The sequence below is a fragment of the Eschrichtius robustus genome, chromosome 3, assembly GCF_028021215.1.
Source record: "Eschrichtius robustus isolate mEscRob2 chromosome 3, mEscRob2.pri, whole genome shotgun sequence".
Classification (NCBI taxonomy): domain Eukaryota; kingdom Metazoa; phylum Chordata; class Mammalia; order Artiodactyla; family Eschrichtiidae; genus Eschrichtius; species Eschrichtius robustus.
The window spans coordinates 35,161,745-35,448,138 of NC_090826.1; the positions used below are offsets into that span (position 1 = coordinate 35,161,745).

Genomic DNA, 286,394 nt, shown 5'->3' on the forward strand with positions numbered 1-286,394 from the left:
AGTCGGCCCCGTCATGGGAAAGGGCGGCTCCACTTCCCCAACTGCTTGGGCTGAATCCTTCTTTTTTTAAATTTTTTTATTTTTATTTTTGGCCGTGCCCCTTGGCATGCAGGATCGTAGTTCCCCAAGAAGGGATCAAACCTGTGCCCCCTGCAGTGGAAGCACGGAGTCCTAACCACTGGACCGCCAGGGAATTTCCTAGGCTGAATCCTTCTTGCTGCTCCTCCTCATACCGTCCAACTGATCAGCAACTCCTGTCAGCTCTACTTTAACGAGATCCAGAACCTGACCTTTTCGCTGCCTTCGCTGGCAACACCCGATCCACAACACCTCTTTCTCCACCCGGGGTCTTCGCAGCAGCCTCCGTTCTGCTCTCCTTGTCTCCGTTCTTGCCATTGTAGCCCATTCTCCACATACATTCTTCACTGAGGCCTTTCAAATGTAAGTCAGATGCTCTCACCCCCCTGCTCAAAACCCTCCAAGGGCTCCTGTCCCACTGGGTCAAAGCCCAGGTGCTCTCAGTGGCCGACCAGGCCCCAGGGACCCTGACCTCGCTGGCTGCTCTGTGTCGGCACATCGGCCTCCTTGCTGTTGCCTTCTCCTCAGGGCCTGACCTGCCTTCTTTTCTACCTCAAAGGATTACACACACACACATTTATGTGTTTGTTACCTGTCTCCCTTACTAAAATAGAAGCTCTATGAGGGCTGGGACTTGTTTGGTTTGACACCATAGTCCCAGCACCAGCACTTAGCTGGTGCTCAATAAATAAACACTGGTTGATTGAATAAATGGGCTCTCAGGGTGCAGGTTCCCAACTCACGACCCCACTGCATCTCAAGCCCAGGAGGGAGATGGGCTTGCGGCCCGAGGAGCTGAATCTCCAGGTCTGCCCTTACTCCGTCTCCTAGAGCTGAGTGTTGTCCTGCACATGGAGGCCCTGAGGTATGAGGACCCTGAGGCCAGACATCAGAGCAGGATGCATGTGGCCGACACGGGGGCAACATGCCAGAGCACTGCTGACCGCTGCTAGCTGCCAGAGAAGGATTAGTAATAATCCCTGCCATCCACCCAGAGCGTTCCAGTTTACAAAATGCTGTCACATCGGCGTCGCATGTGGGCCCCACAACTGCCCAGAGGTGGGCAGAGCAGCGATTATGGTCCCCGTTATACATATGACAACCCTGAGGTCCCTGAGGTTAAGGGTCTGGCCTGAGACTGCACAGGAAGTGGCCGAGCCGGGTACAGAGCTAGGCCTCTTCACACCATGCCTGCCACTGCATCCTGCCCAGAGCAATTTTTATCAAGTGAGACCCCTGGCACCGATGGGCATATTTCCACTCTGAACAAACCACCGAGTAAAAAAAGCCACGAATCATTTATTCTTTGGTGGCCTACACAGGCACTTAAATACTGTATTGCTGTCACGTGGCTGCCCGTGCAGGCCCCCGGAGTGGCTCTGGGCCTGCGTCCTGAGCCCTTGGTCAGGCCCAGGGGGAGAGGGCCGTCCTGCTACGTCCACTCCAAGAGCGGCAGCACCATGTGGACGGCTATGAGCAGAGTCCCCTCAGCGGGGGCAGACCTAAGCTCCCCACTGCTCCTCACCCGAGGCTGGCCAGTCCAGGGTGCAGGACGGAGTTCCTCACGTGGGTGATCACCGTCCACACGTGAGCTGTCAGAGCTCATCCTTGTGCCCTGACTCACTGCTGGAGACAGACGCCTGTACAGGCTCGGGGGGGCCCTCCTGGGCTTCTTGGGGCTGCTCGTGGGGGAGGTCCGTCTCTTCTGGGCTAAAGAGCATCTTCACCAGGTCATCCGCCTGCACCCTGTCCTGCAAGGACAAACCCCCGGCTGTTCAGCGAGGCCTCTGGACCAGGCACTCACCATCTCTCAGGTGCTACTTCCTGGAGAACAAGAAGGCTCTTCTCCAGTGGCCTCCGAGCTCATCCTAATCCCAGCAGGTCCCACTCTTTGGGCAGAGGCAGCAGAGGTGGTACCCAGCGAGGGACCAAGAACCAGGATCACTCCCCATATTGTCCCCCCTGCCCCCCCACCTGGAGCCCCATTCCCAAGGAAGGAAGAAGGGCCGGGGACCACGGTGACACAGTGCCGAAGCGAGGAGTCTCTCTGGACTCCCAAGCCCAGGGCTTCTTCCACGTCTAAGCATCGGCAGTGGGACTGGGGAAGGCGGAAGCAGAACAAGGGCCCTGCCAGGAACAGGTCACGATGGGCGCCAACTGCTCTCACCCGCTCGCTGTGTCGAGCATCCAAAGTGAACCACAGGGCGATGGCACAGCGCTGCCCTCTGGTGACAGCCTTCACTCCGTGAGGGTTTTCCGTGCCCGAAGAGAATCCCACGGCCCTTCCGCACTGGGGCTGCACCTCTGCCTAAAGGGGACGACGAGGGGGGTACACAGGACAGAGACCATAACCTGCCTTCAGAAGGGACACGGGGTCATTCAGGCCCAGGAGGGGATGGCCCCTCTGCCTGGCTTCCCAAAGACCAGAGCTAAAGAGAACAGGTGACTAGTCAGAGGCGCCCTGGTTTGGGGAGCGGAGTGCTGGCCACCAGGAAGACCAGCTGGCCATTCTGCCCACTGCACCTTGAGGTTTTGTCTCCCCTCCCAGGGATGGGGACAAGGGCGCACTCACCGTCACGGTCTTGGCATCTAGTTCAGTGAAATAAAAGTTTCCTCCGTCGAAGTCTGCGTTCAGGTAAAGAATGGCACTGGGAAAGGCAGAGAGCACCTCGACACCGACTTCCTCTTCCCGCCCCTCAGACACCCACGGCTCCAGTGCCTTTATCTCCACCTGCTCCCAACCAGCAGCAGGAGGGGGGCCTTCTCTGAAGCCTCACGAACACGACTCCTGACCTTCCCGCCTCCCTACCCTCGCCCCTGAGAATCCGCCATGCCCTTCTCTGGAGCGCTTCTGTACCAAGTCTACCTTTCCCTGTCCTACTCTCACACTGCACTGTAATGATTCCAGTTTTATCTGACTCCCAATCCAGAGGGTCCTGGACGCTGGGAAGAGCTGGTCCCAAACATGCATGTGTCGGGGGAGGGGGCAGGGCACAGGGCCCTGGGGGCGTCAGAGCAGAGCTGGCACCTGTAGTCCCGGAAGGTGTAGGCGGGGGGCTCCTTGATGCACACGAGGGCCTCGGCATTCAGGATGCAGTTGTCCACGTGGACGGGGTGGCTCCCGTCCTTCCTCTCAGCCTGTGCCTCTGCGGCCAAGGAAACACACGTTAGCACTGGGGCACCTCAGGGGACACTGCAGCTCTCCTGCTGGCATGCGAGGGGAGGGGGTCACTGCCGACCAGCTTCCCTTCCTCTGGTTTGATCCACGTACTCCAAGTCTTTAGACACATAGCAGCAAGACTAACCTTAAACCCTTAACCCTGGTGAGTAAAAACAAGGCCTCACCCAGCCCTTCACTGCCTGCCGACTCTTCCTGGCTTCCTGGCTTCCCGCTGCCCAGGCCCCAGGGCCCCCACCTGGAGGACGGGACACACACAGTTGCGAGTCTGGCACATTCCCTGGGTGTGCCCAGATTTTGATAGAATTCCAAACTTTCTGAGGGAGCGTAAAGTCCTCTAATCTCTGCTGCCCATCAGGGTCATATCGGCACCAGGGGCCGCTGAAGGCTCTGGCATGACAGACCCAGCTGTGGATCACGCGTGGTTCCTGGACACTGGCCGTGCCTCACCCCTCCTAGGGATTGCAAAAGGGAACGTGACAGAGGGAGAGTGAACGATGAACAACCTCCAGCCTGCCCTAACTTGTAAAATAAGTAGTTCTCTCAGAACTTTGGTATTTAACGATTAGTGACAGAGAACTTGCAACGCAGATCGTCATTCACCTAAGGACACCTGTATGCCCAATACCAGCGCTGAGAACCACTGACTTACAGGATGCAAAATACTCTTGAATGCAGCGCTCCGTAATTTGGCTTCTGAGGACCTCACCAGTCTTACGTGGCTGCCCCCCGTCCCCCCTTGACCTTACGCTCCAGAAACGGCCACTTTCTTAGTCCCCCCAGCTGCCGGTTGCTCGATGCCTCTACTCCTTTCCTCATGCTGCTCCCTCCGGCTCGAACGTCCTCCCGCTGCCCCGTCTACTCCACAGCTCCTATTCATCCTGCGCAGCTCTCATCACCTCCTCTGGGAAGCCCTCCTGACTCCCCGGGGAGACTGACTCGAACTTCCTCTGCTGCACTCATTGCACTGGTTTACGTTGGTTCCCCAGCAGGATGAAAGAGACCATATCCTGCTCTTCTCCGTGTCCTCCGCATCCAGCTGGTGCTTGGGTGGGCAGCGTGTGCTGCACGGGGGCTGCGGGTTGAGGGAGGCCCACCTTCGATCGCGGTGCGGCACACCAGGTGGGAGTAGGAGAAGTAGAGGGGGCTGTCCAGGCGGAAGTAGGACGCCATGACACGCCGCACCTTCTCCGTCACGTTGTAGTACAGGTGAGCGCTCTGCAGAGGAACCTTCCCTTCCTGTCCCAGCTGCCGAGGAGACCAGTGGTCAGCTACGCTGCACGCTCCTCTGCGGGCCAACAGAGACCACAGGGGCGCCAGGCCCCATTCCTCGTGCCCACCAAGGACCAGCCCCTCTGCTTCCCGTACACGACTCTCTGCCATCGCCCCCTCCCCTCACCTTCACACTTCTCTTTATGAGTAACCTGCTCAGAAGTACAGCGGTTCTTCAGAAAGCGCTCTCAAGCTTGGGGTATCAGTCTTGCTTGCTCGCCTCATTGTTATTACACTAATAGCTATGGTTCAAAAGTCAAGCTCACCCGGCATGGTTTATCCTGCCTCCGTGGCAGCTGGGACGCTGACAGGCAGACACTTTTACCCTTCCTACCACCATCTCCAACTCCTCCCCAGAGCCTGCACGTCCCCCTCCCCCTTCTCCACACTCTAGAACACAGTACTGACCCTACCTTGAGGGCCTTGAAGACAGTGACGCCATAGAACTTTTCGCTGGGAGTGTGTGGGGAGGTCTGACCCCGGTAGCCATCTCCTAAAGTTGCTGCTGCCTACGAGGCCCCAAAAACAGGTGGAGTTAGCCAGGCAGCTGAGGGCCCAAGAAGAGGTGGTCGACTGCCCGCAGCAAGGGGCAGGCAATCGTTCAGCACCTAAGAGGCACCTAGTCGGGGGAGGCTGGGCCCTTAGGGAGATGGTATGGTCACCGGGTTCCCTCACATTGGTCAGTCTCTGCAGCTCCCGGCACTCATCGTCAGAGATGACACCATCCATCACCACCCGCTGGGAACCGTTCAAGACTTTGGAGGTCATGGTGAGTCTGATACCGTCATAAAGCAGGGGGCCACCTGCAAAGCAATAACACCGGCTAAATCCAGCAGTAGTTCTGTCCAGACACTCTCCATCAGATATTGCCTTGCTGTAAGGAAGAGAAATTCCAGTTGTTTCCTGTTCACCAGAGAAACCTCCCGTTTGGTCGCTTCCAAAGGTAGGGTGGTCCAGAGGATGGAACTTAGAGCTGAAGGGCAGGAGATCCAAGTCCTGGTCCACAGCTGTTGGCTCCTGGGCTTTCACGCGTTGTTGAGGAAACATCATAAAGACATTCCTAAAACATGAGTTCAGGACCAGAAAGAACTGGGTTTGACTCCTGGATCCTCCACTTACTAGCTGTGTGACCTTGGCAAGTTACTTAACCTCCCTGAGCCTTATCTCATCTGTAAAGCAGCATCTACCTCGTAAGTTTGATGTAAAGAACAATATGACAACTTAAAAGTTTAGCACGATACTTGGCACCTAGTAAATGCTTAAAAGTTTAGCTACCATCATATCATCATCTATTTAAAATGAGGATCTTACAATCTGCCCAACCCACTTCCCAGGCAATTATGAGAATCAAGAGAAATAACAGGGTGAAAGCTCTCTGAAAACAAAGGAATGCTGGACAAATTCTTTAACGTGCTAATCTCATTAAATTAAGCACTTGTTAATTGAAGCAACTGTAGAGTAAAGGCCAGCCTTTCTCTCTTCTATTTCTCCTGGTGTCTCTCTGTGCTGGGGACATACCAGAGACCCAATTCGACTCCATCTATTATTTACTGAGGCCTCAGCGTGTGCCAAGCACTGTGCTAGAAAAGGCAAGGGATTAACACCTGAAGACAGCACCTGTTCCAACAATTACACAAATGACCAACACAAGGCAGACCTCGTGAAAGTACAAAGTGCCTTGGAAGTTCAACAGACATGGGGGTGGGGATCCCAACTGGCCTGGAGTTTAAGAAAGGCTCTGTAGGGTGGATCTGAGACGCCTCACGGGGAGAGATGATGGGAAGTGTACAGGTGGAGGCATAGGCCTGAACAAAGACTTGTGAGCAGAGAGAGGCTCAAGGACGAAGAGAAGGTATAAATGGGGAATGGTAGAACATACGGTTAAAGGGGCAGGCAGGGAGGACGGCATCAGAGTCCCTGTGTTTGGAAGACTGGTCTAGCCCCCAGGTGGGAAGGGGCAAGGACAGATTGGAGGAGAAAAGATGAGTGCAGAGAGGAGGGGCTGGGGGCCTGATGCACGCCTGAGGCCATGGGACAAGAAAAGGGTTGGGGAGAGAGAAAGAGAGCAGAGTCCTAATTGGCAGGCCCCCCCGGAGGACTGGAGGGGATGGGCAAGGGGGGACCAAAGGAGACCTGAAGATTTTGAGGCTTGGTAACAGGACAAATGATGGCAGCTGGGAGAAAACAGTTTGGGGGTAAGGAGAGAGGACAAGTTTTCTCCTATAAATACTTACTGAAGCAAACTAAACTAGCGTCACTGTGACTCAGGAGCCTTACTTCTTAACCAAAGGCCAATTCTCAGTGCTCTTTGCAGGTGGAAGTCCCGTGGGTGAGTGAAGAAGGGCCACGGCGGGGGTGAGCCCTGACCCGTGCCAGCTCGGATCCTGAGGCTGCTCTCTAAGGGGAGCTGCCCAGCTGACGTGGGGACCACCAGCCTTGCTGCCCCCATGACAGCCGAGGTGGCCCCACGCTCGTCCTCTCACCTTCCCGGGTCAGCCTGCTCACGTCCATTGACTCCTTGGTCTTCTCTTCCACGAGGGTCTCAATCTCCTTCATCAGGTTTCCGATCTCCTGGGAGATGCGGGCGGCTGTTTCCCGTTCTGACCTGCGAGCACAGCCAGTCTGAGGGCTATATTCCAGGGCCAGCCCAGGCTCCCACCCCAGCTTCCCAGACTGGACCTGCCCACCCCTTGCCAGGAGTTCACATCTGCCTCTGCCTGGGCTCAGGAAGCCTCAAGTGCTTCATCACACCGATCCAATCATGCAGTCTCTTCAAGGCCCTCACTTCTGTTTCTCTTGCAGTCTCTTGGGAATCACCTCTTCTGGAGTCCATGAATCCTAAAAGCAGAGCAGGAAAAAATGAACAGTGTCGGGTGACCTGCTGAATCTTCCAGGTCTCGATGCACATACTAGGGCCTACAGGGAATCCACCTTCTCACCGGCCTCCTTTCAGGAGATAAAGTGAGAGGTCTCTGGAACTGAGTCACCTGTACCTGGCTGCCCAGAATCCCCCGTCTCTCGTCCACGCAGATCTCCTGTTTGGCTCAACCCCCGAACGGCCCTCTCCCCAGAGGCACACGGTGTACAGCTCAGCCCATCCCTTGCATCCCCGCCCCACTCCCCACTCCGGCTCCCTGCACCCTGGCTCACCGGGTCAACAAAGGGAATTCCGAAAACATCATAAGCGAAGAAGAGCAGTTCTTTCTCCAGCAGGCTTCGCTGGTGGTACTCCTGGGCACTCTGAGGAGACGCAGTGGGAGGGACGCCCTGGTACTCAGCCCTGCCGCTGGCTCTAGCCCGCACCCCCCGCCCCTGCGTTCCATACCGTTGCCCCCAGTGCGACCCAAGGCTTCCTCTCCCACTATCACTAGTGTGTCCATCCCCCCATTTGGGACAAGTCTCACGTCTGTGCTCAAGGGTTCCTCTTGCCTGACACAAGCAGCCCCTCTGAGGGTGGCACAGCCAGGCTTCCCTTATAGGGAAACAGCCCCCCTTCCTTTCCCTGCCGTTAATCTCTGAGACAGAAAACCTGAGGATTCTCAGGAAATACTCTTTAAGAAAGGAAAATTCCTTCTAGACTTCTGCAGGAGTTCAACACGCAGGGGAAGAAAAACCTAGGTGTTAGGTGACTCCTGCGTTATTCATTTAATCTTTACAGCCATTTTTGAGGTTGATAAGATTATCCTCATTTTACAGACGAAGACACCGAGGTACAGAGGGGATATGCAACTTGTCTGAGGTGACACTATAGGAGATGGTAGAGCAGGGACCTACATCCAAGCCTGGGTCTCTCCAATCCTAAAGCCCACGTGCTTTTTCCTATGCCTTCTGCCTCCCCTCAGACTTGGAGTGGACGGTATCCCTCCCGGGAGTTGGGCCAGTGCAGGAGCAGCTGGGTCCAGCATCCGGCCATTCCCACACGTGCTCAGTGGTAGGGCTCACCCAGGGCAGGGAAACTAAGTACCTTCTGGGGTCACATCTTTCCCTAGGTGCCCTGCTAGTCTCCCAGCAGCAGAAGAAGGAAGGAAAAGAAAAAGAAGACATCATCAGTTGAAATAAAAGATGAGGGCAATAAGGAAAACTTTAAAGGTGTCAATGAGGCCTATATCACCTATTATATTTACCCAAGAAGAAGATGGAAATTTTCTCCTAAGGAGTTTAAATAACTGGCCTCCCTCACCTAGTGCTGGACACCAAGCTAGGTATGTGTTATCTCCTTTAACCCTCTCCAACTGCTCTATGAGCCTGCCAGGAAGCAAGTCCCACTTCTACCATTTACTCATTCAACACTGATTTACTGAGTATCAGCTATGTGTCAGAACTGTGCCGGCACTGGGATAAAGCAGGGAAACAGAGATTCCGGCCACCGTGGGCAGCCATAGGCTGCTGTGCAAGTTAACTCACTTCCTGGAGCCTAAATGTCCTCATCTCGAAAATGGCAAGAATAGCGCCCACCTCACAGGGTGCCTGTGATGATTAAATGCGATGATGGGTATAAACCACGTAGCTCAGTGCTTGGCCTGGGACAGGGCTCAGCAGATGTTAGTTACCTTCTGTCCAGAAGGGCAGTTCTAGTTAGAAATGGTAGACTGACCACTTATTTTCCCTTTCTGCCCCAGACTCACTAATATGACCATAAAGGGTCAGGGGGAGGGGTCTTAACCAAGCAAAGAGACTAGGAGAGGTGCCATCTCAAATCCAGACGGTCACCATCTAGCGGCCAAAGAGGACAACGACAAGGTCACCAGTCTCCATATGGGAGGGGGTGGCAAGAGGAGCGTTATTTCTATTAGAGACTCTCAGGATTGCAGATCCAAGAAGGAAGAACCTTGGTTTTTAACTTCAGGGTAGGTTGGTGACCCCACCTCACTGGGTTGTTATGAGAATCAAACGAAAGAAAAGCTATGAAAAAGTTTTGTAAACTATAAAACGCCACACACATTTGAAGGGTGCTTATTTTCCACAGTAAGCGCCACAACAACCAGAATGGGAGGTCTGTTACTGCCGCATCATCCACCTGCTTCTCCCAGTGAACAGAGGAAAAATGAGCCACCCTGGGCTGGAGTGCGGGCAGGGCAGGAGGCTGTGAGGGCGGTATCCTGCCACCCGTGTGCCCCGGGGCCAGCGCCGTGCACGTGTCCCCCAGGCTGGGAATGTGGTGCCTAATTAGACATGGAGAGGAGGGAGGCATGAACCCCCTGCCCCACCGCCAGTTCCACCTCTCCCCTCCACCTGGTCAGCTCCCCTCCTCCAGCCCCCCGCCTCACTCAGGCCTCAGCAGCTCTCTCTGCTCTGTGACGGCCTCCAGCACCTCCCATTCTGAGCCCTGCCCCATCACGTCTCGTCAGGCTGCTTCAAACCCTTTGAGGGCTCACCACTGCCTGCTGCACACAGTAGGCTCCAAGGTCCTGGAGAGGCGCTCAAGACCCCTCAAAAATCTGACCCTCCCGGGCCTCACTGCCTGCAACTCCCCAGCACCATCTTCCGTTCACATGGGACTGTTGTCCAGGTGGTTTGCATATGCTGTTCTCCATCTAAAAGGCCCTTCTCTGACTCATTCACCTACTAAAAGCTTTTAAAACCAATTGTCAACACCACTGCCTCTTGTGAAGCCTTCCCGGACCCACCAGTTGCTTACTTTTCCTCCGTGCTCCCACTCTAGCTCGCTGACCCCTCTACTATGATATTCACCACAGCATTTTACAAATCTTGGATTGTACACCTTTCCAAGGTGGTTTTAGATGGCATTCAAAAAGACATGAAAGTAGTACAAATGTAGCTAAAAGAAACTCCCGGAGTATCGATAGACATAAATAGAAATGTTCAGTTCTCCCCCGCTCAGCCCCTGACCCGCAGGCCCGTGCCTGGGGGTGCGGGGGTTAATCCCGATGAACAGTTTCTTACCAATCTGTGCAGAAAGTTAAAAAACTTAAAAGTATATACGCATTACCAAAAAACGTAAATAGTATACCACTACAGTTCTATGTCTTCTTTCTCTTTACCTAAAATTACATCACGGAGACAATTTCATATTGGTGCGTAGGAATCTACTCAAGCAACGTAATGGTTATCTTGTATGTTACTGAACGAACGTGCCATATTTTATTTAACCAGTTCCCCAAATTGATAGCATTGAGCTTGTTTCCAGTTTTTTGCTTTTAGCGGCGGACTTCCGATGCACACCTGTGCACATTTACCTTTGCACGCTTGTGTAGTACAGCCAAGGGTGAATCCCCGGCAGTCAGATCGCTGGGTAAATGAACAGTACAGTTTGCAGCCCTACCAACAGCTCAGGGGTGTGCCTGCTCCCCTACATGTGTCCAACAGACTTGTTGCACACACAACTGAGGGGCCTCTAGAGTAACTGTAGCTATGTATCTTTTTTTTTTTCTTTGACAAAAGGAAAAACTGATCCAAAGTTACAGCTATTTTTACAGACTGTAAGATTGGGTTTTGGAGAGGCCAGCAGGACACAAGTGATTGAGGGTCACAGTGACAAGCCACCCCATCTCAGGAGGTGGCTGAAGTTGGAGGTAAGAAAACCCGCCGCCTGCTACTTGTGTACCGTCAGCAAGACCTCTGTGATGCCACCTGTCCACACAACACTTTGTACACCACCTGTCGGCTCACTATCTCATTTGACCCTCACACTCGTCCTGTGTTGAAGACAGAGCAAGAACCATAATCCTATTTTACAGAAGGAGAAAATGAGACTCAGAAGGGCAGTGCAGCATGCCTAAGATTCCACATGATGTGTCAAAAATCACATGGTTAGTAAGTGGAGGAGCCAGGACTTGAGTCCAGATTAGTGACTTCAAATCCACCTCATTGTTCTGGGCTCAAGAAGGAGAGGATCTAGGGCCTGTGCGAGGCATATGTACAAATATCGAGGTTCACAGTATTGAACTTCACTAAGTTAAAAACAGAGAACTTTTCATGTTTTTAATACAAAAATGATACCCGTTCACCGCAGGGAATTTAGAAAATATAAAGGAGCAAAACACAAAAATCACCCGTAATTCCAGAAATAGCCATTGTTAAATGAACAGCACAAAGTGCAGTCCCCCCAGCAGTGCAGGCATGGGCCTGCTTTCACTTCAGTGCCTTTCGTTTTAGTCTTTCTATTACATAGATTTTTTTCCTTGTTCTGGAGTGAGATGGGTATAATGCTGAAACAGGGAGAGATCGAACAATGGCAGGAGGAAGCGGGGGCGGGGAAGAAAATGGAGGCAGAAAAGAGGTGAGTGAAAAAAAAATTTAGCATGAAGTAGAAAACGATAAATCTTGGCCAAATCAAGTCTCAAAGTGGAGGTGCTGAAAAAGGGAAAGAACATGGCTGCTTTGCAGTTCTGCTTTTCCTTGCCGACTCGGAGAACAGACTTCTGGGCCCAGATCGTGCTAATTAAGGTTCTGGCTTATTCCCCGCTTTCTGTGCACTCACACCCACCCAGGCAACCTGCCCCCACCCTGCCCGAGCAGCCCCGGCTCCTTCTCCTCTACCCGACTCTCTGCTTTCTGGTCTGGGTTCAGCTGGCAGCCACCCGAAGTAATGCAAGTCTCTCACCTCACGGGGGCCGATGGATCTGGCTTGTTCTTCTCCAAGCATGGCTGTATAGTAGGCCAGATTCTGGCTCATCACCTCATCATTGGGGAAGAAGAGGAGATAGGTCTTGGCACATTCAATGGCCTGTGTGTAATTCCCAACTGCAAAGGGGAAAAAATGGCTGAGAAGAAAGCGTCGAATCCTGGGTACCGTGAACCGCCTCGTGTTCAGTCTCAGCACAGCTCGAGGCAATGATGACATGGCAAGGTGGCACCAGCTACATAACATGACTGCCTGATTTGGCGGGAGAAATTACAGAATAAATTACAGAATATACGATTGATTTTTAAGGTGCTCAGTGCCTGCAAGTAATTCAAACATTGGCCTTAATACTCCCAATCATTAGACCAATTTCAGGAATATTCCCCTGTCTTCCTACTTTTTTTTCCCTATGGATTTTCAGAAGAGAAGGGAAGATTACAGTAGCAGATTGTCTCTTTGGCAGAGTTCTTGTTGATATGTGTTGGTCTCCTCAACCATAAAAGTGTATATTCTTGAATATGCTGTAATGCTTAGCACACAGTGGGGACTCAGTAAAGACCCGCTGACTTGTTGCTTTTCTGGATACTGACAGCCCCCTCACCTCACCCCAGAGCATCAGTGCTACATGAGGGAGAAGGGTGGGGAAATGCCCTGTGAGCTGGCTTAAATGGAAGCACACCCTTGCCTTTACTATAACTTAACTCAGGTGCAAAATGAGATTATAAATGTTACAGAGGGGACCAGAGGGTGAGGTCCTAGAGTCTCCCTCCCCCAGCTTTTCAGGCTGCTGGTACTGTTTCTTGGGAGGTGGCTTGTAACAAGGTATTCAGGGATCACCTGGCATGGTGCCTGCCAGAGCCGCAGAGAGAAACCAAACAGCCTGAAGAAGCACAGTGGCCATAATCCCTGCCTTCCTTGCTTTTGGCTTAGTGCAAAGCAGCTGAGAAAGAGAAAGGAGGCCTTACTGTTATAGTAGGCAAACTGCAGATAATTATAATGCGATGGGAGGAAGTCTTCAAAGGGCTTCTCTCGACTTGGGTGGGAAGCAAGCTCCGTGACACAGTTCTGCTTACAGCTGAGGACCTGGATGTAATGGTCTGAAAGGAATCGAGGAGGGGGAAGAACCGTAAGGTCAATTTCCAGGATTCAAATGCTGCTTAAGATGAACAAATTCAAGTGGAAGCAATTTTCAGTCAGATTCCCAGATTTAAGAGATTCAGGAATGAGGCTGAAGATGCTGTGTCTGCAGAAATCACGTTGTCGCCCTCAGAACCCAGAGGCCTGGCCGAGGGCTGGGTTTGGGCCCCGCACCTGTGATGGCCTGGAGGAGGTCAGCGTTGTACTCCAGGTAGTTGTAGCCGTCGTAGTCATAGGGCCCTTCACAGAGGGCACGGCACTCCTCATCGGCCACGAAGTACTCCCGCAGCGCCGTCTCCAGGTGGGGCGCGGCTTCCTGCAGCTGCTCCTCGGAGTAGAGGCGCACTCCCAGCCGAAACTCGTGCTACTGGGAGGAAGGGGTACTCAGATGCAGGGCAGGCTGCGGACAGCCCTCCCTCCTTGCCCACGGCCACCTCCGCGGGCATCCCCGTGGCCCTCTCAGGTTACGGATGCAAAGGGTGCCTGCTACACAAAGAAAGCCTGCTGGAAACGGTCTTTACTTAGTCAGTCTTTACATCTGACTTTCTTTTGAAATTTGAAAACATTTAACTCAACCTACTTGAAAGATATATGGGAATTCACTGTCATTTTCTTGCACTGTTTTTGTAGGGCTGAAAGTTTTCAAAATAAAAATTTAATAAAAAAAATTTAACTCTTAGCTATCAGAATGTGGTTTGAGGTGATGAAAGCAATCTTTCTAGCAGTAAGGAGTGATTTGGGCTGCTGCAGCTGATTATGGACTTTGCTTCTGCTCTCTGTGGGATACGGCTCCCTTCTTGCAGACAATAACCATTTTCATTTGTCACAGAATCACTAAAAAAGAAAAAAAAAGAAAAACACCCAAACTGTGTAGAGTTGTATAATGTACTAGATGTACACAGTTTACTTTTAAAAGTCATTTTGATGTTGTTTCTAATATGCCTATTTCTAAACTACAACATAAGCCCTTTATGAAAATGCTATATTGGGACTTCCCTCGTGGTCCAGTGGCTAAGACTCTGTGCTCCCAATGCAGGGGGCCCAGGTTCAATCCCTGGTCAGGGAACTAGATCCCACCTGTGGCAACTAAAGATCCCGCGTGCTGCAACGAAGATTCCCCGCAGGCCACAACTAAGACCCGGCGCAGCCAAATAAATAAATAAATAAATATTTTTAAAAAATGCTATGTCATCATAGACAATACCTCCTATGGGACACAGACTTTTCCTGCTAAATAAATAAGAACATTGAGGAATACTGTACCACTCACTGTAGTGAAAAGCAAAAACCTACATGACCTAAAAAATTTGACAAGTAAACGAATACGATGTGTGCATAAGACGGATTGTCATGCAGCCACTAAAAACTGTGCTTTCAAAGAAAATTTGAAGACATGAGAAAAGACGCATCATATAATATTAGTTCAAAAGAGATGATGAAAAATACATACACAATATGACGCCAAATTAGGTTTAAAAATTAGAAATACTGAAGACTTAAAAAATAGGCCAAAATATCAACTACTAGTTTTCTGAAGGTGGCACTATTATAGATGATTACTTTCTGTTTTTTACGTATTTGCATTTTTCTAATGTTGTACAATGAACATACATTACTTCTGTAATCAGAAAGCAACCCTAGTGAACGTCACTATAATAAAAAGAAAGAGCGAGAGAAAGGGATAGCGTTCTTTGTTTGTTTTTTGTTTTCACCATATGGGGTTTGGCCTCAAGATCCTTGAAGTCGGCTTCCTTCACCCCAGACATGGTTTGATAATAGTCCAGGTTCTGACGCATCTCCATGTGCTCAGGATTGCCCACGAAGAAGGTATGAGCTGCTGCTACGGCTTTCTCCAACTTGTTTATCTACGGGTGAAGAACAAGAACATGGTTGTCACAGCCAAACCTTGATGGTTTGTGTCCAAATGTGCAGTTCACAGTAAACAGGAAATCCCCGCCTTCCTGAGCCTTCCACTCTGTGCCTCGGCCCCTGCCAAGCCCAGAAAACACACCTATTGCAGGAACTACATACCAGAGATTAGAAGCACGGGGCCCTGGGAAGGTTTTCAGCTATTTCCCAAATCAGCATTAGGGATTCCTCAAATTACAGGAGGCAATGCTTCAGAAGTGTAAACATTCTATTCTAAAACAAGGGTGGTATTGTAGGGGGAATGCTATGGAAGACTGACTGCCTAAATAATATACTCTCGAAATTCAGATGTGGCGACTAAGCTGAAGAAAGTCTAAGGAGTCAAGGATTAAGGGGTAGGAGAGAAACAGCAGTTAACAATTAGACCATGCCGGAGAAATTGCTTAGGGGGGGGAAAAAGAAAAAAAAATATATATATATATATATAATTTTTTTTTTCCCTGCATACGTGTTTTTGACACATTCAAGGAAAAGATGGGTGGCTGAAAAGTCTTAAGATCCTATACAAAATCCAGACATGGCATCTTCTGACTTTTCAAAGCCCAGGGCTCATGAGGTTAAAACAAGTGGCTATACAGAAATCTGAGGGGGGAAATGTGCTACAGGTCACAATCATGCCCATAGCAATGGACTCCAGCATATCAAAATTACACAGCTTCATATGCAGAATCCAAAATAAATCACTAGGCGGGTCCGTGCGGGTCTCCAAGCTGCCTGCTTGGCAGCGGAGAGGTCACGGCATGAGGCCACCGCCACAATTGCCACGAGGTCAGAGCGCTGGGCTGCACTGTGGCCTACTGCCGGCAGGAAGGGAAGGATCGAATCGTATTTGTGACCAAAGAAGACCATGAAACTCCAAGCAACGCAGAGCTGGTGGCCAACGATCCCAATGATCCGTAAGAGGAGCACTGATGGATCCTGCCCAATGGAGACATCAGCTGGAACTGGCTGTGCCTTGGGGGCACGGCCAGCGGCCCGTGTGGGGAACAGTTCAAGGCGGCCTTTTCCTGCTTCCACTGCAGCACAGATGATGTCAAGGGGTTGGACTGTGTAGACCAGTTCCAGGCCATGCAGGAGTGCATGCAGAAGTACCCGTACCTCTATCCCCAGGAGGAGGAGGAGGAGGAGGAGGAGGAGGAGGAGGAAGAGGAGGAGGAGGAGGAGAAGCCAGCAGATCGATTAGAGGAATCGGCTGCTTCTGAGGTCGCCGCGACAAAAGAAGAGGAGGGGTCCAGCTAATGAAGGCCTGGGGCGCTGGGCTCCAGCCTCCTTCAGAGCGTATGAACCTCTCCAAGAAAGTGTCTCTCCCTCTGTTGTTCTGTGCATGTAATGTACAAAATAACGTATTGTGCTGATCAGGGGTCTTGGCCCCTTGACATATACACTGAAAAATGGGTTGTATGTATGTGTACCGCACATGAACCTAACAGCGAATGTAGCTGCCACTTCTGAATTCTCTTCTCAGATTGTCCTGAATTTTGCCACTTTGAAATAACGTGCTGAATAATCTCAGCAACCAAAAATCATTATCTGAGAGTGTCTCTTGTGAGCGAGCTGATTTATTCTGATTCCTTGTATCCCTTTTAGTAGATTTTACACCCAGTTGGAAAGTGAAATAGAAACAAAACATCTTCCTTTAAAAATGCTGGAGTGGGGCCATTCCTTGTAGAAGGGGCAGGATGATCAGCCCTTGAGTACTTGACGAAGCACTATGCTTCATTTCTGATATATTTTGGTTTCCAGTTTGCATTGAGCTCCAGGATTTCTATATTTGGAAAACAGGGCTTTGGACCCTCTGAGTGACTCCCTTTGTAAGTGAAGAGAAAGGCTGTTTTTTTCTGTTCTTGTTATTCCAAAAGCCCTGGTTTGGGGTCTGTGTTCACACTGGCTCTGTCTCAGCCTGTTCAGATGCAATGTTCTTGAGAGGTGGGGACCTAATCATTATCAAAGTAGCACCCGAGAGAGGAAACGGTGTCAATTAAAAGGAAAACATGATTTTTACCTGGAAAAAAAAAATCACTGATGATCTAATGATTAATTACATGGGTTGTGGTGTCAGACTGGTGACAAAGGTAGGTTTAATTATTCACTTGTTGGGGCTTTAGGCAAGTTAAAGTTTACTCTCTAAACTCAGTTCTCTAATCGGTTATCTGGAGATAGTACTCGCTACCTCACAGGATTGCTGGGAAAGTTAAATGAGAGGATATATATTCAGCTTCTAACACATGGTGCTGGGCACATATTAAGTGCTTAATAAATGTTAGCTCAATAAATATAAATCCTAGCACGTTAGTAATATGCTAAGAAAAATATTTTTTCTTTTCTGATCATCAGTACTAGTAAATGCACACTAAACAACAAGTCAGCCCTGGCTGTGACCCCCAAATAGCTAGGTGACCCACTGTCAACAATCCCCATCTCTGTACCTCAGTTGCCTTAATTATAAAATTAGAAATTCTCTCAAGTCTGTCCCTTTTACGGATTGATTCTCTCTCCCATATCTTTCAGCACTGCTCTTGCCTTTCTCTGTTCTCCTCCATCTCCACACCCCTCACCCCACCCCTAGACCTTCTTTACCCACTAAGCACGATGCACCTCATTTCTTTCTCTTATGTGGACAACTGCAGTCATCTCCTAATGGTTCACCCTGCCACCACTTTCTCCTTCTCCCAAGGCCTACGTCACATGGCTTCCAGAATTAGCATTCTACAACCCAGTTCTGATGATGGCTCCTTGAAGCCTGCAGAATTCTCTTCCCAGTCTGGCCCCACTCTATCGTGAATGGTCATCCTTCCTCTCCTCTAACAATATTTGGGATCAGCTTCAAATGTCACCTCTTCTTTCAAGTCTAACTTCTCTGACACAAAGCTAGATTCCTCCTCCTTTGTGTTCCCACAGCTGGATGTACATACCCTTTTAGTAGCCCTTACTACTAAAGTGACTCTTAACAGCAAAGCAAGGTAACACAAAAAAATATAAGGTCAATCATTTTAATTACCTGTACAAGAACTGGGATGTAGTAAATATTCAATAAATGTTTGTCAAAGAATTTTAAAAAGTGCTGTTAAGTGACATGACCAAAGACATAGCCCAGTTATTTTGGTTTCAAGTCCAGCACACTTCTGGGAAACTAGGAGGAATGGACCAGAACTTTGTAAGCATAATGCCTGTGGAAAGGTGAAAATTTGAGGTCCCCAAGATTTTCTAAGTCTCTCTTCAGGTTGAATTGAAGGTCTGTTAAACTATGGATATAATAGATACCCAGTACAGCTCCTTCTTCCTTTTTTTAAAAAAATTAATTAATTAATTAATTAATTTTTGTCTGCGTTGGGTCTTCGTTGCTGCACACGGGCTTTCTCTAGTTGCGGCTAGCTGAGGCTACTGTTTGTTGCGGTACGCAGGCTTCTCATTGCGGTGGCTTCTCTTCTTGTGGAGCATGGGCTCTAGGCGCGTGGGCTTCAGTAGTTGTGGCATGCAGGTTCAGTAGTTGTGGTGCACGGGCTTAGTTGCTCCGCGGCATGTGGGATCTTCCAGGACCAGGGAACGAACCCATGTCCCCTACATTGGCAGGCAGATTCTTAACCATTGCACCACCAGGGAAGTCCCTCCTTTTTCCTTTTTTCCCCAACAAAATGGGCTAATAACAGCAGTTACTTTACAGGATAGTGCCAGGATCTGGGCAAATGAATTAATAAACGCAAAGTACTTAATAGCCTGAAAGTATGTGTTGGCTCTCATTATCATCATAAATCAGAAGCACTCCAAATCTATGTATACACTTGGACTTAAGGCACTCTGGAATTCCTAAAAATACTCATTTTCTTTGGAAACCTGACCGACCAGCCAGAGGGTCCCTTACAGGGAGGGGCCATACAGCCTCTACTGGCGACGTGGCAACCTCATGTCCTGAAAGAAAGCTGCTGCACTCGGGCAGCAGGAAAAGCATCACTGAAAAGCGAACAGGAAGGAAGATAATGTAGAAAGGTCCTAGCTTCTCACTCGGTCACTTACAACAAAATTAGGATCAGAGACCCAAGCTGCCGCTGTAGTTCCCTCTAAGAGGCCTCTCGGGGAACACAAGACCAAGTTTTGCTTGGTCTGTGCCTTAACCCCGGCTGGATCTTTGGGGTCACCATCTGCCTATGCGAACCGGCGAGGCTGGTCTCCCGGCAGGGTCTCTGCTCTCCCTGGATCCGGGAAGAGCTCCCTGGCCAAGACGCCACTTTCCCTCTCTGCGAGCACTTCCCTGGCCCCCCAAGTTCCCCCGGGCCAACCACACCCAGAAGGATCCCGGCCGCCCCGGGGCCCAGGCAGATCTGCACCTTGAAGTAGGCGACCTGTAGGTAGTTGTAGGGGCTCCGCTTGCTGAACTCCAACTCCAGCTCCTCGCTGAGCGGGTGGGTGGCCGACGGCCCGAGGCAGCGGCGCAGGCAAGCGGCGCGGCGCAGCAAGCCCCCGAAGAAGCGTAGGTCGTGCAGGGCGGCGGCGCCCGAGGCCTGCGCCAGGCTGGGGGGTGAGTCCGGGTCCAGCTCCCATGGGAGGTCGGCGGCACACCCGGTGCGGCAGCGCAGGCGAAGGGCGCGCAGGGCGGCCCGCGAGCGCAACGCCCGCTCCATGCTCAGAACCACCCCGGCCCAGTCACCGCGAGCATAGGCCGCGGCCCCCTCCGCGAAGAGCAGATCAGGCGCCGTCATGTCCCATTCCGCCTCGGACTCCGCCTCGGCCCGGCAAGCAGCGGTGGCAACCGCCAGCAATGTGGTCAGCAGCCTCAACGAGCGCGCCGCCATGGTCGCTCAGACCTAACGGGACCGCTGGTTACAGGCCAGGGAGGCCAGGGAGGCGCGAGTCCCACCCCCGGGAATCCCCGCCCCGGAGTGAAGCCCCGCCCCGAGTGAAGCCCCGCCTCCCAAACCCAGCAGCGCACGCCCAGGAGGCTGCACCGCCTCTTTGGCCTTCCCCCAGCTTGGACCCCGCCCCTCAGCAGAACCAAGAGCGTCAGCCGCAGCCACGCCTCCGAGCTCCGGGCAGCTCCGACGCCCAATGGCCAGGGAAGACGGAAGCTCCGCCCATGGGCCTTTTTGCGCAGGCTCCGTAGCCTCGCGCCGCCCGGGAAGTAGGGAGAGGAAGGTGCTGTCATGGAAGACGGTGCAACGCCCGGGACGACCCAGGGAGTCATAGAAAACCAAGGAGTTCTGTCGGCGGCAGGTTGGGGAGGTAGGCGGGGCGGGAGTCAGATGGGGAAAAGAAGCCCTCCTGGAGTAGCTAGTCTGCCGGGCTCCGCGGGAGGCCGAGGGCGGGTGCTCACGGCCTGTGTTCCTGGGTGTGTGTCGCAGGAGCCCTGGTGGAGCTCACCCCGACCCCCGGCGGCCTGGCCCTGGTGAGCCCCTACCACACCCACCGGGTCGGAGACCCCTTAGACCTCGTGGCGCTCGCAGAGCAGGTGCAGAAGGTGAGGAGGCGCGGCTGGGGAAGTAAATGACCAGCTTCGTGCACGTTTGGTCCTCCAAGCCACTTAGTGTGCGGTAGCATTTGTTCTCGTCTCCATTTTACACGCGGGGAAAACTGATGGTCATGGCGAGTCGGTGGCCTGACTCCAACTGATCTTCTGAGACCAAAGACTCCTTCAGCTGCAAATTGAGTGCCCATAATCTCCCTTCGTGGGAAGGTTTGCACAGTACTTTCAATATTCATGATTTCATTTGGGCCTTAGGACAGCCCTGTCAGGTAGGCAGTACAGTTATTCTTCCTATTTGACACGTGAAGGGAAGTTTCCAGGGACCTTTCAAGATCACTCACTCTAACGCAGTTCTGCAGGGATGCATAGCCCGCTTACTTTAAACTGCTTCCCTAAGATCTTTACTTCTGACCTGAGGGCTTGTAGAGCTTAATATCTTTTAGAAGGGGAGGGACTCTAAGTTTTGCCCTCTGTCTTCATTCACTGGACACAGTATTCCCAAGCCCAGTGCTTAGACATTGATTGCCAAAAGAAGTAAAATAAGGAGGAAATATGACGTAACAGAAATAGCACTGGGAGTTTGGACACATGCATTTTAATCTCAGTTTTGATATTAACTTGCATTGTGACTTGAGATAAATTACTTTTTTCTGGACCTCAGCTTCTTTATCTGTAAAGTGCAGGGTGTCGGACTTCCCTGGTAGCGCAGTGGTTAAGAATCCGCCTGCCAATGCAGGGGACACGGGTTCAAGCCCTGGTCCGGGAAGATCCCACATGCCACGGAGCAACTAAGCCCGTGTGCCACAACTACTGAAGCCCACTTTCCTAGAGCCCATGCTCCGCAACAAGAGAAGCCACCGCTCACAGCAACTAGAGAAAGCCCGCGTGCACCAACGAAGACCCAACGCAGCCAAAAATAATAATAATAATAATAAATAAATAAATTTATTAAAAAAAAAAAAAAGTGCAGGGTGTGAACTAGGAGAGTTCCTAGATCTAAATTTCTTGAAAAACCAGATTTCATCTAATCTTTCTTACCAAGACGTCCAGTTGTAGAACCCTCTTTGATATGTACAGGTACAGGGCCTTGCTACTTTAAAGCTTATGCTATCCCCCTCATCCTTGTATACACGATCACATTTGGCCTTGGTTATGGTCAAAGGCCTTCGTTTTGCTCAAAAAATTTAATAATTAATGTGCTCAAATTCCCTTACATGTACATCTCTCTACTTCAGTTTTGTTTTTTTTAACTAAGAAATTTTCAAATGCTTAGGAAAGCTCCTTTGATTCAAATCGTGTGCTTTCTCTTTTCTAGAGAGGTGGGAAGCAAGGTATAACTTTTATGGATTAGGAGAACATTATGTGTCTGTCTAATCAGATCACCTATTGGGAGGGAGGCTCCCAAAGTCAGATCTTAGGCAAAACATTTTCAGTGGGTTACTGAGTGACCATTATGTGTATTACAATGGCCTGAAACAAAGAAAGAAGGAACACAGTTTTTGTCCTTTAGCCTATAATCAATCTAGTGAAATACAGAGGATGCATTATTGTGCTGCTTCCATTTTTCCAGTATTAGTCTTCGAGAAGCTGAAGAAAAAACACTCTGGAGATAAAGAGAATCAAGCATATTTCAATCTGTGTACTGAAATGTACTTTCTAGCAGGACTGACTTCTTAACATGCCATTTAGGCATTCGTGTGTGAAAGCTCGGGAACCCTGGTTTTAAGGCATGAAATTTGGGATCAGACTGATCTGTGTTGAAATCTTTAACTGCCATTTATTAGCTATGAAACCTTGGACAGGTTGCTTCACCTCTCGTAGTCTAATTCCTAAAATGAGAAAGTGAAGTTGGAGTTCATCATCTCCAACTTCATAAGGTGTTACGAGAATTAAATGAGACAATATGCAAAGGGCCTCAGAGTGATTAGGGCCAGAGTTTGTGCTTATCATTATCGGTACTCTTTCTCTCATTTCTGTTTTAATTAGGCTTATTTGTGCACAAATGACAGATTTGTTGCCCCCTTAAGAGAAAGGAGATTTATTGTAAGGCCACTCCTAACCCAGAACTATCCTAGCTCTAGGAACCACCTATTCTCTCCTTGGCCATAAGGTGCCTCATTGTCCTTGGAACAAAATGCAAATTCTTGTGTCAAGGGCCATAAAGCCTTACATGATCTGGTCCCTGCACTCTTTTTTACATCTCCCCTCACTGACTACTCTTAAGCTGCGCTGGCCTTAGACATGCCTGGAAGCTGCTTCTCTGGTTTTTTGCATGGCTGGCCCTTTCCTTTCCTTCAGACCCAAGTCAAATGTCACATCCTCAGTAAGGCCTTCATATCTGTAGAAGGCTATACCCCACCCCATCCAAATGACAGTATTATTAAATTGAATTTGAATGCCTCTAGACTACACATGCATTCTAATTCCTGCAGTCCTCACCACTCCCTGTTATTAAACCAGTTGCTTCATTCATTTGTTATCTTTGATCTGCCTCTAGCACGTAATTATTTCCTTCATAATAGTGCATCATTGTTCCAAGTACATACAACACTAATTATCTCTCTTTTTGGCATCTGTATCACTCCCCAGGGCGGTGCTATGCAATATGGTAGCCACTAGCTTCATATGGCTGTTGAGCCTTGGAATGTGTGGTTAGTGCAGCTGAGAAACTGAGTTTTAAATTTTAATGTAAATTTGTTACCGAGCCCAAGCTTGCTCTGCTCACTGCACAACAATTCAATAAATCGGGAGACGAGGTGTTGAGGCAAGGAATAGTGACGTTATTCGGAAAGCTGGGCATCCGAGAAGCTGGCAGACTAATGTCCTATAGTGCCATCTTATCGGGGTCTGGATGCCAGTTTCGTTTATAGAACAGAGAGAGGGAAGAGGTGAGGAAGTAAAGAGGCCATAAGTCTTACAAAATATCTCCTGGCTTGGCTAGTTTTGGGGAGGGGATATGTTAATTTCTTCTTTTTTGCAGCCATTCACAGGTGGGCAGGGTCAGAATGTCTCCTTGTGAGCTGAACAAAAGCACTTTAGTTTAACATTCAGGCAGAGGGGCAGTGTTCCTGAGGCAGGCCATTATGTATGCTTATGCTATAGACAGCATCCTTTTAGTGATTATAGTAATAAAAGCAATGAAAAGCAAAGGTTAAAGTAAAAGAAACAGATTCAACATGGAGTCAGATTCTGTTCTTCCCTGTAACAATATTAATTAATTTAAATTTTAAAACCTGGTAATTGATTCAATTACTGGAAACTTTTAAGTATATTTGGAACAATTTGAGTATGTGAATCAACTCTTTCAACTGTAAATTTTATGAAGTCTCAATACAGATCAAGTTTTTCCAATGAAAATTTAGCATCCAAATTGATAGGTGCTGTGAATATAAAATATACACTTAATATGAAATGTAAAATATCTCAACAATTTTTATATTGATTACATGTTGAAATGATAATTTTTTTTGATATATTAAGTTAAATAAAATATTAGATTTTTTTTTTTTTTTCTTTTTTGGCTGCGCCATGCAACTTGCAGAATCTTAGTTCCCTGACCAGAGATTGAACCTGGTCCACTGCAGTGAAAGCGCCGAGTGCAAACCACTGGACTGCTGGGGAATTCTGTATATTATTAGAATTAATTTTACTTATTTATTTTTACTTTTAACATGGCTACTAGAAAATTTTAAATTACATATGTGACTTGTTTCATATTCTAAAGGATAGTTGCATTAGACTGTAATCTTAACGAAGGCAGGGACCTCTTTCTCATGTTTGCCAATGTGTCCAATGCCTAGCATGGTGTCTGACACACAGTAGTTGCTAAGTGTGTATTCGTGGAACAGATAGAGGCTTGACTCAGCTTACTCAGTTGTTTCTATTCACTCATAACATGGCTTATACCTGACCTTTACCTTAAGCTTCCACAACTAACCAGCAAATTCTCTTAATATTTCTTAGTTCAAATTTAACCTCTTACTTTCTTTTCCTTAACTTAATTGTATACCACTAGAAGTTAATCAGTTTTGGGGGGAATTCCCTGGTGGTCCAGTGGTCAGAACTCCGCGCTTTCACTCTCAGGGCGTGGGTTCAGTCCCTGGTCAGGGAACTGAGATCCCGCAAGCTGTGCAGTGTGGCCAAAAAAAAAAAAAAAAATTAGCTTTTTGTGAAAAGTAATCTGGAAGTTTGTGATGGATTTCTGATGTCTGAGTGTTAGTCCTTCCCATTACATGAATTGGTCACACCTGTCTCTCCTAGTTTTGAAAGTTATTTATTTTAAGCAATTTCCAGTGCCTTCAGTTGAATTTCCTAGCACATGGCAGACAGTCCTCTGTGTATATTATAATCGTTTCAGGTCTACATCATAGTGCAATCTTTTAAAAATACATTTTAAGTAACAATTAGGAATGCAAATATAAGTTAAAATATAATTAAGTGTGATGTAAATAATTCAACTGAGGTAATGGTCAGATTAACAGATACTTTCTATATATAGTTAGGTTCCTATATAGCAGGTGATAAGAGGCATATACCACAAGTGTCTTTGGATTTTCATTGTAAAACCCATCCCTGATTTCAGAAATGTTTAAATGTGAGAAAAAAAAATGGAGACCTGAGGAATAAGTGGGGTCAGTCAGGCAAAAGAGCAAGAAGGAAACATATTGGGTGGAGGAGAGGGCATATTCCATATTATTTGGAAGCAAGAGAGAGCAGGGCATGTTGGAAGACTGAAAAATTTGAGTGTGACTAGAATCTAGAGTGAACAAGGTAGACGCTTTGGGAAATAGAAAAGGAGCACTTATTTCTGTGGTGTGGGTCGTGTCAGCATTGGCTTTTTGTAAGCAGTACTGTTTGAGCTGGGCCTTGGGATGAGTAGGCGTTCATGGGGGAATGGTGAGAATGGGAAGAGTATTTTAGGCATAAGCAAAGATGTTGACATAACTTTACATTGGGATCTAAATAAGAACATCGTAGAAGTCTTATCCTTTTTTTGACCCACAGTTCAGTTTTTTTCTCACCTTAGGCTAATGAATTTGTCAGAGCAAATGCCACCAACAAGCTGACAGTCATAGCTGAGCAAATCGAACATTTGCAAGAACAAGCCAGGAAGGTAAGTAGTGGCTTTTAGGTAAGCGTTCATTTTCTTTACTTAGTTCATAGGATTGACTGAACTTGCTTATAATCATTGTAACTTACTTGTTCAGTACCTCCTAGAAATATAGAAGTGTTGAGTAAAATAGAATAAGCCCAAGAGGTTAAGTATAAGTGTTTTCACTGGGAGAAAGCTCAGTGAGATAAAGCATTTTGAGGGGAAACTATGTTTTCAGTTATAAAAGAAATGTACTGACCACAGAAAAATTGGAAAGAAATGTAAAAACCATTCAAAAGCCAGTAACACTCAACGTTTTGAAATACAGTTTTCCTAAAGGCATTTTTACAGCACAGTAGCGTAACATCGTGTAATTTTTCTCTTCAGTATCGTCTGGATCTCAGTCATGATTCACTGCTGTGGTGGAGCAAGACCCTAGGCATTGAACGGCTTCCAGATTTTGAGTGGGATAGTCACTGAGTATGAGTGCCTGTTACCTAATACCTAATTGGTTATATCTCTGTGGTTCTTAGGTATTGGAGGATGCTCGCAGAGATGCTGACTTGCACCATGTAGCTTGTAATATAGTGAAAAAACCTGGCAACATTTACTACCTTTATAAACGGGAGAGTGGTCAGCGGTATTTTTCCATTATTTCTCCAAAGGTAAGAACATTTAATTTTTGCACAAAAATCTACTCTTGTCTTTGAGAAATTCGTGGGTGTGTGTTTGTGTGTGTGTGTGTGGTGTGTGTGGTGTGTGAGAAAATGTAGGCATAGGGGTTGGGAAGTGGTTTTCTAGAAAACTGGAGGTGGCATGAGCCCAGACATGACTCTGAAAAATACGCATGTGCTTAAATTATTTCACAGTCATTATCTCTGTTAAGGGAGGTATCTGATGTGTAATGTAATGGTTTCCAAGATGATTCTGACTGGTCTGGAGTGAAAAGCTAAAAAAGAAAATTGTGGTAGAATTAGGACGTGAGCTCAGTTTCTTTATCTCCTGCCCTGATCAGAACTGACTCGTTTGCCTTCTCTAGGAATGGGGGACAGGTTGTCCACATGACTTCCTTGGTGCCTACAAGCTACAGCATGACTTGTCCTGGACTCCGTATGAGGACGCTGAGAAGCAGGATGCTAAAATCAGCATCGTGAACAAGTTGCTAAGCCAGCCAGTGGCTCTGCCTTCAAGCACTGAACCCAGCTTCCAGGGCTTCACTTCCACTGAGAGTGGACTCTGACAAAGGCTGTCATGGCTAGGACCTGTCACCTCCTTGTTGCCCCAATCTCTGCCCTGATGGGAGGTGGCACGAGAGTCGAGGGCATGTAGGTAAATCATGAACTTCTTTGAAGGTGGTCCTGTGTGAATGTAAACGCTGTCGTTATTACTTTTAGTTGGGATGGTAAAGAATCACATCAGTCTCTTTTGGGATCCTCTCCAGGTCACAGATACTCAACTAGTCAGTTTCAGAGTACTGGCCAGTGTACTTTCCTTCTCCTTTATCTCCATCTGTTCTCCCATAAGTCAGAGCATTAGAGAAAGAAGGGTTTCTTCTTCCCTCGAAAAGATTGGCAAGTCATTTTCCAGAGAGGACTGTTGTTAGTCTCTTAGTAACTAGAAGTGTTTGAGATTGGGGTTGTGGCTGTTTAACAGGTGGTGCAACTCCAGCTTCAGATTCGTCTGGGAAGCAGAATGTTGGGTACTGGCGGATGATGAACAGCTTGGCTTGGCTAGCGAGCGAGTGTGTGGTTCTGGTATTTCTGCACGATTGATAAGGTTTGGCTTGTCCCATTCTGCTCTTTCTGCTGAGCTAGGATGACTGGAGAATTTGAGGCAGCAGCAATGGCCAGGTTTTGGAACAGTCAGCCTCTAAACTCATAGAATTTTAGACTTGGAAGAGATTTTGCAGGCTGCCACTAACAATGTTATGAATCCACTCTCTAGCCCCACTGAGCAGGAGATCCAGAGTTCCGCCATCTGCAGCAGGAAGAATCCATTAAGTGGCAACTTTAGAATATTGTGGAAAAGAGAATAGGACAGTGGGTAAGAAACAAGAAAAACAGCCAACCTGTTGATTATGAGTTAACTCAGATTAAAATTCATTTTGACCTGAATTATTCAGGAACTTAACAGAAGCTTTTGGCTGAGTTACTCTATGCTGATTCTGACTGAGCTCTTGTGGGACTCTACCTCACTTCCTGTTTGTTCAGTGGAATTAGCTAAATTGATAGCATATCCAGCATTGCTGTACTTCCTTCCGTGCCATATAATCTATTACAACATGCTGTAAAAGGAGTGAGAGATCTGTACTTGAAATCAAATTGTCCAAGTTCCTTTCTGGGGATGAATGTCCTTTGTGTTGATCTGCTTGGTAATGCCACAATCTCATCCTGGTGTTAATGGCCTTTCCTTATAAGCTTCGCTCCTTGTGAGCTGTAAATGGTCCACAAAGGCCTAGCAGAGGTTGGGACTAGATTCTGTCAAGGTCGCACAGATGATACGTGGTCACTCAGTTCACAGGAGGATGCTCTGTGGAGGCAGCCGCGAAAGCCTCTGGCTGGGAGGCTGCAGGATATGGGACACACACACACACTAGTGGCATAGTAGTTGATTCTTACTACAGAAAGTTTCCCAGATTTTCAGAAGGTTTTGACTTGCGTGATAATGACATTTTGAGTACGTGCTTTGTTATCCATTACTGCATTAGTTACCACAAACTTAGTGGCTTTAAACAACACACATTTATTATTTCAGAGTTTCTATGGATCAGGAGTTCAGGCACACTGAACTGGGTCCTCTGCTTCAGGGTTTCTTTTCTCACAAGGCTGCAGTTGAATTACTGGCCAGGCCTGTGTCCTCATCTGAAGGCTCAGCTGAAGAAGGATCTGTTCCAAGCTCACTTAAATTTTTGGCAGAATTTCAGTTCCTCAAGGGTTTGTAGGACTGTGGAGCTCTGTTTACTAATGAACTGTTAGCCAGAGGCTGCCCTTAGTTCTTTGCTACATGAGTCTTACCAACATGGCAACTGTCTTCATCAAAGCCAACAAGGATGAGAGTCTGCTAGCAGGATGGAAGTTATGGCAGTGACATCTCATACCTTGGCTGTGCTCTGTTAATTAGAAATAAGTCACTAGGCCAGCCCACACTCAAGGGAGGTAATTACCTAAGGGTATGAATACCAGAAGGTGGAAATCCTTGAATCTTAGAATCTGTATGCCGCAGTGCTCAGTTGAGAGGGAGAAGGAAGGCTGTGGGTAGAAGAGGCAGTATTACAAAGTGGTTAGGCTTGGTGGCTTTGGAGTCACAGATCTGGATGCGACTCTCAGCTCTGACAAAATAACCTCCCCCTAGTGTCCCTGCTTCCTCCTCTGGTCCCTTCTTCAGTCCATTCTGTATTCAGTCATCAGCTTGATCTTTTTTTTTTTTTTTTTTAAATGTGGACCATTTTTTTAAAGTCTTTATTGAATTTGTTACAATATTGCTTCTGTTTTTATGTTTTGGTTTTTTGGCCACAAGGCATGTGGGATTTTAGTTCCCCAACCAGGGATCAAACCCACACCCGCTGCATTGGAAGGCAAAGTTTTAACCACTGGACCGCCAGGGAAATCCCGAGCTTGATCTTTTGAAAATGCAAATCCACCTCACCCTTGACATCTATCCTAACCACTGGAACAGAGAGCAGTGTGATTCAGGAGCAAACTTTCCTCCGTTCAATAAGGTGTGCTCCTGGCACTGACCACCAGGTGGTGTCATTGCAATTTCCTGGTTGTCTTGAAAATGCAAACCGACCTCACTTTAAAAAATTTTTTTACTCTGTTACAAAGGATATTGCATTTTTAATTTTTGTGAATACTGCTACAGATCCACCTCACCCTTGACATTTCCTAACCACTGGAGCGGAAAAGAACAGTGATTCAAGAGCAAACTTTCTTTTGTTCAATAAGGTGTGCTCCCTACACTAACCACCAGGTAGTGCCATTGTGCTTTCCTGATGAAGCCAGTTACCAAGCTTAGAGAAAGTGGCAATGTGAAGTGATTTTGGAGGTAGCATCTCCTAGGGGTACTAGGACCCAGTGATTATAAACAGTAACCATTTTTCATTCATCCATCCATCTATCCATCCATAAGTGAGTAATACTTAATTACTGAGTATTAAGTGCCTTCCAGGTTCCAGATTCTGGAGAATGACACAGGTGAGTAAGACAGGTCCCTATTTCCAGGAAGCTCACGGTCTAGTGGGGGAGAAAGCAAGTCAGCCATTACAACATGGTATAAGAAGGACTGTGATAGAGGTGCACATGGAATATCATGGAGCAGCGGGGAGGGCTGCTTAACTCAGCGTGGAGAATTTGAGAAGACTTTTTGGAAGAGCTGACACCTGCTTGGGTGTTGAAAAAGAAACAAGAGTTAGAGCTTGTTTGGAGGCTCCAACTGTCGTCTCTGTAGGAAGGTTGTCTTTGGGGGTTAGGGTAGGGTTTATTTTTGGTTGGAGTTTATTTGTGAATGAACAAAGGGATATCCACTTAACAAGCCATATCAACCAGAGTAATCCTGCCAGTCAGGAAGGGTGGAGTGAGATAGGTCCCAGCCAGAACACTCTTACTTCTAACAGCTAGGAGATAGGTAGATGAGGAATAGGATGAAAAGCAATTCTAGACAAAAAGTAGCACGTGAGGGGCACTGACAAGAAGCAATATGACATTTGGGGAATTGCAGCTGAAAGTGAAGAATATTGGCCAGGTGGGTATGAGAGGAGAGCTAATTGAAGGGTTAGGGGTAGGGAGTTGGTAAAATTGGCCTTTTTAGAAAGCTCATCTTGGCAGTGGAGGATGAGTTGGGGAGAAGCCACTGGGAGCCTCCAACCCAGTCCAGGCAAGAGATGTTGGAGGTCTGAACAAAGATGGTGATGGACTGAGAGGTGTTGTATTTCATCAACTGTAAACGTACTTTTCTTCCCCCACGTTTTAATCTCTCAGACCTAGATGCTTCTAGATGTCAGTAGTATGTCATCGTTTAATAATGGTTTGTCTTAACAGTGGGTGGCATCTTAGGCTTGATGAAGTATGGCATTTTGAAAGTACAATAGATCACCATCTTGTTAACTAATACGATGTGGCAGAATGAGTGGAAGGAAAGAATCTTAGATAATGCTTGAATTTCTGGCTTGAGAGTGTGGATGGTGGGAATCCACTCAACAAAATGTGGAAGAGGAAGACATCCCTGCTATTTTCCAAAATAATTAGCAATCTGTATTTGCCTCAGTAATCCACCATGCTGGCCCTGCCTGGTTCACTGGGTGTAACAGCTGACACTACCTCCTTTTCTCCACATTAGCATTCCAGAAGGAGGGAAAGAAGGCTTGCTTGTGTCCTTACCTTCTCAAGTTATCAGTCAGTCCACAAGTATTGAGAGTATTGGTGGTGTAGACACAAAGATGATAAATACTGTTTAGTGAGCTTTTATTCTGCCAAGCATAGCCACTGTTTGATTTAATCTTTATATAATCCACCATCTATGAGGTATTATACAGTATTCCTATTTTACAGAGCTGGGACGTCTCAGAGATTAAGCAGCTGGCCCATGGTTACACAGATAAAAGGTGGCAGAGGTCAGGCTCAGACATTCCTATTTGATTAAAGTCTGACCATAGCTATAACCATAACCTGTTTTGGCCGATTAGGACAGTCCTAGAATATCTCTACATAGAGGTGTGAAGAAGTTAAAATACAAAAGTGACAGAGTAACATGTGCATATGGGATACTATAGGAGTAGTTCACTTGAGTATTTAGTGATGAGCATGCAGACGATGTATATCAAGGTCCAGAGAAGATAAGTAACTTACCTAAGGTCACACAACTTAAAAACAATTGAGCCCACATCTCTGGCACTAAAGCCCATGTGCAAACCCCCCACATACAAGAGAAGGTTCATTCCCTAAAGGAGCCAGAGCTTGGGAGGAAGGAGCTACCAAGTGCCTGGAGTAATTAGACTTCTGTGGTCCAAGGAGCATTTGATTCAGCGGACTACTTCCTACTCGAAAGCTTTGTTCTTCATTTTGATTTGGAATATTACCATCTTCTGCTTCACTGACTGCATCTTTTCTGTCTCCTGACACTTATAGTTTGGACTGCTCTGGGGCCAAGTCTTTGGCCCTCTTTTCTTTCTCTACTAGGTGATCTGATCATTTCCCATGGCTTTAAATGCCACCCGTATGCTCTTGACTCACATGTGTGTCTCCAGTCCTGATCCCTCCCTGAGTTTTATGCAGACTTCATTTATCCAACAGCTTCACTTGATGTCATTACAAACCTAACGTGTCCAAAATGGAAGTCTTGAGTTATACCCCAAACCTGTTTTGTTACCAGTCCCTCTGTTTCCATCAGCACCTGTGTCACACTGCTGTTAAGGCCAGAAACCCAAGTCATCCTGATTCTGTTTGTTCTTCCCACACCAATCAGCAAGTCTTCTCAGCTCTGTCTTCAAAATACATCCCACATCTGACTGCTGCTCACCACCTCCACCCCTCCCCCCTTAGTCCAGACCACCAACATCTCTAGCCTGGATGAATGCAGTAGCCTCCTAACTTGCCTCCCTGCCTCCATTCTCACCCTCCTTCATTCTGTTTCCACAGAGACTGTAGTCATCCTTTTAAAAATGTGAGGTTATAATACCTCTGTAAAAAATGACCCCCAAGTTTCTCATTACACTTAGAATAAAGTCTAGACTTGCCAAGGTTCTATGTGATGTACCATTCTCAGTACTCACCGTGTTCCCACTGACTGTGCTCAGCTCATCAGCACATCAAGCCTGTTCCTGCTCCAGCGTCTTTACATTTGTAGCTCCATCTGCCTGGAACATTTCCCCCAAGGTCTTTTCATGGTTTGTGTCTTCTCAACATTTAGGTCCCTGCTCAAATATCACTTCACTCATTACCCTATCAGAAGTACCAACTCCTCTCACATCAAAATACTTCTGACCCTGTTTTGATTTCCATGACACTTGTTGTGACTAGACATTATTTGTTGCTTTTGCCCCATACTTGAGTGTAAGTTCTCTGAGGGCAGAAACAGTGTCTGTCTTGTTTATTGCTATATCCCTAGCACCTAAAATAGTGCCTGGCACATAAGTACTCTAATGATGGATGGATGGACATCTGCAGCTCTGTACTTATACCCTGCAGGGCGTCTTAAGTCAATGCAGCTAAGAGAAATAGAATGTGAGCCACATGTGTGATTTAAAATTTTTTAGCAGCTACCTTAAAAAATAAGGAAAAACAGGTGAAATTAACGTTAATAATTTACTCTAACCCAGTATATAAGAATATTAACATTTTAACAAATAATACTAAAAATTAGTTATTTTACTTTTTTTTTTAAAACTCAGTATTCAAACTCTGGTAAATGTACAGCTGCCTCAATTCAGACTAGCCACGTTTCATGAACTCAAGAGCCACACGTGGCTAGTGGCTATCATGTTAGTACAAGTGTAGACAGTCACCCTACTGTTCTTGTTCTGTACTTCTGTGAGATCCAGAATGGGAGGAAGCTAGAAACTTCTGGTGGTTGGGGAGGGGGGTGTTTCTTAGCTCTCCCTGCTTCGTCTCCCTCTTCTGAAGGAAGCCTTGGGGATGTCCAGGCTAACAGAGGCATGATCATGTCCTTAGAATGATGATGATGATGATGACTGAGCTTCTGCGCTGTGCTGAGCATTTCATGTAAGCTCATTTAATTCTCACGGCAATCCCATTTTACACATTTGGTTGCGGAAACCAAAGTAACTTGTTCAAATTTACACATCTGCCAAGTGTTAGAGCTGGAATGTAAATCTGGCTAAAAGTTAAAGCCGGTGTTATAATCATTATGTGACCGTTTTTATTTTGCCACTTTAATGGTCCATGTAGCCTGGACAAATGAAGAGAAATACAAATGATAGAAAGGAGCTGACCTGACTCTTGGGCTTGGACTCCCAGCACAGCTGAAGTTGCCTCCATCCTGATTCTCCCTTTTAGTTTCTCAAACACCTTAGGTATGACTTCAGTGTCAAACTGTGTTCAGGTCTCAGATCCACTAATTAATAACGGTGTAACCTTCAGTAAAATCGAGTAATGCCCATTTCCTCTTCTGGAGAACGGGAATGCTAATACTAACATCAGGGGCATTTGAGAAAATCCAGTAAGATGACTATAACGTCTGTAAAGCGTTTAGCACAGTGCCGGGTGGCCAGTAGCCACTCAGGACAGGCTAGGTCCTATACTTCTCTTCCCCCTCCAGGCTGCAAGGTGAGGCGAAGAGTCACTTGACCTCCTAGCTCCACCCCTTCTCTTCGCATATTCTGTGGGGCCCTGGAAGCTATTGCTGCTGGAACTTAGCAACTGGGTAGGTCAGAGAAAGTGGGGCAGGTATTAGAACTGGTGCTTGGGATCCCCCAGTACTAACACGTTTCTCTGTGGCACATATTCATCCAGTTGCGGAACCTAAACACCTCAGAGAGGCTCTTACCTCCTCCCTCTCACTCCTCTCCCACACTCTTGACATTCCATCTCACAGTGGCTCCTGGTCCGACTACTCATTCCTTTCTGCTGCTGTCCAACAGTATGTCTTTGCTCCATCCCCCGTCAGCTCATGCAGTGTTACACAGCCTTCCTACACGCTGGCTGCCAGGATAATCTTTCTAAACCAACCTGACCATGTCACTTCCCTACTTAAAATTTCCTATTTTCAGGACTGAGTGTCAACTACTCAGCTTGTCATTGATCCAACAAGTATGGGGGATGGGGGATGTACTTTATGCCTAAGCGTTCTTATGGGCATAAAGATACAGCAGTGCACCAAGCACAGCAAAAGCCCTGCCCACACGGAGGGGGGCTTACAGTCTAGGGGTCCTTCACAGTCTGAACCCCAGCATCCCTTTATAGCCTTATCTCCCCGCAACTCCCTTCCAGCCCACCTCCCACACGCCGGGCACTCTGGTCTCTTCGCCTGCCAAGCTTGTCCACGCTCCCCATGTTAGACTAGTCCCCTCCTCTCAGATACCTCCATTCCCCCTGCCGCGCCGCTGCAAGACCTAGGGCTCCCCGGCAAACTGAGGACCCTCTTCCTGCCAACTAAGGCCGCGTGGCCCCACCCCTGCCTCTCGGGGATTGTGAGCTAACAGCCGGGGTGTGAGAGGCTTGGGACGGCGCGGCTCCCCCTCTCCTGGGCTGGCCCCTCTCCACCGCCCAGGAAGCGGGGAAGGAGTGCGGGCGCCCACCCCACCTAAGAATGTCTGGTCCCCAGGTAAGCAGCCGCAGCGTCGCACGCGCCTCCCCCAGGGTGCTGTCGGCGACCACGGCCCTGGGGGGAAGGAGCTGTCCCGAAGCGCGGGCGCCCTGCCCCGGCTCCGTCTCTTCCATCTTTTCGCCTGGGCGTCGTCGCCGTCGCTGTCGTCCAGGACCGACGCGGTACAGCGGGCAGGGGAGGGGTGAGGAGGGGAGCGCCGGTGTCTCCAGCTCGGACAGACCGGCGTCGGCAGGAGGCCCGCTCCCTGTTGGGCTGTTGGCCTCTAGGGTGGCGGGATGGAGTTGGGGCGGCCAGGGTGGGGCGGGGCGTTTCTAACCGGAGGGGCTGTGCGCGTGGCTCACCGCCCACAGCCCGCGGGGGAGCGCAGCCTGGGGCCTTCTCGCTCCAACGCTGCGCGGGTTTCCAGGCAAAGCACCGACTTCGCCACGCCTTGCCTCTCCTGAGGAATCGCCGAGTCCCACGCAACTCTCCCCTCTTCTTCCGCTAGCAGCCCCAGCGTCGGACATTTCTGCTTGCTCACTTCGTACTCCTCACTCACCAGTCTCATGGCTGGTTTCCTTTTCTTCAGCCTCTCCCCTCGAGACCACCCTCCATCCCCAACCCACATCTGATCAAGACACCCCCTTACTAAATAAACATCACCGCCCGTCCACAGCGGCAAGGCAAGGTCACAGCAGCTATCACAACTGTGGCCTCCCTGCCGGCTTTGCCTCCCGGCAGCCCTGTCTCCCTGGGACCCAGCCTCCCCATTGGGCTTCCGCCCTTGCAATTTCCTTTGCCAGGAAGCACCCCGCTTTGTTTATGCCCAGAGACCCTCCGTAAATATCACATTGGCCAAGCCCTCCCCTGCCCCCACCCCAGACTTAGTCTTCCCTGGACACCCTCAGCAACCGGACAACTCCTTGTCCAACAAGAGTTGCCACACTGCCGTCACCGTCCCTACACACATCTGCCTCCCCTACCAGACTCCCAGCCACCTGAGGGTGCCCAGAACACACAGGCCTGGCGCACAGCAGGCATGGGCAAATCAAGATCATAAACGTTGGGTAGAAGCTGGGTGTGCTGAGGGGCTGGATTGTTCACTTGAGAAGGCTTCTCACAGGACAAACTAGACAGGCTTTGAGTGATTCCGTGCAGGGAGAGGATCTCGGGCAAGCACCAGAGTGCTCTATTAATGTAACAATATCATTGAACAACTTCTGTTGTCAGGCCTCATGCCGGGCACAGGCGACCTCGATCGGCACTCAAGTTCCTTCCCCTGTAGTAGAGAAGGAAGACCACGTAGGCGGTGCCAATACAGAGTGCCAAGTGTCACACGGCGAGCACAAGGAGATGTGGCAGTGCAGAGGAGGAGCACCTCAAGACTTGAGGGGGTGTCAGGCTTCCCAAAGAGGCCCACCACCCAACCCATGACCAGAGGGGGGCAGAGAAGGGGTCAAGGGGCAATGGAGAGAGGAGGCTGAGAGTCGAGCAGGGCTTCATCACGAAGGGCTTGCATACCACATGAAGGAGCTGGACTCCATCCTGAGGGTGTTGGGGAGCCACTGATGGCTTCCGAGGAGCCGGGGAGTGACGTGAGCCAGTCTTGCAGGCCACTGCTGGGCAAGGCCTCAGCTCCGACCCCCTCCTCTGAGACGCCTCCTCTGAGCCCCCTGACAGGTGGGGCCCCTCTTCTGTGCTCCCTCAGCAGCCTTGTCACCTCTTCTCTTCTGTGCAGGGTTGAATGCCTCTGCCAGACTGAGCTTTTTGAGAGACGAGACTAGGTCTTAATCTTCTCTGTCCCAAGACCAAATGTTTGCTGAATGAATGGATTTTTCCTTTTTTCTCTAAATTTCAACAGCTCTTACTCTCAGCTCCACATCCTTCCATACCTGGGGCCTGTGCTGCAAATGGCTTTTTTTTTTTTTTTTTTTTTTTTTATGGCTGTGTTGGGTCTTCGTTTCTGTGCGAGGGCTTTCTCTAGTTGCGGCGAGCGGAGGCCACTCTTCATGGCGGTGCGCGGGCTTCTCACTATCACGGCCTCTCTTGTTGCGGAGCACAGGCTCCAGACACGCAGGCTCAGTAATTGTGGCTCACGGGCCCAGTTGCTCCGCAGCATGTGGGATCTTCCCAGACCAGGGCTCGAACCCGTGTCCCCTGCATTGGCAGGCAGATTCTCAACCACTGCGCCACCAGGGAAGCCCCCTGCAAATGGCTTTTAATTGGGAAAGAGGAGGCCCAGTTCCAATCCCGGCTCCACAATTTGCTGGAACAAGTTGTTTCACTGTTCTGAAACCTCAGTTTCCCCATTGTTAAGATGAGTTACCACCATGAACTGTCTATAAGTCTCCACAGGCATGCATGAGTCTTGTTTTCCTGAACAGACTGTAAATTCCATGGTCCAGGCAGGGACCAAGGGCTTTCCCCAGCACCTTGTTCAGTCTGAGCCTACAACGAATACTACAATCAGTCCTGTTGGTTGGTAGACAGCAGAGTACACAGGAAAGAACCCTTACGGTGAAGTTGGAAGTCTTGTTCTGCCATTTCCAGTGTGACCTTGAACAAGGTTCTTCCCCACTTTGAGTCTTCTTTGCCTTACCTGGCAGACCTCACAGGGCCATTGGAAACCATAGAGGTGAAAGTGCTTTGTGAATGAAAGAGATAATATAGTAGACAATTAATTGCACATTAATTTAAAAAAAAAAACGTGTAGTAGTATAGATGAGGTGTGTCTCGTACTTGGTGGACATACCCCAGGTATCTGCTGATTGCCTCTGAGACGCTGGGATGCTGCTCTTCCAGGTGCAGACTAGGCTGGAACAGAGGTGCTTGGTCTTGCTCGGGTCAGCCCTGAGACTCAAGACAGACCAGGAGGGAAGGGTTGATAGGGAGGGAGCAGGCATCCAATCCTTTGCCCGCCTCCCATCCCAGATTTCTCGGACTAGCATTGCTTCCTGTCTTAGGTTTTGAGGGGACCTGGCATGACAAGGTCTCAGGAGTCCCAGTGGCTTTGGCATTGTAGCTACTGATACCCCTTGGTGAATGAAGCTGGCCTACGGGAGCAGTTAGCTCCACCGTGCTGCCTGATAAACTCCCAGCCCCAAATTCCAAGTCCGGCCCCCTCTCAACCTCTGACATACTGGTGGCAGTATTTATGGGAAAGGACCATGATTTGTCTTAGCTCTTGCCCAGACCAGAAGGGCCTGGGGCTGTACAGAGGGGCTGTATGGAGGCAGAGTCTCAGCTTCCTCACCTCGAAAATGAGTGGGGATTAAATGAGAAAACACCTTGGAACTTGTACATTTTACTCACGTGCAGGATTGCTATTTGTGGGTAGTGTGTTTACAACCAGTGGGGCCTCCCTGTTTCAGAGAGCGCTGGGGCTCTTTCTCCAAAAGAAAGTTTCACACACAGTTTATGTGTAAGGAGTGCACATGTTTGGTCTTAGAGTGAAAACGGACACAGAGGGACTGTGAAAATGGCCAGGGCCAGCTGATTCCCTGCTGCTGAGACAGGCTGAGGGGAGGGAGGAGGCCCGGGCAGGGAGGCCGTAGCTGCCCAGCCAGACTGGCCATCTGGGCTCCCTCAGTGCCCGCTACCCCACAGACCTCCTCCTGCTGAGATTATGCCCCCGTAAGAAGCACCAGATTTAGAATCAAACAGGAGGGATTGATTCTACTCACCTAATGTGTGACTTTGAGCAAATACCTCCGTTTCTCAGGACCTCAGTTCCCTCATTCATGAAACGGGGAGAATTATAGCACCATCTCCTAAGGTTGTCAGGATCAGAAGAGAGAACATGGTGAAAGTGCCATGTGAACTATTTAGTGCTGTCCATATGCATCTTCTGTTGCTCATCTCTTCCCCTGTCGACGCTTGGGGCACCTCAGCCACAGCCCTGTCCTTCCGAGGGAGTGAGCGTGGCCTCCGGGACAAAGGAGCCTGAGTCTGCAGTGGGCCCTTTGTGCTTCCTTCCCGTGAGGTAGCCTCTCTCCCCCTTGGCCACTCCTGGGGGTGAGGGGGTTACCCCTTCCCAGTGTTTTTGTTCCTGTGGGGCTCACTCCAAAGTATTAAAAGTAGCTTTATAATTAAAAAAAGAAAAAAAAAAGTAGGGCTCATTTATGATAAAGGTCTCTATGACAAGGGCTCATCTGTCAGATTGGGGAAGGGCGCATACCCCTTGGACCCTGGGCCATGGGAGTGCCGGGAGGGTCAGCGTATGGGCTACAGGGAGGTCTGTGCTGTAGGGCAAGGGGTGTAGTCAGAGAGGGGTGGAAGCTATGGTCGTGCTGGTTCACTCACTTTGCTATTGAACTTTCCCAGGCGCTCATCTTCAGCACCTTTGTCTTACCTCCTGGGTCTCCTCCATCTACCTGCCGTCTCCCTGATTCCAGCCAGTGAAACCATGTTGGGAGAGCACAGCTCTGGGATGAGGTCTAGGGGAACAGGAGCTACTGGGTCCCTGGGAGCCTCTTTTGGGACTCTTTGACCTTGACAACTCCTTGTCCCTCTCCCCTGGGCCCCAGGTCAGCACACCAGTTTCTTCCTGACCAAAGAGCAGAGCCACGCCCAGATGAATGAATTTTCCTGGAAGGATGTTGCCAGTGCCTTGTCCCTGGCCAACATGATCCTGGGGCTCTTCTCCATCTTCTGCAGCTTCTGCAAGTAGGTCTGGGGCCCAGCAAGCTCTTAGCCAAGAGCTGGAGCCAATGGCATGAGGGAAGGAGTGGGGAGTCTAGAGAGCCAGGCTCCGAGGCATACAGATCAACGGGGGGCAGGAGAAAGTGCAGTAGGTTGGGAGTCAAGGGGTCAAGATCCTAGCCTCAGTTCTACCACCAGACTGATATGCGACCTTAGCTAGGTCATATCCTGAGCCTCAGTTTCTCCATCTTTAAAACAAGCAGTTCACACTATGATCTCTATAGTTCCTTCCAGCTATGGCAATCTAGAATGGTTTCTATGAGAAAATCAAGAGATTTTGAGATTTCTGTTCTGGTAGCCTTTGCACAATCCTTGGGTAGGCAGGCTACCATTAAATTTTTTTGATTCTTAAATTAGAGCATATGATCTGGCAGAATATTTGAAATTAGCACTGTTCTGGAAACTCTGAGACATGTATATGGGCCCCCAGAAAAGTTGTAGGCAAATTATGTTTCTGTAAATTGAATCATATTTCAATGGCTTTGGGAAATCAGCTCTTTAAAAAGATAAGTCCTTTATAATGCAAATAATATCCTCCTAATCTGTTTGATTCTTTATAACCATGAGCAAGTGACTTCTCTGGATCTGTTTCTCAACCATAAAATAAGAGGATTTTACCTGATGATGTTTAAGTTCCCTTCCAGTTTGAAAATTGTATGATTCTCTAAGTCTGGGTTTTTGGGGTCTCATAAAGTGGGGGTATACCTGCAGCAGAAAATCGCTGTCTTCTTAGTTCAACCTAATCTTCTGGGAGTGTAGTTTTTATGCCATGATGGTGGGCCCAATTCCCTTTAGACACATAGGTATGGGTCTAAACAAAGGAAATACTAAGGTTGTTTGGGGACAGCTGAAGTCTGGGGTCAGGCTCTCTGTTTGCTTCTGCTGGGCCACCCAAGCATTGCAGTCAGGGTGTCGACTTGCGTATGGCTTCCTAGGGCAGTTTGGTCTGAGATTGTGGTAGCTGATTTCAGAGGAGTCTGGGAGCATATGCTGGAAAGAAACATAGAATCCTTGAATGTAGGGTCTGAAAGACATCATTCAGAGCATCAAAATACATGAGACAAAAACTGATATAACTACAAGCAGAAACTGATGACTCTATTATCATAGCTGGATATTTCTATACCCCTTTATCAGTAATTGATAGATCCAGCAGGCAGAAAATCAGTAAGGATATAGTTGAATTGAACAGCACCGTCAATCCACTGGATCCAACTGATATTTATAGAATACTTCATCCAACAATAGCAGAATACACATTCTTCTCAAGCTCACCAAGATAGACCACATTCTGGTCTGTAAGACATACCTTAACAAATTAAAAAAAATAGAAATGATACGAAGTATGCTCTCAGGCCATATGGAGTTAAACTAGAAATTAATAACAGAAAGATAACTAGAAAATTCCGAAATACATGAAGGTTAAACAACTTCTAAATAATACATAGATAAAAAAAAGGAGTCTCAAGAGAAATTAAAAAAAAATATTTTGAACTAAAAGAAAGTGAAAATACAACTTACCATAATTTGTGAGATGCAGTGAATGCAGTACTTAAAGGGAAATTCATATCATTGAATGCATATATTAGAAAAGAAATCTGCTCTGTAAAAGACCATGTCAAGAGAACTAGAAGACAAGCCACAGACTGGGAGAAAATATTTGCAAAAGTACATCCGATAAAGAACTACAGTCCAAAATATACAAAGCTTAACACTCATCAATAAGAAAACAACCCAACTAAAAAAAGGGCCAAAGACCTTAACAGACACCTCACAAAAGAAGATATCCAGATGGCATTTAAACATATGAAGAGATACTCCACATCATATATCATCAAGGAAATGCAAATTAAATGACAATGAGATACCACTATACACCTATTAGAAGGACCAGAATCCAGAACACTGATAGCAACAAATGCTGCTGAGCATGTGGAGCAACAAGAACTCTCATTCATTGCTGGTGGGAATGCACAATGGTACAGCCACTTTGGAAGACAGTTTGGTGGTTTCCTACAAAACTAAACATACTCTTACCATATAATCCAGCAATCACACTCCTTGGTATTTATCCAAATGAATCGAAAACTACGTTCAAAACCTGTACTTGGATGTTTATGATGTTTTATTCATAGTAGCCAAATCTTGGAAGCAACAAAGATGTCCTTCAGTAGATGAATGGATAAATAAATTGTGGTACATCCAGACAATGGAATATCATTCAGTGTTAAAAAGAAATGAGCTATCAAGCCCTAAGAAGACATGGAGGAACATTAAATGCATATTATTAAGTGAAAGAAGACAATCCAAAAAGGCTACATATTCTATGACTCCAACTATATGACATTGTGGAAAAGAAAATATGGAGAAAATATGTGTCCAAAAATATGGAGACAATAAAAAGATCAGTAGTTTCCAGAGGGGTTGAGGAGGACATAAATAGGTAGAGCACAGAGGATTGTTAGGACAGTGAAAATGCTCTATATGATATTATAATGATGGATATATATCATTATACTTTTGTCCAAAACCATAGAACGTATAAAACCAAGAGTGAGCCCTAAGGTAAACTATGGACTTTGAGTGACTACAGTGTGTCAGTGTAGGTTCATCCTTGGTATGTACCAAGGCCAGAATGCACCATTCTGGTGAGTGATGTTGATAATGGGAGGGGCTATGCATATGTGGGGCTAAGGGGTATATGGGAATCTCTGTATTCCTCTCAATTTTGTTGTAAACCGAAAACTTCCCTAAAAAAAATAAAGTCTTAGAAAAAATGGAAAAGAAGGAAGATCTAAAATCAGTTATGTAAGCTTCCACCTTAGGAAGCTAGAAAAAGAAGAGCAAATTAAATCTGCGGTAAGCAGAAGGAAAGAAATAATAAAAATTAGAGCAGAAATCAATGAAATTGAAAACAAGAAATCAATTTTTAAAAAATCAATGAAACCAAAACCTGGTTCTTTGAAAAGATCAATAAAATGGATAAACCTCTAGCCAGGCTAACCAAAAAAAAGACAAGACACAAATTACCAGTGTCGGAAATGAAAGTGGAGGAATCATTACATGGACATTAAAAGCATAGTAAAGGAATATTGTGAACAGCTCTATGCCCACAAACTTGATAGCCTAGATGAAACAGACCAACTCCTTAGAAGATACAAGCTACCAAAACTCAAACTAGGAGAAACAGATAATCTAAATAGGCCTATAGCTATTAAATAAATCATTTGATACAAACCCCTCATTTTATAGATGGAGGAACAGAGACCTATAGGAAGGAGGAGTGGTTTATCTGAGATGGTCGTAGAGGTTGGACCAAGGCCTAGGACCCCCCTTGCCACTGAATGTGCCTAGAATTTAGAATTGAAAGGGACCTTAGTGATTACCGAGGGGGTTGAGGGCACCCCTTTAAGACTGTGGGTTGAGAATGAGAGTATGGAAGGGATGTAGATATGTGTGAGGGTGTGTGTGTGTGTGTGTGTGTGTAAAGCAGCACATATCAGAAAGGATGTGAGTGTGGGGAACACGTACGGGTGTGTGTATGTGTGCTAGCGTAGGAAGCGTACAGGGGGAGGGGGGTGGAGTCCAGTGGAGACTATGAAAGAGCTGCCCTTTGGGGCCTGCTGGCCTGCTTTTTAGGAAGTCCCCATGTGCCTCCTGGATGCTTTTGGTCAGCTTTCTATTAGACATGGCTATCGGGGCAATGACCAGACACCTCAACATCTGCTCCACATCGGGTGAGTCCAGGCCTCAGACTCATAATCCCTGACCCCAGGAACACCCATTCGGGTCAGCTCCTCCATCCCCTGAAATACAGCAGGCTTCCTTCAGTCGCCACTCCTGTTCACATCCCTCTGAGTGTAGCAGAAGCAGCCCTTGAACAGGAGTTTGTGAGCCCCACAGTCTAGATCTAGCTCCTCTGCTGGTCCGCTTATTGATCGCTGGCTGTCTTTGTCCTGGCCTTCAGTGGGCTTATCCGTCCCGTCTCCCTCTTCAGGGTGGATCTGGGAGTGGGAGTGGTGGTTGTGGTCATGGGGGAGTGGGGAAATGAAAAATTACCCCAAGCAGATCTGCTGGTTTAAAATATGACAAGATATTTCCATGCAAGATTTTGCTTGAAAAAACGGGTTCCACAGCTTATCAATTTGTTCCCAATTGTGGTCCAACCCTTGCATGTTAAAGGATGGGAAAACTAAGACCTAGACAGGGAAAGACTTGTCTAAAGCCATGTGGTCAGTTTGAGGCAGAGCCAGAAGGAGATCCCTGGGGAGCAGCTGTTGCCCTCTGGCCCCTCAGGGAACTGACAAACAGGATCCTGCTTTTCCTCACTCCAGCTACCCCACTAGAGGGGACTAAGGTGTAAGACATATGAGTGTAAGTTCTTCTAACCTTGGCCTTCTGGAGCAGGAGCCAAGCTGAATGACTTTGCTGTCTTCACCACCTTTGGCCTGGCCTCAGCCCTGCTTCTAGGCATGGATGGGCCTCTGAACGGGTTCCTGGCCATCATCTATGTGTTGGCTATTTCAGTCCACCTCTGTTTTTATTCAACTGGTGAGTGGAAGCCAGCCTTATGGCTGAGGGTAGGGAACCATGGAGGGGAGGAGCTGTTGGATGCTGGAAGCGTGAGGTGCAGTAATTGACTCCTTTCCTTCCTTTTATGGAGGCCCCCTTCCTTCCTTCTCCCCTGCTCTAGGCCCACTGGAGACTGCAGGCTGCATTGGCAGAGACCTGTTCTAGGGGGCGGGAACCCTTGGTTCTTGAACCAGCTGTGCCTTTTTCTTGTAGTGTGACCTTTGGATGGAGCACATGAATTCACAGACTCTAGAACTAGAGGTCATACTCCAGTTTCCCATAACAGATGGAGAAACTGAACTCTGGTGAGGGTAATTACCTTGCCTAAGGTCACAACGCAAGGGATTGCAGATGCAGACAGAAAGATCTCAAAGGACCCTTCTACAGAGGCTTCCTAGGGGCCAAGGCATAGGCCTGGTCCTAGCTGCCTGCTTTACCTTGAGGATCCAATGCAAAACCCACACATCATCTCTAAATAACTAAGTGCTTTATGGCTGGCCACTGCCCTGGGATTAGGGGATTTGGAATGTGGGGCAGGGAAGACCCAGAGAGAGAAGGGCTTCCTCTGGTCGGTGCTTTAGAGCAGTGGGAAGCAGCAAACCCCATCTTTTCTTTCCCTGCAGGCATTCCCTTCACATACAAGGGCCTACCCTGCCCCTATGCTTCCTGTGTTTTGGCCTCCACCTCCCTCCTGACCAAAGGCAACACATTCATTCTCTCTTGCATGGCCTCACTCATGATACTATTCATGATGGACCAGAGCTACTACCCACATGACGAAATCCTGGAGTCTGAGAACTGGAAAAAAATGGTCTATCTGGGAGGTGAGTGAAAATACTGTTCTTAAACGTCACTAGTGATCATTTATTATCACTGCTGCTCATTGCCACCCTGTACCTCGCCCCCCACATTCCCTCTCTGTTTCACCCTGCTTTACTTTTCTCCATAGAATTTATCATCACCTGATGTGTATTTACTTGTTTGTTGTCTATACACACTAAACCTGCCCCCCCCCATAGAAGACTCTTTTTTATTGGTGCTATAATTCCTAGTACCTAGGATTGTGCCAATCACATAGTAGATGCTCAATAAATATTTGTTGGATATCACTAAGTTCAATAGAAATTTAGGGAACACTGACCATATGTCAGGTACTAGGAATCAAATCGGTAAACCAGACAAATCCTTCCTGCCTCAGGATTTACAGTCCGATAGGGGAGACAGACACCAAACAAATCATGGCAGAAATAACTAAAAATATATAGTTTTGATGTGTTGTGAAACTATAGGGTGCCCTCAGAGGGCATCAGAGGGTGACCTAATTTAGACTGGAATGCCTTAAGGATGGGAAAGGATCCTTAAGGAGGTAACATTTAAACGAAACCTAGGTGAAAGTGGTCAAAAGGTAAAAACTCCAGTTACAGGATAAGTTCTGGGCATGTAATGTACAGCATGGTGGCTACAGTTAACAATACTGTATTGTCTTTTTGAAAGTTGCTAGGAGAGTAGATCTTAAAAGTTCTCATCACAAGGAAAAAATATATAACTATGTGAGGTGATGGATATTAAGTAAATTTATTATGGTTATCATGTTGCAATATATACAAGTATCAAATCGTTGTTGTTACACCTTGGACTAATGACAATGCTGTATGTCAATGATATCTCAATAAAGCTGGAAAAAAATTTTAAATACATGAAAACTGCAAGATGATTGGCCAAGTGGTGGGAAGGATGGTTCAGAAAAGGAAACAATTTTTGAATGCTCTGAGGCAAGAACAGCTGGATGCATTAGTGCACCAGTGTGGCTGGACTTGCTGAGGGAGGGCTTGTGACAGACTGAGGCCAGCGAAGTAAGCAGACTGGGCAGGACTGGGGATTGGATCCTGTAGGCAAATGAGAAGCCTTTGAAGGGATTTCTGAGCCACAGTTTTAAACGATCACTTGGCCTGTAATGAAGAGAATAGATTGTAGGAGACTAAGAATGGAAGTAGGAAAACCAGCTTTTTGTCAGATGAGAGGTGATGGTTGCGGTGGAGATGAAGAGATTTGGCATAAATGTCAAAGTGACATAGTTAATTCATGTGAACTGCATTTCCATCAAAGTATTACCACAGTCAGGTTGGTAGGGATTTTGGTTGACATTTGTAATTGAGTTTGATACGGTAACACAGGGACAAAGTTGGTTTGGTCAACTTTGAAGCATGCAAAGCTAAACTCACCTGTCATCTAAACTGGCCCTGTGTGGGGCTAGCTTCTGCTATTAAATCTCACATTGTTACTTGTTCTCCAGACTTCTGCAACAAAGTTAAAGGGGAAGAATAACATCTCACATTTGTAGTACTTCCATAAATTTCTTTCACACATTACCCATTCAATCTCATTATGACAGAGGGTGAGAGGCATTATTATTCCTCTCTTAAGGTAATAAACAGGCTTTAAAAAGTTAGGTGACTTGCCCAAGGTAACACAGCTGATAAGTGGCAAAGTATGGACTTTTCTAAATCCAGGTCTTGGGACTCCAAATCCCATGTTCATTCTACTACATCACAGCGGTATCCATTATAGGATCACTCATGCATTTCCATTCCAGAGGAGGCAGGACAACCAACAAATCTGTATTCTGGGGGGTAATAACTAACTGTCCTAGGCAGTCAGAATATTAAAAGTGTCAGTGTAGGGAATTGTTTACTATTCAAGTTTCCAGGCCCACCTTGCAAGCAGGCCTTTCTAAGGATAGCAGTCTCAGGCCTGCTATGTTAACTCTTTTCTGCATGCGTATAATATTTTATTGACCCTTATCTCATGTTAAACTTGAAACAATTAGGAATATATTTTTTTCTTTTTTTTTTTTTCTAACAAGAGATCTGGGCAACTCAAATTTATTCTTGGCTAAGACTGACTTCTGATCTGAATTTGACAAAATGGAGCCTGAGATTGCATTAGATTGTAATTGTCTAGTTACACAGGGACAAACTCTGCAAAGGCAGGGATCATGTGTCATTGGTTTTAGTGTCTTAGGCTCTGTGAGTAAAAACTGAAGGCTGGAAAGATGGGAATGGGAAGTAGAGGGTGGAAAATACACATAAGACAGCTTCATAAAAATTGAGTGTTTGCCTTTTTTCTTCCAGGTGTCATCCTGGTGTTTTTGTCTCCACTGTCGCTAACTGCTTTTTACTGCCTGATGTGGTCACTCTCCTACATCTTCTTTCCGGATGCTCTGTGGGGCAAGGCAGCGTGTCTTAACCTGCAGCACCGAAGATATTAAACAGCCTTACCCACTCCCGCTGGCCTCTGTGGGGTTTCTGCCAGCATGTTGGGCCAAGCCTCGCCTTACCCTTACTAAATGTTTCCTTGTCCCTATGTTGTGCATGTGCTAGATACATGTTGCCTTGAACCAGAGCAACCCACAGTAGGGCCAGTGGCCTATACGTCTTCCTCTTTACTCAGGGTTCTGAATCTCTTGGGGACAAGAGTTGTTTATGTCATACAGAACAGAATTTTTTTCCAAGCTAAATTTGGGCTGGGCTTGAGTTCCATCCCTGTTACCAGCTGGGTGAACTTGTTCACTAAGGTTAGTCCCTTGGAAATGAGTGAAACCCTTCAGAGTTGGTATAGCCTCCACCTTGGTCCTGCCTGAATGTAATTACTCCAGTGGTGAGGTGGGGCTTACTAATGCGTTTCTTAAATTTACAGACTCTGGCTCTGTAGAGCAGAGCTGATAGCAGGACAATCACGTTGCCCAATTTGTGTGTAGGATTTTGTAACTTAAAATTCCATATTTCCACAATCAAAGCTTCTGACTTTTGCTTTGTTTAGAGATTAGACACATTGGCATCTTGAGGGCATCGTCTGGTCTCCGGGATCTCATTATGTGTTCTTTTCCTAAGCTCTAAAATACTAAACTCTAGATATTCAAAGGGCATTTCATATTCTAAAATCCAAATTGAATAGAAATAAAATTGTATGGAGCCCTAAAGTGGCACCTCACAAAGAACTCAGGCCCACTGAAAGCCATGCCCCCGGCACTGCCTCTGGACTTTCCACCTCCAGGTGGTGAACCAGATTATTGGCTAGTTCTGCCCCTTCCTCAACGAGGGCACCAGAGCCCCTTTACCTCAGGTCTAACTTCTTGAAGTTTGCAGAACAAAGTATATGGCAAGTATGCATTAAATCTAAAATTAAACGAAAAATAAAAGTCCAATGAAGTCCACATTGCTATGATTTGACTCTAAAGGAACAGACAGCACCCTCCTCTTCTCCATGGCTTTCTGTTTGTATCTCTGTTATATCATTTGTATTTTTTTCATGGTTAGATGAATATGTCTGTTTCCCACTAGATTTTAAGCTCCTTCAGTTTACATTTTCATATTTCTGCTGCCTACCATACCACAGTGCCCCACACTCAAAAACATTTACTTTGTTGATGAATTGATTTGGTTGTGCATTCTAGTGAGTTATATACAAGGTTACTATAATGTAGTAAGAATCTTACAGATATACATGGGCTCAGACATTTCAGTGTGATGTCCTTCAATGCTGAACCCTCATTTCACTGATGCTATCCTTCATCAAAATATTTTAGGAACTCCAGGTCGAGAAATGTCTTCACATAAGCTCTTAGAGGCCAGCACCTAGCACAGTGCCTGGACATAGTAGGTACTCAAAAAAATACTTATTTTACTCTGAACCAACCAAATTTAGTCCAAAAACCTAATACTCAATATTAGCCAATGATGTCCTCTTCTTAAACCAAAACCACATCAGCTATCAGATTTGGCCTCAAATGATTTTGGGCTGTATCTAAAACTTGAACTACATTCAAAGGAAAAAGATGCAATTCTTAAAGAGGATTTCCATGTCCATTTTGAGCCATAGCAGCAGAGCTAAAATAAACATGTAGACTCCCAAGAGGACTGCTTTGAACGGGAAAATACACATTTGATTGTATAAATTGTACTTTGTTTATAACAATAATAATCATACTACATTGCCTCAAAAAAAAGTTTAGGTTAGCAATATGAAGATAGTTATAGGTCAGCTAAGAGCCTCTTGACTTAACAGAGGGACATGTGCTTCCTTCTACCTATATGAAAGTAAGGCTACACTTCTACTCTGGCTCTGGGGTCTCAGGATGCTAATGCTAACCATTCAATGTCTTTACTTCCTTAGTCAGGAATCAAAATAAAAAATAGAACTAAAATAGAACATGTTATAAAATTAAATAAATAAATAAAATAAAATATTTTAACATATAACAGATCTTAGGAACAAGTGGGAAGGCCAAGACTTAAAAAACATACTTCTCAAGCATCTTTTCTGATAACAATGGTATGAAACTAGAAATCAACTACAAGAAGAAAGGTGGGGAAAAAAATCACAAATATGTGGAGACTGAACAACATGCTACTGAACAACTATTGAGTCAACAAAGAAATCAAAGGAAAAATAAAAATTATCTGAAGACAAATGAAAGTGAAATTTTGACATACCAAAACCTATGAGACGCACCAAAAGTGGTACTAAGAGGGAAGTTTATAGTAATACAGGCCTACCTCAAGAAACAAGAAAAATCTCAAACACTCTAACCTTACACCTGAAGGAACTAGAAAAAGAAGAACAAATGAAGCCCAAAGTCTGCTGAAGGAAGGAAATATTAAAGATCAGAGCAGAAATAAATGAAATAGAGACTGAAAAGACAATAGAAAAGATCAGTGAAACTAAGAGCTGGTTCTCTGAAAGATAAACAAAACTGACAAACTATTAGCTAGACTCACTAAGAAAAAAAGAGAGAAGGTAATGACAAATAAACTCAGAAATGAAAGAGGAGAAATAACAACAGATACCACAGAAATACAAAGGATCAGAAGAGAATATCATGATCAGCTATACATCAACAAACTGGACAACCTAGAAAGAATGGACAATTTCTTAGAATCATATAGTCTTCCAAGAGTGAATCATGAAGAAACAAAATCTGAATAGATCGATCACTGGTGCAGAGATTGAAACAGTAATCAACAGCCTCCCCCAAAACAAAATTCCAGGGCCAGATGGCTTCACAGGTGAATTCTACAAAACATTCAAAGAAGAATTAATACCTATCCTTCTCAAACTATTCCAAAAAATAGTTGAAAAGGAGGGAACGCTTCCTAACTATTTTACAAGGCCCACATCACCCTAATACCAAAACCAGACAAAGAAAACACAAAAAAAGAAAATTACAGAGCAGTATCACTACTGAACATAGAAGCAAAAATCCTCAACAGAATATTGGCAAACCAAATACAACAATACATTAAGGATCATACACCATGATCAAGTGGGATTTATCCCAGGGATGCCAGGATGGTTCAACATCCACAAAGCAATCAGTGTGCTACACCACATTAACAAAATGAAGTATGAGAACCATATGATCATCTCAATAGATGCAGAAAAAGCATTTGACAAGATTCAACACCAATTTATGATAAAAACTCTCAATAAAGTGGGTATGGAAGGAATGTACCTTGACATATTAAAGTACATATATGACAAACCCACAGCTAACATTATACTCAATGGTGAAAAACTGAAAGCTGAAACAAAAGCTTCATGAAACAATATCCTTACCACATGTGATATTTTACAATCTGTTCTATTACTTCATTAAAAAGAAAAGCTGGTCACAATTTATTCAACTGATTTTACAACCACCTACAGTTTGCAATACTAACACTTCTCTAGGATGAACTATATCCAGGGCTGCGACATGTTAATACAAGCAGTTCCCAACTAAGGATCAGAATCTTTCCAACCAATGCTCATATATTAATTGGTTATTTGAAATTTGAAACATATCCCATGAAGTAAGGTAGTTGGGAAGGGAAGTAATATTTACTGAGTAGTTATTACATACATTATCTTACTTATTTCTCAATGAATGATCTTGAGAAGAAGAAAATATTATTCCATTACACAGATGGGAGAAGAGTGAGGCTTGGAGAGGTCAATAACTTATCCAATGCAGTAAAAATGGCACTTGACCCCAAGTCATCTGACTCCAAAAACTGCTCTTTCTAGCATACTAATACATCATTTCCTTAGGTTTATGATGACAGCTTACTCCAAACCCCCATTTCTCCAAAACACAAAACTGAAAAATCCACATTCAACCCAAATTCAGTAGGATACTATAGAACCTAATTACTACTTATGGGGATAATCTATGTAGAGGTAATCCTTGACTATAACTTAGGCTCTCAAAACACATTCTCCACAGGGATAGCAAGTTCCTTAACTCCGCAGTTTATTCCTAAAACGAGCACAGCAATGGGAACAGAATTCTCAGTGACTTCAGAGCGGCAGGGAGGCAAAGGAGATGGGGATTGCTGGAGATATTCCCAGCACCACTAGGGAAAATACAGGTATTTCCAGTGTGGAGAGTAATGGAGGTGGCAGTGTTGGCTCTTGTGCCCTCGCTAAGCGATCTGCCTCATTTCCATATGTGTTCTGCTTCTAGGCCTGATAAAGTGAAAGATGAAAATGAAAAATAAAAAACCAAAAACTAAAATGAAAAACCAAAAGCGCCTCACTCCCCTCCCCCTGCTGGTGCAAGCTTGCCACTAGCTGTCCACATTCATAGGGTGACAGGAATCCTATCTTCAAGCCTCTATACCTGAGTTGTGGCTCATCTGGGAGCAGAGGCCACATATTTATACCCGTGTGGCTAAAAACGTAGGGTCTGTAGGGTCTGCAGAGCTTTGGGCCCAGGAAGAATGAAATCTGGAAGCAGCCATGTTCGCTCTCTCCTCTCCTCTCCGCTCTCCTCCTGAGGGAGAGAGGGTCCCCTCTGCTCACCTCAACTTTGCCTGCCTAGTGCGTTCTTTTGGACTCCACCTTCTATGGCTAGGCACCCCGACGCTAAAGTACGAGCAAACAAACATCTTATCAGTATTTTATTTGTAGTTTTGGAGATTTACAGTTTCACAGGACACACTCATTTTTTTTCAAAAAACAGAAAAAGTTAAAAAAAAAAGAAAAAAAATAATCTATTGCCTTGGAAGAATAGAACAAGTCTCTTCAGCAAGCAATGGGCCAATTCAGGTCGGAGGAACTAGTGAAGTAAGTTAGATAGAGGAAGTTCCAATTTATCCAGTTTTAGGAATAACACAAATATGTCTTCTTGTCCGGTTGTGTAAGGCTCCAAATGGGCCATCTCAGCTTGAGACTGGTAACACACAAACAAAGCCTGCAGGGCCCCATCGGGTGTGAAGGCAGGGGTAGCTCACTCTCCAGGAGGCTGCATCTGTTTACAGAACTCATCAAACTGCTGCTGCTCCAGTTCTGTCATGACTCTGTTGAGGGCATAGATCTGAACGGGAGAAAAGACGTGTCAGCAATGGAGGCAAATGCTCGGTGTATCTTCAGACACAGAGGCTGTGTCATCTGAAAATGCCAGAACTGCACTGGTAACGCAGGGGCAGGAGAGGTAGACAGTAACTCCACTGGGGAATCAGGTAAGAAGCAGTGAGGCAGGTGGCTGATCAGGCCTTTAAAGGATCGGTAGGATTTGAACAGGTGGAGACTGGGGAAAGGACATAGGTGATGGGGGAGTGGATATTATGATTAAATAAATATAATGGAGAAGTACAGCATTAGTTCTGGAAACTTCAAGTATGCTAATATGAAAGATATCATGGAATGGGGTTTGGGGAGCTGGAGAAAGCAAGAAAAGTATGTTAGGGCCTTATATGCCATGCCAAGGAATCTGGACTTTATCGGGCTGACTCTGGAGAGAGAAGTGTGCAGGGAAGCAACTTGATTATATCTGTGCTTTGAGAAAGAAAACTGGAGACCATGTGAGGGACGGATGGAGTCGGGGCGGAGAGATTATAGGCATTAGGAGCCACCTATTACAATGGTCCGGGAGGAGGTAGTAGGAACATGACCCAGGGCAGGCAGTGGGGTGGAAAGAAAACTGTGAGAGACATTCTAAGGTGAAAGGCAGGGTGTCTACCTTATTGCTCACCTTGCAGTAATCAATTAATCCACCAAGGAACCAGAAACAACATAAAACTTCCACATTTGTATAGAAGAAAAAAAAGAAGGGCCATGTTTGTGTGTAGGGGATAAAACTTGAGTAATCAAAAAGAAGGGAAAAAAACCTGAGACGTGAGACAAATAGAAAATTACAAAATAAGAGCAGAAATGAATGAAAAAGCAACCAAATGTACAATAGAGAGGATCACCAAAACTGCAAGATGGTTCCTTGAAAATACTAAAGAAAACCCTGCAAACCTCTGACAAGACAGGTCGAGATAAGAAGGGAGAAGGCACAAACAAACGTTATTAGAATTTAAAAGAAGCCGTAATTACTGATATAATGGAGATTAAAACAAAACTTACGAACTTTGTGTCAATAAGTTTGAAAGCTTAAATGATCAAAACTGACTAAATAGAAAGCTTGAATAATCCTACAATCTTTTTTTTTTCCAATTTTAAAAAATTTTGATAAGATTCTATAATCTTGGGACTTCCCTGGTGGCGTAGTGGTTAAGAATCTGCCTGCCAATGCAGGGGACACGGGTTCGAGCCCTGGTCAGGGAAGATCCCACATGCCACGGAGCAACTAAGCCTGTGCACCACAACTACTGAGCCTGTGCTCTAGAGCCCACGAGCCACAACTACTGAGTCCATGCGCCACAATTACTGAAGCCTGCACGCCTAGAGCCTGTGCTCTGAAACAAGAGAAGCCACCGCAATGAGAAGCCCGTGCACCACAACAAAGAGTAGCCCCTGCTCGCCACAACTAGAGAAAGCCCGCGCACAGCAACAAAGACCCAACGCAGTCAAAAATACATTAAAAAAAAAAAAAAAAGATTCTATAATCTTTAAGTAAAACGGAATTCCACACAGTGATGAAAATAGTCTCAAACAACAACACAAATGATTCTCAAAAAGCATAATACTGATAGTTAAAATGGTCAAGTTTTATGTATGTTTTACCATAAAACAAACAAATAAATAAATAAATCTGCATGGTTAAAAAAAAAAAAAAAGATGCTGAGTGAAGAGAACCAGTCACGGAATATGGTAACATATATAAAGTTCAGAAACATGCAAAACTAGACAATATATTGTTATGCTATATTATTTAGGGGTACGCACAGAAATAGTAAATTAATACAGAACAGCAAGGGAGTGATTAGCATGAAATTAAGGACCGAGGGTACTGCTAGTGGGAAGGCTGGGGACATGACCAGAGTGAGGCCTGAAGAGCTTCTAAGTTACTGGTCATGTTCTATTTCTGTAGTTGGGTGTTTGTTTTATTCATCTTCTTTAAGTGCACAAACACATTTTATATATATTATTTATATGTATCATATAATTAAGAATATATTAAGTACGAATATACTTAATATATTAAGTATTATAAGTATTAAGTATTATGTATTAAGAATATATTAAGTAATACATTAAGCAGAGAAAGAAGAGACTCAAAATGGGTCAAGGGTCCAAGCCAAGGAATGAGACTTTCAAGGAGAAGATCACCAACAGTGCCAAATGGGCCTCTGTTCCCATTCACCCCTCCCATCTCTCCTTCTCATCTCACTTTCTGGAATGTGGCATCTATACAGAACTGAAGGGAAACTGTGTCTCCGCCTCCCCACAAGGGCTCTTGTCACATTCCTATCTTAGGAAACTGCATTCCAGGCAACACAGACAAAACAGCAAGGCAACTGTGGGGCAAAGCAGGGAGCAGGGGAGAAAGTCGAAAGACCTGTTGAGATGGCAGTCCTGCCCCTCAATCCCTTACTACCTAGGAATTCTGGACATGACACTTCACTTGAAATGAGGATAATACTTTCTACCTCACAAGGTCATGTATGTTGTATCCCCCTTCCTTATTGCAGGAAGGATTTACAAAGGTGAGAGTGGGAGCAACAATAATACACCCTGGTGTGAGGATTACATGCGGTGATGCATGTGCCTGGCACATCTGAGGAGCTCAAGAAGTGCCAGCTGCAACGACAGTGCAAGTCCAGGATGACATCTTGGCAAATCAGCACAATTCAACTTCAAGTCCGCACAATGAAAACACAGTGACGCCTGATAACAATCAATCGCTGCCATTTTTGAGTGCTTTCTCTGGGCCAGGCACTGTGCTACATGCTTTACATACAACATTTCTATTCCTTACAACAATCTTGTGTGATTGATGTTATCCTCATTTTACCAAAAAGGAACTGAAGAGCTGCGGCTCAGAGAGGTTAAGTATCTCGTCCAGGGTGACTTGGGAAGAACTGGAATTTATGGAGGAGTTGGGGTTTGAAGTCAGACAAGTAAGTGTAACCTGTGCAACCTCACCGGCAGGGCGTCAGTAAACACATGAACAATGTCCCCAACAACATTATCGCTGCAGTGTGCACAGAGGACAGTTTCCCAGGGCTGTTTTACAGCAGCCCTCCAACTTTCACCAAAGCGCTGAGCAGTAAAACCGTCTGGGGGCCTGCGTCCAGGTGAGGATGGGGAGGTGAAGGAAAGAGAGGCACAATCTGTTAGAACCCAGGTCCACAGCTCTCAGACAGTCTGCCGTAATCCAAAGGCAGATTTCAGTTTATGGATTAATTTCAAACACACTATTAAGTTTACTTATTATGTTTATGTCGGCCTCCCCCACTGAATGCACGCTCCACAAAGGCAGGGACTCCTCTGTTCCTACAACAGTGCCTGGCATGTAGTAGCAGTTCAATATTGTGAGTGAATGGATCAGATTAACGAAAATTTAAAGTCTGACACTATTAAGCATTGGAAAAGAAGTGAGGAATGAGAACTCTCTCACACTGCTAATGCAGGTGCAAACTTGTACAATCTCTCTGAAAACAATTTGGCAACGTCTAGTAAACTTGAAAATGCACCCAATAAATCTACTTCTAGTTATATATGCCCTTCAGGAATTCCAGCACAGGTGCCCAAGGAGACATCCAAAAATTTTTCACTACAGCATTGGTTGTAACAGCAAAAGAAAACCCCTATAAATGACTTAAACATCCGTTACCGGAGGACGGGGTAAATATACTAAAGTGGATTCATAAACTAGACTACTATTAGCAGTGATGAGGAATAAACTAGATTCTTACATTAACATGAATAGTTCTAAAAAACATAAACAAAATGCAAAATAAAACACGTGGAATTAGTTTAATGTAAGATTTTAAAACACAAAAGAACATTTTATATTGTTCAAAAGTATCTACTAATATTTGAGTGTAAAAGTATAAAAAAAAATAGTGGTTGCCCATAGGGAGGGGAAAAGGAAATGGAGAAAGGGGACTTCAAATTTTTATGTAATTTTTATTTATTTAAAAAAGACTCCAGGCAAACATGACAAAATGTTAAACACTACCAATCTGGGGTGCTGAGTACCCAGGTGTCTGTTATAATATTCTGCTTTTCTGTATTTTAAAATTTCTAAAAAAAAAAAAAAGAAAAGAAACAAGCAAAAGCAAAAGAAATAGAAAGAGGGAAAAGACTGCAGTAAGCATTTTCCTGATATTAAATGCTAAAATAAAATATTCATGTAAATAGGTTGATTTTTAAGTGCAGACTGAACAAAGGAACACGGTGTTGGGTGTAGAGCTTGGGCCTCTACTTCCCAATTAGGAGGAGCAACTCTCCAGGCCAAATCCAGGACATCTGTACTAGGGTGTCTGACACTTGCTCTCTCTCACTCCCTTACAGGACCCCTCCCTTACATGTCCCTTCTCTTTTTCCTTTCTTCCTTCCCTCAGGTCCTACCACAAAAGCTCTGCGCCAGGAGTCATCTGGAGACTATCTGGTACTGGTCGGGGTTCTGACACTTGGCATGTGACTCTGGGCTGCCACCTCACCATGTGAACCTCAGTGATCTCCTCTGGAAACCTGGGAGAACACCTGTTTTGTTGGATTGGCTGGAGGCAAGTAGGGCTCCCCGTCACAGCTCTCCTCTCTCGTATCTCTCTATACCGGCATCTCCAGCAGACTACAGGTATACAGGCCCTCCTTACTCTCACCTCTGCTCTCTGTCTTTGCTTCAGCTCCTGCTGGGCTGATTTCTGCTTGGCCTTCTCAACTCTGCTGACGGCCTCTTTAACTTTGGATTTTTCTTTACGTGCAGGTGGATCCATGACTTGGCTTCTGTATACTTCTTAGTCAGCTCTGACCTAGATGGTACAGAAGAAGGCGGATCTAAAGACAAAAAAAGAACGAACGAACGAACTTCCATTCACTAATGCCCTACCTCAGCCCCTTCCTTTGGCAGGGGAGGCAGAGGGGCCCGGGGGAAAGGGCGCTGCATTGGAGGAGTAAGACCTGAGTCCCACTGCCACCACCTCGCTGGGTGTCTCTAGGCAAATCTCCTCCCCACTCTGAGCTTTAGTTTTCTCCGTCTGCACAATGGGACAACAGTCCATCCCCTGGCCCCCTCCCACGAGCTGCCGTGTGAGCACCAAATGCGAAGAGCCCGGTGAACGGTTTCCTACACTGTAGCGCGCTGCATCCAGCGTGGGACTGCCAGAATTACGAGGACACCGCGGCCCAGAGGGACCGACCGGCCGCGGTCTCGAAGCGGGTTGGCGGGGAGCCCAAGGCTCGCGCGGCCGCCAGCCTCCGCACCAGGGCTTTCCCACCTCTGCCCTCCCAGAAGGTTACGGCCCGCTCGCGCCCTCCGCCACCGCCCCGCCCGGGCCCAAGCCCGGCCCCAGGAGAGCTCCCCTCCCGCCGTCGCCCACTCCCGGTGCAAAACGGCGGCTGGAGGCGGGCGGCGCTCGGGAGTCGGGGCTTTCCCTCCCGGGCCTCGGGACTCGGACAAGGTCCCAAGGGGGAACCCCCGCCTTCCCCTACCTCCCAGCCTGCAGCACGAGCCTGCCGCGCCTCGGATTGGGCGGGGCTGGGAGGCGGTGGGCGGGCCGGCGCGGCGAGGCCCCGCCCACAGGAAGGGCCGCGCGTGCGCAGAGAGCGTGTCTGGACGCCCCGCATCGGTGCTGGAGCTGGGGCTGGGGCTGGGGGAGGAGGAGGAGGAGGACAGGGGCGGGAGCGGGTGGGTGGGTACCAGTAACAAAAGCTTTTCCCGGGAATACTTTCTGGGACAGACGCTAGGCTTTGAAAGGTGAGATCTGAAACCTGGGACTAGAATTGTAACTCTCTGAGCCTCAGTTTTCAATTCGGGAAGTAAGGATGATGATTGCCGCCTTCTTTTTTTTTTTTTTTTTTTTAATATAATTAAGACAGTAAACATGGTCTATTTTTGCTTCTTTCCAGTAGAATACATTTGATCACTTTTTTTTTTTTATACAGCAGGTTCTTATTAGTCATCAATTTTATACACATCAGTGTATACATGTCAATCTCAATCGCCCGATTGCCGCCTTCTTGATTCAGAAGCTTGTTAGAAAGATCAAGTGAGCTCCTGTTTGCCACAGTGCTTTGAAAAGGGAAATCGTGATGGAAGTATAAATAGCCAATATAAACAAAGAGAAATGTTCAAGTTCACTGATAATCGATAATTTTAAAATTACAATTTTATAACTATTTACAATAATTTTACAAATTGAAATAGCTGGCTATCATTTTTCATTTATTAGATTATCAAGGATTGGACAAAATGGTAGATAAGTACTTTGACGGCAGAAATCTTGTACAGTCTAATAATAACAATGACAATAATAACTACCTCTCTTCTGGACTTATATTACAGGCACTGTTCATAGAGCTTCACATTTATTAACTCATGTATTCCTCATAATAAGTACATATAATAATGTAAATATATAATAATATACTATTATTGTCCCCATTTTACAAATAAGGGAACAGAGGCACAGAGAGTTTGTGACTTGTCCAAGGTCACACAGCTAGTAAGTGCCCTAGCAAGTATTTCAGCTAGGATTTAGGATAGGACAATGGCCTATCCAAAAGAAAACGTGTTCAACAAGCCCACTCCTTTTGTTCCTCTAAGGATTGGGCAAGAATTGAAACAAAGGATGGATTCTAAGCAACAGCGAAAGTGTAGCCCAGATGGACACTTATATTTTCAGTCAAAGTGTAAATTATCACAACCTTTTGGGAAGCCAGTTTAGCACTGCATTTCAAAAGCCTTGAAAATGAACACGACCCCACAAAAAGACAAATACTGCATTATTCCATTTCTATGAGATATCTAAAGTAGTCAAACTCTTAGTAGAATGGTGATTGCCAGGGGCTGGGGGGAGGGGAAAAGGGAATTGTTCAATGGATATAGAGTTTCAGTTTTGCAAGATGAAAAAGTCCTAGAGATCAGCTGCACAACAATATGCATATAGTTAATACCACTGTACTGCACACTTAAAAATAATTAAGATGGTAAACCTACCTAAGGAGGTAAAAGACCTGTACTGGAAAACTATAAGACACTGATGAAAGAAATAAGACACAAACCGTTGGAAAGATGTACCCTGTTGTTCATGGATTGGAAGAATTAATATTGTTAAAATGACCATTCTACCAAAGGCAATCCACAGATTCAGGGCAATCCCTATCACAATACTAAGGGCATTTTTCACAGAACTAGAACAAATAATTTTAATATCTGTATGGAAACAAAAAAGAGCCCAAATAGTTAAAACAACGTTGAGAAAGGAGAACAGAGCTGGAGGAATCATGCTCCCTGACTTCAGACTATACTACAAAGCTGCAGTAATCAAAACAGTATGGTACTGGCACAAAAACAGACACATAGATCAATGGAAGAGTATACAGAGCCCAGAAATAAACCCATGCACTTATGGTCAATTAATCTACAACCAAGGAGGCAAGAATACACAATGGAGAAAAGACAGTGTCTTCAATAAGTGGTGCTGGGAAAACTGGACAGCTTCACGTAAAACAATGAAATTAGAATATTCTCCAATGCCATATACAAAAATAAACTCAAAATGGATTAAAGACCTAAATGTAAGACCACAAACAATAAAACTCCTGGAAGAAAACATAGGCATAACATCTTTGCCATAAATTGTAGCAATATTTTTTTGGATCTGTCTCCTAAAGCAAAGGAAATAAAAGCAACAACAAACAAATGGAAAATAATTAAACTTAAAAGCTTTTGCATAGCAAAGGAAACCATCAACTGAATGGGAGAAAATATTTTCAAATGATATGTTCAATAAAGTGTTAATATCCAAAATATATAAACAGTTCATACACTCAATATCAAAAAACCAAACAACCCAGTCAAAAAAATGGGCAGAAGACCTGAATAGACATTTTTCCAAAGAAGACATACAGATGGCCAACAGGCACATGAAAAGATGCTCAACATCATTAATCATCAGAGAAATGTAAATTAAAACCACAATGAGATATCATCTCACACCTGTCAGAATGGCTATCATCAAAAAGACACAAATAAAAAATGTTGGTGAGGATGTGGAGAAAAGGGAACCCTTGTACACTGTTGGTGGAAATGTAAATTGGTGCAGCCACTGTGGAAAACAGTATGGAGTTTTCTCAAAAAACTGAAAATAGAACTACCATATGACCCAGCAATTCCACTCCTGGGTATATATCTGAAGAAAACGAAAACTCTAATTCAAAAAGATACATGCACCCCAATGTTCATAGTGTGATTATTTACAATTGCCAAGACACGGAAGCAACCTAAGTGTCCATCAACAAATGAATGGTTAAACAAGATGTATTTTATATATATATATATACAATGAAATATTACTCAGCCATAAAAAGGAATGAAATTTTGCCATTTGCAGCAATATGGATGGACTTGGCTGGTATTATACTAAGTGAAACAAGTCAGACAGAGAAAGACAAATACTGTATAATATCACTTATATGTGGAATCTAACAAATAAAACAAACTAGTGTAGTGACTATAACAAAAGAGGAACAGACTCACAAAATAGAGAACAAACTAGTGGTAACCAGTGGAGAGAGGGAAGTGAGGAGGGGTGAGATAGGGGTAAGGGATTAAGAGGTACAAACTATAAATAAGCTACAAGGATGTATTGTACAACACAGGGAATATAGTCAGTATTTTGTAGTAACTATAAATGGAATATAACCTTTATAAATTGTGAATCACTATATTTTACACCTATAACATGTAATATTGTACATCAATTATACTTCCATTAAAAATTTTTTTTAAAGCTTAAGATGGTAAATTTTATGTTATGTGGGGTTTTTTTTTTAACCACATTGAAAAAAAAATAAGCACAACTTTGACTCAGCAACTACACTTTTAAGTTATCCTAACTAAATAGTCAGAGACAGTGCTATTCCTAAGAGTAAAAAAACCAAAACAACGAAAATATTTATAAATGGGGTCAATTAAATAAATTATAGGATAGCTATAATGGGATTCTATGCAGCCATTAAAATGACATAGAAGAATTTTTTATGTAATAAAATGTTTTTATTTTAGTAAATGAAAAAGTTACAAAGAGGCATATACAACATAGTCACAATATTTGTTTTATTGTTTCAGAAAAGATTATTATATACACATGAAAAAGAGACTGGATGGAAACACACCAAATTGCAAATTGAAATTAAGAATGGAGATTATTTTTATCTTCTTTGTGCTTTTCTATATTTTCCAAAATTTCTACAATGAACATTTAAACTTTAGCAAGATTTATACTTTCTTTTACATTTTTGTCACATTGTACACTTTATAAAGTTCATATAAACTCTGGATTAGATTACAGCTGGAGACAAGGCAGGGACTTTGGAAGGCTTTACAAAGCCAACAGAAACAGACTGGATATAGGGTATTAAGTAGTGGAAAAGCCAAACTGGAAGATTGGCAAAAGAGTGGAGCCACTGATAAAAGTGAAGGTATGATGAGTTGGCTTGGGAAAGGATGAGGAAGAGGATAAGTCAGAGGTGTGTGAGTGTGTGTGTGTGTGTGTGTGTGTGTGTGAGAGAGAGAGAGAGAGAAAGAGGAAGAGAGTGACAAAGAGAGACAGAGACAGAGAGACAGAGACAGAGAGAGCTAGTTTACACTTACAGGTGGCAATAAGCAAGAAGAGTTGTCCAGTAAGTATAGGGCTGCAGAAAATCACAGGTGTGTAGATACTGGTTTGGGATTCTTCATCAGGAAGGTGAAGGCTGGAGCCAGGAGGGAGTGAAAGTCCCCTCTCTGTTCTTTCTCCATGAGTTTATGATCTCTCTTTCTCTCTCGACCATCAACAGACTCTTGACCAGTCTACAAAACTCCCTGGTTGATTGAGTCAGTGTTTACATGAATATAACTATTCCTAAGGGTAAAAAAGAATATTTTTACAGTGTATACTGTACTAAGATTACATTCACTTTATTAAACAACTCTAAACAACTCTACAACTCTTTTTTTCCTGGAGTCAAAAATTGCCTATTTTTTTCATTTGTGTAATTATCTATGCATCTACTGTTAATTATTCCATAAACTCTCCATCAGGACTATAAAACGTCTTTCTATCTGGTCACATGAATCCGATACTTTTCAACTTTTTTTTTTCCCTTAGAGACATTATTCCTTAGGCCTATCCTCCTCTCGCTCCAAGCTGTCGTCTTGGCTTTGCTATCCAACTGTTGTCCTGAGACTTCCCATAACCACATTCTGGGGACTTGCATCTCCTCTCCTGTGCCAAATCCCCTGTCTCCTGGATATGCCTATTTGTGGCTTATTCCCTCATTTCGGAGGAGCTCATTCCCCAGTAATTTCCCCAGAATAAGTTCATGGGAGGTACATTTTTGAAACCCTGCTTGTCTAAAGATGGCTTTATTTTGCTCTCACACTTGATTGACAGTTTGGCGGGGTACAGAGTTCCAAGTTGGAAATCATTTTCCCTCAGAATTTTAAAGGCATTGATCCACTGTTATCTAGCTTCTCACGTGGCTAGACTCTTGAGAAGTCTGATTTATTCTGATTTCCGTTACTTCTTATGTAATTTTTGTTTGTTCACTTGTTTCTGGAAGCTTTTAGGACATATATTTTTCCTTTATCCTTGATGTTTCGAACCTTCATCATGATAAGTAATAATAATGTAAGGCTATTTCATTCATTGCTCTAGGTACTCAGGGGTCCCTTTCAATCAGGAAACATACAGTCTTCACTTCTGGGAAATTTTCTCTCTGTTAGATTCCCTTGTTTTCTTCATCATTTTTCTCTCATTTTCCATCCCTTGGTTTTGTTTATTCTAACTTTATAAGAGATTTTTTAGTAGTTACATTTTTATGTATGCGTGTATGTATTTATTTACTTGGCTGCACCGGGTCTTAGTTGCGGCATGCGGGATCTTTTAGTTGTGGCATGCAAGCTCTTAGTTGTGGTGTGCGGGATCTAGTTCCCTGACCAGGGATCGAACCTGGGCCCCCGGCACTGTGAGTGTGGAGTCTTAACCACTGGACCACCAGGGAAGTCTGTATGAGAGATTTTTCTGAAATTTATCCTGTAGTTTTTCTGTTGAATTTGTTCATTTCTGCTATAAAATTTTAATTTCCAAGTGTTTTTCCTGGTTCCCTGACTTTCCTTTTGGTAGCCTCTTGCTTTTGTGTTGTGGATTCAGGATCTTCTCTTATTTCATGTTTCTGAGGATATCAGTTGTAGTTTTCTGCCATTTTCTTCCACTTCCTAGATTATCTCTTGTTGTTTATTTTGGTCTCTAGCTTTCAAGTTACAGACTTTCCTCAGATAATAATACTAGCTACCATTTATTGGGTGTAAAGCACAGTTCTAAGTATTTTACATGTTTTAACTAATTTAATCCTTACACCCAATGAGTGAGTTACCATTCTTATCCTCAATTTACCAAAAAGGTAGAAACTACTGTGTATAAAATAAATAAGCTACAGGATATATTGTACAGCACAGGGAATAGAGCCTATACTTAATAATAACCATAAATGGAATATAACCTTTAAAAAAAGTGGTTTATTTTTTGTTCTAGTGTATGAGACTATGATAAAATTCTAAAAAGTCAATTTTCCTGAAAAAATCAAGAAAAGTGTAAAAAAAATTTACTAGTAAGGAGAATTCCTTGCTAGTCCAGTGGTTAGGGCTCTGAGTTTCCATTGCAGGGGGCACGGGTTCCACGCCTGGTCGGGGAACTAAGATCCCGCATGCCACATGGCGCAGCCAGAAAAAAAAATTTACTAGTAAGGAAACTGGGACACAGACAGGTTAAGGCTCTCATTCAGGTCACACAGCTCAGAAGTGGACCTGAATCTAAACAAACCTGTAGCTTTCCAGTTTCAGAAATCTGAGGGATAGAGAAATAAATTAAATGTTACCGCAAGAACGCAACTGGCCAAATCCAGAATGCAGGACGTTGTACAAGACAATTTACCGACAATCAAGGGTGTAAGGAAAACTTTTTTTAAAAAAATAATTAATTAATTAATGTAATTCATTTTTGGCTGCGTGGGGTCTTTGTTGCTGCACGTGGGCTTTCTCTGGTTGTGGCAAGCGGGGGGTAATCTTTGCTGCAGTGCATGGGCTTCTCATTGCGTGCCTTCTTTTGTTGTGGAGCATGGGCTCTAGGTGTGCGGGCACGTGGACTCAGTAGTTGTGGCTCGAGGGACCTGGAGCACAGGCTCAGTAGTTGTGGTGCACAGGTTTAGTTGCTCTGCGGCATGTGGGATCTTCCCAGACCAGGGATCGAACCCATGTCCCCTGCATTGGCAGGTGGATTCTTAACCACTGCGCCACCAGGGAAGTCCCTGGTTATCCTTTTTAAATATAGCAGCTTGTACATGTCAATTCCAAACTCCCTAACTATCCCTTATCTCTACCCTTCCCCCTGTGGTCACCATAAGTTCATTCTCTAAGCCTGTGAGTCCATTTCTGTTTTGTAAATACGTTCATTTGTATAATTTTTTTTTAGATTCTGCATATAAGCGATATCATACGATATTTCTCTTTCTCTGTCTGACTTACTTCACTCAGTATGACAATCCATGTTGTCTAGTATGTCCATCCATGTTGCCGCAAATAGCATTATTTCATTCTTTTTTATTGCTGAGTAATATTCCATTGTATATATATATACCACATCTTCTTTATCCATTCATCTGCTGGTGGACATTTACGTTGCTTCCATGTCTTGGCTATTGTAAATAGTGCTGCTATGAACACTGAAGTGCATGTATCTTTTCAAATTATAGTTTTCTCTGGATATATGCCCAGGAGGGGGATTGCTGGATCATATGGCAACTCTATTTTTAGTTTTTTAAGCACCCTCCATACAACTTTCCATAGTGGCTGCACCAACTTACATTCCCCCAACAGTGTAGGAGGCATCCCTGGAAAAGGAGCATTTCAATCACCTCAGATAATTGTGGATATTTTTTTTTGATGCAGGAAGAAACTTGACAAGTGGTAGTTGCTTAAAGGTTAATGCAGCATGGAATCTCAAACCATACCAGTGAACGTTTCCTTTCTTTCCCTGCCCATCTTTATTGAGATATAATTGACATATAACATTGTGTAAGTTTGAGGTATACAATCCATTGATTTGATACACTTATAGATTGCAAACTGATAACCATAATAAAGGTAGTTACCGCCACCATCACGTCACATTATTACCATTTCTTTTTTGTGCTGAGAACATTTAAGATCTACTCTTTTAGCAACTTTCAAATATATAATACACCAATGAACTTTTTATACTCTGTTCCAGTAAAATCCACCAGATTGTCTTGCATATTGGTGGCTCTTTTACTTATGCATAGTTGTCAAGACACGTATTAGTCATTTAGAATTTATTGGTTCACTGTGCAGATATTTCAAATGTTGACACATTTCATTGTATAACATAAAAAACTCGCATTCACTAATGTCACTACCAATCTCATCAGAAAAATCTTCCTTTACTGGGAAACTATCAAGCTTACAGTAGCAGATAAAACTGCTAATTTCCAACCAAAATATCAAATCACTTTGGCAACAAATACTGTCAGTTGTTTTCCGTCAAGTGACAGGTGTCCTTTGTTCATTTTAGAGAAAACACCTGCCAAATACCCAAGTCTGAATAACAATAGTTTGTCAGTTGGTTATACTTTCAGATAAGAGTGAAGTTCATGGGGACTTCCCTGGTGGCGCAGTGGATAAGACTCCGCGATGCCAATGCAGGGTTTCAATCCCTGGTCAGGGAACTAGATCCCACATGCATGTTGCAACTAAGAGTTCGCATGCCACAACTAAGTAGCCCGCGTGCTGCAACTAAGGAGCCCGCCTGCCGCAACTAAGACCTGCCGCAACCAAATAAATTAAAAAAAAAAAAAAAGAATGTTCATAGCAGCACTGTGTGTAAAAGTAAAAGCCCAGAAACAACCCTCACTTTTATCAATGAGGAAATGGACAAATTTTTGGTATATTCATACAATGATCTACCTCACAGTGGTGGATGAATGTCCCAGAGTTCTATCAATCAATACGGATAGATTTCAGTGTCTTAATTTGTACTCCACCCAAAGCAGGGTGTGAGACAAATTCTTCAGTGCAAGAGTTTGTTTAGAAGGTGATCCCAGGAATCAGAAATAGCGAGTGAGAAGAAAATGACGAAAGGGACTTCCCTGGTGACACAGTGGTTAAGAATCTGCCTGCCAATGCAGGGGACACAGGTTCAAGCCCTGGCCTGGGAAGATCCCACATGTCGCGGAGCAACTAAGCCCGTGTGCCACAACTACTGAGCCTGCGCTCTAGAGCCCGTGAGCCACAACTACTGAGCCCACGTGCCACAACTACTGAAGCCCGTGCGCCTAGAGCCCATGCTCCGCAACAAGAGAAGCCACCTCAATGAGAACCCACGAACGGCAACGAAGAGTAGCCCCCGCTCGCTGCAACTAGAGAAAGCCTGTGCACAGCAACGAAGACCCAACGCAGTCAAAACTAACTAACTAACTAACTAAATAAATAAAGTCATTAAAAAAAAAAGAAGAAAAGGAAGACAAACCAATAAGATGTGCATTATTGAGCTACTGATGACAGTGGGCCACTGTGCTCATTCCCGCTGAGAACTCCCTGAGGAATTGTGTGGAATACAGCTCAGAATTGTCCCTCCGAAGATGTGGGGACTGGACCATTTTCCACTTACTTCCACCCCACCCCCCAACCCCCTGCCCCAAGCCCCATTGACCGATCCCCTGGGGCAATAACTTTCCTGAACTCCTGGGTTACACACAGGCTGAACAGCCTTCTCAAGCTTTGTAAAGAGCCCCAGTCAGATAAGCGAAGAGCTGCTGTGGCCTGTGAGGTGGCATGCTAGCAGCTTGCCTTCAAGTCTCAGCTACCCCGAAATTGAGTGGGCTGAGGGGACATGGTGTGAGCTACCACTGGTGTCAGCTAGACTCAGAAACTAATGTTGACTGAAAAAAGGAAATCACAGGGAATTATGTACAATGTGCTCCATCTTTATAAAGTTCAAAAATACATAAAAGTATATAATGCATGGTTAAGGAAACAATTATGGATACTATGCATATGAAATTATGGATATTCTGAAAGCAAGATAGGCGGGAAAGGGTTTATCACATATTGGGGGACAGTCAGCAAGTTTGCTTATCAGAAAGCACATGTCAGGGTGCAGTTGGAGATAAAGGCAGTGCGTTAAAGAGGGTGGCTAATTGGTGGGTGTCTTTGAAACCAATCTTCAGTGTTACTCTGATTTGGAAAGTAAAGAGGAGTAAGCTTTTAAGAAAGGGTGTGATAGGATCAAAATGTATCAAAAGCAATCACTCTGCAGTTGGCTTGGACGGGAGAAGGAGCTGAGGCGCCAAAGTCCCTTACCCCGGCAGCACGGGGAGGCTTCCCTGCTTTTAGGGAGCTTCCTCTTTGCTCTGTTCCTTTATCGGGGCAGACAGGCAGGGCGTGGCTTGTTGGTGTATAGGAACAGCTGGAAGGGAGTCTGCCGGGCAGATGGAACCCCTGGCTGAGGGCTTCAGGCATTAGAATAAAAGATGAACTTTTCCCAGGCCCGCCTCCGGAGTCCTTCCTGATGTTCCTGCCTGATGCCTCATCTCCCTGATCGGGCAGAGGGATGTTCCCAGCTTGGAGACTCCAGCTCAGCCGGTGAGGGACAAAGGGCCCCTAATTCCAAAGGTGGTGAGTCCTCCTCCCTGTCTCATCTCTTCGTTCTTTTTAGTCCTTTGATTTTCTCAGGATCCTCAGGTTTGTTGGAGAAACTATCCCCTTTCTTCATACTCACAAGAACATTTTAGAGGATGAAATGGAGCGACAGGAAACGAGGAGCACAGAAGGGGACAAGTGACAAGGGGACTGGATGGGTTTTGTCAAAAGACTCTCCTTTAGATATTATCGTCATTGTTAAGTATGACAGCTGTCACTTATTTAGCCCTTACTCTTAGGCAGGTCCTGGACGTATGCTTTCAGACAGAACAGCTGTAGATTTGCTGGGTCTTCTTAAGCTGCTTGGAGTTATCAAGGGAACTTCCATTGCATGTTTTTTTTTTTTAGAAAGAAACACTTTTTTAAAAATTAATTAATTTTTGGCTGCATTGGGTCTTCATTGCTGTGTGCAGGCTTTCTCTAGTTGAGATGAGCGGGGACTTCTCTTGTGGCAGAGCATGGGCTCTAGGTGCGCGGGCTTCAGTAGTTGTGGCACGTGGGCTCAGTAGTTGCGGTGCACGGGCTTAGTTGCTCCGAGGCATGTGGGATCTTCCCGGACCAGGGATCGAACCTGTGTCCCCTGCATTGGCAGGTGGATTCTTTTCTTTTTTTTTTCTGCTTTTTAAAAATAATTTTTAATTTTATTTATTTTTTTATACAGCAGGTTCTTATTAGTTACCCATTTTATACATATTAGTGTATACATGTCAATCCCAATCTCCCCCCGACCACCACCACTTTCCCCCCTTGGTGTCTATACGTTTGTTCTCTACATCTGTGTCTCTATTTCTGCCAGGCAGGTGGATTCTTAACCACTGCACCACTAGGGAAGTCCTCACTGCATGATTTTTTCTGCTTTAGAAGTTTTTGAAATTAAACTGTTTCAAACTTAAATGTAAATGACTTCCTGTGGGGAAAAATATTTCCAACATATGTAGTAGGAAAAAAAATTGTTACTATATGAAGAATTTTACAAAACATTAAAGAGACAAATGCCCAAATAGAAAAATGGACAAAGTATAGACAGGTAATTGACAAAGTCCAAATGACAAAGGAATAATCAAAGAAATACAAGTTAAGATGAAACACAATTAATTATTTTTAGAGAGATATTGTTACTGATTAAAATAACGAAGAAGTAAAAAAAACCCCTCAGTTTTGTTACTCATTAAAATGACAAAGGGACTTCCCTGGTGGCACAGTAGTTAAGAATCCGCCTGCCAATGCAGGGGACGTGGGATCAAGCCCTCGTCTGGGAAGATACCACATGCTGTGGAGCAACTAAGCCTGTGCACCACAACTACTGAGCCTGCACTCTAGAGCCCGCGAGCCACAACTACTGAAGCCCGCGTGCCTAGAGCCCATGCTCCGTGACAAGAGAAGCCAGTACAATGAGAAGCCCGTGCACCGTAACAAGGAGTAGCCCCCGCTTGCCGCAACTAGAGAAAGCCCGTGTGCAGCAATGAAGACCCAATGCAGCCATAAATAAACAAACAAACAAACAAACAAATAAATAAAATGACAAAGATGTTAAAAAAAAAAAACCCAGTGGTGGCAAGGTTGTGGAGAAACAAACAATTTCATACACTTTGGTAAATGGATATGACCTCTCTGGAGGGCGATTTGGCAATGCAAATTAAAAGTCTCACCATTTTAAAGATGGGAAACTCAAGGCCTAAGAGTTTAAGTGACTTCCTTAAAGTTACAGTCACACAATTAGGAACCAAGCCAAGTCTAGAACTAAGCCTTATAACTTGGCCCTCAATCTACTATCAATTGTAGTGATAAAGCTTATAATAGCAATGCATTGGGAAAAAACCTGAATATTCTACAATATGGAATTATTTTAAAAATTCTTGCATATTCATGATGGAACACTGAAATCATTAAAAGAATATTTGATGGCATGGGAAAACTACATAATATAGTTCTTGGTGAAAATGTTGGGTATTAAAACAATATATACAGTATAGTCCTACTTTTAAAAAAAGTTATATACATACACAGAAAAAATATTTGAAGAACCATATTGTCTTCAGGTGGAGGAATTACAGGTGATTTCAAACATTTTTGTCCTTTTTTTCTTGTAATTTCCAGATTTTCTATAATAGCTAGGATAGAAAAAGCAATAAATTTTATTTGATAAAAATTGTAAAACAACTGAAATGCCATAGGGCTATGCTGGAGGTGACTTGGAGCTGGCTGACCGTGGGTGCCTGTCAGGGCAGGGAGCGTCCATCCCGGAGGGCAACGAGAGGGGCCCCAGAGCCTGAGGGAATTTGAGTCCGAAGACTATGGCACTTCAGATGGCCAAAAAGCACATGAAAATATGCTCAACATCACTACTTATTAGAGAAATGCAAATCAAAACTACAATGAAGTATCAGCTCACACCGGTCAGAATGGCCGTCATCAAAAAATCTGCAAACAATAAATGCTGGAGAGGGTGTGGAGAAAAGGGAATCCTCCTGCACTGTTGGTGGGAATGTAAATTGGTGCAGCCACTATGGAAAACAGTATGGAGGTTCCTTAAGAAACTAAAAATAGAACTACCACATGACCCAGCAATCCCACTACTGGGCATATATCTGGAGAAAACCCTAATTCAAAAAGACACATGCATCCCAATGTTCGTTGCAGCACTATTTCCAATAGCCAAGACATGGAAGCAGCCTAAACATCCATCGACACAGGAATGGATAAAGAAGATGTGGTACGTATATACAATGGAATATTACTCAGCCATAAAAAGAACAAGATAATGCCATTTGCAGCAACATGGATGGACCTAGAGGTTATCATACTAAGTAAGTCAGATAGAGAAGACAAATATCATATGATATCACTTACATGCAGAATCTAAAAAGTGATACAAATGAACTTATTTACAAAAGAGAAATAGACTCACAGACACAGAAAACAAACTTATGGTCACCAAAGGGGATAGACAGGGAGGTGGGGAGAGATAAATTAGGAGTTTGAGATTAACATATACACACTACTGTATATAAAATAGATAACTAATAAGGGCCTACTGTATAGCACAGGGAACTCTACTCAATACTCTGTAATGGCCTATATGGGAAAATAATCTAAAAAAGAGTGGATATATGCATGTGTATAACTGATTCATTTTGCTGTACACCTGAAACTAACACAACACTGTAAATCAACTATACTCCAATAAAAATTTTTAAAAAAAGACTAGGGGAGATAGTGAGAAGAGAGGGCTTTTAGTTCCTTGAAGTAGGATGGATACAAGAAAAAATCAAAATCTTATATATAGCAACGAAAAAATATATATTTATATATAAAAATTTTGGGACCTAGTGTCCTACAGGTGACTTACAGCAAAGGTGGCATCTAGACAGCTGATGACGGAAAACTCTCACTCACCATCTGTTCACCCTTTTATTTTTTCAGTCTTTTTCTTCTACCCTGTTTCCCCTCTACCATCTTTTAGTTTCCTCTCCTGTTCTTTGGTTTCTTCTCCCCACCCGGCTTGGAAACTTCCATTGAATACCATGGTTCTCCTTCACTGTTGCTCTGCCCATGGAAGGCACTCTCAGAAATAGAATCTGACTAATCCTCCTCTTAACGCAGTAATTTTGTAATCTGAAGCATCAAGTTTCCAAATTAGGTTATTTCTAGTGGAGAACTGAAAGTTAGACAAACACTCTTGAAATGTTATTTTTCCTTTTCATGAAGCAGAATTATAGCATATTGTAGCTGGAAAGGAATTTAAAGCTTCAACTTGCCAAAATTCTTTAATTAAATAAATTTCATTTTTGCTAAATTTAGTTTCATGTTGCACATTTGTTCATCAATATATTACACTTTATCAATAAGTTAGGAAATAGAGGTGAGAAAAAATTGCCCATATTTCCAACCACCTTAATTATTAACAACTCTTCATATTTTATAGGACTTACTTTTAGTTCCTTTCCTACACACTCTTTAATGTAGTTATAATCATTGTAAATGTATTATTTTGTATTTTTCTTTTAACACATCATTAGTTTTCATTGGAAACATAGGTTTGATGAACCATAATTTAGTCATTTCCTTATCGATGTACCTATAGATGGTCCAGTTTCTCACTATTATACAAATACTACTGACATCATGTAAACTTCTGCATTTCAGATTCTTTCCTTAGAGTAGATTTCCAGACTATTTCTCACTGGATCAAAAGGCAAATACATTTCCTTACTTCTTGTTATTTCCCAATTTACAATGAACTCAGCAAATGTAAATGAATCTCTCAATTTAAAGATGGAAAATCAGGGCCTAAGAGTTTAAGTGACTTGCTCCAAGTTACAAAGTCACACAGATAGTAGAGACAAAGCCAAGACTAGAACCAAGCCATCTGACTCCAGTCCTCAATTCACTAGGGATATAACCCTTTCTTTACCTTTTGGTTTTATTTAGCCTTAGATTTTTGGGAATGTTGCCACTAGCTTACTCTCTGCTCTTCTCGGATGAGATTATGAGGAAGGAAATTCACACCTTTAAGAAAAAAGCTAAGATCTCGTATCACATTAGTCACACTCTACCCAACAACAGCAAAATACACATGAAACATTTACCAAAATAGACCATATGCTAGCACACAAAGCAAGTCAATAAATTTAAAAGGATTCAAGTCATACAAAGTATGTTTTCTGGCCACAACAGCATTAAATTAGAAATCAATAACAGAGGCCTGTCTTCTTCCTGACTGGTCCTGGTGGTTTCTGTCTGAGAACTGCTGATAGCAATATGTTTTCAGGAAATGCCAAAATTGGGCACCTTGCCCCCCAGTTCAAAGCAACATCTATTATGCCAGATGGTCAGTTAAAAGATATCAGCTTATCTGACTACAAAGGAAAATGTGTTGTGTTATTCTTTTACCCTCTTGATTTCACATTTGTGTGCCCCATAAAGATGATAGGGCAGATGGATTTAAGAAACTCAACTGCCAAGTGATGGGTGCTTCTGTGGATTTTCACTTCTGTTATCTGGCATGGATCAACACACCCAAGAAACAAGGAGGACTGGGACCCATGAACATTGCCTTGATATCAGACCCCAAGCGCAACATTGCTCAGAACTATGGGGTATTAAAGGCCGACAAAGGCATCTCATTCGGGGGCCTTTTTACTATTGATGATAAAGGTGTCCTTTGACAGATCACCATAAATGACCTTCCTGTCTGCCACTCTGTGGATGAGACACTGAGACTAGTTCAGGCCTTCCAGTTAACTGACAAACATGGGGAAGTGTGCCCAGCTTGCTGGAAGCCTGGCTGTGATACCGTTAAGCCTGATGTCCAGAAGAGCAAAGAATATTTCTCTAAGCAGAAGTGAGCGCTGGGCCATTTTAGGGCCAGGCTCTAGTAGGCGGCCATAAAAACAAAACCTCTTTTGTACTATTGTCATGCTTCAAATACAAGACCTTACACTCAGCCCAGATGTGGTGTGGGACAGGACAGGCCTTTCCTGCAGGTGTTGGGGAGGCCAGCCTTTCTTCCTCTGGGGGGAATAGTCTGAGCTGTATTATGGGGCAGGCCAACTGATGTGTACAGTAGTAGGGTATCACTTTTGATCTTTTGTAGTTTCTATTAAACTTGAACTGAGAAAAAAAAAGAAATCAATAACAGAAAGTTATCTTGAAAATTTTCAAATATTTGGAAACTAGATAACACATTTCTAAATAATCCATAGGTCAAAGAAGAAATTTAAAGGGAAATTAGAACATATTTTGAATGTAATGAAAATGAAAACGACTACATATCAAAATTTCCAGATGTCACTAAGGTAATACCTAAGGAGAAATTTATGACTAAGCAACTAATGACTATATTAGAAAAGAGGACAAATAAAGTCATCTGTATTGTACTAAATGACAGTATTAGGAAAGAAGATCACAAATCAATGACCTAAGCAACAAGGAAAAGAAGAACAAATTAAACCCAAAGTAAGCAAAAGAAAGGAAGTAATAAAGATCTGAGCAAAAACTAATACAATAGGAAACAGAAAAACATTAGAGAAAATCAATGAAACCAAAAGCTGGTTCTTTGAGATCAATAAAATTGATAAACCTCTAGTCAGACTGATCAAGAAAAAAGAGACACGAATTACCATTATCAAGAAGGAGAGAGGTGACATTATTACGGATTCTATATATAGTAAAAGAATAATAAGGAAATATTATGAACATACTTATACCAGTTAATTAAACAAATTCCTTGAAAGAACTCAAACTACCAAAAATCACTCAAGAAGAAATAGATAACCTGAATTACCTTATACTTATTAAAGAAATTGAATGTGTATTTACAAACCTTCTCATAAAGAAAACTCCAGGCCCAGGTGCTTTCCTGATGATTTCCATCAAACATTTGAGGAAGAAATAATATTAATGCTGCACAAACTCTTCCAGAAAATTGAAGAGGGGGGAATACTTCTTATTTCATTCTTTGTGACCAGCATTACCCTAATTACCAAAGTTAGAAAAGGATATTACAAGAGAAGTACTGACCCATATCCCTTATGGACATAGAGGCAAAAATTCTTAAAATTTAAAAAAATTTTATCCAAAGATATATAAAAAGGACACTACCTCATGACTGACTGGAGTTTACCCCTAGAATGCAAGGTTGGTATGATATTCAAAAAAATCAACCAATGTCATTTACTATATTAACAAACTAAAATTAAAAATCATACGTAAAGAATAGGCTCTTCGGCCATTTGCAGGACTCAGCTACAACTGTTGTTCCCAGGATAGTGATCCGTGTGTACATTGCACGTTCCTCTGGCTCCATGGTGATTAAGAAGAAACAGCAAGATGCGCTTGGTTTCTTAGAAGCTAACAAAATAGGATTTGAAGAAAAAGATATTGCAGCCAGTGAAGACAACTGGAAGTGGATGAGAGAAAATGTTCCTGAAAAGTCGACCAGCCAAAGGGTACCCCCTGCCACCTGAGATTTTCAATGAAAGTCAGTACTATGGGGACTAAGATGTCTTCTTTGAACCCAGAGAAAATAATGCAGTGTATGCCTTTTTAGGTTTAACAGCCCCACCTGGTTCAAAGGAAGCAGAAGCTCAGGCAAAGCAGCAGCCATGAGCCTTAAACATTTTGCCTTAAGAATCCTGAAAAAGGAGTCTCCAAAATTATCTTGGCTTCAAAAGAAATAGCCTTAATGTTGAAATAATAGATTAGTTGGTGTTTTCACATGCAAACAATCAAAATGAATACATAATTAAAATGTGAACGTTATGATGAGAAGAATGGGAGATGAACATAAAATTTTAAGTAGATGTCATGGAATAGTATTGTTGTCTGCTGACATTTTATGTACTTCAGTGATTTTGAAAAGCAAACACCTGTTCCCTTTTTTGGTATTATTATTGCAGCTTAAGCATATCTGTAGCTCTACACTGAGTAATTTTGAAAGGAGAGTGAGAAAGAATCTGTCTCTTGTTGCCAAATTGCCTCATTAGTTTTAGTGAACAAAAATATGTACCTTTCTGATGTGAAATAGTTGTGATTAAAAACTAGTTGCAAATAATGTTTATGATATTCCAGACATTGTAATTTCCTATAGTAATTATAACATTCCTATTCTTTTGAAGTTGAAACTTCTATGTACTGAACCACAGGTTTTCTAAGCTTCTAAATGTAGCCTTTCATTGCATATTTCAGTGGTCAGAACAGATGACCTCACACACACACATACACACACACACAAAGTTGTATTCAGTTGACAAGTTTCTTGATTAACTACACAGCTATGATGCAATCACGTTACTAATTTGCTTGCCCAGTGAAATATGCTTATAAACATTATGGAAGTGGGATGGCAAATAAGTTTAAAATGGCACCCTTTTGCAAAGAGCTCAGACTTTTAATTAACTATTTTAAAATGGGTTGGAACTGGGAATTCCCTGGCATTCCAGTGGTTAGGACTCCACGCGTCCACTCCAGGGGGCACAGGTTCGATCCCTGGTCAGGGAACTAAGATCTCGCGAGCCGTGTGGCATGGCCAAAAAAGAAATAGGTTGGAACTCATTTTTCCCCTTTTAAAACAACTTGTGATCATGAATGTCATTATCTCTCAGATATTTGACCTTTTTGTTTCAGCTTAGGCGTATATTGTATGAGTACGTTAATCTAAGCAGAGAGAATCTTTTCTATGCCTCTATTCCAGCGAATAGCAGATAAAAGGATAGTAATAATCCTTTTATATTTAATAATAAAATTTTATTATAATTTAATATTATTAAATATTATTTTATTTAATAATAATCAGATAAAAGGATCAATTTTAAAACTGTTAATTTTGAAAACTTCTAAGAAGCCAAAACATTATGGCCTAAATCACCCAGAAGACATATATATTGTATTTTAGTTCCACATTAACTTTCTATCGATACTTTAGTTCCACAGTACTAAAAGCAAACACCTTTTACTTTAAAGTACTTTTACTTTACTTTTTACTTTTACTTTAAAGTACTTTATCATATCATTTGATGTATGCAAGTCTGTGCTCTTTGCCAAAATCAACATATAATGAAGACATGGTTTTGTTTACTGAGATTCAAACTTGATGCAATGCTTTAAAATAAACTCAGTACTTTCAGAAACATAAAAAAAAATCATATGTATAAAATAAATAAGCTACAAGTATATATAGTACAACAAGGCAATATAGCCAATATTTTAGAATAACTATAAATGGAATATAACCTTTAAAATTTTTGAATCACTATGTTGTACAACTGAAACTTATATGATATTGTACATCAACTATACTTCAATAAAAAAAGGGGAAAATTGTGTGATCATCTCAATACATACAGACATATCAGTTGACAAAATTAACATCCATTCTTGATAAAAAACTCTCAGAAAACTAGAAATAGAAGGGAATTTCCTGACCTTGCTAAAAGGCATCTGTGAAAACCTTATGGCTACCATTATACCTAATGGTGAAAGAAGGAATGTTTTCCCTAGGATCAGGAACAAGGCAAGGAGCCAAGACAACAAGGCAAGATAAGGAAATAAAAGACATTCAGATTAAAAAGGAAGAAGTAAGGGCTTCCCTGGTGGCGCAGTGGTTGAGAATCTGCCTGCCAATGCAGGGGACACGGGTTCGAGCCCTGGTCTGGGAAGATCCCACATGCCGCGGAGCAACTGGGCCCGTGAGCCACAATTACTGAGCTTGCGCGTCTGGAGCCTGTGCTCCACAACAAGAGAGGCCGCGATAGTGAGAGGCCCGCGCACCGCGATGAAGAGTGGCCCCCGCTTGCCGCAACTGGAGAAAGCCCTCGCACAGAAACGAAGACCCAACACAGCCATAAATAAATAAATAATATAAATAAATAAATAAATAAAAAGGAAGAAGTAAGACTGTCTTTACTCATAGGTGATGTGATCTTCTATACAGAAAATCCTATGTAATCTGCAGAAATGCTAGAATTAGTAAATGAGTTTAGCAAGGTCAGGGATATAAGACAAAATATACAAAAATCAATTGTATTTTTTATATGTTAGTAATGAAAAATCAGAAATTAATAACTTAATACTATTTATAATAACATCAAAATATTAAATACTTATGAATAAAGCTGACAAAAGATGTGCAAGATCTATACACTGAAAACTATAAAATACTGCTGAAAGAAATTAAAGAAGACCTAAATTAGTAAAGAGGTAACTGTTCATTGGCCAGAACACTCAATATTGTTAAGGTATAAATGGTCCCCAAATTGTGTCATGTACATTGAACTTTAGGAAGTGAAATTATGCTTTATATTTATTAGGGGAACTTTCTTCATAAAGGAATTTCATGATAACCACTCTGAGAAGTGAGGAAGTGATTTGTGCATTTTGTAACTCATGATACAAGGCTGTGCATTCATTCATTCACTCATCTATTTATCCATGTTTTACATTCTACCTACTTCCAGAAAGGATCCCGTCAGTTTGCTTGCATGATGCCCTGATATGTGCAAGATTGCCTTGTTCTGAGTGTAAAATGAGGACAGTAATACTTATTTTTCAGGGTTGTTGTCAATAGCAAAGATAATATATGTAGAGTACCCACAGATGCAATAAATTGGAGCCATTATGGATATAGAACAATATTAATAACTCAAAAATATATTTATGATTTAGTATTAATTCAATCTTACAGTAACATAATGTTGATTGTTATAATATTGATATATTATAATATAAGTTAACTGAGGACATGATGGAAGAAGGCCTTCCTGGTCAACCAGATCAGAAGAATAGATCTGGAGATCAGTACGGTGACCAGATAGAGGGTTATTACATCCATGCAAGAAAATAGGAAATAAAAGATTTGGCAGCACTTAATTTTCCACTCAAAGCTCTGAGAAGAGATGCTGTAAAGCAACTGTAAAGCTGCAGCTTCTGATTTTGGACCTCGGAGGCACTTCCTGCTGTGCTTCTTTGCCTCCTGGACTGTGTGTGCCTTTGCCCAAAGTGGATTCTGTTTCTTCTCCTCTTTCTCCTTTCCTTCCTGGTCCTCCTCCTCCTTCTTTCAATATATTTGTTTCCTGATAATCACAGTTATACATGTTCAAGTTAGAAAATTTAGAAAATACACAGGGAAAACCATAAAGATCACCTTCATTCCCCTCTCCCACCCCTAGAAATAACCACTGCTTAATATCTACGTTTTTGCCTTTTTTCTAAGCATATTCTGCCTAAATTGTATCATCCTATGCATCGTTTTAAAAATTTATTGTTTGGGATATAGTGAAAATTTCCCAGTGCTATTAAAGATTGTTCTATCATGTGATTATGAAATACTGCATAGTATTTCATTGCAAGAATATATCATAAATAATCATTCCCATTTTAGTGGACTTTTAGGTTGTCTTCAATTTTTTCTTTTCGTAAATAACTTTGTGATGAGCATCCGTGCCATCAAATCCTTGTGCACATCCTTATTTATTTCTGTAGTATTCTTTTCTGGAGGTGAAATTACTGGATTAAAACTTTTGCCTACGTGTAAACCTTTTGATACTAATTGCTAAATTTTCCTTGTGAAAGTTGTTTAGCAATGGACAAGGGAATCAGTTTGCCCACATGTGTGCTAACTCTGGGTATTTTTCCCCCTGATATTTGATAATTTGAAGGAAGACAAAGCATATCTAACTGTGGTCTTAATTTGCATTTCTCTAATGACTAGAGAGTGAAAGTCCTGTATCTGGTGTCATCCTTTCTAGCTCTCCTCCCGAAGCCACCTCACCTGCCTTCATTACTCAGAGTGACAATTGGATGGAAGGACTTCATTTGCTTTTTTTAAAAAATAGAAATATATATTACATTTATTTGTATTTTAACAACCCACATTGTCAGTTTTTAATTATTCCTCATTTATTTCCAACTTTTTTTTTTTTAATTTTTGGCTGTGTTCGGTCTTCATTGCTGCGCGTGGGCTTTCTCTAGTTGCGGTGAGCAGGGGCTACTCTTCATTGTGGTGTGCAGGCTTCTCATTGCGGTGGCTTCTCTTGTCGCAGAGCACAGGCTCTAGGCGCGCGGGCTTCAGTAGTTGTGGCGTGCAGGCTCAGTAGTTGTGGCTCGCAGGCTCTAGAGTGCAGGCTCAGTAGTTGTGGTGCACGGGCTTAGTTGCTCCGCGGCATGTGGGATCTTCCCACGGCTCGAACTCGTGTCCCCTGCATTGGCAGGCGGATTCTTAACCACTGCGCCACCAGGGAAGTCCTACTTTTTTATTCTTAGTATCTGGTGCAGACCATTGAACCACATGTTCTCTATGAATGCTCACTATAGCCCTATCTACGAGGTGGGTGCTATTATTAACTCCACTTCATGTGTGAATGAGAGGAGACTTGGAGTAAACTAGCCTGTCCAAGGTCACACCAGGGAGGTGATGGCAGAACCAGGGCTTGAACCCAGGCTGACTCTAGAGCCCATCCTCTTAATCACTTAATAAACTATCTGAATCTAGGAAGATGGGGCCCTGGGGGTCTCCTCTTATTAAATTTCAGGCAGCCCTGGTTCAGCTTGCAGCTCCACATCACTCTGGGCATGGCTACCCAGGTGTGTTTCAAAAATACCTTCTCATTGAGGGTTTGGGGATTGGGGTAATTCCAGGGCATCCAGGGCCCTGCCTACTTCCACCTTCAACCTTTAATTGATAAGGTAGAGAGCCTTTCTCATTTACCTAACTTGTCCTGTTCACTTTCTGAGTAGCTGGTAACCTGCAGGAAAGTGGGTGGGATAGAGGCAAAACAAACAAACAAACAAAAACAACAACAACAAAACCATCCTAACCATATTCCTAACCTTACAATGTCCTAGCGTTATGTTGCCACTTGCAACATCAGGGGATTAGAGGGATTGTTATACGCATGCATCATGATTTTAAAACAACAAACAAAGAAAACAAGCCTAAAGCAGTGTGCTGTTTGCTGTGAGAAAAACAGAATTGGAAATGTGTTCAAAGCTTGAGTCCATCTTCAGTTTCCCCATCTTGCTTTGACTGCCCCACCTCCTCCAAGCCCCACTTTGCCATCTTCCAAGACCTGCAGAGATCTGGCCTTACGACTTCCATAAAACTCTCCTCTTTTTTTTTTTTTTGTCAGTGCCACGCGGCTTGTGGGATCTTAGTTCCCTGACCAGGTATTGAACCCAGCCCCTCTGCAGTGAAAGCGCTAAGTCCTAACCACTGGACTGCCAGGGAACTTCCAAAACCCTCTTCTTTGGAAAGTATTTGAAGTCTTGGCGAGAATGTAAGAGACAGTTTCTCTCTTCCTTGAGTATTTGCATTTGAACTTCAACCCCAGGGGTGGCATGAAAGATTTGTTTCCTGCTCAAGGAATTTCAGACAATAGCAAGTAGGAGGGGAAAGAGTCGTACAGGAGGGAATCCCTTAGGGTCTCCCTGTGGTTAGTGCACACAGTGACCCACACCTCCCAGGGATGATCGTCCTCTTTTAGTTTAGTAATAATAACAACAGGCATATGTGGCAAGTGCTCCACATGCATCATGTCCTTGAACCCTCACATTTGCCTGTGAAGAAGGTTCCCCATTTATACATTAAGAACTGAAGACCCACAGATGTCAACTTTCCCAGGGACACAGAACTAGGACATGGGTGGAGCTAAGACTTGAACCCAGGTCTTTCTAACTCCAGACCCTGAACTTGTAGGATTAGAGCCTTCATAATGAAATGGAGGAACTTCACTGCCTTGGTTTCTTGTTTCAAACTTGAGTCAAACTTGAAAAGCTGTCAGGGAAGAGCTCCAGGCTATATTGTGGGTCCACAATTGGCTTGCAATAGGCACTTCCCAAGCCTGACCTGGGACACTAAATGCAAAAAGAAGCCAGTCCTCCCGTGTTTACCTGGTTAGTTCTGGGTATAGGTTCTCATTCTTCTAGACTCCTCCCTGTGCCTTCTAAATCACACTCAGAGTGTCACCCTCCAGTGCTCACTCATGGCATTTATACACTTAACCATGATGCCAGCCTCTGTGTTGAGCACTTACCTCCTTCAATCCTCACAATGATTCTGCCAGGAGGCACAGTAATTATACCCATTTCAAAGATGGAGAAACTGAGTCCCAGAGACTCAGGCCACATGGAGGTAAGCAGCAGAGCTGGGATTCAATACCTGGCCTGTGACTCCAGAGTGTACCCAATGCAGCCTCCATCTCTGCCCCACCTCCTGGGTGGTACCCTTTCTCCCATCAAGCTCGCCAACTCTTTCTGATGTCTCCCTGTGTCTGTCCTCCTAGTTTGGATGAAGATGGCAAGTTCCTCAGGCTCCTGGCTCTCCAGATGCTTCATCACACTCATCTTCCTCCAGTTGCCTTTGCATGTGTCAGGTGAGAGTTTCTGTACCTCTTTCCCTGCCTGGGACATCTGACAAAGGGGTTCCAAGAATAAGGAGGCCAGGCCCAGGGCCTTATTTCTTCTTGGGTGCATGTTCCAGAGGGCAGGCCGGGCTTGGCGAGCCTCAGTCTCTCTCCGGGGGTCACACAGTGCTGAGCGAGAACTCACACCCAGCTTAGGTTCTTCGCCACTTGTCATAGAGCCTCTTCTGCTGTTATTTTCTTCGCTAGTTCTTCTTTCCGCCCTTCTTTCTCTCCTGTCTAGACGTTCGACTTGCTGCTGTAACACCATAGAAATTGTTTTGCCCCTGCTGATAGGGCTCACGGCAAAGAGTTCGTTGACTGCTGTTCTATCCCAGAGTGAGGATTCGAAGGGGCAGCAGATGGGTGCTCATGAGAAGACTATAGCGGTTCCTGAGGAAGCACCTCCAGCTCTCCAAAGTCTGGGGCAGGATGAGATTGTGGTTGAGATGCTGAGTTTGACTCATTGTCTTCAGGCAGGACCATTGAAACCAATCCTGAGAGATAAACATCTCACTTTAAAGTCATCCCTGGGTCATCTGGGGTTTGAGTCGCTGAGAAAAGCAGAGAGCCTCACCAACTTGGCTGGAGGTCTCTCTCAAGGTGATGGAGGCAGTTGGGATGTGCCTGAGTCACCTGCCATTCGAGGTGGGGCCCTTGGCATGGAGAAGCTCTCAGAGGGTGGTCACAGGTGGTTTCTGTTTCAGCCCCATCTCCAGGGAGGTTCTCCTCATCAGCAGTGGCTCTTGCTGTGATCCTGCCTGTCCTGGGGATTTTCATCTTGGTGGGCATTTACATCATCTGGAAGCAAAGAAGGTCAAAAGGTAACTAAGTGGTAAGGGAGCCCAGGCTGGCAGGAATTGGTACTGCAGCCTCTCTAGGAAAAGGCTGGGAGGAAGCAGACATAGACCTAACAGTTATCCATAGGTTGTCTGGGAGAAAACTGGTAGAGCTGTGTTCTGGGGACCCACATTGAAGAGAGGATCAAAGAAAGTGCAGAAAGCTCCTGGGCAGAGCTGTGAATTAATTAGAACACTGGCATGATGCCAGCGTTCTAATTAATTAAGAAATCCAATCATATCCATTGGATAAAACCCTCATTAATATGGTTGCATTTCATGGCTCGCAGGGTTGCCAAGGACCTTGAAAGTCACATAACTGAACACTCCTTTCCCTGTCTGATGGTTTGAAGACCCTCTAATCCTTTCTGATGGTCACACACCCACAGCAACAAGGAGCAAAGTCCTGCTAAGGCAGCCTGTGGTCCCTTGGACAGCTCTTCCTGTTAGAAAAGGCCCTTCCTTAAGCCGAGCTGACATCTCTCTCTCTCTCTCTCCCTTCCAGAGAGGCTTCTCTATGAACACGCAATGGAGGTAGGTGAGTGTCCTGGGCTGGGCAGGTATGTTTCTCCGTTTTGTTCATTTTTGTGTCCCCAGGGCCCACTAATCTAAATTCCGGACCTGAAGATCCCAGCATCTGCTGGGTGGTGACGGGGGTGGTGGTGTCAAAACCTGTCGTTCCCATTTTCTGCTGACTCTTCCTTGTACTAGTTTGCCTTCCAGTATGTTTGGTGATTTTGTCTCTGAGCTCATGGCTTGATCTTATCCTGGGGGAGTCGTGTAGGTCTAAGGTAGGGGACCCGTTTAGTCTTTCAACAAATAATTGATAATTCTCTGCTAAGTGGTGCAGACTATACCAGATGCTGGGGACACAACAGTGAGTGAAAGCGGACACGGTCTTTGCCTTCTTGGAACCTTCCGTCTAGTCAGGGAGGTTTACGTGCATTAAATAATTACACAAATAAATGTGTACAAAAGCCACAAAAGAAAGTTCTGAAGGCTGGGAAGACGGTGACTGGGTGGAACCAACCAAACTTCAGGGATGGCAGAGGAGTTTCCAGATGATGTTCCCAGTGATGTTTGATCTGGAAGACGGACAGGCATGGGGGAAGAGGGAGTAGGAAACAACCAAAGCAGAACAGCTTGAGAAAGATACATGGTGCAAAAGTGAGGGGAAAGGTGGCAGAAGGTACTGCTGCAGAGTTAGGCGGGGACCAGCATGTGAGGCCTTGCAGATCCCATGAAGGGTTTTCGTCTTTCTCCTCGGGGCTGTGGAGAAGCTGCGAATGGGTTATCCTGACCAGAATTGTGCTTCCAGAAAGCTCTCTCTGGCTGCTGTGTTGAGAGGAGCCCAGAGGGAGCGAAACAGAATTTGAGGGCAATTTGGGCCGCTCTTTCTGGCATCCAAATGAGAGAGATGAGGGCCTGGATCAGGGAGGTGGAGGTGGAGATAGAGGGGGACAGGTTCGAGAGCCCATAAATTCAATAGGAAGCAGGGACCCTCAAGGTAATGGCACAGAATCTCATTTTCTTTTACTTTCCTTCCTCTAGAAAATCTTCTCTCAGACCATGCAAAAGAAAAAGGTAATTATGTATATAGAATAAGGGGTAGGGAACAAATAACATTTTTTCTCCTACATAAATGCTGATGGTTGTTATACATACAATATCTATGCGGTGTATGTGTATACACGCGTGCGCACACACACACACACACACACCACACATATATTCTCTGTTAATACCATTGGAATTTATTTTCTAATATCAAGGGGTTATAGGGTTGGTAGCAGTGGCCAGAGGGATGCCTGGGGTCAAAATTCATAGGTTCTGTCATTGGCTTTCCCACCAATAACCTAAAAAGAAGCCCCATGTACTATTTTAACATATATTAAAATGGTATTATAGGAGAATCCATACAATCTTTGCATTGAGAGAGGTGGTGTGATACAGTGGGAGGGGCATAGGCTCTGGAGTCAGCAGCACCTGGCTCAGACCTGCCACTTACTGGCTGGGTTAAGTCGCTCTACTGCTCTGAGCTTTGGTTTCCTCATCTGTAAAATGGGGGTAATAGATCTCTTCACCAGATTATTTTCAGGATTAAAGGAGACAACTTAAAAAAAAAACCCCACAAAACTCCTACTACAGTGCCTGAAACCTTTCCCTTATTGCCATTTTGTCTTCATTAATTGAATGTTTGCTCTGGGCCACTGAGGGTAAAAGACAGACACCCCAGGTACCACAAAGCAGGTGGGGCTCTGCCCTCTGAAAGTCTAGCTGGGAAGACGAGTCACTGGCTCAGAAATGGCTCCACCTGCAGTGATTTTGGCATCTCCTCCCTTCCCCCCTCACATCTGCTCCAGGCTAGTTAAAGCATGGGGGTGCACACCTCAGGGACACAATGACCATCGTGTCCTAGAAGGGAAGGAACAGTGTGGTGTAGTGGGGAAGGCCTCCAGCTAGGAATCAGACAGACTTGGGTTTGAATCCTGCCTCCTTGGCCACTTACCAGCTGGATAATCTGGATAAATTTCCATGTCCCTCTGAGCCTCAGACCACCACTCTGTAAAATGGGAATAATAATTATATGCACCTCACATTGTTAAGCGGATTCAGGGCCTACGTCGTAAAAACAGGACACGCTAAATGGAGGCTGTTGGTAGTGGGAATGGTAAAAATAAACCGTTATCTTGTTAGGGGCCATATCATATTCAGCTTCACTGCCCCAATGCCCAACACCTAACACATGCCCAGCCCTTAGCACAGGGCCTGGCAGTGAACTCAAATGTATAATTTCAACTCTGTGGCAGGGCCAGTGCTAAGGGGAAATGCGGGCAGATGACCCTTCCAGAGAGGCTGCAAGTACCCCCCCAAAGCACAGAAGCATATGCACACGTCCCAGACCTTCTGGGGTCTCCAAATTTGTGTTTCTCCACAGTGCTTCAGCGGGGTGGGGGGAGGTTAGTGTAGAGAATAACAGCCCACATCAGTAAGTCAATGGTAGGCCTTCAGCTAGTTTTACACCATAGATATTATAAACAGTTATAAAAGGGCGGCAAGGCATACACTCATGGACACTCGGTTACAAACATATTGGAAACAGGCATATGAACAGCGGAAATGAAACCAGACAGACAAAAGGAAAGGAAGAGGCACCAAAGTCAGGGTAGTCCAGGTCATCTGGAAAGTGGCACCAGCACCGGTGAATCCCCCAGTCTGCCCTTAGGGGGATGTGACTGTATTGGGGGCTGATAGGATTGTCATCATTCTTTCTGCCGGGGGTGGGGTTTGGAGGCTGGGGGGCATGGGGGTGGAGTGATGAGACTTCCTGGGCCCTGGGGAAAAAGCGGCAGGATCTGCTCACTTGTGCCTCTTTCTGTGTTTTTTTAGGACGTCTCTATAAAGCCCTCAGTAAGTTCTGCTCCTCATCCGTGCCACAAACCTCCTTCTGCTGACATCTTTGCTTTATGATGAGAGTCTCAGATTCACCTCCTGGGGCAGAAGAGAGGGGGCAAGGATACTTCAAGCATGAGGGTTGGGAATTTCCTGGCTCCCTAAGGCCTCTTTTTTCTCAAATATTCTGTGCTCCTCTTTCCTGCACAACTGTTATGTAGTCTCTAAATGGGAAATGTTTTAGCAAGAAGAGAGATACCTTCCATAGGTGAAGCCATCTGGGAGACGCTTCTGTCACTCAGGCATGATGTTCCCTTCAGTGGGACCCAAGGTAGATGGATCCTTATTCAACTGAATATGTGGAACAGTGCTTCTCCACCTGTTCACGTATGAGAACCTCTTCATAACAACAACAACCCCAAATCCTCAGACATGTGATATGTCTATTTGATTTTACATTGAGAAAATATGCATAAGAAAATCTAATGGAAATTAGTAATAGTTTTCAATGAACTTATATTTTATTCTTCTCCCGCAACATCTACATACGTTTATGTTGCCATCACTTACATGTGTGAGATGTGTTGTTGATTCAATCTGCAGGTCAGGTTTGGCTCCCATAGGGACTCGCTGACCCTCTAGAGTATCTCTGGGGACCCCAGGCCCATGGCTGGGAGCCAATGCTGTTGGAAACACTGTCATGGGGAAAGTTCAGGGTATTGCTAGTGGGGATCTGCTCTGGGAATGCGGTTGGGATGGGACTGGTGCATCACAGGCACGTACAAGCCCTCATTCTGATCTGTCAAATTGTTATTCTTTAGAGAAACTCCGGCGTGAACTGAGTAAGTTCCCCTGTTCTTATAACTTCTATACCAACTTATCTCCTGTTGATTCTATGTTTCCAGTGAAAGCTCACTCCCCTTGTTTCTTCTTTTGTAGAGTTAAAGAGAGCTGCAGCAAACTCAGGTGAGATGCACTCTCCCTGTACCCCCACTCTACCTGCCCCCACTCCACCTGCACCAGGAGGTCTCCATTTCTCCATCACTTTAACAATCCCTTTTTCTGTCTTTCAGGCTGGAGAAGGGCCCGGCTACACTTTGGTAAGTTACACCAGTTTAATGGATCCACATTTCAGAGCCCATTGCTCTGTTCCTTTGGAAGGCAGACTGCAATTTAAAAAAAAATTTAAGTCAAATCTGTTTATCTGCTTATCAAATTTTAAAATTTTTGATTCAGAAAGTCTCCCTTCTTTTAGAACACTGATAAATATTTGGTTTACTCTTCTTATGGGCTTTCTATGATTTTTGAGATTTTTCTTAAGTTCATTGGTTATTTGTATTTTATCTTTTTGGCTTGTCTGCGCCTGTCCTATGCTGGCTACTTTTCGATTTGTGGGGACTTTTTCTATATTCACTCTTGGTCCTATTTTTCACAAAATATTTTTCTGAGTTTTTCATTTGCATGTTAATTTCCTCTTTTTTTTTTTTTTTTGGATGCATGAGTGTTTTATTTTTCCGTAGTCCAATCTATTCATCTTTTCCTGTGTAGTCTCTTCTGTGCTCTCAGGTTGGGAAGTCCTTCCTTTCCCGCTGTTGGATAGATAGATAGACAGTGCTCCTGTCTCTTCTTTCTACACATCTGCCACATCCTTCTTTCTCTGAAGATCAGTTTCCTTGGGGGTTGGTGATTCTCAGAGAAGGGAGTGAGTTGGGCAGATGCCCCAACAATGTAGACTACGAAAAGTTTTCATAGTTTTCTTCAAAAAGACTTGCACACCTCTTTTCAATTGTTTCCTAGTTTGCATGTTTTGCTGCTGTTTGAACGAGACCTGTTATTTTCACTGCTTTGCAGTCCTTCTCCATTTTGCAAGCTGCTCATCCCCCTTCCATTCACAGGGTCTTCCTTCAGGCAGGAAAAATATAATCCATGAGTCGGCCACTTGAGACAAAACCGGGTCACCTTGGTTGGAATTCTGGGAACTTACAAACACTTTTCACTCTCACAGTCTGACTCATTCCCACTACTTTGACCGAGTACACATTTCGTGTATTTAACTCTCCAAGAAGAGCCTGTTTTCCATACTTGGGGAAGGAGGGAGACTCACTGTGACCCTCATAATCCACAATTTTAAGGAAGAACCCATCTGTCTATTTTAACATTTTTTATTTTATTTATTTTTGGCTGCGTTGGGTCTTTGTTGCTGCATGCGGGCTTTCTCTAGTTGCAGCAAGCAGGGGCTACTCTGCATTGCTGTGTGTGGGCTTCTCATTGTGGTGGCTTCTCTTGTTGCGGAGCACGGGCTCTAGGGCGCATAGGCTTCAGTAGTTGTGGCATGCAGCCTCAGTAGTTGTAGCACGCAGGCTCGGTAGTTGTGGCTTGTGGATACTAGAGCGCAGGCTCAGTAGTTGTGGCGCACGGGCTTAGCTGCTCCGCGGCATGTGGGATCTTCCTGGACCAGGGATTGAACCATGCCCCCTGCATTGGCAGGCGGATTCTTAACCACTGCGCCACCAGGGAAGTGTCTTTATATTACCATGTTAAAATGATAGTTATAAGCAATAATTTTAGCTAAGAAAATGAGCGTCACACACTCACTGTGTGAACAAGGCACTATCTCATGCATTAGCTCATCAAATCTGCACAACAGCTCTCCAGCATAGGTGCTGCTATTATTCCCACTTTACAGATGAAGAAACTAAGGTTTGGAGATGAATAAGAAGCCCAGGGTTACATAACTAGTTTGTGGCAGAGCTGGGACTCAAAACATGCTATCTAGCTACTGGGTCTAACATCAAAGCCTGTTTATTATCATGCATTAGATTTCTTTGGACTAGCAAAGACAAAGGCAGTATTTCCTAAGGATTAAGGCAGCTTCACAGATGGGTGAGAAACATTTCCTCTTTTACTTAGTAGACCACCAGCAGATCTAGGAGACTGGAAGACAATTTTCTTTAGTTCCAGGACATGTGAAGGTGAGGGCACCATAAACTAAAATGGGCCGATGACAGTGGTTGCAGACCTAGGGATGATTATTCCCTCCAAAGTTACTCAAAGATCCCTTGAGACCTAGCCATCTCAAACCTCACCTCTCTGTGACTCCCTGCAGTGACGGTGACCCTGGACCCAGACACAGCGCATCCCAAACTCATCCTGTCTGAGGACCGCAGGTGTGTGAAGCTTGGAGACACAAGGCAGCCTGTGCCCAACAACCCTCAGCGATTTGACTTCGTCGTCAGTGTCCTGGGCTCTGAGTACTTCATAGCTGGCTGTCACTACTGGGAGGTGTCTGTGGCAGACAAGACCAAATGGGCCCTGGGGGTGTGTAGTGAGTCAGTGAGCAGGAAGGGGAAGGTCACCGCCTCGCCCGCCAATGGACACTGGCTCCTGCGACAGAACCGCGGGAATGAGTACGAGGCCCTCACATCCCCGCAGACCTCCTTCCGCCTGAAAGAGCCCCCGCGGTGTGTGGGGATTTTTCTGGACTATGAAGCAGGAGTCATTTCCTTCTACAACGTGACCGACCAGTCCCACATCTTTACTTTCACCCACAGTTTCTCTGGCCCCCTTCGCCCTTTCTTTGAACCTTGCCTTCATGATGGAGGGAAAAACATGGCACCTCTAATCATCAGTTCTGAACTCCAAAAACCGGAAGAATCAACTGTCCCCAAGCCAGAAGAAAAAGGCCTTGCTAATGGAGATGTGGCCCTGCAGGTGGACCCTTTTCTGCTCCCCGCTCAGGCACCAGAGCTCCTCCCACTCAGAGATATGATCCTGTCCTGGCCCTCTGACATTGGCCCAGCCCTTCAGGGGCTCAAGGTTCCTTCTTTTTAGGGATGAGCCTCATCTTCTGCTCCCCGGACCCTCCAGCCCAGTGCCCTGGATTTCAGTCTCTTGGCCTAACCACCTGATTCTGGACCGTCTCTCGTCCTTTCCCCCAACCCAGGCCCTTTTGTGGTTTCTCTTGTACCAACTTTCTCCCAGGGCTCAGTTCTTAAACCATGTCTTCCTTCTGGGACTTGAAGTTTGCATTGCTCTGGAAGAATTCTTGAAAACCAAATGATGGGAATTCCCTGGCGGTCCAATGGTTAGGAGTCCGTGCTTTCACTGCTGAGGGCCCAGGTTCAATCCCTGGTTGGGGAACTAAGATCCCGCAAGCTGTGTGGTGTAAGCAAAAAAAAAAAAAAAAAAAAAAAAAAACGGGAAGAAAACCAAATGAACAATCAGATTAGGTTTAGGTGGTGGTGTTGCATGTGTGTCACTGAGATACAGGGGCTCTTTACTCGAGGGGCTGTTTAAAAGTACTTCATCCTGCCTCATCCCGTACTCAGGCTTGTAGTCATGAAGTTATGATGACCAGTACTGACTTCTTACTTATCCCGTCAAGAACTGCTTTTCTCCTTTTCTCTGTTCAGGCCTCTAGCCCCCATAGCCAGCTTTTTAAAAGTAAACATGTTTTGGATCACACACTCTTCCTTCTTTCTTCTAGAATATAGGGCAGAAGCCCAGAGGAATTAAAAAAAAAAAAAAGCCACCCTTTTCTATTTCCTTGATGCTGTTTACAGCATAGTTTGGTGACATTCAGTGCTAATGTACATGTTTTCAAAGCTAACTTGGTGATAACCAGGTATGGGGACTTTAAACGTGGTAGCCGTAATCCTGAAAAACCTCAGGAGCGCAATCAGGAAGCTGGGAGGTATGGCTTCAAACAGAGCAGCTCAGCTGTGTGTGGCCTTGAAAAGGCAGCAGTGGGTTAGGCCATCTGTTGCACTGGCCTTTTTGAAACCCCTCTGGGATTCAGAGAGGCCCAGCTAGAAAAAGTGGCAGTTTTAACCACCAGTGTAGAAGCTTTTGTTCTATAAGACCATAATATTGGAAAACTTGACTATTTGTGAAGCAAACAGCCTCTTAGATCTGAGAGTACTGATCTCACATAGGAAGTTGGTAGACCAGGTGTGAGGATAAAATAATGAACTTGCTTTTTTGGTGTGGGTTTCAGAAAGAAACCTAATCACTCTCAAGTCACACCACATATGTGATCTGACCTCTTTGTGGTGATGTAAGCTATCAGTTTGCAGATGGGTACACAGTTCTGCCCAACAGAAAGTGGATCTATCTGGCTGTCAGAAGTTCTCTTAGTGTGCCTGTATTAGGGTTCTCCAGAGAAACAGAATATATATTTTATATGTGTGTATACAGACACACACACACACATACACACACATACACACACACACACACACTCACACAGCAGGAAGAATATATATATTTATTTATTATAAGGAATTTGCTCACACCATTATGGAGGCTGGCAAGTCCCAAGATCTGCAGGGTTAGTCAGCAAGTTGGAGGCCCAGGTGAGCCAATGGTTTAGTTCCCATCCAAGTCTGAAGGCCCAAGACCCAGGAGATCCCATGGTGTAATTCCAGTTTAAAGGCTGACAGGCTTAAGACCCAGGAAAAACCAATATTTCAGTTTGAGTCTAAAGTAGGAAAAAGGTTGATGACTCAGTCTGAAGGCTGTCAGGCAGGAAGAATTCTTTCTTACTTGGGGGGTGGTCAGCTATTTGGTTCCATTAGTCCTTCAACTGATTGGATCAGGCCCACCCACATTAGGGAGAGCAATTTGCTTTATTCAATCTACCGATTTAAATGTTAATCTCATCTAAAAACCCCTAAAGAAATACTCAGAATAATGTTTGACCAAATATCTGGGCACCCTATGGCCCAGTAAAATTAACTATCACAGCTCCTGAATGGAATTTTTTGTTTGCTTTTGTACAGTCCTTAAATAAAAGTTTGTTATTCATTGTTTGGCATGCTCTTATTTTCATCGTGAATGAGAAGTTGTGGGGAAAGGCTTTGGGCTGGTAAGAGAAGAGCACGTTATGGGATTGGTTTTGAACAGCCTTGATTCAACCCATGCAAGCTTTAACTACAGTTAAAAATAAAGCCACAGTTTTATTTCTGCGTCTGCCTTCTCCGTATTTCATTTATATCAGTTTATAAAGTAATAGCGTGTATGGGGTATTTACATTTCACTCATCCATATTAAATTTCAAACATACTTTTGTGAATATCCCAGTCTTAAAACTAATTCACATTATTCACATTGGCTGCACCCAAGGAAACTTACCAGCAGGAAAGAGAACTGACATTTATGGAGACAGAAGCATTACATATGTTAACTCTTTTTCTTCTTCTTCTTCTTTTTTTTTTTTTGGCTGCAGTGCACTGCATTGCAGGCCAGACCAGGGTTCGAACCCATGCATCCTGCAGTTGAAGCGTGGAGTCTTAACCACTGGACCAGCAGGGAAGTCCTGACTCATTTAATCCTTACAATAAGGAAATAATGCTCTAAATGGCTAGGTAGTAGAACTGGGAGCATAAATCTAGTGTATCTAGCTCTGAAGACAATACCGTTTTCTCTTTGCAGTGAAATACCTCGAAGATATGAGAGGCGTGTAGAATTTTAGCATACATATTTGATTAGACTTTTTTTTTTAAAGTTAAACCTGAAAAAAAAATCCTAATCCTGGATATGCCTTAGTGGTCTTGTTGTGTCTGAACTGATGAACAACAGTCAGGTTTAATTAAATAGCACTCAGAAGAAACCCTGCGCAGGGGCTTTGGGAAACCGGAGGTGGTTCCTTGGACAGAGAACGTTTAGCTTCTCTGACAAATGTATTGGATTAGTTGATCTTTGAACTCCCTTCCAGGGGGAGGGACAAATTAGGAGTATGGGATTAACAGATACAAACTAGTATCCAAAAAATAGATAAGCAACAGGGATTTACTGTATCATACAGGGAATTATACACAATATCTTGTAATAACCTATATAATGGAATATAATCTGCAAACAACTACCCCAAATCACTATGCTGTACACCTGAAACTAACCCAATATTGTAAATCAACTATACATCAATATAAATAAATAGACTCCCTTCCAGTTCCACAATCCTTTGGCTTTAAATTATAAACCTCCAGTGAGGCGCGGGACTCTGGCTTCGCGGGATGTCTACAGGACCATTAAGGGTCGCCAACTCAGAGTAAAGAAGCAGCTCTGAATTCATAACCCCTTGGAGGTCATGTGGGTTAGCTCTACATATTCTACAACTTCCCAGACCGGTGGCCCTGCACGTTGGGCTTTTAACGCCAGAGCGCAGAAGGAAATCCGACGACCTTAGAGGGAATCCAGTCTCCACCACTAAATTCTAAACTCGAATTTCTTCTCTGCGGCTACCATCTTCCACAGGACTACAACTCCCAGCAGGCCACGCCCGAGGCCAAAGCTTACTGGCGGCCCTGCCCGGGTTTCTTGCCTTGTGGCAGCCAGTATAGCCAATAGCAAGGAAGGGCAACCCTCAGGAACCAGTCCTGGAGAGGCAGGGCGGATCCTATCAGGGTTCCGGTTCCGACTCCTTCCCCCGGCCCTCCGAGGCGGTGCTGTCCCTGACCGTACGGCTGGAGCTAGGTTGGTCGGCGTCGGGCCCGGGGTGGCGGTTCGGGGGAGGCGCGCATGGCGTCGCGGGGGACTCTAAACGTGGCCCCTTCCCTCTCACCGGGCAGCTGGGGCTGTGGCTTTGCTCCCCGGACCCAGTGGGGAGCAAACGGGGCCCTGTGGTCCCTCCGCCCTAACTCCTGACCCGTTCCCCCGGCCTGCACGACCAGGCTGCTGGCCCCAAGCCCCTACCTTCCCGCCCTTCTGTTGGCCTTTGAGTAGTCCAGCCCCGCTTCCACTGACCATACCTTTGGGGTCAGCTTCTCCTTTTCTCCCACCGCTCCGGCCCCAAGCCCGCCGGCAAGTCTGAACCCAGCTCCTGTGCTCTAGAACGCTCGTGCCCTCAGACTCAGACTCCGCCCCGCTGCACACGACCCAGCCTCTTGGGCCGGGTCCCCTGACCAGTTTCCTCGGACCCTCTGACTCTTTTGGTCCTCTATCTCTCACCCCTTATCCACCTCCCCTGTACAATTCCCAGTTCTTTAACACAGTTTCCCTGATCTTTCCAAGCTCCTCTCTCCCCTTCCTCCTCTCCAGCTCTCGACTTGATCCTAATGACCCCGAACTTCGGCCCTTCAGACCGCTTTCCAGCTTGGCCTCTTTCCTCTAACCCAGGCGTTTGGCCTTCAGCATCTGTGATCAACAACCCCACCTTCTTGGCGCTAACTTCTTAGACCTGGCTCCTTTTCCACTGCCTCAGTCCCTTCCACCTTTGGTTCTCCCTGTACCTCTGAGCCTCCTGGGAAGACAAGCCCCATGGGCCCCTTTCTCCTCTGAAATCTCTGAAATGTAATATGTAAGAGCCTCTTTACTTTACCTGCCACTGTCTTCTCAGTAGATGGTGGGCTCCCCATCTCGGTAAGTCCCAATGTTGCTCACCCATCCTGCAAGTCCTAGCTCAAAGACCACCTTTTCCGTCAGGCTGCTCATCCCTGATCTCTTCGGGGAGATATGCCTGTGTCATCAGAACTACCGTGGCCCTGTTTCTTCTTTCCTTCCTTCCTTCCCTCTTTCTCTCCTCTTCCTCCGATACTGGTGTAGTGCTTAAAAGCACTGGCTTTGGAGTGATGGGCTTGGCTCCCAGTTCTGCCCCTCACTTGCTGTGTGCCCTTGGGCAGATTACAATTTCCCTACTTCCACTGGAACTTAACCTTCTACACTGTATGAGTTTCTGGAGTTCATGGCCTATTTCACTGCACTGTACCGTAAACTCTTTTAGGGTGGTGACTATAATCTTAAATCTTTTTGCTCTTTTTTTGACCCAGGATTCAGCCTTGGGTAGAGTCAGAGCTTGGTATATTGTGGGTTCTTAGGATAGCAGGATTGGTAGTGACTAGAGGCCACGTAGCTCATTGCATAAAGACAGATGTTGGAGCCCTAGGTGGGATGGGCAGCGGTAGGAAGTAAATTAGATCATATCCATTCACTTGTACTTAAAAAAAAGTTTTGAGCACCAGGCCTTGTGCTGGAGAGATTACCAGAATGACCCAGTCCCTGCCCTCAAGTTGCTTATAAACTAATAGTGGAAATAGACATGTAAACAGATAATTGCAAATCACTGTAAAAGCAAGTACAAGATTCTGTGGGTGCATAAAGGAGGAAGTGGGCAGGAATTAGGAGATTGCTAAGGAATAGTGGGTGAGAATAGACACAAATAAGCATGAAATGGGTTCTGGAGACAGGCCCGGCCTTCATTCAATTCATTCAGCAAATATTTATTAAGGATCTACTAGGTATGACTGCCACTGCTGTAGGAGTTGGGGTTATATTAATGAATAAAGCAAAGAACCTGGCCCTCATGGGACTTACGTTTTGCAGGGGGAGGCCGATACTAAATAATAGACATAAAAAACAGATTGTTAGGAGGCGAGAAGTGCTGTGGGGCAGGGGGGACTGAGTGAAGGGGAAAGGGGTTGTAATTTTTAAATTTATTTTTTTGGAGGGGTTGTAATTTTTAAAAGGATGGTCAGGAGACTGAATAAACATCGGAATAAATTGTTTCTGATATTTTTTGCATTTTTGAAAGTGAAGCAAGCCTATTATTTTTCACATCACTTATCTAGATTCTTGAAAAGGCACTCTCTAATAGAGATTGGTAAATTATACTTCACCTCCTTTTGTTTTTTTGTTTGTTTTTTTTTTTGGTTTCTTTTAATAGATCTTTATTGGAGTATAATTGCTTCACAATGCTGTGTTAGTTTCTGTTGTACACCAAAGAGAATCAGCCATATGCATACATATGTCCTCATATCCCGTCCCTCTTGAGCCTCCCTCCCATCCTCCCTATCCCACCCCTCTAGGTCATCGCAAAGCACCGAGCTGATCTCCCTGTGCTATGATGCTGCTTCCCACTAGCTAACTATTTTACATTTGATAGTGCATATATGTCAATGCTACTCTCACTTCGCCCCAGCTTCCTCCTCCCACCCCGTGTCCTCAAGTCCATTCTCTATGTCTACATCTTTATCCCTGCCCTGCTTTTAAATAAAGTTTTATGAAAACAGACACACCCAATCATTTACAGATTTTCTGTGGCTGCTTTTATGATACAATGGCAGAGTTGAGTAGCTGCAACAGAGATCCTATGGCCCCCAAAATTTACTAAATATATACTCTCTGGTCCTTTACAGAAAGTTTGCTGACCCCCCACTCCTTAAAGATTTAAGGTACTGTCCGTATTTCACATTTTAGATTATGTGTACTGTACCATTTTTTAATTGAATTTTTTTCTTTCCTAACAAGATCATGTAAGGGATCTTTTTCATTCATGCCTTCTTTACAGGGCTAGCATGTAGCGTCTTCCACAATTATAGTAGCAGCTGTCATGTACTGAATGACTAGTACTGCCACACTTTACACTGAGCATATTATAGGCATTTTCTCTAACAAAGTCCTGCTGTGTCGGTCGGTGTCACAGTTTTAGTGATGTGGAGGTTGAGGCTCAGGGTGGTTGAGTAATTTGCAGAGTTGTAAAGACAGTATGTGTCACTATAGGAATCCAACCCTAAATTTAGTCGGTGTCCCTTCCATTACCAGACCCCACCTGGAGCAGTTATCAAGCTTTCATTTTCTATCATCAATGCCCCATCATAGTCTGTGCTTCCTTCCCTCATCCCTTTGTTCATGTCACTCTGTACAGTATCTGCACCAGCCCACTCTGCCTTTTGAAATGCTGTTATTTCTTCAAGGTTGAGAGGACATACCACTCTCCTCTTATCAGTACTTTCTTCCCCTCATTCCCTGTCCTTGGCTGTCAGAACTCAAAGGAGTCTGTGCAGCTTAGCAAGCATTTGCTGATGTTTGCATAAGTAGGCCCTGTGCTGGGCACTGTGTGTGTGTGGGGGCAGGGAATGTGTGTCTGGGAGACTGTGTGTGGTGTGTGAGTATAGCTGGATGTGTATATGGTGTGTAATTGTATAGCCATGAATGTGGCTGTGTGTGTGGGAGGGCTGTATGTGGCATGTACGTGTGTGCCTGTGTATGTGTGACTGCGTGATATGTGTGTGTGTTGTGAGAGTGGCTGAGTGTGTTTGGTATGTGAGTGTGGCTGTGTGTGGTGTGAGTCTCTGTGTCAGACTGTCTGTGTACATACTGCTGTGTGTGGTGTTTGAGTGGAAGTGGGCACTGACCAATCAGAACAGACACAGCCCAGGCCCTCAGTGGGTCTTGGAGGACCCAGATGTTAAGCCTTTATTGGCTAGACTGTGGTGAGGTCTGGGGAAGGGAAGGAGTGCACGCTTAAGAGGATTCACAGCTGGGCCTTGTAAACGAGTAGGAGAGCCTCAAGAATTGGAGATTCTGTTATCTTCATTTTGAAAGCAGGCAAATAGATGGATACTTTTAAGGAAGGCTTTTCAAAAAAGATTAAACATAATGGGAATTTCAGTTAACTTACAGTTAGGCAGAAAAATTGAACTCATCCCCAAATGGAAGCTCCTTTACTTGTAGGTGAATTAGAGACTAGACTGTCATTGTTTAGTGGTATTAAGAAAAGTGACATTATGCAAATTATACAAATATCTTTTGGGGGTGGACAAAGCTGGGGCCTTCTTTTTGCTCTGGTGGGTAGCTTTAAATATCTGTGGAAGTTTGTCACTTGAAAGTAAGTAAAGGCATTCTATCCAAGTATTCCAGTTAATTGAGGTTATTTCTGACGAATGGTTCCATAGGGATGGTGTATACCCACCCCTTCAACCAGGATGAAAGATTCCCTGGGGTCTGGCCTGACCCAAGGAATAAAGGTGTTGGCCGTTTGTGTTCATTCTCAGGGTTCAGAGATGGGCAGTGAGAAGGAGCAGAGCCCAGAACAGCACCTGCCTGAGGAAGGGGAACGGGGTAATAAGCCCTGGAGAGTGGATGACTCAGAGGGTTCTTGGATCCCAGATGGGGAGAAAGAGCATGGGCGAGCAAGCCTGTCAGAGGGGCCACGAGGGCTCTATCCAGAGAAGGCACCGCAGGACGCCACTGTCCCCACTGGAGAGCCAGAGGACCTCTCTGCTCATCCGAGGCCCGAGGCCGATGAGAAGCCCTTTATATGTGCCCAGTGTGGCAAAACCTTCAATAATACCTCCAACCTGAGAACACACCAGCGGATCCACACAGGCGAGAAACCCTACAAGTGTTCTGAGTGTGGCAAGAGCTTCTCGAGGAGCTCCAACCGCATCCGGCACGAGCGGATCCACCTGGAGGAGAAGCACTATAAGTGCCCCAACTGCGAGGAGAGCTTCCGGCGGCACTCGGACCTCACCACGCACCAGCAGGACCACCTGGGCAGGCGGCCCTTCCGCTGCGACATCTGCGGCAAGAGCTTCAGCCAGAGCTCGGCGCTGGCCGTGCACTACCGGACCCACCTGGAGCCGGCGCCCTACATCTGCTGCGAGTGCGGGAAGAGCTTCAGCAACAGCTCCAGCTTCGGCGTGCACCACCGCACCCACACGGGTGAGCGGCCCTATGAGTGCGCCGAGTGCGGGCGGACCTTCAGCGACATCTCCAACTTTGGGGCGCACCAGAGGACCCACAGGGGTGAGAAGCCCTACCGGTGCACGCTGTGCGGGAAGCACTTCTCCCGCAGCTCCAATCTCATCCGCCACCAGAAAACTCACCGAGGAGAGCAGGCTGGGAAAGATGCCAGCTGAAGAGGGCGAGGAAGAGAGAGAGCAGAGCGTGGGACCCCAACCTAGTGCAGAAAGATCTGTAGGATCTCCTGCTGCCCCCTTGACCTCAAGCCTTTCCTCCCACTTTGGAGAATGGTTTTCTGTTGCCTCTGAAGCCAGGATCTCCAGGAAGTCCTGAGAAGGGACTCGAGTAAAAATCTTCACTTTTTTCCAGGCCGATTTCTTGTGGTAGAAAGTCAGAGGACCCCGTCTTGGCTTCACCTCCTTGGGGTGAAACAGAAATAAGGTAGGCTTAGGACATGCTCGTATCATTTGGGCAACCGTCCCCTGGCCTTTGAGGAAGTACCTGTGAGGTGGGCATCCCTGTCTGGAGGTCCTCTGTGTAGTATGTGGACCGCTTAGGGCACACTGCAGTGGGCCACTACTTCCCACCTGCTGTGCCTCAGCTGGGCTGGGAGGAGCAGGGGAGAAAGGGGCCCCCTTGGCCCAGAGAAGAGGTCTGAGGTCCTACTTTCGGAATGAAAGGGAAGCCCTCAAGGAGCCATGATCCAGGGACCCTCACACTCCCTCATGTTTGTGACTTGTCACCCCCGCCCCAACGTGCATCTGTTTCCCCAGGGTTAGCAGTAAAACCCTTTAATGAAAAGGACCCGTGTACTTATTTGGGGGCATCGAAGAAGTGGGGAGGTGGTTGCACCGCAGCCACTCTGAAAGGGAGTTGAATTCCAAGAAAGAACGGGTGGCTGCTCTGAAGAGCAAAAGGAAGCAGCTGACTCTGAGGTCTGTGAGGAGGAAGGGGAAAGGGAAGGCAGGAATATCAACTGCGCATCCACTCTATGCCCTGGATTCTGCAGGTCACTTTCACATTCTTTATCTCATTTAGTTGTCGCAGCAACCGCAAGGGAGTAAGATGAGACAAGTGAGGAAAGGTGAAGTCACTCGCTGTGAAGTCGCACAGCAGGTGTGTGACGGAGCCAGAGTTCAGACCTGGGCCTCCCTTGATTCTGAGCTGATGCTCTTTCACTACATTCACCTTGCTGGCTCCCGAAGGAGGAGCCACGTAGGGGGCTGGCCTGGGACCAAGTGATTCCCTGCAAGTGGGAGTTAGTGTGGCCTCTTGATACAGCCCTGGACCCTCTGCCCTGTGGGATGTCAGTGCCAAGCATGAGAACCTTTTCAACTTTAGATTGATTATTGATTGACACTTATTCGGTGCCTAGGAAAAATGACAGTGACAGGGAATAGGGGGTGAAGGGTGGGACAAGATGAACCTAAGGCCTTTGCCCTTAGTAGCAGTAGTTCAGTTCCTAACGGAACTACTTATTAGGGATAGCTTGTTAGGGATCATGCCTGGCTTTCTGCCCTTCTGAAGGCCTGGCTCCACATGGCAGTTTTCAGTGTTTTCTGCATGGAAGTTTAGTGTTCATCCAAATTTCCTCCAACAAATACAAAAGACCCCTCTCTATCTCTCTTGCCAGTCTGGAGCCCTGCTCTTCCAGAGTGAGGGGCCCTCCTCATTTGTAGCCAGTTGGCAGAATGTGACTCTGGCACTGCTGATGACCTGACCTGTCACACGGGATCTTGCCGCCTACCCAGGAAGGGATATGCCAGTCATCATCCTATTCTCACAACAACCCTGTCAAGTAAGATTTACCCACATTTGACAGATGCAGAAACAGGCTTACATGGCCAGTCAGTGGCAGGGTCAGGAACCTAACCTACTTCTACCCAAACCCAAAACCTGTATTTTTTCTAACCATAAAAGACGACTTCCCAAACAATTCCCTGACATTTTGTAGGATCCTTTTCAGTTTACAAAGCACTTTTATTTCATATACATTTTCCTGCTCCTTGAAAATCTCCATACAAAATATTTTAAACATATAGTCACCCAACTTGCGTGTATGAATTGCTCCCTAATAATAGAAGTTGCCAGGGACTTCCCTGGAGGTCCAGTGGTTAAGACTCCATGCTTCCACTGCAGGGGGCACAGGTTCGATCCCTGGTTGAAGAACTAAGATCCCGCATGCCATGTTGCCAAAATAAATAAATAAAACTTTAAAAAGTTGCCATCTAACACCTACTGAATGCCAGTTATTATACACCATTATTTCTGATCTCCATGACTAGTCTGCAAAGTAGTAGTATCCCCATTGTCAAGATAAGGAAGTTCTGAGGGGTTAAATGACCTGACCTAATGGCTGAGCTGGGATTCCAATCAGGTGTGTCTGATTCCAAGGCCAGCTCTTCATTTTGTTCATTACCAAGCTAGGTCTGCTGTTCTCCTCTCAGTCTGGGGAGCTTGGTAATCCTTCCAGACCCAGAGCCTTAGTGACAACTGCTGTGATTCTTTTGGAGTCTGCTGCCAGTGAGACCCAGGACCTGCTTTGATCTTGGGACGTAACTTGCTGGCCGATCTCATTTGCCCTTTTTTGACCAAGTTCATAGGCTAGGTTTTCTGTGTTGGTCCAGGCTATTGAGTCCTGACTAGTCCATTTATTCGCTCTCTGACTTCCTTTTTTGCTAGCTTCCTTTATTTTCTCCTTCATTCCCTTTTCCTCTTCCCTTTCTTCTCCCTTTCCTCTCCCCTTCTTTCTTCCCTCCCCACTTCCTTCCTCTCTCTCTTCCTCCTAGTTACTAGGAATACTGACACTGAAGTTGTGGCTCCTGTGTTCTCTGATGTGGAGTGGCTGTCAGGTTTCAACAACAGGCAAACCTGGAAGGGTGGGGCCCTCATCAACTCCTGGCACTTGATCCTGGTGTGGTGGCCACCCGCAGGCTCCCTGTCCCTAGACTGAATTCACATGAAGCCCTTTCCCTCCCGTCAACCTTAACGGCCTTCATGCAATTCAGTTCCATCCACCAACATTCATCAAGCGGCTGTTATGTGTCAGGAAGCAGGGGGTTCTCCCCGCCTCACCTAAGGGAGTTTTAACTGGATGCCCGACAGGGTCCAGAACAGGAAGGGAGGTTGGGGGTAGGCAGGGAGAAGGGAAAAGCTGTGCACACTTAGCCTATGTTCAGGCCCTCTTTCTTCCCTCAGCACTGGAGGAACTTGACCCCTGAACTCTCTCCCCCGTGATAGGAAAGGTACAAGGGACATCAGTACAGCCATAGGCAGAGCCCCTGGACCCCAACTTCTGTTGGAACAGGCAGTCATGCCTGGTCTCTTTCTGCTCTGAAAGTTCTGGGTTCCTTCTGCTATGAGATCCCAGATGAAAGGAGAGACCCACGTGCACCTTTACCCACAGGCCTTGCCGCCTACCATCCAATACTCACTCCTTGGAATCAAGGCATTTCCCCAGAGTCTCTAGTCAACAGGGAGACATTAACCCATTACTGTTTGGGTAACATAACTTCTTTCCCATTCACGATCACAATACAGTAGTGCAGGCAAATTACAGGATTGCTTTTGTCAGAGCCTGGAAGAGAGGCCTGGAGCCAATCCTACACACATCTGGGTATTGGAAAATAGTGATTGTAACAGCATTTACTATTGAGCCTAATTTCTAAATCTTCACAATTCTGCAAGGTAATTATTGTTTCCATTTTGCAGATGATGAAATTGAGGTTCAGTTAGATCAAGTGACTTGCTCATTTAAGGTCACATGGCTGCTAGGTGGCTCACCTGGGATTTTAACCAACCCAGGCCTCATACTAATGCCTTCTTAATGACCGCATTGTCGTTAAGCCTTGCTCCCTAGACCCCCGCTCCCTGTCAGTTCCCGCTCCTCCTTAGAGTGGTCCCATCCCAGAAGGATGTAGTTCTGTCACATCTCTCTCATGGTTGTTTGGCTGGGCCTAGGAATCGACGCTCCTGGGAAAGATGGGGTGTACAGAGCCAAGGCAAAGCTGCTGAGGATAAGGTCTGCTGGGGAGAAGTCTGGACAAGGACAGAGGGATCGGCTGGAGCCCTGTGAAGCTCCTTCTTGTTCTCCCTCCCCATAGGGCATCTCCAGGGCAGTGCAATGTCCTGCTCTTGTCCCCAGGGTGTTTCGGGACCCTAGGACAAACGGGGCTTGCTCTTCTTTCTCCTTATCTGACTCTGAGAAGCTGCAGGACTTTCTCTTCCCCCTGCTCTGGGACACTGTCCAGGGCCTCAGCCTACTGGCCTGAGGCTCCCACCCTGGGTTTAATTTCCACCAATAATGCTCTCAAGTCCTGAGTTGAGACGCCAGACCAGGGTACAGCCCACAGAGCTCCTTCACCTGCAGTAGCGGGCTAGTGACAGGTGGGAGAGGGGGGAGCCTCTCGGCCCCAGGTAGCTGTCCCCCTTGTAGGGGGTGAAAAACAACTGTCCCTTTACCCTTCAGAGTTCTTGGCTGAGACCCCTGTAACAAGAGACAGATTAACAAGAGAAAAACAGAAGTTTATTCATGTGTATACCTCACGTATACCTGGGAGACACCCAGGGAAAATAAGTTAACTTGCCCAGGTGGCCTAAACCATCTTTAGCCAAATATGAAATAAAGAAAGGTGAGGGTGGGAGAGGAAGCAAGTTATGGGAAGTTACCAGGAAAAGCAGGGTAAACAAAGGTAAGATTTGCTATGCAGATTAAGTCTCTGCCTTCTCCATTGATAACATTCTCTTATGATTTAGTCATCTTCTCCTCCAAGTGCGGCGAGGTAGACACCCTTAACAAATGGAGATTTCCTTTTTAAGTATAAATTTCCCTCTCAAAAAAGTAATTTCTACTCTGTTTTCCCGAGTTTCTCCCTTTGAGTGCAGGAGATTGGCACTTAAACCCAGAGTTCCAGGGCAGGATGATAGGTGTCATTACAGTTGTGCCCGGGGGGCTGTGGGAGCCCCGGGGAGGGCCCTAACCTGGCCTGTACTAGTCATTGGGCCCCAAAAGTGAGAAAGACACAGTCCTTCCTGCACGGAACTCAGAGGAAGAGAAACTCCCTTCTGATCAAGGTGTTGGGGGAACACAGGTGGGATGGCTAACTGCAGGGGAGGAGAAGGCTGAGAGAGGGATTGAATTTGGTCTTGGAGAATGAGTAAGTGTTTACTAGGTAAAGAAGAGGAAGCCTATTTCCGATGGAAGGGAAGCCTTAGTGTTTTAGGGAACGGTGAAACATTTGAGGTAGTGAAGATTGTCCTGTGTGAGGAGGAGATGAGCCTTGTTAGGTAGTTGGAGGCCGGGTCATGAAGGGTGTTGGATGCCAGGATAAAGAATTTCAGATTGTGGACGGTAGAGAATTTTAAAGCCGAGGGATGGCATGATCGCATTCACCCCGTAGGAAGAACACCAGGCTAGTGTGGAGTATGAACTAAAGGGGGCAAGTAAGTCGGGAACGTGTATATAGAAGCCAGGTGCCAGCTGGGGCCTCCCAACCCACAGAGAGCTCTCTGATTGCCTCAGAGCCTTGCCAAAGCCACAGCACGGGAGAGTCCAAACCCGCCACAATTTCTGCAGATTCCTGGCCCTTATGCTCTCATGGTCTCTTGCCTGAGGTTCCTGTGGTCCGTGCAGTCCTTCTCTGTGTTGACAAAAAATTAATCAGTCGATCTAAGAAAGAAATGGAAAGTTTTATTAGAGCCGAACTGGGTATTATGACCCGGGAACAGCCTCTCAGAAAGCTCTGGGAACTGTTCCACCCGTTAGAGGTCAAAGCTCAGTTATATAAGTTTCTGAGACAGAGGGCTGTACATTAAGTGATGTATTATTGACAGTTTACACAATCCAGATCTACGTGTACAAAGCAAGTAGTGGGTCATGGGTCATCATGGGCCCTTACAAGATTAAGAAGGAAGGTTATCTCCCAAGGAGTTATGACCCTTAATGAGATTAACAAGGAATGTTATCTCCTAATGAGGTCTGGTTAGTGCAGGTGCACAACACACACTAAAGGGGAGGGAGGAGGAAAAAAGAAAAATGTTATTTTAATTTTTCTTGTCTTACCATAAAATATGAATTTTATTTCATCATCTATTTTGTCCCCATTTGCCTTATCACAGAACTAAGCACCTTCATGGGTTCCCTGAGAAGTTCTGTCATACCAAGCATTTTGTACGTTTAGAATCCCTTGAAGAGATTGGGAATCTTGGGGAGAGGTCACACCATGGTGTGTGACTAACTTGCTCTTCTTTTTTTTTTTTTTAAAAAAGTTTATTTATTTTGGCTGTGCTGGGTCTTAGTTGTGGCATGCAGGGTCTTCGTTGCGGCATGCGAAGGCATGAGAACTCATAGTTGCGACATGCGGACTCATAGTTGCAGCATGCAGGATCTAGTTCCCCGACCAGGGATTGGACCCGGGTCCCATGCATTGGGAGTGCAGAGTCTTACCCACTGGACCACAAGGGAAGTCCCTGCTCTTCTTTCTTCCCATCGCTGTCCTTACCCCTTCTCCCCCAGATTGCCATGGAAATTCCAGGTTGTTTTACTCTATTATAAAAAGCTGCTTAGCTTTCCTCAGCCTCTGATACTAATTTGTATACAAAAACACATCAAGGGGCTCAGCAGAACAAGGTCTCACCACTTAACGGTGGTACACCCACCCCAAAAAAAGCAGCTGTAAAAAACCCAAACAAATAAATACCCTTGAAGATTTGCAAAGCATGTAAACGTATTAAAGTTCAAGACAGTAGTGTGAGCACAAGTGGGTTGTTTCCCTTTCTTCTGAGACCTTCATTAAAATGACAGAATAGGAATATTAACACATAACAGCAAAGAGAATGGCAGGGAAGAGGGGTGGCAAGTGTAGACACTTCAACAAATTTCTAGAAGTAAATGACAGTACACTGGTTGCTCAACAGAGTGGAGGAAGCCATAGCCCAGAAGGTAGGCAATGGGAGTGAGAGCCAGTCTTCCTGGCAAGATCCCAGAGAGGCTCTGAACTCATAACCAGCAAGTGCTGAGACAGACATGAAAAGTGGACCTAAAAACAAGGGCGTTTGTAGAAGGTCTGTCTATGCAGACGCTTGTACCAGTCATCCCCTAACCCCTTTACCTTCAAAATGGAGAGTGATTGGCACTTACTTCCAGACAAGCAAAACACACACACACACACACACACACACACACACACACACACACACACACACACACACACACACACACACACACAGCAAAACCAAGAAGGCTCACTCTATAGAAATCCAGTAAGTCCCCAGGAGAAATCTAGGGTGTTTAATGTGTTGACATCCCAGAATAAAACTTTTGTTATTGTGACATTTATAAACCCTCCCCCCACCCTTCCCCCCAACAATCACCCACACACTCACCCTACAGTAATGCCTGCCAGAAAACCCTACTGCCAAAAATCCTTCATGTTCTGTCTCAGGGAAACAGATACAGGGAAACAGAGGAAATATACAGCAACAGAAGACACCAGCTCAGTTACTAAGATTGCTGGTCTGTTATTCCATAAACATGCAACCAGGAGGACCAGAATTATAAAGACAACTAAAAGCATAAGAGAGAGACAAGATAAACAGAATAAGTGACTCTAGGCAACAGAAAGTTTTTTTTTTTGTTTGTTTTTGTTTTTAAAATTTATTTATTTATTTATTTATTTATTTTTGGCTGTGTTGGGTCTTCGTTGCTGCATGCGGGCTTTCTCTAGTTGCGGCGAGTGGGGGCTACTCTTCCTTGCAGTGTGCGGGCTTCTCATTGCAGTGGCTTCTCTTGTTGTGGAGCACGGGCTCTAGGCACACGGGCTTCAGTAGTTGTGGCACGCGGGCTCAGTAGTTGTGGCTCGTGGGCTCTAGAGTGCAGGCTCAGTAGTTGTGGCACATGGGCTTAATTGCTCCACGGCATGTGGGATCTTCCCGGGCCAGGGCTCGAACCTGTGTCTCCTGCATTGGCAGGCGGATTCTTAACCACTGTGCCACCAGGGAAGCCCGGCAACAGAAAGTTTTAATGGCACATTGTTTTCTGTATCTGTGAGCCTGCTTCTGTTTTGTTATATTCATTCATTTGTGTTATTTTTTTAGATTTCACATATAAGGGATAACATACAGTATTTGATTTACTTCAGTAAGTATAATACTCTCTGAGTCCATCCATGTTGCTGCAAATGGCAAAATTTCATTCTTTATGGCTAATATTCCATAGTATATATATACCACATCTTCTTTATCCATTCATCTGTTGATGGACACTTAACTTGTTTCCACACCTTGGCCATTGTAAATAATGCTGCTACAAACATTGAGGTGCATGTATCTTTTTGAATTAGTGGGGTTTTGTTTTGTTTTTTCAGCTATATATCAGGAGTGGAATTGCTGGGTCATATGGTAGTTCTATTTTTAGTTTTTTTGAGAAACCTCCATATTGTTTTTCACAGTGGCTGCACGAATTTACATCCCACCAACAGTGTACAGGGTTCCCTGTTCTCCACATCCTCACCAACATTTGTTATCTGTGGTCTTTTTGATGATAGCCTTTCTGACAGGTGTGAGGTGATATCTCATTGTGTTTTAATTTCTTTGATGAGTAATGATGTTGAACATCTTTTCATGTGCCTGTTGGCCATCTGTATATCTTCTTTGGAAAAATGTCTGTTTAGGTCTTCTGGCCATTTTGAAATTGGGTTGTTTGTTTTTTTGATATTGAGTTGTATGAGCTGTTTATATATTTTGTATATTAACCCCTTATTGGTCATATCATTTGCAAATGTCTTCTCCCATTCAGTAGGTTGTCTTTTCATTTTGTTGAGGTTCCCTTTGCTGTGCAAAAGCTTTTAAGTTTAATTAGGTCCCATTTGTTTGTTTTTGCTTTTGTTTCCTTTGCCTTAGGAGATCCAAAAAAATATTGCTATGATTTATATCAAAGAGTGTTCTACTTATGTTTTCTTCTAGTAGTTTTATGGTTTCTAGCCTTAAATTTAGGTCTTTAATCCATTTTGAGTTTATTTTTGTATATGGTGTTAGAGAATGTTCTAATTTCATTCTTTTACATGTAGCTGTCCAGTTTTCCAGCACCACCTATTGAAGAGACTGTCTTTTCCCCATTGTATATTCTCACCCCCTTCGTTGTAGATTAATTGACCATGAAGGTGTGGGTTTATTTCTGGGCTCTCTGGCACAGTAGAATCTTTAAAAACTTTAATGATATCCTCAGGAAGATCTGGGAAGAGACTACCTCCATAGAACAAGAAAGGTTGCTAGTGGAAAGAGACCAATTGGAAAATTAGAAATAACTTTTGGATATTAAGCATATGATAGCTAAAATAAGATATTCAAGAAACCACTTGGGAGATAACATCAAGAAAAGCCCCTAAAATATAAGGCAAAAATACAGAGATAGGGAAAGAAGAAATAAAGGACACAGAAAATCAACTTCTTATGATGAAGACTGCTGGTTGTCCTCCAAAATCCGTTCACCTTTTTTATTGGGGGCACTTAACTAACTAACATTTCCTAGTCTCCTTTGTAGTTAGGTATAATCCTATAATTTAAGTTCTTGCCAATGGAAAATGAGCAGAAATGGTATATGACATTCCTGGGCCTAGACCCTCAGGAAAGCAGGCATGCCTTCACATTATTTTCTTTCCCCTTTTTACCAGTTGTAACCTGCAGGAGCCCAGCTTTGATGGTTGCAGACTATACAATGTCCTAGTGTAGACTTGCCAGATAAAACACAAGGCACCCAGTTAAATTTGAATTTCAGATAAACAATGAATCATTTTTAGTATAAGTATGTCCCAGATATTGCATCTTAGTGGATGGCAGAGCAACAGGATACAAAGAACTGGGTTTTTGAATTTAGCATGTAGCAATGCTACCCCATTCACTTGGATACACATTTCAAAACTGTTAGTGAGAGAGAAACACACTTTTTTTGTACTCCAAGCCACTGTGTTGTTTGGTCTCTTTATTACAGCACCCTAATCTTTCATCCTAATACTTAGAGGTGAATTTCTGCCATAACAAGACTGTGGCTCATCTTACTATATATGATGTCTTACTCTTGCCATTGGTCATTTTTCCTCCACATTTTAACATCTCCAAAATTAGATGCTGCTTTAGATAAAATACCATATTACAAGAAAGAGATAAGGCAGTGATTTCAGCAAGATAGTGGAATAGGAAGTCCCAAATGTCAGTCCTCAACAGAGATGCCAGCTTAACAACAATGTATGGACCAAAATACCTTTTCGAGAACTCCAGAAACCCACAAGCAGGCACAGCTCAACTTGGGTTGTTTTTCAAGGGGTTGGGGTGAGGGTGGGAAGAAGAGTGGAATATGCATTCAACGTTCTGGCTTTTCAGAGGGTTGCCCGAGGGACTGGTTTCTGTCTCTCTTGATTTGCAGTACTGATGGGGAGCCAAAATACTTCGGATGCCACTAAGCACAACATACTTTGGGATGCTGCTGAGTGAGGTGGCTTGACGCTGTAGCACCAGAGAACTTTCAGTACCACAGACAGACACCAGAGGGAGCAAGAGATTATGAAAAAGAAACCTGAAAAAGAAACCAGCAGACCTCTGTAATTGGAAAATTAGCTGCACAAGCTCAGAGAAGTCACATCCACCAAAAAAGTTTTCAGAGATTCCCCAGAATCTCTAGTCAGGTTAATTATTAAAGATCTTCCCCTGACAGAAGCCCGTCCAAATGAGGATATCAACAAAGAGACAGAAACTATAAAAAAGAACCAAACAAATTCTAGAGCTGCAGAATACAATAAGTGAATTGAAAACTTATTAGAGGGGTTCAACAGCACACTTGATCAAACAAGAAAGAATCAGCAAACTCAAAGAAGGTCATTTGAAATTATTTAGAGTCATAGGAACAAAAATTAAAAAGAATGAAGAAAAGTGAAGAAAGCCTAAGGGACTTATGGGACACCGTAGAGTAGACCAATATATGCATTATGGGAATTCCAGAAAGAGAAAAGAGAGAGAACAGGACAGAAAGCATATTTGAAGAAATAATGGTCAAAAATCTCCCAAAACCGAAGAAGGAATTAGACATCCAAATTCGAATATGCTCAAAGGACTCCAAGTATGATGACTCCAAAGGGACTTACACCAAGACACATTATAATCAAACTGTCAAAAGTCAAAGATAAAGAGAGAATCTTGAAAGCAGCAATAGAAAAGCAACTTGTTACATACAAGGTAGCTCCCATAAGATTACTGATGTATTTCTAGGAGAAACTGTACAAACCAGAAGTGAGTGGAATAATACATTCAAGGTGCTGAAAGAAAAAAAGAAACCTGCCAACCAATAATACTGTATCTGGAAAAACTGTCTTTCAGAATGAAAGACAAAGACTTTCTTAGATAAACAAAAGCTGTGGAAATTCATCCCTACTAGTCCTGCCTTATCAGAAAAGCTAAAGGGAGTCTGCAAGTTGAAACAAAAAAGCATATAAAAATATACAGCTTGTTGGTAAAGATAAAAATATAGACAAATAGAAAATTCTATAATACTGTAGTGGTGTTATGAAAAGCACTTTTAATTCAGTATAGAATTTAAAAGACAAAAGCATAAAAATAACTGTAACTATAAAACTATGTTAATGGATACAATTTATATAAAGATGTAATTTGACATCAGTATAAAGTAGGGGTGGAGAGATGCAAAGGAGTTTTGTTTTTTTTTTTGAATTTTTATTTTATTTTTTTTTCAGCTGGTTCTTTTTGGTTATCTATTCTATACATATTACTGTATATATGTCAATCCCAACCTCCCAGTTCATCCCACCACCACCGCCCCCCCCCCCCCCAGTTTCCACCCTTGGTGTCCATACGTTTGTTCTCTACATCTGTGTTGCTACTTCTGCCTTGCAAACCGGTTCATCTGTACCATTTTTCTAGATTCCACATATATGCGTTAATATTCCATATTTGTTTTTCTCTTTCTGACTTACTACACTCTGTATGACAGTCTCTAGGTCCATCCATGAATCTACAAATGACCCAATTTCGTTCCTTTTTATGGCTAATAGTCCATTGTATATATGTACCACATCTTCTTTATCCATTTGTCTGTCAATGGGCATTTAGGTTGCTTCCATGACCTGGCTATTGTAAATAGTGCTGCAATGAACATTGGGGTGCATGTGTCTTTTTGAATTATGGTTTTCTCTGGATGTATATGCCCAGTAGTGGGATTGCTGGGTCATATGGTAATTCTATTTTTAGTTTTTTAAGGAACCTCGATACTGTTCCTCATAGTGGCTGTATCAATTTACATTCCCACCAACGGTGCAAGAGGGTTCCCTTTTCTCCACACACTCTCCAGCATTTGATGTTTGTAGATTTTCTGATGATGCCCATTCTAACTGGTGTGAGGTGATACCTCATTGTAGTTTTGATTTGCATTTCTCTAAAAATTAGTGATGTTGAGCAGCTGTTCATCTGTATGTCTTCTTTGGAGAAATGTCTATTTAGGTCTTCTGCCCATTTTTTTATTGGATGTTTTTTTTTAAATATTGAGCTGCATGAGCTGTGTATAAATTTTGGAGATTAATCCTTTGTCCATTGATTCGTTTGCAAATATTTTCTCCCATTCTGAGGGTTGTCTTTTCATCTTGTTTATAGTTTCCTTTGCTGTGCAAAAGCTTTTAAGTTTCATTAGGTCCCATTTGTTTATATTTGTTTTTATTTCCATTACTCTAGTAGGTGGGTCAAAAAAGATCTTGCTGTGATTTATGTCAAAGAGTGTTCTTCCTGTGTTTTCCTCTAAGAGTTTCATTGTGTCTGGTCTTACATTTAGGTCTTTAATCCATTTTGAGTTTATTTTTGTGTATGGTGTTAGGGAGTGTTCTAATTTCATTCTTTTACATGTAGCTGTCCAGTTTTCCTAGCACCACTTATTGAAGAGACTGTCTTTTCTCCACTGTATATCCTTGCCTCCTTTGTCATGGATTAGTTGATAGGTGCATGGGTTTATCTCTGGGCTTTCTATCCTGTTCCATTGATCTGTATTTTTGTTTTTGTGCCAGTACCATATTGTCTTCATTACTGTGGCTTTGTAGTATAGTCTGAAGTTAGGGAGTCTGATTCCTCTAGCTCTGTTTTTTTTCCCCTCAAGATTGCTTTAGCTATTCGGGGTCTTTTGTGTCTCCATACAAATTTAAGATTTTTTGTTCTAGTTCTGTAAAAAATGCCATTCGTAATTTGACAGGGATTGCATTAAATCTGTAGATTGCTTTGGGTAGTATAGTCATTTTCACGATATTGATTCTTCCAATCCAAGAACATGGTATATCTCTCCATCTGTTTGTGTCATCTTTGATTTCTTTCATCAGTGTCTTATAGTTTTCTCAGTACAGGTCTTTTACCTCCTTAGGAAGGTTTATTCCTAGGTATTTTACTCTTTTAGTTGCAGTGGTGAATGGGATTGTTTCCTTAATTTCTCTTTCTGATCTTTTGTTGTTAGTGTATAGGAACACAAGAGATTTCTGTGCATTAATTTTGTATCCTGCAACTTTACAATTAACTTTATTGATTAGCTCTAGTTGTTTTCTGGTAGCATCTCTAGGATTATCTATGTATAGTATGTCATCTGCAAACAGTGACAGTTTTACTTCTTCTTTTCCAATTTGTATTCCTTTTATTTCTTTTCCTTCTCTGATTGCCATGGCTAGGACTTCCAAAAATATGTTGAATAATAGTGGTGAGAGTGGACATCCTTATCTTCTTCCTGATCTTAGAGGAAATGCCTTCAGTGTTTCACTATTGAGAATGATGTTTGCTGTGGGTCTGTCGTATATGGCCTTTATTATGTTGAGGTAGGTTCCCTCTATGCCCACTTTCTGGAGAGTTTTTATCATAAATGCGTGTTGAATTTTGTCAAAAGCTTTTTCTGCATCTATTGAGATGATCATATGGTTTTCATTCTTCAATTTGTTAATATAGTGTATCACATTGATTGATTTGCATATATTGAAGAATCCTTGCATCCCTGGCATAAATCCCACTTGATCATGGTGTATGATCCTTTTAATATGTTGTTGGATTCTGTTTGCTACTATTCTGTTCAGGATTTTTGCATGTGTATTCATCAGTAATACTGGTCTGTAATTTTCTTTTTTTGTAGTATCTTTGTCTGGTTTTGGTATCAGGGTGATGGTGGCCTCGTAGAATGAGTTTGGGAGTGTTCCTTCCTCTGCAATTTTTTGAAGAGTTTGAAAAGGATGGGTGTTAGCTCTTCTCTAAATGTTGATAGAATTCACCTGTGAAGCCATCTGGTCCTGGACCTTTGTTTGTTGGAAGATTTTTAATCGCAGTTTCAATTTCATTACTTGTGATTGGTCTGTTCATATTTTCTGTTTCTTCCTGGTTCAGACTTGGAAAGTTATGTCTTTCTAAGAATTTGTCCATTTCTTCCAGGTTGTCCATTTTATTGGCATAGAGTTGCTTGTAGTAATCTCTTATGATGCTTTGTATTTCTATGGTATCCATTGCAACTTCTTTTTCATTTCTAATTTTATTGATTTGAGTCTTCTCCCTCTTTTTCTTGATGAGTCTGGCTAAAGGTTTATCAATTTTGTTTATCTTCTCAAAGAACCAGCTTTTAGTTTTATTGATCTTTGCTGTTGTTTTCTTTGTTTTTATTTCATTTATTTCTGCTCTGATCTTTATGATTTCTTTCCTTCTACTAACTTTGGGTTTTGTTTGTTCTTCTTTCTCTCATTCCTTTAGGTGTAAGGTTAGATTGTTTGTTTGAGATTTTTCTTGTTTCTTGAGGTAGGATTGTATTGCTATAAACTTCCCTCTTAGAACTGCTTTTGCTACATCCCATCGGTTTTGGATTGTCATGTTTTCGTTTCGTCGTCATTTGTCTCTGTGTATTTTTGATTTCCTCTTTGATTTCTTCAGTGATCTCTTGGTTATTTAGTAATGTATCGTTTAGCCTCCATGTGTTTGTGTTTTTTACGTTTTCTTTCCCTGTAATTGATTTCTAATCTCATAGCGTTGTGGTCAGAAAAGATTCTTGATATGATTTCAATTTTCTTAAATTTACCGAGGCTTGATTTGTGACCCAAGATGTGATCATTCCTGGAGAATGTTCCATATGCACTTGAGAAGAAAGTGTAATCTGCTGTTTTTGGATGGAATGTCCTATAAGTATCAATTAAATCTCTCTGGTCTATTGTGTCATTTAAAGCTTGTGTCTCCTTATTAATTTTCTGTCTGGATGATCTTTCCATTGGTGTAAGTGAGGTGTTAAAGTCCCCCACTATTATTGTGTTACTGTCAATTTCCTCTTTATAGCTGTTAACATTTGCCTTATGTATTGAGGTGCTCCTATGCTGGGTGCATATATATTTATAATTGTTATATCTTCTTCTTGGATTGATCCCTTGATCACTATGTAGTGTCCTTCCTTGTCTCTTGTAACGTTCTTTATTTTAAAGTGTATTTTATCTGATATGAGCATTGCTACTCCAGCTTTCTTTTGATTTCCATTTGCATGGAATATCTTTTCCCATCCCCTCACTTTCAGTCTGTATGTGTCCCTAGGTCTGAAGTGGGTCTGTTGTAGACAGCATATAGATGCGTCTTGCCTTTGTATCCATTCAGGGAGCCTGTGTCTTCTAGTTGGAGCATTTAATCCATTCACATTTAAGGTAATTATCGATATGTATGTTCCTATTACTATTTTCTTAATTGTTTTGGGTTTGTTTTTGTAGGCCCTTTTCTTCTCTTGTGTTTCCCACGTAGAGAAGTTCCTTTAGCATTTGTTGTAGAGCTGGTTTGGTGGTGGTGAATCCCCTTAGCTTTTGCTTGTCTGTAAAGCTTTTGATTTTTCTGTTGAATCTGAATGAGATCCTTGCTGGGTAGAGTAATCTTGGTTGTAGGTTCTTCCCTTTCATCACTTTAAATATATTGTGCCCCTCCCTTCTGGCTTGTAGAGTTTCTGCTGAGAAATCAGCTGTTAACCTTATGGGAGTTCCCTTGTATGTTATTTGTCATTTTTCCCTTGTTTCTTTTAATAATTTTTCTTTATCTTTAATTTTTGTCAATTTGATTACTATGTGTCTCGGCGTGTTTCTCCTTGGGTTTATCCTGCCTGGGACTCTCTGTGCTTCCTGGACTTGGGTGGCTATTTCCTTTCCCATGTTAGCAAAGTTTTTGACTATAATCTCTTCAAATATTTTCTCGGGTCCTTTCTCTCTCTTCTCCTTCTGGGACCCCTGTAATGCGAATGTTGGTGCGTTTAATGTTGTCCCAGAGGTGTCTTAGGCTGTCTTCACTTCTTTTCATTCTTTTTTCTTTATTCTGTTCCATGGCAGTGATTTCCACCATCTGTCTTCCAGGTCACTTATCCATTCTTCTGCCTCAGTTATTCTCCTGTTGATTCCTTCTAGTGTATTTTTCATTTCAGTTATTGTATTGTACATCTCTGTTTGTTTGTTCTTTAATTCTTCTACGTCTTTGTTAAACATTTCTTGCATCTTCTCGATCTTTGCCTCCATTCTTTTTCTGAGGTCCTGGATCATCTTCAGTATCATTACTCGGAATCCTTTTTGTGGAAGGTTGCCTATCTCCACTTCATTTAGTTGTTTTTCTAGGGTTTTATCTTGTTCCTTCATCTGGTACAAAGTCCTCTGCCTTTTCATTTTGTCTGTCTTTCTGTGAGTGTGGTTTTCGTTCCACAGGCTGCAGGATTGTAGTTCTTCTTGCTTCTGCTGTCTGCCCTCTGGTGGATGAGGTTATCTAAGAGGCTTGTGCAAGCTTCCTGATGGGAGGGACTGGTGATGGGTAGAGCTGGGTGTTGCTCTGGTGGGCAGAGCTCAGTAAAACTTTAATCCGCTTGTTTGCTGATGGGTGGGGCTGAGTTCCCTCCCTGTTGGTTGTTTGGCCTGAGGCAACCCAGCACTGGAGGCTACAGGCTCTTTGATGGGGCTGATGGTGGATTCTGGGAGGGCTCCTGCCAAGGAGTACTTCCCAGAACTTCTGCTGCCAATGTCCTTGTCCCCGCGGTGAGCCACAGCCACCCCCTGCCTTTGCAGGAGACCCTCCAACACTAGCAGGTAGGTCTGGTTCAGTCTCCTATGGGCTCACTTCTCCTTCCCCCTGGGTCCTGATGTGCACACTACTTTGTGTGTGCCCTTTAAGAGTGGAGTCTCTGTTTCTCCCAGTCCTGTCGAAGTCCTGCAGTCAAATCCTGCTAGCCTTCAAAGTCTGATTCTCTGGTAATTCCTCCTCTCGTTGCCAGACCCCTGGGTTGGGAAGCCTGACGTGGGGCTCAGAACCTTCACTCCAGTGTGGACTTCGTGGTATAATTTTTCTCCAGTTTGTGAGTCACTCACCCAGCGATTATGGGATTTGATTTTATTGTGATTGCGCCCCTCCTACCATCCCATTGCGGCTTCTCCTTTGTCTTTGGATGTGGGGTTTCTTTTGGTGAGTTCCAGTGTCTTCCTGTTGATGATTGTTCAGCAGTTAGTTGTGATTTCGGTGCTCTTGTAAGAGGGAGTGAGCACACGTCCTTCTACTCCACCATCTTGATCCAATCTCAAAAGAGTTTATATATACTATTAAAGTTAAATTGTTATCAGCTTAGAACAGGTTATTATAAGATGTTTTGTGTAAGCCCCATGGTAACCACGCACACAAAACATACCTATGGAAGATACACAAAAGAAAATGAGAAAGGAATCAAAGAATGTCAATGCAAAAAATCAACAACACACAAGAAAGGCAGAAAGAGAGTAAAAGAGGACAAAATAGTCACAAGACAGGCAGAAAACAATGAACAAAATGGCAATAGTAAGTCCTTTCCTTTTAGTAATTACTTTAAATGTAAATGGAGGGACTTCTCTGGTTGTGCAGTGGTTAAGAATCCACCTGCCAGTGCAGGGGACATGGGTTCAATCCCTGGTCTGGGAAGATCCCACATGCTGTGGAGCAACTAAGCCCATGTGCCACAACTACTGAGCCTGTGCTTTAGAGCCCATGAGCCACAACTACTGAGCCCATGCACTGCAACTACTGAGGCCGTGTGCTGTGACTACTGAAGCCTGCACGCCTAAAGCCCGTGCTCCACAACAAGAGAAGCCACCTCAGTGAGAAGCCCGTGCACTGCAACAAAGAGTAGACCCCCTGCTCATAGCAACTAGAGAAAGCCCACGCGCAGCGACGAAGACCCAGTGCAGCCAAATCAATAAATAAATAAATGTAAATGGATCAACTCCCTAATCAAAAGACATGGAGTGGTTGAATGGATTAAAAAAAAAACAAAACCCTGTACTCATTGTATGCTGTCTACAAGAGATTCATCTTATGTGTAAAGATACACATAGGCTGAAAGTGAAAAGAAGGGAAAATATTCCATGCAAATAGAAACCCAATGAGAGTAGAAGTGGCCATACTATGTCAGACAGAATAGACTTTAGTTAAAAACTGTCACAAAAGACAAAGAAGGACATTATATAATGATAAAAGGGTCAATTCACCAGGAAGATATAACAATTATAAATATACACACAGTTAACATTAGAGCCCTGAAATATATGAACTAAACATTGGCAGATCTGAGGAGAAAAATAGAGAGTAACACAATAATAGTAGGATATTTCAATACCTCACTTTTGATAATGGATAGAACAATCAGAAGATCAATAAGAAAATAGAAGACCTGATCAACACAATAAACCAAACAGACCTAACAAGTATAAACAGAACATTCTATCATGTTCTATCTATTCAACATCAGCAGAATACACATTCTCCTCAAGTACACATAGAACATTCTCCAGCATAGATCATGTTAGGCCACAAAACAATCATAACAAGTATCTTTTCTGATTACAATAAAATAAAACTAGAAATCAGTAACAGAAGGAAAATTGGAAAATTCACAAATATGTGGAAATTAAACAAACCACTCTTGAGCGACAAATTGGTCAAGGAAGAAATCATAAGGGAAATCAGAAAATATCTTGAGACAAATGAAAATGAAAACACAACATACTAAAATTCATGGGATGAAGAAAAGCAGTACTAAGAGGGAAGTTTATAGCAGAACATGTGTATACTAAGCAAGAAGAAAGAGCTCAAATCAGCAACCTAAATTTATACTCTAAGGAACTAAAAAAAAAAAAAAAAAAAGAACTAAACCCAAACTTATCAGAAGGAAGGAACTAATAAAGATTAGAGCAGAAATAAGTGAAATAGAGATTAGAAAACAATAGAAAAAAATCAACAAAACTAAGAGTTTTAAAAAATATTTATTTAGTTGTGCTGGGTCTTAGTTGTGGCAGGTGGGCTCCTTAGTTGCACCTCACTGGCTTCTTAGTTGCAGCTTGCATGCTACTTAGTTGCAGCTTGCTGGCTCCTCAGTTGCAGCATGCAGGCTTCTTAGTTGTGGCATGAGAACTCTTAGTTGCGGCATGCATGTGGGATCTAGTTCCCTGACCAGGGATCAAACTCTGGTCCCCTGCACTGGGAGCATGGAGTCTCAACCACTGTGCCACTTAGGGGAAGTCCCTAAGAGCTGGTTTTTGAAAAGAGCAACAAAATTTACAAAACCTTATCTAGACTAAGTAAGAAAAAAAGAGAGGACACAAATAACAAAAATCAGAAACGAAAGAGGAGACACTGCAACTTCTGCCACAGAAGTAAGAAGACTCATACAAGACTTTTGTGAACAATTATATGCCAACAAATTGGATAACCTAAAAGAAATGGATAAATTCTTGGAGACATACAATGTACCAAGAATGAATCATGAAGAAACAGAAAATCTGAACAGACCAATAACTACTAAGGAGATTAAATCTGTAATCAAAATGCTCCCAACAACAAAAGGTCCAAGACCAGATGGCTTCAAAGGAGAATTCTACCAAATATTTAAAGAAAAATTAACACCAATCTTTCTCAAATTCTTCAAAAACTTGAAGAGGGAGGGACACATCCAAACTTATTTTATGAGGCCAGCATAACCCTGATACCAAAGCCAGACAGGCATTACAAGAAAACTATAGACCAATATCCCTCATGAATTTGCTGCAGGAATACTCAACAAAATACTAGGAAACTGAATTCAACATCACATCAAAAGTATTATACATCATGACCAAGTGGGATTTATCCCCAGGATACATGATGGTTCAATATATGAAAATCAATAAATGTATATACCACTAATAGACAAAGGACAAGAATCACATGAGCATCTCAGTTGATGCAGAAAAAGCATGTGACAAAATTCTACATCCTATCATGATAAAAACACTCAACAAACCAGGTATAGAAGGAATGTACCTCAACAGATTAAAGGCCATATATGAAAAGCCCACAGGGAACATCACACTCAGTGATGAAAAACTAAAGCTTTTCCTCTTAAGATTAGGAACAAGGCAAGGATGCCCACTCTGAACACTTTTATTCAACATATTACTTGAAGTCCTAGCCAGAGAAACTGGATAGATAGATAGACAGATGGATAGATAGATAGACAGATATAGATAAAAGGCATCCATTGGAAAGGAAGAAGTAAATTTATCTCTGTTTACAAATGAACTGATCTTATATGTAGAAAACCCTGAAGACCACAAAAAAACTGTTAGAAGTAATAAATTCAGTACAGCTGCAGAATTAAAAAATCAGCATACAAAAATCAGTTGCATTTCTAGAATAATGAACTAACTGAAAAGAAAATTAAGAAAACAATCCCATTTACAATAGCATCAAAAAGAATGAAATACTTAGGAATAAGTTTGACCAAGGAGGCAAAAGACTTATACACTGAAAAAAACAAAACATCACTGAAAGAAATTAGATGCAAATATTGATAAATGAAAGACATCCCATGTTCATATTGGGGAAGACAATATTTTAAAGATGTCTATACTACCCAAAATTATACACAGATTCAGTGCTTTCCCCATCAAAATCCTGACATTTTAAATAGAAATGAAAAAAAAAATCCTAAAATTCACATGGAACCACAAAAGATCCCCAAAAGCCAAAGCAATCCTGAGAAAGAAAAACAAAGCTGGAGGCATCACACTTTCTGATTTCAAAATATATTATAAAGCTACAGTAATCAAATAGTAAGGTATTGGTATAAAGACAGACACATGGAACAATGGAACATAATAAAGAGCCTAGAAATAAACCCACACACATACAGTCACCTGATCTTTGACAAGAGAGCCAATAATACCCACAGCCAACATCATACTTAATGGTGAGAAGCCAAAAGCATTCACTCTAAGATCAGAAACAAGACAAGGATGCCCACTCTCACCAATTTTATTTGACAGTTTTGGAAGTCTTAGCCACAGCAATCAGAGGTGAAAATAAAAGGAATCCAGATTGGAAAAGAAGTAAAACTGTCACTCTTTGCAGATGACATGATACTCTACATAGAAAATCCTAAATGCAACTAGAGATTATCATACTAAGTGAAGTAAGTCAGAAAGAGAAAGACAAATACCATATGATACCACTTACATGTGGAATCTAAAATATGGCACAAATGAACCTACTTACGAAACAGAAATAGACATAGAGAACAGACTTGTGGTTACCAAGGGGGAGGGGGGGAGGGAGAGAGATGGACTGGGAGTTTAGGGTTGGTACATGCAAACTATTACATTTAGAATGGATAAACAACAAGGTCCTAATGTATAGCACAGGGAACTATATTCAGTATCCTGTGATAAACCATAATGGAAAAGAATATATAAAAAGCACGTCTCTATGTGTATAACTGAGTCACTTTGCTGTGCAGCAGAGATTGGCACAACACTGTAAATCAACTCTACTTCAATTAAAAAAAAAGGAAAGAAAAGAAAATCCTAAAGATGCCATCAGAAAACTACTAGAACTCATCAGTGAATGAGGTAAAGTTGTCAGATACAAAATTAACATACAGAAATCTGTTGCATTTCTATACACTAACAATGAAATATCAGAAAGAGAAATTAAGGAAAGAAGTCCATTTACCACTGTATCAAAAAGAATAAAATACCTAGGAATAAACCTACCTAAGTGGGCAAAAGACCTGTACTCCAAAAACTGTAAGACACTGATGAAAGAAATTGAAGACAACACAAACAGATGGAAAGATATACTGTGTTCTTGGATTGGAAGAAACAATATTGTTAAAATGACCATACTACCCAAGGCAATCTATGGATTCAATGCAATCCTATCAAATTACCAATGGCATTTTTCACATAACTAGAACAAATAATTTAAAATTTGTATGGAAACGTGAAAGACTCCAAATAGCCAAAACAATCTTGAGAAAGAAGAACAGAGCTGGAGGAATCACTCTCCCTGACTTCTCCCCTATTACAAAACTACAGTAATCAAAGCAGTATGGTACTGGCACAAAAACAGACATATAGATCAACGGAACAGGACAGAAAGCCCAGAAATAAATGCACACACTTATGGTCAATTAACCTATGACAAAGGAAGCAAGAATATCCATTTGAGAAAAGACAGTCTCTTCAGTAAGTGGTGCTGGGAAAACTGGACAGCTACATTAAGAGAATGAAATTAGAACATGCTCTAACACCATATACAAAAATAAACTAAAAATGGATGAAAGACATAAATATAAGACTGGATACTATAAAACTCCTAGAGGAAAACATAAGTAGAACACTGTTTGACATAAACCACAGCAATATTTTTTTGAATCTGTCTCCTAGAGTAATGGAAATAAAAGCAAAAATAAACAAATGGGACCTTATTAAACTGAATAGGTTTTGCACAGCAAAGGAAACTATAAACAAAACGAAAAGACAACCCTCAGAATGGGAGAAAGTATTTGCAAATGATGCAATCGACAAGGGATTAATTTCCAAAATATATAGACAGCTTATATAGCTCAATATCAAAAAACCAAACAATTCAATCAAAAAGTGGGCAGAAGGGACTTCCCTGGTGGTGCAGTGGTTAAGAATCCACATGCCACAGTGGTTAAGAATCTGCCTGCCAATGCAGGGGACGTGGGTTCGAGCCCTGGTCCGGGAAGATCCCACATGCCATGGAGCAACTAAGTCTGTGTGCCACAACTACTGAGCCTGCGCTCTAGAGCCCATGGGCCACAACTGCTGAGCCTGTGTGCCACAACTACTGAAGCCTGCGTGCCTAGAGCCTGTGCTCCGCAACGAGAAGCCACCACAATGAGAAGCCTGCGCACCGCAACGAAGAGTAGCCCCCACTCACTGCAACTAGAGAAAGCCTGCGCGCAGCAACGAAGACCCAACACAGCCAAAAAATAAATACATAAAAAAAATTAAAAAAAAAAAATGGGCAGAAGACCTAAATAGATGTTTCTCCAAAGAAGACATACAGATGGCCAATGGGCACATGAAAAGATGCTCAACGTTGCTAATTATTAGAGAAATGCAAATCAAAGCTACAATGAGATATCACCTCACACCAGTCAGAATGGCCATCATCAAAAAGGCTACAAATAATAACTGCTGGAGAGGGTGTGGAGAAAAGGGAACCCTTCTACACTGTTGGTGGGAATGTAAATTGGTGCAGCCACTATGGAAAATAGTATGGAGGTTCCTCAAAAAACTAAAAATAAAGATATCATATGATCTGGCAATCCCACTCCTGGGCATATATCTGGAAAAGACAATTCGAAAAGATACATGCACCCCAATGCTCATAGCAGTATTATTTATAATAGCCAAGACATGGGGGCAACCTAAATGGCCATCAACAGATGAATGGATAGAGAAGATGTGTTATATATACAATGGAATATTACTCAGCCATAAAAAGAATGAAATAAGGCCACTGCATTAATATAGGTGGACCTAGAGATTATCATATCAAGTGAAGTAAGTCAGACAAAGACAAATATCATGTGATATCACTTATATGTGGAATCTAAAAGAATGATACAAATGAACTTATTTACAAAACAGAAATAGACTCACAGACATAGAAAACAAATTTATGGTTACCAAAGGGGGCAGAGCGGAGGAGGGAGGGATGAATTGGGAGTTTGAGATTAATAGTTATATACTACTATATATAAAATAGATAAACAACAAGGACCTACTGTATAGCACAGGAAACTATGTACAATATCTTGTAATAACCTATAATGGGAAAAATCTGAAAAATATATGATATGAATATATGTATGAATCACTTTGCTGTACACCTGCAACTAACAACATTGTAAATTAACTCTACTTCAGTAATAATAATAAAAAGAGAGAGAGCTAAGAATACACAATGGGGAAGGATAGTTTCCTCAACAAATTGTTTTGGAAAACTGGGTATCCACATACAAAATAATGAAATTGAACCTTTATGGATTAAAGACTTAAATATAAGACCTGAAACTGTAAAACTCTTAAAATAAAACATAGGGGAAAAGCCTCTTGGCATTGGTCTTCGTAATTTCTTGGATATGACACCAAAATCACAGGCAACAAAAGCAATAATAGACAACTGTGACCACATCAAACTAAAAAGCTTCTGAACAGCAAAGGGACACAGTCAACAAAATGAAAATGTAACCTACAGATTGGGAGAAAATATTGCAAACATTATACCTGATAAGGGGTTAATATCCACAATATATAAGGAAGCGCTATAGCCCAGTTGCAAAAAACAAAAACTCAATTAAAAAATGGGTATGGACTTGAATAGACATTTCTACAAAGAAGACATACAAATGGCCAACAGGTATATGAAAAGGTGCTCAACAACACAAATCATCAGGGAAATGCAAATCAAAGCCACAATGAGATGTTACCTCACACCTGTTAGAAAGGCCACTATAAAAAAAGAAAATGAGGGACTTCCCTGGTGTCCGAGTGGTTAAGAATCCGCCTGCCAATGCAGGGGACACGGGTTCAAGCCCTGGTCCGGGAAGATCCCACATGCCATGGAGCAACTAAGCCCGTGTGCCACAACTACTGAGGCTGCGCTCTAGAGCCTGCAAGCCACAACTACTGAGCCCGCATGCTGCAACTACTGAAGCCCGTGTGCCTAGAGCCCGTGCTCCACAACGAGAGAAGCCACCACAATGAGAAGCCTGTGCACCACAATGAAGAGCAGTGCCCGCTCGCCACAACTAGAGAAAGCCCGTGCGCAGCAACAAAGACCCAATGCAGCCAAAAATAAATAAATAAAATAATTTACATTTAAAAAAAAGTGAGAATGTGGAGAAATTGGAAGCCCTGTACACTGTTGGTGGGAATATAAAAATGGTGCAGCCACTGTGGAAAATAGTACAGAGATTCCTCAAAAAATTAAAAATTGAACTGTCATATGATCTAGCACTCCCATTTCTGGGCATATATCTAAAATAATTGAAAGACAGATCTCAAAGAGATATCTACACTCCTATGTTCATTGCAGCATTTTTCACAATAGCCAAGATGCAGAAACCACTTAAATGTCCATTAATGTAGCCTAGATAAAGAAAATGCAGTATATAATACAGTGAAATATTGATCAGCCTTAAAAAAGAAGAAAATTCTGCCATGTGCAATAATATGGATGAACCTTGAGGACATATGCTAGGTGAAATAAGCCAGTCACAGTAGGACAAATACTGCATGATTCCATTTATCTAAAATAGTCAAGCTCATAGAAACAGAGTAGAATGGTGGTTCCTAGGTGCAAAGGAAATGGGAGGTATTGTTCAATGGGTATAAAGTTTCAATCATGCAAGATGAACAAGTTCTAAAGACAAATATAGTGCCTTAGTAACAACAGTACAACATAGTACCTGTACAACACAGTGCCTATGGTAACAATACAATTTGTAAGCTTAAAATTTAAGAGGGTAAATCTCATGTTAAATGTTCTTACCACAATAAAAAATAAATAAGATGTACAGATACAGAAAGATCGAAAGTAAAGGAATTTAAAAAGATATCCCAGGCAATTACTTACCAAAAGTAAGCCAGTGTGTAGCTACATTAATATGCGAAATCACAGACTATAAGGGAAAAAGTATTATTAGGGTTAAAAAGGACCACATAATGATGAATTATAATTCATCAGAAACATATAATGATCCTGATGCTATGATAACCTAGTAAAGCCTCAAAAGTTAGGTGTGGCCTTGTTACTTCTGGGTGGAAGCTCTAAGAATTAGTATGTGCTTTGCCACATGCCCTTGTTTTCCTCCACCATGGCAATCAGGACTGTCCAGATGGTACCTTCTCCATCAGCCTGGGTCCTAGAGTGAGGATAATGAAAATACTACTAGCAATTCATGATGCACATGGAGCATGAGTAAGAAATAAATCTTTAATGGGCTGCTTGTTTTTGACAGCTTTATTGAAGTAAAATCAGCACACAATGAACTACACATATTTAAAGTCTACAATTTGTTAAGTTTTGGCACACATAAGCACCTGTAAAGCCATCACCACAGTCAAGATAATGAACACATCCAATATCCCCCAAATTTCTTCATGTCCTTTGTGATCCTCCCTCTCATCTTCACCCTCTGCTTGCTTCCACGTGACCACTGGATCTGCTGTGGTCATTGTAGATCACTTGCATTTTCTGTAATTTTATATACATGGAATCATACAGTATGTACTCTTGTTTGTCTTTCAATCAGCACAATTATTTTGAGATTCATGCATGCTGTAGGGTTCATAAATAGTTCATCCATACTTATTGTTGAGTTGTATTCTGTTATATAGCTGTACATTTATGTATTTATCCATTCACCCATTGATGGACATTTTGATTGTTTTTGATTGAGAAAGCATAAATAATCCATAAACATTTGAAAAAATTTTCCAGTTCATCTGAAATCAGGGAAATGAAAGTTGAAATCATAATAAAATCCAATTACACAGCCACCAAATGCAAAACTTAGATAATAGTGAATGTTAGCTAGAATATGGACTAAAGGGAACTTTCACGTGTTGCTGATATTGGTGTAAACTGGAAAAGTTCCCTAGGAAAATAGTATGTCGTTGCCTTAATAAGTTGAACAATGCATACACTCTACAAGCTAGGAATTCTACTATGAGGTATATTTCCTAGAGAAACTCTTGCACATGGGCAGCAAGAGACTTGTAGAAGAATGTTTATAGCTGCATTGCCTATAATAGCAAAACATACAAACAAATGTAACAAAAATGATGGCTTCACCGTTTTGAGATTTATTTATGTTATTGCATGAAGCTGCATTTGATTTTCACCACTCTATTGTATGAATACTGTTGTACTGGGGGAATACCACAACTTATTTACCTATTCTTTTCATTAAAAACACTAAAGCCAGGGCTTCCCTGGTGGCGCAGTGGTTGAGAATCCGCCTGCCAGTGCAGGGGACACAGGTTCGATCCCTGGTCCGGGAAGATCCCGCATGCCATGGAGCAGCTAAGCCCGTGAGCCACAACTACTGAGACTGCGCTCTAGAGCCCATAAGCCTCAACTACTGAAGCCTGTGTGCCTAGAGCCTGTGCTCTGAAACAAGAGAAGCCACCACAATGAGAAGCCTGTGAACCGCAAAGAAGAGTAGCCCCCACTCGCCACAACCAGAGAAAAGCCCGCGCGCAGCAATGAAGACCCAACGCAGCCAGAAACAATAAATAAAATAAAATAAAATAATAAAATAAATAAATTTTTAAAAAAACAACACTAAAGCCAGACTGTTTTACTGGTGAATCTTTACTAAACTTTCAAAGGAGCAGATAATTCTTATCTTATACATGTTATTCCAAAGGAGAGAAATTATCCAACTCATTTTTAAGAGGTTAATATAATACTGATACCAAGACCACTTAAGGGCAGTAGAATGGACAACCTTATTTGTGAACATGGAGCGAAAATTCTAAATAAAATATTAAAATTTAAACCCAGTAGTAAATTTAAAAATAATGTATTACATACAACCAGAGTACAGCTTATTCTAGGAATGTAAGGATTTTTGAAAATTAAAAACTATCGGTGCTTTTGGCTTCCTAACCTAGTCCCACTACTTCTTTGTAGGCAATAAATAGCACAGGCAAGGAGAACGATCCAAGCAGTAAGCCACTACAGTTACTGTGATCCAGGCCAAATTATATGGAGGACCAGGGAATGAATGTCTGGGGTTCATTCATACAGCAAGGCTAATGATTTCAACATACGGATAAAACAGATGTGCAACTGCATGATTTATTAACTTTAACTAGGTTGAAGTTGACAGGAAAAACAGCTGTCTTATGGATCCAGAACCCAGAAGCTCTCCTGGGTGTAAAGGCTCAAGATAATGTTTTTCTTTCAGGACATCATGTCTTTGTCTTCTGCATAAATCCCTTGTAGGTGCCTCCCCAGATCTTCCCCCAAGGTAGAGTTAACATCTCTAACTTCCACTTATTTCATTTGCAGGTGGTATTATTGCCTTAGAAGATCACAATTTTACAACCATCATGTAATGAATAGATTCAGGTAAGGATCATCAATGTATACTAAAACTATTGGGTGAAAGATTGTTGCAGAACAGGAAATTTACGTGGTTTCAAAGTATCATTCCATAGGTTAATTGATTAACTATAAAGAGGAAAAGGTAACTTTAAAGTAGAATTCTGATGGATACCACCTGAAACAAATGATCAAATTTACCATCACCAATAACAAGGCAAACTGACATTATGTGCCTCTTGATGTGATGTGATGGGAAGTACACAACATCACACATATAGTATTTTTGCCAAAAATGATTAACCTAAATCTAATTGTTGGGGGGAAGGTGACCAAATCCAGATTGTGGGACATTCTAAAAGACAACTTCCCTGGACTCTTCCAAAACAGTAGAGTCATGAAAGACTACCTATGTGTGTGTGCATTGCATACATGGCATGTGTATGTGTACTGTTCTAGATTAAAGATAAAGATGAAAGGATACTAAAAAGGCTTGACAACCAAATGCACTGTGGGATCCTTAATTGGATCCTATATCAAATAAGAAAAAAGTTATAAAGGAAATTGGTGATAATTGATGAAATTTTACTATGTTATTGTATATTAAATATATTAATGTTAAATTCCTTGGATGTAATAATGGTATTGCAGATATTTAGGAGAATGTTCTTGTTAAAGAGCTACATGCTGAAGTGTTCAGGCATAAAGCGTCGTCATGTCTGGAACTTTCAAATGGTTCAGCAAAAAGAGAAAAAAGTACATATATGGATACCCAGATAAATAAAACGTGGCCAAACGTTAACAACTGGTGAATCTAGGTAATGGATAAGCTATTAATTCATTATACCATAAGTTCACCTTTTCTGGGGATTAGTTTTCAAAATAAAAAGTTGGGGGAAAAAGCAAAAAGAAAAAACTAAAAAAAAAATGCACCTACTACAGTTGGCAAAAGGCAAGGGCAGCAAGGGAGAAAGGATATGCAGTGCAAAATTACAGAAACTTTAATCTTACTTGGTTAATCACCCACTGTGTTCTTGAAACCCTCACTTTTGTGGTCACAAAAATGGAAACATTCCATACTTTTTGTTTTTCTCCTCTCTCTTCATAAGGCCTGACTCATCTGAATAGCTTCTCCTGAATTTACTTAGTGAATTTATTTCTTGGTAGTTAACCTTGATGCTTTTCCCACCTCCTATATAATAAACTCCCCTTCTCAATTTCCCCCCATTCATCAATGCTGTCCTTTCAACAAGTGAAATTCACCTTAATAGCTTAAAGGAGGAAAACTATATGATTGTTGCCCTCAGTGCAAGGAAAGCACACAATAAAATTCAGTGCCTCTTAAAAAGTGAGAAAAGAATTTCCTTAATATGAAAAGGAGCATCTGTAGCAAAACCTCCATCAAACCTCATACATTAAAGTACAAGTATGCTTATGAACCTTAGAAGCATTTCCTTTAATAGTGGTAATGAAGTAGGCCAATAAGATGCAGGGTACTTCTATCACCACTAATGTTCAGTGTGATATTGGAGGTCCTGACCAATACAATAAGACCAGAAAATGAAAGAGTAACTCTAAGGATTGGAAAGGAAGAGATTTATTTGCAGATTATATGATCATTTGCATAAAAATAATCATAATAAGAATAGCTAATGTGTATTGAGTACTTAATATATGCAGGAGCTGTTCAGTAAGCATTACATGTATAAATGCCACTTAATCCCACTTTAAAACAACCCTAGGAGATAGGTATAACTATTATCCCCATCTTACAGATAGTGACACTAAGGCACAGAGAAGGTAAGAAATTCGCTCAAGATCAACCAAAGCAGTCTAATTCTAGGCCCTTAAGTTTTCATCACTCTTCTATATTATAACTTTACTGTCATCAACACAACTTGCGACAGACAAAGAGAGGTATGAGAGGTAGTCAAGAGCCAATGCAATAAAATTAGTACGTCTTTAGAGCTAGAGGAGAAGGCGTAACAGTGGTTCTCAATGTTGGCTGCATACTGGAATCACTTGGAGAGCTTTGAAAAATCCTGATGCCCAGCCTGCACCCAGACCAATTACATCTGAATCTTGGAAGAAGGGTGGAAAGGCCTCAGTAGTTTTTAAAGAACAGTTGCAGTAAAATGTCTTAAGAGAACTCAAGAATCCATTCAAATTGTGGTGTAAGTTTCCTTTCTTGAAAGCTGGGTGAGGTTGCACACTCTGAGCAGATGAATTACAGAGGGTGTAATTTGAACCCAGGAGAAGGATAGGGACTAGAAGTCCCACATTGTGGTGGAGACAGTAAAAAGGTCTCAGTGTATCCACATGTGGCTCAGATAGAGTCATCCTGAAGCCTGAAAAGCTCAGGTGTCAAATCTCTGACTGATAGTGACTTATTGTGCTAATAAACTGTCAACCCAATAGCCTCGACTTGTTTAATGTGTCAATCTCAGCTTTCCTAAGAAGGTAACTATATCACAGCCAGGAACTGTTAAGCTGGTTACCTCAGTGTGGCCTCCCTAGATGGTAACTCTATCATGATTGTGAACTGTTGACCCAGTAATCTGAAATCCCTGGAGATGGTAGAACTTCTTTCTCAGTGCGTAAGTGGCTTTTCAAGTCTGAAAAGGCTTAGAATTAAATACAGAAATGGGGACTTCCCTGGTGGTCCAATGGCTAAGACTCCGTGCTCCCAACGCAGGGGGCCCAGGTTTAATCCCTGGTCAGGGAACTAGATCCCACATGCTGCAACTAAGAGTTCTCATGTCGCAACTAAAGATCCCACATGCCACAAGTAAGACCCAGCACAGCCAAATAAATAAATAAATGTAGAAATGTTAAATAAATCAAACCTATCATATAAATACTTTTGTGTTTAAAATAATTGTGTGTATGTGTTTGGTACTTAAAATGTAATTTTGAAATAATATGGCATATTGAAGAATCTAAGAGATTAGCCTAGTTTGGTAGATTAGACCTATGAAATGTAAGGAAATTTAATTGTGAATAATAATATTATTAAAAAAAATTTTTTTTTGGCCATGCCGTGCAGCTTGTGGGATCTTAGCTCCCCGACCAGGGATTGAACCCAGGCCCTTGGTGATGAGAGCGCAGAGTCCTAACCACTGGACCGCCAGGGAATTCCCATGTAAATAATATTAGAATACTAGATCTACTAGATCTATATGTTATTTATTTTAAAATTTATTTATTTATTTATTTACTTGTGGCTGCTTTGGGTCTTCGTTTCTGCGTGCAGGCTTTCTCTAGTTGCAGCGAGTGGGGGTTACTCTTCGTTGCGATGTGCGGGCTTCTCATTGCCATGGCTTCTCTTGTTGTGGAGCACGGGCTCTAGGCGCACGGACTTCAGTAGTTGCAGCACATGGGCTCAGTAGTTGTGGCTCGCGGGCTCTAGAGCGCAGGCTCAGTAGTTGTGGCACATGGGCTTAGTTGCTCTGTAGCATGTGGGATCTTCCCGGACCAGGGCTTAAACCTGTGTTTCCTGCATTGGCAGGAGGATTCTTAACCATTGCGCCACCAGAGAAATCCTGATCTATGTGTTATTTATATATATGTAACAAATTTTTGTTAAGTACTTGGGAAGAATTTGCTCACTAGAGATGAAACTTGATTGAGCGTGCATATGATGGGTGTAAAATGAAAAGAGAATACATGAAATTTATATTCAGTTTACAATGTTTAATGAAATTACATTTTATAAATTTAAAAATGGGATTGTTTAACAGAGTTTAATTGTTCTGCCTGAGTTACCCGAACAATAATAAAAGATCCCCTTAAGCCTAATCATTATTTTTATATAAATATAATCAATTTATAAATAGAATAATATATTTGTAAGTTGAACTTTTAAGTTTTAAATAAAGCCAAGGTTTTGAGTTTGTAGATGAAAAAATTTAATATTAATTTAGAACTTAAAATGCTGTAGTCTTTTGTGCTCACAAAAATCTGCCCTCAGACATGAAAAAAAATCACATCAACACTATTATTATCTGCATTTAACTGATGAAGAAATGGAAGCTCAGAAAGGTTAAGAAAACAGGAATCAACTCCATGCGTGTGTGGCTTTTAAAGCCTGTGCTCTTAACCAGTGTGCATGTGGTTTCCCTGATGGATCAACCTCCTGAAAAGTCAAATGACTTCGGAATAATTAAGTAAACTATTTTGAAGTGACTTAATCAGTGTCTGCTCATATGCATTATAGGTTGACTTCACAGCTAAGTGGTCAATTTCAGCTCAAGGAAAGAGACTTCACTGGCTCATGTGACAGAAAATTCTGGCTTCAGGCAGGGTTGCTACAGACTCAAACCCTGCTTCTCTCTGTCCATCTGTCTGTGCTGACTCCATTCAGACACGGGCTTTCTTGTGGTGCAAGATGACTGGTGCTATCCCTCTGGGCTCAAGGACAGCTAGAAAATGTGGCTGCCTCTCTCCCAGTGTTCCCACAAAGGAATCATTGCATCTCACTGACTCTGATTAGCTCATGGGTCTATTCTGGAACTAATTACTGTGACCGAGGAAATGTGATGTTTTAAATGGCCATGCCTGGGGTCTCAGGTTGACCCCTAGAGTTGGAGGTGGAGTCAAATCCACCACAAACACGTGGGCTGAGAGTAGGGAGGGAGCAGTCCTAGAGAAGGGTGATTGGATGACAGGCAGCAAAAACAGATGTCCACTACAGTGGGCAAACTTCTCTCTTACTTAAGTACCTCACTATATCATTCACATGTACTGCTGACATAGTCTCTTCCTTTTGGCCAGGAATCACGATACAACACTATAACTTAACTGTGTATCCTTTATTCTTCCCATTATTGCATTTTGAGAGCAGGGATATCTGTCTTTCCTTTCATCAGTGACCGAAATAAAAGCTGTTCAGGCATTCATCTAAATGAATGAAACCCAGATTACAGGAGCCTGGGTTACCTCAGAAGAGAAAGAAGGAAGATGGGCAAGTGTTTTTATGTTTTTATGGTATTGTGGGTGGTAGCTATGTAGTATAAGGAGGGTAAGTCAAATTCACCAGACACTTATTGATAACTTCTTTGTGTTAGGCTGATTCCTGTTGGGGACAGTGTTCCAGTGGCCTTCAAGGAGCAACCAGCCTAGAGGAAGAGACAGGTGGAAGGTGTTGGTTAATGTGATTTGGTTTCGGCCCAGATCCATGTTCGAATGGGCCACCATAGAGCCCTTGGTAATGGGTTGAGTCCTGGAGAGGCTTGGGGCTATCAAGTGTAATGTTGATTGGGTTTAAGGTTTTTAGTTTCCATTTACTGAGCACCCCCATCAAGTTACTTATACCCAAGGCCTGGGCCTTGGGGAGTAGGCAGGTCAAAAGGCTCCCAGAGTAGGCCCAGGTCCTGGCTCAGGGTTAACACCACCACTTCAGAGTGTGAAGAACCTAGTCACAAACAGACCCAGATACCCACAAAACCACAGGCATATGGGGCAAATTGGGACAAAGCAGAGACCATGCTTCCAGACACCAAAGGAATGGAGCACTGTCCCAGAAACAGCATGTCTACAGACATGGAAAGGGTACTGCTTAGTTCCAGAGGGAGGGTGTGCAGGGTGCCTGAGCTTGAGACTTTGTGAAATAGAGTTGATCACACTTTTTACTTTGGCTGTTCAGAGGAAGGACATCTTTATCGAACTTCACCCATTCTGAAAACCTGACTGTGGTCATTCAGAAGCCAAGGCTTGCGTAGGAAGTGTGGGAAAACAGGAGTAGAGCTGGAGAAGGAGCCATTCAGGCTCTATGAGAGAACAGCTCATTCCTTTTCCCTCCTACCTTCCTGGAGGGAGAGGCTAGTGATAGAAGGCAGCCCACCATGATACTCGTTTCTCAGTGTGTGTGGGTCTGAGGTAAACATGGAGAGCTTCTTGAGGGTGAAGAGGGAATAGCCTGCCCTCCTGGTCAAATGGTAACCCTGCTGCTGTTACACATGGGCCCAGGACGGCTGCCCATCACTCATCACTCAAGGCCTGCCAGACAGTTCCCTTGACCCAGATGCCCCAGTTAGGGGATGGAAGAGAACCTGAATAGGGAGCTGGCACCCTGTCAGCACAACAGGGGCAGAGTTAGAAAACACAACCCCAAGGGAAGCCAGAGGAATACTAATCTGGACCCTCCAGAAAAGTTGTCTTCAAACTGGGTATGCATACCCCTGGGGGTTCACAAAAACTTTCCAAGAGGTATGTGAGCATATTTAGCTTAAAGGGAATCAATGTAAAGATCCTCAGCTTCTAGGTGTAGTCTTTACAAAAATTAATCTGACTAAGAGGAGTGATGACAGCAAGATGGTAAAATAAGAAGCCCAGATTCCCTTCCCCAACAGAGACATTGACTTAACAATAATATACAGTCCAAAAAGCCTTTACGAGAATTCCAGAAACCAGTTAAGAAACTCACAGTACCCAGGCAAACTAAAAGCCAAGAACAGCTACACTGAAACAGATAAGAGGAACCATTTCATTTCACTCACAATAGCCCTTCTCCCAAGCTGGCACGGCTTGGAGCACTCAGGAGAAGAATAGAAATCATAGAGTGAGTGCTCTCAGACCACAGTGGAATTAAACTAGAAATCAACAACAACAAAAATGGCTAGACAATCCCAAAATACATGGAATTTAAAGTATTAAATAAACTTTAAATAACACAAAACTTCTAAACAACACACAGGCCAAGGAAGAAATATCAAGAGAAATTTTAAAATGTTTTGAACTAAATGAAAAACACAGCTTATCAAAATTTGTGGGATAAAAAAAAAAAAAAAAAAAAAAAAATTTGTGGGATGTAGCAAAAGAAGGGCTTTGATGGCACTGAATAGCATATATTAGAAAAGAGGAAAGCTGTAAACTCAATAATCTAAGCTCTACCTTTGGAAGTTTAGAAAAAGAAGAGAAAACTAAATCAAAAGTAAGCAGAAGAAAAGAAATAATAAAAATTAGAGCAGAAATCAATGAAATTGAAAACAGGATATCAATAGAGAAAATGATCAAAACCGAAAGCTGGTTCTTTGAAAAGATGAATAAAATTGAGAAGCCTGTAGCTAGGCTAACTGAGAAAAAAGAGGACACAAATTACTAATATCAGAAGTGAAAAAGGGGGCATCTGATCCCATGGACATTAAAAGGATAATAAAGGAATATGAGCAACTCTATGCCCACAAATTTAATAATCTAGATGAAATGGGCCAATTCCCTGAAAGGTAAAAACTATCAAAACTCACATAAGAAGAAACAGGCAATCTGAGTAGGCTTATATTTATTAAAGAAATTGATCAATATTTAATAACTTCCCCAAACAGAAAGCACCAGGCCCAGATGGCTTCATTGGTGAATTCTACCAAATATTTAAGGAAGAAATTATATCTATTTTCTACAATTCCTCCAGAAGACAGAATCAAGAAGGACTACTTCCTAACTCATTCTATGATATCAGCATTATGCTAATACCAAAACTAGACAAAGACCTTACAAATACAGAAAACTACAGAAAAATATCTCTCATGAACATAGATGCAAAAATTCTCAACAAAATATTAGTAAAGGTAATCCAACGATGTATTCAATATAAAGAATTATAGAGGGAGGATTCTGGGAAGATGGCAGAGTAGAAAGCACCTGGAATCTGTTTCCCCACCAAGACAACAATTGAACTGGCAGAATCTGTCTGATGTAACTATTTTGGAGATCTGGCTGGAGTCTACTGAAGGCCTGCAACTTCCAGGGGAAGGCTTGGATGATAAATAGCAGTTAATTTTGGTCAGTTTCAGCTCTTAGCACAGTAGCAGGTATTCATCCTCCACTCCAGCCTCATGGCAGGCAACACACACATTTCTTGGAGTAACCTACACAGAGCTAGTGGGAGCCATGGTGAATAAAAAGGACACTGTCCTCCAAATATTGGGGATCTGTGCTCTGATTGCTGCTGCTTCTTTCTTTTTGTAAAATAATTTTTATTGGAGTATAGTTGATTTATAATGTTGTATTAGTTTCAGGTGAACAGCAAAGTGAATCAGTTATACATATACATATATCCACTCTTTTTTAGATTCTTTTCCCATATAGGTCATTACAGAGCATTGAGTAGAGTTCCCTGTGCTATACAGTAGGTCCTTATTAGTTATCTATTTTATATATAATAATGTATATAGGGGCTTCCCTGCTGGCGCAGTGGTTAAGAATCCGCCTGCCAATGCAGGGGACACGGGTTCGAGCCCTGGTCCAGGAAGATCCCACATGCCGCAGAGCAACTACTGAGCCTGTGCTCTAGAGCCCGTGAGCCACAACTACTGAGCCCGCGTGCCACGACTAGTGAAGCCCACGCATCTAGAGCCCGTGCTCTGCAATAAGAGAACCACTGCAATGAGAAGACTGCGTACCAGGACAAAGAGTAGCCTCCGCTTGCTGCAACTAGAGAAAGCCTGTGCACAGCAACGAAGACCCAACGCAGCCAAAAATAAATAATAATAAATAAAATAAATATTTAAAAAATCTTAAAAAAAATACTGTGTATATGTCAATCCCAATCTCCCAGTTTATCCCTTCTCCCCTTTTCCCCCTGGTAACCATACATTTATTTTCTATGTCTGTGACTCTATTTCTGTTTTGTAAATAAGTTTATTTGTACCATTTTTTTTAGATTCCACATATAAGCAATATCATATTTGTCTTTCTCTGTCTGACTTACTTCACTCAGTATGACAGCCTCTAGTTCCATCCATGTTGCTGTAAATGGCATTTGATTGCTGCTTCTGATCACAGAGGTGCAAACAAAGAGAAGGGCAGCTATTGTTGTTGTATCTTCCCCCACTGTCACAAGCCACTCCCCCTCTCGTTCAAGTGACTTCCAGGTGACTTAAAGGACCAGCACCCTTTTCCTGCCCTTCATTTTTCTTTTTCTCCTTTTGGAGCCCAGACATTAAAGACTAGGAGATTCAAAAACAACTGCATATATGGGGAAAATTAGAATGTGACTGTACATACCCTGGGAAAGATGCAGGTCCAGAAAAGACCTGAGGAGACCTTAAGTTTACATCTCAGGCTGATCACTGGCACAGAGACAGCCTACAACAATAAAACAACAAAAAAACACAAACAAATCCATCAAGTCCTGGGGATGGGAGAGAATATGATTTCCAAAGTTACCACATTATTAGATTCAAATGTCCAGTTTTCAACAACAATAAAAAAAAAATCACAAGGCATACAAAGAAACAAGAAATCATGGCCCATTCAAAAAATAAAAATAAAAAAAATTTTAAAACCAACAAAAACTGTCCCTGAAAAAAGCCTGATGGTGAATCTACTAGAAAAGACTTAAAACATTTGTCTTAAAGATGCTTAAAGAACTAAAGGGAGATGTAGAGAAAGTCAAGAAAGTAATCTATGAACAAAATGGAAATATCAATGAAGAGATAGAAAACCTAAAAAGAAGCCAAAAAGAAATTCTGGAGCCAGAAGGTATAATAACTGAAATGAAAAATTCACTAGAGAGATTCAAAGGCACATTTGAGCAGGCAGAAGAAAGAATCAGTGAACTTGAAGATAGGACAATAGAAATTGTTGAGTCCGAGGAACAGAAAGAAAAAAGATTAAAGAAAAGTGAACAGAGCTTAAGGGAACTGTGGGACAACATCAAGCAGACTGATTATATGCATTGCAGGAGACCCAGCATGACAAGAGAGAGAAAGGGACAGAGAGAATATCTGAAGAAACAATGTTTGAAAACTTCCCAAATTTGATGAAAAATATGAATATAAACATCTAACAAGCTCAATGAACTCCAGGTAAGATGAACTCAAGAGACTCATACTGAGATATAAAAGCAGCGGGACAGAAGCAAATCATCACACAAAAGTGAGCCTCAATAAGATTTCTGGCAGATTTCTAATGAGAAACTTTGGAGGCTAGAAGGCAGTGGGCCAGCATATTCGAAGTGTTCAAGGGAAAAAACTGTGAACCAGAATCCTATATCTGGCAAAACTGGCCTTCAAAAGTGAGGGAGAAATTAAGACATTCCCCAATAAACAAAAGCTGAAGAAATCAATCTCTATACTTGATCTGCAAGAGATGCTCAAGGGAGTCCTGCAATGTGAAATGCAAGGACATTAAACAGTAACTTGGAGCCATATAGAGAAATGGAAATCTCAACAGAAGTAAATACATGGGCAATTACAAAAGCTAGTATTATTGTAACAATGGTTTGTAACTGCATATTTTGCTTTCAACATGATTTAAGAGACTAATACATTTAAAGAAAAAAATCCAATTAGTCTAAAAGCTAGTATTCTTGTAACTTTGGTTTGAAACTCCAAATTTCGTTTTTGACATAATTTAAGAGACTAATGAATTTAAAAGAATTATTAGTTTATGTTTTGGGGCACACAGTATATAAAGATGTAATTCTGTGGCATCAACCATCAAAAGGGGTGGGGATGGAGATGTAAAGGAGCAGAGTTTTTGTATCTTATTGAAGTTAAGTTGTTATAAATTAAAATTAGAATGTTATAAGTTAAGGATGTTAAATGTAGTTCCCATGATAATCACAAAGAAAAGAACTATAGAATATAAACAAAAGAAAATGAGAAAGGAATGCAAATGTTTTGCTACAAATAAATCAACTAAACACAAAAGAAGACAGTAACACAGGAAATGAGGGACAAAAAGCTATGGGGCATATAGAAAACAAGTAGCAAAATGACAGAAGTAAGTCCTTCCTTATCAGGAATTACTTTAAATGTAAATGGATTAAGTTCTCTAATCAAAAGACAGAGACTGGCAGAATGGATAGAAAACACATAATCCAACTATATGCTGTCTACAAAAGACTCACTTTATTTATTTTTTATTTTTTTAAACTTTTTATTTTATATTGGAGTATACATATACATGTATCCATTCTCCCCCAAACTCCCCTCCCATCCAGGCTGCCACATAACATTGAGCAGAGTTCCCTGTGCTATACAGTAAGGTCCTTGTTGGTTATCCATTTTAAATATAGCAGTGTGTACATGTTGATCCCAAACTCCCTAACTATCCCTCCCCCCCCCCCCCGTTTCCCCTTTGGTAACCATAAGTTTGTTTTCTACGTCTGTGAGTCTGTTTCCATTTTGTAAGTAAGTTCATTTGTATCATTTCTTTTTAGATTCTGCATATAAGGGATGTCATACAATATTTCTCTTTCTCTGTTTGACTTACTTCACTCAGTATGACAATCTCTAGGTCCATCCATGTTGTTGCAAATGGCATTATTTCATTCTTTTAAATGGCTGAGTAATATTCCGCTGTACATATGTACCACACCTTCTTTATCCATTCCTCTGAAAGACTCACTTTAGATCCAAGGACACAAATACAGTAGACTGAAAGTGAAAGGATGGAAAAAGATATTCCATGGAAATAGTAAGCAAAAGAGAGCAAAAAGACAAAATAGACTTTAAACTTAAAAAGGTTACAGATTACTAGGGGTATTAGCAGAGGTAAGGGTGTAAGAAAAAGCAGGCCAGAGAGTACAGAGTTTTAAATGGCAGGCTAGGTATTCTTTCTGCAGTGTGCAGTCATCAAGGCCATCCAGCAGGGAGGAGCCATAATCCCAGACCTGAGTGTGAAGGATGAAATGAGAAGAGTGTGGAGGAAGTCAACTTGGTTGAGGAGTTATTTCAGTTTACTCAGAGAACAATACACCTTTTTCCATAAATGTCCTGATATAAAATACCCCTAATAGGGCCTGCCTCTGAAAATATGTCTCAAAGAGTTAGACATGATTTTTTTCTTATTTTTAATTAATTAATTTATTTTTAGCTGTGTTGGGTCTTCGTTTCTGTGCGAGGGCTTTCTCTAGTTGCGGCGAGCGGGGGCCACTCTTCATTGCGGTGCGCGGGCCTCTCACTATCGCGGCCTCTCTTGTTGCAGAGCACAGGCTCCAGACGCGCAGGCTCAGTAGTTGTGGCTCACGGGCCCAGTTGCTCCGCGGCATGTGGGATCTTCCCAGACCAGGGCTCGAACCTGTGTCCCCTGCATTGGCAGGCAGATTCTCAACCACTGCGCCACCAGGGAAGCCCTAGACATGATTTTTGAAAGTATAAAATGAAAGGCTAAAGCTTGCCCAAGCTCCAGCACCTATTGCCCCCAAATAAAAGAACAAACAAATGTACAGATTTTGACCAAGTTGCTTTTGTTCTAATTGGTTTTTAAGAGAGCCAGCATAGGTTGGCTGTATAATAATACTATAATAATAAAACTAACACGACATTGTAAATCAATTATACTTCAATTAAAAAAAGAATTAAAAACAAATAAACAAACAAAATGATTATAGTAACCACTGAATGAGCACTTGCTATGAGCCAGGTACTGTAAGTCTTTCCTCATTCAATACTCACAAACCTGTGATGCAGATTCACTTATTATCATCATTTCATAGATAAAGAAACTGAGTCTAAGAGAGGTCAGAGTCAATATGCAGCATTACTTAGATTAAAATGCTGTGCTTTCTATTTCAAAATCATGTCTTTACCCATTGCACTTCATGTGCTTAAGCAGTTGTGCTTGGCAGACAGCATATAGCATTGCCCCTGGGGATGATGATGTGACAAGAAAAGAACTGCTTGACTTCTTTGTGTCTTGATTTGTTCAGCAATAAGTGGAAATAATAACTGCCTTTTTATCAGGCAGAGTAACGGGAGATAAGACTGTTTTTCTCTCTTGGTTTGATTGCAAAAGAGGCCATGTCCACCCATAGGTGTGAATGGAAATAAGAGGCCACTTACAGAGTGTGGTTTGTGTTGGTGGCCCAAGTGCAGCTGCCTCATCTATACAATGGGTATAATAGTGTCCACCTCCTAGGGTGTTTGTAAGGATCCAATGTATTCATACATGTCACAGATTTAGGACAGTGCTTGACAAATAGCACTCGCTATCTAAATACTAGCCATTGCTGGTATTAAAGATAGAAACTTGGCTACCAGGGATCACTGTGGCCATAAATATATGTAACCTCCAAGCAGAGATAGGGGAGAAGCCTCACTCACCCTGGCTTTTTCCTAGTAGGCATTTAGTTAGGAAGATTAGCTAGCTATAATCTTGGCCAATAGTAAACAGAGCTCAAAGAATGTGACAGGGATGGAGAAATAACGTTATCAGAAAATAAAAATAGCTCCTAATTTTTACCATTTCTATAATCAAGCACCACATTAAGAGTATACCAACTTGGTCTTGCCTAATCCTCACAGTTCTGTGGGGTAGGTGTTATTAACTGTGTCCTCTGTCAGCCTCCACTCCCACCTCTGTAAAAAGACAATAGAAGGTGATGGGAGAGGTGGGGTGGAGGGTGGTCCTGCTGGGCTCCTGGCCGTGCAGCTTCTCTTGGCTCTCTCCGAGGCAGGAAGCGCCTCTTCCACAGGACATCAGTGTAAGCCTGAATAAGAAAAAGAATTTCTCCCTCCTAAGCCATGGCACATCAGTTGTACAGAAATACCACTTTGGGAAACAGTCTTCAGGAGAGCCTCGATGAGCTCATACAATCTCAACAGATGACCCCCCAACTTGCCCTTCAAGTTTTACTTCGGTTTGATAAGGCTATATATTCAGTGTTGGTACAGAAGGTCAGGAACAGAGTCAATTCCAGGCCTATGTATGTTTGGCTACCTTCCCTAAAGAGTTACTGAGATTTCAAATGTCTGGAACATTATCTGCAGGATTGAAGGGCTCTCTAAATACGTACAGATTCTGCGATAATGTGTGGACTTTTGTATTGAACGATGTTGAATTCAGAGAGGTGACAGAACTTGATAAAGTGAAAATTGTAGCCTGTGAGTGGGACCTCTCTGGTGGACAAGTGGCTAAGACTCTGTGCTCCCAATGCAGGGGGTCTGGGTTCGATCCCTGGTCAGGGAACTAGATCCCACATGCCGCAACTAAGAGTTGCGCATGCTGCAACTAAAGTTTCCGCACGCCGCAACCAAAATAGATCCTGCAGGCTGCACCTAAGGATCCTGCATGCCGCAACGAAGATACTGCACGCGGCAATGAAGATCCCACGTGCTGCAACTAAGACCCGGCGCAGCCAAATAAATAAATAAATAATTTTAAAAAGTGTAGGCTGTGATGGTAAAAATACTGGCTCCAATACTACAGAATGAATAGAAAAAAATTGGCTTTTTAATGCCATCCTGTTATTGTTCATCTCTTTTCGAAGAGACGCATAGGAGACTTTTTAAAAAATTTATTCTAGCATTGCAGAAATGACTACACTGTGCCGTACTATCAGAGAATTCCAGTAGAAAGAAGCTTATAACTCTGTACCCTCTTACATTACATTTATTATACATCATGAAGAAACAGAGCTTTCTTTTTAATGACAAATCAAACACTGTTGCCTTCCTAAGACTATTCTTTAATAGATTCATTTTAAAACAAACAAACAAAAAGTGATGGGGATTCTTGCCTGAGCAATATGACCCCAGAGCCCACACTTCTAACCTCTACCCTCAGCTTCTTTGAGGGTTTACCACTGGGAACCAGACGTCAAGGTGGGGGGTCAACAGGCTGGGGTGGAGGTGGGGGAACTAAGACACGCCATAATTACACCACAGTCTGCAGTAGGGTTTAAGGAAATAAATTATAGGCCCCGAGTACTTTGAGTTTCCTCGTTTAAAATTAGATTTTAAACTCTAGGCCACGAGTATCAATGGTACTTTCTGAGAAACTCTGAGTGAAGCCTGTTGACACAAGTGCTTTTGAAAGTTCAAAACACCAATAGATCTTGTACCCTCTGCTTAGAAAGAAAGGAGGGAGGAGAGAGAATATCTACTTCCCAGTTCTTATAAAGGTTAGGTTAAATTTATACTTATTCTTGTTTTTTGGGGTTTTTTTTTTTTTGCTTTTTAATTTCTTTATTAACTTCACATTTTCCATGCAAATGGGTGAAACTCTACTGTTGACAGAAACTTCGATTGGGTGCCAAGGCAATCTCCAATTAGAAGCTGGTAACACAGAACCCACCTGACATGGAAATTACGTAAGGTTCACAGCAAATGGATCAGAAAAGGCGTATCAGGAAAATGCAAGAAAAAAGAGAACAACAGTGGGAATCACAGTATTAATCTCATGGAAAATGGCAGGAGTCAATGCATAAGGCAAAATTCATCATGATGGTCATGGTGATTAGAGAGCTCCCCCATAAGGATATGTAGACAATTCCTCAACTGCAGCTCCCTAAGTTTTCTCCTGATTTCGCTCATCTCTTCATGAACATTTCCATATAATCTCCATCTCCACCCATCCCATCTTTGACCTGCCTATTGGGTATGGCCCATCAGAAATTAGGGGCAAGTTGGCGAGCCTGTCCCCGTCTATTACTTCCTGCTGGCTGGTGGCCTTCGCCCCCTCCCAAAGGGCGGTTTTCCTTTCCTTTTTGCACAAGCTGCTCCATTTCTTCGTTTTCGTGGGCCTATCCTTGCTGTCTCCTGCTCCTCCCGATTCCCGCCACAAGTGCGCCGCCGTGAAACTTAGTACTTATTCTTTATACTTATTTCTATCTTGCAGAGCAGTAGAAATTTCCAAGACTCGTTACTGGGAAAGGCAATGAAATTTCTGTAAGAGTCAGAGGTTAGTTTTCATAATTATCTTCCATGGGTTGTTCTCACCTTACAACTATATTTTCATTATAGAAAACTATATGTGTTGCAATATAGGTCCCCTCCAAGTTGTAAAGTATGTCATAGGAGGGTGGATTTGCTCACTAACTCTATGATAACTAACCTGCTGAGCATAACTGCATATTATAATGAACACAAAAAACAAAATATCAAAACTGGGAAGTTTCTTCTTACATTAAAAAAAAAACCCAAAACAAAACCCAAAGTCCTCATGTGATATATGAGGCCCTACATGATCTAGCATCCTGCCACCTCTCTGCCCTCATCTCCCTGTCGCCCTGGTCCAGCCATCCTGGCCTCCTTGCTTGTCCTTCAACACACCAGACATGGTCCTGCCTTTGTACCTTTGGACTTGCTGTTCTCTTGGCTTAGAAAAGCCTTTCCCCCAGATTATGTGTACGATTTGCTCCCTTACTTCATTCACATTTGTTCAAATATCACTCCCTCAGGGAGACCTTCAAATTATCTCATCTAAAATCAAGCCACCCACCCCACCCTCACATCCATCATCTTCTATTCTTTGGTTTGCCTTTTCTTCCCCATAACACAAATCACCATCTGATACTTTATTATACATTTGTTGATTGTTGATTGCTGGGTTTTCCCCACCAGAATGTAAGCTCCGTGAAGGCAAATCTCTGTTTTGTTTGCTGCTGTATCCCCAGCCCTAGAACAATGCCTGGCGCCCAGCAGGTGCTCAGTAAATGAATGAAGTGAAACTAATGAAAAGATATGGGTTCCATGACAGGAAAGAGCTTGCACTGGGAACCCTGCACCAGGTGGTTTAGGAGATGCCGACCATCAGAGCCAGAGATGACCTTGAGAAGGGAAGAGATCCCTGGGAATTCACAGAAACCTGGGGGGTGAGTACCAGACTTTATGAAGGGGGTGGAAGGGGGAATATGGAGTAACTCTAACTGACACCTGCATCACACACACATTATCTTATTTCATCTTAATATCACAACAGATGAGGAAACTGAAGATCAGAAAGGTGAAGTGACTTACCCATGGTTATTCAGCTAAGTAGCAGAGCCTCTATCTGAAGTCAACTCTGTCTGACTCTAGAAACCATGTTCTTTTCAAGACACCACACAGCTGAGGAGAAAGTTTGGCAAAGAGTGTGTGTTCAGTTAAGTAACAGTTGAAGGAATGAACAAATGCTTCGTAGAGAAAGCGACTGTTAATTTGGTCTTTTTTGAGATCAAACAGCCTTATGGAGAGACCAAAGGCAGACCTGGAGAAAGAAGGAGATTGAACAAAAAGTTTTAAGATTAGATAGTTAGGTGAGGAGCTGTCCAGGGACCGCTGAGTACATCAGCTTAGCTGGATCTCAGGGTGTTAAAGGAGCATTTTGGGAGATAAGGTCTCCAAGGACCCAAATGTGAAAGATCTTGACTGTTTGGTTATGGAATTTGGACTTTACCATGAGACAGTGAGGAGCATTAAGCTGTAGAGTAATGTGCTCAGACACTGCTTTAGGAAGTCATTCTGGGGTGCTGGGGATGGGATTACCAAATGGATTTATTGTAATAGTCCCAGTGAAGGGTTATCGCCAGAGCAGTCAATTCTCTCTGAACCCATGAAAGGTTGAGGTTAAAACCAGCCCTGACCTAAACATTCACACAACAGCCACTAGTTGGCAGCAATGTCCCAAGAAACAGGTGAGCCAGCCCCCAAGTAGGAGCTTCCTCAGCCAACTCCTTGGGCTGTGATGGGGTATGGTCACCTGGTGGAACACAGGAGTAGCTGGGAGAACAGCCTGTGCGGAGGGAACCCCAAAGACCCACAGGGGAAGGAGTACGTGGAGGTCAGAGGACAGGGTGATCAATGCCTGGAGGATGGTTGCGGTGGGGTGGGGGGCAGGGCTGAGAGGGAAGGCTGCATCTGAGAGCTAGAGACTGATTGCAAATGACCCTGAATTTCCAGGCTAAGAAAGCTGGACATTATCCTGAGGGAAATGGGGACCCAGGAAACCCATGTTTAAGTAGAAGAGAAACATGACTAGACTTGCCTTTTAGAAAGATCACCAAGATTGCAGTGTGGAGAATGAGGGGAAAGAGACAGGAAGCAGAGAGAACAGTGAGGAGGTGCTGCAGTGATCCCCAGAGAGATGATGAGTGGTCTGAACTAGGGTCAGCGATTGCAGTGGACAGAAGAGGTCAGATTTGTAGGAGACTTAAGAAATAAAAATCATAGAATGAGAAAGAGGGCATTAAAATGTCGTTTTCACAGAAGAGAATGAATATTCTCTCCCCATTATTAAGAACACCTGCTGAATTGTTGGATTTTTCTCCCTAAAACTGCAGTGGAAGAGCTCAGATCGTGGAACTTCTTTAGGTCTAAATTCACTCAACAATCCTATCAGTCTGTGGTGGGAACTGGCGACAAAGGAATGACTTAGCAGTTGCCTCCCCACTCTGGTGGAATAACAGTCAACTGTACAGTGTGGAGAGGGCTTTGATGGAGGAAATACAGGACAGTGTGGGGTCCAGCGGGGGAACCTGATGCAGGTTTCCAGGGAGAGGAGACTTTTGAGCCCAAGATATGCAAAGGATCTCACAGAACTGTCAGTGAGCTAAGCACTGGAAAAGAAGGGAGTCTGGGAGCAGCCCCGTTACCTATTTACCCCTTTTCGTCACAAACCGTAGACGTCACCTTATGCGCGATAAGGTGTCCCAGGTGAGCTACATTCTCCAGGATGAAAGCGCTAACCCAGCCACGGTCGCCAGCTCCTGGAGCAAACGCACTTGCCAGCAGCCAGACATGCTTAGTGTGCCTCAGAGGCTCCTGGGCCGCCGCCCAGGGCAGACAGGCTGTGATTGGTGGGAGCCTGGGGCCCGCCCCTCACCAGCCCAACACTGCGGTTCTGATTGGTGGAGACACCGCGTGGCCCCGCCCCTCCCGCCAGTCGGCAAAGGAGGCTAACCAGGTGGGTGCGCGACTGCTGAGGGGGCCCTGGAGCACCGCTGTTACGGTCTGGGGGAGATGGAAGGTCGCCCCGGCCCCAAATCTTCTATACCCGCGATGGACTGCAGTCCCTAGAGAAAAGGCGTCAAGGGACCGGAAGCTGTACTTCCCGGAGCATTGTGGGCCCAGGCTGGGGTGGGCCGGGTCTTCCGGCGCCTGCGTGCACCTAGCAGTTTGGGAAATGGTGGCCCCCGGCATGTTGGTGCAAGCCCTGTGAGGGGCGGGAACCCGGGAGTGGGTTCTCGGGCATTTTCAGACCAGGGTGTGGGGCCCAGGGCTGGGGTGGGGCCGGGATGCTTCCGGTCTCCGCCCCGCTTTGGGGCCTCGGGCGCCATCTGCTGTGCATCCTTAAGCTCTGGCCTGTAGCGTGCCCCTTCCGCCCCAACCCCACCCCTAGTCCTTTACCTTCCATCCGGAGGGAACAGCAGCCAGAGTGCCACCATAGGATTTTAAGAGCCCTGAGTGCACACCTGGCATCCTGGGCCCCTGACTCCTCTTTGCATTACCCCTCCCGGGGCCCCTGCGAAGCTGAAAGAGCTAACTCCTTTCAACAGAAGCCTGCTGGGGTCATGTGATAAGGCCTCCTCTATCGCACCTGGTCCCAGCCCTTCATCGGTTAACCACCCTGCCCCCAGGCTCAGGCGAGGCACAACCCTTCTCCGAGCCTCACTCCTGATTTGTGAGATGGGGATGGTTAACTCCTCAGATTCTCTGTACCTAATGATAATACACACAGGCGCTGCCAATTACGATGTACCCGTTTTCCCTTCTCATCCTCTCCGTACAACCCCGCTTCATGGCAAGCAGATTGTATAGTTTAACCTGTGTGCAGTTATGAAGGCTTCGACAGGCATATCCACCCCCACCCCCCCCCCCCCCCGATTTTGTCAGCTGAGCCTCTAGGGACAAATATCCTTGGTGCTTTTATTTCAACTGTTTTCTGAGTGCCTGCTCTGTGCCAAGCACTGTATTTAGTACTGAAGACCCAGATGAACCAAATTGATTTCTTTCCATGAAATTGAGACTAGTGGGGGAAATAGGAACTTGTGATAAAGGTGGTCATAAAAGACGTGATAAATATACAGTGCCACAGGAAAGGAACAAATGAAGTGCTCTTGAAATTCAGGGATTGGGAGAAGGGGGTTAGAAGTCTTTAGAGAGTGTGCGGTAGCCTATAAGCTGGATCAGAGGGGGCATTCTGAATTAAATAGATGGGAGAAGGCAGCTTGACAGCTCACTCTGCCCATGCAGTGAACATGGTTCATTTTGCTTTGGATGGGCTGGGGGTTTGGGGGGAGGAGTCGGGTATAGGGTGGGGGGTGTGCAGTATAATTTTTTTTTTTTTTTTTTGGCCATGTGGCTTGCGGGATCTTAGTTCCCTGACCAGGGACTGAACCTGGGCCACCACAGTGAAAGCGCCGAGTCCTAACCACTGGACCGCCAGGGAATTCCTGCAGTATAATTGTTAAAAGCAGGGGTTTTAGCATATTTGCTGTGAGGCTTCAGGCACATTAACCTCTTTGAGCCTGTCAGATGTACAGAGATAGTACCTACCTCACATTCAAGATAATGCATATCAAGGCCTGAGCATCAAGGTCAGCACATAGCTATCATTTTTTTGAATACCAGCTATCATACGTGAAGGAAAATGGGAATGCCTCGAATGCCAAGATTTTTAGATTTTTCTCTAGGTACTAGAGATCAAACAGATTTTTAAGCAGTAGAGGGTGTTGATCAAAGGTGCTTGGAAGTGACTGAATCTTGGCATCAAAAAGTCTGAAGTCGCTCTAATAGTTGCTTCTTTCCCATTCCCATCCAAATCTGCCTACCCTCAACCCATACGCATTTCAGAACCATGTTTCTAAAAACCAGCCGTTTATATCTGCTTAGGTAAGTTACAGAGGGAGTAAGGTGGTGTATTTACAAGTTGGTTTGTCCAGATATACTATAACTTAGTGTCTGTATTTAATATTGACAACCAAAAAATATATATAAATATCTTCCAACTATACACAGCAGGGCAGGAGTGTTCACGTCTTCTCGAATAGTGAGTTCTCAGTTTCCCATGGCCCTCCTCTCTTGGTGATCGTCTGGCCCTCAGTGCAAAGGAGACTAGCACCTGGCAGCCCAGTCTGGCCCTTCCCCTCTCCTCCCTGTACTCCAGCGCTCCCAACTGGTCTCAGGCAAGGGAAGATGAATTTGAGTGGTTGGGTAGGAAGAGACAGGAATGGGCGAATCCTAATGGAGCCTGATCCCTAGGTGGGGAGACCCAGGCCCACAGAAGGAGTGGCCGGAGCCACCTCTTGGGGTAGAAGACTCATGGTTCGAAGTTCGATTAGTGTGTCCTTGGGTCATAGGTCCGGCCCTACAGATTAGCTTGGCAAAGAAGGCAAGTGTCTAGGCAGGGCTTGGTCCCCACCCTCAGGCACTGAGCCACTCAGGGTGAAGCCAGGGATGTGGATAAAGGAGACTCTGGCTGATAAAAAAATAATAACAAAATCAGTAATAAAAAAATTATAAAACCTGTTGCTTGTCAGAATAGATCTGAGCAACAGTCTTTTGTTAAGATCCTGGAGCCGTTGAAAGTCCTGAATATTCTTCTGGACATCACTACTGGCTGAAGGAAGGAGCCCCAGGCCCAGCTCTGCTGAGATCTTGTCAGTTTGAAAGTCTCCTCCAGCTGCCTGTGCTCCGAGAGATCCTTGGGCTGCTGGGAGCAGACCGGGCTGGTGGTGTGGGGGCACCTCACACTTGTGAATCAGCTCCCAGGGGGTGGAACAGCTCCTCGGGTGTCTTGTCACTTTGGCTCGCTCCCCCCTGCCGGAAGCCGGAAGCAATCTCATCGAAGGTCCTGCCTTTCGTCTCGGGAACTTTGAAGTAGGTGAAGATGAAGAACAGAACCAGGAGCACGGTGAAGATGATGAAGACATAGGGACCACACAGTTGCTGAAAGATACACAGAAACACTCGGTTGGAGACCTGACCCTACATCGGGCCGTAGGACCTTGGATAAGTCACTTTACCTCTGGGCCTTTGATCTGAAAAAGGGAACATCCACCTACAACCCAGGAGCACTGGGATGTTAATGTTAGACTCTGCGGCACCTGGCATGTGATAGGAGCAGGTTCCCACGGCAGAGCAGAACAGAAAATTCAAAGATAAGGAAAGAACCCTGTGTGACTTGGGCTTCTGAGCCTGTTTCCTCCCCAGCATGATTCCCGTAAGAACGGCAGGGACAGCATTTTGCACAGTACTATAGGGTCCTGCATGCAGGAGAGAAACGCTGAGTGTGGGGACTCTGGGAGTTCTCACCTCCACATACTGGAAGCACATGCCCACAATGAAATTTGAGGTCCAGTTGGAGAAGCCAGCGACAGCAATGGCAGCTGGGCGAGGGCCCTGGCTGAAGAGTTCAGCCACAATGAACCATGGGATGGGGCCGGGGCCCACTTCAAAGAAGGCCACGAAGCCAAAGATGGCCACGATGCTCAGGTAGGACATCCAGGGCAGCTGCTCCTGTTGAGGACGAGAGAGGGGAGGAAAGTTAGATTGGGTTGTGCTGGATCCTCAGAAGAAACAAACTGCATAGGCAGCCCAGGGCAGGCCTAAGAGCTCTAGGCTGGAAAGCAGGAGGCCAGGGTTGATCCTGGATTTGCCATGTGACTTAGGTACCCTGTGCCGGGTCTCGGATTCCTCATCTGAACAAAACAGTTTAAGTCCTGCATGGTCTGCCCTCCCAGAATGGTCATGTAGTTGCATGTGGAAGGTGCTAAGAAGAGGTCCCTGAGGTCCCCTGGCTCTGGCTGCGGAGCAGTCTGCTTACAGTAGGAGGATGTGGAAGAACATTCCTGGGGGTGGGTGTTAGAAGGCTTGTAAGGTGCCCTACTCAGGACTGGCACAGAGCAGGCATGTGGTTTTACGTATAATCATTCTCGAGGAGGCTGCAGTAGAAAAGTTATATGGGCTTTGTTCCAGATCCCAGATCCACTGCTCATTGCCTACGTATTGCCAGGCCTCTCGGCCATCACCGCGCTCTCTAAGCCTTGGTTCAGCTGTAAGATGAGTGTATTGGTGCTTTCCTTGCCCAGATGTTGGACAATCAAGTGTTGTGTGTGAAGTGCCTGGGACAGGATTATCACAGAGATTACAGTCACGGGCTTGGGGCCAGCAGACATGAGGTTGATTCCTGGCTTCGTCCTTTATCTGCTACATTACTAACCTCACTGGGGGAGGTTTCCTCACCTGAGAAATGGGAATGTTGACTGAACTACACCTGTGCGTCGTGAGGACTGAGTGAGATGAGGCTTGTTTCCACGCCTCTGTGGTGAGGAGGGCATTACTTTCTAGGGCTGTTCTGAAGATGAATTGAAGATGCAGAGGAAGACTTTGAAAACTTTAGTGTCGGGCAAAGTAGCTCCTGGGGAGAGGGAACTTGAAGTCTGGGGCTGGAGGTGCGGTGGTGAGAAAGCACCAAGCAGCCGGCTGAAGACAGGACGGGAGTGGGATGGACGGAGCCAGCCTAAAGAGGCAGAAGGTCAGGCCCAAGCCCGGGATTGTGAGGGGTGCAGAACCAGGGCGAGGGCAGCCCCCCCACCCCACCTGGCCTCCAGTGCTGCTCGCCAGCCTGGGGCTGAGACAGGCACTTTGGGGTCTGATGCCCACGTGAGCTCCCCCCACCTGCCGCCTCGCCCCCAGAGTGAGGCAACTCACCAGCAGCGCCAGCGCGATGGTCATGAGCACCGCACAGCCTGCCATACCGGCCAGGCCTATGAGGTGCAGGGTCCGCCGGCCAGCTCGTTCCACCACAAACAGCTGTGGGCAGAGAGGATGTCAGTGCAGCCCGCCTGGTGCCCCTCTGAACACACCCCTTCCTCCAGGAGGGTGGCCCCCAGTGCTGGGAAAGCCACGTGGCACTGCAGAGATGGATGCCTCCTCCCTGGGCCTCAGCTCGGGGACTACGTAGGATCTGAGGGAATGAGAGCTGGCCCCCGAGAGCCAGACAGCTGAGCATTCTGGCTGTGGCCTTGGGCCAGCCATTGCACTTCTCTGAGCGTCAGTGTCATCAGCTGTTTGATAGAGTAATGAACTTGACAAGTTGTCGAAGATGAAATGAGAGAGCACTTAGGGAGCCCGTGATGCGTGCCTGGCTCGCAGTAAAGGCTGCTGTTTGGTCATGAGGCCCTGAGGCCCCAAGCTGGACCCCAGCTGCCGACTGGCGGTGAGCAGCGATGCAGAAGACTCACCGACACGACAGTGAAGGCTGTGTTGACGATGCCGGAGCCGATGGTGGCATACACAGGCTGCTGCACCCCCGCCTTCTCGAAGATGCTTGTGGAGTAATAGAAAACCTACGGGACACAGAAGTCGTGGGGCTCGGCCAGGTGCGGTGGCTCTTCCCCGGCCTCTGTCCCAGTGGGGGCAGGACACACGGTCAGTAAAGAATGAAGGGGACACTGCACCAGTGCCCTCATGGGTTTTGGTTCTAAAGGAGAGCTGCTCCTCTGGCAGGGGCTCGTCTGTTGTTTTAAGTGTGGGACCTGTCCACAGCACACACTTGACCGCAGGGTTTGGCTAGGGCCACAGGAAAGGGTGGGTGAGGGCACTCACAGCATTGATGCCAGACAGCTGCTGGGACAGCTGCAGCACCACGGCAATGAGGAGGGGCTGACGGTAGGCGGCCGAGCGGAACAGTTCCAGGATGGTGACCTTCTTCTCCCGCATCATCTGCCGGCTCTCCTCCTTCATCTCCTGCAGGTCGCGGGTCACATCCGAGGTCCCGCGCAGCTTCTTCAGCACTGGGGGGGCCGGAGGGAAGGCGGGGGTGGCTCAGAGCAGGGAGGAGGCCGGGGCCGGGGGGCGGGGAGGGGCAGGGCCCGCCGTACCGCTCTTGGCCCGGTTCTCCTCGTTGCGGTTGATGAGCAGGAAGCGGGGGCTCTCAGGGCAGAAGGGCAGCAGGATGCACTGCAGCAGGGCTGGGATGAAGATGACGCTCAGCAGCAGGGGCCACAGCTCCTGGTTGCCCATGATGGAGTCCAGGCCAAACACCTGGGGGAGGCAGGGCCAGAGCAGTGGCTGTGAGCGCCTTGCCCTGGGCCCACTCGTGGCCCCAATCCACCCAGGGGCCTTCTTCGCCTGCTTTGTGGCAGCTGCTGCTTTCGAGAGAGGGCTCTAGCTCTCAGTCTAGTTCTGCCACTAACGTGAGGCTTAACTTCTCCGAATCTCAGTTTCCTCATCTGTGACAAGGGGGAGGTAGGACCTACCTCATGGCATTAGTGGGGGATAAGATGGCAGGGCTACAGACATGTCTGGCAGGGGGATGGGGGCTGCTACTTTGCCACAGGAGGATTTAGGGATGGGGCAGGGAGAGCCTCGAGAGAGGGGAGTGCATATATATATATACAGGCATCAAGGTGTGGAGGTGTGAGAGAGTCGGCATGTTGAGGAACCAGTGGGCTGCCCTGTGGTTGGATCCCCACGGTGAGAAGAAAGGACGCAAGGCTGAGTGGGCTGGGATGAGAAGGGTCAAGGCCTCTGGACTTGCTCTCCCACCGGGGGGCCCCGGGAGAATGGTGAGCAGTGTTGTTCTCGGGACCTGCGCCTAGGATGTGTCTACGAGGCTGTCCTTTGCAGGGTTGTGGAAGGCCAGGTGAGGAGTTGAATCTGGACACACACCTGAGGCACTGGAGCCATGGGTGGGGGCTTACCTGGGCGATGAGGATGCCGATGACGATGCCCAGCTGGTGCAGGGTACCCAGGGCCCCACGAAGGTCCGTGGGGGACACCTCCCCCACGTACATGGGCACAAAGCCAGTGGTCAGGCCGCAGTACACACCAATGACGAAGCGACCCAGGATCAGCATCTCAAAGGACTTGCCCAGTTTTGAGAAGCCCATGAGCACAGCGGACACAAAGGTCAGCAGGTTCATCATCAGCATTGAATTCCGCCTGGGGGGCAGGACGGGGAGGAGGTCACAGGTCAGGCAGGTCCCTGGACCCCCCTGGAGGCCCCAGGGGCTGGGTCATAGGTAGGCCCTAGGACAGCCAGGGAAGGCCCCCCACCTCCCACTCCCTGGGCAGGGCCAGGACCCCTTCTGCTCACCGGCCAAAACGGTTAACGAAAAGGCCCACAGAGAAGGAGCCAATCATGCCCCCCACGGAGAAGATGGCCACAGAGAGGGACCAGAGCGTGGTCAGTGTGGCGGGCAAGATGCGCTCCTTATAGCGGTGGATCCACGTCTGGTTGTAGAACTCCTCAATCACCTGCAGGAGGAGAAGCAGCCTGATGGGCAAGGCCAGGACCCAGTCATCCTTCTCCCTTGCACTCCCCGCCTCAAAGAGGACCATTTTATCACGGGATGCTAGAGGGGGCCCAGGGGCCCAGCACTAGGTCCAACCCCAAACTCGCTGCTTTCTTACGCCGGGTGCCGCCCCTTTTGTGGGCCTCAGCCACCCACACCACCGAGGGAGAGTGGTGCCAGCTCTCATACCTCCCCCAGGGGTGGTTTCCAGTGCCCTGTAGTTTCAGGCGCTCAACAGGACTTCCTGGGGATGATGGCAAGTGAATAGTGATGGAAGTTCAGGCATAGCAGAGAGGCTCAGAGAGAGAGTGCTTCTTCCCGCATGCCCCTCCCCAATCCCCCTTGCTGGGGAGGAAATACAGCTGGACAGAGGCCCTGCGAGGGAGGGAAGGGCAGGCTCACTTGGCACTCAGGCCTGGTGTGAGCAACTTGCACACAAATGCTTGTGAGACCCACGCTGCCACTTTCTATCCCCCAGGCCCAGCCCCTCCTGGCTGGCCTGGGAGTTCCCCTCTGAAGGACCCATGGCCTCGTCCTCTCTCCCAGGTGCCCAGTTGGGCGGTACAGGGAAAGCTACAGACAAGGAAGCAGTTCCAGGAACTGGAGACACCTGTCCTAGAACAGGCCTCCCGCTAGCCCTGCCCCCACCAAAGGGAGGGCCTGGCTGGCCCAGGCCCAGGAATGTGGCAGGCGGGCAGCACTGGTTCTGCCTGCTCATACTCAACCCCTCCTCTCAGGCGACGCAGATACATGCCCAGTGCCTCGGGACAAGCCAGACCCACCCAGCCACATGCGTAGCCACAGGCCCAACGTACCCAGAAACAGCTTCCTGTGTACACATGCCATCGCACACACGTACTCGCGCTCATGTAATCTGAATATTCTCGGCTTCAGCCAGTCACAAACGTGCATGCCCCTCTTCCCCTCCCCACTTGCAGCTCGAACTCAACTCCACGCACCCATCTGGCACCCCTCCCCACTGCAAGTTTGTGTGCACCAGGCAATATGCAGCCTCTCATACAGTACGATCTCCAATGGCACTGCTCTTGGCCCCCCGTAAAACCCTCCCAAGCTCCAGGGGTCTAGCAGAAGAGGAGGCTGCGGGTAGCCACAACTGCCAAAGGGGGAACCAAGGCCCACAGTCCCAGGAATGCCCACTGAGGTATCTACTTGTCTGTCCCAGGGAAGCTGGACAGCTCAGGGGTGAGGAACCTGGACGCAACCAAGTTCAGACCCAGCTCCACCACTCATCTCCAGTGTGACCGAGGACAAATGATTTCATCTCGAATGACATTAGCAATATCCACTTCATAGTGTTGCGGGGAGTTAATGAAATACCCTTGGCAGTGCTCACACGGTGCTTGGTACCACCACTGAGCTGAGGGACCCCACCACGTCCCGGTACTGACCCAAGGGCAGTGCAGGCCACTGACAAAGGCTAACAGAGCCTGCGTCCCATAATTCAAAGTCAAGCCTCCTGCCAGATATCAGTCCCACCTCCCCACCTCCCAGCATCTCTACCTTTGCCCTATGCACCCTTTCCCCCACTTCCACGGTTACTCCTCCTGGAGGGCCCACCTGCCTTACCACGCTGAAGCCTTTTGAGATCCAGCTCAGAGGATCCCAAGAGTCTGTCCTCCCTGAGGGCAGGGACCCCAGTGGATTCACCCCAGGGCCCGTCCCAGAGCTGCTGCAGGGGTGCCTAGCAAGTGGATGGAGGAGGCAATGAAAGGGCCTTAGGCTTCCCTCCTAGCCGCCCTTGCTTCTGCCATGGGCAGAGAAGGCAGATTTCAACAAAACAAACACAAAGTGCTTGTGTTCTTCACGGGACAAAACCAACCCCAGAGGAGGACTGGCTGGGAACAGTAATGCTCCACTTATCAGGCTCTGCAGAGAGCAAGCTGTCCTGGATAAGGGAACTGCCCAGATAAATGGCCCTCACCCCTTGGAGGGCCCATCATCTGGCTGGAAATCTTTCTCCCTCCTGTGCCTCACACTGCCGCTCTGAGCAACCAGACCTACAAGCAGGGCTCCGGGGCACTGATGTCCTTGGGGCTCTCTGCAGGGGCAAGGAGAGGTGTTTGCCCCAGATGACACTTAATTTTTGCATGCTGTAGTTCTCAGGCTCACCCCCTGCCCCTTGTGTTTCAGATGCTTGTCTCACAGAACTCTCCACATCTCGTTTTAAAATTTGCCAAGTCAGCTAATGGAACTTGTCTGAATTGTACGCAGAGCCAATACGTGTTAGTATTTAGGTAGTAAGTGCTTACTACCTAAATGGGTTTAAGGGTGTGAGGCTGAGGTCTTTAACCCTCTCCTTGGGATCTGGCTGGAGATGTTGAAGAACCATGTGTAAGTGAGGTGTTACCAGATCCTCCCCAGTTAAGTCTCCTGCATGTGGTAACAAGTCAGAGGGGCCAAACCCTGGCCACGGCTAGCTCCTTTATGGCTCCTGAGCCCCTTGCTGCTTAGACCACTTTATGGGGTTGAGGGACGGTGAGCAGCCAGCACCCTCCACCTTGGCCCCAGGCTCATCCTCTTCACCCCCCAGCAGCACTTCCTGGCCAAGCCGAGGTTGCCCGCTGGGTTCCTCCCTCTTGATCTGGTGCTTGAGATTTGTGGGAAGAAGCTAAGCGTGGTTTTCCTTTCCTGCGGGCGGTGTGTGGGCTCTCTGTCCTCTCCCCTCGGGTCCATGCCCTACGTGGGGGGTGAAGCTGGCCCTTGGCCCAGGACAGGCGGTGGGTCCCTGGAGAACAGGAGAAGCCTGCGTGGGGAGAAGTTCTGGGGTCACTTCTTCCACCCAGCCGCCGCCTTGAGCATCATCCAGCAGCGGCTGGGTGCCTGTCATGGAAGAAGAGCCTCCTTACTGCTCTGCTCCTTTAACAGGATCCCACAGGCCCAGTCTCCACAGCGAGCTTCCTGGCAGCCTCCGCAGCCCCGGCTCATGTTTGAGGCGAGGCCTCACACATGCTTCTTCTGAATGCTCTTTCCTCACATTCTGGTTACAAGCCTGGGAGCTACCCTTGATCCTGCCACTGCCCCACATGCAGTCACTCACCAGGTCCTGTCCATAAAATTCTACCTCCTAATCAGTCCTCCTCTCTACTCACGCATCACCTGCCCGAGGTCTGACCTGGATTCTGCTCCGGACTCCTCCCATCCACCGAAGCCAGATTCCCATTCCCACCATTATTCCCTGACTTGGCAGTCGAGCCCTGGACATCGAGTGGACCAGGCTCAGCCCTCCGTTTGTCTCTGCTCCCTTCCCAGCCCATTCCCAACCCCTCTCCCTGCCAAGGGTCGCTGTGAGTGCATGCATGCTGGGGCAGGTCCTGGTCAGCCATGGCATCAGGCTGTTGGAAGTTGAGGGGCTATTAGAGCTCTCTGTCCAAGCATCCCCTCATTGAACCTAGAGGGCAGAGGCTCACTTGACGACACTGTAGGGGCCAGCATGGAGAAGCAGGATGGCCCTGGGCAGCTGCCATCCCTTGGACTGACTGGTCTCCAGTAAAAAGCTATTCCTCATCCCAGCAGTTCTCCTGCGGGTGAGGGTGGGGAGAGGCTTGTGTCATGTCTGTCATCCCCCCTCCCTTCCCTGCCTGGGTAACTGTGGCTGAAGGACCACACGTCTGCCTGTCTAGAGCGGAAGTTCTGACTTCCTCTGTGTCAGGGCAGCGTCTGTAGTGAGGCTCTGGGTGTGAGGCGGAGCCCACTGCCTGGCACATGGAGTAAGCTGTTCCTTGTGTCACTGTTCTCTCAAGAAGAGAAGCCATCTCCTTGAGAGGAACATTAAGGACAGAGTTTTCCATTTTTTTTTTTTTTTTAAACTTATATAACTGTGCCTTGATTTCTTCTTCTTTTTTTAAAATTTATTTATTTATGGCCGTGTTGGGTCTTCGTTTCTGTGCGAGGGCTTTCTTCTAGTTGTGGCAAGCGGGGGCCACTCTTCATCGCGGTGCGCGGGCCCCTCACTGTCGCGGCCTCTTCTGTTGCGGAGCACAGCCTCCAGACGCGCAGGCTCAGTAATTGTGGCTCACGGGCCCAGTTGCTCCGCGGCATGTCGGATCTTCCCAGACCAGGGCGCGAACCCGTGTCCCCTGCATTGGCAGGCAGACTCTCAACCACTGCGCCACCAGGGAAGCCCAGAGTTTTCCATTTTTAAATTACTGCAAGACAAAGCATTAACCTAGGAATTTATAGTACAAGAAAGAACCTGAAGGAACTAGAGGCTTGCCTTGGGGAGTAAAGCTCTATCTTCAGACCGTGCTGGCTGCCCCAGGCCGAGGGACCCAGCAGGTCTGCAGAGCCCCAGGGCACAGACTTCAGCTCAGGGGAAAGAAGAGCTTTCTAGGCGTCAGAGGATGAGATGACCCATGTTACAGGTAGTGAGTCCCCTGTCAGCAGGGAGCATACAAGTCAAAGTTTGGATCAGGGATTGATATAAACAATTTATGTAAAAGGCTAGATAGAAAATATTAGAGTTTGCTGACGACATATGGCCTCTGTTGCTTATTTTTCTTCCCTTCCCTCCCCCAACCACCCTTTTAAACACGTAAAAGCCATTCTTGGCTCATAGGCCACACAAAAACAGGCTGCTAGCTAGATTTGGTCCCCCTGCCAACCCGTGTTCTAGAATTCCAGACCACTGCCAAGAGAAGGGGTATATGTTTTGAAATTTCTGGCTGCTCTCCACATCTTCCCTGGAGAGGCCTGGTCTCCTAGATCAGCTGTCCCCAACCTTTTTGGCACCAGGGGCCGGTTTCGTGGAAGACGGTTTTTCCACGGACCGGGCGTGGCGGTGGGCGTGGTTCAGGCGGTAACGCGAGCGGTGGGGAGCGGCTGATGAACCGTCGCCCAGTACCGGTCCCTGGCCCAGGGGTTGGGGCCCCCTGTTCGAGATCATCCTGAGAGGGAATCAGCTCTCTCTCAACCCTGTCTTCTCTCTCTTAGATATACTGTGGGAATGAAGGGGTTAAACAGCCGCCCAAGCTTTGAGGTCCAGTCGGGAGGAAGTAAGGGCCAGCTTATCCAGTTCAGCCCCTCAGCCTGGCTTTGACCCCTATTTCCTGTTGCCTACCTACCCCTCCCCCACAGCTGGGGCTGCCCCCGCCCCTCAGCCCAGATGGTATGTCTCCATAGCAACTCAGCCACGCCCCAGGGTCAGCTGGGAGTTCGGAGACAGATGCTACAGGTGGGGCTGGACAGATAACTTCTGGGTTCCTCAGGGCCTCTCCCTGGGGCCTGGTGAAGAGGCCCAGGCAGCCAGATGGAGCTAGAAGCTGGGCCCCAACCCCAGAGCAGATGATCGGACCACCCTGGCTGCTTTGGCTGCTTTTCTGGAAGAGCCCTGATATGGCTTCTCTCCAAGCCTTTGCTCTGACCTCCTCACTGGTCCCTGGCCTCTGGGGTCTCCCCTGCAAACAGAAGAATCTTCATTTCCCCTGCTCACAGCTTTTCTTGTCTCCCCACCACCCTCAGGATGAAGTGTCTCTTCCCACCCCACATGGCGACGCCCCCACGCTGCCTGGGCACCCCACACCTCTGCACCTTCCCTTTGCTGCTGCTTCGCCACCTGCCTGGTGAGCTGTTGGTCGCTTTCCAGAGTCATCCCTCCTCTGGAGAGCCTTCATAACCTCCTCTTCATTACTGCAGTGGTTCCCAAACGGGGACAATTTGCTCCCCCCCCCGTGTCTGGAGACATTTTTGGTCATTACACTGGCAGGGGTAGAGGCCAGGGATGCTGCTAAACACCCTGCAATGCATGGGACAGCCTCCGTAATGCCAAGGAACTATCTGGCCACAAATGTCTATGGTGTTGGAAAAAACCCTCCTCTATGGGCCAGGTACCCTCTCCCTCCCCCTCGTGTGCTTACACCAGCCTGTCTGTGTTTCCATCACCGCCCCGGACAGCTAACTATGAGGCACTGTGTGCTCCCTCTAGACTAAACTCCAACAGGGGGACAGTCTGGTTCATCTGGGTCCCAGCACAGGGCTGGAGGCAGAAAGCTTTGTCACTAATTGATAAACAGGCCATGAACCGGAAAGGCTTAAGAGATGACAGAGCTGTGGCAGGGTGTCGTGGTGTAAGAGGCTGTGCAACTGTGTGTGGGAAACTGAGATGTCTGCGCGTGACTCAGCTTGAAGTAAGAGCAGGAGAGAGCAGCAGGGTAGCAGTTGTCGGCATGTAAAAGGGTGTTTCGGTGCCTGTAAGTGTAACTGCCATTTCTTCTGTGGTGGTCAAGGACGCAGACTGGAGCCAGACTCCCTGGATTTAAATCCCAGCTCTGCCACTTACTAGCTGTGTGTCCTTGGTTTAATTGCTTAACATCTCTGTGCCCTAGTTTCTTATAAAACAGGGGTTATAGTGTCTCCCTAATGGGGTTATATTATATGGAACAATTGAATTATTGTTTCTAATGCATTTGGAACAATGCCTGGCACGTGACAAGTGAGCTGTAAGCTGTGAGAGTCCGTATAAGCGGAGATGGGCGAAGGGGAGAGGGGGCCCAGAGCTCTTTGGATCTAGGCAGAGATAAGGAGAGGCTGCCTGGAGCCTGGGCTGGGAAGCCCGTCTTGCCTCCAGTACTTTCACTCACCAAGCAGGTCGTCCTGGGCAGACCTCGCCTGCTCTCTAGACCAAGTTCTTCCTTTGGCAAACAAGGAACGTTGAGCCAGTGGACTGTCAGGCCCCTTCCAGCCCAAGCGGTCTGGTTTCTGAGGATCCCTCAGACATGCCTGACACTGTCCCTTGGCCAGTAACTCATGGTTCCTCAATGGCCTTTAGTCACCTCTGTTGGCAGCTCAGCCATTTGGGGAGGGGAGAGGTAGTTCTCTCCACTCAGTATGATGGTCAGGATGCCCTTGCTCATTTATCTGCTCTCTGTGTGGCTGGACTCCCCTCCTGCCCTGGAGAGGCCGGAGGCCTGGCAGGGATGTCGTCATCAGGCGTGACGTCCATCAGGCCTGGCGTCCATCTGTAACTAAGCCTCTCTCTCCAGGTGACCTTTCCCAGCCTCGGTGCCTCCTTTATGAGGGAGAAGATAACCCCGGCCCTACCCACCTTGTGGGGCTGCTGTGAGGAGGTAACTTATTAGGAGGTGCTTTGTAAACATTTAAGATAATGTTATGATTAATTAACCACTTCCAAGAGGAAGCCCTTTGGGGCCTGTTTTATGGAGGAGACCAAGTTTCTGGTAATTAACAGCAGTACTGGCACCCTCACCTCTAGTGGGGCAAAGTCTCCATTGGCAAGCAGGCCAACGTGGCCAGTGCAGTGCAGTTTCCTAAGGGAAGTGCCTCTAGACAGACAAGGGGGGTCGGCCTGGCTGGTGCGGGCCGTTAGCAATTCCCCATCAGTGGAACACTTCATGCCACCGCATCTCTGCACAAGCCTTTCCTATTGCCTGGGATACCTGCCCCTCCTTCCCTCTGGGACTGATTTGCCCTCGAAGGGCTAGCACAGCTGCTAACTCCTTCGCGAAGCCCTTTCTGTCTCTCCCATCAGCCCTACCTCCAGCATTAGTCATTCCTTTCTCTTCGTTCCCATAGCACCGGGAAGCCCTCCGTTAATAATACTGTGGCTTTTCCCAAGGGGTCTCCCCTCCCCACCCCGCCCCTGCACTCTGGATGGTTGAATCTCTGGAGGGCAGGGACAGGGCCCAGCTCTGACCATGTGTCAGGCAGCTCCCTGAGGGCCAGGGTGAGCCTGCTGCGTTCTCGGCTCTATCCCTCTCCACCATCTAGGGCAGTGCCTGGCACAGTCCACGATGAGTGAAGGTGTTGGCACAATCACTGGGCCGTCCCAGGACAATGGCTTTGGTGCCTCCTGAGGCACGGCCGTTGGCTCTGAGACCTGCTTTCATCTCTTCCTCTAGTGTTGTCCTCTCCCCTCTTCACATGTTAAGTTTATCACGTTTTTTCCCAGTTGGAAAAACTACGGCCAGGCTTATGAGAAGTGTCTGTAAAGTACAAGAGTAAACAGGCGGAGTGCCTGAGCGCGCGCCCCCGGAAATGCCACGCAGGTCTCTCGCCTCAGTCCTCAGAGGCCGGCTGCCCAGGTGACCTTTGGACAGGTGCCCGCAAATGCTCCTATAAATGTTTACCGCTGGGCCCTCTGTGCTGCCCGGAACCGCTGCCCGCTGCCCTGCCCACCTTCCGCTGTAATTCTCACCTTTCGCCTGTTTCTGATTAGATGGGAGGTCCCAAGAATTAGAGAACACTCTGGGTTTGTCCACATCTGCACCCTTGGAAGTGTCTTAGTCCCTTCCGGCCAAATGCAACCCCTTTGCCTCTGCTCCACCACCACCGGCCTCCTGAAGGACCACCCCCACTCCTTATCTTCACCCTCTCCTCCTCTGCTGATTCCTTACAACCCATTTAAAAATGAAGTCTTCAAAAGAAAAAAAAAAAAAAAAAAAAAATGAAGTCTTCGTATTAAAAAAAACCTTAGCCAGACAACCCCTCTGGCGACCACCCTTCTTTCTTCCTTTTCTACCGAGTCCCTTGGAAGGGCTGTCTTTGCTCTCCCCCATCTCCCTTCTCCCTGTTCAACCCACTGCAGGGAGGTCTCTACCCACAGGACTCCACTTGGACAGCCTTTGCCACGGCAGGGTCACCGGAGGGTCTTTTGCCTTCGGCAGTATGGAGCTGATCTGCCCAGGTCAGCCTCCGGAGCACCGGATAGCATCGCTTCACCACGTCCACATCCGAGTGCCTGTTCCTGTGGGCGGGCACTGCTCTAGGGACGAAGGACATGGCCATGGACGCTCATCCTCAGGCGCTTCCATTCTTCCTCTGGCTCAGAAGGGTCTTGTCTCCTGGCGTAGAGATGCCAGCTCTCCTCCTCCTTCCCAGGATCTTCTGTCAGTGGGTGTGCTCTCCAGGGCTTGACCCTTACTTCTCTTTTTACTACTCTGCAGTTCCTCTGGGAGATCCTTCTCTATCACTATGGATACCGGTGACCAACCTATCGGTCTTCTCCCGCTGACTACCCTCCAAAGAAACAGACCCCCGTGTCCAAGTGCTTGTCCGCTGTGTCACCAAACCTCAGTTCCTGCATATCCCATGGCACCTCCCTGCTCCTCCTCCAGACCCCACGTCGCCCAAGCCAGAAACCTAGAAGCCAGTTTTAAACCCCGCTCTCTCATCCTCAGGCTGAACTGATGACCAGCTCCTGCCCATTCTTCCTACTCAGTGTTGGTTTTTCTACCCCTATTACAACAGCAGCCTTCTCACTATTTCCCTGTCTCTAGTTTCACATTCTCAGACCCATCCCACTGCACCAGACGCCTGAATCATTTCCCCAAAATGCAAATCTGATCCTATCTATCCTCTTCGACGGGGCCCTACTGTCCTCATTCTGAAGTCCACACTCCCCAGCTCGGCCTACGCATTGGTGCCCACGTGCCCATTCTCGCCGTGCCATGCCCTGCCAGTGGCTGGAGATTCTGCAGATGAAACTACCGACCACAAGAGCCCTTTGTGGGCAGCTTCTGGCTTACCTCGTCGCCCTTCCTTCTCCCTCCTCCCATTTACCCTAGTGACACACAGACATTCTTTCCTCTGGGCATTTTATCCCCACCTGTGGGCCCCTGCTTACCACAACCCCGTTCTGTTTCTGGAAAACACCTCTATTCTGTTCTTAGAGTCCTAGTTCTGTCACCGTGCGTAACTCGCTATGTGATCACAGTCAAGTGATCACCCCTGACTGTGATCACTGAATCCAGTGCTTCTCATCTTTTGACTGCACATTAGAATCAATTGGGGAGCTTTAAAAATTTGATGCCCAGACAGCATCCCAGACCAATGAGGTCAGATTCTGTAAGTGTCAGGGGACACTTACTGACGTGCAATCAAGTGGAGAACTCAACCTCTCTCTAAGACTGTACACACTTTGCATCTGTAAGGATTCCCAAAGGGAGCCAGCTCCAAGGCACACACCTTGGCAAGATCTGCTCAGAGCACTTAGCGAAAGCAGGGCTTGGAACTGTTTCAAGCATGGGCCCACGGTCGCCATTTCCCACAAGCTTGGAAAAGCCCCGTCACGTCCGCTGCAGCTGAGCATGACTCAGCAGGCCTGGCCGCTCTGGTGACCTGCTCCCCAGCATTGGGCATGGCCCCCACGGCCACCCTCCGCCTATTTGGAGGAGGCCCAGCTCCCCCAGACAGGCCCCAATCCTCGGAAAGCAGCCACACTCACTTCCTGGCCTCACCTGTCTGGACCATGAATGTGGCCTTGACAGGACGGTCCACTCTCATTTTGTCCTGCCCGGGAAGGTACAGACTTTTAAAATGACCAGGTGGCTGGTCCGGAAGACAGCCTGAGGTTGTGTAAACAACAGAGTTTGGCTTCTGACTCCACCATCCCCTAGCTATGTGACCTTGAGCCCATTGGTCATTTCACCTGCCCTGGGCCTCGGTTTTCGGGTGTATAAAATGGAAATCACCGCCCGACCTTATGAATGTACACAACAGGCCTGGCGTAGAGGAGGGACTCGTTACAGTCTCCTTTCCTGCCCCTGTCCTCTTCTCTCCTCCCCAGAGCTGTGGGCTGGCTACGCTGGAGGCACTCACCGGGACCCCTCCCAGTCCCGACACTCAGGTGAACACGTGAGGACAGATCTGGGTTGTGCTGTGGGGGGAAGGGAATAAGCGCACACTTGCACCCCTCCAGTTCCCTAGGGCAAGACGCTGTTTTTGCTTTGCCTGGCCCGGGGCCTCCAGGGAGACAGGCAGTTTCAGCCTAGAATGGGCTCCCTTACAAGGGAGTGTGCTGCGTGTGGATGGGTGAGAGCACGGGCTCGGGGACCACCTGGCAGGGAGGGCGCCAAGGCAGACTGCTGTCGCATACCAGCTCCATCCCTGACTAGCTGGTCATGCTGGGCAGGTTCTGGCCATTCCCCGCACCTGCAGGGTAGGAGTGGGCACAGCTGCCTGCCTGCCTTAGGGCTCGGTGTGAGCAGCAGGTGAGAAAAGCACCACGGAAGCCCTCTGTAGCCCCAGAGGGCCGCACGAATGCAGCATCACTACACCGAACACGGCTTCAATTTTTACAAATGTCTGTGTCGGGTGGGAGGTTGGTCGAGATGACCTATAAAGATCCCATGGTTCTGTGGGCCCCAAGATTCCAAGGCCAAAGCTAAGAGTCTCTAACCCGTTCAGGGCCAGAATATTGGCTGGTAAGGCAGATGGTGAGTTGATGTAAATGACTGCAACGTCCAAGAGGCAGAGTGAGCGTGTGTGTGTGTGTGTGTGTGTGTGTGTGAGTGTGTGTGTGTGATGGGGGCAGGGCTGCACAGCAGAGCCCTCTGGTCTCGAGAAGCCTAGGACGGCACAGCACTCACCTTCTGGGGGGCATTGATGACTCCAGTGTTGTAGCCAAACTGCAGGGAGCCGAGCACTGCCCCTCCCACAGCCAGCATGAGGCGGCCCGTCAGCTTCTGCAGAGAGAAAACCCCACACTGTTAGAGGCACGTCAGGCCCAGGTTACTAGAGGGCAGGGGCTGGGCTGGCAGGTTCCCTTGTTCAGATAGCTTGCCTGACTCCTGGCACCACACCAGCCCTTCTCTGAAGAAACCTGGCCACTTCCCGACCTCAGGTGCCCAAACCAGCCCTGCCAACTTCTAGACACTGGGCTGGCCAGACTCATTCCTGGGGAGAGAGGGTAATTAGGGTCTTCCCCCTCTCTGTAGCCAGGGCTTGGCAGTCTCTGGGGTCTCATTCCCCTGTTGAAGCCATGCCTGGGGTTGAGGTGGCTCCAGACTCTCTGACTGGGAGGCCCAGGAACCAATGCAAGGGGGGCCAAATTACGTGGGAGGAGCGGCATAGATGGGCGAAGTGCCCTGGATTTGGAGCCCAAGATGCTGGCTTCTAATTCCAGCCCATCTGCCTCCTTGCTCTGTGAATTCCAGCAGGTGAGTCCCCTTCCCCACTCCTCCCGGACCGTCTGTTTGCTTGTCTGCAAACCCTCGCCTCCATTCACAGGGCAGATACTGAGGCAGAGACAAGTTCCAGCTCACTCAGGGGTCTGCAGAGAGCCAGGCTGAAGCTCGGGGCAACCATCCCCAGACCACGAGCTTCCCAGGGTTGTCAGGACACAGATGACATAGCAGCCAGGAATGTGCTTTGGAAAAGTACACGACACAAGGCGAGTAAGAGTGCTGGGTCAAGGTGTTTCCAATGGGCAAAGGGCTGGGGGAGAAAAAGGGCAGTGGGATTCTGTCTCCTGGAAGCCAAGGGCCGGAGGCAGCAGGAAGGGAGGAGGCCAGCAGGCAGGAGGGCCCGGGGAGAGCAAGGTGCCTTGCTAGGGAGAGGACTTTTGTTTTCTTTTAAAATGAAGAAGCCAAGATGTATGACAGTTAAGGCAGGCCCTTAACTGACCAAAAGAACGGGGCCTGGGGGGAGAGATGCCAGAGAAATGACGGGCAGGCATTCACCAGGTGCACCACACCGGGCTGGGCACTGGAGGGGAGGGGTGTAGGCACAGATCCTGAGCTGCACCTACCTGTGGAGGGGAGAGCCTCAGCTTGGCGATGGCCTTGGTCTCCCCCCCCCACCCCCACCCCTGGAACCCAGAAGCAGCCCTGACTTCAAGATCCTCACAGATAGCGCTGGGCTTAGCTGTTAATCAGACACATTCCTAGTATGGTCTTTTCATTCTCTAGAAGCCTCAGACCAACGATTGCGAAAGCTAAGGTTCTCACGTCAGAGGCTAAGAGGAAGGTTTCAGCCAGCAGGAGTTCAGAGCCCAGTCCTTGTCAAGGGAGAGCTGGATCCTCCCTTCCCACGGGCTCCTTCCTGGCCAAACTCTGGACATTCACCCTAGACGCTGCGGCTTTCCTCCCAGCGGGCTGCACTCCCTGTAAATCCTGTCTGTCACGGCCCACCCTGCCCAGCACCCCTCAGAGCCTCCCTCTCAACTCCTTAGGGAGCCTTCAGACCCAACGCTGTTGGTTCCGAGTGGGTGGTGAGCACCTGACAGACCTCCTCTGGTGGGCCCGGGCCAAGCCCAACTCCTCGGGTGACCACTGGGATTAAGTAAGAGGATGTCACAAGGAAGGCACGACAGCTGCTGTTGAACCCCCATGTGGGGGCTTTCTGCCTGGTGAGTCACAGGCGTCACGGCTCAGGGTTGGCTTTGAGGTTGGCCATTGTCTGATACTAATGGTATACAAGGTATATATTTTTCTAGTACACACTCGAATAAATATAAAACTAGGATTGCAAACCTATGATTTGAAAAAGTGTGGCATAACTATATAATGGAGTACTTAACAAAGAAAGCTCTTTAGGTACTGATTTGGCATACTCCCCAAGTTATATTAAGTAAAAAGCAAAGCTTCAGAACAGTGTGTTGTATGCTACCTTTTGTGTGGGGGAAAAAAAAAAAAGGCTAGGATGGGGGAGAATATACACATCTACTTCCTTAAAAGAATGCACAAGAAAGGTAACAGTGTACCTTGGGGATCTGGGTGGCAGAGGCAGGGTAGAAGGGAGAATTTTAATTTTATATCCCTTTGTACATTTTTGAATTTTGAACCACATGAATGTATCACCTATTCAAAATATTTTTTACAAGCCCTGTGGTTTCATATTATTTAGAACACAGCAATTTAAATAAAAATAGAAGTGAAAAATGATACAGATGATATGCGGATCTGGTAAAAATCGTGCCCTTGCATGAATGCCCTCGCAGAAGGGGCTCTGCTGGGGGGCAGTACTATTACTACAGCCCTGTCTCCAGTCTGGCTCTGGTGTGCCAGGGGTCTCTGGGCCTCTGAAGTCAGTCTTGGGGCCCTGCTGAGCAGCTGTGCCTCTGAGAGCGGGGGCTGCTGGGAGCCAAGGACAAAGCCCTCTGCTGGACTTTGCCACTTGGCAGGTCAAGGTCAAACTCTGCTTTAGAAAACCTGCCTACCCACCCGCTGGGTTATATCCACATCCACCCAGGCAGGCTGCTGCATCAGGACCTACTAAAAGGCTCAGTGACTCGTGCCCCGGGCCCCGGTCCTGATATCAAGGAAGAGGCATCAGGTCCATTGGGAAGGGGAGGCTAGGTGTGGTCTGAGCTTCAACCGGGGCACTGCGGGAGCCCTGCAGGGACAGACTTGTAATTTTGCCTGGGACAGTCAATCAAAGGTGGGTTCCTGGGAGTTGATACTGGAGCTGGGCCGTGAAGGACATGCAGGGAGTCTGCCAAGTGGAGAAGCGGTGGCAAGACTGCATTCCAGGTAGACAGAACAGTACGTGCAGGGGGAAGAAGGGGGGGCCCTGCAAGGCTGGATCTAACGGGGTGCTCAGTGTGGCTGGATGCTAGATCCAGGGGAGGAGCATGGCCCCCGCTCCTGGGTAGGCAAGCGGCACCCACCACCTCTCGCCCCCACCGCACCCACCGCACCCAGCATGCTCACGACAGGACTTGGAATCAGGAGGCCCAGGCTGAAAAGGCATCGAGCTGCTTCCCTCACCTTGGAGTTGGGATATGTGGTAGCCCTGACTCTGGGTCTCAGTTTCTTCACATAAGAAATGGGGATAAGAGTGCCTTCCCTTAAGGCTTGCTGTCAAGCTCTGCGTCATGGAGCCGGCAGGGTTCACTCGAGAGGTGTTCGCTGAATCAAGGAGGGGTGGGAAGTCCCCATGGCGCCATCTGCCCCCACCAGTCCCATGGCTGGAACTGAAAGGCGGTGGTGAAGTCCATTCACTCAACATGTATATATGTAGGTGCCAAGCTGATGGACTAGTTGGTGATGCCTTAAAGAAGGGGTACAAGCCCCACAGCTCACGGCTTTCTTGTGGAAGCCTTTTATAGGGGTGGAGGAGCAAGGGAGAGTCCAGAATCTGGGAGCACGGCCGCCCATCACCACCCCTGGGGATGGGGCTACCTCCTAGAACATCCCTTGCTGTTCCAGGCCTTTGCCCTTGCTGTGTGCTCTACAGTCTCCAGCTTCTGCTCCAAGCAGTTGGGAATACCCATCTGCTGTCTACCCACCACACTGGGAACTCCTTAAGAATGGCACCTAGGGTGCCCAGAGTAGGGTGCAGCGCTGAATATTTGTACAAAGCAAACGTGTCACTTCTGAAATTAGCTTTTTGGGCAGAACTGGCTCTGCGTGTGTCTGTTCTCTGAGAACAGTGTCCATCCTAACAGATTCGAACTCGGCCATGTAGCAAAGCCACGAGGAGTACTGGAACATCAGCTCTGAGAGCTGGAGACAGCCTAAAAGTCACTCTCCAGGCCCCCACCCCAACCCACAGGGCTGTGGAGGAAAGACCTCTGACCCGAGTTCAAATCCTGATTCTCCTAGGGGTGCCCCAGGCTTCACAATTCAGCAAGTGCTTGGGCTCAGGGTCCTGCACGAGGAGGCTCTCACGCCCTCACCCCTCACCACCCCATCCCAATTCTGGGGGTCCTGAGGCCCACTTAGAGCTCTCCTTCTCCCAGGAAGCCACTGATGAGGTGTTGGCTTCAGAACCTCTCCTCCCACACACGGGGATGCCGGGTGGCCTAGCCAGGTCATGTAACTTGCCAAGCACCGTGCGTGGCCTTTCGACCTGCGTCCGCGGGCCGGGCCTCTCCCTGGCACGCACTCCAGCTCCGGGCTCTCCCAGTCAGTACTGGCGGAGGGAGGGCATGTGGCCACGCCAATTCAGAGGTAGGTCACTCCCAACGGGAGGAGGGTCCGGGAGGAGGGTCCTGGAGGCGGGATGAGCCAGATGTCACTCACATCCTTTCCTCCTCCCACAGATCCTGAGTAGCCCTGGGTGCACTGGAGCATGGGACAAGGACCTTGTAACTGCGTGGTCCCCAGTTCTAAGCAGGGTGGAGCAGGGGTTTATGGGATCCGTGACAGCTCCCTTTTTATTTATTTATTTATTTATTTTTTACTTTAATTTTCTAAGATTTCATTTGAACAAAATTCCGGGAGATGAAAAAAGAAGCCCAAGAAACTGCAGAATTGCTGTAATACCCTCATGCGATTGATGGGGAGCCTAAGGTCAGAGGGTAGGGGCCCAGGATACTCGGCAAACAAAAGCCAATTCTGGGACTTGAGTTCTTTGGATTCCTGGACAAGGCGTTTTACCCTCTGAACTCTTCCAGCCTGTCAGGTCTTTTCAAGAAGAAGAGTAATAACCATGTGAAGCCTGACCTTCAGGTGACCTCAGGCATTTACTCCTCTCAGCCATCTTCTTCAAGTCCTCCAGTGATGTCAGGACTTCTGCATGGCTGAGCCTCCCCTGCACCCCGCAGTGGCCCTGGAGGCAGAAGGTGCTCATCAGTCTTCAAAAGCAGAGAGGAGAGGAAGCTGCCGCTTTTATCAGCACCAGCAGCACCGGGCAGGCCCTAGGCAACGTGCCAGGGGCTGCATCCACATCCTGATTTAACCACCATCACCAGGCTCTGGGGGAGAGATGGCTCCCACTTCACGGATGAGAAAACGGGAGACTCAGAGAGGAAAAGGCGGATGATCAGGAGGCCTTCGGCTGCTGGAAGCTTCAAACTGAGGGGTCTCTGCTGCCAAACCCTTCCTGCTCACGTCCTCCCCCTGCTTCCGGGTACTGGTCCCCAAAGGAAGCAAGGTTTCTATCTGCTCCTTCCTTCCTATGTAGGTCAAATTCCATTCCAGCAACTCGCTGGGCCTTGCCCAGTTTGAGCCAGGACAGCCCAGGCCCAAGCTCAGAAACCTCTCGGTCACTTGGGTAGATTTTGCTTTAAGCCCAGGTTGGTCAACTATGGTCCGTGGCCAAATCCAGCCTGCCAGCTAAGAATGGGTTTTACATTTTTAAGTGACTGGGAAAAAAAAAAAAGGGAGACTAATATACTGTGATACATGAAAATTGTATTAAATTCAAATTTCAGGGGAGTTCCCTGGCAGTCCAGTGGTTAGGACTCAGTGCTTTCACTGCCGTGGGCCTGAGGTTCAATCCCTGGTTGGGGAACTAAGACCCCACAAGCCGTGTGGCTCGGCCAAAAAAAAAAAAAAAAATTCAAATTTCAGTTACCATTAATAACATTTGATTGGAACACAGCCATACTTGTTTGTGAAGACTATATTGTTTATGGCTGCCTTTGTGCTACAACAGCAGACCATATGGCCCACAGAGCTGATGATATTTACTTACAATTTAGCCCATTACAGAAAAAATTTGCCCATCTCTGCACTCCCAGGTGCTCTGAATTGCCAAGTGCAAACCCAACACATGAGCTGCACAGGACTTTTCAAAGCCTTCCAGGCAAAACCAAATCATCTTCCAAAAAGGTGTTAAATGCAAACAAATGACTCCCTGAGTCAGCACCCGGGCATCTGGAGAAGCTGACACCCCAGAGAGGTACCCATTCAGTGGAGAGGTGGGCACCAATTTGACTATGATAAGAGTAATTTGATAAGACCATGGGAATATGTAAAGGTCCCCAACACTCTCAGCAGACAAGTTGAAGTACCCCACTTGTGTGACCTTGAAAAATCCTCTTCCCCTAAGACCTCCTGTTCTCCATAAGAGAGGTTTCCTAAGAATAAGAAATTATATTACTAAGGAAAGACAATACCTGAGTGCATGTTCCCAACACTATTCTAGTCAATGGGGATTCAGCAATAAACTCAACTGAATCCCTGCTTCATGGAACTTGATATTTTAGTTGGGGGCCGGCAGCGGGGGGTAGGTTGGAAGGGTAGAAAATAAATACCTAAAATACATCAGGTGGTGAGTGGTATGAAGAAAGAAAGTGATGAGGACAATCACTTAATTCTTAATCACGGTGGGACATCTTGTAATGGAATATTATGCAGCTATTGGAAAGAATGCAACACATCTGTATGTACTTGATATGAAAAGAGTGCCAGGTAAAAAAGCAAAGTACTAAACAACGTATAGAATGTACATTTTGTGTAAGGAAGGAGGAGATAATGAACTTGTATAATGGCACTTCCTCATATGTGCAGAGAGAAACGCTGCAAGTATTGGTAGGTGACCAGGATGGGCTGCACTGGGCTGCACAGAACTATGTAGAAAGTGTGATCCAATTACACTAAATTCCATTTACAGGCACACATATACACATGCACAAAAAGAGGTCTGTGAGGGTAAACACCAAACCATTGCAACTGGGAGAAGATGTTTACTCTCTTACTTTGCATGCTTCTCTATAGTTGGCTCCATTACAGTACTTCTGTAATTAAAAAAAAAACAACCCTGCAACCTGACCTAGAGAGGTAGGTATTATCCCTGTTACAGTTGAGGAAATTAGCTCCAACAGGAGCTGTGGCTGGTCTGAGGTCAAATGGTAGAGCTGTTTCTGGTGGAGCCCTTTCCTCCTCACTCCCCAGTGCCAAAATAGTGGGGGTGAACTCTGGGCTAGGCGCTCTGGGCAGATGGCCTGTCCAGCAGAGGCCTCAGTAGCCAAAGGCTTGATATGCTGGGGTCTGGCGACAGCTCTCTCCCCTTCCAGGGTACCAAGGCCCTGGGGAGGCAAAAGTCAGCAAGGTGGTGGTGCTGACGTCTTAGAAAGGGTGAACACTGCCCTCATTCTGCACGAGTTCAAGGTCTGGGAGCCCTGCTCCGTTACTGCAAAACCCCAATGTTTACGCATTAGCTATTGAGCTACTCCCTCCCTGGCCTGGAGGCTGGATGGCAGAGCCCTAGGCTCCACTCCATGCCTCCCACGGAGGAGGCCGGTAACAACCGGAGGTTTGTTTTGGTGACCAGGCCTAGACACAGCCTCTCTGAGCCCGTAGGTCCAACCAGGAACCTTCTCAACCTCTACCATTCCGGGACGCAGGTTACCAAACTGAGCGGCTTTGTCACCTCCCTGCCCAGGAGTGAGGTGGGGGAGGGGTGAGGTTGCAGGTCCCAAGCCAATGCTGCACACCTCCCCTTTGTCCCAGGCCTCCCCAGCTCTGCCAGCTAGGGTGGGAGGGGGAGAGAACTGGATGCCTGTACCCTTGGAGCTGGAGCAGAGCTCTAGGCCCTGACATCCTGTGCCAGGAGGCACTGGGTAAAGCTGAGCTCCTTGAAGTCACAAGCTGATTACAGGGGGATTGGGGGTTGACCCAGCTCCAGGCCAGGTAGGGTTGGTCCCGGAATGGCTCAGCATGGGACAGGGATCATCATGGAGATGTTTACGATGTCCGTACACCCAAACTGGACGTGCAAAGGGTCCTTCCACTGAAAATAGCCGCCACCCTGCTTGAGGGCACTGGGCAGTCTCGCCACAACCACCATGTGGAGTGAACCTCCATTTTACAGGGAAGAAAACCGAGGCTCTGAGGAAGGCCACTTCCCCAAGGTCATAGTTTTATGAGGATGTGTTTTGTTTCCATTCACAGAAGGCTTTCAGTCGTCAAATTATATCTAATCCAACTATTAGACTGCACCCAGAAAGAGGTTGGAAAGTCTGGGAGTCTGGGAACTCCTACTCATTTGGGGTGAGTGGAAGGTGGCACATAGGACAGGGGTGTGCAGAAAAGAACATGTTTTTTTAAAAAATACTGAAGAACATCTCAAATTTTTTGTGACAGCCTTACCTTGGCTAAGCCTTTTTCCTTCTCTGGCCTCAGTTTCCTATTTGTCAAACAGAGGGCTGGGCCATGCACGGGAAGGTCCCTTCCTGCTGGGGACTTTTCCTTTATCCTCTTATGCCATCCTAGAAAGGCTGGCAGGTGTTTTGTGGTGGGAGGCTAGTATGTGACCTTGGAAAAGTCATTTTCCATTGGACTGTGACATCATCATGACTTGTTATCACCCTCACAGGGGAGGCAGGGCAGCCACATCGGTTGACCCATCTCTGGGCCTGGCACTGTCACCCACGGGCTACTCTGCAAACCAGCTTCCTGACAAAACCCCTACTGGAGAACTAGCCAGCGGGAACTTTAATGATTTACCCAAGCAAGCGATACAGCCCGAGCATCCTGGGACTCCCCAAAAGCTCACGTTGCCCGAATGCCAGACTTCTGGACAGAGGCTGCAACCCAGGTAGCAGGTCACCTGGGGCCCAGGTAGGTGCAATGCATCCTGGGAATCCAGAGAAACAAGGGATATCCATGGAGCATCCATGGGGACAGACAGACACATTTATTTCTGAATTCTTACAGACACTCTAATGACGAAAATGACATCATTCTGCAGACGTGGCAACTGAGCTAAGCTGGAATTCAAAACCACAAATGCAGGACTTCAAAAGCCTATGCTCTTCCGTACCACTGAGGGGCTGAGGAACCCCACGGGTTTCTCATTTCTCCTTTGTCTGGAGGGCGGAGCGGCAGAGTCCTGGGGCACCACTGGGGCGCCAGGAGGGACTAGTTGGGAGTTCTTCACAAAGGGCTGGGTGCGACATCTGGGGGCAGGGCTCACCCTCATCTGCTGCCCAGGACGGAGCATGAGCAAAGCGCTGGCTGGGACAGGAGGGTCTTCAACCTGTCTCCTCCCTACTTCCTACTCAGTTAAAGTCAGCACAGTGAGCCGCAGAGGAGCACGACAGAACGCAGGAAAGTCAGCTGAGTCAACTGAGAACATGAGGAGGAACATAGCCGAAGGAACTTCAGAACTAGACACACCTGGTTTTAAGACCTTGGGCAAGTGATATAACTTCTCCAGGCCTCAGTTTAACCTCTTGCACAAAAGGGCTGGGCTTGCTGAGTGAATCAGCAGCTCCAAAGGGAAGGGCTTTTTTCTAGAATGTATACAGGATGATTCATAGAAAGTTTAGCAAAAAAATAAAATAAAATAAAAAATAAAAATTTTTACTATAACTGTTATCTGTATTTGTCTTTTGAAATTTCTACTTTATGTAGACATATAATCTATTATTATAACAGTGCACATACATGAATTTATAAATACAGGTAAACCACTGGGAAGGAGGTGCTCCAAAATTATTTATTGATGGAGCCGGCAATCAAAAGTTTGGAGGGTACTGCATGAAAAACACCTACCTGCTACAGAAATGGCTGGCACATGGGCACCCTGGAAGTTAGGCAAACTCTCTCCCCTCAGCTCAAAATTCAAGAAAGTCTGTGGTGAAAAGGGATAGTGTAGACTGAAAGCCCTTTCTGATTGGCCTGGGTTCAAATCCAGTTCAGCCACTTACTAGCTGTGTGACTTCAGGTAAGTTACTTCCCTTCTCCGAGCTCTAGGCCCCTGAACCAGCAGAGCTATATATGGAGGGTCAGTGACACTGAAAAGCATTTGAGCCCAGAGCCTAGTGAACTACAAGTGACTGTTGACTTTCTCCTCCACTTTTCTGTCTCCTCTCAGAATATTCACTTATCCACTCAACAGATGAACACCCAGGTCCTGCATCACATGCTGAACAGACATTTCTTACCCTTGAAGGAGTGAAAAAAGTTTTCCCTCTCTTACAGACAGTGAAACTGAGGCCCAGAGAGGTTAAGTGACCTGCCAGAGCCCTGAGGTAACACAGCAAATGTTTAAGCTTTGCAGTGGCAACGTTCTTACCACTAGCTAAAATAGCTTCTCATCTTATTTTTATTTTGTTATATCCCAGCATAATGGCTCACCTATGACTGTCAGGAAATTTGTTCTGGGCTCAGGGTCTCCCTTCAGGCCAGGGCGGGGTGGTGAAGCAAGTTGTTTGGATTCATCAGGCATAAAGGAGCCTTTTCCCGCTGAGGGTACAGCCTGGCGTCACTGTCACGCACCTCTCCACCCAGCCAAGACCTTGCTCAGTTCCACCGGACACCTCCACAGCCCATAGAAAGGGCAGTGCAGAGTTCAGCGCTAACCCCCCATGCCAGGTGGAAAAACGGACATCCTCGTGCCTTCCCTGCCGAATGTCAAAGAAAAAAGTCACTTGAAAATATTCTATAGAAAGGGGAGGAAGGGAGGGAGGAAAGAAACAATACCCTACAACACACAAGGTGGGGCCCAATAAATATTTGTTGGAAAGGAACCGTTCTGGGAAACTCACAAAGATCCCCTGTAGGACAAGCCCGTTTACAGATGAAAAAAAGAGATCGTATCTAGGCAGTTGTTTGCTCCCGGGGGAAGGAAGAGTCCTCATCTATTCAGTCCCGCGTCCCTCAGCTCCCTGGCCCGCGCTACTCCCACTCCACTCCAGCCAGGGGCCCCTTCCCGACCCTCCGCCCCCCCGGAATCGCGGCGGCGGCCCCTGGGGTCCTCTCTCCGTCAGGCCCTCACCAGCTCCGCCCGAGCAGGGAAACGTGCCACCTCAGAGCACATCTCCCCGGGTCTTGGCGAAAGCTCTGGGGCCTGCACTACGCGGAAAGAAGGGCCTCGGAAGTAGGCTTTTCGCCTCAACCCTGTAGTCAGGCACCCTGGGGTTGGAGCCCGGGCCTTAAGAGAGTGCCCTCCGCCTTGGAGCCCCGGAGGACCGGCGCGGGGACTGCGCGAGGCCGCGGAAAACGCCCAAAACCAGGCCGCGCGCCCAGTGTGGCGCCCAGGAAAAGGGAGCATCTGTTCCGAGCCGGCCGAGCGGGGGCGGGTCCCTCCTCCTCAGAGCGCCCGGGCCGGGGCCCGGCCGGGGGCTCGGCCGGCTCAGCCAATGGGCGCCGCGCTCGGGCCCCCTCCCCCGCCCCGGGAGAAGTCGGAGCTGGGCCGCTGCTGAGGAGATCGTGAGCGACGTGCCGCGCCCGGGCCCTGGGTCCCCCGGCCCTGCGGGGCCGCGTGGACGGCGCGGCGCCCCCGGAAGGAAGCCAGCTACTCAGTGCGGGCGCCAACAACGCACGCGGCGCCCATGCGCCGGCCAGATCCCGACCCCATCCCCGCCCGCGTCCCCGGCAGCGGCAGGGCGCTGCGCTCCAGGCCCGCGCAAAGCATGGCTCTGAGAGGCGCGCCGCCGACCCCGGGCGCACAGAGCGTCCGGGCCGCCGGGGAGGCCCGGGGAGGCCTAGGCCGGCGGACGGGTGACCGGGGGTCCGCGCCTTTGTTCCAGGCGGGGAGGGCCCGCGGGCGCGCGACTCACCTTGCTGCTGGGCTCCATGGCCGCGCTGTGCCGGTGGCTCTGGCAGCGCCGGGTGCGCGGGCGGCGACGGGCGGGCGGGCTGCACTCTGCGGATCAGGCTCCGGCTCCGGTCCCGAGACTCCGACTCCGACTCTGACTCCGACTCTGGTCGCTTGGCCTCCCGCTCCCTAGCGAGCTAGCTCCTGGGACCTGCGGCCCACGATCTGAACGCTCGCCGGGGTTACCTCTGAGCGCTGGGACGTTCGCGTTTATAGGACCCCAGCCATTGGCTGGCGCGGCTGGGGTGCGCGGGGGAGGAGGGGTGGGCAGAGCCTTGGGGGCGGGGACTGGGGCACGTCCGGGGCGGGGCTCCGCGGGGAGGGGGCCAGGGCCGGGGTAGGGGGGCGGGAGGGCAGGCAGGAGGGCGTCCCGCGGGGACCTGTCTGTGGCTGAGCGTCTCCCCTGCTCTCCGGGTCCCGGGAGTTCCCTCGCTGTGTGACCCTCAGCAAGTGTGCGCACCTCTCTGAGCCTCGGCGGCCTGTAGCAAAATGGAGGAGCTCGTACCGGCTGTGAGACAAAATAGGAGCGGCATCAGGTAGCGCTTAAGAGCAAGGACTGGAGTCCTCACTCCGCCACCGGATAACTTAGGGAAACTAGCTGTAATGATAGAACCACCTCATAGGTTTGTTATGAAGATTAAGTGAGTTAATATTTGTAAAGTGTTTAGAACAGCTTCTGTTACGTGGTAAGTGGTATTTAAGTATTTGTTAGACTATGGGAGGTCTCGCTCCGCGATTTTCTCCCTTCCCCTCTCCATCCCCACATTCCTGTTTGTAAGCCAAGCCTTGCTTTAGCACAGGCTGGGCCCTCTGCCTGGAAATCTATGCCCACCTCTTCTTTGCACTTTAATATCACCCCCTTTGTGAAGCCTTTCTCCACTCCTGACAGTACATGTGACTCTATGGTGACAGGTACGTGTGAAAAATATGAATGGTAGGAACATAGGAGAACTTGGGTTTGAACCAGCTCCACTGTAGACCACCCCTCAAGTGATCCTAGGCAAGGTGCTGGCCTATGAGGCTCAGCTTTCTTCTGGGTTAAACGGAATGAACATGACCACCAACTTCATGTGCTATCATGAGAGATACAATGTCCAGATAAGCTCCTGAAATACTTAGCACATGCTTACTCGCGGTAAGTCCCCCTTTAGTGGTAGTCGTATTATTTCACCTTATTTCATCTGATTTCACCTCTTTTCTTCTTCTAGACCCCTTTAGTGGTAGTGGTATTATTTCACCTTATTTCATCTGATTTCACCTCGTTTCTTCTTCTAGACCCGTGTCTTATATGAGATACAGTGAAAGGAAAGACCCCCCAGTCCAAAGGTCTGGACAAAATCCTGAGGTTGGTTTGAGGGTCCCTTTCCGTATGGAGGGGCCCAGGGAGGGGCTACTTTCTGTTGGGAAGGAGGAGCCTGAGCTGACCCCATGACCCCTGGAGTCCTCTGTCTGGGCTGTGGGTCCAGTTCTGGCCTTGGGAGGGGGCACCCTGGCTGACCAAGAAGCCCTGGAAGGGAAGGCCTGCCCCTTCTGGGCACACCCCTGCCCATGGCTCCTATTTCTGTGGTCTCCCAGCTGCTCAGCCTGGAAAGCTGAGGTCCACCTCTCTCCTCATCTGGTGCCAAGGGCCCCTAAGTCCTGTTGATTTCACCTTCTGTACCACCTCATCCTCCTTCCCTTCCTTCTGTCTGCAGGGCCTCCAGCGCCTCTGGCCTCGTGTCCTCTAGTGCTGACCCTCACTCTCCTGTTCGTATGTCCCACGTTGCCATAGAGGCAGCAGGGTCCAGCCTGGCTAGCAAGGCCCTCAGGGCAGCAGTTTACAGGCTCAGCCTCACCCCTCACACCAGCACTTTCCACATCTGTACCTTTGCTCGGATTGTTTCTTCTGCCTGACTCCCTCCACCTCACCAAGCCAAAATGCTTCTGATGGCACAAAGCAGCCCTAGAATGGGGCCCCTTCCGGGAAGTGTCCCTGAGTCCTCCAAGAGCTTGTTCTCTCCTTTACCCTTTGATGCTTCTTAGCGTGCTGCAGTCCTTTCTGTCTCCCTCCAGACTGAGCATCTTGAGGATGGCTTCTGTAGCTGAGACAGGGGTGAAGGAGTGAAGGAAGAAGGCAGGAATGAATGAACATATGAGCAGCTAGTCTGCCTGTTTCCTGCCAAGACCAGTGTTCCCTTAAGTACCTTTTGGGTTTTGCCACGTCCCTGCTCAAAGTCTCTCCATCGCTCCCTGTTTCCGAACACATCCAGTCTACTGCGTATGCCTCCTCCCAGCTGTGGGTACACCCCACCCAGCTCATGGGGCACACTCACCATCAGGCTCCCTTTCCTTCTCCAGGCCAGCCCTGTGCTGGCCACTTCCCCAGGGACAGAGGCAGGCAAGCCTATTGCTAGCCTTATGGAGCCCCCAAACTGGAGAGGATGAAGCGGCGAGATGCACAGCAACAGTACCAAGTTGGGTGTGCATGGTTAAGAATGTGTATGGGAGAGAACTTGTACTACAGAGGAAGGAGAGGGAGTGGAGAGAGCTTCTGGAAAGGGAGAGGGCAGGCTGAGCAGGGTTTAGAAGGCTGAATATGAGTTCACCAGGTGGGTCAGAGGGAAGGCCATCCTTGGCAAGGGGAAGAACATGTGCGAAGACAGTAGACAGGCAGGGAGTGACTGCTGAAGGGGAGAAAGAATCTCTAGACCACACTCAGAGACTGATGGTGGAGCCCTGGATTTGGACTCCTGAGTCCCAGCTCTGCTATTTACTTGTCAAACATCACCAAGCAAATCCTTTCTCTTTTCTGAGCCTCAAGACTCACATCTGTAAAATGGGTGTAACAATCCCCTCCTGACTTGGCCAGAGGAAAAACGGATTGTGTATAAAAGTTTATCCAAATAAACAGTACTAATTCATGATGTAAGAAGTTCAATCAAACCCCCTTCCTATGGTCAGGGTGAGACTTGAAGACAGAGCAGAGTGGCTAGAAAAACAGCTTTACCTTCGCCCTACCCCATCATACCTGCCCCAATAGACTCCCATTATCTGCTTGAAATTGCATTTCTAGATGTTCTTTGTGTAAAAGCTTTATGATCCCTGGAAGGCACAGTATAGAGGTAAATTCATCAGAAGTTATTGACACTGATCAGATATTAGATTCATAAATGGGCTAGTTTAGTTTTTGGATGGCTGAATCCTGGGCAACCGGATTTAACTGCAACCAGAGAGGGAACACCAGAGAAAGACTAAGGAAGTGAGCCTGGAAGTTTGGGATGCCTGGGAAGAGAGAGCAAATGCCCAGAGCGGGCTCATGGAGGTGCAGCTTAAGCAGAGAGCCAGGCTAAGTAGCCCCTTTGGTGGGAGTGCAGGGGATTGGGAGCAAGAAGAGATGAAGTTAGGGGGAATTTGATGGGAGAAGAAGCTGAGGAGGGGTCAAATGCCAGGTATAGGAGTTAGGGCTTTATTCAGTGGGCAGTGGGGAGTCATGGAGGGGTTTTGAGCAGGGAAGGACCTGAGGAAGTGTCAGCCTCCTCTCAAGCCTTCCCTACCCCGAGGCTTTAAAGGGGAGTGTGAGGAGGCTGGGGTGGAGCCTTCGGGCTCCGCTTGGAAGGACCAAGCGCCCACCTCGCCAAGCTGCTCTTACACTGGCAGCTTTGTTCCCTGGAGGCTGCCTTTAGCCCAGGAAGGAACTCGGACTTTTGGATTCCAAGCAGTTCTAGCCCTAGCCAGTCGGAGGAAGAGAGCTCCCTGGGACTGGCGGGGCGGTGCCAGGTGGCCAGGCGGATGCCGGCGGCCTGGTGCGTGCCTGCACGCACGCTCGCATGCTCCGGGTCCCCAGCCGTGCTGGGCTCGCTGTGCGCGCTGGGGGCGGGGCGGGGTGAGGGGGGTAGGGGGTGGTAGCAGCAGCTCCCGAGTCTGGAGTGAGTAAGGGCTGCCGGGGGAAAGGCGATTTTTTTTTTTTTTTTTTTTTTGCCTTTAAAGGCAAGCGTCTCTGGCAGCCAGGAGAAAAGGCTTTGCTGAGTCAGCTGCCGCTGATGCAAGTGGGGCTGGCAGGGACTGGGGCGGGAGAGCCCCTGATCCGCAGGATATTCTGCAACCCTCACAGGCTGCAGGTACACCCTGTGTTGGACTCCTGGAAGTCCTGATGGGCCAGGGAGGACAGTTTTGTATGTTTAATATTTTCATTCTGATTTGTGCACCAGATCACACCACCTGCTCTCAGAGAACTTTTCAGCTTCCCTCCTTTATCCTTTCACAAGCTCCTCCCTGGCCCTCTGCACACGCTCTCGTCAGGGCCACCACCTGCTCGCCCAACGCTGGGGGATATTGAGGGAACACTTCCTTCCCCCCATTCTCTCCCGCACCAGGCTTGTCTGTCCAGCTGCCTCCAGGGCAGCCCTCTGAATGCCCCACAGGTACCTGGCCTTCACCATGTTTAAGCCTAAACTCATTATCCTCTCCCATCCCTCCTGGTCCCCACTGCAGAGACGGTTCCTCTATCCACCAAATAGCCCAAGCCAGAGATCTGGCATCTTCCTTGACTCTTCTCTCTCCCTCATCCCCAATATCCAGTCAATCCTGTGGACTCTGCCCTTCCAAAATAGCACTGGACTCCATCCCCTTCTCTCCGTTCCACTGGTCCTGTGCTAGCTCTGCTCATTCATACTCCCACCTGCCACCTCCATGGTCTCTCTCAAACATCCAGCCAGCACATTGTCATTTCCTTGTTTAAGCATCTTTCCCTGGAACACAACAGCGTGGCTACAGCTCACGGACACAATGTTGCGTGAAAGAAGCCATATGCAAAGGAGTGTGATTTCATGTATGCAAAGTCCAAAAACAGGCAAAACTTATTATAGGATTAGAAGTCTGGGTATTAGTTACCCTTGGAGGGATGAATGACCCTCAGGAGGTCTGGTAATCAGGGCTGGGACTAGGGTGAGGCAGATGAGGCAGGATCAATATTACTGATATTTCCCTTTTGCCCTGAGCTTTAATGTGACTCAACACAGCATTGTTCCTAATCCTGTCTTTATCTAAAAGTTTAATATTTTGTCATCATGGATTTTCTTGCATTAGTTTTGATTTTTAAAAAATATTGCATTAAAACGTTATTTATCTTGATGGCTGAGCTTTTCGGTACCCCCTTAAATTTTACTCAGGAGGTGAGTGTCTCGCTTGCCATGTCCTAGTCCTGACCCTGCTGGTGATGTTTTGTAATCAGAGTGCTGGTTACATGTGTGTGTTCAGTTTGTGAAAACTCATTGGGCTGGACAATTCCTGTTTTTACACTTCCCTGTGTGCATGTTATGCTTCAATTAAAAAAATTTTTTTTTACTTAAAAAATTCTTTCTGTGGTTCCAAGGGAATGACTGCTGTCTGCTTCTTCCAGCATCCCCAGCACCCAAAATGGTACCTGGCTTCTTCCAGTTAATTTAATCCCCACAAGACCTCAGTGAGATGAGTCTTTTTCTCTCCATTTTCTAAAAGAGAAAACTGAGATTTAGGGAAGTGAAGTGATTTGCCCAAGATCATACAGGTAGTAGGTATGAGTTCCAGCACCTTGATTAAAAAAAATAAACAAACAAAAACTCTGACCTGCAGCACCTGGTTAGGCACCTGGCCCAGCACCAGCACCAGCAGTGCACCAGGGCCTGGCCCTTTACCGCTGAGATTACAGTTATTTGAGCCGTATCTTTCTCCCGATAATGACCTCCTTGGGGTAGGGGCTCAGGCATCCCTGTCTTCCCTCTGTCCAGCTAGTTACTTATAGCACAGAGAAGAGGCTCTAAATGTTTAATAAATGAATGAAGCAAAGAACGAATGAGTGAGGAGGCCGGCAGTGATATACGGTGGGTGGAACACAGGCTGGGGAGGCAGATCTGCTAGCTGTGTGTCTTTGGGCTTATTGCTCAGCCTTTCTGAGTCTCAATTTCCCCAACTGTAAAATGGGAATAATATCAGTACTTACCTCAAAGATTTAGTGAGAATATGAAGTGAGAAGATGACTGTCAGGTGACTGGCATATAATAAATTCTTAAAAAATGGTAACTATTGTTATTCTTTCCAGTGTTTCACATTCTCAAAGCCTGATTTACTTTAGGGTGGCAGGGATCTACCTCTTTCGATTTCCGTGTATTGTTGGAAGGAGGGGACCTGATGCAGACCCCAGGGGACCTGATGCAGACGCCAAGAGCTTTCCTCCTTGAACCCACAGAGAGGACCAGTGCTGGAATAGTCCGCAAGTCTGGCTTTAGGGCCCAGCTCTACCCTTCCGGTGGTGCCATCTTTGATGAGTTGCTTCTTCTTTGTGAGCCTCACTTTCCTCTATGTAAAATGGGGCTCAGAATAATCTTGACCTTGTGGGGCTCTGGGGAGGGTTCAGTGGCTTGTCCCTGGGCCTAGTCCACAGTACGCCCTCCATTAAGGTTGGCGCCCTGAGGAAGAGCAAGGAGACCAGAGGCTCTCAGACCCTAAGAAGTCCAAGGACTGATGGGAAAAGCAAATAAATAGCCTGGCTGGGCTCTGTTTTGTTCTTAGAACTTTATTTCTCCTGAGAAGTGAAATTACAATGCCGTTTATGCTGGTGCAACTTTTTAACTGTGCAAAACACCTTCTCAGTGTCATTCCTTGGGTCCTCCCCACACCTTGTGCGGAGGTCAAGACCAGATTTATTCATGCGCCCATTGGACAGGTGAGGAGACCGAGGCACACCAAGGTTAAAGCCATTTGCTTGAGGTCACACCAAAGGAGGAATTGGGTAGCAAATGGAAGGTGTGAGACCTGGACCTCTTAACCTCCAGATACCACCATGCAGCAATTTGGAGCCAAAAGAAAGCACAGACCTCACCTCCTGAGCGAGCGGCCATGGCCCAGCCGGCATCCGGCTGTGCCCACTTCCCCCACTCCCAGCCCCACCTGGTTGCCACCTGGCAGTCACATGTACATTCATCATGGAGGAGCCGGCTGACTCACCGCATTATACCGGAGCTGACTCACGCTTTAGAAGATGGAAAGTGAGACGCTGAAAGCCTGGAGAAGCCCTCGCTTCCTCACTGAGGCTTGAAATTAATGCCCCAATCCCACGGCAGTTTAGCTCTTAAGAAAGGGAAAGCACTGGAGGCGGACATCCCTGGACTCAGACGGCAGTGGTTCTACTCCACTCTGGGCGGTTACCGGTTTGCTGGGTGACTTCAGGCAGGTCACTGTCCCTTTCTAAGCCTCAGTCTCTTCAGTTTCGTAATGAAGGGGTTGCAACAGGTGACTTCCAAGACCTTTCTAGCTCTGGGTTGAGAAGCCTTGTCATAATAAGTGCTAGACCTTTATCCTGCTAGACCTCAGCGTCCTCATTTTAAAAAACTGGGATAAAATACACATAACATGAAATTTACCATTTTAACCATTTTTAAGTGTATAGTAGTTCAGTGGCATTACATATATTCACACTGTTGTGCAACCGTCACCACCATCCATTTCTGGAACTTTTTCATCTTTCCAAACCGAAAGTCCTTACCCATTAAGCAATAACTCTCCACTCCCCCTGTCCCCAGCCCCTGGCAGCCACCATTCTACTTTCTGTCTCTTTGAATTTGACTACTCTAGGTGCCTCATTTAAACTGTCCTTGTCTTTAAACTGTGATAACAACAACAACAAAACTGTGATAACCAATGTCGAGGGTAATTTGATCCTTCTCCCAGTGGGCAGTTGGCTCAGACTTGGATTTAAGTTTCAGTTCTTCCTTTCAACAGCTGTGTACCCTCAGGCAGGTTGCTTAACCTCTCTGTCTCTCCCATTTCCACATCCCTAAGATTGGCCTAATGAGTCCGGCCTTGCAGAGCTGTTGGCAGGCTCACAGGAGACAGTGGATAGGGAGGTGTTTGGAAAGTCCAATGCCCCTTCTAGAGCTTGTTATATATGCCCTCTTCCTGGCATGCTGGGGCTGGGACCCTGGCTTAGACTTGTAGGTGTGAGAGCTGGAAAGACGTTAGAATTGTGCTTTTCAACACATTTACAGATGAGAAGACTGAGGCCTGGAGAGGCGGATATGACTTGCCTAAAGTCACACATGGAACTTTATACATCGTGTGCATCTATGCCTCTCGCACAGTGCCCTGCATGTGGCAGGTGCCCAACAGACGTTTGCTGCTGAGGCTGGAAGGCGGGGACCGTGTCATCGAGGGAGGGCCCTGACGGCTTGGCTCTAGAGCCCTCCGTTCAAGCAGCTGGCATTCCAGCCTGTGTACCCAGTATTGGAAAGTGGCTTATAGAAGGTGCTGGGGCACTAGTCTTCTATCTTGGGTGTTCATTTTATTGGTTCCCAGAGGCCTGGCCTTGTGGCTGAGAGTCCCATCTGTCTTATTTCCTTAATGTAATCATTGCTAGGAATTTTTTGGTTGCCAGTGTCAATATATTTAAGCCAACTTCAGCCAATAAAGGAGACTTCATTAAAGGCAACAGAGGTGTCTGGCAAACAGTGGCAGGGGTGCAGTCAGATGCTGACTAAGCTTGGGACTTAGTAGAGTGCCACCAGGATGGTCTACGTCCCTCATCCTTGCTTTATTTCTCTTTCTCTTCACAGACAGGCATGTTCTGCTCCACGTGGTAGGCTATAACCACCACACAATGCCAGAATTTACCTGGGACCACTTCAAGGCCGACTTGACTCTCTCCTGGTCTGGATTCCAAGTTTCTAGACGAGAGAAGCGGATTGGCCCAGTTTGGGTGAGATGGTTGTCCTGGGTCCTATTGGCTGTGGTTGGGCGGTGGGGTCATAGAAAACGAACAAGGCTGGCAGGGCTTATATCTGCTGTGAGGGTGGGGTGGAGGAGGGGTGTGTGACTCCCCGATGGAGTCACACAGGCAAACACATGCATGCGTTAAAAAAGTGGAACAGAGATATATGTTCATTGACATGGAAAGAGAGTCAAGATATTTTTGAATTGAAAAAATGGGTTACAAAACAGTATGTTTATCACATTTTAAAAAGTAAATATGCATATGTAATGTAACTGAATTTCCATACATAGATGCTAAATGTTAATTGAAATTACGGGTAGTAGAATTAGGGGTAATTTTTCATTTCTTCTTTTGTAATGCCTGCATTTTTCTGATTTTTCTCTAATGAATGTCAGTTGAGTAATAATAAAATGATCACTTTTACCACACAGGGCTGCAGTGTGTGTTAACTAAGACATTTATTCACTTATTCAATAAATATTTATTAAGCACCTAGTACGTGATGGTGCTTGTGAAAGCTGCACAATGACTGGCCAGCAGTAGAGGTTCAGCCATTGGGGTCACCCAAGGCTCTCCCTCCAAGGTTTGCACAGCAGGCTGGGTGCTCAGACACAGGTGCTTCTGCTCTAATGGTCTGTATGCGTTCTGAAAATCTAGGAACTGAAAAACGGGGTGTTTCAGCTATCTACTGCTGCCGAATAACCACTCCAAAACTTAGTGGCTTTAAACAGCAATGATGTATTTCTCTTGATTTGGGGGATTGGGCAGTTCTGTTCCCCGTGATGCAGCTGAGGTTATTTATGCAGTTGCATTCGATGGGGTACTTGGCTGGGGCCATTCTCCACACATGGTGTTGCATCCTCCTCTGTCTCCAGCAGGATAGCCTGGACTTCCTTACAACATGGCGGCTGGGGCCAAGAGGGAGAATTTCTCAAGAACAAGCCCAGGTGTGGAAAATCTTATCAAGCCTGCTCATATCAATGCAAATCATTCTGGATATGACTTGCTTTGTCTCTTAATCTATAATGAGCATTTTCTCTTTGAGTAAATATTCTTCCCAGCCTGATTTTTAATGGCTGACTGATAGCCCATCATTGATTTAACCAATCCCCTACTGACAAATATTTAGGTGGCTTTCATTTGGGAGCAGTTATAAACAACACCGTGAAGATCAACTTTGTACCAAAAACTAGGTACAAATCCTTGTAGGAGAGGGATTACAGGGTCAAAGGGGATGGGAATTTTTAAAACTTTGCCAAATCGCCCTTCAAAAACATAGTATTTACTTGTTGCGTTTCTACCAGCTGTAAAGGGACCTGCCCTTTTCACAATCCTCTGGCCAATCCTGGGTGTGGTTTATCTTTTTAGTCTTTTTCAGTTGGATGGGTGAGAAATGGTATCTCATCTTTGTCTTCAAAGGGTGAAAATTAAAAGTAAGTTGCCCAGAGCCAGATGCTTAAGAAGAGTTTTTATCTTTCTCTGGGAAAGCGCCCTAATAAATCAGCAGGGAGAAGGCAGTGCTCTGCGGTGTGTCTCTGCACGCTGACTCAGGCTGTTAAAAGGAACACAGGGCTGACAGCGAGCTCCTGGCTGTGGAGATGAGGTCACTGTGTCCTCACAGTGTGGATCAATTGGGACAAGCCCGCTGCTTTCATTTCCTGTGTCTGCGGGTCTTCCGGTGTGCACAGGGCACACGGCCCCACCTGCCATGCCCGCCAAGTCCATCTTGACTCTGACCCTGTCCACTCTGACCCACTCTGGAGGGCCTGATGCTGAGGTCTGGAACCTGGCCAGCCATGACTAATGACGGTTGTAAGGTGAGGCGTATAAAGCAGGACCCTGAGATCGGTCCTTGGCCTTGAGCATCCAGAGCCATACCTCCTGGCCTCACAAATTCATGAACTGGGGGACACCTTCCTGTGTGGAAGCAGGGGTCCTGGACTCAGAGTCAGCCCTGCTTCTTACTAGCTGTGGAACAAACAATAGAGCTTTTCTGAGCCTCAGTTTCTTCATCTAGAACATGGGGGTAGTAGAGCTATAAGGATTATTATGTATTTCCTCTGTGCCTGATCCTTGTAACTCTCACAGCACCCTCAAAGGTTGGGAGTATCGTGCCCACTTTGCAGACGAGGCAGAGTGAGGCTCAGAGAAGAGAAATAACTTTCCCAAGATCATGCAGCAAATAAGTGGCAGAGCTGGAAATGAGCTCAGGTCAGCCTGGAACCAAAGTCCACGCCAGCTCCTTTTACAGGCTTTGTAAAGGATTGGAGGAGAAAAGGGCATGTGAAAGAGTTCTGCAACGTGTGTCCAAAACAGCTGCAGTTACAACCTGCCGTCACCCTCTGGACGGTTAGAGTCATGCTTAGTGGGTGGGATGGCTGCGCTGGGGACCGACCTTGGAGAGCCAAGTTTCCCATCAAGTCCTCCAGAAAGGTGCCTGACTGCACGGCTATGCTTCGGCTTTAGTCTGCTCTCTCCACAGACAGAGGCAAGGTCCTTCATTTAATAACTGCTGCTATTTACTTATGGAGCTATTACTCTGTGAAGTACCCTTTATATGCTTTGGTTGTGATCCTGTTCTTTAGCAGGGGCACGGGGACGTTAGGAGGGCAGGTAACCGCCAGGGCGGTGGAGGTGGATTCCAGGCCGACAGGGGATGCCACCCTCCTATCCAGGACTCAGGAGTGAGGCAGTCAGGGCTGGACCACCAGTGTTTACCAAGCCTTTTACCCCAAGATCATCAGCACCTCCTTTCAGCCCTGCTATTTTCTGCCCAACAGATGGAGAAACTGAGGCCCAGGGAGAGGAGGGGCCTTGCTCCCCCTACCGCCTCAGCCTGCTCCGTCTGGAATGCGGATGGGGAAGTTGCAGGGAAAAGCTTGCCAGCAGGGCTGGACCTTTGCCTGCCAGCTGAGTTGTGACCTCCGCAAGGGCTGGGTGTTCCTTCCAGGGAACTCAAGGTGGGGCAGGCTGGGTAGAAGTGAGATCAGAGGGCAGGCCAGTCTGGGAAGAGGAGAGGACAGATCTCTGGGGGGTTGTGGGAAGAGGAAGGGAGCCTGGAACAGGCCAGGAATGGGTCATGGTCTGGGGATTGCTTAGCAGAAGGTTTAAACTGGGGCCATGTGGGAATGTGGAGTTCTGGGTCAAAGGCTCCTGGGTGCAAATTATGATTGTGCTGCTTATGAGAATGGTGTGTTTGGGCAAATACTTCCCTGAGCATCAGTGTCCTTATCTGTAAAAGGGCTGGAACATTCCCTGAGTTAGATCCTGGCTCTACCACTTATCAGTGTGACCCAGGGCAAATGAATTCACCTCTCTGGGCCTCAGTTTCCTCATGTGTAAGATGGGCCTAATAATAATGGTACCTACCCCACCCAGTTATTGTGAAGGTTTATGGGTCTAGCAGCATTTGTAGGCTTCCAAGCTTTTCACCTAATCGATCTTTGCTATCATCATCATCATCATCTACCTCAAAGGATTCCTGGGAGGCTTAAACAAGGCTGCTGATGCAAACTGTCTGGCAGAAGCATTATTAGATACATCGCCCCTTGGTATCCACAGGGGATTGGTTCCTGGACCCCTGTGGATACCCAAATCGGAGGATGCTCAAGTCCCTTATATAAAATGGCATAGTATTTGCATATGACTTACACACATCTTACCACATGTTGTAAATCATCTCTAGATTACTTATAATACCTAACACAGTATAAATGCTATGTAAATAGTTGCTAGCATGTGGCAAATTCAAATTTTGCTCTTTGGAACTTTCTGCCATTTTTTTTCCGGAATATTTTTGATCCGCTATTGGTTGAGCCATGGATGTGGAGCCCGTGGATTGGAGGGCCAACTGTAATTATGGGGCAGAGTGACATGTGCTACGATGTAGATGGTAGGAGGTGCTGTGAGACTCAGGAAGAAGAAGAAAGTTCTGCCTGGCTGGAAGATAGGTGTGGAAGGCTTCCTGGGAGAAGTGGCATTTTCTGGGACTCGAAGAAAGGACGTGTAGAAGTTCTCAGGTGGAGGAGGGGAAAGGCAGAGAGATGAACTTGAGTGAAAGCTTGGTGGTGAGAGAGCCTGAGCATGTCTGGGAACGTGGAGCCTTTTCATTAGGCTTCGTGTCTGGGGTGAGGGGCAAGGCATGAGGCTGCCCAGGGGAGGGGGTAGGTGCTGGGTGCAGAATGCCTTGCCTGGGGGTTTAAACTCAGTCCAGTAGGTGGGGAGTTCCTATGACTGTCTACGTGGCAGAATCACCTGAGACACTTAAAAAGTACAGAATCCGGGAATTCCCTGGCGGTCCAGTGGTTAGGACTCCGCACTTTCACTGCTGAGGGCCCCGGGGTTCTATTCCTGGTCGGAGAGCTAAGATCCCGCAAGCCAGGTTGGCGTGGCCAAACAAAACGAAACAAAAAACAAACACAGAATCTATGGTCCCACCTGGCAATATTCTAAGTAGCAGGCCTCAGCTGGGACCCAGGACTCTATACTGTTTAAAGCTCCCCAGGAGATTCTGATGCCCACCCACGTATGGGGACAGGGTGTCTTTATGCAGGGAGGGGCCCAGTTGGAATACCAGATTTGAGCAGAGAACTTGAGAAGATGCGGAGGGGATGTGAGAGACCCCTGACTCTGACCCCCAGCCTCCCACCCCTCCCCAAGGAAGTCCACTCTCTGATGGTCACATTTGCCACCAGGGATGGACCCTAGAGATGCTACTGCCCTATAGCCCTCTAGCTCCAGGAAGGACAACCTTCTTTCTCTCTGCCCATCTGTCCATCTGTCCATCCATCCATCTGTCCATCCATTCAATACTGTTTTTGAGTTCCCCACCCTGCCATTTGCCAGGCATGGTGCTGGGTCATGGAGGTACAGGGTGAATGAAGTGGACACTCCGTGCCCCCCTAGAGAACCTCCCGTCAGTCCTGACTCCCTCAGCTGGCTAGCCTGGAGTGCACTGGGAATGTGGCTGAGCACAAGAGAGCTGGGACAGGAAACCCACCCGGGGGCTCAGACAGCAGCAGCAGTGGTCCATCCTCCAAGGGGGTCAAGCCCCCTTGGCTTCCTGGTTCCCCTCGTCTCACAGGCCCAGTCTCCTCTCCCAGGTGGCTCAGGCCTTGCCTACCCAACTCCCAGGCCATCCCTGGGATACCCCCTGCCAGGAGGGTCCTGGTGGTCGGGAGAGGGGGTGATCTGTGCAGTCCTCACCTCACACCCCGCCCACAGAGAAGGCAACAGCCTTGGGTAAGGCCTGAGCAATTCACGGAGCATTTCCTCACAGGGGCAGCAGAAATAACAAACAGGAGGAAATGACAGGGATTCCCAGGATTTCAGAGCACGCAGCTCCGGTACAGGATGGACCCATGCAGAGAGATGGAGTTAGAACCGTGTTGCAGCAACTTCCTTGCCTCCGTCTTGGAGCCGTCTCCTTGTGGCTTCATGCTTTTGTTCTGTTCTTCTGTTTCATCATCATCCCTTGCCCACCCCAGCCCCACCCTCACCGTCCCCAGTGTGGGTGCTGCGGATGTCACTGTCACTCACTGCCATCCGTTCATTTCTTCCCTCATTCGTTCAGCACGTAGGTACCACGTGCCAGACAGTGAGGATGAAGCTGCCGGCACAATCGGGCCTCACATGGAACTCCCAGCGGGTAGGGAAACAAACACAGTCCAAGAGCTCTAATACTGATACAAGGTGATTATGGCCACTGTGGAGCTGTGCGCAGGCTGCTATAAACCCAGGGAGGAATGAAGGCAAGACTGATCCTTGACGAATGAGCAGGAACTTAAGGAGAGCGTGCCAAGCAGTGAGAACGGCACGTGTAAAGGAGGAGTGATGTTTGCAATGACTCCGGCACCGGGAAAGGTCAAGGGACAGAGGAAGTGGAGGCTGGAGAGCTCAGAGGGGCGGTCCATGAAGGGCCTTGAATGCTGGGCTAAGGAACTAGAACTTTCTGCCATAGGCAATGGGGAGCCATTGGAAGATTGTGAGCGGGGGAGGGACATGGTCAGATGTGCATCTCAGAACGTGGTGTGGAAGCTGATTTGGGTGAATGGGCTGGAGAAGAAGAGGCCGGGCGGGGCAGCCAGTGAAGAGGACCGGACATAGTCCAGGGAGGGGCAACCCAGGCAAGGGCAGGTGGCTCAGCAGGTGTGAGCACCTCTGGGTGGAAGAACTCAGGTGGGCACGGGTCAGATGGGCTGCAGAGCTGGCCCCACTCAGGGCAGCTGGGCATTGCCAGGGCTCGAGGTCAAAGAGAGGCTGAGGCAGGCAGGAACTCCAAGAGCTCCTGGGCTTTGGTCTTGAGCAGGCTCAAGGTCAGCAGATGCAGCCGGGTTGTGTCTAGAGACTTAAGAGGTCCACAGCAGGACCCCAGTCCACACATAGGAGTCAGGGCCAGGTCCAGCCCTAGAGAAGTGTTCCCATGAGCCAGGCTGGGTGTCAGATGGTGCCCTGGTCCTGAAGGGAGAAGAAGCTACAAGTCAAAGCAGCAGAGGATGCCTGGCTCCAGCACCTTTATTTCCTGGACCACCTCCCTTCTCTGGCTACCTGTGAAGATGGACTATGGGGGCACCTGGGGCTGTCTTCCTGCCCATGCCTGACCCCCTCACATAAGGCTCCCCTCAGACTCCTCATCTTGATTCCAGTTACCATCTACTCCTGGCCTAGGGACCCGAAGTCTTCACGGATCTGGCCTACCCCTGGTTCCAAGGTTCTTCGAGGATGAATTCTGGCTTGGCTTCACTTGCTCAGGTGCCTTTGGGAGTGTGCCCACCTCGCCAGCCCCCCATCAGGATACAATCACAGGATGATGATCTCAGGGGGTATGGCCGGAATAGCTCACTACCTAGAGCCCGCTTGGCCAATTAGTCACTTGTATTTTAGGCATTTCTTTAAGCACCCACAGTGTACCAGTCCCTGGACTGAACCAGATCCAGTCTTTGTCCTGGCAAAGTATAATGGAGGCAGACAAACACACTAAACACAACACAACCTATTGTAACATAACAACACAACTCAACAGGACCCAGCTCACCTCAACCCATCTCAGATCTCAGGTCTGTTTTCCAGATCTCTGGGGCCTGAGCTGGAAAAACGCTTAGCTCATAGGCAAAAGGGTTGTGAGGGACAAAGATGCTTGAAGGAATGCCAGCAGTAGAGGGCACAGGTAAGGAGCCTCCACGGTCAGAACACCTGGCTTCAGTCCTGCCTTTGTGATCTGGGACTGATGACTTAACTCTCCGTGCCTCAGTTTCCTCATCTGCAAAATGGAGAGAATAATGTGTATCTCATAGATTTTGAGGATTAACTGAGATAATACAGGTAAAGTGCCTGGCACAGTGCCTGGCATGTGGTAACACAGTAGCATTGGCTGTGGTGGTAGTGGTTGTTGCCTTAGAATTATAAAACTGTGTTATACTCTTAGATTCTTGGAGTCATAGAACCCTAGGATCTTACAACCTTAAGAATAGAACCTAAAGAAAACATGGAGCCTGAATATTAGCTGGGTGGGTCTCCCTGTTCCTTCAGATGGAGGTGAAATTTCCTCTAATGCCTCAGGCCAGGGCTGTCACATTCAGTTGCTCAGGTCGCGCACTATATGCCTCTAGAGAGAGCCATCCATATAGACTTTGATAGGAATGGAGTCCCCTAGATGCCGTTTGACCCCTAGATGCCTGCCCCACCACACAGGGAGGCCCCACTTTCTCCAGAGAAGCCTGCTAAATGTCAGGGGGTTCACACTAACCCCCGTACTCTCTTCCCCCAGCAAACCATGCTGGCTTTGTCCTGAACCACACTGACTTGAATGTGATAAAACTCACACTTTTATTTGGATTTCATATAAAAAAACAGAATCATTCCTCCCAAGCATTCCTGAGAGCAGACTTTACAGAGGTTTTGGAATGCTCCAGAGAAGGAGCACATCTTACGGAGCACAGCCTACTGGCATCTAGAGAGTACGATGGGTCATGTGCTCCCTTTCCCCACCTTACATCTCCCCCCCACCCCACTCCCTCTCTCCCTTCCAGTTCATTCCTCAGGAGTCCAGGTGCTCTATGGGGTCTCTACCCTTATCACATCATTTCCCCCACAAAGATAGTTCCTCCTCTTCCCAAAAGGACTTCTGGGCCATGTGTTAGGTAATAATTTTTGTATACCTCATCACATTTAGTACCGCTTATGAAACCCAAGACTCAGAGAACTTTAAAATCAAATAATCTTAGAAGAAGAATCTTGGAATAATCTAACCTAAGGATTGTAAATTCTGAGACTCATGGAGAATTTTAGAATCTGCCACATCTTGCAGTTGGAAGGAACCATAGAGGGTCCTGGAGTCCACACCCTATTCGGTGCAGGCATCTCCTCTATAACAGCGTGGCTGGCAGCTGTTCTGACTGCTCGGCCGTCTCTACTGAAACACAGCTCGCACTCTCTGACCAGGTGGCCCATTCCATTGTTAGATTACGACATCAGCTGCCTGTAGAAATGCTTGCAATAAGGAGGTCCCTAATTAACTTTCTTCTATACCTGTGATAACACAGGTGGACTCCAGCTCAAGGTGTGCCGAGTTTTTAGAGAAATGACATTTGGGAAGACCAAGATGCAGTAAACTAGCTAGAGCCGAGAGCTGGGACCTGAGTGATCCAATGCGTGATAATCATGGTGAGCTCAGCTACGATTGGGGCAGGGCTGCGGCCAGAGAATGAGGATAATGGTGATGGCTACCATGTATTGATAAGTTGTATTTTGATTTATTTCAAAATATTTTAAAATTTCTCTTAAGATTTCTTGTTTGACTCATGTGTTATTTAGAAGTGTGTTGTTTAATCCCCAAGTAATTTGGGACTTCACCCCCAGCTTTCTGTCACTGATTGCTAGTTTAATCCCATTGTGGTCTGAGAGCAGATCTTGTATGACTTGTTGTTTTAAATTTGTGAAGGTATGTTTTATGGGGTAGGATGTGGTCTATCTTGGTGAATTTTCCATGTGAGTTTGGGAAGAATGTGTATTCTGTGTATTCTTCTCTTGTTGGATGAAGTAGTTGATAGATGTCAATTATATCCAGCTGATTGATGGTGCTATTGAGTTCAACTCTGTCCTTACTGGTTCTCTGCCTGCTGGATCCATCCATTTCTGATGGAAGGATGTTAAATCTCCAGCTGTAATAGTGGATTCATCTATTCCTCTTTGCAGTGCTATCAGTTTTTACCTCATGTATTTTGATGCTCTTTTGTTAGGTGCATACACATTAAAGATTATTATGTTTTCTTGGAGAGTTGACTCCTTTATCACAATGTAATGCCCCTCTTTATCCCTGATAACTTTCCTTGCTCTAAAGTTAGCTCTGTCTGAAATCAATATAGCTGCTCGAGCTTACTTTTGATTAGGGTGAGCATGGAATATCTTCCTCTATCCATTTACCTTTAAAAAAAAATTTATTATTTTTTATTTTTGGCTGCGTTGGGTCTTCGTTGCTGCACACGGGCTTTCTCTAGTTGTGGCGAGCGGGGTCTACTCTTCGTTGCGGTGCGCAGGCTTCTCATTGCTGTGGCCTCTCGTTGCGGAGCACAGGCTCTAGGCGCACAGGCTTCAGTAGTTGTGGCTCGCGGGCTCTAGAGCACAGGCTCAGTAGTTGTGGCGCACGGGCTCAGTTGCTCTGCAGCATGTGGGATCTTCCCGGACCAGGGCTCGAACCTGTGTCCCCTGCATTGGCGGGCGGATTCTTAACCACTGTGCCACCAGGGAAGCATATCCATTTACTTTTAATCTACATGTACCTTTATATTTAAAGTGGGTTTCTTGAAGGCAACATATAGTTGGGTCTTGTTTTTTGATCTGCTCTCACAATCTCTGTCTCTTAATCGGTATATTTAGACCATTGATGTTAAAGTGACTATTGATATAGTTGGATTAATATCTACCATATTTGTTACTGTTTTTTATTCATTGCCCTGTTCTTTGTTACTATTTTTGTCTTCCACTCTTTTTCTGCCTTTTATTGTTTCAGTTGAACATTTTATATGATTCCATTTTTTTCTACTTTCTTAGCATATCAATTATAATTTTAAAAAATATTCTTAGTGGTTTCCCTAGAGTTTGCAATGTACATTTACAACTAATCCAGGTCTACTTTCAAATAATATTATTCTGCTTTACAGTAGTGCAAGTACCTTATAATAACAAATATTCCCAATTCTTCCTTCCCATCCCTTGCATCATTGCCATCATTCATTTCATATACACGTTATCATCACCGGACACATTGTTGCTGCTATTATTTTGAAACTATTATCTGTTAAGATCAACTTAAAAACATTAAATTTATTATTATTTTACCATCACTTATTCCTTCTCTGATACTCTTCCTTTTTTAATGCAGACCCAAATTTCTGACCTATCGTCATTTTCCATTTCTCTGAAGTTCTTCTAATATTTCTTGCAAGGCAGGTCTACTGGTAACAAAGTCTCTCAATTTTTGTTTGTCTAAGAAAGTCTTTATTTCTCCTTCACTTTGAAGGAAATTTCACAGGATACAGATTCTAGTTTGTGTTTTTTTTCTCTCAGCGCTCAGTTTCACCTCATTCTCTTCTTGCTTGCCTGGTTTCTGGGAGAATTTGGATGTAATTCTTATCTTTGCTCCCCTACAGATGAGGTATTGTTTTCCTCTGGCTTCTTTCAAGGTTTTTTCTTTATCTTTGATTTTCTGTGGTTTGAACATAATCGGTGCAGGGTTGTTGTTTTTTGGGTGGGGGGGGGGTGTTATTCTGCTTGGTGTTCTCTGAGCTTCCTGGATCTGTGGTTTCGTGTCTGACCTTAATTTGGGAAAATTCTCAGTCATTATTCCTTCACATATAGCTTCTGCTTCTTTCTCTTCTTCTCCTTCAGGTATTCCCAGTACATGTATGTTACACCTTTTGTAGTTGTCTCATAGTTCTTGGCTATTCTGTCCCATTTTTTCCCCAGTCTTTTCAGTTTGGAAAGTTTCTATTGAAATATCCTCAAGCTCAGAGATTCTTTCCTCAGCTGTGCCCGGTCTACTAATGAGCCCATCAAAGGCATTCTTCGTTTTTGTTACAGTGTTTTTGATTTCTAGCATTGCTTTTTGTTCTTAGGAATTCCAACTCTGTGTACATTGCCCATCTGGTTGTTTTTTTTTTTTTTGGCCGTGCTGTGGGAGCTTAGTTCCCCAACCAGGGGTTGAACCCGGGCCCTGGGCAGTGAGAGCGCGGAGTCCTAACCACTGGACTACCAGGGAATTCCCTGCCCATCTGTTCTTGTACGCGGTCTACTTTTTCCATAGAGCTCTTAACCTATTGACCATAGTTGTTTTAAATTTCCAGTCTGATAATTCCAACATCCCTGCCATGTCTGAGTCTGGTTTTGATGCTTGCTCTGTCTCTTCAAACTGTGTTTGCCCTTTAGTATGCCTTGTAAGCATTTGTTGAAAGCCGGATATGATGTACTGGGTAGAGGGCACTCCAGTAAATAGACCTTTAGTGATATGGTGGTAAAGGTATGGGGGATGAGAGGCATTCTGTAGCCCTATGGCTAGGTCTCTGTCTTTTAGAGAACCTGCACCCCTGGACTGTGAATTTCACAAGTGCTTCTCAGTTTTCCGCCCTTAGGTGGGACAGGATAGGATGGCTGGAGGGGGCTGGAGTTGGGTATTGCCCTTCCATGCAGGTTAGGCTCTGATAAAACTCCAGTAGGTTAGGCACTGGTAAAATAGTTTCTCCTGAGGGCAGGTCTTGTTAAGGAGAGCAGGATGTTCCTTTTCCCTTGCCCTTGCCAGAAGCAGGAGGGGCAGAGCTCCGGAGGTAAAATTCACAAACATGTGGGGTCCCCCTGTGTTTGGGCCCCCCCTGGGCTTTTAAACTCTCCATGTCTGCACGGAGTCTTCAGCAGTTCTTCAATGACAGCTTAGCTTTTCCCATCCAGTGCTAGTTTTGTGGAAGTGTCTACACATGGGTTTCTACTGTGGCAGATTGTGAATCTCTGCATTCACCTGTCTGTCTCTCCAATTTTCAGTGTATTGGTTTGCCCTGTGACCTCACTTCTCTGACAAGTCTAAGAAGAGTTGTTGATTTTTCAAAGTTTATCCAGCTTTTTAACTTGTTTTTAACATGGAGCGATGACTTCCAAGCTCTTTCCACGCTGGACTGGAAACTTTTCTTTTTGGCTACGCCCCCTGGCTTGCGGGGTCTCAGTTCCCTGACCAGGGATTGAACCCGGGCCACAGCAGTGAAAGCACCGAATCCTAACCACTAGGCCACCAGGGAACTCCAGTAAGTACTTTTTAGAAATATCTCATTTAATCCTCACCTCAATACTGTGAAGTAATACCATTATTTGATTTTGTAGTGGCGATTCCTGTGGCTTAGCAAGAGTACGTGACTTCCTCAAGTTCACACCATTAGAAAGTAGGATTTGAACTTGGGCCTGTTTGATTACAAAGCCAGTGTGTGTCCCACCCATCTCCCCCCATGTCACCTCCCATAACTAAGCAGATTCCAGATAGGGCTTCAGGCCCAGAGGCAGACACAAGTCAGAACTAGACACAGGAGCCCAGGCCAAAATGGAGGCTCTTTCCTGGCAGGCAACACAACAGGTCTCTGGAGGTAAGTGCTAAACCGTGATTCTGCCCCTTCCAGCTATGTGACCTTAGGGGAGTCACTTTACATCCTCCAGCCTCAGGTTCTTACTAAGTAGCCCAGGGTCAGGAAAATGGCAGTTGCTTTAAAGAAGGAAATTCTTACTGTTGTTGCTAGGTAGTAGTTAATGTTGCCAGCTGGGAGGCTGCAGGTGCCAACCCCTTCCAGCCCTGGCCAGTAACCAGAGAAGAGGTCAGAGTTGTCAGAGACTCCAGCTGGGATGGCAGAAGGAGGGGAAGGCATTGGAACCTCAGTGCGGGATCATTTTGTTGACAAAGTTATAATGAAATACCCCAGCTCGACTTCCCATGGGGCATACTGGTTACCTCCTCTTCCTGGCTACTGCTCTGGTTGTCAGCCAGTGCCTGAGAGCTTGAGGGCACAGTAGGATCAGCCCTTCCCTGGGGGCAGCTGTGCCACCTGGTGTAAGAGAGGAAAAACCTCCTAGATCCAGCTCAGAGCCAACCCTGACCAATTCCAGTACCAACTCTGATGACAGGAATTTCTGCTTCTGATTAAGATGGAGCAACAGAGACTAGATTTACCTTCCCATCTGAAATAACAACAACAACAAAAGACCACCCCCCCCCACACACACAAAATGGCACTCAAGACAATGCACATCAGGCAATGACAAACAGTGATCATACTGCTTGGAGAAAGTTGCCAGGCCATGGCACAGGGGTAGGGGAATTCAGGCAGAGCCTGACAGTCTCCTGAATTAAGGAGACGTAACTGGGAACCTGGGGGACGCCAGAGAGGCTAGAGTCTGTAGGGAGAGAGCCTGCAAGAGTGAGGGCCCTGGAGATCTGCAGCGGGTACCCCTCCACCCTTCAGCGGAGTATTAATCAACTAGAAATTATCTGAGGCTGCAGAGAGACCCACCCAAAAGGATAAGACGGAATAGTGCTCAGGGCTCACACAAGCCTGAGAAATAGATCCTGTTCCTCATAGCCTGATAGCCAGAGTGGAAAGTCTCATAATTCAAGGGACATCAATTAGAGTACTAAGAAGGGTCTTGGCTGAGTACTGGGGAAAAAGTAACCCTAACGAAACACATTTCTGGTCCCACCTATCAAAAAGATGAAATTGTTTCCAAGTAACTTAATTACTTCCAAGAACAAAACTCAAGATTATTTATAGAAATACAAAACTATACAGAACCCAAAAAGATAAGATTCTGGCATCCAATCAATAATTACTAGGCATGCAAAGAAGCAGGAAAACACCACCCATAATGAACAGATAATCAATCAATTGATACTGACCCAGAAGCAACACTGATGGTAGAATTAATAGATAATAACATTAAAATAGTTATTACAGTTGTATTTCATATGTCTAACCTGAAGAAAGGTTGCCTATGTAGAGGCATGAATCAACTTAAAAACAAAAACAAAAAAGCGGCACTTCTAATTTTAAATTAAAAACTTTTTTTTAATTTTAAAAAAGAGCCAAATAAAACTTCTAGAGATGGAAACTACAATGTCTGAGATACATAATACAGTGGATGGAAATAATGGCAGATCAGTCGTTGCAGAAGAAAAGATTGGTAAACTCGCAGACATAGTTATAGAAACTATGCAAAATGAGACACAGAGAGAAAAAATACTTTCAAAAAATCCCCAAGATTTTAGTGAACTGTGGGACAACGTTGAACAGCCAGATAGCTAATACAATAATATTAAAAAAAAAAAAAGGCAACTAAGATTGGAAAGGAAGAAGTGAAACTATCCTTACAGACAATATGATTACGTTTGTAGAAAATCCTATGGAATCTACAAAAAAAGGCACTAGAACTAATAAGTGAGTTTAGCAAGAATGTAGGCTATAAGATCAATATATGAAACAATTATATTTCTACACATTAGCAACGAACAGTCTGAAATCGAAATTTAAAAAATTTCAGTGGCATCAAAAATATGAAATATTTAGGGAGAAATCTGACAAAATATATGTAAGATCTAGACACTAAAAATGAGAAACTATCGCTGAGATAAATTAGCACCATCCATAAAAAAACTGACAAATTTGACTTTATCAAAATTAAAACTTACCACTTGAAAGACATTGTTAAGAAAATGAAAGGTAAGCTGCAAACTGGGAGAACAAAGACTGCATATCTGGCAAAAGACTTGTTTGCAGAATACATAAAGAACTCTCACAAATCAGCACTAAGAAAACAAAAACTAAAATACGGACAAAGATTTGAACAGACACTTCACCAAAGAAAATATATGGTTGCTAATAAATACGTGGAAAGAAACTCAATATCACAGTCATTAGGAAAATGCAAATTAAAGTACAATATGATACCACTACAGAGCTTTTAGAATGGCTAGAATCAAAAAGACTGACCATACCAGGTGTTGGTGAAGATGTGGAGCAACTGGAACTCTCAGATGTTGTTGGTGGGAGTGTGGAATGGTTTGACCACTTTGGAAAAACAGTTTCTTAAAAAATTAAATGTATACCTACCATATGATTCAGCCATTCCTCTTCCAATTATTTACCCAAGAGAAATGAAAGCTTTATAAAAACTTGTGCATGAATATTCATAACAACCCTATTTGTAATAGTCCCAAACTGGAAACAATCCTTGTCCCAGGACCAGGAAGAAAGAAGGGCTAGCCCTGTGGATTACTAAGTAGAAGTTTTAAACAGGGGCCTTGTGCGATCAGCGGCTCCTGGGTGCAAATTATGACTGTGTTACTTAAGAAAATGTTGAATTTGGGCAAATTATTTCCCTGAGTGTCAGTGTCCTTATCTGTAAAAGGGCTGGAGCATTTCTTTTTTTTTTTTTTTTTTTTTAAATGTTTCCAGGTATTTCTTTTCTTTTAAATTATTTATTTATTTATTTATTTATTCATTTATTTATTTATGGCTGTGTTGGGTCTTCGTTTCTGTGCGAGGGCTTTCTCCAGTTGCGGCAAGCGGGGACCACTCTTCATCGCGGTGCGCGGGCCTCTCACTATCGCGGCCTCTCTTGTTGCAGAGCACAGGCTCCAGACGCGCAGGCTCAGTAATTGTGGCTCACGGGCCTAGTCGCTCCGCGGCATTTGGGATCTTCCCAGACCAGGGCTCGAACCCGTGTCCCCTGCATTAGCAGGCAGATTCTCAACCACTGCGCCACCAGGGAAGCCCTGGAGCATTTCTTGAGTTAGATCCTGGCTCTACCACTTACCTCTCTGGGCCTCAGTTTCCTCATCTGTAACATGGGCCTGATAATAACAGTACCTACCTCATCTGTCTGTTGTGAGGATTTAAGGGTCTAGCAGCACATGCAGAAGGACTGTAGCAGGCTTTTCACCTAATCAGTCTTTACATCATCGTCACCATGACCTACCTCAAAGGTTTCGTAGAAAGCTTAAACAAGGCTGCTGATGCAAACTGTCTGGCAGAGGCGTTATTAGATACAGTCTTCCCTTGGTATCCGCAGGGGACTGGCTCCAGGACCCCTGCGGATACCAAAATCAGAGGATGCTCAAGTCCCTTATACAAAATGGCACAGTATTTGCACATAACCTATTGGCAATCCTCCCGTATACTTTAAATCATCTCTAGGTTATTTATAATACCTAATACAAAGTAAATGCTATGTAAATAGTTGCCAGCATATGACGAATTCAAGTTTTGCCTTTTGGAGTTTTCTGGAACTTTTATGTTCTAATATTTTTGATCCGTTGTAGGTTGAGCTGTGGATGCAGAGTCCGGGGACAGGAGGGCTGACAGTAATTTCAGGGCAGAGTGAGTGACAGATGCTATGATATAGCTGGGGGTGGTGCTGTGAGACTCAGGAGGAAGATAAAATTTCTGCCTGGCTGGGGGATGGGTGTGGAAGGCTTGGGGTAGTGGGGAGTGGCCTTTTCTGGGTCTCAAAGGACTTGTGGACGTTCCCTGGGTAGAGAAGGGGGAAGGTAGAGAGATGAGTGAAAGCTTGGTGGTGCGAGAGCCTGAGCACGTCTGGGAATATGGAGCCTTTTCATTAGGCTGCATGTCTGGGGTGAGGGGCAAGGCATGAGGCTTTGGGGGTGCAGAATGCTTTGCCTGGGGGTTTAAACTCATTCCAGTAGGTGGGGAGCGCCTTTGCCGGTTTACGTGGCAGAATCACCTGAGGCCTTTTAAAAAAACACAGATACCTGGCCTCACCAGGCAATATTTTCAGTAGTAGGTTTCAGGTGGGACCATGTTTAAAACTCCCCAGGGGATTCTGATGCCCACCCACATATGGGGACAGGGTGTCATTATGCAGGGAGAGGCCCTTTTGGAAACCAGATTTGAACAGAGAGCTTGAGAAGGTGGGGAGGGGGTGTGAGAGACCCCTGACTCTGACTCCCAGCCTCCCAACCCTCTCCAAGGGAACTCCACACTTGGAACACCGCATTTACTGCCAGGAAGTTTCTTGTAAAGATATATACTAACATTACACCTCAGCAATCCCACTCGTCGCTATTTCCCCAAGACGTATGAAAGCAAATGTCCACCCAAACACTGGTAAATGAAAGCTCTATTTGTAATAACCCAAACTTGGAAACGATCCTTATGTCCACCAACAGGTGACTGGATAAACACATTGTGATATATCTATATAACGCGGTACTTCTCAGCAGTGAAAAAGAAGGAACTGTTCATATATGCAACAACATAGATAGATCTCAAAATAAGGTGAATGAAAGAAGTCAGACCAAAAAAACAAGCAAAAAAGAGAGAGTACATAATGTGTGTGACTCCATTCATATGAAATTCTAGGAAATGCAAACTAATCTCCAGTGACAGAAAGCAGACGAAGGGTTCCCTGGGATGGAGGGTGGTAGAGGGATGAGAGGGCACTTTTGGGGGTGACAGATATGTTTGTTATCTTGGTGGCGGTGGCAATGGTTTCAAGTGTGTATACGTGTGATAAAACTTGTCAGATTGTATAATTTAAACATGTGCTCTTTATTGAATGTTAATTATACCTCAATGAAACTGTTTAAAAAATCTGATGCCAGTTCTGAGCAGTCACGGCCAGTCTGGTCTTTACACAGCATCCCTCCCCCTGTATCTTCATCCTGACTGCCAGTGTGCATTGAGTGGGTTATTATGCACAAGGTACTGTGTGCTAAACACTATATGGAATTTTAAATTTTACCCTCACAATAGTCTTGTGAGGTGATGCTATATTATTAACTCTGTTTTACATATGAGGAAACTGAAGCTCAGAGCAGTTAAATTACTTCTCCAAGGAAATGTCGTCTGACTGAGTCCTCGCCCCAGTATTTACCCCTAATCTAATTCAAACTCTGTTCTGATTGGTTCTTATGATTATACAAACATTGTGATATTTGTGGAAGACAAAATTAAAAAATTTAAATTGCTTTCAATCAACCCCTGTACATTATTGACTATCGTCGCACATCTAATGATTTTTATTTTTCCATGTTTTTTATCCTTATGAAAAAGTATTATTACCGCCGTAATTCAATAATGTACATAAAAATTTGTTTTCCCTTTCCCCGATCCAAACCTTAAATCTTTACATGTGGTCTTATATTCTTCTACATAAGAAACACCACTAAGAACAGCTCTTAGGTGATGTTTTGTTTTTAGGCAAAGTCTGAAGAGTAGGCTGCAGGGTGCAAAGTGTAACATGTTTTTTTCCTACTTATCTTGATCTAAAAAAACACAACCTTTTCACTGCTTTAGCGTAAGCCGGAGCCTTCCTGGAACTCCAGTCCAGACCCTGAAATTCCTTGTGACATTTATCATTTTTGACCACCAAGCACCCATTCTCCCTATGTCTCTAGGAAGCAGTTCACTCCCCAGCACCAAGGATAATAGGTTCTGATTGGTTTTAGCCAATCCGTATATCCACAGCAATTGTCCAGGGTTGGCCCCGAACCAAGTCAGAGACAATGAAAAACAAGGAGACTTTTTCTGATTCTTGAGAAAGTGCTACCAGGGAGACTCCCTTTTATAGAACAGTACAGGGAGGGACAAGGGGGCTTTTAGTAGAATGATGGTGGGTGGTAGGAAGGCTTTGACTGACACTGCAGAAGTCAGAGCAGAGAGAGGGAGAGACCCCTTCCTCATTCTTGATGATATTATTTGAGCCACCTGAAGCCAACTAACAGATTCCTTTTGTTTAAACCAGTTTTCATGCATTTATTTATGTGACCAATTTATACTGACACTGTGTGTTAGACACAGTTTTAGGAGCGATATCTACTAGGTTTTCCATGAGCATAATCCTCAATTTAACCTTAACCTAATCCTCAGTCATAAACTAGAACTCTGGCCCTTTTCTAGTGAAAAGCTTTAGTGTCAAGAAACAAAGGACAAAGGGGGCATTTGTATAAGAGTATGTAAGGTGCAGTAAGTGAAATCCCCTGACTATTACAAAGACTCTATAGCATGGGCTTCAGGAGGTCTACGTGGAGGTTGGCCCCTAAAAATGAGGAATGCAGCCCCCGTCTCATCAGCAGAACTCCATGTCAGGTGCTAAACGTCAGAAATCTCAATGAATGAAGAGATTCTTAAATGACTTATTCCCTGGACAAGCTATGTGACCCCCTTTATAGATCTTTGATAGGTAATCTTCACTGGGCAAATACTATAACCCATATATATTTTACTGGAAAAAAACAGTAAACTCTTTCAAATGTACAGTATATTAGAACTCCTTTCAGATTTAAAATTTTTGATAATTAGAGTGCTAAGTGCACTTTCCTCTTCTTGGTTAAATTCCCCAAGTTGTCATTTTTCCTACCTTGGTGTTATAAGGCTCCTCCTCCACTGCTGACCCCAAGGTGAATCTTGGAGGTGGTATAAAAAGAAGCCTGTAGTTTTTAAAAAATAGTCTTTGTTTAGGTACAACTTATAGAAATAAAAATTCCTCAGTTTCAAGTATAAAATATCATGAGTTTTGACAAATGTATGTAGTTGTGTAACCCCTTCCGCAATTGAGATATAGAACATTTCTGTCACCCCAAAATATTCCTGTGCCCCTTTGAAGTCAGTCCCCTCTTTATCCTCCCAGCCCCTGGCAACTACTAATCTATCACTGTAATTTTGAATTTCCTGGAATTACTTATAAATGGAATCATACCATATGCATTCTTCTGTGTCTGGCTTCCTTCACCCCGCATAATGATTTTGAGATTCATCCATATTCTTGAGCAGTTTGTTTCTTTTCATTGCTGAGTAAATTCCATTGTATGGATGTACCACAGATTGTTAACCCATTTACCTCTTAATTGGCATTTAGGTTACTTTCAGTTTTTGGCTATTATGAATAAAGGTGCTATGAACATTCACTTGTAAGTCTTTAGGTAAATACCTCTCTTGGTAAGTATGTCTTGGGTAAATACCTAGGAATGGGATTACTGGGTTGTAAGTGTATATTTATCTTTACTAGCAACTGTTTTCCAAAGTTGTGCCATTTTACATCTCCACCAGCAGCTTATGAGACTTCCAGTTTCTCCACATCCTTGCCAACACTGGTATGGTCAGTTTTTAAAATTTTTTAGTCATTCTAATGGATGTGCAATGGCATTTCATTGTGATCTAAGTTTGCATTTCTCTAATGACTTGTATCTTTCCGTGCGCTTACTGGCCATTCATATATCTTCTTTGGTGAAGTATCTGTTCAAATCTTCTCCCATTAAAAAAACTGGTCATCTTCTTACTTTGAGTTGTAAGAGTTCTTTATATATTCTGGATAAAAGTCCTTTATCAGAAATATGTTTTGCAAATGCTTTCACCCATCTGTGAGTTGCCTTTTGCTTTTTTAATGGTGTCTTTCAAAGAGCAGAAATTATTTTTTTTGGTAAAGTTTAACCTTTGCATTTTTCAAATTCTATGGTTTCTGACTTTTGTGCCTTATCTAAGAAATCTTTGCTTAGCCCAGGGTTTCTCAGTTTCGGTACTGTTGTTATTTTACGCTAGAAAATGTTTTGTTGTAGGAGGCTGTCCTGTGTATTGTAGAATGTTTAGCAGCATTCCTGGCCTTTTCCCACTAACTCAGTGGCATCACCCCTCCAGCTGTGACAATTGAAAGTGTCTCCAGACATTGCCAAATGTTCCCTGGGGAAAATTGCCCCAAGTTAAGAAACAGTGGCCTAAACTAAGATAAAACTAATTTTCTCCTACATTTCTTCCAGAAACTTTATAGTGTTAACTCCTATGATTTTTTTGGACATATTTTGAGTTAATTTTTGTATTTGATGTGATGGTTGAGATTTGTTTTGTTGAATATGGATACCTAATTGTTTCAGCCCATTTGTTGAAAAGACTATCCTTTCCCCATTGAATTCTCTTGGTCCCTTTATAAAAAATGAATTGACTACGTATGTGTGGGTTTGTTTCTGGACTCTGTTTTAGTCCGTTGATTTATATATCTATCCCTATATCACATCAATATCCATCCCTACATCAAAGTGATTACTGTGGCTTTATATTGTCTTGAAATCAGGTAGCGTAATCCTCAAACTTTGTTCTTCCTTTACAAAATTGTTTTGGTTATGTTAGGACCTTCACATTTTCGTATAAATTTGGCAATTAGCTTGTTAATCTCTGTAAAAGTATTCTGCTGGTGTTTTATTGAGATTGTAGTGAATCTATAGATCAATCTGAGAAGTGATTTCTCAACAATATTGAGTCATCCCATCCATGAACATGCCTTATCTTTCTTTTTTATTTATCATCAGTTTTTGTTTTTTAATTTATTTATTTTTTATTTATTTTATTTTTGGCTGCGTTGGTTCTTCATTGCTGCGCGTGCGCTTTCTCTAGTTGCAGCGAGTGGGGGCTACTCTTCGTTGTGGTGCATGGGCTTCTCACTGCGGTGGCTTCTCTTGTTGCAGAGCATGGGCTCTAGGCACGCGGGCTTCAGTAGTTGCAGCACGTGGGCTCAGTAGTTGTGGCTCGTGAGCTCTACAGCGCAGGCTCAGTAGTTGTGGCGCATGGGCTTAGTTGCTCTGCGGCATGTGGGATCTTCCTGGGCCGGGGCTCAAACCCGTGTCCCCTGAATTGGCAGACGGATTCTTAACCACTGTGCCACCAGGGAAGCCCAGCATGCCTTATCTTTCCATTTAAAAATTTCTCTCAGCAATGTTTTATTGTTTCCAGTGTACTGGTTATGGTGATTTTAAAAGTAAGTCCACAGATTATTTGATACACCTCCTTTCCAGAGGTGGAGATGAATTTCCCTCTCTTGGAGTATGGGCTGGACTTAGTGATTTGACTTGCTCTAACAGAATAAAGCAGAAGGGACAGTGTGGGACTTCAGTGACTAGGTCATGAAAAGCACTGTGGCTTTCTAACTGGGTTGCCCTTTCTCTCCTGGATCATTCATTCTGGGAGAAGTCAGCTGTCATGTTGTGAGCAGTCCTATGGAGCATTTCATGTGATGCAAAACTGAGGCCTCCTGCTAAAAGCCACATCAAGCCTTCAGATGACTGCAGCTCTGGCCAACATCTGGGTTGCAACCTCATGAGAGACCCTGAGCCAGACCATCTAGCAGCTAAGCTGCTCCTAAATTCCTGATCCCTGGACACTGAGATAGGAAATGTATGTTGTTTTAAACCACTAAGTTTGGGATAATTTGTTATGTAGCAATAGATAACTAATATACATATCTTGCATCTATCTTGATAAATGTGTCAACTAGTCTTTGATGGTTTTTTGATACTATTTAAAAAGATGTTTTAAAAATTTCAGTTTCCAATTGCTTATTGGCAGTAGATAGAAATATAACTGAACTTAGAGTATTGACGTTATATCCTGTGACCTTGCTGAACTCAGTCCTAGTAGCTTAGAAGTCTGTAGATTTGATATGTTAAGAAACTAGCGTGGTTGGGAATTCCCTGGTGGTCCAGTGGTTAGAACTCCGAGTTTTCACTGCCACCCGGTTCAATCCCTAGTCGTGGAACTAAGATCCTGCAAAAGAAAAAAAAAAACAAAGAAAAGAAAAGAAACTAGCGTGGTAGTCCTCAGTTCTGGTTGGTGAGCATTTCTTCCTTCTTCCCTGCAGTGCACTCTGAATAAATAGAGTTCTTACTAATTCTAAGTCTGAGGCCTTTCTCCTCCAGTGCTAGAACCCTTTAGGACAGCCAGCTGTAGGAGTACATGGCCTTTTACTTTCACAGCTCAACATTAACACATCCCAGTGTGTTAATGGGACTTAACATTAACTTGACTTGACTACCACCCCAGTTTGCTTCACCTCATTCTGCTGGCTACTAACTCACTTCGTTTAATTTCTCTTTTCAGTCACTGGCTTGACCAGGCTCGGATCTCTGCACTTCTCTATAGTGTGACTTCTTTGTCTCCATTTTCCTATCACGTTTTCCCATGTTTCCCAGTTCAAGTTCCCAAGTACGATAATGTGGTGGCCCATCTCATCTTTTCCCTCCATGTCATTGGTTGCCGGGCAGCCCTCTCCTCAGGTGCCCCCTTCTTTCAGTTGGTTCTGTCCACAGGAGACAAAGTTCCACGGTCCGAATGTAGCCACTTGGGCTGCGGGGGTTGGAGACCGAGCAACCTCCCTGGAAAGGGGTGTGACAGGGTGGGCCTTTGATGGACACCTCTCATGCAGACCTCTAACCCCAAGCGCTCCTTCCTTCCAAGCCTTGAATCCCTGTGTGACACTGCTTCTCATCCAATCCACGAGAGAAACCCAAACCCCGCTTATAGAATTGAACACGTTTACGCTCGGCACTGATTATCTTCCTCCTCCCCCAAACCCTCCCACCCCTTTCTCTGCTCATTCACAGTCAGAGCTGCACGTGCCCAGGAAAATCACGCACTTCAATCCAGGCATCGGCAGATGAGAAAACTGTGGCCCGGAGAGCTCAAGTGACTTGCTCAAGTTCATAGAGAGGCAAAATTTAAATACAGACCCCCTGACTTTCCCAAGTTAGTGTTTTTTCCCCACTAACCCATACTTGGCCCCAGGAGGCACACCACCTCCCACTCCTACTGGGGTCTGATGGCGCAGAGAACTGGTGCTGAGTCCAGTGGGTTCAGGTGGCAGCTGTGACTCAGTCTACGCTCTGGGTGGCAGATGTCCCATCCCACTTAGGATTGGGCTTTAGGGCTTAGTGGGTGAGTGCCTGGGGGGTCCAGGTCCAGGTGTGGCTAGGAGATGAAAGGTACAGAGGCAGGGGGCTGGCTGAGTTGGAGGCAGGACCAATAACCCTATCTTAGTTACCTGTGGCTGCTGTATCATAAGCTGGTTAGCTTACAACAATAGACATGTATTCTCACGGTTTTGGAGACCAGAAGTCTGAAAGCAAGGTGTTGGCAGGGCCCCACTACCTCCCAAGATGCTGGGGAAGAATCTGCTCCTGGCCTCTTCCAGCCTCTGGTGGTCGCAGGCGTTCCTTGACTTGTGACCACATGGCTCCAATCTCCCACTGTCCTCATGCTTCCTTCTCTGTGTATGTATGTCTTCTCCTCTCTCTGTCCCTCTGCCTCTCCCTTATAAGAACAGTTGGGGTGATATTGAGGGCCCACCTGGACAATTCAGGATAAGCTCCACTTCCCAAGATCCTTAACTTAATCACATCTTTTGCCCAATAAGAGAACACTCACAGGTTCCAGGGATTTGATGTGGATATCTTTGGGGTACCACTTTCACCACCCGACAGCACTACCTTCCTTCCAGTGGCCTCTGAACTGTGGGGGAAGGAGCAGCAGGTTCTTTCCTTATTCCATCCTGAGAGTAGAGGGGAAACTGGAGACGTCAAGAGGGAGAACAATTATGGCCTCCTACTTATTTAGTCATTGTATTAGATTGGGCTGCCATAACAAAATACCGCAGACTCTTTGGTTTAAACAACAGAAATTAATTTTCTCACTGTTCTGAAGGCTGCAAATCTGAGGTCAGGGTGCCAGTGTAGTTGGTTTCTGGTGAGAGCTCTCTTCCTGGGTTGTAGACAGCGGCCTTGTTGCCATGTCACCCGCCACATAGCCTTTCTTCTGTTTGTACTTGGGGCGGGGGGTGGCGGGGAGGCTCTCTAGTGTCTTTTCTTTTGGCCGCACAGGCACGGCTTGTGGGATCTTAGTTCCCTGACCAGGGACTGAAACTTGGGCCCTCGGCAGTGAGAGCACGGAGTCCAAACCACAGGACTGCCAGGGAATTCCCTAATGTCTTTTCTTTTAAGGACACTGATCCTTATCAGATCAGGGCCACCTTATGATCTCATTTAACCTTAATTATTATACTTCCTTAGAGTCCCATCTCCAAATACAGCCCCACTAGGGGTTAGGGTATCAACATAGGAATTCTAGGGAGACACATTCAGTCCATAACAGACACTTTTGCTTATGTTCTTATTGAATCATCTCAACTATATTGTCAGGTAGATATTAGTATTCCTATATGACAGGTGAGGGGAACTGAGGCTCATGGATGAAGTAACTTGCCAAGTCACCCCCCCAGCTGAGCGTCAGAGTCAGGAGTCAAAACCAGGCTGGCCTGGCTCTGGAGTCCATGCTGATTCCACTGCCCCGGGCTCTACTGGGAACTTCCGAGCTAAGGCTCCAGTTTTCCCCTCCACACGCTGCTGTCACTGCCGCTGCCTTCCACTGAAGTGCAAACTCAGACTTCACAGCTTCTTTACAGCAGGACCTCGTCTTCAGCCCTCAAGAACCCCAGATACACTCATGACTCTCAGGTGTCTGGAAGAAGGCAGTCACTGGAGGAAGGAAGACTGGGCCCTTCCTTCTGGGCTTCCCTGTGTCTGTGCTGGCTTGAGCCCAGCAGGGGAGGGGGCGTGGTCTGAGGAGAATGACCTGGCAGTCTTTTCTGGACCTCGGTTTCCTCATCTGTCTAACGGGAGGATTCAGTTAACCTGTAAGATATGTTCATGTCCTGAACCTCTATGATTTAAATTACTGTCATAATGACCAAAGCCCTCATATTCACACAGCCCTGTCTGGTTAACAAAATGCTTTCGCTCATCACTTAACCATTCAAGGAGCCTTTTCTTCCACTCACTGTCACGTGCTTCACCATGTATTGGGCATTGCTGGGCAATAGAGGGCCCAGAGAGACAGAGGGAGCCCCAATTCCTGTCTTCGGGGAACTGCTAGTGCAGGTACAAAGGCAGATATAAAGGGAGCGGTGGGTAAGAGGTGTGTAGGTGAACAAAGAACGCTGGGCGCTGAGTGAGGGCTCTCAGAGAGGGGTGGTGCTGCAGGTGACCCCGCATCCTGTAAAGCAAAGCAAAGAAGGCCTTTTTTTATTTTCCAAAGAAGGCATCTTGTCTCCATTCTTCAGACAGGGAAATTAAGGCTCGCAGAGAGAAATGACTACCTAAGGCCACCCAGCCAGGAAGTGGCCAGGCCTGCCTTCATTCCAGGTCCTTCTCTTTTGGCACGGTTGGCCCTTCACTGTAGGAGACACTGGGGTGGAGGATGGGAAGGAACTTGAGCCGGATACTGAAGAGTCCTGTGAAGAGTTCTCAGTCTGGTGGGGAGGTGGACACATCAACACCCACTCTTGGTTGGTGGTGAGCACTGCTTGGCCACCTTATGAATGTCTGGCCTTAGGCTGGGGCTCAAACAAAGGGTTTTCTGGCCCCCGGGGGAGCTGTAGCCTGCTGGGGTGATAACACATACTAGGGCAAGACCAGTGACGAGCCACAGAAAGTCCCAGCCTGGGCAGGCCGAGGGTTTTCCACCCCAATAAATTAATGGCCTCGGACACTCATTCGTTTATCCACTGAATTCACCCGCTCATTTGTTCTTTCATTCAGTCACCAGATAGTATTGAGGGTACCTGTGTACCCAGCCCTGTGCCTGTTTGGGTGGGGGGGGGTCTTCCCTCCCTCTCTGAACACTGGTCCTGAGCCCTCAGCACCTGGGCTGCAGCCCCGCGCCTGCATGTGTGTACGTGCCTGTTACTCATGGTCTAAACACCCGCAGGGCAGGGGCCTGGTCTCACTCCTCTCTAGCCGACAGAGGGGAGACTATACCAGGCTGTTTGGCGCCTTGCCTCAGAGCTTCTGTCTGCTGCTCCCAGGGTTCCTCCTCCAGGAATGGGGGCTCTAGGCCAGGTTGCAAGGGTGGGGGGAGTGTGTGTGTGTGTGTGTGTGTGTGTGTGTGTGTGTGTGTGTGTATGTGGGCACAAGGGCCGCACTCCCTGGGTCTGCTGATCAGCTCCAAAGCAGAAGGCCAGAAGTGGAGGGGCCCCAATCACAGGGAACAGCCCTCACCCCACTGTAATGATTAGAAAAGTGAGGCAGCCACTCCCTCCCCTCCCCTACAACTGGAACGGGGGCCTCGTCTCTTAGCTCCCTGTTCTTCTGTGGCTTTCACACCTATCCTGGGTGGTCCTCTGGCCTGCTTTGATGGGGGATGGGAGGTCCCTCTGCACTGGGCTGGTGTGGTGGGGGAGGGCAGCCGCTCCCATCCAGGGGACATTCCCTCCCAAAGTGCTTTTGATCTCCAACTAGCCTGGCCCAATTCTCCTCTCCCACCTGCCCCAGGATTGCCTTGCATGGAGGACAAAGTGAGGGTCCGGGGAGTGAATAGGAGGGATAATCCCAAAGGATCATTCTAGGGTTCATTCTCCAGCCCTCCTTGACTTTCAGAACCTGTGTGGCTCCTGGGGAGCCCGAACGTACGCGTGCATGTGTGAAATCGGATGGGAACACGGGTCTGTGGGGACAACACACAGGCGCATGCGCGGGCGGGGCTACCTGTGTGTGTGCGGGATTGTGAGCGCCCACGAGGGAGGGCATCCTCTGGGCATGGGTACGTGCAGAGGTGGAGCCACGGATGGCTTGAGAAGGCTTTGGTCTTCCTCTAACCTCTATCGGCGCCTCTCCCTTCCTTTGATGTGGACTGGACGATCTTGCGTAAAGAGCTGCTTGGAGACAGATCCATCTGGGTTGACTCCTAGATAAGACATTCCGGAGCGCAGACTTGTGTACTTGAGTGCTCTTGTACATCAAATTCCGCTTAGAGGGCCTGGGGCACAGTCCCCGTCCTCACACAGGGGGTGGGGGTGAGGTCGGGGCAAGTACAAAGGGGGCCCTGGCCTCGCTTCTCTCCTGCAAAAGACACGATCGTGCCTTTCACTAGTCGCCTCGCCCCCACCCCTGTGGGACCGGGGCAGTCCCTTTGTCTGGGCCTCAGACATCCAGTCGGCCACACAAGGACCCCGCCTCCTTCCCGGGCCGTAGGGGCCCTGGGGAGGCCGCGGGAGGGTAAGCTGCGGTTGGAGGAGACCAGCCTGGCCCGGACGGTGTGCTCTTGGGCCCCTGCCCACCCCGCCCCCCGCTTCGTTCCGTGGGGGTGGGGCGGCGGGGCAGGTAGCGGGCAGGCCCCGCTCCGCCGCAACTCCTCCTTTGTACCTGCCGGGACACGCAGCAGACCAGCGACGAGAGCTACGTGCGGCAGCCCTCGGGGACGGGGCGGGGGACGTCGGCCTCCCTCCATCTCCCCTCCCCCCATCTCCCCTCCCCCTACCGCTCCCTCCTCCCCGCCGGCCCGGGGCCTCCCGGGCGTCTCTGGGCACCTGCTGCATCCCGCCCCTCCCCCGCGCACCACCCTCGTGGTGCTCGCAGACCATCCCCGGAGCCAGGCTTGGCCGGCCAGTCGGGGTTCAGGCGGCCCTTCTGCACGCGGTGCCCGCCTTGCCTCCCCCTCCCAGCGCCTGACCAACTCGCACCCCCAGGCCTGGCTCAAAGGCTGCTTCTGGGAAGCTCTCTCAGTTTTAGTCACTCTCCTCGGGGTGTCCTCTGGGCCCTGATCACTCAGGTCGAGGCTCGTCTGACTTCAAGATCCAGGGTGGGGCCCGACCCAGGCCCGACCCAGGCCCGACCCAGGCCCGACCGCCGTACATACAAGTGTCTTCCCGAGGGGAGTGAAGGAGTGAAGTTGGAGACGGGCAGGAAGGAAAACCGAGGTTTCCCGAGCCAGGCGTGGCCTTCTCCACTGCCCGAGCTGAGGTCTGAGCTTCCCTGTGAGCCCCGACTACTGACCCTGGGGCCTCCTCGGTGCCCTGAGACCCTCCACTTACATGACCTACTCAGCCCCACCTCTGGCCTCCCAGCCTTTGTTCAAGCTGTTCCTTCTGCCTGATACGCTCCCTCTCCAGCCGCAAGTGCAAACTGGACCCTTCCAAGGCCCGTCTCTCCCGGAGCAGCAGTACCTGATCCTTGGGGTTTGTCATCAGCGCAACCGACTTTTGTGCCTGGTGCTGTACACATCATGTTGCATTTTCCCCTCGTTGTGACCCTGCAAGATAGTGAGTTGACAGACTTCAAGTGGCCGACCTGGGGTTTGAGTTCTGTGCTGGAATGACATGGAACACCAAAAGACATCCAAAGCATGCTTTCTCCCACCCCACACCGTTGCCTTGCTCTCCCAGGCCTTCCCCTGGGGACAACTGTTCCTCTGAACCGCTCACCATCTCCTTGTGTTCAGGCCAGAGCAGAGCAGGGCTGGGATGCTTGTTCTAGGGCTAGGTCAGTCTGGGTGCCCTGTGGTTTTGGGCCTCCTTGGGGAATTTCAGGGGTGAACACGCTGGGCTGCTGGACGTGGTGAGAGGTGAGCTGGGAACCGAAGGCATGTGGGGCTTGGGGGGTGGGGGAAGGCAGCAAAAGGTGGTGGAGATGCTTTCCCAGGGAAAGCAAGGGCTAGTTTGAATGACAGAGGTTCCCTGGGGAGCAGAGGAAAGCTCTGAGGATGGGAATGTGGGAAGAGGAGGGTGAGAAGGGCGGGGAGGAAACTGCTCGTGGGGCCCCATCTGCAGCAGCCCTTTCAAGTCCTGCTGAACCCATAACAATGAAAGGAACTGACCTGGGACACCACAAGCAAAGGATGATGAACGTAATTCACCGAGGAAATACAAAAACCTTATGAAAATGTTAGAAATCCCGAAGTACAAATGAAAAGGAGATTCCGGCTTTTCTTACCTATAGAATTGGTCAAGACAAAAAAATAATGAAAACACCAGATGTTGGTAAAGCGTGGGGAAGTCAGTGCCTTTTTCTCTGCTGAGGAGATAAATTATACAGCGTTTCTGCGGGAACTTATGCACATTTTTTTATATACAAAAGCTTTTTAAAAGAGTTATGCTTTGACTTAGCAATTCTACTTCCAGGATGTACCCTAAAATCAAAGCTTTTTTTCATCCCAGTCTTATTTATAACTGGGGAAAATGGGAAATTCCTGAAATGTTCAATGAGAGGGAATTGGGTAAATAGGTGATGCCACAATCACAGGTGGGAGGCTGTGCAGAAATTAAATATCATGCTCTTGAAGGACATTAAAGATACGAGGAAACACTCAAGATGTGCTGGTAGGTGAAAAGGGGAAGTTATAAAACAGCATGAATCCAATTTCATCCAATGTCTATATAAATATGCACAATATGTACCGTTGATAGTGCTGGACTGGGTGCTCTACCCTGTGCTGAGAACTTTACCCAGTCTCTCAGTCAAGCATCACAGCAGCCTTGCAAGGGAGATTCTAGTAACTGCAAGGGGGGGAAAAAGAGACTAAAAGGAAATTCACTAAAATGTTAACAGTAAAATAAGAGGGCATGTGTATACCCCCCCCCCCCCAAGAATTCACTTCCAAAGAGGGCATGTGGTTTTAATTTTCTTCTTTATACTGTCTGATCCTTTCTAAATTTTCTTCAATAGAAATATAGAATAATAATTAAAACATTAGCAATTTAAAAAGTCACAACAATCACGTGTTCAAAAATTTCTTCAGGATCTCTTCTTTTTGGGGTGGGTAGCAGTTTTCTCTTAGTGTTCATTTCCTGGGGCTGCTGTAATGAAGTACCACAAACAGTGGCTTAAAAAAACAAACAAGCAAAACAAACCCCAAATCTTTTGTTTCACAGGTCTGGAAGTTAGAAGTCTGAAATCAAGGTGTTGGCAGGGTTGACGGCTTCTCAGGGTTGTGAGAGCAGGATCTGTTCCAGGCCTGTCTCTTAGCTTCTGGTAGCCTCTGGTGTTCCTTGTCTAGTTTCTCCTTGTGTGACTTCACATCATCTTCTCTCTTGGTATATCTGTCTCTGTGTCCAAGTTTCTCCTTTTTATAAGGACACCAGTCATATTGGATTAGGACCCACCCTAATGACCTCATTAAAGTTGATTACCTCTTTGAAGAACCTACCTCCAAATAAGGTCACATTCTAAGGTACGAGGGGTTAGGACTTGAACATATGAATGTGGTGGGAACACAATTCAACCTATCACACTGTTCAGCTGGCGTTGCTCCCTCTGAGATGAGTGTGGTAGGGAAGTGGGGGTGGGGAGCCCTCCCTAGGAGGGAGAGTCTATGTTCCTGGACATTCTGGGTCCCACTGGACTTGCCCCACTGTGTGACCTTGGAAAGGTCGTTGTTGGGTTTCAGTTTCCTCTTTTGTAGACTCTGGCTGGTATTTCTTACCTTGCAGGGCTGTTGTGAATGGAGTGATAGTTGAAAAGTGGCTTCCATGGGGTCTGGCACATAGTCTTTCCAGGAGGTGTCCTCTTTCTCCCTTCTCAGTGAAGGTAGCTGGGTGAGCAGGGGCCCAGGGATAATCATATAGGGCTTGGTTCAAATTCTAGTCCCGTCCCTCACTAGCTGCATGGTCCCTGTGAACCTCAGTTTCCTCATTTGTGAGATGGGAAAAATATCTATTCCCATTGAGCTGTTGTACATTGCTGTCTCTGGACATGGGAGCCTCATGGCAGGAGATGAATGAAGACTGGTGGAGAGACGATTGGGAAAGCCAAAGCAGCTCAGGATGTTGTGGAAGGCAAGGTGAGAGGAAACGTCGACTGGTTGGGTCCAAGTTGGGTGTCATCTCCTTTAGAAAGTTTTCCTTGAACCTCACCGCCTGGATTAGACCTCACCTCCACTCCATCTAGGCTCCCACAGTCTCCTTGGCTGCCTTCTGTCATGGCATGATAGCTGCCTCTCTAGGACTAGAGAAGGCTCCTTGAAGGAAGAGACCATCACCAATCACACCTGTTAAAGTAGTAAATATGAATGAAAATAGTAAAACCCAGTGCTGGCAGTGTTGCAGGGATCCATGCACACACTTAGTAGTGATATGTATCAACACAATCTTTCTAGAGAACTATCTGGCAATGCCTATTAAAAGCCACACACTTAAGTATAACCTTTGGCCAAGTAAAAGCAGTTTGGGGAATATATTCCAAGTAAATAATGGAAAGGGAAAAAACCCCGTATTTGTCTAAAGATGTTTTGAGCTGACTATGTGTCGTGGGGAAAAGTGGCAATAACAGAGCAATGAGTAAGTGAACGACAAAGTATGGTAGATCGGTATACACTGTGACAATCAACACAGTCCAGCCAATGGTAACTGAGCACGAGCATGCTTCAGGTCCTGAACTCTCCCCTGGCCACCTGGGAATCTCTGTCACATCTGATGGGTAGACAGGCAGGGAAACAATCACTGTATAGTGTGAGAGTGTGACAAGAGGAGTGGGGAAAAGTGCACGTAGAGGGGTTAACCCCATGGGATGGAGGGTCAGGAGAGCTTCTTACGGGAGTAGATACCTGAGCTGGCTTTAGGCAGATGGTGGTGGGAAGGAGGATCTTCCAGGCAGTAGAAATAACCTAGACAACGGTGCGGAACATTTGAAAAATGGCAAGTTGTAGGTGTGGCTGGAGGGTGGGATGTGTTCAGGGTTGTTGAGGCTGGAGAATCTGGCAGGGGCCAGATCATAAAGGGCTTTGAATGCTAGTTTGTGCTCTACCCAACAGAGGTAGGAAGCCAGCAGAGATCCTTAAATGCCTGAGCAAGAACCTCATTATTGTGATTTAGGAGGCTCAGGCTGTAGCAGTCTGGAGGATGGACTGGGGAGGCCAAGAGTCAGGGCTCAGGCAAGACAGGGCGAAAAGGCCTGGGGATGGAGAGAGCGGGCAGGCTCAAAAGGTATTTAGGAGGCAGAAGACACAGCGATTGGTGATTGGCAGGATGTTGGGGAGAGGCAGAGGCAGATTTGTGGCTGGTGGTGCCAACCACCAAGTAGGGAACACGGAAGGAGGAGTCTGGGGTGGAATAAGGTGAATGCAGTTCTGGATCTGTAAATGGTTGGAGGGAGAAGCGGTACTCTGCAAAGTCTCTTGAGAAAGATCCAAGAGGTAGAAAACCAGGAAGACTATCTCAGAAGCCCAGGGAGGAGGGTGGAAAAAGGGCAACTGTATAAAAGAGTGCCCACTTCTGGGCGGGGCCTCAAGGGCGTCTCTTCATGTGTCCAGATAGGTGATGCCCCAGGCCCTCCCTGGGCTCCCTGCCTCCTCACCCGGGGGCTCTGTGTGTCCTTTGGTAACCTCAGTCACCTGTGTGTCATTCAGTAACCCTAAGGCCTTTCTGGATCTCAGTTTCTTCCTCCACGCAAGGCGCATCATAATTCTGCCTGTCCCCCAGCAGCAGTCAGAGCTTCAGATGAGAAGCTGCAGAAAGTGCCTCGTCAGCTGCCCAACGGATGATGTCTGACTCAGCCCTTTTAAGTCTCAGGCTCTTCCAGAGGCTTGTTGGTTATGTTTTCTCTTGTCTTTGGTGGTTCCTTGGCTCAGCCTTTTCTCCTCCAACGATGTATCTGTTCTGACTTGTTCTGTGGCTGCCGTCAGTCTGTGGCTGACCCATCCCTGGATTTACTGAGTCATCCGTTTAGCCTTGATGTGTTGAAGGTGACCCTGTTCTGGGGCCTGCTCCTTGCTCCACTGTCCCTCCCCTCTCTTCCCTGTGTCTTCAAGGTCTTCCCCTTTCTCTGTTACCCTTTCCCCTCCCCCCACCTCGACTCAAGTTTCTACCACATTTTAAAATAGGAACAAAAATTCCTCTTCTACTTAGCCCCCCTCCAGCTCCCTCTCTATTTGTATTTTTTCTTCACCAAATCTCTGTCAATAATTATCTACATTTCTTTACCCCCCACTCTGTCTTTTTTTTTTTAACTTTTTATTTTATATTGAAAAACAGTTGATTAACAATGTTGTGTTAGTTTCAGCTGTACAGCAAAGTGATTCAGTTATATATATACATGTATCTATTCTTTCTCAAATCCTTCTCCTGTTTAGGTTGTTATGTAATATTGAACAGAGTTCCCTGTGCTGTACTGTAGGTCCTTGTTGGTTACCCATTTGATTTATTTATTTATTTATTTTTAACATCTTTTTTGGAGTATAATTGCTTTACAATGGTGTTTAGTTTCTGCTGTATAACAAAGTGAAACAGTTATACATATACATGCATCCCCATATCTCCTCCCTCTTGCATCTCCCTCCCACTTTCCCTGTCCCACCCCTCTAGGTGGACACAAAGCACTGACCTGATCTCCCTGTGCTATGCGGCTGCTTCCCACTAGCTGTCTAGTTTACGTTTGGTAGTGTATGTATGTCCAGGCCACTCTCTAACTTTGTCCCAGCTTACCTTTCCCCCTCCCCGTGTCCTCAAGTCCATTCTCTACATCTGTGTCTTTACTCCTGTCCTGCCCCTAGGTTCTTCAGAATCGTTTTTTTTTAGATTCCATATATATCTGTTAGCATATGGTGTTTGTTTTTCTCTTTCTGACTTACTTCACTCTGTATGACAGTCTCTAGTTCCATCCACCTCACTACAAATAACTCAATTTTGTTTCTTTTTATGGCTGAGTAATATTCCATTGGATATATGTGCCACATCTTCTTTACCCATTCATCTGTTGATGGACACTTAGGTTGCTTCCATGTCCTGGCTATTGTAAATAGAGCTGCAATGAACACTGTGGTGCATGACTCTTTTTGAATTATGGTTTTCTCAGGGTATATGCCCAGTAGTGGGATTGCTGGGTCATACGGTAGTTCTATTTTTAGTTTTTTGAGGAACCTCCATACTGTTCTCCATAGTGCCTGTATCAATTTACATTCCCACCAACAGTGTAAGAGGATTCCCTTTTCTGCACACCCTCTCCAGCATTTATTGTTTGTAGATTTTTTGATTATGACCATTCTGACCGGTGTGAGGTGATACCTCATTGTAGTTTTGATTTGCATTTCTCTAATGATTAATGATGTTGAGCATCCTTTCATGTGTTTGTTGGCAATCGGTATATCTCCTTTGGAGAAATGTCTATTTAGGTCTTCTGCCCATTTTTGGATTGGGTTGTTTGTTTTTTTGATATTGAGCTGCATGAGCTGTATATTTTGGAGATTAATCCTTTGCCAGTTGCTTCATTTCCAAATATTTTCTCCCATACTGAGGGTTATCTTTTCGTCTTGTTTATGGTTTCCTTTGCCGTACAAAAGTTTTAAAGTTTCATTAGGTTCCATTTGTTTATTTTTGTTTTTATTTCCATTTCTCTAGGAGGTGGGTCAAAAAGGATCTTGCTGTGATTTATGTCAGAGAGTGTTCTGCCTATGTTTTCCTCTAAGAATTTTATAGTGTCTGGCCTTATATTTAGGTCTTTAATCCATTTTGAGTTTATTTTTGTGTATGGTGTTAGGGAGTGTTCTAATTTCATTCTTTTACATGTAGCTGTCCAGTTTTCGCAGCACCACTTATTGTAGAGGCTGTCTTTTCTCCAGTGTATATTCTTGCCTCCTTTATCAAAGATAAGGTGACCATATGTGCGTGGGTTTATCTCTGGGCTTTCTATCCTGTTCCATTGATCTATATTTCTGTTTTTGTGCCAGTACCATACTGTCGTGATTATTGTAGCTTTGTAGTAGAGTCTGAAGTCAAGGACTTGTTTCCTCCAGCTCCATTTTTCTTTCTCAAGATTGCTTTGGCTATTTGGGGTCTTTCGTGTTTCCATACAAATTGTGAAATTTTTTGTTCTAGTTCTGTGAAAAATGTCATTGGTAGTTGGATAGGGATTGCATTGAATCTGTAGATTGCTTTAGGTAGTGTAGTCCCTTTGTCTTTTTAAGAAAAATCTGTTTTCTCTTCTCTCCCTTTCCCCTTTGTCTCATTTCTTTGCAATCTGGCTTCCACTCCCACCCCTCCCCTGGAACTCTTTGTAATGATCATTGTGGAAGGTTGAATGCTGGCCCCTGAAACGATATGTCCAAGTCCTAAACTGTGGAGCCTGTGAAAGTGAACATATTTGGAAAAAAGGGTCTTTGCAGATGTAATTAAGTTAAGGCCCTCAAGATGAGATCAGCCTGGATTTAGGGTGGCCCTTACATACGATGACAGGTATCTTTACAAAAGGAAGTCAGAGGGAGATATGATGCTGGGGTACAGAAAGGAAGGCCATGTGACTGCAGAGGCAGAGAATGGACTTATACATCCATAAACCAAGAAACTCCAAGGATTGCTGGCAGCCATAAGAAGCAAGGGGGTTCTTGGGCAGAGGCTCAGAAGGAGTCAACCCTGAAGACACCTTAATGTCAGCCTTCTGGCCTCTAGAGCTGCGAGACAATACACTGCTGTTGTTATAAACCCCTGTTATAAGCTGTGGCGACTTATAGGCAGTCCAAGAAACTAATTTAGTAATGATAAGAGCTCCCAACCTTATGGAGTGCCTACCCTGTGCTGGGCACAGGTTTAAGTGCCTTACATGTATTACTTCATTGAATTCCCCAACCCAATGAAGTAGATGTGCAGTAATAAAAGCAATGTCAACATGTAACCAGATACTGAGGGTTTGCCATGTCTCTGGCATTTAAAAATTGAACCCTCCACCTGAGCAGTGCATTTTATTGTTTTTCTCTTTTACAGATGAGGAGCCTGCAGATCAAAAACTTATGTAATTTGCTCAAGGTTACACAACGAGCATGTAGTGGAGCCAAGATTCCAACCCTGATAATTCCTGTGGGTGCCCTTAACCATTTTGCCCTTCTCCTCAGGCCACTGGTGGAGAGGGAGCCAAAAAGGCTGAGGGGTGAACTGATCCAGAGCTGTGTTTTGTACAATTGGAGGGGTGGAAGGGGCCAAGGGACTGGTGAGTTTGGGGAAAGACTTATGGGGTTGGTAGGGTAGGTGTGGCTTGGAGGAGCCAAGAGACAGGGAAGAGGAGATTGGAGAGCTTGATAACCTCCTAGAGCAGATGCCTCTGAAGCAAGAGAGTGAGAAGTGTCTGTGGTCACCCTGGGGACACTGGAGTTGAAGATCCCAGAGCCTGAGCCATTCTGGGTGATGATAAGGTCTAGTTGTGACTGTGGAGTAAGCCACTGAACTAAAGTGGGGCAGTGGGTGTAGGGGGTGGGGGGGGGGTGGGAAGATGGTCGGTAGACTCCACTTGGTCAAGAGACCTGGAGGGCAAATTGCATACTGAGGGACCTGAGAGACTGCTCCTGGCTTCAAAGGGTTAAGCAATCACTCTTTGTGCTTATCGTAGAATCAATGAAACCCTACCTGGTTCTTGAAAAATAGATAGGGGATGACAGCCATGGAAAGCTAAGAAGGGCTTCTAGGTAACAGGCCCAGAAAGAAGAAAGACATGGAAGGGTGAATGTATGGGGCATCTAGTTTACAGTTTAAGTTGGCTAGAGTTTAGGGTGCGTGAAAGGGTGTGATGGGACTTGAGCTTTGAAAGTGTCCTAATTTGGGTACCCTCCAAAGCTATTGCTGAATCAAGGATTTAGGTGTAAGTACTGTATTTGAGAGGATGTCCCCAGGAATTCCCTGGCAGTCCAGTCATTAGGATTCAGCGCTTTCACTGTTGAGGGCCCAGGTTCAATCCCTGGTTGGGGAACTAAGATCCTGCAAGCCGCGAAGTGTGGCCACAGAAAAAAAAAAAAAAAAAAGAAGTGTCCTACGGAGGCATGAGGAAGCTGGAGTATTTGTCTATCAAGTCTGATCAGTCCCATGATCCTACTCAGATGGTTGAGCCTATTCCTGCTTCCACAGAAAGCTTTTGGGCAAAGAGGTGTGGGTGCTTGACATAGGACACCACCAGTGTGTACAGGAGCTCCTAACCAAATCTGTAGGCGATGTTCAAGATGCACTAAGGGGATACAGGTGGGGTACCAATAGCACCTGTTGTAGAAAGAAAAGCTGAAAAGAGTTCATGGGGCCCCTGCAGTCCCTACTAGAGATTTGCTGTTTACTTGTTAGGCAATGGCAAGCCATGGGAGTTTTCTGAACTTAGGGGGCTGCTCCCCAAAGCTGCTGCCAGCCCCACAATGTGCTGCAGGGGAGAGGGAAGAGGAAGATGGTCGGGAGGAGCTGGCCTGGTGAAAGGGTGTTGCAGAGTCTAAATGGACAGAATTTGGCAACTGATTGGATTGGAGTGGAGCAGGGGAAAGAGAGGAGGTTATCAAGACGATGCTCTGGCTTATAGAAATAGTAACACCTTCGGGACGTGTCTTGTTCAGGAAGCATCAAAAGAGGAACATTGTTCTGAACACACCAGAAACCTTTCCTGAGTTAGTCAGCTGAGTTTCACCTACATTTGGTGTCCTTAAAAAATTATAAAGTCCATTTTAAAGCACCTACTATGTGCCATGTGCTTTGTCTACATTATCACTTGCCTCTCACAGACATACTGGCAGGTAGGTACTATTATTACTCCATTTTATACATGGGGAAACAAAGACTTAGGGAGGCTGAATCATGGGCACACACGGCGTCACACACAATAAGTGGAGATCAGATCTTTTTGACAAAGCTCTTTCCCTACACTCTATCTACCTGCACATGTCATAATGGCCTCAGGGAAATAAGTAAAATGCCAGCAACAGTCCTGGGTCAAGGCTCAGCCTTTAAGCTTCTAAAGGATGTTTGCTCATGAGTGTGCCAAGTTCTGGAGAGAACTTTGAGAGTCTGAGACAGACAGCATCCCCACTGGACAGATGAGAAGGCCAAGGTCCAGAGACATGACACAAAGCTTGTCCCTACCTCTTGACCCAGATTGCATTCTCGGACCTTTCCCATCCTGGACGCACATGTCAGCAGGGAGGTCAGAGAGGAGAAGGAGAGCCAGTGGAGTCTGACCAAGGGCAGTGACCGGGAGAAGGAGAGGAGGGGGTGTTGGAAGCTCATCTGGGTCCAGGCATTCAAACACTATTATCAGGAGCCTTTCTCTCCAACTTTTGGCTCAGCTTTCTTCTGTCTTGGCTTCATTTTTAGAAGGGCTCTCTTTGCACTTAGCAGCCCACACAAAAAGAGCATTTCTCCCTTAACACATCCAGCAAGGGATCCAAGATAGACTTTCAGTGGCTCGGTTGGGGTATGTGCCCATCTCTGGACCAAGCATATTGTACGTAGGGTGATTGAACCTGCTAACTGGTCACACTTAGGTTATGTACCCAGCTCCGAAACCAAGAGAAAAGGTAAGCCCACCCAAACCCAAAGGGAAGTCAGATGCTATCTTTGTCCAGACACTGAACAGAAAGAAGCAACAGATATCTTCTGTACTATGACCCCACCCCCATTCTCCAGATAAAGAAACTGAGGCTCAGCAAACAGAAGTGCCTTGCCAAATGTTATACTAGTATCTGGTATGTTATGGCAGAATTTTTTTTTTAAATAAATTTATTTATTTATTTTTGGCTGTGTTGGGTCTTTGTTGCTGCGCGTGGGCTTTCTCTAGCTGTTGCGAGCGGGGGCTACTCTTCGTTGTGGTGCGTGGGCTTCTCATTGCGGTCGCTTCTCTTGTTGCGGAGCACGGGCTCTAGGGTGCACGGGCTTCAGTAGTTGTGGCACGCAGGCTCAGTAGTTGTGGCGCATGGGCTTAGTTGCTCCGCGGCATGTGGGATCTTCCCAGACCAGGGCTCGAACCCATGTCCCCTGCATTGGCAGGAGGATTCTTAACCACTGCGCCATCAGGGAAGTCCCTGGTATGGCAGAATTTGAATCCAGGTGTCTTTCTCTGTAGCCTGTGCTCCTCTAGGGCAGCGTACACAGTCTTTCTCGTTCGTGGGTCTCCCCCTGCACTCCCCCTCCAGATCTTAGCCCATAATGGGTCCTCTATTCCAGTGCTACTCAAAATGTGGTCCATGGCCTATGCTGGTCTGCACACTCTTTGTTACCAGTGCATTGTGAGTTAAGTGCCAACATTCTGAGTAAGCATTTAGAAACATTTTGCAGCAATTTGACATCCAAGTGTGGTAGTACAAAAAGATAGGTCTGAGGTACATTGTAAATAATTTGAGAAGCATCGATCTATCTGGTTATCTCTTTTTTAAAAAATATTTTACATTCTCCTCCATTATAGGTTATTACAAGATATTGAGTAGAGTTCCCTATGCTATACAGTAGGTCCTTGTTGGTTATCTATTTTATATACAGTAGTGTGTATATTTTAATCCCAAACTCCTAATTTATCCCCCTCCCCCTCCCCCCACTGGTAACCACAAGTTTGTTTTCTGTGTCTGTTAGTCTATTTCTGTTTTGTAAATAAGTTCATTTGTATCTTTTTTTTAGATTCCCCATATGTGATATCATATGATATTTGTCTTTCTCTGGCTTACTTCACTTAGTATGATAATCTCTAGGTCCATCCATGTTGCTACAATGACATTATTCCATTCTTTTTTTTATGGCTGAGTAATATTCCATCGTGTGTATGTATATATATATCTCACATCTTCTTTATCCATTCATCCATCGATGGACATTTAGGTTGTTTCTATGTCTTGGCTATTTTAAATAGTACTGCTATAAACATTGGGGTCCATGTATCTTTTCCAGTTATGATTTTCTCTGAGTATATGCCCAGAAGTGAGATTGCAGGATCATATGGTAGCTCTGTTTTTAGTTTTTTAAGGAACCTCCATACTGTTCTCCACAGTGGCTGTACCAATTTACATTCCCACCAACAGTGCAAGAGGGTTCCCTTTTCTCCACACCCTCTCCAGCATTTATTATTTGTAGACTTTCTGATGATGGCCATTCTGACAGGTGTGAGGTGATACCTCATTGTAGTTTTGACTTGTATTTCTCTAATAATTAGTGATGTTGAGCAGCTTTTCATGTGCCTTTTGGCCATCTGTTTGTCTTCTGTGGAGAAATGTCCTGGTTATCTCTTGTATTAAGGCATGAGCAAAGGAAACCATGGTGGCATTAGTGGGTCCTACACAGGGAGGCCCCGGTGTGCAGAATGTCCATCCCACCATTCCGATTGTGGTTTTGTCATCTGCTGGCAAGGGAAACCTTCCTAGGAACCCCACCCTTAGTGCAGGCCGCTGCAGCTGACATGCCTCTCCTGCCTACCAGAGGGCAGGCAAGGAGGCTCAGGCCCAAGCAGCTCCACTGCCCAAGGGCTCTTGGTTCTACTCCGGCTGGAAAGTGGCTGATTCTGTCCAGAGCTGGTGGGCACCTACCGCTGTCAGTCAGGGCCCCACCTGCCCTGTGCTTCCACACTGTGCCCTGGAGGGAGGGTGATGGCTGACACAGGCTGTCCTTGAAAAGCCACCCTAAGACCAGACGGTTTATTTTTAAGTGGAGGTGGAAGGTCAGCTACAGGATTGTTCTGTCACCTCCTGTCTTGACACTGGGCCTCCTTGAGTTGGCACCAGGGATGGGGCATGGCTCCTACCCTTGCTTCCCCATCGATTGGAAACTCTCTGATGCCTTGGGTCAACAGTGCAATTCTAGGCATGAGTATTTCTCAAAGCCAAGATGACTCAAGTTGGCAAGTGTGAACCAGAGAAGAGGCCCAGAAGCCAGTTTGGTCCTTCAGTGGGAGGTTACAGGTACTCCATCCTGGCTATGCTTTCCCTTGCCTGTTCTGTTGTGTCTGGTGCAGTGAAAAGAGCCCTGCTACCCCGAGTTAGAAGCCCAGGTCTGCTGTTCTGCTGAGTAATTTTGGGCTGTTCACATAACCTTTCTGTACCTCAATTACTGCATTTAGAAAAGGCTAGAACACCCACCTCAGACTGATTCTGAAGATGAATGGAGATAATGGAGCTGGTATGCACAGGCCCTCCGAGTGTGGGAGTGGATATGAGAATGTTTCCTCCCTTCCAGGCAGCTGGGGAAACTGACGAGGACTCTGACTTGGAGTTGGACAGACCTGGTTCTTGCTCAGGCTCAGTCACTTCCCACTGTGTGACCATGGCTAAGTTTCTTAGCTTCTCTGAGCCTCAGTGACCTCATCTATAAAGAGCAAAATATCCACCTGCAAGGTTGTTGTGAGGATTGAATGCAATCAAACATACAGAAGAGCATGGCACACAGTAGATGCTCAGCAGATGCTCATTAATTTAACACATTTTTCTTACTAATGCTGGAGACTGGGTCCACCAGGTCAGGCATCGGGAATACCATGGTGAGCAAAGACAGGCCCCCGCCCTTGCCTAGGACTTTAGTGAGGGAAATGACATTGTAAGGGAAACAGATATGCAGACAGATAATCAAGTCACACCCAAGTGGCATATATTACAGAGAAAGGTACAGAATGCTAAGTGAAGATGTGACAAGATAATTTAGCCAACTTAGGGGCATCAAGGATGGCTTTCCTGAGGAGGTGATAATTGTGCCAGGGTCTGAAGCATGAACGAGAAGAGTTCTGGACAAGAAACAACATATGCAAAGCTCTGTGATGGGGTGAATCCCAGTAAATTAAAGGGACTGAACAGAGGCCAGTGTGGTGAGAACCCAGGGACCGAGAGGGTGTGGGGTAAGGTGGGGGTGCAGAGGAAAGGAGAGGCCAGACCTTGCAAGCCTTGTAGGTTGTGTTATGGATTTTAGTCTTTGTATTTTAAGTGGGGGTGGGGATCACATGATCATTCTTGCTTTCAAAAAAGACCCCTCTGGCTGCAGCTGGGAGGTGAAGTGTGTGCACCAACGTGGATAGAGTTGGCTCTTGGGAGACCCTTGCTATGGTGCGGGACTGAGGAAGGAGTTTTGGGCTAAGGCAGTGATGATGGAGATGGAGAGGAGGGGACAGAGATAACTGAGGATGTGAAATGGATGGTACTTGGTGCAGCATTGCCCAGGTGTATCGAGGACACTTCTAGGCTGCTGCCTCACACTAGCACTTGACTGGTGCTACCAGAATAGGAGCAGGTTTGGGGGAATAAGCTCATGAGTCTGGTTTTGGATGGGTTGTATTTGAGGTATTTCTGAGATGTCTAAGGAGCAATTACATTCTTCATTGGATCTGGTGAGATACAGCTCACAAGTACCTTTATCAAGAGCATTTTCAGTGAGTGATGGAGCAGGAAGCTTGTAAAGGGGCACAAAGAGACTCATGGGGGTGATGGAGGTATTCATTATCTTCATCGTGGTGGTGGTTTCATGGGTGTAGACATATGGCGAAACTTACCAAGTTGCACACTTTCAATATGTGCAGTTTATTGTACATCAGTTATACCTCGCTGAAGCTGTCAGGAAAGGTGAGTGGAGCTGAGAAAGTGGAGACAGAGGTCTGTGGTGGAGGTTAGAAACACAGAGGGTGGTTGCTGGAGAAGATGTGAGGTTGAGGGAGTTGGCTTTTGTTTTTGTTTAGCAAGGTGATTTGAACCTGTTTAAAGGCTAACAGGAAAGATGTGATGGAGAAGTAAAGTTAGAAAATCCAAGAGAAAGAAAGGATAATAAGAAATACTAGGTCCCCAAGAAAGGGGGAAGGCAGGGCACCAAAAGCCAGTTGGAGAACTGGGCTTTGATGAGAATGTCAGCTCCTGTGCTGAAATAGAAGGGGAAAGTGAAGAGGATGGGTGTAAGGTTGCGTGTGTGTGTGTGTGTGTGTGTGTGTGTGTGTGTGTGAAGATAAGGAATAGTGTTTTCTTTCTCTGTCAAGTAGAAGGTGGAGTCACTACTGAGGATGAGGAAGCAGGTTTCAGGAGCATGGTGAAGGTGTGAAGTGGCCATTGGAGGGTGGTTGGTTATGGGCAGTGTCCAAGGCCCATTTGATGTGAGGGTCCCAGAGTTACAGGGAAGGCCTCTGCCCTGTGGTGTACAGTTCTCAGCAGTGTTTGGCTGCCGGGCAGAGGAAGCCACAGGAACAGATAGGGAGGGTTTTTCTCAACCAATGAGATCTAAAGACAGAGGGGCAAGAGAATTCATGGCATTAGCAAGACTGTTTTTGAAATTTCGGACCTCAGACTCTGAGCTGTAATAAAGAAGGACATGACTCACAAGTGTTAGAATCTATCCTCAAGTAGATAAGAGATAACAAGCGCTGGTGAGGAAGTGGAGAAAAGGGAACTCTTGTCCACTGTTGATGGGAATGTAAATTGGTGCAGCCACTATGGAAAATAATATGGAGGTTTCTCAAAAAATTAAGAATAGAACTACCATATGATCCAGCAATTCCACTTCTGGGTATATATCCAAAGGAAATGAAAACAAGATCTCGAAAAGATATCTTCACTCCTGTGTTCGTTGCAGCATTATTCACAATAACCAAGATATGGGAACAACCTAAGTGCCTGTCAATGGATGAATGGATAAAGAAGATATGGTATATATACAATGGAATATGATTCAGCCATGAAAAAGAAAGAAATCCTGCCATTTGTGATGACATGGATGGTCCTTGAGGGCATTATGTTAAGTGAAATAAGTCAGAGAAAGACAAATACTCCACAATATCACTTATATGTGGAATCTAAAAACAGAACAAAACAAAAAAGTCAGACTCATAAAAAACAGTAGAAAAGTGGTTGTGAGCAGCTGGGGGGAGGGGAAGGAGAAAGACATGAGGAAGAAGAGGGCGAAGGACTGGAAGAGCAAAGAGGGCCAGTGGCTGGAGATGCCTGTGTGATGAAGAACAGGTGGAGGGGACCTGTGCAGTACATGTGGTGGGAGAGTGGAACTGTGGTCAGAGGGTGGGATGTCCGAGTTGTGATTTTTAGAGCTGAAGCCATTGTAGTTGTGGCAGGTGGGGACGTGGGAAGTGGTGAATGATTGAGCAGGTGAATGAATGAATATACGTATGTGGTCACCTGAGCCATTTTCTTTCTCCAGTTAGCCCAACAGCCTGTCTTTTTTTTTTTTTTTTTTTTTTAATCCTTTAGTTCTCAATAACCTGACCCCAAACCCCTCAACTTTTTCAGTCTTTCTTCATGTTTCAGCTCAAATTGTCCCTTCCACCAAGAAGTCTTCCCTGATTCTTACTCCAGGAGGGGTACTTGTGAGAATTAAACACCCTCTGAGGTAGAAAGACACCCTACACCATAATCTCCTCGTCTGTGTTCCTATATGTTCCCCACCCTGGTTGAAACCCCATGGCAGGCACTCGTTCTAATTATTATAAGTAATCATAAATGGCAGCTCGTATCCACTGAGTGCTTACGTGTTGAGCTCTGTGCTGAGCTGTACCATACATTTCCCTACCTTATCCCCATTTCACAATAGGTTTTTGGGTGTGATGACACCCTCTTTATCAGATGAAGAAGTTAATACTACAAGAGGGAAAGTGCCTTGCCCAGGGTTGTGTTACCACAAGTAGTGGTTTTGCTTGTCTTTGCATCTCTACTCCCAGAGCAGAGAGGGCTGATGGGTGAACCACCCAGGTGTTCTGCCTGGTTCTCTCATCCTGCCCAATTCCAGCTGCCTGAGTCACACCTGACCCTCAGCACAGGGCCCATATGGCCCTCAACTTCCACAGAAGCACAGAACTAAGTATAGAAGGGCTCTCTGCAGTGAGCTAGTCCAGCTGCCCTGTTCATGCTGAGACCCCTGTTATGGATTGAATATTTGTGTGCCCCCCCACCAATTCATATGTTGAAGCCCTAACCCCCCAAGGTGATGATTTGAAGATGAGGCCTTTGGGAGGTAATTAGGGTTAGATGAGGTCATGAGGGTGGGGTCCTCATGATGGAATTAGTGCCCTGATGAGAAGAGACACAAGAATCAGAACTCTATCTCCCTCCCCCACACCCCCTGTCTGCACATGCACTAAGGAAAGGCCATCTGAGAACACAGTGAGAAGGTCACCATCTGCAAATCAGGAAAGGAGGGCTCACCAGAAACCAAATTGGCTGGCACATTGATCTTTGACTTCTCAGCCTCCAGAACAGTGATAAATAAATGTCTATCATTTAAGCCACTCAGTGGTATTTTTTTCTGGCAGCTTGAGCAGACAAATACAGTCCCTCTTCCTTATCCTCTCAAAGTGCTCACACCTCCTTTCCCCTTGTGCCAGGGAGCTTACTACTTCCCTGAGGCAGCCATCCATCTTGGAAGAGCTCTGCCTGTGGGCAAGTTCCTCCATCTTCAGGGAGGAAATCTGCCCATCAAGGCATCCACACAGCAATCCAAGCTCTGTCTCTGGACCCCCACAGAACAAGGCCATTCACTCTTCCCCAGTACCCCTTCAATTATTTGCAGGCAGAGACCTTGACCATCCCATCCATTTTAGGTTTCCACAGGGACAGAGGCCATGTCTGTCTTGTTTATTTGCATGTCCTCACACCTTACACAATGCTTGCCCCAGAAGAAAAGCCTGTCACGTATTTGTTAGTTGAATGATCAAAACTACTTTTCTCCTGGTTAAGCATTTCCAGTTCCTTTAACTGTACCTCCAAGAACTTGGTTTCAAGCCTTTTCTCCATTCTCTTTCCCCACCATGCTTCCATGCTCATTTTTCAGAAACTGAATTTTTGTTTCTATCAAAGAATGGGGTGTTGATTCTTGCAGCTTGACAAATTGTCAAACATTCCTCCTACATCTTCCCTCTTGCTGTACTCTTCTACCTTCTTTATCTTTCCACATTACAGACTCCTCAAATGTTGTAAAAAGCAGGGAAAAGGAAAAGAAGAGCTGACACTTGTTTATGTTCCCTAATGCTACCCCCAAAGTGCTCCATGCTGTTCAGAGGAGTCTAACCTAAGATAGGAGGAGAGGCAGGCAGTGCGGGTGTTCAGGACAAGAGCTCTGGAACCCAGAAGGACAGATTGCAAATCTTAGCTCCACCACTCCAGAGCTGTGTGACCGGGCAGGTAGAAACCTGTCTGAGTCTGGGATTCATCACTGGTAAATACCACCTCCCTCCTGCTTCCACCTCAGGGCAAGAGTAAATGAGAAAACATCGATCGCTGAGACAATGCCCTTAGCAGGGCGCCAGCACATGGTGTCCAGAATATTGACGATGGTGAAGGAGAAGTGAGGGAGACAGTGGGTCCTGCAGTAGAAGGATGATGGCGTCTCAGTCGGAAGGAGCTAGATTCAAATTCCAGCTCATTCACTGACTAGCTGGTCTCCTTGGACAAGCAACTTTGCTTCTCTGAGTTTCAGTGTCCTCATCTGCAAAAATGGAGATGCGAGGTGGATGGGAGGACTCATTGCGTGGCATGAAAGTCCCCAGCATGGCGAAAGATCCTCAGCAGATGTTTGTTCTTCGTCCTTTCCCATGTGGTATGAGCTCCTGTATCTCCCTCTCAAGGAGTCATTCAGGAGGGAGGCCTGATTCCCTTGAATAGACAGGGGGCTACACCACCTTGGAGGAAAAAGCGCAGGCTCTCTGGGCTGTCACAGGGAAGGCATGTGTCCTTTCCAGCACGAGACCAATCCCCACGTGTGCTCCAGCACCCCTTTTCCCGGTGCTTCCCACCATCTACTCCTTCACAGCAGTGTTATTCTGGACCGACTGAACTTGCTGCTGAACAGAAGCACGTAGTACATACTTGAATATTTATTGAGTGAATAAATGAATGTGAGACAATAAAGCTCAGTCCTTTTTTTTTTTTTTTAACTGGTAGACCTAAGTCACTAATCATCTTGCATTTGTAAATATTTTTAAATTACAAAAGAAATATATGTTGCTTCTAGAAAAATAATTAGAAAATACAGCTGATCAAAAAGAAAAGAATAACAACCCCATGCAATCCTACTGTCCAGCCATCCCACTGGTGTTAATAACTTGCCATATCGATCCTTCCAGGCATTCTTCTAAGCAATCGCATTTCAACATCAATTGTTTTGGGAATTTCATATTGTTTGAGAACAGATCTTATTTTTCTTTTCACTTTGTAATATTGTGGATGTCTCTCCATGTCATTGCAAATTCTTCTAAGACATCTTTAGATTTTACTATTTGTGTGGTGTTGCATTGTATGAATATTCCATAGGCAAATCTTTTATCATTTAAGAAGCAAACATTAAAAAATTCCTCTCGATACTTGTATCTCTAGCTCTGTCCCCCAGTATTTGATATGGCTCTTAGCAAGGCCAGAAGGGCACTAGCATTGATGGATGCCGTGTGTCACTTTACACACAAGCCCCTCTTTGACCTACCCTGCAGGTGCTGAGCGCTGGGCGGCGTGTGTGGTGGCGGAAAGCAGGGCTCTGATGTCAGACTGCCTGTTAGGGAAACTCTTCAGTTTCCCCATTTGTAAAATGGGAATAAGAATACCTTTTTATGAACTTGCCAAGAAGATGATATGAGTTAGTATATGAAAAGTGCCGGGGGCTCCTCTGGGGCTCCCCTGGTGGCATAGTGGTTGAGAATCCGCCTGCCAATGCAGGAGACACGGGTTCGAGCCCTGGTCGAAGATCCCACATGCCGCGGAGCAACTAGGCCCGTGAGCCACAATTACTGAGTCTGCGCGTCTGGAGCCTGTGCTCCGCAACGGGAGAGGCCACGATAGTGAGAGGCCCGCGCACCGCAATGAAGAGCGGCCCCCGCTCACCGCAACTGGAGAAAGCCCTCGCACAGGAAATAAGACCCAACACAGCCATAAAATAAATAAATAAATAAATAAAATTTAAAAAAAAAAAAAAAGTTGCCGAGCACAGAGAATGCCTGGCACGTAGTATGTAATCAACAAATGGCAGCTATTATTATTAATATTGTAAGGAAGTCATGTTTAGCTCCAATTTGTAGATGAGGAATCACCTAACAAATAGCTGGAATGACTTGCCCATTGACACAAGTTTAAGAGAGTCTAAACTCTGGCTCCGAAGGGAACTAGAATTTGTTTAGCATCTGTAAGGAACCACACACTACAGTGGGCGTTTTGCATAATTTTGGATAATGTCACCTTGCACCATTTAGGGTCCAGCAAATATGGCATATAGAATATTCTAAATCATACTATCGCATGGATATTGTTGTCCTTGTTTGGTGGAAGGAAACTTGAGACCTACAGAGGTTGAGGGACTTACCCAAGTTCACACAATGAGCAAATGGCAGGGCTGCCGTGCTTGCCGGTCTCTCAAGCAAGTCTCAGAAGTGGCTTGCTCAAGGTGTCACCATAGTTTTTACTCTGCCATACTACCTCCCCAAATAGTCTTGTGGAATTTTCCAGGAATCTGGGGCTGGAAGTGACCTCTGTGGTCATTAGACACTTGAGGAAGATGACCAGGACAGCAATATCCTGACTGTCAAAAGATCACACTCAGGGACCCAGAAGGCCAAGGAGGTGAAATACGAGAATCCCAGGCTGGAGATCAGAAGTCTCTCTCAGCAGCATCCCCTCCCCCCGCCCTGCGTGGCCCTTCCCTCTCCCTTTAGCCCGGCAGGAAGGGGCCGTTGCTGTTTGCTTCAGGAAGAGCTCACACAAAGAGACAATGCCACACCTTACCCTGGCCCCTCATTTTCCCTCTGCTCCAAATAGTGAAAAGTAGGAGTAATAATAATGATCATGATAACACTTATTGAGCGTTTATTATTTATCATGTGCTAAGGGCTTTTCACATGTTCCCTCCCCCCAAAGCTAATCTTCACAATAGCCTCTAAGTTGTGGGCTGTCATCATTCCTGTTTGACAGAGGAGGAAACTGAGGCCCAGAATGAGCGAGTAGTTTGCTTTAAGTAGTTCGCTTCTGCAGTGAAGGGGCCTTGGCTGGACCCCAAGTCTGTCTGATTGCAGAGCCCTCTATCTTAGTCAGTATCCTGGACGCAAAGTCAACATTGGTACTGGGGACACTGTGGCAAAGGGACGCCACCACTTCACCAGTGTAGCTGGAGAAAAGAAGAATATGGAAGTAGCCCCTGAGATGGGGGTCTGAGTTATGGCTTGTCCCTGGTTTCCTGTATGACCTTGGGCAGATGACTTAGCCTCTCTGTGCCTTGAGAGACCTCAGGAAGGCAGGGGTGAGGCTAAGAGGCCCCACGGCCACCTCTGGGCTGTGTGACGATGACAGGAGAAGGAAAGCAGGCACAGGAGAGTGCCTCCAAGGGCCGAGTGAGTGATCAGGCCCCGCCTGGGCCCCATTGCCAGCTCTGCGACCTCCACTCGCTGTTAAGAGGATTTAAGTTTACTTCTACCTGAAATTAAGTTGTAATTGTCATTGTAAAACAATGCTGGTTGGGAAAAAAAAAGTACATATGAAATATTTCTTAAAAAATAAAAAGAGCACCTGGGTTTGGGTCAGAAGGTCTGTGTTTTGGCCTGGACCTCTCATTACCAAGGGTGCGGAGTGAGGTCCAGTCTTCCCCAGCTGGAGCTGGGCCCCGGGTCCAGTTCCATCTCCTCTCTAGCCTCGGTCTCGCAATCTGTGAAATGAGGGCGTTTTTCACATAGCGTCTGACATGCTCGCCCTGGCGCACTCCTGTGGGGCCCACCTCAGTTCTTGTCCTGATGCCTCTCTCGGCCCACCTTGCTGTCTGGGCAGGTGGTAGAAGGGCCTGGGCCGCCAGGTCCTGGCCTCGGCGGGGAGGCGAGGGATGGGGGCTCAGGTGGGCAGAGGAAAGGAGAGGGGCACAGTGCCATGAGACAAACCGCGCCTGGCTTGGCCCCTGCATCCCCCCTGAGTGGTGTGGAGGGCCTGGCCTGAGATCAGAGGTCCACCCGCGTCAGCCCCGGCCCAGCCCTCGAGTCAGGAGGCGCCTTCTCAGCGCAGAACAATGCGAGCTCTTTGAAGGGCTGGGCAGCAGGGGATGGGTGTTTCTCCAAACACAGGGCCTCCTTTGCAAAACAGGCTTTGATTCCCAGGCCCGGAGGCCCCAGGTGCCTGTTGGGCGGCAGGCGGGGGCTGGGGGCTTTGTTTGGCAGGAAGAGGGGCCTTGGAAACTCAGGAACAAAGCCCGGGACAGAGCTGGCTGGGGCTGCAGACCGGCCGGGCAGATAGGTCAGGGCTGGGATGCCAGTGGGGGAAGTGGTCCGTATGTCTCGGGCCAGCCCCTTCTCAGCCCGGCTCACCCAGGGTATTTCTGGCCTCCTCTCACGGTGGGTCCAGCTCTCTCACGTATACGGCAGGTGCTGTTGGACCTCCAGGCTCTCATGGTGGTCCAGTGGTTCCCAGAATATCTGTTTAGGAATGAAGTGGGTAAAATGTGGAGTCCAGGACACAGAATTCAAGAGGAGGAGAGGAAAAAGCGCTAACTCAGAGTTTACTGGCCTGCACTCAAGGACCTAGGTCACCTAGGCCAGACACTGTGCTGCGTACGTGACATGCATGTGTCTCTGAGTTAATCCTCATTTTCTCACTTGACAATGACCTATAAGGCCCCACAGGACCTCTCTGAACTCACCTCCTGTCACTCTCCCTCCCCATCGCTTGCTCCACTCCAGCTACCCTGGCCTCCTTTCCAGAACACACCAGGCATGCTCTGGTCTTAACATCTCCACACTGACGCGTCCCTCTGCCCAGAAGGCTGTGGCGTGGCTGACCCCTCACTCCTTCACGCCATGGCGCCCAGTGAGACCGACCTTCCCCTGACCACTCTGCAAGCCGTGCCTGCAAGCCCCCTGAGCTTTCATCCCCCTTAGCCCACTTTTTTCCCTCTTAACATAATACACAGTTACTTATTTATTGTGCTGGTTATTGACTTTCTGTCTCTCAACTGGAACGTTAAGCTACACTGAGTCAGGCACTTTTGTCAGTTTTATCCACTCATGGACCCCCTACACCTCCAACGGAGCCTAGTACATAGTTGGCACTTGCAAAGTTAATTTTACGTCCACTTGGCTAGGCCATGGTGTACAGTTGTTTGGTCAAACGCACATCTAGGTGTTGCTGTGAAGGTGTCTGTAGATATGATTCATATTTTCAGTCAGTTGAGTCTAAGTAAAGCCGATTATGCTTCATAATGAGTGGATGGGCCTCATCCAATCAGTTAATGGCCTTAAGAGCAAAGACTGAGGTTTCCCGAAGCAGTAATTCTCCTCAAGACTGTCACATAGAAACGCTGCCTGAGTTTCCCTCCTGCCGTCCTGCAAAATTTGGACTCAAGACCTCAATGTCAATTCTTACCTGAATTTTCAGACTTCTAGCCTGCCCTACAGATTTCAGATTTGCCAGCCTGTTAAAAGAAGGGGAATTTGCCAATATCTGAAAAGCTATCTCTCTCTCTCTGTCTCAAACCTGTTGGTTCTGTTTCTCTGTAGAACCCTGACTGATAAAGAGCTCAAGAAATACCAGAGTTGAACTATACGAAATGGCTGTTTTTGTAAGAAAATGATTAAACATCAGCAATTTCAAATTGTTCAACCTATTATTGTTGAATGAATAAAAGAATGAATTGTAAAGCAATCGTGAGGCAGGTGGTATCTTACGATAGGGAAACCAAGGCTCCCAGAGATAAAGCTGCTTGCTTAGAAAGGCACAGTGACTAAGTGACTAAGCGGCAGGGCTGGGATTTAAACCTCAGGCTGATTCCAAGGCCAGCGCTCCTAACAAACGCAGCAGCTTCTGCCTTCTTTAACCCACCAGCCAGCCACGGGGCTGGAGTTCCCAAGCGGGGTGCATCACCTTTTGGACCTCGGTCTGAGAGGTCAAAGAGTGGCCGGGGGTCTGGATGAGTTTAAATGCCCCCCAGCTGCAAGCTCTGTAGTGGCCGTGAATGTGGCTCTGCCAGCCTTGGGGCTGCTGGCGGCCTTCCTTGGTCCCAGGGTCTTTCTGTAGCTGCTGGCGGCCCACTTGGCCCCCATCTCTAAGGGAAAGTCTGAAGGGAAACTGACAGAAGGGAATCATCCGCGTCTCGCCAAAGATGGAGGTGCCCTGGAAAGGAGGCAGCATGGAGTGCTGGAGTGTGGTGGTGAAGGGAGCCTTGGGGCCAGAGGACCTGGGTCTAAGACTTGGCAGCCAGAGGACTCTGGCCAACTTACTTCATGTCTCCGAGTCTCAGGCTCCCCATAGATAAAGTGGGATAATCATGCTTTACTCCTGGTACAATTTCAAAAACAAGATGAAATAATACATGCAAAACACTTAGAATCCTGAGTGCTCAGTAAATAGTAGTTACTATTATTACTTTCAGCAAATAATATCAGTACAAATTTTAGTTATTGCTGGAGGCAAAGAAGGGAAGTCAACAACATTTACCTTGGGGCCCTGATTACGTCCCTTTGTCCCCTCCAGGATTCCCTCCCCCTTGGAAGAGGATCTATTTGCGGTAATTTAGTGCAGCCTTGCTCTGGTGAGTTTATACCGTCCAGGTGTTACCCTCAGGGGGTATTCCTTGTTTAGACCTGAGCTTTCATTCTTGCCCAGATTCTTGTCGGTCTGCTGTTAAAAAAAACAAAAACAAAAAGCATGAGTATTTCAGGCTCCTGTAAATGACACCTCACAGCAGATAATTATAGTACTTCACATTTTTCACATAAACTGGTGTTTCTGTTAAAACTGTAAGGGAGGCATGACAGTGACACGTATTATAATCCTGATTTTAAACAGATGGGGGAACTCAGGTCCAGAGAGGAGACACAGCTTGTCCTAAGTCTTCAGTGGTAGAGCTGGCTATAAGCTCCCTACGTGCTCCACTCTGTCCTGTGCTGTGAAGGTGGGCTTGCTCCGGGGCAGTGTGGACTCCAAAGTGAGGGCAAGACAGTTCTCTGGGCTGCAGGAAGAACTTCTCTTTATCTGCATTTTTTTTTTCATAACAAAAAAGTCATTAAGCTTTACTGCTATTTAATATAGAGGAAAACAAATACAATATTTCAAAATAAAATGCACACATATTTGAAACAGCATGCTTAGATTATTTTTAACCAGTAATGGTATGAGATCAAAGAGGTTTGGAGACCACAGCTCTGGGGAACCATCCTGAACTTTACCTTTCAGGATGACTTCCTTCCTGCTCTGGGGCTCAGCTCAGGCTGGGTCCCTGCAGGGGACCAACAGGGACCAATAGCATCATCTCTCAGACGCTTGTGCATCCTCAGCTTGGTCAGAGCTGTCTGCTCTCCCCAGCTCCCGGAATGTCTGGCTCCCGCTGGCCCAGGAGGTTATCAGTTCTGGAGCCTTCAACAGCCTTTCCTGTTATCAGAGCCCAAGTGTGTAAGACGGAGTCTGAATCTCGTGCCCCTTTCCATCCTGCTGGGTTACAGTCTGTCCTTGGAGTGAGAGTAAACAGAGGAGGTGACAGTGTCAATAAATGTCTCCCGTGTGGCCTTGGCGAGCACACATGCCTTTCCACTAAGGGACACAGGTAGACTTGTGCTCGTGGCCCTTCCTATGATACACACAAGAATAAATATTAAGAAGACTGGAAATAGTAACAAAAATAATAGAACAAAAAGGAAAAGAATGTCTCTTTATGAACTCTGGAAGAGGTCTTAAAAAGCAAGTTCCGGGTAATACAAAGTCCAGCTTCTTGAACCTTATCACACTTCAGGTGACGAGTAGCAGATTTGCGTCAAGAGGCAAAGTCACCCCAGTAAGTACGAATTTCCTAGCCACTTACAAATATGTAACGAACATGTGTCGGTTAACCCACTGATGAATGAGCAAACCAGTAAGATGGTACCACTGGCTCAAAGGAGAATTAAGAGAACCTTACATATATAGGTTATAAGAATGTTGATATATTTAAAAATATTTACATAATTGGTTTACCCATGGGGCAATCATCAATGCATTGCACTGGATGCAATTCATTTGCATTTCCATGGAAAAGAATAATTTGCCTTATTATCAATTTTCCACTACTTAGAGAGTTGTAGACTATCTCAAGGGTAATAAAATGTGACAACAACCTGGAAGACGACTGTAGACAAGACACCCAGTAATCTTTTCTGCCCATGTCAAAGTCTTTCTAACAGCTTTCCCCGACACTGGAAAAATAAGTTTGGCACATACATCCAAAGAACTTTATGAAAAACTTGATTCTATTTGAATCAGATTGGGAGATGAATCATCGCAGAGTTCCATCCTTTTCTCCATATAGATGATTCCAGAGAGGGCAGCACGCTGGCAAGCTAGGAAGCAGGAGATCTGGGTCCAGTCCAACCTCACCACTCTGTCATCGGGTGGCCTTGGGCCATCCTCTTCTCCCTGAGCCCATGACTTCTGACTTACAAAATGGAACCAATAACATGACACTGCAGAAGGCAAAGGACTCGCACCAGGCCTGGCACAGACTGGGAACTCAGGACATGGGGGCTTCTTCCCCACTTCTTAAAACTATCCCCAAAGGCAACTCAAGGCATGTCAGTCTTTTCCAGTTGCAGAGGCTGCCCATTTCAGTCACATGCCACCCTTACAGTGCCCACCTCAAGTGGATGGAGTTTTGTCTGTGGAGACTTCCAAAGGCACCGGGCAAGCCTTGTGGCCAAGGTCTTCTTTGGAGGAAAATAGAACCTGGCCCCAGGGTGTCACCAAAGGGCAGGTGTCTGGGGCTGTAGGGAGGGAGGGAAGTCAGTGAGTCAAGTGCAGAGCTCAGAAGAGGTGTTGGTTGAGAGGAAGATTTGGTTCCTACCTTTGGGGGGTTGGTCAGAGACATCTTTGAAAACCCTAAACCCTCTCCCCAGAAATATACATGTGTGTAGGCTGAGAGACTGCAGCAAGCTCTTCCCTAGAGGTGCAGGGCTTGGAACGGGGCACCTTCTGCACCCCCTTCCCCTCCCCACATGAGTGTCTCCAGCTTCAGAGGACCTGGGGGCCAGCTTCCCAGGAGATGGAAGCCCCAAGGTGAGAGGTGGCAGATCAAGTTCCTTCCCTGTCACCCAAGTGATGGGGCCAGATGAGCTGCTGTGGCCTAGATGGGGCTCAGGTCTCCTAGAGCCTTGGCTCTCTTGTCCAGGGGGGCTGCCCTAAGTCTCCATCACCCCAGTCTTTGGGTCCACACAGCCGAGGACCAGTGTGGAGCAGAGGTGGTGGTGGGAGGACTTCCAAAGGGAAGCATGGGGCCTTGAGCTTCTCCCTCCCCAGTTCATGGGCCCCCAGGGAAGGTAAAGAATGTGGGCTCTGGAGCCAGTTTAAGATTTGTGTCAACCATGGAGGTGCACCACTCAGCTCTCCCTTCAAAAGAGAACTTGCTAGTCAGCTGTGAATGAGTTTCCTAGGGCTGCCATAACAAAGTACCACAGACTGAGTGGCTTAAAAAACAGTAATTTATTTTTTCATAGTTCTGGAGTCTAGAAGTCTGAAATCAAGGAATCAGCAGGACCATGCTGCTCTGAATGTGCGAGGGAAGGATCTGTTCCATGCCCCTCTCCTAGCTTCCTGTAGCCTCAGGCATTCCTTGGCTTGTGGTTGCATTACTCCATCCTCCGTCTTCATGTGGTGCTCTTCTTGTGTGCCTCTGTCTTCGTATGGCCTTCTTCTTAGAAGGACACTAATGATACTGGATTAGGGGCCCACCCTACTCCAATGTGACCTCTTAGCTAATTACATCTGCAACAACACTATTTCCAAATAAGGTCACATTCAGGGGGTTAGGACTTCAACATATCTCTATTAGGGGGTTCAGAGACATAGTTCAACCCATGACAAGCTATCAGGAGTGCAGTCAGTGGACCCCCTCTTGCTGCAACACTTTTGGGGAGCCACGCTTTCCCCAGGCAGCTCTCAACCAGTGGGAAGAGGCTTTATCAGATCTGCATCACAATCAGAAGGCCTAATCCTCTTCTTCTCCCTTCATCTTTCATAGACATTGTCTCCCATTAAGTATTTTGTACTCCTTACTCCATCACGGTGTGTGCTTCCTGAAGGACCAAACCTGGCACAGGAGGTAAGATGGATTTATTTACTGGGTCGCTTGCTGCCCAGCTGTCAATGAAGTCCCCCGTCCCCAAGAGTACGTGAGGCACGATAGTCCCTGGTACAAGATGGCAGCTCAGTTGCTAAAACTTTCATTGGTAATGACTTGGGAGAATGTTCCAGTGGAGGGAACACCCTGGCCATGCAATGATGTGGGTGTTTGTTTGAAAAGCACAGGGGACAATGCATATAAAGACAATGGAATTAATTGGTTGTATTAAGTTACATAAGTTATATTGACCCTTCAGAGAGATCATGAAAAGTGGAGGGCACTTAAAAAACAAAAACAAAGTGTGAAGACGCTTTTGGGTGGTTTACAAATGAGCCTTTATTTCCTGCAGATGGAGAGCAGAAAAAGTTTATGATCCAAATCAGGATTGAATAGTGTGGAGTTTCAAAGATGAAGAATGCTCAGCTGAGGCAAGTCTCTATGCTAAGTTCAGGGGCCTGGCTGGGAAAAACTGGGGCCTGACACATGGAATGGGGACACCTGGGATGGGGACACCTGTATATTTTGGCTCCCCAGACTCTGCACTATCAGAGCATGCAGAGGTGGCCCACTCCTCTCTAATAAGAGATAGCACTCCCCTCATGCAGGAAGACAGTGAAGATGCTTCTCCCCCACCCGGCAATAGGGGTCTTCTCCAGAGTCTGCCCCCATCTCCTTTCCTGGCTGCCAGGCTGATAATCAGAACTAAGTTGCATCATGACCCAGCCAGAGTCTTACGTTGGAGGAAAGGGACTATACTCCAGAAGAACTATAAGAATTATACAGTAGACTGTATTTTAAGGGTGCTGGATCAAGGGATCCAGAACAGACGACTGGGAAAGGGGAGTTTATTTACTTGGGGATATGGGATTTAACCCTCTGGCAAGGATCTGAGGGGACAGTGGGAACTTGCTGCTTGGGAGGCCCCTAGAAACTTGGAGAATATGGTGGTGTATGCCAAGCAAAGTTGAAATGCCTGAGTTGCCATGGCAGATGGAGGAGAAAGGGGTTAAAAGTGTCAGGGAAGCAGATGTGCTGGAATGAATATATTATGTGAGGTCAGAAGACCCATCAGAGGATGATAGTTCTTAGGAAGGCTCAGAGAAGACATTACTCACCAAGTTCATCGGGTGTGTGTTGGTGAGAGGGCACCAGTGTCACTAAGCTCAATGGTGGTTCTCTCCTTTTTAAGAGGAGGTGATGGTAGAAGATGACTGTCATAGAGCTTGGCCTCTTGGTAGCAATGGGGATTACGGCTCCTACAAAAACCAGGAGGTCACAATTATTGTTAAACTGGCAAAGTTAAGGTGGCAGCCAATGGAGCTTGACCTGCAGAGAACTGTAGAGAATAAGAGAATAGAGAATACTGTTAATAGAATAAGTTGCCCTACAGGCAAAATGGATGGGTAATCAGTGAGGGTATCATCAAAAGAAAGCAAGACTGTTTAAGCAGCAGGTTTAGGGTGGTTGCCCCATAAAATGTCACAATCCCTTGCCCAATTCTTGGGTGTGGTCCAGATTTTAGATCCTTGTGTTAGTAGAAGGGAGAACCTGTTGAACTGAAGAGGTGGCTGTGTCTCCAGGAGGAAAGACTGTGCTATATCACAGCAAGCACATCCTCTAAGGATCTTCCCAGTCCTTCCCCAAAGAGACTGATGGCCATTTACTCAGAGTCTGTTTACTGTGGAAATGGGAATACCTGGATATTTCTAGGACTATTGGACTGGACCCAGAGTCTGAGTTGACATTGATACCCAGAAACCTGAAGTGTCATTATGGACCTACATATGAGGGCCAAGTAATAATGGAGTCCTGTCCAGGGTCCAGCTTACAGTAGACCCACTGGGATGTGAGACCACTAAGCACTCATTTCTCTGATCTCTGAATGTATTATTGGGGTTGACATACTTGACAGATAGAGTAATCCTTACATTGGGTCCTTGACCTGTGGGGTAAGAGCTACCCCTGGAGTGGAGAAGGCCAAGTAGAAGCCCCTGAATCTGTCCTCCTTTCTCTCTTTCCCTCTCCACTCTCTGTTCTCCACACTCCACTCTCCACCAAGATAGTAAATGAAAACCAATATTGTATCCTAGGGGAGGTGGCAGATACTAGTGCTATCAGTGAGGATCTCAAGATCTAGGAGTGGTGGTCCCTATCGTATCTCTGTTTCATTTACCAGCCTGGTCCTTACAGAAACCGGATGTATCCTAGAGCGTGACTGTAGACAACTGGAAGTTCTACTGAATAGTAGCCCCAAATGCAGCTGCCATGCTCATCTAGGGTCTTTGCTAGAGCACATTAAGATGACTTCAGGTTCCTGGTGTGCTGCTATTGACTTGGTAAACGTGTTATTTTCTATCCCCATCAGGAAAGAAGATCAGAAACAGGTCACATTCACATGGGATAGACAAGAATATACATCCGTAGTTTTATCCCAGGGCCATGTTAATTCTTTTGCTCCTTGTCACAATATAGTCCAAAGAGTTGTAGACCACCTGGACATCCTGCAGAACATCACAGGAACCTGTGACATTGATGGCATTGTAACCGGGAGGATGAGCAAGCGGTGGCTATCACGCTGGAGGCTTTGATTCGGCACGTGTGCTGTAGCGAGTGGGAGGTAAGCCTTGAGAAGATTCACGAATGGCTGCATTTCGCTTTTGCCACCGTGAAGGAAGCACGGTGCCAGTTAGACTTTTTAGGTTCTGGAGGCACACGTTCCATGTCTAGGGATACTGCTCCAGTCCATACACATGGTGGCAGGAAAGGCTCCCAGGTCTGAGTGGGGCCCAGAGCTGGAAAGGGCTATGCAGCAAGTCCAGGCTGCAGTGCAAGCAGCCCTGCCCCTTGGGCCACATGATCTTGGTTTGGGAGGTGCCAGTGCAGAAAAAGGCGTGGAGTGAAGTTTGCAGCAAGCCCCAGAAGAAGCATCACGAGGCAAGCCCTGGGATGAGGATCGAGGGCTTGGGTCCCATCCTCTGACCCGTCAAGGTGACATCTCAGGGAAGGCGAGGGGATTCAGAATGGATACTGGAGGAGGGAGATGATGAGCACCAGCTGAAGCTCCAAGAGCAGCTGCAGTGATGGGAGCTGAAGTTTGTCCCACTAACCTCCCTCTTCCAGGTCCCCTCCCTTCAGGAAGAGTGGTCCCCTGGAAGCTTGGAGAAGTGCATCCCTGCAGGGAGTAGGTGGACTGTGGAAGTCATGGAGGTGCACTACCCAGACCTCCCTTCAGTGAAGAACTTGCCCTTCATCCGTGAAGGGGAGCAGGAGGTGACAGCTTCCAGCTGCAGAGCCTTCAGGCTAAGGCCGTATTCTCTGGGCAGCTCCCAGCCAATGAGAAGCATGTGGGTCCTAGGGTCTGGCCGTTTCTACCCAGTGTGGGGCTCTTCTAATGGGCAGTCTTTGCTCGGGAGCTCCGCATTGTGGTGGCTGGACTTCTTTGTCAGTTTTGCCTCACAGTCTGACAGCAGCCTGAGTAACTCTCAGGATCTGGGGTCACACCAGGTAACCTGGGCTTTCAGTGTCCATTTGATGGATCTGGAAAGTGAGAGAGTTGTTCTCAGGCCCCACTGGAAGGCCACACCTTCCCCTTGAACAGCCTCTGGAAGTCAAACGGGCATAGGCTTAAAGTCAGACACACCTGGGTTCCAATCCCAGCTTCTGCACTGACGGGTCAGGGAGCTTTGGTCTCTGTGCCTCCTGAAGGGGCCTCGTCTTTATCATCTCTCTGATTCCTCTCTCTTTCTCTTCCACACTGCATGCCTGCTCTCTTCCCTCCACAGTACAGGCCCAGCCAGAATCCCTCAGGGACAGATTCTCTGCCAGTAACTGCCAATGAGCTATCGAGGAAAAGTCTCCATTTCCAAGACCACCCACTCTCTCTCTGCCCCCTCGTTCCCACCCCCAAGAATACCTGCCTCCTATAATTCTCAGAAGGAGGCCAGGCACTCAGATATCAGGGCTGAAATTTAGCAAACACTCTTGTGTCCCCACTTTGTATCAGGTCCTGAGCTGGGCACTTTCCCATAATAACTCTCACAACAACCCAGTGAGGCAGGCTCTGTTATTCTGAGCACACGGAGGCTCAGGAGAGAGAGGAGGTGGAGTTGGGATTGGACCGCAGCCCATTGTCCTCCAAGCCCAGGGCTCCTCCTCTAATGCAAGTATGGCTGGGTAGGGTCACTGCCCAAATCTGTAGGGATGGAGATCTGAGACGCCTGACTCATAACTAGGTAACTGGGGAGCCAGGGCCACAGTGAATCCAGCCTGCTCTAGCTTGTGATGTTTATGTGCTGGAGAGGCAGCTGGAGGAGCTCCTGGGGTCAGGAAAGTCATGGTAGGCCCTGAAGGCTCGCTGGAGAGTTTGGGATTACCAGAGCTCTTTGTTTTTTTTGTTTTTTTTTTATAAATTTATTTATTTATTTTTGGCTGCATTGGGTCTTCGTTGCTGCGAGCGGGCTTTCTCTAGTTGCGGCGAGCGGGGGCCACTCTTTGTTGCGGTGCACGGACTTCTCGTTGCAGGGGCTTCTCTTGCTGCAGAGCACAGGCTCAGTAGTTGTGGTATGCAGGCTCAGTCGTTGTGGCTTGCGGGCTAAGAGCTCAGGCTCAGTAGTTGTGGCACATGGGCTTAGTTGCTCTGCGGCATGTGGGATCTTCCCGGACCAGGTCTCGAACCCGTGTCCCCTGCACTGGCGGAGGATTCTTAACCACTGTGCCAGCAGGGAAGTCCCTACCAGAGCTCTTTGGATCACAGCAAAAGTAATGATATCAAGATCGACTGCAATTTATTAAATCCTTACTATGTGCCAGATGCATAGGGTTAACAAACATGATCTCATTTAACCCTCCCAGCAATTCTGAGAGGGAAGAATTGTTTTCCAGAATTGTCCATCCAGGCCTGTGTGGCTCCAAAGCTCATGCACTTTCCTTGATGCAGGTCTGTATCTCCCCTTGGTAATGACTGCTGTGTCCTTGCACCTGCGGACCATGCCTTGGCCAGGTCCCTGCTTTGTCCACCCCTCTTCCCTTGCTCTGGCTCCTCAGAACAAGCCCCAGGTTTTGGACTTGGACCATGGAAAGGATAAACCCTTCCTAGGTGTAGCTGAGTCCCATCTTCCTGAACCACTGAGACCTAAAGAAGATGGAAGAGACTTTCTGAACCCTGTTCAGAGCAAGAGAGAAAAAATAAGGCACAGGTTTAATGTTTATAGAACAGAACAGAATGTTACAGAACAGAACATAACCCAATGGACCCTGCCTTCTCTATGGTGGAAAACACTCTTCAAACCGAGAAGTAGAACAATCCTGGCTAACAGTAAGTTAAAAGACTTAGCTACCCCCAGCTTCCTTTGCTTTGTTCACAGCCCCTCTGGGCAGAGATGGGTCATTCCAGGGGCCCTTCTGGGGAGGTGAGAGTTTCCAGGAAGGAATTCAAAAAAATGCTGCCTCAATTTGAGCATGGGAAAAATATGGTACATTGAGCTTATGATAATCCTAGGCAAAATTCCAGAAGTTCCTTTTCTAAGCAGGGATTATTGGGAGCCAAGACGGGTTCACGTAGATCAAGGCATGCCTCACTCTACAGACTTCCCCTGTGGGAAGGGTGATCAGAGCATGTTGTGGGAAAAGGACCACAGACACAGAATTTTAAAATAAGACTTTTCTGTTATAAGAACTGCATTGAGGGGACTTCCCTGGTGGTCCAGTGGTAAAGAATCCGCCTTACAATGCAGGTGACACGGGTTCCATCCCTGGTCGGGGAACTAAGATCCCACATGCCGCCAGGCAACTAAGCCTGCGTGCCACTACTACAGAGCCCATGTGCCTCAACTAGAGAGCCTATGTGCCACAAAACTACAGAGCCCACGTGCCCTGGAGCCCGAGCGCCACAACTAGAGAAGAGAAAACCCACACGCCACAACTAGAGAGGCACGCCACAACTAGAGAGAAGCCTGCACGCTGCAACGAAAGATCACGCATGTCTCAACGAAGATCCCGCGTGCCGCAACTAAGACCCAATGCAGCCAAAAATAAAATTAATAAATAAATCTAAAAAAAAAAAAAAAAGAGCTGCATTGAGGAAGAAAAGAGGGTTCATCAGCCAGGGTCACCCCAGTCCCTTACATACCAAAATTATAAGCTTCCCTTTATAGCAGGGGAGACTCAAGTGCTGCCAGAATTTGTCTCGTGGTCGGTGATGGAGGAGGAGCCCTGGGACACTGAGTGAGAAAGACGAGACGTGCTGAGGTGATGAATGTTGGTAACCTACATTTGAGAGACAGTGATAGTATTTGTCCAATATAGCAGTTAGGACCTAGAAAGTTTTATTTCGCCCATAGGACTAAAATATCAAGAATCCCTTAGAATATGTGACATGGATTATGGAGAGGCTGATTTCCTTGTCAGGCACCAGTAGCACCAAGGTCAATTTTGCTGTTGATGAGGCTTTTGAAATGCCTCTCACACATATTTTTGCGGGTCAGTGGAGAAATAGGGACCAGATCTTAGGGTCGTTCAGCCTTCTCATGGCTGGTTGAAGCCCTCTGCCCAGGGTAGAAGAATAACGGTGATTCTGTTGGATGGGATTCTTCCTCTTTTATGAGCTAGAGCATCAACAATATGGTCCTTCCACTAAAGCTTGCTGGTGTCTGTCTCTGTGTGCCCTGTGCTGAGGAAGAGAATGCGAGTCTAATGTGTGAGAGGAAAACCCTGCTAGGTGCCCGGGTCCCAAGATTGGTCCTGCATTATCCTCCCACTGCCTTCATGGCATGGCTGTTTCTATTCCGGAGGCCATGGAGTGGAGAGGTTCTAAGTTCATGCTCTGGGGGCAGACTGCCTCCTACCCCCACCCTCCCATCCTGTTCCAGTCTCAGCTCTGCCATTTACTGGTTGGGTGACCTTAGGCAAGTTAATAACTGATCTGTGTCTCTTTTTTTTTTTTACCTGAAAATGGGGATAATTGTGGTGCCTCATTCATAGAGTTAGAGCATTGGTTTTCATTTTATTTTTGACTTGTGACGCACAGTAAGAAATACATTCTACATCAAGACCCAGTACACACATTCCTACATATATATACATACATACATGTGTATGTATAGCTGGAAAAAAAGTTTTCCAAACAATTCCTAACCTTAGTGCTGGTTGATGAACTATTATATTTTTTGTTCTATTCTGTTCTGTTGTTTCACTAAACAAAATGATGGTTGAGAACCATTAAACTGATTTTTACTATTTACACGGGTCACCACCCATCGTTTGAAAAACACCAGCTTAAGGTCTTTCTGGAGTATTGTGTTTGATTCCAAAAGCTAAACTTTTTTTACACATATCACTTTTTAAGAGAACTGTTTTCAGTTTAAGAGAACTGTTTTCAAGCAACATGTTTTCAGCATGTCCAGAAGAGAATGGGCAGGGTATTCCATTCAGCTGTTCTTTCTCTTCCTTCCTTTTCTGCCTCCAATCCACTCCCCCATTTGGTTATTTCTTGATTTCTTCATCCATTTAACCATTTGTCATAGGTTTAAGCACCTGTTTCATGTGGATAGGAGACTCCAGGAGAGATATGTTCTGTACATCATGCAAAAGAGGAACTAGACCTGTTCCTTGCAGTCCCCTAGGTAGAACTGGGACTTCTGGGTGAAAGTGACAGGGAAGTGAATTTGGGTATCACGTAGGAAGTGTATTCCAGTCTTGGGTACCTCTGGGCTTTGGGTCCAGCTGCCTGTGAGACTTCTCTCTGGAAGTGTGTGATCAGAGGTGGGAGAAGGGGAGCCATGAGGCAACTTCCAGTGTTGAGTGGGGGGGGGTTGTTGAGGTTGGTTTTACACCCCATGTTCCACTGAGCCTGTGATCTGCTCGCCCCACTGCAAGGGCTGCTGTGGGGATGGAGAGGAAACCATCCAGCTGGGGTTCTGTGCCCCCCACCTGACAACAAAAGCAGTTCCATTTCTGTTTTGTACAGTGGGATTCCCCAAGTGGTTTATTTTGGAAGAAGGGCGGGAGACACGTTCCACTGATGCTAAAAAATTTTTTTTTAATCTTTAAACTAGGAGCTCATTAAATCCCTGGGAGTCTTAGAAGTAATCATTTCTAGGATTCTGGGACTCATTTTTTTCCTATAAAAACAAGTCCATTAAAATTACAGCATAAGCCTTTGTTTTGCACTCTTAAATCCAGATATAATTGAGAGCAAGAGTTAAAGAGTTACAAGGGTGGCAGGATAATAGATTGTGATGTTATTTGTGTTGGTGGGTGGTTTTTCTTCTCCCCATCCCTCCTCCCCATCCTGCCATCCTCCATCCCAGGCAGAGAGCAGAGAGCCCTGCCTTTGTTCTCCATCACGTCAGGGGGTGTTGGTGAAGCTGCAGTTAGAAGTCCCCTGTAGACAACTGGTCTTTCAGGCTTTTGTTGATGGAAAGCCTGAGATTCTGGAGGGAGTTGTGATGAAAGAAAGGGAAGGAGGGACAAAAGGGAGGTGGTTGGGTAGGTTCTGGGAGGAATGAGGAACTGGCGGAATTCTGGAGGGTAGTGTCTGCTGTGTGGCTCCCTGAGGGAGGCCGAACCCCAGGCATCCATGCTCCTGCGATCCACCAAAGACACAGTGCTGTCAGCCTCCGAGGGGTATGTGGGGGTAGTCTACAGGGTTTTTCAAACATTAATGTGCCCGTGAATCACCTGGGAATCTTGAGATAATGCAGATTCTGATTCTCTGGAGTGGATCCTGAGATTCTGCATTTCTAACAGGTTCCCATGGACTCTGATGTGGCTGGTCCTCAGACCACACTTTGAGCAACAAGGGGCTCCAAGGGTCGTTCCCTGGTTTTCTGGACACAACCTAAGCCTTCCAGACTCTTGTGCATCCTTAGAACAGGGAAGACCTTCCCACTAATAATGGAACTGGAATTTTCCATCAGCACAGCATAAAGAGATGCACCATTAGTTTTAATTTGACTTGAAAGAATCACAAGCACCCTTGAGCTTGTGATTGCAAACTCATAGCCACCGTCCAGGTTAAGCTGCAACTCTATGGGAGATTCAAGGGTCATTAACCCCCTCTTGTTCCAGGGCTGGAATCTAACTGCTCTCCCTTCCCAGGGTGAGAAATCACCGCAATGAGTTCTTTGTTTGGTTTTCTGAGAGGCACTTGAGCTGGGAGAAGAGGCCTCTTCTCCTCTCCCTCTTTCCCACCCCAGGGGGGTTAAATCCCTTACTAGCTGCTTATCTTAATTTCTTCGGGTGGAATTTTATCTGTTCCCTATCTTGCTCTTTGCCTGGAGGCACAAAATACATCTGTTTGTGTCCTCTCCACCAGCCTGGGATAAGAGAGAAACTTAGGAGCCTCAAAGGAATGGAACGAACACAGCAAGCTCCCTCCTCTGTTTCTTTGTCTCTTTGGGAACTGGTATTAGTATCAACTCTGTTCACCTGTTCATCTCCACTTCCTTCGCTTGCTTTCATGTCCTACCTGGGAGTATACATTGTTTTGCAAAGAATAGAAAAAAGCTAACCATTCCCAGCCTAGCCCACTTAGGGAATACTTCTTAAAAGGGACTTTGCCTCCTTTCCTCAGAAGGCCTAAAACACACATTTTTAAAAGGAACAATCTGTAAATACTCCTTGCCTACAAAGTAACTCTTTGCATTTACATAGCTCTTTAGACTTTTGAAAGGATCTGGCATTAATCAAGCATCTACTTGTGCTAGGGACAGCATCCCATTTAATCTTCCCCTCAACTCCTTCAAGGAGGTATTAATACTCCTTCTCTATTTATCCACAAAGATTTAAGTGAATGAGCCTTGCTGCTTCAAGCAAAAGCTATAGAAACAAAAGCAGAAATACTAATTGCAAGAAAGAAAAAATGAAGTTTAAAGGGATAGAAAGCCGGAACCCTGCTTCCTTGGCCACTAGGGATGCCCAGAGGGTGATCTCACCCCTCTCTCTCTCTTTTTTTTTTTTTAAATTTATTTATTTTATTTGTTTATTTTTGGCTGTGTTGGGTCTTCGTTGCTGTGCGTGGGCTTTCTCTAGTTGCGGCAGTGCGTGGGCTTCTCATTGCGGTGGCTTCTCTTGTTGCAGAGCATGGGCTCTAGGTGTGCAGGTGTCAGTAGTTATGGCTCACAGGCTCAGTAGTTGTGGCTAGCGGGCTCTAGAGCGCAGGCTCAGTAGCTGTGGTGCACGGGTTTAGTTGCTCCGTGACATGTGGGATCTTCCCAGATCAAGCCCTGGGATCTGCTCACCCCACTGCAAGGGCTGTTCAAGCCCTGGATCAGGGCTTGAACCCGTGTCCCCTGCATTGGCAGATGGATTCTTAACCACTGCGCCACCAGGGAAGCCCTCACCTGTCCCTCGCTAAACGTGAGAGATGGAAAGTTCGGGGGTGATGGTGGTGAGGAGGAAGTTTCCGAGCCCCATGGAGGGATTTCTTTCTTTGGGCCTTCAGTAAGTCAGTTCTCAGGGAGAAGGGGAAAGCAGGTTGGGCACACTTCAACTGTGGCAGAAGCCAGGTATTGTATCTGAAGAGGTGAGAGAATTAGCACCAGGATGTGGCCAAGCTTGGAAAGCAGGTGATAGGTCCTGTCTGGTAACTTTGGCATCAGGAGACCTGGAGCCTAGCTCAGGAATTCCACTGACCAACCATGGGCCTCTGGCCAGGACCTTCCAGGCTCTAAGCTTCAGTTTCCCCTTCAAGAAAGTGGAGCTTGCTCTCCAAGGGCTGAAAGCCTCTTATTTTCCAGCTTGAGAAGGGAAATGGTTTCCTTGCCTGAGAGACTGCTGTAACCTGTTTTCTATATGGGGCTGGGTGGTGGGGTGGAGGTGGGGATACACACACACACACGCACGCACGCACGCACACACAGGGGTTATCCTGTGCTAGGTGCTGGGGATGCAGCAATGAGCAAGATGGACGTAATTCTTCACCCTTGACCTCATGGAGTCAGGAAGGGCAGACACTGAACTAGTAATTCAACAGTTACATCTTCACTGATGTTAGAACAGAGACCAAAGTGACGAGAAGGAGCAAGTGTGTGAAGGGCAGAGAGTTCCGGGCAGAGGGAACAGCATGTGCAAAGGCCACAGGCAGAAAGAAGATTGCCATGTTGGTGGGCACAGAAGAAAGCCTCAGTGGCACAGGGGTGTGGGGAGACGGATGGGCAGTGACACCTCTTTCATGGTCTGGCTCCTGCTACAGAGTTCTGTTTGGAGGCAAGATACTGGGCTAGGTGTCCCTCTGCTTCTGCACTCCTCACCCCATCATACACGCACATGCGCCCATGCCCCCCACGCTCACACACACATACCAGCCTTGGGGAGCCTTGCAGATAGCTGGGCAGGGGCTTTGTGGTAGATCATTCCAGGCAGGAAAAACTCTGTTCTTCTCCCCCAACTCCTACCGGTGGGGGGACCTTGGGGTCTCGCCCAAGGAAAGGAAGCACTGCTTCCTGGTTTATGTTGAGATGAGAAAGACTTGCCCAAGAACAATGGCGTTTTCGTAAAACACCACTTTGTTCTGGTGAGACCAGGAGGGGGTTTCCTTCGGGACCTAGCCTGGCCCCATTGCCCCAGCCTGCCAACCACAACAGCCTCATGGCGTTCTCGGGGACCAGCCTTTCATCTGAGACGCTTGCTCACGCACAGCCCTGACTGTTTTTTTTTTTTTTTTTTTAATTTCTATTTATTTATTTATGGCTGTGTTGGGTCTTCGTTTCTGTGCGAGGGCTTTCTCTAGTTGCGGCAAGCGGGGGCCACTCTTCATCGCGGTGCGCGGGCCTCTCACTATCGCGGCCTCTCTTGTTGGGAGCACAGGGTCCAGAAGCGCAGGCTCAGTAGTTGTGGCTCACGGGCCCAGCTGCTCCGCAGCATGTGGGATCTTCCCAGACCAGGGCTCAAACCCGTGTCCCCTGCACTGGCAGGCAGATTCTCAACCACTGCGCCACCAGGGAAGCTCAGCCCTGACTGTTTAACCCTTCACACCCCACACTGCCTTGGCAGCAGCATCTCAGGGCTTGAGGAGGCCTCTCTGGAGATCCTGGGACATATTGGCCAGGGGAGTCTACTGGGGGAATCAATAGGTGACTTGACAGTCTGTGTTTTCTCATTGGAAGGGACCTTCTGGAAAAAGGGCTCAGATTTGTCCTGGAGGTGTGTCTCAGCTCAAAAAACCTTTCAGGAACCAGAGTTGAAGGTCATTCTTTCACAGGTGAGGAAACTGGGGCAGAGAATAGGAAGTGAGTTTGCTGAGGCCACACAGAGAGTTAGAGGTGGAACTGAGGCTGGGATCTAGGGCTCTCAGACTAACACTCTTCCAACATTCTGTTCTGCTCTAGAGGAGCAGGACAGAAGCTGGGGAAGGGAAGGGATTAAGTCTACCTTGGAGACTTGGGGCTCTCTATCTGCAGAGCCCCAGAATGTCTGAGAGACGTACGGAGGGAAACGGGTGTGTGGTGCTAGGAGCTGGACTTCTTGATGTCACAGGCAGCAGGGGGTCACTCCTGTAGTCACTCCTGTGTTTTTCAGGCATGCATAGCTGTTCCTCTGTGAATCGCTAAACGGACCAATTTAGCAAACAATCAAGTCTGTTCAGAGGAGGACATTAATGGGAAGTGAGTGGGCATATAATTATATAGTCAGAACAATAAGAAGAGCTTTGCTTTCCTCCAGCTGTTGTTTTCACATTCTGCCTGGCATAGAAACAGGCTCAGGTAAAGAGCAAATGTTTCTCATCCTAATAAAGAGGTGGTGGTGGTGACAGTTTGGGGATGATGGAGTGTTCATATTGGGGAAGGTATTGCTGACAACTCTGTGGAGATTATAGTGATGGTGGTATAGATTAGATGTTGGTAGTACCATTTTTGGTGGTGTTGATTAAAGTTATGGTGACATTGGTATTGTTTACGGTTATGGTGGTAATGATGATGATGGTGGTGTTGGCGTTGGTGGTGTCCAGTTTAGAGGTGCTGAGTATAGTTATGGTGATGATGGAAGCCATAATGGTGGTGGTGGTGGGTAAGATGACAGTGATGGTGGTGTTTTTTTTTTTTTTTTTTTTTTGGCCTTGCAGCATGCGGGATCTTAGTTCCTCGACCAGGGATTGAACCCATGCCCCCTGCAGTGGAAGCACAGAGTCTTAACTACTGGACTGCCAGGGAAGTCCATGAGGGTGGTATTGATTATGGTAGTGGTAAGAGTGATAGTGACGGTGGTGGTCGTAATGATGTTGGTAGTGGTGATAGCGGTAAAGGCAAGGGTGGTGCCAGTGTTGCAAATGATGGTCATATTTTTGGTGGCAAAATGACAATTGTCTTGGATGGTGGTGACAGTGACAGTGGGGTTGGTATAAGAATGGTGGAGGTGTTGGTCAAAATGATTTTACTGATGCCTTGTGTTAGTGATGATGGTAGTGGTATTGGTGTCAGTGCTAGTGGCAGTACTGTTTTTGATGATGTTGGTGACACCTGCCTGTCTTAGTTGGTAGAACTAACTGATGGAAGTAAGTGGTGGTGGTACGGGTGCTGGCGTCAGAGGTGAACTTGACAGTAGCCTTGCTGTCAGGCTGACAGCTGTGGCGATGATGGTGGTGGTCCCAGTGATAGTGGCAGTAATAGGGAGGGTGTTAGTGGAGACAGGCATGATGACCAGGTTGGTTGTGATTACACTGAGAGTGGTATCACTTCTGGCAATGACCCCTAGATTACATGAGCTGCCCGCAGCTCTCCTCTCTGGAGCTGACCGTGTGCAGGATGTGGGGAAAAGGCTCACTACATTCCCCCAAAGCCCTCCTTCCCACTTGCTGCAGTTCTGGTGAGGATTAGTTGTCTGTGCCGGATTAGTTGGCTGTCTTTTGGGGTCAGTGGGGATGGAGCGGGGAAATAAGTCTGTTGCTAGAAAAGTGGGCAGGGAGGGAGGCCCAGGATTGCTGAGCTGGAGAGTGCTCTAGTGGGCAGGTCAGCAGGAAACAGGCACATGAGGGCATGCCCATGGTGGGGGCCGCACCAGGCAGACGGGCAGGCAGCCGTGGTGGCCGTGCAGGGGCTCACGTAGCTGGCAGAACAAGGGCTCTACTTCCTGCTGACTCAGCAGAGCAGGCTGGGGCTGATTCTCCTGGACTAATGTGTCTTCTCCTGGGATTAGCTCACTCAGCTCTGGCTGGGAAAGGGGGAGGGAGACAGCCTCTCCCATCTCCCCGGGCTTAGGGGCCCTTGGGGAGGCTGTGGGCAGAATCTGGGGCCCCAGCAGGGCCAGTGACTGACCCTGTGTGTCCTTGACCTCATTCCCAGTGGGTCCTCATTTGACTGGCAGGAAGCCAGGGTCCCCAGGTGTCAAGGAATCTAGTTACCCTACCCCCCACCCCCTCACCCACTCCACATGGTTGGTTTACCCTGCGTTCAAATCCCGGCTCTGCTGTACAAAAGGCAGCACAGCCTGGGAGGGAGGAGAGGAAGCTCTGGAACCAGACCATCTAACCTCAATTTCCAGGTCCCCCACGCAGTCACTGTGTGACTTGGGGACAGTCACTTGCCCTCTCTGCGTCTTGGCTCACCGTTTGTGAGATGGGGGCAATGGCCGTGCAACTCATAGGCTGCTGTGAGATCAGATGAGTTACGGCTTACAAAGTGCTTGAGGTGTTGGCATGGAGCGGGCATTCAGAAAGTGCTTGCTCTTATTATTATACTGAGAGTTGGGTCACTTTAAGAGACCCTTAAGTTCTCTGGGTCTCAGTTTCCTTACCAGCAAAATGGAGATAATCCTTAAAGTACATGCTTGATATGAGAATTGAAAAGGAGTAAACAGGTGAAGACATTAGCTGTTACTGTCCTTGTCGTTAGTATAAGAGCCAGTCCCAGTGTCCCTCCTGGAGCAGGGGGCTCACGTCATGTGGGATTTTGGATCCCTTGAGCGATGGATGCTATCCTGCGGCTCCAGGATCTTGTGCCAGCGCCGGCTGCCTCCTGGAAGCAACTCCTCTTCCTTGTGATGGGGGAGTTTGAGGAGATCAGCCATCTAGTTTCTAGCCCTTCGCCCTCCTCCCGCCTGCCCCAACCCCAGCTCATGCCCAGGATGGGGTGGAGAAAGGAAGAGAATACTCTAGGAGTGTCCTCCCATGCTGAGGCTTCTGAGCAATCTTTTCTCATTCCTTCATCCCTACTTCCCTCTCTGTTTCTCTTCCTTCGCTTCCTCATTCGCTCATTCATTCATTCACTCATTCATTCATTCATTTCTCTACAGGACATGGAGGTCGTGGGGTCTGCCTTTGTCTTAGGGAGAATCTCGTTCAGGCTTCAATCAGGGCTTCAGTGAATGATTCTGAGAGTGAGAGCGAGAGAGGAAGAGGGGGATTGAGAGGGAGAGGGAGGGAGAGAAAGCATTACATGAAAATCAAACTTTACATTGAGGAAAACTGTCGACAGTGATGCTATTTAGATACCATAAAATCAACAGCTAAATAAAAGGCCGGAGGAAAAAAAGGAAAAAAAAAAGATCAACTGTATGACTAGTTTATTTTCTCAGCTGTAAAAGAGACAAAAATGACACACTCCCATGGATTTAACTTTTTTTTTTCCTGTTTGATTGGGCTTCAGGTGCACAGAGTTGAGTCCTCTCTGCCAGTTTAATTTTTCCCCTCTTCCCAGATTTCCGTTCCTATTCCTTACTCCCTTCCCCAATCCAGGAATCCACTCCAATATGTATTTTTAAAAACTATGTCCTTAAAATGTGTTTATCTTTATAAAATATGCATTTGGGGGCTGCATTTACAAAAATAGTACTGTGCAGTAAATCTTTCTGGTCCCTAAGTTTCTTACTCAACACCGTGATTTTGAGGTCTGTCCAAGTTCCTGTACGTAGATTGCTCTGTTCCTTCTTGCTCCTGCATTGTATTCCATAAGAAGCATCCACATGCTTCCCTCATTCATTCCCCCGAGCGACAGACACATCACCAGCACAGCCTCACAGCATTACTGAAGCATTGAGCAGAAAGCCCTTAATGCTGAGCTTGCCCAAATTTCCCATTCCGTAAAGTCAGCTATCATTACAGGGATGTTATGATTGCTTCTATCAGGCCTTTAGGCTATATAGTTTCCATAATCTTTAATAATCAGTTGCACAAGGGCCTCTTATGCTCTCATTATGATGTAGCACAGTTTTCTCCCTCACATATCACTGATGGTCGTGAGATTCACGTCCAGTGCTGGGTACAGGATTGAAGACATGACTTTCATGCGGCCCCATGTTCTCAAGGGTCTCACAGTCTAGGAAATGGACAATTCAGGGCAGGGGTGGGATGCAAAATAGTCAGTGATCAGTTCTGCTGGTGGAGGGCAGAGCCCCCGGAGTAGGGTTTTAAAAGTTGAGTAGGAGCTCACCGGGTGCATGCAGGGAGGGAGAAACGGGGCAGAGATGTTTCAAATAGAAGGAACACCCTAGGTAAAGGGTCAGAAGCATGTCGCAGCTCGGCAGGTTTAGGAAACTTCATGGTTTTGTTATGCCTGAGGCAAAGGATATGAAAGGGAAGAGGCCAGAGGCAAGAGCTGTTTGTTGAGTTATTATGTGCCAGGCACTGTTGAAGCGGTTGAGTACAGAACCTCTTTTAAGCCACACAAGAACCCTAGGTAGACACCATTATCATTCCCCTTCGACAGGAAAGGAAATGGAGTCCCAGAGAGGTTAGTAACTTGCCCACAGTCACACAGCTTATAAATGGGATCCCTAAGAACTGAAGCCAGACTGTCTGGGTTCACAGTCACAACGTTACGACCTCTGAAAGTTGAGGAAGGGGAGGAGGTCAGTGAGATGGCCGACGAGGGGCAAGGAAGAAGGCACGGGAGCCTCATGTGAGAGCCGGGTGCCGTGTCGTGAGCGTGTGAGACCACAGGAGTGCGTGAGGGGTGTGTGTGCTGCAAGTGTTGCAGGTGGGTGTGTGTATGAGTGTGTGCACATGGGTGTGCTTGAGTGCGTGTGAGTGCGCCAGGGTGGACGTGTCTGTGCCACAGGGCCAGTCCCACTAGGAGTCGGTGAGTGTGCGTGTGTGTGTGTGTGTGTGTGTGAGAGAGCGTTGCATGTAAGTGTGGGAATCTCTGGCTGCCCATGGGCCTGAGCATGTGTCCTGTGGGCATGAGAGTGGGCCTTGGTGTCCTGCCCTCCTGGGGCCCCAGGGAAGCTGTCAGAGCCCATCAGCCTGGCCTGGTGTGAGGGGTCTGGCCTTGGCCTCAGAAGCTGAACGGTGCACATCAAAGGCAGTCTGAGCCTGGGACCCAGTGGGGCAGAATAATTTAATGAGGGTCCAGGAGGGAGGCTGCGGCTGGTGAGGGTTGCCAGTATGTGCCCAGGGCAGCTCCCAGGCTCCACCGCCAAGCATCCGGGGTCTGCATGTGTGTCAGGGAGGGGAAAGTCTGTGCTGGGTACTTGGCCACGCTGCCCTCCTTCCCTGGGTACTGGCAGAGCTGCATCTGAAGCCCAGGCTCAGGCTCCCCGCTTTTGCCTGGATGTCAATCTAGCCCCCAGTCTCCCCAAGGAACTTCAGGGGAACCAGGACGGCAACTCAGGCATTTTCATCTTTCAGGCCCTTCTGACATTTCCATGAGGTGGAACACACAGAATCATTCCCGGTTCAACTAGTCTAAGCCCCTGGCCTTACAGAGGGGTGTGTGTGTGTGTGTGTGTGTGTGTGTGTGTGTGCGCGCGCGCTGTCCTTTTGTGAGGGCCTTGGGTCAGAGAGAGAAATGTGGGAGGACTCAATCAAGTCAGTTTTTCTATGCATGATGTGGGTAGAAAAAGGAGGATTTTCGGCAGGGTAGGAGGAGGGACTGAAGATGAAGGTTCACGCGAGGATACAGTGGCCCTTGCCTGGAAGCAGTTGTGATGGGGCAAAGCAGAAGTTGTCCCTGCCGTCAGGGTCTTGGGTAACAGGAACGCCGCCCCTTTTTGTCCAGCGACCAGTGTGAGAGCATCTCTGGGAGGCCCCTCTGACAAGTGTCTTTTCATGGCAAGAACCTCCCGTGGGTTTTAGGTCCAGCTACAGGGTCAGGCTCAAACTCCTTCGCTCTACACGTGAGGCTTCCTTCCAATTCAGGATCTATCCTCTGAATGCATCCACAAATCAGTTTTTTCGGCTGTCACTGGATTGACACATAATCTTGAACAGAAATGCTTTTGACAGGACAGGAATGCTCCTATTAGACACACACCCCCCTCCCGCCACCATCATTTACACTGTACCATTTCGTCCAACTACACCACCTGCTTGGCACCAGAAAGCACTTGATTTGGGACCCTTGAGCTTAAGCTCTTCGAGAGAGAGGCTTATATATTTTATGTGTCATAATCTAGCACGTAGTAAGTATTGATAAATATGTGTTGAAGGGCTGACTCCAATTTGCCTCATTTCCTGTACCTCAAGCCCACCCTCCACTCCTTACTTCACTCATGCTGGCCTCTGTTCTCTGAAACACAGTTTTCCATCTGGAAAGCCTCTTGGTGAACTCCAGCTCACCACTCCAGACCCAGATCAAGTGGCCCCGCCTCTGGTCCAGGGTGGCTGTTCTCTGCCCCGAGCTCCCACATGCTATGTCTGTCTCCGTGTTATAGCCCCCAGTCCTGGCACTGTAATTACTTGTTTACGTGTCTGGTCTGTCCAGCTCAGAGCATCTGTTAGAGGACTTTGACAGGTGTCACTGCTCACGGGCTAGGCTTTGGGATTAGTCTGTATTAGATATATACATTAGTTGGCTTACCAACTTTGGTAAATCCCATTAGCAGCTCTGGGTGCTTTGCCCCCAAATCCTGGCGCCTTGATCCTCATCTTCAGTGGGTGTTGGAAGAGGCCTCATGACTCAGAGTCTGGCCCTTTCAGGGAGGAGCATCCCCAGTGTGGCTCCAGGCAGAAGACAAATAGTAGCTCGCAAGCTGGGACCAGCACTGCCGCCAGCCTGGCCCGGCCAGGCCCCTCCTGGCCTGTGACTTGGCACTTTCTGGGCCTACCTGCTGGGTTTGGCCAGGGCGAGTTGCCTGGGCCTGTGGGGAACTGCTGGCAGCACACACTTGCCAGGGTTGCTGATGGCGATGCCAGGGTGCACCCACGCCACGCCATGCTGGTTGCAGGCACCCCCTCTTAAAGGCTCAGCGTGTAGCTCCCACCCCAGGGTCTAGCTGCGCAGGGTCCCTGATCGGGTCAGCTCATCTCTTCTGCAGCAGGAGGGTGGTGCACGTGAGTGTGAAAGTGAGAGAACGTGGGTGTGTGAGTACGTGTATGTGAGTAGACAGATGAGTGAGAGGATCATGTATGATGAGTGTAGGTGAGTGTGTGCTGTGTGTGACCACATATGACCATGCGTGTGTGTGATGAGTGGACATGTGCAATGCCATGTGTGCAGGCGTACAAACCAACTGGGGATGTGGGTGGGAATGGCTGTCTATGTCTATGTGTACATTCATGGGTTTGTGTGTAACAGTCCCTGGGTAAGCTGTGTGGTGTGTGGATGTGTGTACACGCGACTCTGTGTGACAGCAGCGATGTGAATTTGAGTCCTGGTGCTGCCATTTCCTAGATGTGTTGAAAACTTAAATAAATCCCTTCCCCTCCTACTGTAAAATGGGATGGCATAGACAAGATATCTCTGAAGTTCCCTTCTAGCTTTGATATTCAATGACCAGTTTAGGAGTTGAGCACAAGTGTGTGAAAGTTGTGTGTGCACTTGTGCACGTGTGTGTGTGCGTGTGCACGCGCAGCGGCAGGGTGGTGCTGTGCAAAGGGCATGGCTTTGAATTCTGATTCCACGTTTAACAGTTATGTGGTCTCAGCTTAGTCCCTTCCCCTCTCTGAGCCTCAGTTTCCTCGTCTGCAGATGCTAGTGATTCTTACAGGGCTGCCGTGAGGACTAGGAAATATTGTTTGCAATGGGTCTAGCTCAGAATCTGGCTTAGTTCCCTCTGCGAGAGATGCATGTGTGTGTGCATGTGTGTGTGTGCATGTCTGTGTGGATATGCGTGTGTGCACGTGGACGGCCATGCTCACGTGCTTGACTGTGCAGGTCGGTCTGGAAAACAGAGTAATTGATCTAGATCACTCCTGCCCTCTGGGGTTTCTGACTGCTTGGGACACAGCCACCCAGGAGAAGTAGAGCTGGGCAGTCAATTTCCAGCTACCCACCTGGGCCCACGTGATTCTGAGGGCTCCCCGGTGCCCCAGACTGTCTGTCACATGGGTGCAGTGGCCTGGAAAGGAGGATTGGTGTGGGCAGGAGACAGGCCTCCTAAATCCGCTTAGTGCCCACCCCACTATTTGGGGTATTAGAGACTAAAGAAATTCTTCTTCTTCTTAGAGGGTCAACTGCCAACCTGCGATGGTGGCTGAGCTGAGCCTGAACCCCTGAGGCCCGTGCCCATCTAGAACGAGGCTTTAGAGTGGAGGGCCAGGAGTAGACAGGGCCCTGCCCTCAGAGAGCTCCCAGCCAGATGGAGCGAACCAGGAGAGTCAGGCTGGAAAGCGGGGTGGGGGTAAGGAAGGTTTTCTAGCAGAAAGGGGGCTGGAGGGACTCGTAGAGGCTGGAAAGGGAAAGGAGAGCATTCTGGATGGGAAGACCAGTGTGAACAAATGTGTAGAGATGGGAATGAGCAACGTGTGTGTGTGTGTGTGTGTGTGTGTGTGTGTAGGGGAGGACAGGGAGAGGGTGGTGTAGGGGACCTTGGAGAACATCAGATCCAATCTTCCATTTTCTTGGTGAGGAAATGAAGGTAGAGAAGGGAAAGGATGTGCCTCTGGGCAGAGTGCAGTCACTCTGCTTCCCAACTGGAGTTTAGGGTCTGCCCTTAATTCCTGGGTTCTGAAGAGGGGTATCAAGCTGAGCTGCCACGGGCCCTCCTTTAGCTGGTCCCACAGGGTTCTTGATGAACTGGGGCGGATGGTGAGCCGTGATGTGTGCCTTCAGGCCAATGGAAGGCTCTCGGGCTAAACATTATGTCCAAACAAATCTAGAGCGGCTACTAACACCTGGACCTAATCTGCCTGGGCAGGTGCCAAACTCAGACCCTTGACACCCAGAGAAGATCACCAACACTGGACCACAGGTACTAGATGGGCTTCCAAGCCACACCAGAGAAGGCTCCAACAACCTGGCCTGGAGAGGAACACCACACCCAGACTCTGAACCCGGAGAAACAATCCCCACACCTGGACCAGATACCTCTGGATCAGCTTCCATTGCAAACCTGGCCTGAGTGGATCCCTACAACTCCATCCAGAAACTCAGTGAAGGTCCCAACATCTAGAGGAGAGCACCCAGAGAGGGTCCCAACACCCAAACTCTGAACGAGAAAGATCCCAACACTGGACCAGATAACATCTGATTGACTTCCAACTCAGACCCAGAACACCCTGACTGTATCCCAGCAACCTGACCCAGAACACCCGGAGCTGGTCCCAACACCTAACAGACAGCGAGGCCTTCCCTCCGGCCACCCCACCCACCCCTGCCCCGCTCCGTCCCTCTCTTCCGCCCCCAATCCATCTTCAGATGAGCTTGTCCCGAGAGGCTTTCGCAGGTTCCAAGGCTTTTTCTGCGGGAAATCTGTGGTCGTCCTTCGGGATGCCTGGGATGAGGAGGGGGCAGGAAGCCAGGCCCACGCTCTTTGCAGGGAGGGGCTGGGGGTCCAGCTTGAGGAGTGGGCTTTGGCTGCTGCCTGCGGGTGGGAGCGGACGGGCGGGGAGTGCGCGGCAGCCCCCTCCAGCCGCCCCCCGGCGCTGGGCGGAAACCGTGCGCCCTGCGAGGCCCAGCAGATTCCGCGCCGCGCGCCCCCCAAACAGCCCGCGGGGCGCTGGGCGCGGGGCCAGGAAATCCGGCGCCGGCCCTTGAAGCGGCCCAGGTCGGGCGGGGGCGGGTGGCCGCTGGCACCGCAGCCGCCGAGCAACGTGACCGCGCGGCCCCACCGCGGCCTCGGGTCCCCACCGGGACAAGGCGGCCTCTGTGCCGACGCAGCTGATCCCAAATCCCTTCCGGCTGACAGCCCGCGCCGGCGGGGGCCCGGCGGCGTGGGAACCGGGTCGAGTGGGGCCGGGGGTGAGGTGGGCGCGAGGGGAGCGGAATCCAGTGGCGGGCGCCCCCGCCCAAAGGCCGTCTGCTCCGGACAGGGTATTTCGCTCCCCCAGGGTAGCAAGAGTTACCGCATTTCCCAGACAGGGAGACTGAGGCTCGCGGTAGTGAGTAGTAGTCTTAGCCATTTCTTGGTTAAAACCAGGGATCTAAATTAAGCCCCCGTGATAAACTACATACATTGTTGAGAGCTGGGCGGCACATCGCGATCCCCATTTTATAAATGAGGGAACTGAGGCTCAGAGAGTTGAAGCCACCTGTCCAAGGTTCCCAGACAGGTGCAGTGAGGCTGGGACTGGAGCCACCTCTGCTGACTCAACGCGGGGCGCTATGCGTATGCAGTCCCCCTGCTGGACCCCCTGGCCACCAGGTAGTCATGGAACATCCCATGGGAGGTTCTGGGGAGGGTGTAAGCCCCTGGGTCCATCTGGTCAAGGAGTTGTGTTTCTGGGTTCCTGAGTGTGGTGGACCCGGTGAAGGTGTGGAGTTAAATCTCTTGGAAGAAGGATGTGGGGCTGAAGCGGGGAGACAGAGTGAGGGAGACAGGTGTGGGGATGGAGAGGGGCATGGAGGGAAATGAACCAGGGGGGATGGCTGCTGAGTGCCCCTCTGCTCTGCCCTTAACAGCTGGGGACAAAGCTGGAATCTGAGAGGCTGGAGAAAGGGTCATGGAGGGGTGATGCTCTAGAACAAGCCTCACCCTGGCCTCTGGGAACAGGATGGGGATTGTCCGGTGAATTCTTTGGAATTAAAAAGTGGCGCCTTCTCAGTGCAGGGGGAGCCTGGCTGGGCCCTGGGTTTTGTCTAGCCCCTGTCCTATCTCCCAGAACTGGGGCAGCTCAGGATTTTTCCCCCTTTCCTTGACTAATGTTTGATCTAGACAAGCAGTGTGGGGGGCCCAGGGGAGGAGGGAGGATGCAGGGGCTGGGGGTGGGGTGTTTGCCGAGTGTGCACGGGAGTCTCCCGGGGTGAACGTGCCTGTGTGTGTCTGCGCACGGGTTGCATATCTCTGTGTGATGGTCTTATGTGTGTGTGCCTCTGAGAATGGCCTACTTGTCTGGCGGGATGGGCATATTGTTTCTGCGTGTGTTGTTTGTGTGTGATTCCTTTTGCCTCATCTGGATCTATGTTATCTTTCTGGATCTGCGTGTTTGTGGCTTTACTGGTATCAGTGAGTCTTTGTGTGTGGGCCTCCCTCCCGGCCCCGCCGCATCAGGGCCCTGAATGCCACTTTGCTGCCTAAGTGTGCTGAGGAATGTGAGGGGCAAGGGGAGAGGGGAGCACGTGTACTGGGCTGCAGGCCTGCTGGTTATGGAAAACTACTGAGGCCTCCTGGGGAAGGGCTGGACAAACCGGCCCAGAGCCCGACTCGGCAGCTTTTGCCCTCCCAGGCTCCTCCCACTCCTCTCTGCATGGCTGGGGACCTGCCGAGATGGGTCTTCCATTAAGCAGAGAGCACGGCCTCCCTCCCACCACTCCCCAGAGGGCCAGCCGGCCCTCCGCCCTTCCCTGGGCCTAAGCATCCCTTGGAGAGGGGGAAAGGTGAGGGGGTGGGATTATATTTTCTCTGAAGCCCTTCCCAGCCCTGACATTCTCTCCATTCTGTGAATGTTAAAGGGATTTAAAGAGGGCAATTTCACCCCCATTTCAGGGATCATGAAAGCATAGGGCCCTAGACTCTTAGAGTGAGACAGGCTCCTAAGGATGGTCTCATCCTATTCCCTCCATCTTATACACGGGGAAAAAGTGAGGCCTGGATCCAGATCCCCCAATTACCTTCTGGAAGGGCAAGGATCAAGTTTTCAGGTCTCCTGTCTCTCAGTTGCCGGCCCTTCTGCCATCATGGCTGCTTTTCAGCTCGGCCTACTCAGCATGGAAGGAGAGGCCTTTGAGATGGCCCTGAAGGATGGGAGGGCTTTGACATTTGGAGATGGGGTTGAGCCAGACAAGCAGCCGGTGGCAAGAAGACATGGGTTGAGATATGGAAGTGGGCCGGTAAGGAGTGCAGTCAGGATGGAGAGCTGGGAGGCACCAGTTGGGCACAGTAGGTGATGGGACTGAAAAAGGTGTGTCTGAGGGGCCCCAGAGGCCAGGCAGAAGTGTGTGGACTTTATCCACCAGGTGTTTCTGGCAGAAGAGGCCAATTAGCAGTGTAGCAGAGTGATTAAAGACAGGTGTTCTGCAGTCAGATCAGACTGTGTGTATTCAAATCGCAGTTCCAAGACTTTAGTAACTATATTTAACTGTATAACTGTGAGTGGGCTACTTAAACTCTGTGTACCTCTCTTTTCTCATCTCTGAAATGGAGATAATAACAGTGGTACTTTTCTCACCTTGTGGTAAGGAATAAATGAATAAATGAGAATACAGGTAAAGCCCTCAACGCCTGACACATACTAAGGGCTCAGTAATAGTTATGATGATACGATGATATAACCTATATTTTAGGCCAGCCTGGAGGGAAAGAGAGTGAAGGCAGGGAGACCAGTGGGGATTCTAAGGACGTCCTGTGGATGAGAGGTATGGAGGTCCATGGTGAGGTCCCCTGAATGAGTAAGGGACCCAGGCGGAGGGCTCAAGGGGGTCTGGGCTGTTGCAGGAAGGTGGGCAGAATTCGTGTTGAGTGCTGGGGAGTGTGAGGGAGAGGTTGAGAATGGCTTCACTGCGGGAGGGGTGGAGGGACCTCCGTCAGGGTTTGGGGAGGAGGGTAGCTTAGAGAGGTACTTGAGAGGTGAATTGACCAAGACCTGGGGACAAGTCCCTGTGGCCAGGGAGGAGGAGAGGAAGAGTCCGGGCTGAGCACTTGTGGTTTTGGCTCCGAGTGCCTGGCACCTGGGAAGCTATCTTCAGAGTGGACGATGGAGGAGGGTTAGTGAGATGTGGGAGGGGACGGAGGAGAGAAGGGGCTCAGCTGTGCTGAGTGTGGGGTGAGCCCCCTGGGGATTTGCTATCAGGCCTGGAGCTCAGGAGCCAGGTCTGGGCTGGAGATGGGTGTGGGGACCATTTGATAGGCTCGTGGTGTGGGTGAGGTCATCCCAGGGAGGCTAAAGATAGAGAAAGGGGCCTTGGAGCCCAGCCAACCCCCTGCTGAGAAGCAGCACCTTGGGAGAAGCAGCAGCCAGAGGGCTAAGGAAACCGAGGCGAGCTGTGGGCAGAGAGGGCGAGGGAAGAGTGGGCTCCAAGGAGGACGGCAGACCAAGAGAGCCCCATGCAGGGGAACCGGGGAGGGGCTTGGGGAGAGGGGTGGGGCTTGGAGGCCACCAGGGACCCCTGCAGAATGCAGTCTGAAGAATAGGGGGCAAAACGCAAACTGCAGGGAGGTGAGGAATTAATTAATGGAGTGGGGGAAGCGGAGACGGAGGCAGGTGTCACACTGCCCGGAAGCTTGCTTGAGGAGAAGAGGGAGCCACCTGAAGCAGCCAGACCCGGAAGGCTCTGAGCCTCTGGGTAAAGGGGGTGGGGGGTCCTCCCTATATTTCAGGTAGAGAAACTGAGGCTCATTAGTGAACAGAGTTACAATAAATTAATGTGAAAGACAGCCCAAGATCCCCAACTCTTAATGTAACAATTTTTTAAAATGCACAATTGAAATTGTATAATACACACACATACACACTTGTTTTGATCACAGAAATAAAACATGCTTATTGGATAAACCTAGAAACACATGCACAAAAGTACAAGGGGAAAATACAAAACTTACCTGTAATTCTGCCACCCAGAGATAAGCATTTTTACCATTGTGTATTATGACCTTCTACTTTTTTCCTCTGCTGATATACAGAAATAGACACCGGGGTCATGTACTTACTGTTTTGTAGATCCCTTGTTTTATTTAGCAACACGTCATGGACGATTTTCCATAGTATCAATAATATATAGTCCTTAAGACTTTTTTTTTTTCTCTTTTAGCTCACAATCTAGTCAGGGAGACAGGACAAGGATGGGATCCTCTGACAATCAATCAGGGCAGAACAATGAGGCTGTGTCTTATCAGGGTGTCTGGGGCTGCGGCTAGAACACCAGACCAGGAGCTCACTGGACTGGCTCATTCAGTCCTGGATTGGCCCCTGGCTCACCATGTAGCCCTGGGTAATATATGCCCTCTCTTGACCTCAGAATACCAGAATCGCAAACGGATTATGGGCAAGTCTCTTCAGGCCAGCTGCCATCACTGTGAAATGGTAGAGAGAGAGGCTTAGAAAATCAAACGACTCTGACCATCATGATTCTGCAGGTCAGATAACTGCTTTAAGCCTCAGTTTCTTCATCTGAAAAATGAGAATCACGTTTACCTACTCTACCCACCAGGACTCTGGTGAGAATCCAGTTAGATTAACTGTTATGATGCCTAAGAACAACGAATATTTGGACAATATTTGGGCCACACGATCTCACTTGCCATTCCAGCAACCCTATGAGGTAGGTACTATTTTTGTACCTTATTTTTCCAGGTGAGGAAACTGTGGCTTGGAGAGGTGAGGTCACTTGTTCAAGGTCACAGGTAGGAAGTGGCAGAGTTGGATTCAAGCCCAGGTCTCCCAGTTACCAGCACCACGGATCTTTACACTGCACCGTTCTGATGTGTGGTGTGGGCCTGAGCAGGAGGAGGGACAAGAGGAGCCCTGGGAAAATAGACAGCTAGTGGGAAGCAGCCGCTTAGCACAGGGAGATCAGCTCGGTGCTTTGTGACCACCTAGAGGGGTGGGATAGGGAGGGTGGGAGGGAGACGCAAGAGGGAGGAAATATGGGGCTATAAGTATATGTATAGCTGATTCACTTTGTTATACAGCAGAAACTAACACACCATTGTAAAGCAATTATACTCCAATAAAGATGTTAAAAAAAAAAAAAAGCCAGATAATAAATAATGTTAGGCTTTGCATGGTTCAGCTGTTGTTTTCCCAGGCACCACCATCTGTGGGGAGTGGCCGCCCTCTGGTGTCCTAAATGTGACTTGTCCTCTCAGGGAGGAGAGCTGGCAACCTGCCTGTCTCCGAAGAAGGGTGAGATGAGCTTGGAACAACCCCAACTCGTCCTTTCAGAGTTTGGGGTTTCAGGGAAAGTGAGTGCACTTCCACAACTTACTGGATGTGAGGCTGTGCCCCAGAGGGCACTGGGTAGAAGTTTCATCAATTTCAGCCCCCTTCTGCCTCTCATCCCGGTGTCATTTTGCAGGGTAAGTGGCGACGTTCTATTTCTGACTCGAGTGCTTGTTAGAAGGGTGTTGCATTATTATTATTTTTTAAACCCTGCATTAATGTTTTACAGGCACTTCTGTATCTATGTTACAACAGGAAAAATAAATAGAATTGTTGCCAATCCTTATGGGGCAAATTTTACTCTGGGCTGATGAAAATTTTGTCATTGGGCTGGCACCAGGTTGCAAAGTGGTTCAGGCAACACCCAAGGATGTGTGCTTTAGAGGGCTTCCTCAGCTCATTTTATAGTCACCATAACCTTATGAAGAAGTTTTTTATGATCATTTTACATATGAGAAAATAGGCTCAAGCTCCATCCAAACTTGTTTGAAGCCAAAGAACTTTGCAAGATGCCACACTGCCCCCCTGTGGCAGCCTTGTGGGTTACTCGGCAAATAGGCCATAGCAGCGTGCCCAGTTGTCTTCCAAATCCAAAGATGTTGTGCTTCTTTCTTTGTGATTGGAGGTGCCTGATGCAACAACTATCCTTCACTGTGGAGGGGGTATTCCGCATATTCTATTATTATAGCTACTTGGTCTTCCAAAGGCTTGCCTTCTATAGGCCACCGACTCTAGCCAATTACAGGTGATAATTTAAGTAACCGCATGCCATGGACTGGTAATAGTGTCCCTTTTTCCAATATCAGTGAGTTCATTACTACTTTTGCATCTAAACAGATTGGAAAACAAATTCCAGAGCTGTTTGCAGTACTAAAGACTTTCAGAGATTATTTAGGAAGACAGAGCAATTCTATGTATTCTGGGAATAAAGGCTTTAATACAGAATTGGGGGCTCACACAGCTGTGGAAAGAGCCAGCCAAGCTGAGGGAGTGGAAATCAAGGAAACTGTTGCTGAAGGTCAGAGAAGCTGACACACGAGATCTCTTCTTCAAGCAGTGAAGTGCATAGTTCTCAAAAGCTTGCCTGGAAACCACTGCAAGTCTCAGAAACCTCCGGAAAGCTCCAGGCATCTCAATTTGCAGTGGTAAAGGGGGCAGTTCTCAAGAGCTTGTGTGAAGCTTTTGTGACACTTTTGTCTGTTCATGTGTTTGGCTGCAACCACAGCTAGAGAATAATGGCTTCTACGTCGGCTGTACCGTCCAAATCTTGTGTGAATTCTCTTATTTGGCAAATTCTAACCTGGAAGCACATAGGAAAGGGGACTCTGGGAAATGCAGTTCCCAGTCTTAGAAGGGCGTGGCTGCAGCTGAACACAGACATGCACTCATGGCAAAGATACCGGCACACGTTCACTCTTTTGCCTCAGGGCCAAGTTAATTAACTCTGCTTTTCTCTGTCTTAATATATAGTCTGCAAGAATTTTGCAGAGTATCATGCTGTTCACTATATTAGTGGCGTTCTACTTACAGACCCATGAGCAGGAAATGTCAAGAATTCTAGATGCCCTCTGATGGGAGATAAACTTCATGAAGGTTCAGGGGTCTGCCACTTGGTGAAGTTTTTAGGGCCCCTCTTATCCTGGAGCAGGAGTTGGCAAATTTTATCTTTAATAAATATTTTAGGCTTTGCAGGGCATAAGGTATCTGTCGCCACTGCTCAGTTTTGCCATCGTAGTGTGAAACCAGCCATAGACAATAGTTAACTGAATGGATGCGGCTGTGTTCCAATAAAACTTCATTTACAAAAATAGGAGGGGGATCGTATTTGGTCTGTGGATGGTTGTTGGCCAACCCCTACCCTAGAGGAGACATTCCTTCTAAAGTAAAGGACAAATGGTTTCTCCTCACTCCTCTTACCGCTAAGAAAGGGGCAGAACACTTGGTTGTATTTTGATGGTAGCATTTACCACACTTGGGAATATTGTTTTGACCCTTAATCAGGTGACTCAGGAGGCTTCCAGTTTTGACTACAACCCTGAGAAAAGAGGACTCTGCAGCTGATCCAGGCTGTGATGCCAGCTGTTCTGCTGCTTCAGCCATTTGACCAGCAGTTACCATGGTGCCCAAAATGTCTACGGTGCGTGAGGACACTGTGCAGAGTGCCTGGTAAGCTCCGATAGACCTTCTTGTGAAGATTTTTAGGTTTTGAAGCAGGGCTATGACTTCTGTGGTGGAGAAACACTCTCCATTTGAAAAATATTTCCTGGCCTGCTACTGGGCTTTGGTAGAGACTGAATATTTAACCACATGACGCCAAGAGACTATGTGACCGTGACTGCCTATCATGAGCTGGTTTTACTGGATCGTTACAGATCCACTGAGTCATAAGGCTGAGTGGGCACAGCACCAATGCATTGTCTAATGAGAGTAATCATTTAGGAGTCATGAATAAATGATAAGGACAGGTGTCCCAGACTCTCACGTCACCTACCAATGCAACTTATTCTGTGGCATCAGGAAGGGGTCCCTATGACCAACTGATAGAGGATGAAAAGATTTGGGCTTGGTTCACTGGTGGTTCAGTGTGATTTGCTGGTGCATGCTAGAAAAGGACTGCTCCTGATTACGGACTCTATCGGGGTGGTCCTGAAAGACAAGAGTGAAGGGGCGTGTTCTCAATGGGTAGAGCTGAGAGTGGTACACTTGGTCATGGATTTCCTATAGAGGGAGGTATGGCTCAAGATACCTACACACACTGATTCCTGGGCCATGATGAATGACTTGGCCAATTAGTCAATGGCCAAGAAGGAACAAGACTGAGAGGTTTGGGGAAGAGTTATGTGAGTGTATACTTATGGGGGTGAACATAAAGCATACAGATCTCTGTGTCTTATATTAATGTTTTCCAGAGAGCATCCACTTCAGAAGAGACCACCATCACCACTCCGCCCACTTGCCTCCACCACCCTAGCCTCTCTCCTTGGCCATCCTAGAACTTGCCAGGTGAGCCCAAAGATAATGGCCATGGTGGCATGGGGAAAGTTCTTCATGGACTCAACTACACTGAATCCTTCTCAACAAGGATGATTTAATGCTTGGCCTTCTAGCAACAGAGAATGACGCAGAGCCCTTGATACAGCATCATTCTCCAGAGAGACCTGATGGCTACTTGATGGCTGGTTGACCACATTGGATATCTTATACCGTGGCGGAGGCAGTGATTTCTTTTTGCTAGAATCGATAATTTGATAGATTTGCATTCTCTGATTGCATAACCTTCACCAGTACTATTATCTGATATCTTACAGCATGCCTGGTTTATTGTCATGGCATCTCCTACATGCTGTCTCTGGTCAAGGGGCCCGTTTTATAGCAAAGGAATTAGGCAATGAACTCATCACCACATGATTCATTGGTAAATATAACCCATCACCTAGGAGTAGTCAGCCTGATATTAACAGTGGAACAACTAAGTAAAAGTTCAGCTAAGGCACCAGCTTAGGGACAGTACCTTATAGGGTTATAGTGCTGTCCTTTACACGTGGTATATGTGCTGAACCAGTGGCTGATATATGTTGCTGTGTCCTTAATAGGTAAAATATGTAGGTCCATGAACAAAGGGGTAGAAGTAGGATTGGCTCTTTCATGATCAATCCTGCTGACCTGATTATGAAATCTGTATTTACCATTCCTGCAAATATAGGGGGAAAAACACTTCCTCCAGGGGACACAGTAAAATTTTCATTGTATTTGGAGCTGTGACTCCCACTTAGCAGTTTTAGCTCCTCATGCCAGTGGACCAGCAGGAAAGAAAAAAGTTACGAATAGGCAGTGGTAATTGACCTGATTAGCATTAGGACTTGGGGTTGCTACTACACAATAAGGGTAGAGAACAATATATCTGGAACCCAGGAGATTCATGGGACATCTCTTGTTGATTCAATATCCAGTGCTAACCATTAATGGTCAGTTGCACCAACCATGACCTGAAAAAGGCACAGCAACTAAGGATTAAGACCCTGTAAGGATGAAGCTCTGGGTCGCCCCTCTAAGCAAGCAACCTAGACCAGCTGCAGTGCTAGTTGAAAGTGAAAGAAATCCAACATGGCTAATGGAGGAGAATGATGATGAATATCAATTAGCCTCAGGATCAGCTGCAGCTTTAGCTGTGGGGACTGGATCTTGGTTTGCTAACCCTATTTGAGTCATTGCAAGATATCACACCTAGCCATTATCCTTTGAAAAAAAATTAAAGTATAATTCATTTACAATGTTATCTTAGTTTCAGGTGTACCACATAGTATCCAATATTTTTATCCATTATAAAATGATCACCACAATAAGTCTAATTACCATCTGTCACTCTACAGTTATTACAACATTATTGACTATATTCCCTGTACTGTACATTACATCCCCATGACTTATTTTATAACTGGAAGTTTGTACCTCTTAATCCCCTTCCCCTATTCCACTCATCCCCCCCACTTCCTCCCCTCTGGCAACCACCAGATTGTTCTCTGTACCTATGAGTCTTTTTCTGTTTTGTTGTGCTTGTTCCTTTGCCTTTTAAAGATTCTACATATAAGTGAACTCATACAGTATTTGTCTTTCTCTGTCTGACTTATTTCACTTAGCATAACACTGTCTAGGTCCATCCATGTTGTCACAAATGGCAAGATTTCATTTTATTTTATGGCTGAGTAATAGTCCATTGTACGTATATACCACACCTTCTTTATCCATTCATCTATCGATGGACACTTACATAGTCATCATCTTGAAGGATTGGACTTGCACTTCTTTTAGGTAAGAAGTGAGGGCTTCTTGTTTTCATATGAGATCCAGATATACTAAGAGGGTGTGAACAGATATGAGAGATGCAAGTGGTGCCCTGCACCAAACCCAGTTTATGTGCCCCGTGAGATATGCTCATGTGCTCTGCCCCAGGCCCTAGACTCCTGTCAATGGAGAGTCCTGTCCCCTACTGCCGCTTCTCATCTCCTAACACTGCCAACTCTCTCAGCCTCTTTTAGGATGGGATCTGCTTTAACACAGCTTCCAGCGTGCTTTCCATGTGGGGACCACAGTAGCTCTGGTGCTCAGGTCCAACCATAATGCACCCAAGAAGGCTCTGGGTCCTCCTAAGGCTTCCAAATGTGGATGAAGCACAATATTGCAGGATGTAATAGCTGGCTTTCCCAGAAGCTTTTTGGAAAGGCTGGATTACAAAGCCCCAAAAGTAGGGAAGTTAATGTTCCATGGGAAGTTAATGTTCCACAAACCTTGAAGAATGAGAGACAGCAGATCAATTCCTCCTCCTTCCTTCTCATGACATACTGTTTCAGGGTGTGGCATTCTTGATAACCTGTTGGTAAGGAATTCTGCATGACCAAGTGGTTGCCTATTCTTTCTGGGGAAACTGTGGCTGGTTTTGTAATACACCACTTTGTATTTGCTTTCTTTTCTCCCCTGCTTTATGTCACTTTCCCCCTTCACTCTTGCTGCCTTGGATTGTACTTCCAAGGAAAGATTTATCAGGTAAACTTTGCCTCAGGCTCTGATTTGCAGGGGACCCAGGCTAAGACGAGTAGAGGTTCAGAGTGGAGTGACTGGATGAGAGGTTTTTGTTTTTTAAAAAAACGCTGTTGTAGAAAGCAACAGGAATGGTTTGAGTAACTAAGACAAAAGGGAGGGAATATTTTAAAGGAATGTAATTCAAAGGAACAAAGCAAAGACTGAACAAGCCCATAGAGCAGATGGGAACCAAGGAAGATCTGCTGATGTTTATAACAGAATTAATGGATGGTATTTGTGATAGTTTTAAAAGATAAGCACAAACTTTTGGATACTCCTTCCTTCAAGAGGTGGAGCCTAATCCCCTCTTGTTGAATGTGGGCTGTACTTAGTGACTTACTTCTAATGAATAAAATATGGCAGAAATGATGGTCTGTGGCTTCTGAATCTAGGCCATAGAAAACACTGTGACTTTCACCTTGCTCCCTCTTCGATCACTTGATCTGGAGGAAGCCTGCAGCTGCCATGTCTTGATGACTATCAAGCAGCCCCATAGAGAGGCCTGGGTGGTAGGGACCTGAGTCCTCCTGCCAACAGCCATGTGAGCGCACCATCTTGGAAGCAATCTCCCGGTCCCGGCCAAGCTTTCATATGACTGCAGCTTTGGCTGACATCTTGACTGCAACCCTGAGAGGGCCTGAGCCAGAACCACCAGCTAAGAACCTCTAGAGTTCAAGACCTGTAGAAACCGTGGGGTAAATGTTTGTCATTTTTAGCAAGTGAGTTTTGGTGTAATTTGTTTTACAAAAGTAGATAACAAAGACGGTATCTTTAGGTATCTCCAATGATTATTGATCTTGGTGTCAGTATTATTAGACCCATCTGCAAAATAGGCACAGTAATGGTACCTCACTCATAGAGCTGTTTACGAGGCTGTAAGATGCTCCCCACAGTGCCTAGCACAGAGTGAGAATTCAATAGATGTTACTAGTGCTAGCAGTAGTCATCGTCATCATCTCAGGATTCAAATTCCCAGGAAAGAGAATCTGATTGACTTAGCTTGGGTTGTGTGCCTTCCTCGTGGGCAAAGGAGCACAGGACACTCTGACTGAGAGTCCTACCAGGTCTGTATTTCCTCAAAGGAAATTAAGATGCTGTTTGCCAGGCAAGAAAAAGCAACGCGAACTACAAAGGGTGTGTATACTTTCAGGTTCCTTATACATAAAGCCAAACTGCTTTCCAAAAAACGTTGTGTCAATATATATGCTCCTGCCAACAGCACGAGCGCATCCTCTCACTCCGCCTTTGCCAACATTGCTGTTATCCTGAAGAAAAGAAGAGCCAGTTTAATGGACGAAAAATAATGATATCTTATTGCTTATGTCTACACTTCTTTACTAGTGAAGCTGAATATGTTTCCATGTTTTATTGGCCATTTGTATGTCTTGTTTGGTGAATTAAGGAACACTCATCTAAAAAGTGGGATATTGGGACTTCCCTGATGGCACAGTGGTTAAGAATCTGCCTGCCAATGCAGGGGACATGGGTTTGAGCCCTGGTCCGGGAAGATCCCACATACTGCAGAGCACCTAAGCCCGTGCGCCACAACTACTGAGCCTGCGCGCCACAACCACTGAAGCCTGCACACCTAGAGCCCGTGCTCCGCAACAAGAGAAGCCACTGCGGTGAGAAGCCCGCACACCGCAACGAAAAGTAGCCCCCGCTCGCTGCAACTAGAGAAAGCCCGCGCACAGCAACGAAGACCCAACGCAGCCATAAATAAATAAATAAATAAATTTATAAAAAGAATAAAAGGTAGGATATAGAGTTATTTCTATTGACTTATTTCTTATGTGATTTATTTATGTGCTAATGGTATCAATTTTCTGACATATATTACAAATATTTCCTCAGTGTATGTTGTTTGTTCTAATTTTGTTTATGAAGCCCTTTGCTCACGATGTTAAACTTTTAATAAGTGAGACTGATCGAGCTTTTCATTTGTTCTATTCCTGCCATGTGTCATCTTTGGGGGGGTCTGATCTTGCTGGAAATCTTGGAAGGTGGGTGGTACCTATAAGTTTAGTTGAGACATGAATACCAGTCTTAACTTACCTAAGAAGGCCAGAAAGCAAAGGAGTGGTCATTATTTACCAGCCCATTTGTTATTGGCCCTCCAGAAGAAAAACTTGCATGACTTTCATCTTCTGCTGGATTGCCACTGCATGGGAGTCCCCAGCTCACACAGGAATTGCAGTACATTTAAGGGGACAGTATCTTAGAGGAGAGAGACAAAGTCAAACAATCAAAACAGGAGGGTCCTCCTGAGTTGCAGCCAATGAGTGATAAAAAACAGAACCGAAACAGAAGTACCACAAGAACTCCAAAGGCAGTGAAACTAAACCCCAAAAAAGACTTTTCAAAAGTGCAAGACATAATTTCTATGTTTAAAAACTTGGCAAATTAATTAAGAAGTATGATCAGAGCTGAGATCTGAATTAACATGCTGATTGATGTTTAGGTTAAAATACCCTTATAATCCAGAGTAAAAATACAAAGAAGTTGAAATTATGAGTGAAAAAAATGGTTGACTCAAATGATAGGACTAGGAAACTGAACATGCTAATAATAGGAATTACAGAGGCTAAAAAAGGAAAACAGATGGAGAAGTCATAATTAAAGCACAAATAGAAAAATACAGCTTTGTCTAGTTGAATGTGGGCTTACTTGGTCATTGAAAAACCCAGACAAATTCCAGTCTTTTGGCCTATACGTGAAAAATGCGCATAAGTATAAATAATTAAGAGGAAAAGATATTACAGATGAAAATCTCCTGGACCTAAAGAAAGGGGAGCCTCCAGATTGAAAGAGCTCAAATAATCCTAGGCACGATTTTTTTTAAAAAAGCAAAAAGACACTAAACTTCAAGGATCAAGAGAAAATCTTATCAACTTCTCTTATAAAAAGAACAGGTTACCTACAGAAGGAGAAAGGAATCTGACCTATGTTGGATATTTCATTTACAACAATGAAAGAGAAAAGATAGTTGAATAATGTCTATAGACTATTGAGGGAAACAGGCTGTGCAATTAAATAATCCTAAATCCAGCAAGGGCAGAATTCATCTGACAGCACGAAAGGAAAACATTTTCTTTTCTTTTTTAAAAATTTATTTGTTTTCCTCCGTATATATATATATATATTTATACAACTTGAAAATGTTATATTCCATTTACGGTTATTACAAAATATTGGCTATATTCCCCATGTTGTACAATATATCCTTGTAGCTTAGACCCAATAGTTTGTACCTCTTAATCCCCCGTCCCTATACTGGCTGTCCCCCTTCTCCCCACTGGTAACCACTAGTTTGTTCTCTATACCTGTGGGTTTGTTTCAAAGGAAAACGTTTTCAAACATATGAGGATTCAGAAAAACTACCACAAATGGACGCCACATAAAGAAAATATTTCATCAAATTGAAGATTGAATTGAAATAGAGAGTCTCAAGACATAGAAGGGAAACAGTCCAGGATACAGTGGTGAGCAGTGACTCTGATGATACACATAATTAAAATTAAATGGATGATAATAACATGCCTGGGATCTCTAGTATTAAGTGAGGAGGGTTCTTGAAACAGAAGAAACACACGATTAGGCAAAACCTAAAAATAGACTGTAGCCTTAGAAATTATCTTGCTCCTTGTGATTCTGTTTATGATTTGATAAGAATTGGTATAAAACATGTATTGCCAGATACAAGCATGAATGCGGGCTGGCAAGAACTGAAATAAAAGCAAACTGTCTTGTTATTAAAGTCAAATGAAGAACAACCAGACAGAAAACGGGAGAAAAAGAGGACATAACAGAATTAACCAACTAGATCTAACAACATACACAGCACACTCTACCCATCGACAGCAGTATACACATTCTTCTCAAGTGCATGTGGGACATTTTCCAAGACAGAGCCCATGTTAGGCTCAGATGAAGTCTCAGTGGATTTAAAAAGATAGATATCATACAAAGTATCTTCTCTGAGCACAACAGGATGAAGTTAGAAATCAATAACAGAAGTAAAACTGGAAAATGGTTAAATTTGTGGAAATTCACAGACTCAGATAATCAGTGGATCAAAGAGGAAATCACAAGGGAAATTAGAAAATACTTAGAGATGAATGAAAACAAAAGCACAACATATCAAACCTTATCAATTATACCTTAATTAAAAAAATTAAAATAAAAAACTTATCAGATGTGGTGAAAGCAGTGCTAAGGGGGAAATTTGTAGCTATAAATGTTTACAGTAAAAAAAGAGAAAGATCTCAAATGAACAACCTAATTTTACAACTTAAGGAATTAGAAAAAGAACTAAACCTAAAGCTAGTGGGAGGAAGGGAATAATAAAGATTAGAGCAGAGATAAATGAAATAGAGGATAACAACAACAAAAACTGAAGATCAATGAAACCAAAAGTTGGTCCTGTGACAAGATCAACAAAGTTGGCAAACCTTTAGCTAGATGGACTAAGACGAAACAGAGAGAGACTCAAATTACTAAGGTCAGAAATGAAAGTGGGAACATTACAACCAATTCTACAGAAATAAAAAAGATGATGAAAGAATGAGTGTGAGAGAGAGAGAGGGAGGAAACAAGTGTAACACTGGAAATGTTTGTATAAACCGTTTGACCCCTAAAAGTTAACTAATCTTAGATTACTTGTGTCAATATTTAGTATAAAATGTTTAAGTATGTAATACAACTTTGGAATTCTCCTACTAAAAGAGGGCATTCCTCTAGTCATTAGAAATATACCTAAAATCAAGGTATCTGCAAATAAGAGTGCTCTGGGTTTGGTTTGGTTTGGTTTTTGCTAAAACTGGAACTAAAAAGTTTTTCTCTTCACTTCAAATCTTGATATAATTTCAGACTTACAGAAAAGTTGTGATAGAGTGGCAACGCTAATACAAAGAGCCATTGTTAACACTTTGATATTTCTCTGTGCGTATAATTGTTTTGAATTTTCAAGAGTAAGTTGTAGACACAATATTTACTCCTAAATATTTCAATGTATATATCCCCCAAACAAGAGCATTTTCTTAATAGCTTCAGTCTAATGATCAAAACCAGGAAATTAACATTGACAATACTATTTTCTTTTCTTTTTTCACTTCCCTTCCCACATTTATTTTTTAAAAGTTTATTTTATTTAAGTATAGTTGATTTATAATGTTGTGTTAATTTCTGTTGTACAGCAAAGTGATTCAGTTTATATATAAATAAATAAATAAATATATATATATATATATATATATATATATATATACACATACACATACACACACACATTCTTTTCCATATTCTTCTCCATTATGGTTTAATCACAGGATATTGACTATAGCTCCCTGTGCTATACAATAGGACCTTGTTGTTTATCCATTCTATATATAATAGTTAGCAGCTACTAATCCCAAACTCCCAATCCTTTCCTCCACCATCCCCCTTGGCAACCACGAGTCTGTTTTCTATGTCTGTGAGTCTGTTTCATAGATAAGTTCATTTGTGTCATATTTTAGATTCTACATATAAGTGATATCATATGGTATTTGTCTTTGTCTGACTTACTTCACTTAGTATAATAATCTCTAGGTCCATCCATGTTGCTGCAAATGGCATTATTTCATTCGTTTTTATGGCTAAGTAGTAGTCCATTGTGTATACATACCACATGTTCTTTATCCATTCATCTGTCGATGGACATTTAGGTTGTTTCCATGTCTTGGCAATTGTGAGTAGTGCTGCTATAAACATAGAGGTGCATGTATCTTTTTGAATTATAGTTTTGTTTGGATATATGCCCAGGAATGGGATTGCTGGATCATATGGCAACTCTATTTTTAGTTTTTTGAGGAAACTTCATACTGTTTTCTATAGTGGCTATATCAATTTACATTCCCACCAACAGTGTAGGAGGATTCCTTTTTCTCCACACCTTCCACAGGATTTGTTAGTTGTAGACTTTTTAATGATGGCCATTCTGACTAGTGTGAGGTGATACCTCATTGTAGTTTTGATTTGCATTTCTCTACTACTTAGCAATGTTGAGCATCTTTTCATGTGCCTATTGGTCATCTGTATGTCTTCTTTTGAGAAATATCTATTTAGGTGTTCTGCTCATTTTTTGATTAGGTTTTTTGTTTTTTTGTTATTGAGTTATATGAGCTGTTTGTATATTTTGGAAATTAAGCCCCTGTCAGTTGCATCATTTGCAAATATTTTCTCCCAGTCCATAGGTTGTCTTTTCATTTTATTTATGGTTTCCTTTGCTGTACAAAAGCTTGTGAGTTTGATTGGGTCCCATTTGTTTATTTTTGCTTTTATTTCTATTGCCTTGGGAGACTGACATAAGAAAACATTGGCATGATTTATGTCAGAGAATGTTTTGCCTATGTTCTCTTCTAGGCATTTTATGGTGTCCTGTCTTATATTTAAGTCATTAAGCCATTTTGAGTTTAGTTTTGTGTATGGTGTGAGGGTGTGTTCTAACTACATTGATTTACACGCGGCCTTCCAACTTTCCCAACACCGCTTGCTGAAGAGACGACACAATACTATTTTCTAATCTACAGACCTTATTCAGATTTGCTGATATTCAGATATTGTTCCAATAGAGTCCTTTATAGCAAAAGAAAAGTTTTGATCAGGCATTGATTCCAGCTGCCATGTCTCTTTAGTCTCCTTTAATCAAGAAGAGTTCCTTGGTCTTTTTTTCTTCGTGACATTGACATTTTGAAGGAAATATATTAATTTCTTATTGCCGCTGTAACAAATTATCACAAACCTAGTGGCTTAAAATGACACAAATTTATTATCTTACAGTTCTGGAGGTGAGATGTCCAAAGTGGGTCTCACAAGCCTACATCAAGGTGTTCACAGGGCTATACTCCATCTGAAGGCTCTAGAGGGTAATCCATTTGCTTGCCTTTTCTAGCTTCTAGAAGCTGCCTGCATTCCTTGGCCCAAGGCTCTGTTCTTCCACTTTCAAAGCCAGCAATGTTGGCTGGGACCTTCTTACGCTGCCATTTCTCTGGTTCTCTCTCTTCTGCCTTCTTCCACTCGTGAGGACCCTTGTGATTAGATTAGGCCCACGTGGCTAGTCCAGGATATTCTCCCTATCTCAAAGTCAGCTGATTAGCAATCTTAATTCATCTGCAAACGTAATTCTCTTTGCCAGGTAGCCTAACATATTCACAGGTTCTGAGGATTAGTATGTGGCTATCTTTTGGCTATCACAATAGGCCAGTTAGTTTTAAGAATGGCCCTTAATTTTGGTTTGTCTGATGTTTCCTTATGGTTAGATTCAGGTTATGCACTTTTGGAAGAAATGCCACAGATGTACAATTGACCTTGTATCTGGAAACCTTGATGAACTTGTACTGGTTTTAGTCTTGATTATTTTGGATGTTCTGTGTATGTTCATATCATCTGTGAATAGTAATACTATATATAATATTTTCCCTTCTAATTTCTTCCTTTCTTCCTTCCTTGCTCCCTCCCTCCCTCCCTCCCTCCTTCCCTCCCTTCCTTCCTTCCTTCTTTCTCTTTCCTCCCTCCCTCCCTTCCTTCCTTCACCGTTCGGGATCTTAGTTCCCCCACCAGGGATTGAACCAGGGCCCTCGGCAGTGAGAGCGCAGAGTCCCAACCACTGGACGGCCAGGGAATTCCTCCTTTCCTATTTCTATACTTATTATTTTTCTTATCGTATCGACCAAGACCTCCAGGACTATGTTAAACAGTAACTGGGATAGCTGGCCTTCTTTCCTTGTTCTTGCTCTTACGGGGAATACATCTAAAATTCTATGCTAAGTGTAATGTTTGCTATAGGTTTTTCATGTATAGCCCTTATCTAAATTAAGAAAAGTCCCTTCCTTTCTTCTTTTTAATTTTTAAAAATTATTAATTTATTTTTAAAATTTTTGGCTGTGTTGGGTCTTCGTTTCTGCGCGCGGGCTTTCTCTAGTGGCGGCGAGTGGGGGCTACTCTTCATTGCGGAGCACAGGCTCTAGGTGTGCGGGCTTCAGTAGTTGCAGCATGCAGGCTCAGTAGTTGCGGCGCATGGGCTTAGTCGCTCCGTGGCATGTGGGATCTTCCCGGACCAGGGATTGAACCCATGTCTCCTGCCTTGGCAGGTGGATTCTTCGCCACTGCACCACCAGGAGAGTCCCAAATGACCCTTCCTTTCTAACTTTCTGAAATATTTTTTTATTAAAAAATGTTGAACTTTGCAGGGTTTATCCCCTACCCTCTGAAGCACATGTGTCTTACCAAGGCATTCAGAGTTTCTGTCACCTTTTGCTCATTAGATATGTTGTTTTGTGGGATGGTCAAACGGTTCAGGACCTTTTGGATTCTATTATAACAGAGGGAAGGCGAATCAACATAGCCCTGGGGAAATGTGAATTTTGTGAATGTGAATATGGAGCTTATGAATGCATAACGAAATCTGTCCCACCGATTGCAAACTGCTATGAATCCTCCTGTATGATGGGGATGGGAAAGAATGCTTTCACTAAATCAGTAGACACTTACCATGTGGCTGAGGCTGTGATGATTTGCTCTAGTAAAGATAGTTAAGTTTGTGATATTCCTCTGTCATTTGCTGTCACCCATGTAGTTTTTTCAGGGGTAAGTCTGATTAACCAAATGGGGATACGATGTAGGTTTATAGTACCTTTAAGCCTCAAGGGTAGCACTAATCTCTGCCATTTCCCCCAGGATACAAATTATTTTTGATTTATTCTCTTGGTGGGAAAGGGAACAGTTTCAGTGACTTCTGCTTGGTCTCTTCTACGACATGTCAAGTCAATATGAGGGTTCTGCCAAATGCTAAAAATGTCATTCCCAACTATACACTTCAAGAACCAGGGAAACGACCACAAAGTGGGCCAGGGAACCCAATGTACCTACTGTTTTATGAACCTAATCTAAGACTTATTACCGAACCACCATACAACTTTATTTTAACAGTGGGGGCATAATGGAGCTTTGGGTCCCTAGGTCTCAACATCAACTCAGCCCCCCTGTATCCTTATAAGTAATAGATAATAGGTAATCTCTTTGGGGTTGGGGTACTGTGAAAATCTCTACTGTATTCACTTTGCACAGTGTTTCAGGGTTTTTTCTTACGGGGACCTGGCCTCTCCTTCAGTTGATGGTTTTGCCTCTGAGAACTGGCTCATGATTGGAAATCGGACAAGGAAGAGTGACTTTCCATGGAGTAGTTGACCAAAGCCTTTTGCTCATCTATTCTTCACTGTTTTTGAGTATATAAATTAAGCGATTCTCCTGTTAGCTGTTCATCTATCTTGCCCTTAGAAACACCATGTTCTCTGATCATCTCCATAGATCCCTGAGGCTCAGGTCCTCTTTGTTGCCATTTTGATCTTATTGCCCATCACATTATTATGCCTCACGTTGCTTCTAATAGCTAAGTGCTGCCACCAGACCAGACCTTTGCTATTCTGGGATCCAACCATCACTATTGCTGCTATGGAACCTGGTTCTGGAATAGCTTCTCCTCCTGTCAATCCAAGCCTATTGAGTTTTTCAATGATGCTAGTGCCTTCCCCAGTCATATTATGCTGAGATTTGAACCTAGTTTGGACTCTGGTGATGAGAGGGGTGAGAGCAGATCTTTAGGAGGGCAGGCATTGTATTGTGAGGCACCTGCCTCATTTGAGTCATCTACATAGTCTTCAGGTAAGGGGGTCCTCTATCTCCCCATAAAGAGGAGTGGTACACTTCTTCAGGACCAGAAGTTTCAGGGGGTATCCAAAATGTAGGGTTCTTAAATGCACTTACCTGGATGGCCCCATTCCAATTCTCAGGTCCCATCCCTTTCCTATCAGGGCGTAGGAGACTTGCTTAGGTTGAGAATTCAGTCTGCTCCAAAGTTCTGCTTGTCTTACAATTAAAAAGGTAGTTTTTTCTGTTCTCTGTCTGCAGGAGATGAGGATTTCTTTAAATGTTCCCAAGGAGGGTCACTGATGCTCACACTCTGCTTTAAACCTTCAATTAATAGATTTAGTTCTGTTATTTTCTCTCTTTAACAAATCAATGGCATCTAGCAACAGCTGTCCAGTTTCATAATCCTCATACTTGTTCTTTTCCCCAAACCTCCCAAACACCTAAAATACTACCCCAGCCTGTGCGTTCCTGTCAACCTATATGCCATCTAGTTCACTGCAAGTGAAAGTATTGGCAATCAACTATCTATAGCATGACAGGAGCTATCAGAAAAAACTTGTGTTCCCAATTAGAGCAGAAAACCTGATAATTTATAATCTTGTTTCTGCCTCCCTCTCCAAACTTATTTTCCACTATATTGTCACAGAAACCTTTGCTCTAGTCATACTATCTGTTGTTCTCTGAAGACATGATGCTCTCTCTTTACTCTGTGCCTTTGCACATGCTGTTCCCTGTGTCTGGAATGCCTTTCCAGTAGTTGTCTGCTTTTTACTCCACATTCAGTGCAAGCGTTCTTTCTTTCTTTCTCTCTTTCTTTCTTTCTTTCTCTCTTTCTTTCTCTCTTTCTTTCTTCCTTCCTTCCTTCCTTCCTTCCTTCCTTCCTTCCTTCCTTCCTTCCTTCCCTCTCTTCTTTCTTTCTTCTTTCTTTCTTTCTTTTTTTTTGTCACACCATGCGGCATGTGGGATGTTGGTTCCCCAGACCAGGGATCGAACTCCTGCCCCTTGCAGTCGAAGTGCGGAATCTTAACCGCTGGACCGCCAGGGAAGTCCCTCTTTCTTTTTAAAATTGAAATATAATTGACATACAACATTATATTAGTTGCAGGTGTACAACACAGTGATTTGACATTTACATACATTATGAGATGATCACTGTGATAAATCTAGTTAACATGTCATCATTTAAAGTTATTACCATATTTTTGACCATATTTCCTATTCTGTATATTACATCTTCATGACTTATTTATTTATAAATGGAAGTTTGTGCCCCCTAATCCCCTTCACCTATTTTGCCCATCCCCCCCACCCAGCACAATCATTCTTGACTCTTGAAATCATATAAACTATCTCCAAATCTCGCCCAATGTGGGTGTTCTTCTGTGCATCTAAGGTACTCTATGCTCACTCTTATCTCAGAAATTATTATATGTGTTAAATTTAAATGTGGTGCAGATAATCAAGTTCTGTTTAAATCAGAAATCTCCTAGCGTCATTTTATTTTTTACCTGTGTATGTATTCAATATGAGAAGAGGAAAATGCCATTGATCCTCTACCAGCTTAACAAAATAACGTTACAAGTATTTATATCTTCCATAAAACAGAGATGCCAACAATTATTAAGGAAGACATCTGTATGGTCAGGCCATTCAAAATGGCTGTTCTCTTGCTCTCTCTACATCCTCTGCTTGATCAGTCCCTATTTCACTCACATGACTATCCAATTCTCTTAATTATGGGGCTTAACCAGTAACTGCCTATGTTCTTGCCTCCTGCCCCAGCTGCTGGTTTCCCTGGTAACTGATGAGCCAAACGGATGTCAGTTCCCCTATAAATGGTAGCCTCCTTCTCCCCACCCCCCAGTAGTGAAGACTGATGCCATGTCCTGCCTGCTACCTGCTGTACATGCTGGGGTGTCACTCCAGGACCTTGCTTCAGACTTGTAAGATCTCCTATCCAATAAAACCATTGATGACTCTGTCACTGTATCTGGGCTCTTCCTTCAGTCTTGTGGCTGGGCAACTACAAGGCTTGCAGGCCTGTGGGGTGCAGCCCAACAACAGTCAATCATTAGAGGCCTTTTTGGGATTAAAGATTATTTTCATTGGATATACCAGCAATCTCAGAAGCCCTGATGTTTTAAAGGGCTACCTTGTAAGTAGCCCTTTGCAAGAACAATTATATGAAGCAGAATAGTTTCTGCTTATCTACAGCTGGGAAGAAGGAAGGATCATTCCTTTTTGCCTAGCTAAGAGTTCTTCCACTAGCAGTTAGAAGAAACTACAGTTGAAAAGATCGCAGAAAGGGAGACACGGGTTTGGGAAGGTGGTGTAGGAGAAGCTGCACTTAAGCTAGGTCTTGAAAGGTGAAGAGAAGGAGAGAACTTCCTTGGGATAGGGGATGGCAAGAGCAAGGATTGTTTGCCATGTGTGGGGTTTGGTGAAACTAGCTTGAAGAAAGATTATCTTGGTAATTGGGAAGTAAGTACTGTTGGGGAGATGGGCTGAGAAAGATTAGGATGGACCTTGAAAGCTAGGCAAAGGGAGTTTGGATTTTTTTTTAAATTAATTAATTAATTTTTATTTTTGGCTGCATTGGGTCTTCATTGCTG

The 286,394-nt window shown here is 46.0% G+C and overlaps 7 protein-coding genes, 1 long non-coding RNA gene and 4 pseudogenes across 25 annotated transcripts; 7 read left to right on the top strand and 5 right to left on the bottom strand.

The window, feature by feature from the left end:
- Window positions 1–1,357: 1,357 nt before the first annotated feature.
- Window positions 1,358–20,025, bottom strand: P3H1 (prolyl 3-hydroxylase 1). Its single transcript, XM_068539672.1, has 15 exons — window positions 19,502–20,025; window positions 14,963–15,115; window positions 13,425–13,614; window positions 13,079–13,210; window positions 12,093–12,232; window positions 7,679–7,768; window positions 7,314–7,366; window positions 7,012–7,133; window positions 5,204–5,331; window positions 4,942–5,037; window positions 4,354–4,504; window positions 3,107–3,224; window positions 2,651–2,726; window positions 2,246–2,386; window positions 1,358–1,829 (listed from the first exon to the last, which is right to left on the bottom strand). The coding sequence occupies exons 1-15, from the start codon at window positions 19,964–19,966 to the stop codon at window positions 1,674–1,676; spliced, it is 2,211 nt and encodes a 736-aa protein (XP_068395773.1). The 5' UTR covers window positions 19,967–20,025; the 3' UTR covers window positions 1,358–1,673.
- LOC137761690 (mitochondrial intermembrane space import and assembly protein 40 pseudogene) lies at window positions 15,697–16,418 on the top strand (annotated as a pseudogene).
- Window positions 20,026–20,278: 253 nt separating the features above from the next.
- On the top strand, window positions 20,279–31,813 carry C3H1orf50 (chromosome 3 C1orf50 homolog). 2 transcript variants are annotated; one of them, XM_068539673.1, is made up of 5 exons: window positions 20,279–20,393; window positions 20,513–20,628; window positions 25,661–25,747; window positions 26,260–26,391; window positions 26,766–31,813. In XM_068539673.1, exons 1-5 carry the CDS (start codon window positions 20,315–20,317, stop codon window positions 26,964–26,966), a joined length of 615 nt encoding a protein of 204 aa, XP_068395774.1. In that variant the 5' UTR covers window positions 20,279–20,314; the 3' UTR covers window positions 26,967–31,813. The 2 variants fall into 2 exon arrangements, with proteins under 2 accessions (XP_068395774.1, XP_068395775.1); XM_068539674.1 differs by having other exon boundaries at window positions 20,279–20,384.
- Window positions 31,814–34,936: 3,123 nt separating this feature from the next.
- Window positions 34,937–47,944, top strand: TMEM269 (transmembrane protein 269). Its single transcript, XM_068537914.1, has 6 exons — window positions 34,937–35,002; window positions 39,511–39,649; window positions 43,325–43,422; window positions 44,093–44,236; window positions 44,881–45,081; window positions 47,389–47,944. Exons 2-6 carry the CDS (start codon window positions 39,558–39,560, stop codon window positions 47,523–47,525), a joined length of 672 nt encoding a protein of 223 aa, XP_068394015.1. The 5' UTR covers window positions 34,937–35,002; window positions 39,511–39,557; the 3' UTR covers window positions 47,526–47,944.
- A 4,240-nt stretch (window positions 47,945–52,184) lies between these two features.
- SVBP (small vasohibin binding protein) lies at window positions 52,185–58,175 on the bottom strand. 4 transcript variants are annotated; one of them, XM_068537918.1, is made up of 3 exons: window positions 58,124–58,175; window positions 57,295–57,444; window positions 52,185–52,613 (listed from the first exon to the last, which is right to left on the bottom strand). In XM_068537918.1, the coding sequence occupies exons 2-3, from the start codon at window positions 57,406–57,408 to the stop codon at window positions 52,527–52,529; spliced, it is 201 nt and encodes a 66-aa protein (XP_068394019.1). In that variant the 5' UTR covers window positions 57,409–57,444; window positions 58,124–58,175; the 3' UTR covers window positions 52,185–52,526. The 4 variants fall into 4 exon arrangements, with proteins under 4 accessions (XP_068394019.1, XP_068394016.1, XP_068394018.1 ...); XM_068537915.1 differs by having other exon boundaries at window positions 57,295–57,469; window positions 58,124–58,170; XM_068537917.1 differs by lacking the exon at window positions 58,124–58,175 and adding an exon at window positions 57,763–57,957.
- A 14,976-nt stretch (window positions 58,176–73,151) lies between these two features.
- Window positions 73,152–73,773, top strand: LOC137761011 (peroxiredoxin-1 pseudogene; annotated as a pseudogene).
- A 1,249-nt stretch (window positions 73,774–75,022) lies between these two features.
- LOC137760555 (adapter SH3BGRL pseudogene) lies at window positions 75,023–75,500 on the top strand (annotated as a pseudogene).
- Window positions 75,501–78,595: 3,095 nt separating this feature from the next.
- On the bottom strand, window positions 78,596–94,357 carry LOC137762172 (uncharacterized). The gene is made up of 3 exons (XR_011073515.1): window positions 94,269–94,357; window positions 82,045–83,086; window positions 78,596–78,961 (listed from the first exon to the last, which is right to left on the bottom strand). It is a non-coding gene; the product is annotated as an uncharacterized lncRNA (long non-coding RNA).
- Window positions 82,174–90,348, top strand: ERMAP (erythroblast membrane associated protein (Scianna blood group)). Its single transcript, XM_068539676.1, has 9 exons — window positions 82,174–82,258; window positions 82,993–83,109; window positions 83,630–83,662; window positions 84,676–84,708; window positions 86,515–86,535; window positions 87,339–87,359; window positions 87,457–87,483; window positions 87,591–87,617; window positions 89,624–90,348. Exons 1-9 carry the CDS (start codon window positions 82,174–82,176, stop codon window positions 90,346–90,348), a joined length of 1,089 nt encoding a protein of 362 aa, XP_068395777.1.
- ZNF691 (zinc finger protein 691) lies at window positions 93,930–174,050 on the top strand. 14 transcript variants are annotated; one of them, XR_011073504.1, is made up of 9 exons: window positions 93,930–93,993; window positions 98,289–99,420; window positions 127,384–127,443; window positions 142,981–143,043; window positions 143,842–143,956; window positions 169,256–169,933; window positions 172,678–172,776; window positions 173,102–173,346; window positions 173,443–174,050. XR_011073504.1 is itself a non-coding variant. In XM_068539677.1 (2 exons), the coding sequence occupies exon 2, from the start codon at window positions 98,298–98,300 to the stop codon at window positions 99,153–99,155; it is 858 nt and encodes a 285-aa protein (XP_068395778.1). In that variant the 5' UTR covers window positions 93,930–93,993; window positions 98,289–98,297; the 3' UTR covers window positions 99,156–101,211. The 14 variants fall into 14 exon arrangements, 1 of the variants encoding a protein (XP_068395778.1); XR_011073507.1 differs by having other exon boundaries at window positions 173,791–174,050; XR_011073502.1 differs by having other exon boundaries at window positions 173,102–174,050.
- On the bottom strand, window positions 142,560–142,998 carry LOC137760556 (protein BEX3-like; annotated as a pseudogene).
- On the bottom strand, window positions 148,626–176,547 carry SLC2A1 (solute carrier family 2 member 1). The gene is made up of 10 exons (XM_068539675.1): window positions 176,292–176,547; window positions 164,704–164,799; window positions 153,163–153,323; window positions 152,768–153,008; window positions 151,946–152,108; window positions 151,671–151,858; window positions 151,307–151,411; window positions 150,774–150,875; window positions 149,376–149,579; window positions 148,626–149,009 (listed from the first exon to the last, which is right to left on the bottom strand). The coding sequence occupies exons 1-10, from the start codon at window positions 176,307–176,309 to the stop codon at window positions 148,809–148,811; spliced, it is 1,479 nt and encodes a 492-aa protein (XP_068395776.1). The 5' UTR covers window positions 176,310–176,547; the 3' UTR covers window positions 148,626–148,808.
- Between the last annotated feature and the right edge of the window lie 109,847 nt (window positions 176,548–286,394).

Coding starts and splice junctions, on each gene's coding strand:
- P3H1 (XM_068539672.1), bottom strand. CDS start 19,966: ATGGCGGCGCGCTCGTTGAGGCTGCTGACCACATTGCTGGCGGTTGCC. Junction 7,134..7,313: donor AGACTGCAAGAGAAACAGAA/GTGAGGGCCTTG, acceptor CTGTGCTCGCAG/GTCAGAACGGGAAACAGCCG. Junction 3,225..4,353: donor GTGCCGCACCGCGATCGAAG/GTGGGCCTCCCT, acceptor CCTTGGCCGCAG/AGGCACAGGCTGAGAGGAAG.
- C3H1orf50 (XM_068539673.1), top strand. CDS start 20,315: ATGGAAGACGGTGCAACGCCCGGGACGACCCAGGGAGTCATAGAAAAC. Junction 20,394..20,512: donor GTCGGCGGCAGGTTGGGGAG/GTAGGCGGGGCG, acceptor TGTGTGTCGCAG/GAGCCCTGGTGGAGCTCACC. Junction 25,748..26,259: donor TGCAAGAACAAGCCAGGAAG/GTAAGTAGTGGC, acceptor TGTGGTTCTTAG/GTATTGGAGGATGCTCGCAG.
- TMEM269 (XM_068537914.1), top strand. CDS start 39,558: ATGAATGAATTTTCCTGGAAGGATGTTGCCAGTGCCTTGTCCCTGGCC. Junction 43,423..44,092: donor CAACATCTGCTCCACATCGG/GTGAGTCCAGGC, acceptor CTTCTGGAGCAG/GAGCCAAGCTGAATGACTTT. Junction 44,237..44,880: donor CCTCTGTTTTTATTCAACTG/GTGAGTGGAAGC, acceptor CTTTCCCTGCAG/GCATTCCCTTCACATACAAG.
- SVBP (XM_068537918.1), bottom strand. CDS start 57,408: ATGGATCCACCTGCACGTAAAGAAAAATCCAAAGTTAAAGAGGCCGTC. Junction 52,614..57,294: donor AGCAAAGACAGAGAGCAGAG/GTGAGAGTAAGG, acceptor TCTCCCGTTCAG/ATCTATGCCCTCAACAGAGT.
- ERMAP (XM_068539676.1), top strand. CDS start 82,174: ATGAAGATGGCAAGTTCCTCAGGCTCCTGGCTCTCCAGATGCTTCATC. Junction 82,259..82,992: donor GTTGCCTTTGCATGTGTCAG/GTGAGAGTTTCT, acceptor TTTCTGTTTCAG/CCCCATCTCCAGGGAGGTTC. Junction 84,709..86,514: donor AGACCATGCAAAAGAAAAAG/GTAATTATGTAT, acceptor GTGTTTTTTTAG/GACGTCTCTATAAAGCCCTC.
- ZNF691 (XM_068539677.1), top strand. CDS start 98,298: ATGGGCAGTGAGAAGGAGCAGAGCCCAGAACAGCACCTGCCTGAGGAA.
- SLC2A1 (XM_068539675.1), bottom strand. Junction 149,580..150,773: donor CCATCGCGCTGGCGCTGCTG/GTGAGTTGCCTC, acceptor CGTCCTCAACAG/GAGCAGCTGCCCTGGATGTC. Junction 149,010..149,375: donor TGTGCTTCCAGTATGTGGAG/GTGAGAACTCCC, acceptor TGTATCTTTCAG/CAACTGTGTGGTCCCTATGT.